The sequence below is a fragment of the Lipophrys pholis genome (genome assembly GCF_963383615.2).
Source record: "Lipophrys pholis genome assembly, chromosome: 21".
Taxonomy (NCBI): Eukaryota; Metazoa; Chordata; class Actinopteri; order Blenniiformes; family Blenniidae; genus Lipophrys; species Lipophrys pholis.
Window position 1 is genome coordinate 5,090,852 of NC_137649.1, and position 288,358 is coordinate 5,379,209.

Genomic DNA, 288,358 nt, shown 5'->3' on the forward strand with positions numbered 1-288,358 from the left:
GAAACTAAAACACAAAAGCGATGCATTTTCACTTGAATCGTTGTCGTGTAAATGTTGCCTTAATCTCGTTTTTTGCGTTGAGGCATGTGAGATGAGTTTTCCTGCAAAGGCGTATCCAGGAAATTCCTGGCAAGCAAACGTGACAGCATGGCAAAACGATGCTGAATAAGGTCAATGCCTGGACACAACCTTGTTGACCTTCCCTACCGATCTCAAAGCTTTCTGATGGGAAACTGTTGAACTGGATTGTAGCTTTCATACCTTAATGGAAGGACATGATGAGTTGGCATGGAGTCGGTGGAAATCCAACCATGTACACTGAACTGTACTAAATCAAACTCCAGAGTTAAGTTTACTAATACCACATGTAGGTAAGTGTGACTAACTCCACTGCTTCAGTATTGGAAGCAGTACACTGACTTCAGTCTCTCGTAATGTTGGTCAAGGGGACTTCATGGTTTCCTTTTGCTCAGGACCTCGATTTGATCCTCGTCCCTGAACTCATTTTCAGTCACCAGAGGCTTTTACAAGTATATTTTATGATTCAACAGTTAAGGGATCGTTTTGATTCAAGCTCCAACACTTCAAATCATGTCAGAGCTTGGAAAATAAGCACATCATTTCATAAAACAGAACAGTGACGCCAAGATATCTTGCAGAATTCACACAAAAATACACACACACACAGTTTGTGGAGGTCAACATGTTCTGCAGAGGGTCTGTTTGACTTCTTCCTGGAAATGTTCAATCTTATGAGAGAACCAAAGCTGTCCACGCACACACACTCACACACACACACAAACATGCACACACGCATTCAAGTTGTCAAACACTTTTTCTGGACCATTCACACACGTGGGACTCACAAGTCCATTTTCTTTGGCACAGACACACACCATGGGGTGTTTTTTGGTCTAAATTACCTCTTGTTATTTCATTTATTAGGATGAACTGTTTTGAAGTGTTGATGGTTTCCAACGCTGGCACCTCTGAGGGCTTATAAACTGGGAAGTCCGTCCAATTATTTCTTTTCAAATGTGTCATTGTACTTTGATAAAGAACATACAGATGAAAGCCATTATGAGAACTGAAGCCTATTAATATCCATTCCCAGCCTTTCATCATACAAGGCAGTAACAATATTAGTAGTAGTAGTAATATCAACAATCACAGCCGGCACAGTTGAGTAGTGTTAACTGCTTTCACAGTGACAATATCCTGGTCCGAGCCCGGTTGGGAGCCATTCTGTGCAATGTCTGTGATTGTCTCGGGTTTCTTCCCACCGTGCAAAAACATGTGTTTTTTTTGGGGGGGGGGGGTTATTGGAGATTTTAAATGGTCTATTATGGTGAATGTGTGTGTCTCTGTGTTTGCTGTGTGACAGACTGGTGGTCTTCTCAGGGTGTATCCTGAAGCTACAGTCCGTGGCAATCCTAAGTTGGGTAAAGTAGTAAAAGAGAAAAGATGGATGAACATACATTTAATGTAAAAGAGCCCTATTATGTCATATCTGTGGGAATAATCACAAGTTATTGCACTTGGGGCAAGTTTTTGAAATTTTGCAAATTGTCATTGACGTATCTTCTTTGTTTTTCGGGTACTCTCTTTCATCCATCTAACTCCATCCTCTACCTTCTTTACTTCTGTACACTAACCATCTCTACACTGTAACCAACTGCTGTAAATTTACAACCAATTTCCAGCTGTAATATACTGTATTAATATAATACAGTTTTGTACTGTAGTTTGCAATGCATTGTGGGCTGTTCAACGCGAAATAGCAGCACACATACCTTCAACAGTATGTTAATGAGATAAAGTAAACTACAGTATTTCTTAATTTGGCGCGTGCCCAACTCAAGAGGGAAAGTTTTCTGGCGACAGCATTGGGGACATGTGTTGCTAGAAGTCCTACTTTGTCTTCAACTTTTGGATTCTGCATCTACAAATAACAAGGTAAATAAAAACTAATTTATCTTTCTTTCGTCCCAGGACAATACAACTGAAACGATGTTTGAAATAGAACTGTTGATCATAAACATGTCTAGCAAGTTAGTGTGTGGTTATCAATGCACAGACTGACAGCAATATATTGATGGTTAATTTATAGAATTCTTTTCCTTTTTTATTTTTTTATGGTTAATTTAACATACTGCTCTTCCTTTGAAGGAGTAAGTCAGTTAATTTGTCACATTATCAGACAAGGCTGAGGAGATTCAGAGCACATGCATGAGCTATCGGAGTGAATGAAGGAATTATTACAAGCAAACGACAGTTGGTGGATGATCATGTTTTGTTTTGAATGACATTTTCTAAATTTGTCTTGAGGCAATTAAGCTTACATTATTCTTTGTTCTGTAAAAAAGTTTTACATGAAGTGCATCGATATTTGTAATGATTAGAATGCGAAAAATAGGTTTCCATCTTTTAATTTCTTTAGTTTAGCTGTCGTTAGTTGCGCTCTTGGGCTCCACGCAGACGCACTCACACAAGGTAAAGGTTTGGTAAAGCACAAGCCTCCCTCATAGAACTTGTGCAAAAGCTGCACACGAGCTTCACCATACTATTTTAAGAATTAAAATAGTGGCCTACCTCAGAGACTTTTTTGAACACCACAGAACCATTTTATGAGGTAAAACTATCTCGATAAGAGTTTTTCCGCAAATGTGACCACTGATTGAAGTTTTTGCTGTGGTATAGTTCCATAGTCAGCAGATATTACATTGCAGTACATCTGTATTCTGTAGGTATAAATATGTTTTATAGGACACTTGTGTACATCACAGGGCTATTTTAAGTTGGAAAAACACCAGCCATCCTCGTCCCAAATGTTGCAATTGATGCAGCGGTATTAATCCACATCTTCAAAACCTTGTAAAAGTGTGTTTTACAAATGTTATTGATGCAAAGTTTCAATGTTCTCAGTGATGCATATTTCCACACAGCAGTAGGACTAAATTTATAGACTTATAACAGACTTATAGACTATAACACTTTAAACTGCCTCTTGAGAGCACAGAAGTTTAGACACTAGACTAAATCTTTATTTCCTCTGTATTAGTTGCCTCAGTGTTTAGTCCAATTATTTGATCCGTGATAGTGTGATATGGTAAGATAAGACATTGTACATGAAACAAAACCAAAAAATAGTATGGAAACAGTGAAAACTTTTGTTGTGTTTTCAAGTTTGATAAGGTCTCTGACATGTAATCTAAAATGTATAGTTTATTGCCATTACATCCAGCACACACTATTTTGCAGTTTTTAATTTTACTGCTCTGAAATTCTTTGGCTTCTTAATCTGGGACATCTAACAGTTTTAATTTCTTTTTTTTTATTGTTATTGTATTTTTACAGAAACAATTTTTATGTTGACACTGCCTGTTTAAATAAAAATGTGTGTGATTTATATCCCTTGTGAATTGTTCATTGAATTTTTAGCATAAGTTCAAGCACTTCTCTGTCGCCCACAGAAAACTTTTTGTTTTGAATATTGAGATTTAAAATCTTGCTGAGTCACTGTATTCTGCCTGTCTACAGCAAACTGTGAAATTTCAAAGTAACCCCAGAATGTTTCTGGAAATTAATAAGCTGTGAAATTGGTCAACAGCATGGAAACTGCAAAATCACAGTATATTGGTGGCATCTCTGCTGCCAGTACTTTGCTGTAAACAGAACGAAATACAGAAATAAACTGTATTTGGCCAAAACAGTAATGAGGTGCAAATTCATTTATCAATACTGTAAAATAACAGTAAAGTGCTGGCATCTCTGCTGCCAGCAATTTACTGAAAATGGCAAAAATACAGAAAGATACTGTATTTTACTACTACAGTAATAAGCCGTAAAGTAATTTCCCAGTACAAATCCTATAAAATAACAGTAATATGCTGGCATCTCTGCTGACAGCATATTACATCATTTTACAGAGACATTCTTTACAGTGTGCCTTTGATTTGACACTTTCATCTAATTTCCTTTCATCTTTCCCCATCATTCATCCCCACCACGGGACTCGAAACAAAACTTTGCATGTTTGTTTATGCTTATAACCAGCGAATCAGACATTTTTCTTTCAAGGTATCAAGAAATGGATCCAAGGCTGCGTGGAGGTGAGATGACGTCTTCCATTGTCGACCAGTCGCTCCCACTCGGGAAGTCTGCAGCCATGCTAGCACTGTCTGCAGGACTGGAGGGAGTAGAGCTGGAGCTGCAGAAGATGCTTATTGACGAGCAGACGAACAACAAAATCCACAGGACGAACTTCCAGACGCTGAAGGCTGAACATGCCAGTCTGCAGGAGGAGTTCACGCGGGCGCAGGGCGAGTTTAGGTGCCTGCAGAGCGAGAAACAAGCTCAGCAGGAGAAATTTCAGCTGCTGCTGGCCGAGCAGCAAGATGACCTGCTGAATAAAAACAGGGAGCTGGAGGAGCTCCGGCGGCAGGTGATGACGCCGCACCAGCTGGAGTTACTCAGAGCTGAGTTGCAGCAGGAGATGGAGGCTCCAGTCAAGGAGCAGTTCAACCAGCTAGTGGAGGAGGCGGAAAAGTACAGGACCGAGTACAACAAGCTGGGGTACGAGAACAGCCTCCTTCAGTCCCAGATGGAGCACCAGAGAGAAGAAAGTGCTATCATCTTGGAGAGGAGGAGGATCCACTACGAGGCCGAGGTCTCTTATCTGGAGAAGGAGCGGGAGGACCTGGTGGCTCAGTACCAGGGGTCGGAGGCACTGCGCGACGGGAAGCGAATGGCGGCTCTGGTGAGGGAGAGAGAGCAGCTCCACCTACGGGTGAAGGGCCTGGAGGCGGAGGTGGCCGAGCTGCGAGTACAGAAGGAAAACTTGGCTCAGCAGTCCGAAAGCGACCTGCGCACCCAGACCAGACAGCTGAGCGAGGCCCAGCTGATGCTGAAGACGATAGAAGCGGAGCATCAGTCGCAGCAACAGGAGCTGGAGCGGATTGGGAGCGAGATTCACGTGAGCCGCGAGCAGAACAGCCAGCTCACCGGGAAACTTCACAAAGCTGAACGGGAGGTCAACTCACTCACCTGTCAGATAAAAAGCCTGAAGCATTCCCATAAGCAGGAGAGCGCCACCGTGAAGCTACAGTGTGCTCGCTCTAAAGAGGAGCTCGAGAGAGAGAAGGCCACACTTCAGAACCAAATCGATGGTCTGCAGGCCGATGTGGAGCAACTGAAAACCACTCTGGAACGACACAAGGACGTTCTTGTGGAAAAAGAGAGGGAGCTGGTGAGGAAGGTGCAGAGCGCCCGGGAGGACGCGCTCCGCACAACTGCAGCTCTACATGAACAAAAGGTGAAGTTGGAGACCCGTCTTGCTGAACTGGAACAGCAGAGGGCGCAGGAGCACGCTTCAGATAACTCCCAGAAGACGGAGTGGGAGGAGCATCTCAGAAAAGCCCAGAAAGGCGAAAAAGCCGCCCGCAGGGAACTGAAGCACCTGAGAAACCAGCTCCATCAGCAGAGCTCTCAGTCTGCCGAGCTTGAAAGACAAAAAGCAGAGAGCACAGCCCTACTGCTGCAGAACCAGGAACTCAGTGTCCAGCTGGCGACGCTGTCACATTCCGAGAGCGGCCTGATGGAGACGAACCAGCGTTTGAAGGAGATGCTGGACCGAGTGAAGGAGGCTCTGAAGACGGCCCAAGCTCAGGGGGAGAAGAGCCAGCACGAGGCGGAGGGGCTGTTGGAGGAGCGTCGGGTCGACTGGCTGGAGGAGAAACAAAAGCTGCAGGAGCACGACGCCGAGCTGCAGCAGAAATACTGTCTGCTTAAAGAGAAGCTGCAGAGGGCAGCAGAGGCTCAGAAGAAGAGAAAAACACAGTCTGAGAACAAAGAGAAGCTACAGCAGGATCAAATCCAGCTGCTGGAGGCAAAGATCAAAAAGCTGGAACTGGAGGCCGCTGCAGCCAAAAGACGTTCGTCCCCAGAAGAACAAGTGCTGCTGAAGAGGCGGTTGAAGGAGCTGCAGCAGCGGCACAATGACTTTCAGCGTCTCCTCCTGGCCAGCCAGGGTCCGGTCAGCTTAGGCCCCACCCCCCTGACCTCCTCACACAACCCGCTCCTCGTCTTCAGGCCGGAGGGGCTGTCGTTCGACAGCACAGAGGACCTGTCGGCGCTTCGCCAGCGGCTGGACAACCTGGAAAATGCTCAGCAGCAGCAGCTGGTGGAGCTGGGATCTCTGGATCAGAGGTGATCGGGGCCCCACGGCTCAGCCTGACCTCTGAGCTCTACTCTGCTTCGACATTTCAAGACGGGCTGTTTTTAAAACCACCAGTGCCAACACTGCTTGTAAATAGAAACATTATTTATCGGTATAATTCCTTAAATATAGAGAGAAAACTTTAATTTTTAACACAGTTTACACAGATGTGAAATGTTGTGATGATGCTGCACCGTCTGTTTGTTTTATAAAATCAAGACAAACTCGGGGTTTGATTTTATTGGCATTAGAAACAGCACCTTAACCTCCAACAATTAAACACATAAAAGAAACGGGGCAGTGGGTGACGGATTTTGGGGCACAACTGTTAAGAACGGCGCTGGATCTGTAGGACGTCCCGCTCCTGGACCGTGCCCACCGAGCGCTGCGCTCATGCCCCGGAGATGATGGCCCCACCCCAAGACACCTTATTGCCAGGATACACTACAGTCACACTCTGGATGAGATGCTTCGGAAGATTACATCAAAGAAGAATCTGTCGTTTGGTGGAGGCCGTATTCAGATATTCCGAGATCTCCCCCTGACTGTGGTGAAACGCCGTGCTGCTTTTACCCCCGCTAGAAACCTGTTGTGAGATAAACCCGGAGTGAGATTTGGTCTGTTATACCCTGCCAAGCTGAGAGTGACCCACAACGATACGGAGATGATGTTTATGGATCCCATTGCCACATGCCGCTATGGAACATTTTGGACCCTAATTTGAAAATGGACATAACGCTGTATGAAAAACCCTGAGAGAAGATTTAAAGGGGACATATCATGCTAAATCCACTTTTTTAGCCCTTAAATGCATTTTGTTGTATATTTAGAGTGTTTAGAAGTACAGAAAAGTTCAAAGTAGTCTCTTCAGGTGCTCCGTTGATATCTTTATATTCTGTTTCGGTCATATTTTGCAATCTGTTTCGATTTTTCTATTCTCTATTACGTTTTTTGAACAATGACGTCACAGTATTCGTAGCGGAACTGCCAAATTAGGACATCGACACTTCGAGCAATCCGCCATTTTTCTTTCTCGCTGCGATTTTGTAGTCCAACCTCAACGATGCCGAAGTTACGAGAGGATAAGTCGAAATGTTCGGTTGTTGGATGTAGTAACCCACAAGCTTCGTTACACCGTCTCCCAGCATCAGAACCTTTTCGAAGTGCCTGGTTGAGTTTTATTTTTCACAGAAATGTACCCACATCTGTGGGTAAGGTCATTTTTGTGTGCGCGAAGCACTTTAAGGACGACTGCTTCAGCAACCTCCGCCAGTATAAAGAAGGATTTGCCGAAAGACTTTGTCTGATTGAGCGGTCAGTTCCTTCTATCTATGGAGACGACAAACAGAGCACTTCGGTAAGCTGTATATAACGCTAAAAAGTGTGATGATAAGACATCCCTGTCATTGTTTTGTTAGCATTAGCAGTTGCACCGTCTTCATATGTTAGCGCTGTGTGCTCGTTTTAGATTATAATGTAACTTCTGTGTTAAATAGTCGTTGTAATACAGGCAGTATTGTAGTAGTGGGCATGGATGGAGAAGTTAGTGTAAATATAGTAACACACCATTGCGTTACATCCATATGAAGACGTTGTTCTGCAGGTGCATCATCGTCATTTTCATCTCGCTCCGCCAGGTCCGACTCTGGCTCCAACATGTATGGCTGGATGGACAAATCTTCCGTTGTTGACATTTTGTAAATAATGTGTGAATATAAAGTTTCTGCGCCGCTAGATAATTGTATCTGTTCTATCAAACTACAAAGATGGCCGAACAGGGTGTAGTTGAACCGAGTGTCACCTCTGCAACCTGGAGAGGAGGCGGGGTATGAAGTGTCTCATTTGCATTTGAAGAGACCGCCCCAAAACGAGTTGCTCTCAGAAGCACATCAGAAAAGGGGTTGAAAAGGGGCCTGTGGAGCTATAATAATGAGGAATTCAGACCCAAGCATTGCAGTTCCGCTTTATATAGACCACAACTGTATGATTTATATGTAAAAAGGAAGGATTTAAAAGCATGATATGTCTCCTTTAACTATTCACGCATTGCTTCAGTGGCAAACTGTCTGGACATGGTTAAGGTGCAGTACGGACAATGAGACATTGATATTACTGGCATTCAACCCCGTTGGACAGAATTGGACTATAAATACTTGCTTTGTTTTCCAATTCAACTGTAGCTGCGGAGCATCTCGTGTTATTAGAAAGTTAGAAATAAAATATTAATTAATATATAAGGAGGAAGCGATGTTCACTTGTTCAGTTTTTCCCGTGTTTTATTTTTCCTGGGGTTCTTTCGGGTAGGGGCAAGGAGGGTGACTGTACAAACCTATCGATTACAAGTATGGACCAATAATGTCCTCGTCGAATCAATCAAACTCAAGTTTGTATGACAGAAAGGTGAAATGTGACCTTTTGTACTTGGAATGTTAAAGGGGTAAATGAGCCTATTGAGAGGCAAGGTGACGTCACATAGAAAAAGTCTTAAAGCAGATGTCATCTTTTTGCAAGAGGCGCATTTAAAACATGACGCTCATAATAGGTGCAAGTGGATTAATCAAGTTTAGCACTCCATATTTACAGCTAAAGCAAGAGGGGCAGCTGTACTGATTAAAAATGGAGTGCCCTTTAGGCAAACATCCACAATAGCTGATAAGAATGGGAGATATATTTTGGTTACTGGAGAACTCCACGCAAGCCCAGTTATTCTACTAAACGTATACGGTCCTAACATCGACAATCCTGAATTTTATAGAAAAGTTCTTAGTTTAATTACTGATATACCTGAAGCTAACATAATCATTGAAGGGGACTTTAATTTAGTTCTAGAACCATACCTAGATAAATCACTCAGTAGAAAAACAACGTACTGTAAATCAAGTAACTTTATCAAAACTTTTATGAAAAACTCTAATGTATGGCAGACTGTGAATCCTACAGGGAGAGAATATTCCTTCCACTCACAGGTGCATGTCTATACAAGACTTGATTATTTTATGGTAGGTGGGAGAATGCTTCCTAATGTACGCAATGCCAGATACCATAATATAATAATATCTGACCACTGTCCAGTTACATTTACGGTACAAATTTATAACCCAACAATATCAGAGAGAAACTGGAGATTCGACACTCAGCTTTTGAATAATGTCAAATTTCAACAGTATTAAAATTCACAAACCACCTTATTTTTTGATACAAATGACCAGAGTAATATTTCACCTGGTATATTGTGGGAGACCTATAAAGCATATACAGTATAAGAGGGTGTGTAATATCATTTCAATCTTCGCTAAGGAAACAGAGTAAAGTTGAACAAGTAAAACTAGGAAAGCAAATAGAAGAGCGAGATGCAGAAAATGCACGATGACCTTCCAGTGATAAATGCAATGCTATATGTCCATTAAGATATAAACTCAATCAAATTATATCTAGTAACATTAATAAAGCTTTTACCTATATGGAACAAAAACACTTTGAGTTTGCAGATAAGCCGCTAAAGCTTTTGGCAAGACAGTTAAAGAAATTGGAACGCAATTGACAAAATCAGATCCACCAATGAGGCAGTTTTGACTTCTCGTAAAGAAATAAACAACAGTTTTAAACAATTTTATGAATCACTTTATACATCTTGTTCAACTGCTAGAATGGAAGATATGCAAAAAATGTTTAGATGAGTGTGATATGCCAAAGCTGAATGCAGAAAATCGTAAAACACTTAATGCTAAGATCACTTGTGAGGAAATTCATATGGCTATTGGTTCATTAAAAACGGGTCCAGATGGGTTTGATAATAGATTTTATAAATATTTTAAAGTTAAACTGGCACCATACCTATTAAAAATGTACAATCAGGCATACAAGGATGGCCCTACCTTTTTGCTGCTTTAGAGGTGTTTCACTTGGGTAAAGAGTTCATCTCATGGATAAAACTACTGTATAAAAACCCCATGGCTAGAATCCTTACAAACCAGAACATTCCGGCACAGTTCAAGCTTTTCAGAGTCACAAGACAATGAAGCGTACTTAGTCCCTTGCTCTCCTCACTGGCGTTAGAGCCACTAGCAGAGACAATTCGGAAGCACCCTGAAATACAGTATACATGACGAATAGAATTTCACTTTATGCCGACGACATTTTACTGTATGTATCACAGCCTCAAACATCTATTCCAGCAATTCTCTCTGTAATTGATAAATTTGGTACCTTTGCAGGATATAGGATTAACTGGGGAAAAAAGTGGGTTAATGCCTGTAAAACAGGAAAACCCTGATTGGCTTGTAACTCTCCCCTTTAAAGTGTCCCCTGAAAAGTTGACCTATTTGGGAATCAATATAACCAAAAAATATACCTCCCTTCTAAAAGAACATTTTTACCCACTGTCAGAGATGTTTAAAAATAATATTCAATTTTGGAAGATGCTTCCAATTTCTGTAATAGGCAGAATAAATGGAATAAAGATGGTATTTCTCCCGCAATACTTATATTCACCCCAAAATTTACCCCTTTTTCCAACAAAGTCCTTTTTTCAAACAGTTGGATGCCATTATTTTACCATTTATATGGAACCACAAATCACATAGAATCAAAAAGGAACATCTTACCAAACATAAGTCACTGGGAGGATTGTCATTACCTAACTTTGTGTATTACTATTGGGCTACAAATATAAAAAAAACATTTCAATTTCACTCGATGAATCAGTACTGCTCCCCAAAGGACTGCAAATGGAGCAGGAGGACTGCCTTCCTTATTCTATAGGTAAAATAAAGATACCCCTTCTTTAAAGATGTGGGTTACAGAACTTACCACCACGCTCAACTTAGAAAAAATAAGATATGCTATGTACGTTAATATGATTGATTTTGAAAAGATTTGGCAACCGTTGATCTCCTATCTTGGAGGCGTTTGAAATGTGCAGTCAACTTGGGTGGGTTGGATATTTAATTTAATTTTTTATTTTATTTTATTTTCTAATTCCTTCTTTTGTTCTCCACATATGTTCCTTTGTTTCTTTATGCGTATACAAATAAATTAAGCACAGTACACAATGTTAAAATAATAATAAAAATGCTGTGATCTCAAACGTCGCTTCTCTGGCCACTGAAAGACGCCTTGCGTCGTGTTGTTCGTTCACTCAATAGTCGGTGATTGAGATCCTTTACATTTTCTTGCTGCTTTCAATAAAAATATTTGAAACATAAAACTACTACCCTTTATGTGTTGTGTAGGGGGAAAAAACCCCAAAACATTTCTACGGAAGCGTATTGCATTCACATAAAAAAAATAAAACTTGACTGTATTTTTCTGAATTAATGACATAATTATCTCATATTTGGCTGTAAAAATGAATTTCTTTACAGTGTATTCATCCCTTCAATACATGAATAAGACTTCTCTGAGGTCTTCCTCTGCCGTCCTGCCTGGCAGTTTCATCTCAAACACTCTCATCCAAACCACCTCAAGCATGATTCAAGCTCCATCTGCTCTCCCTCTGATCTTCTCCTTTTTGTAATCAACCCTGGTCACTCAGAACAGAAATCTCACAATCTTTATCTCTGCCACTTCAGCTCAACCTCATGTCTTTACACGGTCTCCAAAACAAACATATGAAGGTGTTATTCCCACACCACACACTCTTCTGTCTTATCTTCTTGATGATCACTGATTCGATGACGAAAACAACAGCATCCATTCATCCTCCATACATCATGTCAGTTTGGTGAGAAACATCGCCATCTGGTGCTTATCAGGTCACTGAAAAATGTAAACTCGGGGGAATCCACAAAAAGTGGTGCTTGCGTTTTTATTAAGAAAAAAAACCTTATGACTCTTTATGGTTTTTGAATGTACTTTTGCAGATAGGTAAAGGCTATTTTGTAAGGTTTTTAAAAAACTTTTTATTGAGAGACATAATCATTTCAAATGTCTTAAATATTTAAATTACTTTCTATGATGTTATTCATTTAAGTGATGCTCTGACAAGAAATAGGTTATATGTATACAAATCAGTGGTGGCTGCTGGTGATAGATTTCTTAGGTGGGGCTCTTCATTATTATTTGATTTCAGCCACTGTTAACTTAATTTAAATACAGTGCATTTATAAACCACAAAAAAATCTTGCCTTTTTTAGATTGAGAGAGGTCCCTCAGTGATGAAAATAGTTAGTTCTTTTAAACAGCTAGTGAATTAAATAGCTCATTTTGGGTCACCCAGGCAAGTTAAAATGCCCCCCCCCCCCCCCCCCCCCCCCCCCCCCGCGTAATACAAGGAAAACAACAATATGATTATTGCAGGACCAGTGAGGCGATCCTGTCCCTGGATGACCTCTGACCTCTGGTAGGCCTTGGTGAGCTTCAGCTTTGAGAAGCTCTTCTGCTGAGGCCACAGTCACAGTCCAGAGTGCAGGACACGCTCAGGGCTCTTATTGTGAAGGCGCCTGGTTGAACGGCTGTACTTCCGGTGGCTGTCAGTCGCTTTACTGCTGTGGGACCAGTCGTGGCCACATTACAGGCGATAAGCTGCTGTATAGACAGTCCAAGGAGCGCCTCTGTTATCCGAGGAGGATCATGGAATAAACATGGCCCACAATAGGAGCTTTTTCTTTGAAGGTAAGCCGTGACACTGCGACCCCCCGCTCCGGCGGGCCGACAGCCTCCCGGAGCAGCTCGCAGCGTCCCGAGCCCGGCGAGCAGCGGCGGTTTTTCCGCTCCTTTAATTACGTGTTGGCTGGCTAACGGTAGTTAGCCTCACTTAGCTGCTACATCCCCTGGCAGGGGTGAGCTGTTGTTCCAGGTGTAAAGCTGCATCCATTGGGCCTGGAGTTAAAGCCCGGCCTGGCCTGGCCCGGCCCGGCCCGGCCCGGCTCTGCTCTTCTCGGCGGGGGTGGTTTTTAGCTGGAGTTAGCCATTAGCAGGGACATTAGCTGGCGATTTCTGCTGTGTGGATCTGGAGACAGGCCTTCCTGTGTTTGCAGGATCTTTTACCGTCCACAACACGTTTATACAACACACAGAAACACACACAGTGGTGCTGCAATCGACTAAAAGACGCGTTTCAATTTGACATTAAAAACACACTCAGTCTCCAAAACAGAGTGCTAACAACCACAGGCTTAGCAGGCTAGCAATAATAGTAAACACAGCTTTGTATTGTTGTGTTGTTGCTTTCTGTAAACCTCCCTTTCAGGCACCAGTTCGTCAAAAAACAACATTTCATTTCAGTCAACTTATACAATAGGTTTATTACTGCCTTTCCTTGTGGCACCGTGAAGCACAGCTGCAGCAATAGTGATGATTAAAGGCTATAAATACTTATTTTTAGGTGTTAGCTGATCAATGACCTTTAAAGACTTTAAAACAGTATAGAAATGTCAATGATTCCTTAAACCCTTCTACAATTAATGGATCGTAACAATTGTAACTCGTATAGGCAATTCTAAAATACATTATTGCATGTCAATCCAACCTGAAGCAGCCTCCTCCTGACATTAATGTAAATGGAAAAAGAGTTTTTGAGTAATCTTTGCTCATAAACATTTCAGTTGTGACTCATTCTGCTATTTCCCAGGTCATTTTCAATAAACACAATGAAAGCTGCTATAAAACTATCTGATAGGTTTACTGTGATCTTCATAATACTTGATCCAAGACCACAATGGGGGTTTGGAGGTGTTGCTGATCAATAATCCTCAACAAGCAGGCCCCCGACTTGGTTTCAATCCTTCCTGCCTGTATGACAGTCGAGTATCACCACAGACAACTCTTCACTTGGATACCTTACTTATATCTCACCTCTCCGAATTATATCCTAAACACACGCCGAAGAAGGCCCACATCACATGCCATTTCATGCCAAAACATTAATATCTGAAATCCATCTCACCTGCAGCACATGTGGATGCGTCCTCTTCTGAAAGTAGTGCCAATCAAATACCACTTTTGTCTTAATTTTTAGGGCTTTTTGGCTCAAAGCTACCCAGCATGATGAGCCTTAACAACATTCAGTCTTTAGAGCAGGAGTGTCAAACAAGTCATGTGGGACAAAACCGGCCTGGAAGAGGCTCTGATCCGGCCAAACTACCAAGCAAATGTAAACATTTCAAAGAAAACACAGTTTTTTTGTGTGTTTTAAAAAAAAGACAAACCAACAAATTTGTTCAGAGAAGTAGACACAACGCAAAACTGAATCCCGGGCTAAGATATCGGTGATGCTGCCATGAAAATGATCAAACTAGCATTGGCCTCAAAGTCATGCTGTCAGGTAGGGCTTTTCCACCAAAAAGAACCAGGAGCTGGTTTAGGGCCAGTTCTTAAATGAGCACCGCCAAAGAACCGGTTCTTTTTCAACCATTAGCAGAGCCAAGTGAGAGCCACGTCATTGCGTCACTCCAAAACATGATATGTCACTGATTTCAACAGTTTAGCGCTCACAGCGCTCATACAGGAACGAGGTGATGGACTGTATTCATCAGTCTAGTCGGGGTTGCTCCATCTAGTCTGACCTGAACCTCGGATGCAGACCAAAGAGAAAGAAAACATTAAGCCTCCTCGTCTCTCTTTTGTTGTTTTTTTTCACATCTGTCTTGTTTTAGTCCAGAGCCACGGAGTGGCCATTGTGAAAGAAAAAAAAAAATGGTTGAATGAGCTTGCGGCTTATTTTTCAACATTTTGGCATACATTATGAATTTCTGCTCCTGTCACTTTATTTCTGGAAGTGTCTGAATCAAATGCTTTGACATCCAGAGGAATGGAGGTGTAGAATGATAGAACGCAGCTGTGCAGCCGTTTCCAATGACAACCTACGTAAAGACTTTATTTGGCGTTGTACAGTGTGGCGAGCTGTGAACTTATAAGATTGTTCAAATCGCACTCAGTAGGAGACTTTACCGGTCCGGCCCACTCGAGATGAAATTGGGCTGTGTGTGGCCCCTGGACTAAAACATGTCTGACACACCTGCTTTGGAGGTTCATGTTCATTATAATTGGATGGTCCTGTGGCACTGTGAAGCTGAGTTGTAACAGTATTTTTCATCCGTAACAAGAGGCAACATCGTCTGTGAGGAGGTGTGGCTGATCAATACCCCCCACTCACAACGTAGAACTTGGCCCTACTGGTCAATCGGGGACCCAACATGTGAAGTCAGCATGTTCTCCCTATGCATGCATGCATGCATTGATTTTTCTCCTCGTAACCTTCATTTTTGACTCCAAAGTGTGTCTGTGTGGTTTAGTGTCTCTGTGTTGGCTCCATAATGGACCTGCAGTCTGCAGCTGCACTTTGCTGTTTACCGTCTGTTAGCTGGGAGATAATTCAACCCTCCGCCTCTCCAGCTCAGACTGAGCAGGAATCGTTTGGTTTGCAGATGTTATTTGAATTGGTGAATGATTGCAGTTGATCATTTTAGGAATGTTGTATTTACTAATTTCTGTCAACTAAATGACAGTGTATTCAGGCCAAATATGTTCCATGACCCTCCTGGAGCTTTTACATTCGAATGATTTCAGTGTTGTGATGAGCTGCGTTATCTCCCAGTGAGATTTATATATGTCATTTTTCCTCTTCATGATTAATTTTTTGGTTTTTACTTATCAGGCGCAACTTAAAGATATCAGAAGAAAAGAGGAAGTACACAGACCACGAAGACTGCGATTAGTCCGCTCTACTGTGTCATGGGACATGCTAAAAAACTCTACATTTGATCTTGATGATCATGTAGTAACTGTGGTTGTTATTGGAGAAGTGCTATTAAATTCCAGAGTGAACAGCACAAGCCTCCCAGGGGCAGGGCAGACAATTCTGGTTGCAGTTTTCCGCCCACCTCCGATAATATGGACGGCATTGCGCAGGAGGCTAGCACGTAGCTCCTGCTGGCTGGCACTCAAAGCTAAAATGGCAAAGTGGTCATTATGACCGCAAACGCAGAAATCGAGATTCACGTGGTTTCACCTACAGAAACTTTTTGATAATTCTCTGTATTTTGCACCAGAACGGATTATTAAAGTATGGATGCATCGATCCAAGTTTTTTCACTTGTGATTTAATCCCAACACCTGAATTTGGATATCTGCCGATGCCAATACTATTCTGATACCAGAGCTCTGTTTGCTTTAATATTATTACTATCATTATTTTATATGAGGCTGTAATAAACTCATCTCTACAAGCAAGTATGAAATGTACGAATGTATCCATGTATTCTCTCAAAAGGCACCTTGAGGTTGGTATAAGGGCAGAAAAAGAAGCAGTACAAACTATTTTTGTTAAACTTGGAAATTGTGGGGGTCTGCGTGACATCATCGTCTCATAATAAGCTTATTATATATTTAAAACCTCAGAATCACTTTATTAATCCCTGGGGAGATTATTTAGCAACGCAGCACAAACAGCATTTTTTCCAGCAACAACGCAGCACCAACCATTGGGACTATTTTCACTGAGGTTTGCGTGGGGTAGGGGGCAGCTTTACGGAGGTGTGAATCACCTGCTGACAGCTTGGAGGAGCGTGTTTTTCATTGTTTTGATGCCGTGGTCACTGCCATTCTCCCGGGCGAACTGGCGTTTTAAAACGGTGACACTTTGCAAACATTGCACGCTGCTGCGTTGCTTTGCTGTGTTTTGAGCGTTAAATTCATCCTAACAGCGAACATGTTGTCATGAAAAGTTGGATAGCCACAGTGCTGCTACGTTAGCCGGCCAGCTGGGTGCAAACTGTGGAATGGATTTCCTGACTCATTACTCCACGTCTCATTGAGACCCGCCTCCCTTCAGGAAATCCATTCCACATTTTGCAGCCAGCGAGCAGCGGCAGGGAAACACTTGTGGAGTCATTTCAGCAACATGAAAGCACAGACGAGGCTTCGTGGATCGGGAAATCTCCGCAGGTTTGTTCGGAAATTTCCAATCCGTGAATTACGTTTGTATCGAAACCCGATCCCGATACTGGATCGGATTGGAAGTGGAAAAAAGTGGATTGGTGCATCCCTACTTTAAACTGCACTGGCTTTATGAGAAGACGTACTTCAAACCTTTATCACGCCACTGAAGTTCACGTCACAGATGAGTGGCTTTAAGACTCGAGTGTCGTTAAAGTTTTTGGATTGTAGTGGAAGCTTTCCATCAGCAGCTGAAATGTTGACGTGGCAAAATGTTTTGTGTCGCCTTAGCGTGCAACAGAGATCCATGCTAATATGCAGAGCAGGAAATTGCCCTCTTTAGCCCCAGTGAATGAGTGTGTTCCAGCTCCCCCTCGCTGTAATTCGAGGCTGCTGTTGAGATTCGTGAAGATGAAAAATGGAGCGAAATGTGAGATTTGCAGAGCGTGCGGGGCTGACTGTCTATTAGCCTGGACAAGACAAAAAGCAGCTCGATTGGATTTGCACCGGCTTTAAAATGAGCCGGGCACAAGAGCTTCGGCAGCGTGATCCAATATTTATGTTCTTGAACGTTGGGAGATGATTTGTCATCCCTTTTTAAAAAAAGGAAACCAGAGGATTCGGTTTGGAACGTTTGTTCAGAGCATGTTTTTGTTGCCAGTTAATCCACTGCTGCAGCTGCACATGCTGGGCAGAAGCCTCATGAGGAAAACAGACCTAGACCTACTTTCTCTTGGGTGAACGAAGGGGTTTTAACCACATGCATGAACTGAAGGGAACTGCCTCTTGCAGGATCGTGGTTGAACTGCTGTTTACCTGCTGGGCCTGCAGCCAGGTGCTCCGCCTGTGTGATCATGACAGGGAGGGTTGTCACGTCACCGGGCTGAGCCTGACCAGAAATACACTATTTTTATTAGCTATTGGAGCTGGTTTTCTTTCCATTTTTCTTCCCCACATCTGATTTCTCAGCTGTGTGCTGTGGTATCGACTGTTGGCTTGTAAGAAATCCAGTTGATTTTTTTGGAGCCTGGTACAAGCAGAGGAGCATACTGTGCTCGGCAACCTGCTGCTGATGGGTTTTGTTTGCATCTTTTGTGGTTGTGTGATGAAATGTGTGTTTGGGGCCATTTTCTTTTAAAACCCTCACAGAGGAAAGCCAACAGAGTGGCACAACACTGCTCTCAAATGGCCACAAGATGCTTCAGAAGCACGAAGAAGAATATAAATATGGAAGAAAAGCTTGTAATGGCATGAAATATCAAAGAAAATGAAAATGTTATTGGTTTTGTTGTTGTTGTTTGTGTCGGGATGGCTTCACTTGTAAAAACGCCATTTGTAGCTGCACGTCACACTGCATGCAACTGTATGGAACTCAAGTGCTCCAAGTTGTCTCAGGTAAAACCTGGAATTCTGACGTTAAGAGGGCAGGTTATGAAGAACATCCTCAACTCCAAAAGCAACGCTGAATCCTAAGCTCTGAAAAAACTAAGGCCTCGTTCACACTGCAGGGAAATGCGACCCAATTCAGACGGTGAGAGCCAGTGAGTCACATCTGGCAACCCTGGTGCTGACCAGCGCACCATTCATATTTATGTCTGTCAACAGTGTCTTCTGTGCATGTGCTCTGAGGCCCGAACCTGTCGAGTCTGATCACGTTCACAAGGCAGTCTGATAGAGGTCACGTTTAAACTGTAATGTGAACGATCATGCAAAAAAAAACTGAATAGAGCACCAAGACCTGCACTGTGAACGTAGCCTAAAACACACAGACACGCAGTGTGTGTGGCCATATTGAAATTTTACCTCCTTCAAAACATCAATGATGGTTGGAAAGATACAAAAAGAATAAAATCTTAAAGCATCCAGACATTAAATGTTTGTATGTATTGAAAATCCCATTGTCGTCACAATACTTACTATCGTCTTTTCTTTCTTTCGTGAAAAGCATTGACCGTTCAAACAGTGATGGCTGCTAAAGGACTTTACGGATATGATTGTGCTGTTTCTACCGAGATGAGGTTTTTAAAAGGTGTCTGTAAAATAACCAACGTTTAATCTATGGATACCATAAAGATCAGAATTGTCCAGAAATGGTATCATAGTTTTGCAGTTTTACATTAAATTAGCTCTTTTGTCTCCTGTTTAAACTGTGGGTTTGTTTATTCCAAAAGGGAAGTGGACTGATCCTCCACAAAGACCAACTATCAGCTTGCGGAAAGGAATTGACTTCATTATGTGACTCTGATTGGCTTTTTTGTTGTTGTGCTGTTTGGGCACCGCTGGCTCAGCGCACTGTAATTCTGCCAGACATCGCTCTGCAGAATGATTGAGGCGATTATATTTCCACAGTGAGGGGAGGCTGGGGGGAAAAAAAAGTTTGGAGATAATAGGTGTTTTATCATCCGACGCTTTGGGGGCGTCATTATGCACATGAATGCATCAGCAGGCTTTAATCAATCCAAACTTGGAGCAGAATGCAGCCTCCTGAGAGCACCCGGCAGAAGGAAAGATGCCAGGAGTCTTACTGGATGGTATCAAATCCAAACGAGCAAGCTGTCCAAAAAAACAAAAACCTCTGGATGCAAAACAACCAAACAGCTCTGCTCATGAAATTTTTTAAGGTATTAAAATCAGACCAACTGTTGACTGAGTGAACTCAGGGCCCGTTTACACGACAACGTTTCATGTGAAAACGCATCGTTTTTGCATTTTTGTTTCTTTCGTTTTTGTCATTACAGTGATGGTCAACTATAAAACTACCAAGTCGCAGGAGAATATGAACTTAGAGTCACGACACGATGGAGGAAACGTTGTTATCGTCCATCTACTGAGCATGTGCAGAGCTATTCACTCCGGCCTTGGTACACATGCGCAGTAGCAGTGTTTCACAGAAACAGCATTGTCCTCTGTCCTTATGGAGTTGGACCTTACTTCCACGGAGATGTCAGTTTTTTTCACCTGCATTTTCAAAAAGATGCATTTTCCCTTGTTTCCACGGTGACTGTGTTGAAGAGTTTACGGAAAGTTACACCCCCCCCCCCCCCCCCCCCATTTCTGCGGAGATGGCGTCAGTGTTTTCAAAAAGTTGCGTTTCCATGGAGACGGAGCATTTTCAAAAACTTGTGATTTCCTTCTGTTTCCACGGAGAAGGAGCAAATTTCAAAAAGTTCCACCTTGTGAGCTGTTTTCACAAAGTTTCATTTCCAGTGACCCCGAGCACCGTTCTCGTGTAAATCGACCCCAAAAACGCAACAAAGGTTTTCTGTTTTCACTTGAAAACGTTGTCCTGTAAAAGTGGCCCAAGAGAGTGGATGAGCCTGTCATTATTGAAAACCGAGGCTGTCTCCAAACTTTTTCTTTGACAATCTGAAAAAATGTGCCAAGACGTTTCTTATTCACTTACTCTCATGTCACGGATTTTTAGCACAATTACGTCAGTTTGCATTCAGATATCGATTGGCGTCAATCGGACATCACCTCTCATTGGCTTCGAAGTCTGCATATTGCATTTGAAATAAGCAGTGACATGAGAGTACCAGCGTACAATGAGGCAGGCGTTTTGCTCATATCGTGTATCTGAAATGGTTGCGTGTGTGTGTGCGTGTGCATGTGCATGTGTGTGCATATGCACTGACACCAGTCTGGTTTATTGTCCAATTCAAGCCCTGGATAGATCAGAGACCAGGCGAGATGGAGGGTACAAGAACAACTGGAGCTATTCTCTCTCTGATGACAAAGAAGAGGAAAGGAGACATGAGTAAGCACTTCTCCAGCCCTCCTCCTGAGCATCGCTTCACTCTCTCACCAGACAAACTCCACTTGACCCCCGGCGACGCCGCCGCACATCAAACTAGTGCAGCGCTGTTCATCGGTGTGCAGATACAAGCCACAAACGTGCACAATCTCGCACCAAAGTGTTTTTGCATGTTTTCTTACATTTAATGATTGTAGTCTGTTATATGGGCTCGGATTAGTAAAGTTAATGCAGACAGGCAGGTGGAAGCTTGTAGTTAATGACAAATAATTAGGATTTAAAAACAAGAAAGAACACATTTGAGAAGCTAAAGCTGATTGATTAACCTCCATTAGTAGTTATAGATCCTGTTCCAACACCATTGGCAAAAAGATAGTTAAGCGGAAAATCTCTGTTTGTTTAATATTTTTTTTATCAAATGTGTTTAATGCCAAGTTCAAGAAAACTGTAGTAAAAGCATCAAAAGATTTAGATTTTTTTTTTTTAATAGCATATAATAAGTACTTGTGTTGGCAGGGAGCTAAAGGTTAACACGTCCTTCTTGTACTCGACCGTTAAAAAGTGCTATCGGTGCGTCTCTACGAAGAATGTATAAACTATTTACAGAAATGACTTTTTTATTCCAAAGTGTAATGAGATGATACAGTGAAGACGATAAACTCAATTCTTTTCTTTCTTTTTCCTATTTTAATATTTGGTTGAATTCTTTTTCTTATTTTCATTTACATTTTATCTTAAATTTTTTTAAATTTTTTAGTCACTTTAACTTCTTTCTCTTTATTTCTCTTTCTTGATTGTTTCTTTCCTCTTTTCACAGATTTTCTCCATTTGTTTTTCTTTTAATGTTTTTTTTCCACCAATGTTTTATTTTTATAATTAATATTTAACCAATTTCAAATTGTACTCATTGGTGTATTTGAGCGTTCAGGCATATCACAGTAATTAAACTTCACTCGCATTAATTCAAACAAGATGCGCAAATGCTTTGCCACCACCTTACATTAAACGTTTGTTAAACTCTTTTGTTTGTACGTTAAACTCTTGTGAATCAAACGCTCCCTGCACGTTACCTTCTGCTCCAGTCTGCCAAACGTCCTCAATATAAACGTACACTGTTTGTTTAGAGATGGCGGGACACGGTCAAACTTCCTCTCACACACATAAAAAGAGCATCAGACAGACAGTAACTAAGCAGAGTTTTGTGTCTCTCAGTTCAGGCGTGTTGAGCGTGGACGAGATGGACCGGCAGCCGTCCGCCTCCACCGAGGAGAAAAAGGTAAAACCACCGTCCACAAACACCCGTTTCTCATCTTTAACCTCCCAGTATGGCTGGGATGTAATGTCGTCTCCACATTTGATCCTGTACTTTTATTTTGGTGCTTTTTCCATTCTGACTTCAATCAGTTCAAATATTTTTTAAATGAATAGGAATTCATTTAGAATGTGTTATCTCTCATGTAATCACATTGAGACGCACAGTATCATTTAAAAGAGAGATTCAGGGTTTCTCTTGACTGCAGTTCACTACATTGACCATCAGAGGCCACTACATCCCACAAACGGATCCTTTCAAGACATTGAGGAGCACAGCTGAGGTTCTCGCAGTGTGTTCAGTGGTACTTCATATTCGGTCTCTGCTTTGTTTCTGCCTCCAGTCCCCCTCGCTGAGGCACTTCACCTCCTCCGATCCCCTGAGAACGTATGAAAACCGGTCCAATAATCACATGAGACCTCTCAACAAGCTGCCGCCCAAAAGGCTCGGGTACGCTCCAGTCGGATTACATCAACTGTGTATTTGTGTATTTCTGCAAATCTTTCTCGAAGAGAAATATTGTGATTCAGAAAAGGAAAAAACTCACTTTTTTTCTCAGGTGGTTTAGGATTGAAACTCCTTTTTTTTTTTTGTATAGATTATTCTGAAAATATGATCAGGTTAAACCTACAATTTTAATCCATTTTTTACACTGATTTCAACTCAAACCTTTTAAGTATTTTAAAAATTCTTATGTGAATAACATCAGATTTGACACATTCAGTGTTCATGACTTGATAAAAAAAAAAAGAAAAAAATTCCATAAATATTTTACTTTGGATGTTTAAATTTATAAGATAAAACTTTTGTGTTCAAAATCTTTACGAGACCTTTTTATCTGTACTTTATATTTGCATATGCTAATGACTTTTCTATTTGTAAAAGCCTTTTAAGACCTTAAGTCTTGCTTTGAGTGTTTTTTACCAACCTTGTTGATCTTTTTTTATTAGTTTTTGTGCTTTTATTTTATAAACCTCACATGTAGCACTTTGATATATATATTTTTTAATAAAGCTTCTAATGTGCTTCACAAATTAAATGCATCACATGTATAGATAAATAATGTCTAATTAATTAATATTTATTTTAATTTATCTTCAAACACTTTAATATAATAATAATGATGATAATAAATAGTAATATAGTAACAGAAACCAAAAGTTATAATAGAGAAAATAATCCTAATGTATAGTAATCAGCATAAATGTAGAGAAAAAGAATTTGTGCTTTATTCTTTCCATGTTACTGTTAATGTTGTTGTAAATGAGTGTGCTCTTGCCACGCGCTCACCCAGACGTTTTCCACAGGTTTGGTAGTTTGTCCTTGTACCAGTTGGCTGCTGCTCCTCTTACTGTCGTGTCCATTGTGTTTGCCTCTGCAGCGACGCCCCTCTCACTGTAGCATCGTCCTCCCCCATGCCCAATAGAACCAACTATTTCATCATCAGTCCCGCGCCTTCGCAAGGAATCGTTCTACAAGGACGCCACTTCCAGCACACACACATGCCGTCGGCAATAAAGAAACCGGTCCAAAGGTAAGACGGGAGTCCTGGAATCTGTCTTCTCGTGTCGTTCAGTGAGACGGCTTTCCCCAGACATGTGACCACAGACTGCGTCCATATTTCAACCCCAACCCTTTTTCGTGAACACACAGTCGGTTGACATGGACCAGTCTTTTCCTACGGTGGCCTGGAAGGGCCAATACCACAACAGCAACAGCCTTCACGTTTGTTTTCTGACTGTTTGACTACAGGAGAGTTTAATGAACCAGAAGTAAATCACTGCTGCTCCATGATTGTATTTGTTTTCCGAAATGCTGATTATTACTACTTTTCACTTAAAACTGGGGATGATCAATCTTCGCTAACTAAAGGCGAGGGCAGAATACACCGTAGACAAGCCCCTGTCAATCACAGGGCAAATACACAGCGAGGGAGGGAGGGAGGGAGGGAGGGAGGGAGGGAGGGAGGGAGGGAGGGAGGGAGGGAGGGAGGGAGGGAGGGAGGGAGGGAGGGAGGGAGGGAGGGAGGGAGGGAGGGAGAGAGAGAGAGAGAGAGAGAGAGAGAGAGAGAGAGAGAGAGAGAGAGAGAGAGAGAGAGAGAGAGAGAGAGAGAGAGAGAGAGAGAGAGAGAGAGAGAGATGAGAGAGAGAGAGAGAGAGAGAGAGAGAGAGAGAGAGAGAGAGAGAGAGAGAGAGAGAGAGAGAGAGAGAGAGAGAGAGAGAGAGAGAGAGAGAGAGAACCACACACACACACTCACATTCACAAAGTGTGGTTGATTTGTTTTTTAAACTGCTTCCACTTTGAGTTTGAAGTGACTTTACTGATGAGGCTGGTTGTTTTCCCACAGAAGCGACTTCTCGTCCACTCAGCAAACAGTGGAAGTCGACAGCATCGTCCTCACCTGTCCAGAAATCCCAGGTACAACCGCTCTTTTAATCTTATTTAAATTTAATGTGCTTTAATGTCTTTAACTCAGTTACATTTGATTGAAGTCATACATTTTGTTGAAATCCATTTATTTAGTTTCTTTATTAAGATGTTATTAAATAAATTTGATTTGTATCTTTTTTGTTACTTAATTTTTTATGAGAATGTGATTTTCTTTATATGTTTTTTAAATCTACATTTTTTATGTTTTGTCAATACAATTTTTATCTGTCAGTTATAACATTTTAAAGAAATATCTTGTAATGTTTTGTATTTAAATTTAATGTGATTTTTGGTGTTAACTAAATTTCATATGTTTATTTCATTTTTATGTAGGCAGTTTTATTTAGTTTAATATATATTAAAATGTAAAATTTTGATTCTATTTTTAATTAATTCAGTTTGAACATATATAAAGTATTAGTATAATATACATTAAATTCTAATGTATTTTAATTTCTATATAAATGTTAACTTAATTTATTTGAAATAACTTTTTGTTGATTTTTTTATTTTGTGTTTAATCACTTTGTTTTGACCGACTGTTTTAATTTTTTATTTATTTTAATGTTTTACTTTCTGAAGTCCTAGAATAAAAAAAGAAAGGTTTGTTGAGCCTTGAAAATTGTTCGAGACTTTCTATGATTTTTCGATTTGTGTCACATAAATCCTCAAAACATGAATGTTTTCACATCTGATGCACCTGTGCAAAGTAGTTTCAAGTTAGGGTTAGGTTAAGGTGTGTTAAAGGGTTAACATGTTCAGAGTGGCGGTGTAAAGAAAATATAGAGACAGTGGGTGGTGGTGAAGCAGAGTGGCTGATTACAGGAGGGATGGCAGCACATGTTGAATGTTGACGGGCACCCTGTGTTCCCTTAGCTGCAGGAGGACGGGAACAAGTGCAGGGATGCAAGTCTGTGCTTGGTCTCTTTACTGGAGGTGGAGGAGGCAGAAAGGCTCACAAACCCAAACAACTCAAAGGTTATGAGAGCGATCAGGGAGTATTTGCAAAGCAAAAAAAAAAAAAAAAAGCTGAGCCAGCTTAAAAACACAGCATGGCTGGAACAACTTGTACTGTCCTGTGATGGTTTCACACACATTCATGATTTCTGAGTTGACTATTACCTATTAAAAGACCTTTTTTTTTTTTTTTTTTTTTTACTCAACTACAGAAAAGTACTGATTTAACTTCCTTATGCAAGTAAAAGTTTCAAAGTTCAGCTTCTTCAAGTGCTTTTTTTAATTGATAAATAATGCTTGTTGTTATTCTGTCCATAATGAGCAATGACACATCATGATTCAACTTGCATCGTAGTTTGGAGTCAGAAGTTGAACGCAACTTTTCGAAAATGCTCAGTCTCCATGGAAACGGGAAAAACTTTTCTGAAACGCTGCTGCTTGAAGTTTTATTGTTGAGAGTCAACAATCCACATACGAATGTCCGTGTTCTCCCATTGTTGCTGTTTCTTGTGTTTTGTTCTCTGTGCTTGCGAGTGTGGTTTCATCACAGAAACAATAGCACCCACTAGTGGCTCAACATGAAAACTACATGGTTTTAAGCGTTTCTGCCATTTCCATGAAAACAGACATTCTTTTCAAAATGTTGCTGTATAAACGTGAAACTTTCTTGCGTCAGCGATGTTTTCACCTGAATCGATGTCGTGCGAACAAGCTTTTGTTTGAAGAGCAGAATCCCTTCAAGTGACTCATATAGTTGATAAATTAATGAGTTTAATTGAATTCTTCCCTGTTTTTTCTCGTGTCGTTCTCTCAGACGAGTCCCTGAATATAAAGCGTCGCTACCAGCAGAAGAAGAAGCCGTTGGAGGGCTGCTGCAGTTTTCCTGCCCAGGTCAAAGCAGCGGAGGTGAGACAAGTCTTGAGGTTTGGACTCGGAAATGGGCAACAACTTGAAAATTGACAGAATTGAAAGGATTTCTAAGATAAATCACCCTACATTAAACAGCTCTTAAATAGAACAAGCAGAGAGATTGAATACAATAAAAAAGAGTCTATTAGGAGAGACAAGGGCATGTATAAGGTAGAAGGTGACACCTGCACTAACAAACTACCTCTAAGCAGATTGCTGACTCATCCCTCAGCAATACAGTAGTAATAGAGGTTTCTGGTGGTTTTCTCTTGTCACACAGTGACATCTAGAGGTCCTAAATGGTATGTACCGTTATATCGTCGTGTAGAAGTCGCTTCCAAGTATAAGTTGTATGACCAGCCAAACGGCCTAAAAGCATGTGACTTACAGTCCAAAAAATACGGTAATCAAGTTTAAGTTTTCAAAATCGGCATCTTGGTAAACATGTACAAAACTGAACAATCGACAAAAAACGTGGTTGTATTTTTTCACACATTATTTGTTCGAAAACAAACTGCTCAAAGTTGTCCTGCTCCATCTTTACAAACATTTAAACTATCGGGTTAAACACAAACGCACGTTATGTTAATGTCAGTTCTGACCAAAAGTTTACTTACACTTGTAAAGAACATAATGTTGTGGCCGTCTTGAGTTTCCAATCATTTGTACAACATGGACTTGTTTCTTCAGCGTTGTCCACATGTTCTCAATGGGGTTTAAGTCGGGACATTGGGAAGGCCATTCTCAAATCTTAATTCTAGCCTCATTTAGCCATTTGATGTGAGTTTGGGGTCATTGTCCTGTTGGAACACCCACCTGTGCCTAAGACCCAACCTTCTGATGATTTTAGGTTATCCTGAAGAATCTGAAGGTAATCCTCCTTCTTCGTTGTCCCATTTACTCTCTGTAAAGCACCGGTTCCATGAGCAGCAAAACAGCCCCAGAGCACAACACTACCACCACCATGCTTGACGGTCGGCACGGTGTTCCTGGGGTTTAAGGCCTCACCTTTTCTCCTCCAAACATATTGCTGGGCTTTATGACCAAACACCTCAAGTTCTGTTTCATCTGACCACAGAACTTTCCTCCAGAAGGGGTTTATCTTAGTCCATGTGATCAGCAGCAACCTTCAGTCGAGCCTTAAGGTGCCGCTTCTGGAACATGAGCTTCCTTCTCTCAGTCCATCATGGCGATGTAAAACACGCTTGACTGTGGACACTGACACCTGTGTTCCAGCAGCTTCTAATTCTTTGCTGATCTGCTTTTTGGTGGTTCTCGGTTGACTCTTGACCCTCCTGACCAATTGTCTCTCAGCAACAGGTGATAGCTTGCATTTTCCTCCTGATCGTGGCAGTGACACAGCAGTGCCATGCACTTTACACTTACAAACAATTGTTTGCATAGTTGCTCTTGGGACCCTGAGCTGCTTTGAAATGGCTCCAAGTGACTTTCCTGACTGGTTCAAGTCCATGATTGGCTTTTTCACAGCCGTGCTGAGCTCCTTTGACTTACCCATTGTAGAGATTGTGGGCATGTCTAATGAGCCCTATTTAAACGGGCTGAGAGAAGTCACCAGCTGTCGTCATTCATCATCACTCACAAGAAGTTAAGAGGCCATGCAATGAAGGAAATTTCATTGACACAACTTTCTAAATCAGCAAAATTGCTCATTCATGTTGCTGTATGTAGATTTTTGACCCAGCAGATTTGATCACATTTTCAGTTGACCCTTAATAATTTCATCAAAGGACCAAACTTCATGAAAGAAGTGTGTGTTCCAATCACATAAATCACAGAAAAATAAGAGTTGTAGAAATTATTGCAAACTCAAGATGGCCATGACATTATGTTCTTTACAAGTGTATGTAAACCTATGACCACAACTGGAAATAAAGGTCTGTGTGTCAGCTTATTAATTTGAGTGTTATGTACACATGGTCACACTTTAAATGACTCCACTATAACAAATATGTCTAAACGTTGTGTTAATGTACTCGGTAGAACATTAAGAGAGGGTGAGTTCAAACAACAGTTTGTTACTGGTTTGAATTACTACTTGAAGTGGCTACTGAATGAATATTTTTTTTATTTAATAGCCTACATCAATTTAAATACTAATATTAAAATCAAAATGAGGTTCAATCAGAGCATATATACATATGTACCTTTTCTTTCTGAAAGATGTTTTTATATTTCTTTTTTAGCTGCTTCCAAGTTGCTTTTCTCTTGTTGGATTGCACCTAAATGAAATTCATATTATACACCTATTTATTATTTCTACCTGTCTGCTGCGATATTAAGTTAAATGTTAAGTCAGTACAGTAATGTGTTCAAACTTATGTGTTGATTCGTGCAGCAACTTTCTCCCAGTCGTCTCTCCGCTGCTGCAGCGCCGGGACTTTTACGGCAAAATAACTCTGTTTTTGGTCTGTTGCCATAGCGACTCGTGGTATCGGGGCTCCATTGATGATGGCTTTTTTATTGTGGTTGTTCAGGCGCTTAACTCAAGGTTCACATACTGAGAGTTGATTGATCTCATTCAGATCAGCTGTTCTGGAGCTGGAAACTCTGAATTTCCCACCTCGGAGTCAGTCGACTCAGGGTGCTTCCGAATAGTCCTTCCTATCTCCTTTCTTATCCACTTTTCCTTAACCCTGTGGATGACGTCACGGGATTAAAGAAAGGTGTTAGGAGGCTTCCTAAAGGAGTTAAGGAAAGGCCTTTTTTTTTAATAAACGTATTGCTCATAGAGATGTCCCGATAAAGCTGCCTTTGTGGTATTTTGTGCAGCAAGAAGTCAGAAAACATTGATTTAAGGCCACGTTCTCCCTCCGCAGCCTCTCCGGACCAACGTCTGCCAGGCAGTCTGCGTGAAGTGCAACAAGCCGGCGGGGGACGGCGGGAAGTGTCGGAGCTGCGGCGGCGCCGCCTCTGTGCTGCTGCCCTGCCAGCAGCAGGACTCGCTGTCGTCCCCGACCCCGCGGCCCCCCATCCGATTGCAGCCCTCCCCCGGACCAACCGGTGCGCAGCAGAACTTTTACAAACCCGCCGCGCCCGTGAGGTCGCCCCGCGGGGAAACCTTCCCCATACGCATCACCAACATCAGGAGCGCCCTGCCGCCACTCAACAACGGCAGGGTGGCGCCATCTGCTGGGACGTCCAGTTGCTGCGGCGCCAAGGGGAGGAAGACGGCGGCACAGCAGCGCGAGCTCAACGACCCCAGTGAGTCACCACCGAGTCCGTATGGTTGTTATGGCAACGTGTAGCCTTTGTGTATTGTTTGCATATGGAGTATAATTTCGACTTGAAGGCATATAGTAAGTACTCCTATCGGTACTCGGTATTTGCAAGTAGTTAAAAGTCATCATTTTTCCAGAGATAATCTGTTAAATGTTTGAACCACAATCCTTTTTTTGAGGAAGTTTCTAAGGTGTTTAAAGTAATAATCTGCCAGTGGAACAAGTGAAATCGACCTCTTCCTCCACGTTTCCTCTCAGTCGTCTTGTCCAGCGACGACGAGGATGACGAGGACGCCGACAATGCCAGCACGGGAAGCGTCAACAGGCTGGACAGTGTCTCCCCTCGGCCTGCCGACTCCGCCCACTCGTCTCCGGCGCCCTCTGGGGGCCGCGTGGAGGCGGCGGTAAAGAGCGCCGGGGGAGAGCAGCAGCAGCAGGAAGAGGCCGAGGGCTGCTCCGAATTCTTTGAAGACGTCAATATGAAGATCAGCATACCTCGAAGGGCCCGCATGAAGGATCAGGTGGGACGGGGCAGCGCGACACCTTTGTGTTTGTGCAGCATCAACTGAGAAACTAACTGTTGTAATTGTCCCAAAGTTTGGAAATCAGCCCCCGGAGCAGTTCTCCCCGAGGGTGAAGAAGCCCAAATACATGACCAGCAAATGTGACAGCATCATCCTGGAGTGTCGGAGCGTACGAGTGGGAACGCTGCGCCGGATGGTGACCAAGCCCGTCGTGGTCAGTCTGTCGTCCTCACTTCGTTCTCCGAGTAAATGTAGAATTTATCGAGAAGCTCGTCGTCGTTACCGAGCCAGATAGAGGTGGCCCAGGAGAAACACCCTCCAACATGTTTCCCTGTGTAAAAGGCCATCGTTTTCAAAATGATGCAGCGTAAACGCAAAACCTTTCTGAGACAAAACAGGAAAAACACTCGAGTTTTTACTTGAAAAGTTGTTTTGTAAAAGGGTCTCAACAGTTGATGTCTGGTCCTTGAAAGCCTTTATGGGGTCAAATTGTTTTGAATTTGTCTTCAATATGTGGAAACATTTCTATTTCAATCGAATGAATCAAAGACTTCAGTCTTGCAAAAACTGGAAACTTTGGAAGTCAAAAATTGAAATCGGACTTTTTCTCATTTTGTTTTCTCAGTTTTCCATCGACAACATCCAGCTGGAAACTGAAGGTATGAAGCAGCAGATGTGAATGGATTATTTTTCATTTGTTTTCACGCAGAATTCACGAGAAAAGTCTGTATAAAGTTTGAGTTTGTTGTGTTCGCCCTCAGTTGCTGATAAGAACAGCGTGGAGAAGGTTTGTCTTCAGACGTCGGAGCTGATCAGCTGCGAGTGGTGCAGCGTCCGGAAGCTTCCCGTCTTGTTCTTCCAGACGACGCCGGCCGAGTGCGTACGCCTGCGCACGCAGCTCAACATGTCCATGGAGAAGGGAGGCCAGTGGTACGACTGCACCGGAGACCGTGAGTACTGATCAGAGCTGTCGCCTGTGAGCAATACACCTTTTTCTTTTAATTTATTAGATTTTTCTCCCGTTTTTAGTTTTTCTTCCCTTGTTCTAGCTTCATAGCAATCTTTCAGTGAGTCCAATTGTCGGGGGTTAAATATCTATGTTTAGTTAACTAAGCTGTCCAGTCTGATGAAATAAATGTATCTGTATTTATTTGTTATATTTAGACTGTTGTAGTTTATTATATATGTTCTGTATCATGAATTATTAAAAAAAAAAAGTAATTTCTTTATACCTTTTTGTCAGATAAGTCGTAATATAATAGTTCTAACATGTTAAAATTAATTGATTATTTAATAAGCAGCTGAGAAGGTGATATATTTAATACGTTGTGCTTTTCAGACATTAAACCTGATTATATTGTTCTGCTGTTATTTATTCACTGTTTGTTTGGTGAAATATCTTTAGTTGGTGTGAACTGTTATTTAATTTATTTATTTTTTGCTTGAAAATCTAATTTCTTGAAAAGAAAAGGGGGAAAAAAAAGCTTCAGTTTCTTCCAGTTCAAACGTTCAGGAAAGTTGGATCTCACTGAAAAACGTCCCTCATCGACTATATGAACGTATTTGGAGTTTTGTGGGGAGGTTTGAAGAGAACGAGTTGTGGCTCCTCCCGCAGAGTCGGACGAGAAGTACATCGTTCTGATCTTCGAGAACGGTTTGGCCATGAAGGAGCAGATGATCCTGGAGGACATCCTGAGCGAGATCGGCAGGACCAACAACCTCATCAACTTCCCCACCAAGCTGCAGTTCGAGGAGGCCAACATCCGGCTGGTAAATTACAACAAGGCCACGGCACAGAAGGAGGAGAAGGTGGGCTCATCGCCTTACACTGCTTTTATCCCTCAGCTGCGCCATCCTGTGGGCTGGGAAGCACCTTTTAGGGGCTGTATCTTTGACTTATGAATTTTCTGCTACGACTTTGTGGGCAAGAAACATTTGAGAAGTTCAGCAATGTTTCACCTAAAAAATGAAATTGAAAATGATGGACACACAGTGTGTTTTGAGGGTACTTACGACCCGTTTACATGACAGCGTTCCAATTTAAAAAAAGCATTGCTTTTGCGTTTTGGTTTCAAACGTTTTGAAAACTATGTCCATTTACATAGAAACGGCTGAAAACCATGTAGTTGGCATGTCAGGTAATGAAACCACACACACACATGCAACAGAGAACAATACACTATAACTTTAACAACGGGAGTACAGGAACATTCGTATGTGCAGACGACCAAGTTGGATTGTTATTACAGTGACTGTCAAAATAAAACTACCAAGTCCCAGGAGAATATAGACTGGGAGTCGTGACACTCTGGAGGAAACTTTGTTCTGATTGTCCATCTACTGAGCATGTGCAGAAGAAGTGTTTTCGACAGCCAGAGGTTGGATTGTTTTCAAAAAGTTGCGTTTTTCCACGTGGATGGAGACGCACAACTTTCCAAAAAGTTGCAAAAACATTGCGAGAACAAATATGGAATGAAAGTTTTCCGTTTTCATTTGAAACCGTTGTCGTGTAAACGGGGCCTCAAAGGATTGCAGGGGTGGCAAATAATCCGTTTAACTGAGCTGCAACGCGACTCTTAAGTTGGAATATCAGAGACACCTGCGCCGGGGAGTCACCGGTTACGCGAAACACCTGCAGGAGGTTCCTGCTAGGGAGTCACTGTGTCCTTGAGATAAGAACGACTGGAACATCCTCGATACATGAGTTTCCCTCTTTAGCTTCTTCGGGTGAAACAACACACACACACACACACACACACACACACACACACACACACACACACACACACACACACACACACACACACACACACACACACACACACACTGTTCCATCATGCATGGCACGTCCAATTTCGGTTGATGACAGACGTCAGTACCAAATCCCAGGAAGTTCGACACACTTTTAGAGTCCTCCTGCGTGAGTTCACCTAGTGTTAAAGTGCTGCGCATTGCATTTAGCTATACATTTACTCAATTAAATGATAAAACGCATTTTAGATAACCAAGTTCAGGATGAAAGGACCGGGAGGAACCAGCAGGCTCAAGGCCGGGTTCCAACAGAGTCAATAAACTCACACGTGTGACAGAACTTTTCTCATTTCATCACCCTGATGCAGCAGACAGACAAATATCGGTAGATTCCTCTTTGAATGTTTCCAGTGCATTTACTTCTAAAGAATCAGGAGATCTTTACACCATTAAAATGAATGTCACGTGATAGATTTACACACAATGCTTGAGTCTGAAGCATCTCTTCCTTCTTCGCAGGTGAAGTCGGGCCAAGCTCCTTCCAAACTGACCCCGGTGAAGGTGACGCCCGTCAACATGCCGGTGCGCACGCGGATGGCCACCCGCCAGCAGAATGCCAACTACTTTGAGGACGAGGACGAGGACATGACGGACCTCCAGCCCACCTTCTCGGGACCAATTGTGAAGTGAGTTTCGTCCGTTCACCGTCCCTTCATCGGAGGGTCCAGCCCACCCCGTGTCATCGCCAACAGGTTTTAGTGGCTCTCTGACATGAAATCCATTAAAGAGAATCATTCAGTGCTCTCAAGGTCTTATTTCTTTTTTATATATTTGAACTATGATGGCGTATTTCCAAGCACAGCTGGTGGCAGACCTTCTGTTTATGGCCTCCTCGCACAACAACGATCGTCTGGAAATGATGACGTTTTTCTATTTTTACTTCAGAGAACTTTTATGTTCAGATTGTGACGGTTTGGAGGGGCGGGGCAGGAGTGGGAAGGTTTCTTCTAAGGGGTGGCTGCCAAGTCTCTCCTGACATTTTAGATGTTTTTAGTCAGTTAGGTCTTTTACACAACCCATCATCTTTTGATTCTTTTCCCCACACATCAAACATACACAAGGTAATACACATCAAATGTACTAATGCGAATAATCCAAACACGGAACACTGAGTTGAAAAAGAAAATGTTGTATTTGTCATTTCAAACTTAGATAGTCCCAATAAAAAAACTCTGAAAAAAACGCAGTTCAGTTCATCAAAAAAAAGAGAATTTACTCCCAACGGGAGAAGGGAAAACTCTTCAGGAGCAAAAGAAATAATTCAGGTGCAGCTCAGGAAAGTTCGTCAACAACACATAAAAAAGAACTTCTACCAGAGCAGAAATACTCGAGCATCAGGGATTGATTGTGGTCAGTCAGTCTCCTGTCGTGCTTCCCAAAGCGCTCCGGAGGGGGCGCTGTGTTGGAATGGCAGAGCTGCAGTGGGCTGGATGAAAGAGATCGTTGTGAAAGCCGGGTTGGCACGTATTAACCCAAGGCGGACGCGAATGCGTCGTGTGAGGATTTACGTCTCACTTAACGATCATCAACAAGCAGAGCTCCGACGCGTCCGCTGCTCCTGCGTTCCCTCAACGCTGTGGGGCGAGGCGGAGATTTTAAAAAGCAGCGCCTCTCAGAATCGATACGCTCGGCGCACCGGTCATGATTATGGGGGGGCGTGGACAGTGTTGATATATATCTCAGAATCAGCACGGCTCGCCTGTTTCAGGTGAAAACACTTTTGTTGCGTTTTGGATGTTCGTTTACACGACAACAGTGCTTGAGGGACGCTGGAAACGCAACTTGTTGAAATTGCTCCTAATTCCGCAATCTTTTTTGAAAATGCTCCGTCTTTGTGGAAATTGCGGAAAAGTTGAAATGATATAGTTCAGTCACCCGTAACTTGGTCGTCTGTCCATGCGAAGGTCTGTTTACTGCCGTTGTTAATGTTTGTAGTGTCTAAATCGGGACCTGGCTCAAAGTGCAAAACTTTTCTGAAAATGCAAAAACCAAGCGTTTTCACATTGTGTAAGCGTGCGCTCTGTCACCATGGTCACAGTAATCACGCTCACCGGGTTCCTTTGTGCCTCAGGTTGATGGTTTACCCTCCTCCTCCAGCCAAAGGGGGGATCTCAGTCACCAATGAAGACCTCCACTGCCTTAACGATGGAGAATTCCTCAACGACGTTATCATAGACTTTTATTTAAAGTGAGTATCCCACAATGCAACGCGTCCGCAGCGACGCAGCTCCGCTCCGACATTAACCCCCCCTCCTCCTCCTCCTGTGTTTTCAGATATTTAGTTTTAGAAAAATTAAAAAAAGAAGATGCACAAAGAATCCACATCTTCAGCTCCTTCTTCTACAAGAGGCTGAACCAGCGCGAGCGCCGGAACGTCCCGGAAACCACCAACCTGCCGTGAGTGTCCAGCGGCGAGCAGACGCGGGGCTCAGACCCCCGGCTCGCGGAGCATTCACCTCACTCTGTGTGTTTCTGCTTGGCAGGATCCAGAAGAGGAAGCACAACAGGGTGAAGACGTGGACCCGGCACGTCGACCTCTTCCAGAAGGACTTCATCTTTGTTCCCATCAACGAGTCGTGAGTCACGCATCAGTTCATGTCCCGCAGACATCTTCGAGACATTATAGACGTTTCATAAGACGGATTTACAGGTTGTAGGAGGAGGAAAGTCATTTCACCCACGTTTGAACCAAATATATGAAAGTTGAATTGAAATCTAGTTGCATTAAAAAGATGTTCATGTAAATCCTCGCAGGACACGGATGTGATGAATGACTCTTCTCTGTCCAGAGCTCACTGGTACTTGGCAGTAATCTGCTTCCCGGGCCTGGAGGGTCCGATGTTTGAGCAGAACCCGCTGTACCACAGTCAGATTCCCGCGCCCGGTTCGTCCACGGACCTCCAGTCGGAGGAGAGCATCCCGGACCACTGCCGTCCCCTGTCTCCGGACAGAGACGGAGATGACAGCCCCGCCGAGCCCCCGTCCCCCGGAGCCCCCGAGGGCTCCTCAGGCTCCAGCGGAGACCCTCTGGCTGAACACCCGGCCTTCAAAGACGTGAGAACAGAGCGGTCGATGTTGTCCAGGAACACACAGCCCGACGCTGAGCAGCAGTACACCAGTGAGTGATTATAGAGCATCTTCCTTCCTCCCTCTAACCGATGTAACTGTGATTTATAGTCCAGAAAACCTGCTAATTCTGCGTAATCTTGCCGCAATCGTTGGTAAACAAAAACGGGTGTGTTTTTGTTTGTGTTGTTTAGGTGAGCTGCAGAGAATCAGCTTGTGTTACGGCTCAGGAAAAGAAGAGGACGACACGTACACCTTCTCAGACGACCAAAGCTCCTGTCAGGTATTCACTCTCGTCTCTGTCCCGTCGTCTCTCTTCATGTTTCTTCTCAGGCTTTCGCTTCATGAGCGTGTGTGTGTGTGTGTGTTTGCAGGACGAGTGCAGTGAAGACGGCGCCGAAGACACCCTCACCGCCGACACCTCAGCTCTGGCTTCCAAACCCACCCTCTGTAGACAGTGAGTGGATGTAGTTCTGTGTTTGTGCCTGCAGGGGGAGCTGGAGACTCACGCTGATCCATCGGTCCTGTCTCTCTTTCCGTTTCAGGCCTTGTATTCTCATTATGGACTCCCTGCGGGGTCCGACCCGATCCACCGTGATGAAAACTCTGAGAGAGTGAGTGCTGCACCTGTAAAACACACACACACACACACACACACACACACACACACACACACACACACACACACACACACACACACCCACACACACACTTCCTGCACAAAGCGTGACTCAGCTAAAATGACTACGTCCATCTTTATTCCAAAGAGAGCCATTGCAGCTTTCTGTCGTTTGCCAAAGTGAGTAGAAGCTGCAAAGAAGAGCGACTGCTCACCTTTGGACCCTCCAGCAATAAAATACTGATTGCTATCAAGACCAGAGAGGACTTATAATTTATAACGCTGTGATAGAACTCTCGAGAGCTTCTCGGCTTTAACTACACCTGCATACATAACTGACGTGACTGAACACTGATGGTGCTTCAGTCTCCACCAGTTTACTAATCTGTTTATGTGACAAACGTTTTCGAGTGGAAAAGCCAAACTTTTATTGCTTTAATTACTCGGCGTCGCTATAAATGCAACTTTTTGAAAACACTCCAACACCGTCTCTGGGGAAAAACGGGGGGCGGGGAGCACAACTTTTGGAAGAGTCAGTCTCCAGGAAAATGGGGAAAAAACTCAACTTTTCAAAAATGCTGTTACCGGAGAAACGCAACTTTTCAAAAAACTCTCTGGAAAACTGCAACTCTTTAACGGGAGAAGCGCACTTTTCTGAAAATGCTCCGACTCCGTCTCCATGGAAATGGGGGACAACGCAGCTTTTCTTAAATCCTGCGACTATTCATGTGCACCACAGCTGTATTACATAGTTGTTCTGCACATGCTCAGTAGATGGTCTCTCCGTACGAATGTCCATCTGCGTGTGTTGTGGTTTCATTACAAGATCAACCAACAGCACCGACTAGTGGCTGAGCGTGCAAACTACTTTATTTTCAGCTTTCCTGCCAGCAGACGTCATTTTCAAAACGTTACTATAAATGCAAAACTTTTTCCGGAACAAAAGAAGCGCAAAGAACGATGCGTTTTTACTTGAATTTTCCTCAGTTTCTGTACTTCCCCCGTTTCTGTACTTCCTCAGTTTCTGTACTTCCTCAGTTTCTGTACTTCCTCAGTGCTTCAGCTCTGAAGTAAGAGGCTCATTTCTGTTCCTGGGATCAAGAGAAAAACTAGACAGCTTCCTGCGTGTGTTTGTTTCAGGTACCTGGAGGTGGAGTGGGAGGTTCGGAAAGGTATTCAGCGCAGCTTCGGGAAGGACGTGATGAAGGGCTCCAGCGCTCGTGTGCCTCAGCAGGACAACTTCAGCGACTGTGGAGTTTACATCCTGCAGTACGTGGAGAGCTTCTTCGAGGTGAGCAAACATGGGACTGAAGGAGGGAGTGAGAGACGGAGTGAAAGGGGAATTAAAGGAGTGAGGGAGAGGGATTTGAAAGAGAAGTGAGGATAAGATATGGACGTGGGAGCAATAGAGGAAAGGAATGTAGAAAAATAGAGATAAGAGGAAATGACGGGGAGAGAAGGTGGAGGGAGATGAGAAGCAAAGATGGTACAAATGAGTCAAACTTGGATGTTTTGGTGGTGGAGAAATGGAGCGCTCCTTCATCGGGCGGAGCATTAATTGCCCCGTTGTCCCTGCAGAGCCCCATCAGCAGCTTCCAGCTGCCCCTCAACCTGTCGGAGTGGTTCCCTCAGCAGAGGATGAAGACGAAGCGCGAGGAGATCCGGGATCTCATCCTGAAGCTGCAGGAGCAGCAGCAGCTGGACAAGAAGGAGCCGGAGGAGGAGGCGCCGCCGGGCTCCCCGGAGGAGCCCGAGATCGAGGAGACGTCTGGGTCCACGGGCGGGACGCCCAGCTTCCCCATCAGCACTTGAGACCACCGCCTCCTCCTCCTCCTCCTCCAGCTCCAATCCCTCCGTTCACTCCCGGGCCATGCCGGGAGGCCCGAGCCGCACCGCTCGGCGCCGGCCTCCCACTCGGATGTCAGACCTTTAAATTTCTACGGATTCACAGTGTAAATAGTTGCTGGAGTTTTCCCGCTGCCTTTGTAATTTACCGTTTTCTGGCTCATCCATGAAGTGGCCCGTTAACTTATGTTTTCATAGATGTTCTCCTCTCCAGGAGAACCCGTGCAGAAGATACTGTCTCGCTCTCGCTTCGTTATTATTCAAGCTTTCCACTTCTGTAGAGCAAGACAAAAAAAAAAAAATACTATGATTATTGATGATGATAATAATAAAAAAAAAAAAAAGTGCGAAGAAGAAGAGAAACAGACTGAGAAAGTTGCGGTTTTGTTTTGTTTTTTAAGGTAACACTCTGCGGATCCGGAGGATCACGAGTCACATACGTAGTTCAGTGCTTGTTGTGTCTCTTCGATGTGGAGTGGATACATTTTCAACAATAAAAGCAACGTGAAATGCAAGAGCACCTCCTCTGCCTCCACTCCTCATTCACATTTAGTGTTTGTGTGTGAGAGACGTGTTCTTCACCAATCGAGTGCAAATTACTGAAGTAACAGACTTGTGTTCTTTTTTCTCCTGATATCTGTTGAAAAGCTGTGAACAGCTACTTCAGGAGACATTTAGGACACATTTACATGTACCTGGGTTTTTATAAAAACTGATATTTCACCCTGGACGTTTACAAAAAATATCTTCACTGACATGGACCTGGGCATACACCAGGTTCAGAGCTACTATGAGCATGCCAAACCTGTAGGGGGCAGTGTAACGAGAAGCATGAAGCCATGATAGCCAATCAGAATCCTGGAAAAAACCCATCGTCACGAATTGTGACGTAAATCTCCGCGTACCCCTCTTTAGAGTTTTTCTAAATCTCCACAGTGGCTGGTTTTTGAGTGATCGTTTACATGACAACAGTGCTCACAGCCACTGAAAACACAACTTCTGACAACACTCCAATTCTATCTCCATGGAAACGAGTGGGAGGGTGCAACAATTCTGTCTCCGTGGAAACGAGTGGGAGGGTGCAACAATTCTGTCTCCGTGGAAAACCCAAGTTTTAGAAAATGCTAACTTTTTGAAGATACTGTCTCCCTGGAAATGAGAGCGCGCAACTTTTTGAAGACACTCCTATGAAAAAGAGTGCAACTTTTTGAAGACACTGTGTCTCTGTGGAATCGAGAAAGTAGAACTTTATCAAAATGCTCCATCTTGATGGAAATGGGTGGAAAGCACAGCTTTTTGAAGACACTGTGCTTCCGTGGAAACTAGAAAGCACGACTTTATCAAAACAGTCCATCTTGATGGAAATGGAGGGAAAGCACAACTTTTTGAAGACACTACATCGTCGTGAAAACGCGAGAGTGCAACTTTTTGAAGACACTGCGACTCTGGAAACGAGTGCAATTTTTCAAAAATGCTGAATCTTGATAGAAATGGGTGGCAAGCGCAACTTTTTGAACATGTTCCAATGGCAACGGAAGAAAACGCAACTTTGTGTAAATGAGCATCATATTCAAAACATTGCTGTGTAAACGTGAAACTTTTCTGAAACGAAAAAAAAAAAAAAAAGATACGTTTTCACTTGAGAGGTTGTCGTGGAAACAGGTCCTGAATTTGCATCTAAATGTTGTTATCCTACTATTTTACTGGTCCAGCTCACTCAAGTGGCGCCTGAACTGAAAAGCAGTTTGACAGGCTGGGAAAAGGCGTCCCCCTGACCCCGACGTGCCTCCTGAATCTCTGAGTTTACAGAAGGCTCAATCTCAAACCGAGCAGAAGCTCCACAAACCCAGCTGATGTTCCCGGAGCCGCGCCCACTTCCTGTTGGATGAAGGTGGATGTCTGAGGGCTTCTTGTGAGAAAGCGGCGGCGGCAGACAGAGATTAGCACCACTGTTGTCGTCTTTGACATGATCCCCGTTAATCCGGCACCTTCCTGGGGCTCAACGCCACGGAGGAGGAGAGAACAACAAGAAGCAGCGTCTGAGCACTTCAGCTTCCAAGTATTAAAACCAGCCGAGTAGACAAACTCCACAAATCGTCTTCTGCAGCCAATCCTGACATCCACAGTCTCATCAAACTTATGGGACTTGGGTGGATCAACGTGAAGCAGCTGCCCCAGAAACAATCATTTAATACCGCAGTGATTCTCACTGGTGGGCCCCGAAGGTGCCGAAGCTGGGCTGTGACAGGATCGTCACACTCAAGTTCATAAACATGTTTCAATATTGAGTTTTGGAATTTGGTTTGGGATTACTCACAATGATGTTCTGATAAAGAGCCACACACAGTGGCGCAGTGGTTAGTGTTCTCGCCTCACAACGAGGGGGTTGTGGGTTGGAAATCCAGGCCAGTGCCTTTCTGTGTGGAGTTTGCGTGGGTTTCCTCTCCAGGTACTCCGGGTTCCCCACCACAGTTCAAAAAACATGCAAACACCAGATCCCCTCAGGCGCTATGCTTTGCGGCTGCCTACCGATGGAAAGGGGGATTAATAAAATATGATTCTTCTAAAACGTTACAGAAATCGTTTTTGGTTTCTCATTGGAAGGCGTGTCACCCAATGACCTTAAACTACACTATCTGCAGAAACGGGAATCCAACACTCCAACTGTGTGTGTGTGTGTGTGTGTCTGTGTGTGTGTGTGTGTGAGTGTGTGAGTGTGTGTGTGTAAATCTAAATTGATCTGCTTTTACCTCAATGTGTGTGTCTGTGTGTGTGAATCAGTTGTGCATGTGTGCTTTTCAATTTGTGTTTGTATGTGTGCGTCTCATCTCGATTTGCGTGTGTAAATCTGAACGTATCAGTTTCTGCGTGTGAGTTTATCGCAGTATAATCAATATTCAGGGTTTTTGTAGAAGTTACAGAAGCCGATGTCTGCAGCCTTTTCAGAAAATGATGGATGTTCTGCAGCACCTTATCCAGCTCCGGTTCTGATTCCAGCTGGTTGTTGGAGAAGGTCACCACTTCATCACAGGACACACACAGACATTCACTCACATTCACGTGTGTGGACCCAAAGAAGTATAGGATGGAACATGTTTTATGTATATTATAATCTATATGGAATATTGAAAACATAATCTCTGGAATTACATTATACAAGTGATATATAAGTAATAAGTGATGCATGTTCTTTAAGATACAAATAGAAGCTTTTCCAGTCTTGGAATAATTAGAAAAATATAAGAATGAATAACTTTCCTCAATGTAATTTTCTTCAATTTAATAACGGAAACATTGAGAACTCACAAAATACACCAGTTTAACGTTTTATCGGGAAAGAAAATATTTGGTTAAATCTCAATTTTGTAATATTTCTTCCAAACTAATTCCAGCAATTATCCCAGAAGGGAAATTCTTAACAGTGTTAAACACTGTATGGAATGGAATAAACTCTGGATTTTAGCCATCTGGAGGTTATATCAGTTAGTGGGAGGAAGATACACTATAATGTGGATGTTAGTGAAGTTACATCCGGAGGAAGATGCTCTATTATCAAAGTACAAAACAAGTGTTGTACTTTTGTCTTCTTCAACAAAGATATCCTTGTTTTATATTTAGACGACCGTGTACCTCTGACTTTTAAAAGAAGACATCAAAATTAGATAAATAAAATAAATACGATTTTGTTCTGTCGATAAATATATGTGAGACCGTTTTGGGATTTAGTTTTCTACAAAAGCCACCTGAATGAAAGAATGATTCTTTTTAAGGTCCAATAATGCGAAGTGACTGATTAATTATAAAAAATATATATATATTTTGTTTTCCTTCTGATGTCAATCTGTTGACCACAGCGCCCCCTGCAGGCCCCTCGTCCTCCCTGCAGGACGCTGCACAGCCAGGTCGTGACGTCATGGGGCAGTTTCCCAGGATTGCTGCGGGAGTCGGAGGCTTCAGGGCGGGGAGAGTGTGGCCCAGGCTGCCGGAGCGAACACCCACCTTCTGGAGGAGACGACCGGCAACGGCGCAGGCTCGGACAGGGATTCTGGGATATTCCTTTCATTCGTATTAACTACCAGCATCATTATCCCCCACCGAGCAGACGGCGGAGTTTCCACGGAAAGCAGGTGAGTGTTTACCGGCGAGAATTTACCGCAGCAACAGCCGGGATGTGGAGCTAGCTGACGGGCTACGACGCACGGCGGCGTCCCGGTGCTAGCCGAGCAGGGAGGCTGTCAACACAGCGCGGGGAAACCTGGAAACTCGAGGACGATTTATTGACACGACAGTCTGCAACAAATGAGCATCATTCACTTCATTCATTAACTTTAATTTAGTATTTTTGAGCAATTGTATCGCGCTTGGATTTGCCTAGCTTTGTTAGAAGACTTGACGCCAGACCTCCTTCACGAACCAGTTAATCTGTAATGTTGCGGCCTTAAAATAATTCATATGCAGAAACTTTGTGTTACAATACATATTTAGAAGCATTAGAAAGTCTTCAAAAATTCGGCTTATATATTGTCTTTATTTTTCTTAAATTGGAGCCCTAACTTTTGAACAATACTGTCACAACCTGGGAGAGGATTCCAAAGGGAGAGCGTGGAAGAAACAGCCGGGAAACAGTAATAAAAAGTACGATTTGCTAATAGGGATGATGCGTTTTAATTTTTCACACAAGCCGAATAAAAGAAGAATCAATTATTTTGCTTAAAGTGATGAATCTCGTTTCGTAGCCTGCGTGAATCTGTGACAAGCGCCGCGAGTCTGGGAAGTCCCACGTTATTTGAATGCAGTCCGGATCGGCGTGTGCAAGTGCAGCCGGAGCCCCCCCGGGATGGAGCATTTATAGCAGGAGCATGATTGCATTAGAGGACGCCGAGAAAAGGGGACAGAGCTTGGCAGGAGCGATGAGGGTTCAGTGGTGCGTACATGACACGGGAGGCTGTGTGGTTGTTCAGCAGCAGCAGCGATATGTCAGAGCTCAGGAGAGGAGCGACGGCTGCGGCCTGCTTGCAACACCCAACCCACCGCCTGGGAAGCACAATCAATGGACAGACATGCTTTGCATGAGAAAAAAAAAAAAGGGCTTCAGTGGGTGTTGGTTTTGTGATATTATTATTGCATTGATAAAAAAAAAAAAAGACAATGTGGATGCAGAGAGAGGCAGCTCCACAAACGCTGCTTGCTTGCTGTGTGTTTCTGTCTGTTCTGCTTGATTATATAAGAGCTCTACTGCTTATTGTGTTTGTTCTGAGCTTGTTCTTGAGCTTCACTCACCACTCCAGCACTTTTATTCGCCTCAAGCCTGCAAGAAGTGTGCAAATCCTACATAATAGTGTGTTTCATTGCACCGTGCCTCATCCTTTTGGAGTTATTTGTGTGCGTTGGTGGTATGAGCGTGCAGTCTTTCTCTTGGGTGGAGGCCTTGTGTCTGCTGGGACTTTGACTTTTGCTCCTTCCTCACATCGTCCTTGTTTTATGGCTGTATTTACCTTCTTTCAGGAAATGACCCTGAGTCGCACCATTGCACCATTGCCTTATATTTATATATAAATAAATGAATAAAAAGTTTGGAATCATTTATTCAGTCAACTATTTATCCCCTTCAATAATCCTAATTGGTTTGGAGTTATAAATCATTGGGAAGCCTGATTAGTTGCCGTTACAACAAGGTAAATGTGTGGGTAGCGACAAATCCAATCCAACCTAACCTAGTGATTGGGTTGAAATCATGACAGGCCATTCCCATCCTCTCCATGCCCAAAAGAGGTAGTCTGGAGGTGGTCTGTGATGATCCTGTCTCTGTGGGGGGCGAACGTTGTCCTCCTGGAGGATGGATGTAGGTCACAGATTCTGGAGATATGGAATTGTCACTGGCTCCAGAATCTCATTCTGATATCTCACTGCATTGAGGTTGCCCACTTCTTGGTCTGTCTTTGACTTCACCAGTCTCAAGGAACTTGGTCCAAGTTTGGATATGGTACCAGGGCTGACACCAAATAATGCTGCCACTCTGTGTACCAGAACACCAGCTTCCAGTTGTGCTACTGCAGAGGGTTTATCCTGAAAGGACAAACGTGGCATGTTGATGCGTGGAGCAACACAAACTCAACAGGGCCGATGCACATAAGTGCTGTCAATCAGGTGCTAATCGGGCTTTTCCAACGATATATAATACCAAACCAATTAGTATTATTAAAGGGGAGAAGTAATTGACTGGACTAATGTTTCCAAACTTTTTTTGAGGAGTTTATATACGTATGTATGAATGACAGTCAATATTACCAGATCGTAGGAAGAAGGCTGCGGAGATGTGATCGTTTGAAGAATCCCTGGTAAAGGCCCCCGTCCAAGTGTCTGATACAGGATAAGCAGTTTATAACCTCCTTTATCCAGTTAAAATATCCGATGGGGCTTTAGAGAAGATTGTGAACGCTGCACAGCCAGTAGTGAAGTAGTGTGTGCGCGTGTGTGTGTGTGTGTGTGTGTGTGTGTGTGTGTGTGTGTGTGTGTGTGTGTGTGTGTGTGTGTGGGGTGCTTTCCTGGAGGAAGCAGGCGGAGGTGGGAGAGGGGAAGTCTCAGGCTCAGTGAATTCCTGGAATATCCTGGAAGTGCAGAGTCAGAGTGAAGATACAGGGGGTGATGCAGTTTGTCTCATTAGCCCATTAAGGTTCCTGATGCAGCTGAAAGGTTATTTATTTCCTAAATTCTACACTTTCTGTACAATTCTTTAAGATTCAAACACGTTTTATTTGAGACTCTCCAAGCAGCACTGATGATATTGGAATGAAGCGTCTGAGATAGGGCAGTGGTTGGTACTCAGTTCTCACGGTGACAAGAGTTCAGTTTTTGGTTGCATTTTGGGTTTTGTTCACACGACTACGATGCTCGGAGCCACTGAAAACACAACTTTGTGGAAATGCTCTGACTCCGTCTCCATGGAAACGGGAAAACGCAACTTTCTTGGAAGGCTGCTCCTGCACGTGCGCACCACGTAGTAGTAACTAGTTGTTCTGCACATGCTCAGTAGCTGGACAATAACAACAATGTTTTCTTCCAGAGTGTCGTGACTCCCTGTCCATCTTCTCCTGGGACTTGGTAGTTTTATTTTGACAGTCACCGTAATAACAATCCAACTTGGTCGTCTGTCCACTCGAATGTCTGTGTTCTCCCATTGCTAACGCTTAGAGCATATTTTTCTCTGCGCACGTGTGTGGCTTCATTACAAATACAACCAACAGCGCCAACTTGTGGCCCGAGCGAGGTAGGGCCTGGTCAGTACCTGGATGGGGGACCGTGAGGGAACTCCAGGAAGCCTGGGTGAATGCAGTGTGAGAGTGAGTGGTTGGTGGTGGTGGGAGGGGCCGATGGCGCAGTTTGGCAGCCTCGCCTCCGTCAGTCTGCTCCAGGGCAGCTGTGGCTGCATACGTAGTTTATCACCACCGAGTATGAACTGAATGAATTATGCAATGTAAAGCTTCTTTGAGTCTCCTAGAAAGAAAGCACTATATAAAACCCATGCATTATTGTTATTACATTGTTTTCAGCGATTCTACCATTTCCATGTAAATCGTTTTGAACAACATTGCCCAGTAAACACGAAACCTTTCTGAAACGAAAATGCAAAAATTATACTTTTTTATTTCAACCATCGTGTGAATGTGGTGTTTGAGTCACTAGTGAAGCTCAAACTCCACTTTGTAGTTTTCATGTTGGGCCACTAGTTGGCACTGTTAATTGTTTTTGTAATGAAACCAGACACGCATGCAACAGAGAACAATACGCTATAAACATTAACAATGGGAGGACATGGGCATTCTCGTGAACCAAGTTAGATTGTTGTTATCGTAACTGTCACTATAAAACTACCAAGTCCAGGAGAATCTGGACTCATGACACTACGGCCGTGTTGCACATGCACAGAAGCAGCTTTTCTTCTGTCTCCAAGGAGACGGAGCTCGAGTGTTTTCGGAAAGTTCTGTTTTCAGTGGCACTGACCACCGTTTTCGTGGAAACGGACCTCCAAAATACAACGAAAGTTCTGTGTTTCTACTTATAAATGTTATCGTGTGATTCGGGGAGTTAGATTGGCGTCACTATTGTGTTTCTCTGGCTGTCTGCCTATAAGACCCTGTGGCGAGTTCCTGAACCAGGACGAAGCTCCTTCAGCCGCCGCATCAACTTTCTCCTGGCTGCCGCTGACGGAGCGGCCGAGTTCAGACGTATCGCGTATCTGACGGAGGTGGCGGTCCCCTCCTCCTCCCGTCTTCTCCCCCTCCTCCTCCTCCTCCTCCTTCATCAGCCTTTGTAATCAGGGGAATGTGAGCCGTATTAGTCGCGCCTCGCTGATCGGGCCGCCGCCTCTCCTCACGTCGTCAATGACGGCGATGAAGAGTGTTGACTTACACGCCGGCCTCCTTGCTGCCCCCCCCCCCCCCCCCCACCCCCACCCTCACTCTGTTTCTGCTCGACGGAGCAGCCTTAACATGTGGCCACAACCAAGCTTGTAAACAAAAGTCTCGTGGAGTTACAAGCAGATGGTTTAAAAAGGAAACTCCACATGCTGTCATCAATTTCAGAAAGCAAAAAGATGCTTCTCAAACTTGTCGCGCTTTTTCGAGCTCGAGTTGAATTAGCTGAATATCGGATGTAAACATCCGTCTCTTGACTTCCCATAAACCCATACAGCTCAGGGGCAGCTACTTCCAGCTCACTTCAAGTTACAATCTGCATATTTTCCATCCGTTAACGCTATTTGATGTACCCTGTAGCTATATTCTTCAGTTTGAACAGTATTCCTACTGTAAGACGTAACGGAACATAAGACAACATACCTTAAAATATCCCGCTTCAAATCAAAACGCATTGTTTTGTGTTTAAACGGCAACGTTTTAGAAAAGGTCTCCGTTTACACGGAAACGGCAGAAACGCTGAAGACAATGAAGTTTTCAGCCACTAGTTGCCACTAGTGGGTGCTGTTTATTCGTTTTATAATAAAACACACTATGCATGCGGAGAACAATACGCTATAAACATTAACAATGAGAGAACACGGACATTCGTATGGATAGACAATGAAGTTGGATTATTATTAGGTGACTCGACTACCGAGTCTCAGGGGAACATGTACTAGGATTCGGGAGCATTGTTAAGTTCCACCTTGGGAGCAGTTTCAAAAAGTTGGATTTTCAGAGGCTCCCAGCAGCGTTGTCATGTAAATTGATGCCCAAAATGCAACAAAAATTTTGCATTGTCACATTAACTATTGTAAATAGCAGATGATTATGAAACATTTTCAACCTACTACTGTGGAAAGCTGCTCTAAACTGGTGTGTCCACTGGATTTCTGTGAATAGTCGGGGATTACAGGTGCTGCAGCGGAGGAAAGCTCTAGAATAATCCTTATAAGAAAAGTCCTCTAAATAGAGTTGGATTATTGAAAAATTTGGGCTACTACTATAGTGAAGTTTTACCTCAGTATCAAAACTAAAATGAAGGTATTGGACTCTTTAGGACTACAACAATAACGAAGAACTTCACTGTCGTATATACATTTGATAGTATTTGAGCTTAAAAGAGGTTACTACAGTAGAAAGCTGCTATGGAAGCCGCCCTTGTTATCATATTCCGTCTACTCACACTTTGCTGATGTCAGACTGACTTTGACTCCCCATAACACAGTTGCGTACGTTAAGGTTGTAGGATTTTCCTACCGTTTGAATGATGCACAGCTCGATAAACAATCCTGAGCTGTGGACTAAAATAACTCAACTGTCTGCGCCGAAAACAAGTGCAGGGATCGATCAAACTATTGTTGGCAGTGTCGCATCCTTTAAGGAAATGCGTGATGCATTTGATGTCGGGGAGCATTAGCGTGAGCCGTTCAATGGGAGCGATCCGAGCTCTTGTCCTTTCTGGAGTCTCTGGTCCGTCTTCCCAGCAGCTGGTGGCAGGTGAGCCTTCCAGGATATCGGTGTCCTCTAATCTTTACGTCTGCAGGCTGGACTGAGCTCTTGCCCCTGGGTCACCCCATGAACTAAACAAGGCCGGTGAATGTGCCTGAAGTTGTTCCAGGAAAGGAAAACTCACTGAATCTGGTTCAATAATGATCATTTCAGAAGTGCTGATGGTGCACTCGGTGTGTTCAGGTGGCTTTGTGTTTGAGCCCAGCTAATTTTAGCCTTCACTTTCTCTATTTTTAGCAGCAGACGTGCCAGTTAATGTCAGCTCGTCTACTTTAATCGCCAAGTTTTTCTTTTTTCTTTGACGCTTTCCTTTGTCTTTCTGCGAATGTTTGCATTGCCTTGTTACTTACATGTACTAGATTCTTTTTCATCACAGCGGCGCAGTTACTATGCTACCATCAGAATGACTGCTCATATGAATACTGCTTTAAGGTTTCCAAACACACAGATGCATGCATTTACGAGTTACTTTACGAATCATGGAGTTATTAAAAAAAGTGACTCTTGCAACACTTTTATTCATCTTCTTCAGTATGTCATGTTCTAATCATTTGCACTTAGCCGTCTTGCTACAGCATTATTTTGACACAGTAGCTGGGCTGTGAGCACTGATTCAGGAAGATGCTCTATAATCTGGGTGTCAGTGGAGGAAGATGCTCTATAATCTGGACACTAGAGGAGGAAGATGCACTATAATCTGGGTTTTAGTGGAGGAAGATGCTCTATAATCTGGACACTAGAGGGGGAAGATGCTCTATAATCAGGATGTTAGTAGAGGAAGATGCTCTATAATCTGAATGTTAATGGAAGAAGATGCTCTATAATCTGTATGTTAATGGAGGAAGATGCTCCATAATCTGGATGGTAGTGGGAGGGAAATGCTCTATAATCTGGATGTTAGAGGGAGGAAGATGCTCTATAATCTGGATGCTAGAGGTGGATGATGCTCTAATCTGGATGTCAGTGGAGGAAGATGCTCTATAGTCTGGATGCTAGAGGAGGAAGATGCTCTGTAATGTGGATACTAGAGGAGGAAGATGCTCTGTAATGTGGATACTAGAGGAGGAAGCTGCTCTATAATCTGGATGTGACCTACGACACAGTAAACGTGTATTGTTAAAGCGATGTCAGTAACTAACTAACAAACAGATTTTTTATAATGCTATCTACAGTGGGAGGTCTTTCTTGTTGCTTCCAGAAAGACGAGTTCCTCCACTCAAATTCATGAGACAGCAGCTTTACATCTCTTTTAGATTAGATTGTTCTTAATTTATCCCACAACGGGGAAAGTCACTTTGTTACAACAGCAGAGAGGTAAAAGGAGCAGAATATACTAAAAGAAGCAGAATATATACAATATAGTAAAAAAAGCTAAATACACCATATATTAGAATTTAGGAAGCAAAATATAAAACATACCAAAAAGCCAAACATACAGTATACCTTAACAGAAAAGAAAAACACTCGACTATGAACATACGACCAATATACAATGGGTGAAGTGGGCAATATGTTTTTTTTAAGGCAGGTATATGGTAAATATTGCACATACTAGTGTAACAATGTTTATGGACGGTGCACATTCAGGTTGTTCTGGTGTTGTACAGTCTTATGGCAGTCGGTATGAACGACCAGCGGTAACGTTCCTTCTTACACCGTGGGGGTATCAAGCTGCTAAATGAAATCAGAGGCACTACCATAGGAGGAACTGGATTATTGATTAAATTAAGTTAGTAATCTGTTAATGCTGAGAGTATGAGAGTTATTCCCGACACTGGTCACATTGTGTCAACATGCAAACCAGCCCTTCATCATTATGTCGTTAATGTGGCCGCATGCCTCTGGTGACCTTTGAAACCCAATGGCTGATGGGTAAAATGTCGCTGTCACGCGTTTGACTCGCAGGCCGTTGCTCCCGGGTGACGGCCAGCTTTGACACGAGAGAATATACGTTGGATTGAAAAGAAATCCGTGGATCTCTCCGTGTTGACCGAGGCCTTCAGACGCCTCGTGTTTGCAGAGTTTCCTACTCACGAGCGTGGCGTGCCGGCTCTCTGCCGGCTCTCTGCCGGCACATTGCGGCTCTCCGCTCCAGCAGGATTTTGACCCCAGTTAATCCGGCTCACTTTAGCACTTCTCTTAAATATTCAAATGACATAGGGATACTTGTTTCAGCTGCTGCCAGGCTTTTACAGCTCTGAACCTTGTACTTCTACCCACGGCTTTCTTTCCTGTAATATTGCTGATTTTAAGAGCTTTGAATCCGTCTTTGAATGTGGAACTGCCTCAGTTTTAATGATTAACCACTTTGTTTCCGATTCCTGTAATGAGTAAGATACTTTGACGTGGTTATTTTCTCCTAAGCAACACTAAATGACTGTACGGCTTCTCTCAGCAGCTCTGGGGAGAATTCACTCAGAATTAAACCTCTTTAATGCTTCACAATCAACTCTTCACCTGATCACGTGGCGTGCTCAGTGCTGAGGCTGCGTTTAGACAATGTTTTCAAGTGAAAAGGCAAAACTTTTGTTGCGTGTTGGGGATCGGTTTACATGATAAAGCAGCTCAGGGCCACTGAACACTCAACATTTTCAGAGTTGAGAATCACTTTCTCCATAAGACTTCAAAGAGCAAAATTTGCTTCTTTGATTTTCAAAAAAAATTATATTTCCTTCATTGATTGCTAAGTTTTTGTCCAACCCTCCTCATATTTTCTTCTCATAACTTAAAGCGCCCTGTGGTTTATGTCTTACATTTGCTTTATTCATTAAATTTTATTTAAAAAAAACAAACAAAAAAAAGAGAAGGATCACTTCTGATGTCTGTAAGATGAAAGCCTCTGGATTTGTTGTGACAAATAAAGAAAACAGAGAACGCAACATTTTGAAAATGACTTCCAACGTGGTACTTTTTGAAAACGCTCTGTGTGTGTGTGTGTGTGTGTGTGTGTGTGTGTGTGTGTGTGTGTGTGTGTGTGTGTGTGTGTGTGTGTGTGTGTGTGTGTGTGTGTGTGTGTGTGTGTGTGTGTGTGTGTGTGTGTGTGTGTGTGTGTGTGTGTGTGTGTGTGTGTGTGTGTGTGTGTGTGTGTGTGTGTGTGTGTGTGTGTGTGTGTGTGTGTGTGTGTCTGTCTCTGGTTTCATTGCAAAAACATGTAACCTTGCCAAACATATTGTTTCTCTTGTTTCTATATAAACAGACATCTTTTTCAAAACATTGCTTTTGCACTTGAAATATTGTCTTGATGCTATAAAGAATGGCAGTGAGACGTTATGGAGGATTTTTCCATTGTTCAACAGAGTCGACGCGGATTCCCGCCTATAGATTATCCGTTTCATCACATTTGTGCGGCTGTGGATGATTCGTGTGGAGCTTCCTGAGCCGTCACATCATCACACCGCAGCAGCATTAACGCTCCAGCTGCTGATTGTTATATTTAGCCCGTGATGGTGCACATCCAGCTCTCTGCACGACGTCCACATGCTCAGTTGCGATGAGATCAGTTGTGCAACCACACTGGACGTGGACACGAGAGAAAGATGCCAGAAGACGTGTTGGTTAGCCAGGATGCTCTCGGACAGATAAAGACTTTGCAGCTCTGCTCTTTTGATCTGTGGAGCTGACGCCAGGCCCGGCGCTTCCTCTCATTGCCGTCTGCATCATGTCCGAGTCCAAGGAAGTGACCCAACAGAAGACAGATTGCCAGGATCATGGGAAAGTCACTGCAGAGATTCAGGAAACAAACTTTTATCTTGAAGAGGCTTTCAAGAGAATGATGAGACACAGGACTGAAAGAAACTTGCTGACCTTTGATGGTGGCAGAGAGAGGAGAGGTCCGGCAGCTGGGTAAACCTATAGAAGCGTAATTAAATTCCTGGCTTGACAGATTTTTTTTTTTTAATCAAACAGGGTTGCTCCATGAGGTCCACATGCGACAATGTTCACAAAAACAAGCCAAAAAAATAGTAGTTCTATTTTAAGAAGAAGAAGCTGAAGTTTTTGTTTTAAAAATGTATTTAGCATCACTGCTATCATGTGATTGGCCGGAAAACGTGGAAATGTTTTATTTAGGTAGTAAAGAATGAGGGAAAAGAAATGTGCTTTTGTTCTTATACAATATTAGAGATTAAAGATATTTTGAGAACTAAATGTGCATTTGTCGAGACCCCAGGTTTAGAGTGACCTCAGCCGCCCCCGGGGCAACAGGGTTTATTAAAACATGAAACTTTTGAAGCCTGATCTTCAACGTGCAGACGGGGTTAACGTCCTGAAGCTCCTTCCACATGAATGGAGCCTGGAAGCTGAAAGCTCTGCCTCTCAGTCTACTTTTAGAGACTCTAGGAATCTCTAATGAGCAGCACCCTGGGAACCAAGTGTTCTGCAGGAATAATATGATTCTCCTCAGAGTTTGTCTGAGGTAGTGAATAGCCTGTGACTGTTATTACACTTAAACCGGCTCCTATTCTACATTTGGAAACTCCAGTAACCTCCAATAAGCAGCGCGCTGCGAACAAAGTTCTGTTGGATTATAGTGGCGCAATCAGCTCTTTAAGCCATCCTGAAGCTTGAGCCTGAAGAGCTTTGCACAGGAGGAAGAAAAGATCCTAATTTCTGTTTGGGGTTTTGTTGGGATTTAACGACGAGAAGCGAATATGGAAGGATACTCGTCTGTCGGTGCGTTTGACGAGTGTCAGACTGGCAATGGGCTAATTTACTGGAGTGTAGCAGGTGACATTTGTGTCACACCTTGACCCCCCCCCCGCTGCTCGTCTGCCTGCAGATTATCAGGGATTATCTTGAGGAGCGAGGACTCTGATACGTTCATGTACGGCCCCCTGATTCTCCATGTAATGAACGACCTTACAGCCGCTTATTTTTCTTTATTGGCGTTAGACTTCGGCTGGGGTAGGGTGACTCCTGTCAATTTTTAAACGGGATCACAGGGAATTTGTAAAAGATCAGCACTTCTGAAAGTCCTCACGTCGGCTGAAATCGTCCAGGAGAAACTCCGGGTTCAGCGTGGAGAGGAAACACGTCATCCCTTTGCAAATAGCAATGCTACGGCTCCCTTGAAGCTTTCAGAATATTAGTTGTGAATAGACATTTTGTTTGCATTTTTGTTATATTTGCATTCCACACTGATTTTCAAAACATGTTTCATCTGCAGGATAAAAACTGCTAAATAAATTAAAATGACTAAAACAGCCACAATAGATGGATTTGCTAAAAATAGGGAGAAAAAAATACATAAAACTACTCAAAAGAAATTATAGTGGAAGAATAGTCAAGTCTAAATGATTAAAAATGCAAAGAAAATCATAGAAAGAAAAAAGAAAATTAATAGAAAACAAAAAATATTCATTAAGAAGCAAAAGGGGAGAAAATGACAACAAAAAACATTAGAAAAGGAAAAGGGGGAAATAAGTAGAAAAAACTAAATGTAAAAAGGATAAAATGAAGAAAAATTTTTTAAAGGGGAGAAAAAACTAAAAGAAGTGGGGAAACAAAATAAAATGCTCGTATTGCTCAAGCTGCTCTAACAATTGAAGCACACAGCAGCTGAAAACAGGAAAAATGTCTAAAAATGATCACAAAGGCTAAAAATTGTAATCAAATATATCTACAAATCTAAATTCATAAATGCAAAATCAGTTTATATATATAGCTATTTTCCATTTTATTCAGCGTGCTAAGGACAACGATGACCGCTTCAATATCTGGTTGATCTGGTTCGTCTGGTTCTCCTGGCGGGAGGAAAGTTTGGGATTGACGATTGCTTTTTGTTCAGGTGAGGGAAGCTTGTGTGTGCAGGGAGGGTCAGATAGATTTCTGCCTGAGTGAAAGGAGTCATACCTGTGGCCTCCGAACACCTAACACGCCCTGTCCGGGCCGGTCTGTCATGTGGGTGCGGCGCCAAGTCGGTAAATCTCTTCAAAGGCATTATCAAGAACTATGACACTGTGGGAATTTTTTTTGTTTGTTTGTTTTCTAACAAACCCTGATTATAAAAGAAGCACTAAAGCGTTTCAGACCTCTTTGGCCATAATTAAAAAAAAAAAGTTATACCGAGAGAAGCTAAAGACAAATATAATAGCTTAAGAGATTTAAAATCTTTATAAATAATAATATCTTACTACCAGTCATCTGTCTTGTCGTGCAGAGTCACTGTAAATGCAACTTTTAGAAAACTGCTGCCACGGTAGAATTTTTCAAAAAAAGCTTGGCCTCTATCCCCATGGAAACGCTGCTACTGTGCATGCGCACCACGAACATAGTAAAAAGTTGTTCTGCACATGCTCAGTAGATTCACAGTGACAACAACGTGTCATGACTCCCTGTCCTTATTCTCCTGGACTTGGTCGTTTTATTTTGACAGTCACCGTAATAGCATTCCAACTTGGTCGTCTGTCCACTAGAATGTCCGTGTTCTCCCATTGTTGATGTTTATAGCGTATGCTATGTGTACACTTGTGTGTGGTTTCATTACAAAGACAAACGGCAGCAGCAACTTGTATGCCAACTACATCGTTTTCAGCGTTTCTGCCGTTTCCGTCCAAACAGACATCGTTTTCCAAACGACGCTGTAGAAAATGCTGGTTGTGTAATAGTCGTGGCTCTATACTGGTAGAGACTCGATCATGCTAATATCGCAAGCGGTGGGATCTCTTTCACGGCTTTGGATGATTGTGACGCACGCAGGGGCCTCATGTAGCTTGACTAACTAGATTTTAGCCAGAAATGAACATTTTTGTTAATTGACCTTTGAAAAACCTCTCAAAAGGAGTGTGGAGTTGAAAAATGGATCAATTTTAATGAGTCAATTTGTTGACATTTTAATAAAAAAAAAAAAAAAAAGGCTAAACAGTCTAAATTCCCGACAAACAAACCGATGAACCAGATCTTCAGTCATGGGTATCTGGTCTGTTTTTATGCTTATCCTGTCTCCACATCGCTCTTCTTATCATTAAAACTCGCCGTCGCCGTGTGGGAGGAAACATGTGGCTCGTTGGCATGAAACCAGATGGTGACGATCGTCATGTAAAGATAACTGAACCCGGAACAAAGTTCCTCGCTGCCGGAGAGGCTGAAACAAGGTGCCATTTGCTGCTCAATTAGAGAAGAAATGATACAACCAACCAGCCCCAGTCTGTCCGGTGAAGGTAATTACCCCCCAGTGATCCGAATAATAACAAAACTACTGTTATCTAACTTCGCATCACACAGGGAAATGATGTGTGGGGATAAATTAACCGCTCTGGTTAATGTGATTTCATAGTACTGCAGTATCCTGAGTGAATAACAGCTGCTTACCCATTAAATTGAACAATTATGAAGCTGGTTTGGGGTAAGATCAAAAAATATTAAAATAAAAAGCCTGTACTTATTAGTCTGTCAGTGAAACTCAAATGAATCTATCTAAATATGTTAACAACAACTAAAACCTTATATACTGTTCATAGTTCTTGTCTTTATAGAACCGTCCGGGTCAGGGGCCTTATGTTTGACACCTCTGGTTTAGAAAAGAGGTGGTGGGTTTGAAACCAGGCTGATGTATCATGAAAAGTGTTGAGGTTGAGGTTAAGCGGAGCTGTGACATCATAGTTTCAGCGTTTTTCAGCCGTGGAGACGGGGACAGATTTTACATTTAACCACTGGTTTATATGCGAGCAATTTCATTTCCAAACACGGCAGATTCTTGTGGATAGGACGCTGAAAGCGATGTATGTGGAAACGCCTAAACCTGCCTCCTTGTGGGCGGGGCCTAAATGTCGAACCTGCATCCAGTGGACTGAACCTGTAGTCAACTGTGATCACATCCGCTTTGGATTGCGCACTATAGAAGATGGATGGACAATTAAAACTTTAATTCTTCAGGCGGGATCACACTACCGTCCATCTGTATGGAAGATATTAGTAGTTATGAAGAGTTGGTTAGCGTTGGGTTTCAGGGATCTGATTTCAAACAGCAGTTTGGGGCAGGAGGGCTTTTCAGTGAAAACTATCCCAGTTGTTTATCGTCAGTTGTTTATTTTCCTCTTACTTGCAGGAGCTTCTGAGGAAGTTTCCGACTCAGCAGAGATAAACGTGATCCGGTGCAGTTTGTGTTTCAGCCCTGCTGCTCTGTTATTGCCCGTCTGCCCCCGGGGAGGTTTTCCTTTGTCTCTGCACACATCACAAGCTCTGTGTCCACCACGTGACCTGACCGAGCTCACAACTCCACTGTGGGCTCTCAGTGAGCGGCGGCACACATCCAGCAAACAATCAGCTGTTTGTCGGGAGGAGGAGGAGGAGGAAGATAACTGCAGGCCGATTCAGGCTGAGCTTCCTCTGCTGCCGTCCTGTCCTCTCACAGCACAAAGTAGCAGCTGCTGCAGCTCCAACTGAGCGGTTTGTCCTGTTGTCTCTTTCTCTTTATACGCTGATATGGACCATATGTGTGGTGTAGTGGTGTAGTGGTTTGAGCTGCTGTTTCTCACAAAGACTCTTCCTGATTTAAAGTTGCGGTGTCTGTCCGAATTGACCCGTTGGTGGGCGGCCACAGTATGGCGCTCCGGGAGCTGGTGGGGGGCAAGGGTCTTGCTCTTTCCACTGTGGGGATCGAACCTGCAACCTACCGATCCCAAGCCTGCCTCTCTAGACACAAGGCCACAACTGCACCATAATAGTAGTGAGCTGAGCCAGTTTGTCATGTTTCCATGACGAGGAAGCATGACGACATGAAGAACATAATATTTCCATGATGACATGAAGAACATGTTTCCATGACGACTGAGCATGACGACATGAGAAGCATCTTGTTCCTGACGACTGAGCATGATGCGAAGAGTTTCATATTTGTGTTATTACTGATTTTGACAACATGAAGAAAGAGCATCATGTTTCTATGACTGCACAGCATGACGACATGAAGAGCTTCACGCTTCCATTATTAACAATCATGAAAAGTCCTGGAGCATCGAGTTTCCATGACGACTGATCATGATCAAGCACTTGCAAAGCCACCAGCAGGTGTTGCCCTAAGTTATTGGACCAAATATCAATCAGTCATTGAGTCTCTGCTTCACCTTGAGTTTGGTTGTTGAAACTTTGATTAACCGTGTTTGATGCACTATGCTTTTGGAACTTACCCACACTGCATTGACAGACGACTGGAATGTTATTTAACTCTTCATTGTGAGTATGCGAATCAGTGGGGGCGGTGTAAACACGATACTCACTCTGGTGCAGTGTGAGTGTGAAAGCGATGAGCACCTACGACAAACTGCTGCTCAAACGTGGAGAAGGAAGATCCGAACAACTGCAGACAAACCCAGATTCAGCCGATGTTTGGGCCAGAAAATGTACAAATAAACAACTGGTGGTTTATTTGCTATATTCAGTAAATACCTCGCAGAAGGAGGATTCAATCGCTCAGTGAAACAAAGTGCACTTAACCAAACAGGAAGCACTGGTGCAGAAAAGGAAGACGCTGTTGGACGAGCTGCACAATGCACCCGTGGGAACAGCAGCCGGAGCCACGTGAATGTGGGGAACCCCTGGACTGATGAGACTCCTGCTCTGTTTGGCTTTAGGCTGCTGGAGACTGGAAAGTTGAGTTTTGACAACGCGTCTTTATGCATCGGTAATCCAGGCCGGCCATGTTTTTCCCACCGCCGGCCTCCTCACCTGCAGAGGAACGGCGTCTTTGTCTGCTTTCATTCAGCGTCCAGCTCCGGTTTCACCGCACAGCAAAGAGTCGCTGCCTGTTTGAATATGTAAACGCGAGAGGCGGTCGGCTCGTAGCCGAACACAGAGTCTGAGCTGGTGGCGAGGCGGGTGTGTCTGCTCTGTATCGTACAGAGAAGTCATGACGGCTGCTCAGTTTCTTTACTCAGACGGGTCAGTGGCGTGAGCTCGGCAGCGTTTTGTTTATTTTGGTAGATTTGTGGTAAAAACAAAACAGTCGACCAGTTAATTTTTTATTTTTCGATCTGTTTGTCTTTCTTTTGTCTTTCTTTCTCGTCTTCCATCTTTCTTCCTTCTGATAAGTTACATTTAAATTCTTTATGACAAACTGCTCTCTCTCTCTATCTCTCACTATCTATCTATCTAGCTCTGTCTCGCTCTATCTCTTTCTATCTGTCTCAGTGTCTCTATCGCTCTCTATATATCTCTCTCTGTCTCTCTCTCTTCCACTCACTGCTGCTCTTCTATAAAATCTTCTGTCCATGATGCTGATGTATGGGTCTAATTCTCACTCCGGTGGCCGCTCTGGGAATCACCATCATCTCAGTTTACATCTTTAATTTCTCACTTCACTGAGGACGTTAATGGAAATAACATTCCAGCTTTTTTAGCCGTGAAGCTCCAGACTGCAAGCTGGATTCTTAATATGTAGGGCAGAGGCCAGAAATAGATGACACTCTGTTTTTATTTATTTATTTATTTTTTGGCCGGGGGGGTAAGCGTTAATATGCAAGCGGGCGTTGCCGTTGAGTGTTGCTTCCACGCCTCTGTGGTCTGTTGGCATCATCGGGTTTAAACTTGTGGTTTAGGTGCTTGTGAGCTGCAGACTTTGTTGGTGAATCCAAAAATTATTAGTCGAGACGTTCACGGCCTACATTTGGCTAAAGCGTCGGTTAAGTGCAGAGGTGGTAAATAGTAATTTAGTAGATGTTTCAGCTATATGTAGTTAACTTGACTTCCTGATATTTACACTTTATCATCCTTGCAATCTTAATGCCTATTATGTTGTTTACAATCACGTACATTGGCAGATTGTTGGCATTTTAATGACGACAAATAATAAATTACAAATAAAATGAACACATTAATCCACCGAGAAAAATTATTAAAACTTTGGAAAATTGGGCTCTAACACAGTAAGATTCACAATTAAAAAAAAATAAAAAATAGGTGCAACAGAAAGTGTAATTTGTTTTTTTAAATTTGCTGTAAATTTACAAAACCAGGGAAAACAGACAAAAAAACATTTAAATGTTGTTTACTATACTGAAAAAAACCAAACAGAGAAAAGCAGCAACCAACATTTGCTTAGTTATTTCAATAAAAAAAGTGTAAAATTCAGATTTATTTTCTGGGGATATCAGTGTTTTGGGAGGAATAGTTGACGTATCACGACGCTGAACCACGAGCCAGAGGACGTCGCTGTGAAAGCTAGCTATCTTACTGCTAGCGAAGTAGCATTAGCATCAACGTTGTACGCCGTCCATCCATCCATCCATCCATCCATCCATCCATTAGAGAACCGGATTAACCAATATACCAACAATCCGCTCTAAACCAAGACCAAGTCTAAATCTAAATCTAGACCAAGTTGGATTGTTATTACAGTGACTGTCAAAATAAAAGTCGAGGAGAATATGGACTGGGAGTCATGACACTCTGGAGGAAAACATTGTTCTTATTGTCTCTACTGAGCATGTGCAGAAGAACTACTTACTAAAAGCATTTTCAAAAACTCACTTTTTTAGTGGCTTGAAGCACGTTTATGTAATCAGACACCAGAACACAACGTCAGACTCATTTAGTGTGTTGGACTTCCCCGTGAGGAACGTTTTAGAGCAGCAGAAGTACAGATCAGAGGTTTGCCAATCTGCCAGAAGCTGTGAGGTTCCATTCAGGACTGAGCCACTGAGGATTCTCTTCACCTGAAGGAGTTCATAGATTGTTGCTCAACCCTGGACGCGATGCCAGGCGGCGGCAGCAGGTTTCATCTTGTCTTCTCATATCTGGTTGCCTTCAGACTGAATCTAGCAGCTGTGCAGACGTCTTCAGGCTGCTGGAGTCACGTTCAGGCTCAGGAGAGTCGCCGTATCGATCAGATGGAGGTTGAGTGTGAGTGTGCTCTGCAGCTCAGCCCCTGAAGATGCTTTTAATGTGATTAAAAGCTTTTAACCTTTTCAAACTCTCTAGACTTAATTTTTTATAGTTTGTTTGTGTGACACAAAATGATGCTACATGGAGTTTTGGTATTTGGTTGTTGTTGGATTTGTGTTTTGGAGCGTGTAAAGATGTATTTACATAGGTGACATCACTTTATTTCATGCTTTTCACCTGCGTAACTCTTGGAGGAGCCAGACAATATAATGACTCAAGCTCAGTCTATTTCCAGTGTATGCTGCTTTGTAGCATTTCAACACAAAGAGAAAATTTTTTTCATTCAACAACTAATTATAGGGTGAGCTATTTTACAGCTCAGTAATACTTAAGAGTCATGTCTTTTATGCTTAAGTTTTTTTGTTCCTATTGTTTTTGACACATGAACACAAGCTTAACCTCATTTGGCTTTGGACTGCTTTTTCATGTTTCGCTTCGAACTTTCATCCAGACAAAAACTTTAGGATGATGTTATCATTTAATTTGATGAATATATGAAAATGTAAACAGCTAAACTCAGTTTCTTAATTTCGTTGTTGTAGAAGTTCTAAATTAGTAACGTGTTTGTTATATTCATTATGTTGCAAATTAAATTAAAATGTGACCTTTTTTTTTCCTGTATTTTTGGATGGCATTTATTATTTACGATACATTTTTGTAATAAGATATTTATAGTAGTTATAAACATAAATTTAATTGTCAATTTGCATTATTCGTGAACATAAAACAAACCAACTTAAATGTGACCGTTGTTCTTTTAATCACATTAAATCTTAATTTAATTTCAAATATATTTAAGTTGTTTGTAAAATGTATTTTCGATTTAACGATTTTTTTATTGATTATTTATGTTGATTGTGGATACAAATAATGTCATTTACATCTATTATTTATACTATCTTAACTTGGTTTTATTGTTCGTGAACAATAAACAATGTATTTTATAATTTTATTATTTGTGTTCAGTTCAACCACGATTTGATCTATTTGTATTTTCATTATTTACATTAAAGAAATTTAGATTTCTTTTATATTTTTACATAATTTTTTGTATTTGTTTTGTGTGAACACAAATTTTTTATTGTTTGAAAAATATGTTTTTTTGGTAATATTTATTTAGTGTAAATCAAGGCTAAAAATGCAAATTTTTCTCATTGTTTATAAAACTTAAAATGGACCTTTATTGTAGTCCATATTTGGATTCGTTATATTGAGTTGTTTTTCACATGTTGTGCTCACACAGCCATGTATGATATCAAACGTACCGCCCTCCGGCTCCGGGGGTCATCAGGGCCGCTGTGTTCACATGATGCGGGTTTCATTTACCTAATTGACTTTGATGGCTTCTTAGTACTGAATTACTGAGGGCAATAATTTTCACGTCCCCACATGAGAAAGCGTTGTTGAGTTTGCAGTTTGGCAGGAGGCCACTGTGTGGAGATGGGAGCCGTAATATGTCCCCGGCTGTGTGGGTGGAAACTCCTCGGCTTTATTGGACGCCGAGTCACGGTTCACTGCATTCCCCCGACTCGTTCACGGCTGTGAGATCACATGGCTTTTTGTTGGGATGAAACCAATTTATCTGTCTTTTATTGGAGGGCTTGGTCAGGGTTGAATCGCTCAGATGTTTGAGCTTCATTCTGGAGTTGGTTTTAAATGGACCTGTTGCAAAATTGTCACTTTTTATAGGATACGTCTTCCATATAAGCAAGATTAAACAACTGTGAAATATAAAACTCCCAGTCAACATAGATAAATGTCTAACAGTCTGGAAGAGGTTTAGATCCAGCAGCTCTGCCTCCACTCTGGAGTTGGTCAGTAAACTACCACTCTTATTACAAAGTATTCTGCTTTGATGATATGGTAGTAATAGTTCTTGAAGATTTTATGAGCTGCTAACAATCTACTAAACCAAAAGCATCCGAAATAACAAAATGGTCCTTAATTAACTGAGTTTCGCTGAACTGCAATCTTTATAAAATAGCAGTTTTTGAGCCCAGTCCGAAACATAGGGACTCTAAACTAATTCACCAATAGAAGAGCATAAAATTAGCGTTCTAGTTTTAGACATCCTGGGAACCGCAAACCAAACCCCCAGCAATCTAAACCTACAGCCGCAGATTTGGGGAAAAATGTTAGCAGGGTTACCTTAATAATCCCAAAGTTATCTCTCAGAAGATTATTTAAAAAGAACTTGTTTTTCGTGTGTTCTTCAGCCATAGAAAATGAATCATTGTGTAAACGACTGTTTGAGTAATAGTTTATGCCTTTTTTCAAAAGATGTGATTCTGACTGCATCAATGTGATGTTTTCTTCTGGTGCATTTGGTTTCACATCATAACCAACTGAATCGACATCATTTTCATAGTGATGCTATTAATAACATCGGTCCTTAAGGGATCTGTAGGTTGATAAGATCCCATCCCAGCAAGTAAAACTGACACCTCTGCCTCGCATTCTAATTTTAGAAACATCCAATAATCCCCTCGCAATCTAAACCTATAGCAACAGAACTAAGAAAATGGTTCCTGGTTACTTCAGCAAGCCCAAACTCTAAGACTGTTAGTGTCTTGTACTGAAGCTGTAATCTGAAGCACCAAGAGAAGAATATAATACCTGAATGTTTTACCCCCCAACTCTAGGAATCTGAAATAACAATGTAAACCTACAGCAGCAGAACAAAGTAAACGTTTCATGGGGACCTGAAAGAGCCTGAGTCATTAGAACCTTGTTCAATAGGAAACTTTTCTGTTACAGCAATGCTGGTTACATTGGTAACTTTCTGTTTCATCATGAGGATTACTTTCAGGTTGTCCAAAACTGCAATATTCCATGAAAACATTCAGAATTAAAATATTTGGGGACATCTTAGTCTTGATGCTATGTGGTATTTCAATCTGCAGCTCTGCGTGTCGTAATCTCGTTTCAGGGGCAGATTTTGTGGCGTTTGCCCACCGACCAGGTTTTCCATCGACGCATTAAAGCAGCCCGAGTGTCTGGACTTACAGATCAATACTTAACACATTAACGACAGGCTTTTACCCCCCAAACCCAACGGCACTCTGTGAGAATACCCCCTGCTGTGAGGACTGTGTGCATGTAAACACCCCGCGGTCCTCTTGTTTTTCCACTTTTCTCACACACGGCGCTGGTTTGCAGTTCGCTCTGCCTCCGGCTGCTTGTGTTCGCAGGAACAACAAAGGTGGGACGTAATAAAACTGCGGCAACTCCGACTTTTATGAGGACTTTTTTTTACATGATGCGACATTTGGACTTTGCTCAGCCTTCACTTTTATAGATGTGGGAGTATTGAGTCATTGTAGTCGAGGTTCAATTTACAGTTGGTGCTGCCACGGCTGACCAGCTTAGAGGTTGTGTAACGTAAAGTGTCAAATAATAAAAGCATTTAAGGGCCTTTTACCATTTCAAGAGAAACCAGAAAACCTTTTGTGGCATTTTCGGTGTCAGTCGGTGTGAGACCATTCTACCCTAAAACTACTCTATTTAATCTATATCTACAACTCCTTATATCTTTTTACCTTTTTGCATCATCACATATTCAGTATATACAATGTAGATAATGATATTAATATAGAAAAGCCATCAATGAGAAGAACTTTCTCTCTAAAATACATATTTTTCTAATTATGAAGAACGATTAAAGATAACCTCGAGTTTTTTTCCCGTACTTCTGTTAAAAAAAAACCAGTGCAACACCTCACAAATAATCCACCTCATCCTCAGACTTGGTTGTAGTTTGGTTCGTAAATGAAAAAGCAGCGGCACAATGTGAACCTGATGGTTTTTTGTTGTTGTTGTTGTTGTTGTCCTGTGTACGAGTCCCACAGGAAACAACCGTCTTCTTGTTACAGTAACACGATCAGCTGCTGCTTTGACTCAATAAACTCTCTTAATTGGCTTGTTGGTGACCACAAAGCCCCCGGAGAGCTCAGGTCACATGACGCCGTTTGTGTTCTCTTGAAAGGGCCGTCGTTAGTTTACACACATTTCTAACGAAACTGTTCAACTTTACTGCTGCAGTGGAGTAAAGTTCATCTTTGAACTTTTGCGCACGAGTAGGATGATTGAATTTATGTCATTTTAAGACGGGCTAATAAACAGTAATGAAAGAGGCTCAAAAGTTTGAATATCCTGTTCTTTTTAAAAAAATTATTAAAGCAGACGTGCAAACTAAAAATGTACAAACAATGTAAACGTGTTATAAATCCCCCTGAAGAGAACCTAAGATAACTAATGTGTGCAGTTAACTTGGTTTTTATTCGTATTTTGTCTATTTTCAGACATAATTTAAAAGACGCATTTGTTTTTTATTTTTACCCTTTTATTTTTAAACATTTACCTTTTTTCTCTCGTCTGTCCTTTCAAAGGCCAAAAAATGCCTAAAAACCTCAATCAAAGCAGCTTAAATTCCTTAAACACCCTGTTAGATTTCAAAGTCCAGTAGTTTTCAAAAAGGTTTGTAGTTTTTTATGGAGAAAAAAAAAAAAAAAAAGCAGAAAACAAAGTAGATTTTCATGGGTACAAAGCATTTTATTGTTGATTTGTTTTTATTCAATTTTTTAGGTATTTCATCTATTTGAAACATGAATTAAGAGGTTAAATTTACTGCAAAAAGCAGCTGTACTTCTCTTGGGAACTTATCTATTATTTCTAATCCTTTTTACGGTTTAATTTTGCTTTTAGAAAGTTAAATTTAGTGTCTTTGAATTTTCTTGGTTGAGAAATTACATGTTGGTTTGTTTTCAGAATAAAGTGAGTCACAGTGGTTCTTTTAGTTTGTCTTTAAAGACGAATTGGGGGGTTGAGATGTTAAGAAATTCAGCTTATGTGAATCAAACGACAAATAATGACATCCCCAGTTCCCATATTGACGAAATAGAAATTCTTAGTATCAGGACCAGCTTGCACAACAACGTGTCGAGTTTTGTGTTTGCACAAAACTTTCGTAGTTTGGGTGTTACTTTACACAACAACGGTTTTTGGAGCCACTGAAAACTGGTGGAACTTTTCGAAAAACGCCGTGACTCCATCGTCATGTAAATGGGAGAAAACGGAACGTGTGTGTAAACAAAATGAACAAACTCGTACAAAAAGGATGAAAATAGATTAGCAATTCCCATTTCTAAAGTCCAGCTCTGGAAAATCCAGCATGTTGGTGTCCCTCTGACTGTCGGCCTCATGTTTTCCAGAGCCTTCCGAGCGGCGCGATGGAGGATGGGAAGCCGGTGTGGGCGCCCCACCCATCGGACGGGTTCCAGCTGGGAACCATCGTGGACATCGGCTCCGACAGCTTGACCATCGAACCTCTCAAACAGAAGGGAAAGGTGAGACAGACGTGTCGCTGCTGCAAGGACTCATGGGAAATGTGGTTCAATGCAAAAGTTTCATGCGTTAAAGGAGATTTATACACACACACACACACACACACACACACACACACACACACACACACACACACACACACACACACACACACCAATTCAGTCCGAGTTTGGACTCAACCGGATCATGGCATAATCTTCCCACTCAGAATTCCGAGCTGTACCACTTCCCATATCCTCCTGAAGCAGCCTGAAGTCCAGATGATATCGTGGTCCTTGTTTCCTACCACGTCTTTCTCCGATGTGCCGCCATCTGCTCTGTGTGTTAATCATTTAACGTGCAGCTTAATCTCCTGTCGACGAGTCCTCGTCTCTGGAAGCCGTAAAACGTCGCTCTCTGATCGATTCGCCTCCGGACGCCGCTGTTTGTTTCAGTTTTCAATGCGCTCAAGTAGCAGATTAATTGGCCCCCGTCTCAAGGGAAGTGGCTCTCAACCGCTCCACAAACAAGCCTCCTTTCTCGCTAATTCACTTTGCCGCCGGGTGATGCGCCACGTCGCTCCTCCACGACGCTTTTGATGTCGCCGTGAGGCCGTCGCCGCGGTAACCCCAGATGCTTCGTGTCCGTCTCGGCGGAAAGAGTGTTCCCTTTTTAAAGAGCGTCCTTGCTCAATGTGTTTAACGTCAGGATGTAAGAAAGAAAAATGAGTCGGTTGTTGTGTAACGGGAGCGGGAAAGTGCAAACTGACGGAGCTTTAGAAAACATCCAGATTCACATTAACGTGAACATAAAACGGGACAAACTGAGGGAGGAACACTTTTCAATACTTTACTATTACTTTGTAATACTGTTTCAAGTGCACTGGAGTTTCATTCCAGAAATGTTGCAGACTCACAAACCGCATCAGCACTATTAACTAAAACTCTATCAAACGTTCTCTTGCTGCAGAAATCGGGCTTTGCGCCCCTTTAAGTGGTTGAAAATGTAATTACTTGCAGCCATTTGTTAGCTGCTCGATGGGATTCTGTTACCCTGACTTTAGTCTCCAAGGACCTGCCGTCTTTGACCCCAAACTCAGCCTAAATCATCTTCTCGGCGGAGGCAGTACAAGGCCAGTTGGAGAGGGTTCTCCCGGAGGCCTGGTTCAGGGCACAAAAATCCCTGGTTCTGGATCTCACAGCTCGTAAACAAGCACAATGTTTTTCCAGTGGACGAGCCACACGGGTCCGCTGCTCTTCAGATGTGCAGCCGGAGGGAGTTTCCGGGCCGCAGAGGAGGCCCGTAACAGTCCGGACCAGAACAATGTGGCGCCTGTGCTCCCGCGGCCAACTTGTGCCAGTGTCTGACGATGCGTTCACTGGCTGGCAGACGTCCTGAGATGGAACGTCAGGAGAGAGACGTGGAGCGTGATGATACCCTGTCATCCTCTCAGACACAAAGGCTCACTGACTCTTTGTCCTTCTGAACTCTTCCGTGGGATCGGCGAGGAGATGGAGGAGATTTAGTTTGAAGGAGAGGAGGTGGTCTGTTTTGGGGTCACATCAAAGAGTAGTGAATTCATCAAGCCTGAAACTTTTCATTTAGTCATTTCTGGACTATAATTCACTCTTCCTCGTTTTTGTTGGTCCTACAAGTCCTGGACTTACAGTAAGAAGAAATATATGTCAAACTATACCAGTACATACCATCTGGCACCACTAGATGTCTCTGAATGACAACAGAATGCTGCTCGAGTGCTTCACAAAAACTTCTAGGGTTTTTGACTGGACACCCATGAAAGATGCAACCAAAAAGAAAAAGCCGCTCAGCAGAATTCACATTCAAAACAAAGAAGGCTAAAAGTATGACGGACAGGATGAGGAACACATTTATCATAAGGTTCTGGGACAACAGCTGCTGGAGCCGGGTTATCGATCATAAAAAATAAATGCATCTTGTGCTCCAGTATAACTCCTTCTTTCATTTTTCTTCTTCATGATGCGTCTTCAGACAGATGGGACTTATAGTCCGAAAAATATGGTAATCGCTTGAATGGGTTTTATTTATTATTCATTTCTGGCAGTTGGCATGAAGCACCATGTCTTAGGTTCATGGTGGTTCAGGTTTATGCGATACCTCCCCAACATTTTGATTAAGTTCTTCAAGGTTTGTACACGTTAACTTTCACTCAGACACAAATTGGACTTGAGTGGTAAAAGTTCAAGTAACCTCACCTGAGATTCATTCGTCTGCGTGCATTAACTGTGAAAATCCTGCAGTTAAAATATATTAAAGTGGTTAGAAGAAAACCTATTGGGACTCAGCATGGGATGTCTTTTGTTCAGAAAATGTATCTTTAGTGAAAAACGGTCAATATCCTAAAAGTAACACGAAAGCTCCGTAATTCCCCGCTGGTGGCCAGTTTCAGTATCGATCGTTAAGCCTCACTGCTGTTGGCAGGCTTTAGATTCTGGATCTGCGCCTCATATCTCTAGAAAAGCTGCAAACACTTAAACCACTGGCTCTTTCTTCCAGGCAGGGATGAAATCGGTCACCTGGAGGAGCAATTGAATTTTGTCGTCTGTCCGTACGAATGTCCGTGTACTCGCCATTGTTGATGTTTATAGTGTGGTGTTCTATGCGGCGCATGTCTGTGTGGTTTCATTACAATAACAAACAGCATTTCCGTTGTGTCTGTCTAAACAGACATCGATTTCAAAACATCGCTGTGTGAACGTGAAACTTTTCTGAAACGAAAACGCAAAAACGACGCGTCTAAGAAACGAGCAACGTAGAAAGAAGAATATTTGTGGGATTAGTTGAATCTCCAGGAGGTCGAAGTCAATACTGTGCAGAAGTTGAATCCCAGTTTTGGGAGGGTCTCGCTGCTGGACCACCTCTTCACCCGCTCTGCACCTCAGTGGTGATGAGAGGGTGAACAGTGTTTCGCCGTTTCCCTCCCAGATTATTGGCCCCGTGTTACCGCCTCCTCCTCTGTTCTCCTCACGCGGCGCTGCGTTCTGGAATCCGTCCAGTTCGGGCCGAGAATGTGGAAAATGCCACCGCTGGAAAGAATGAAGCGACTGTACGTCGGCGCGGCGCTGCAGCCCGGAGGCCTCCGCAGCGCCTCCTTTAAAGAGGCAGATTAACAGCAGAAGGGGCCTGACCCTGCATGGAGGGAGCCTGCAGGAGCTGCCAGTGATCACAGAAATACAACACACACTCTCCAAAACACCGAGGTCACGTGTCCCCATAAACCCACCTGCATTAGTTCAGCTTGCTCGCGTTTAGCTAAAAGAATGCGAGGCTAGTTAATGACCCCGCAGCTTTTAGAGTAAACTTGTAGTAGAATAACTTTGCAACCTTTCCCACGGAAATCTCGTTTCATTGAAACTTCTCAAGATTAAGTTTTTTTTTTTTTTTGTGACGAGCTTTAAAGGTATACTCTGTGAAATGCAAGTAGTTCCAGTCTTGCCCATCAGGTGGTAGTACTGAGTCTGTAAACATTATTTTTCCATGGAGGAGGCGTCTCAAATCAGTGACACTGGGCTTGGTCTTTGAAGACGTTTCTCAACTAGATTTAAGTGAAAGGAAGTTTTGAAATCATCATGTTTGATCGTCAAAACTTATGACTCTATATGACTTGAGATATTTGCATAATTTACTGTCTATATTTACTTTCACTTTAGGCCTTTCTTTTCTTTGTTCACTCACCACATAATGCTATTTTCTGCTCCCTATATATCTGTAGAACAGCTGTGAACACCTAAATCACTCGATTTACCTGACATTTTTGCGTTTTGCTTTCCAAAAAGGTCGACACTTGTATAGCAATGTTTTGAAAACAATGTCCGTTTCCACGGAAACGGCAGAAAGGCTGACAACAGTGTAGTTTTCATGGAGGGCAACTAGTGTTCACTATATAAGTTATTTCCATAACCAAAGTGTTTTGTTTTTTTCAGTTCCGCCATTTGTCAGTCGATATAGAGCGTGTTGGATGTGGTGGAAGGTCAGGTGATGGATGTTAAATAATGCAGATCAGCAGCTCCCTGCTGTGGACCGGCTGACCGCCCTCAGTCATCGTCCAGCCTTCCCCCGCTCCGGTTAGGTTACCTGCCGCCTCCAAATAATTCATGGGGCTGTGCAGCAGCTGCTGTTCCGCGTTTACAACCGCATATATCTCGCGGGAGGACGTTACAAACGACATCCGAAGCTGAAATGATCAGATATCGCAGTGTTGTAAAGCTGCACGTGTGTCGGGATCAGCTCAGACTAAAGTGTTCCGCAAGACGTGTTAAAGTGACAGTTACTGACGTTAAGCATAAGTTAGTTTGAAAACTCTGGTTGTTGGGAGACCAGTTCCTCTAGCTTTAGGACTAATTCCCTTTACTTCACCCAGCAGCTGTGAAACACAACAACACATTTATTGCTGGAGCCCCTTTATTATTTATCATACGCCACTAAACGTAGCTGAAACTGAACAACTCTATTACTTTTTCATCAGGCACACACTCATGGTTAAACCAGTACACCGAACAGGAGCCCGGAAAAATACATGCATTTCTTTATAACATTGTGTTTTAGTCAGATTCAGGGTGCAGTCATAGCATTCAAGCACTGAACGCTATGATTTTTTTAATCCTTTCCCCCTTTTTTGAATTTTGAATTTCATCCTCTTTTTTCCTCTTTTTTCTTTTTTCTTTTTTTCCAATTTCTTTTTTCTTTATCTTTTATCTTCTTTCTTTTCTTTTTTCCACTTTTCCCTTTTTCTTCTTTTATTTTTCATTTTATCCTTTTTTGTTCTTTTTCTTTTCTCTTCTTGTTTTTTTTCTTTTTGCCCTTTTCCATTTTTATATGGTTTCTTTCTGCCTCTTTTGCAAGAAAAGCACTACAATGTCTTTGGGCTGCACGATTATCCAGTGACCGGGTGATAATCCTTACAGGGTTTGAAATAAATACAAACATTTACGCAGATGATGTTAAAGTGTCTTTACTTCAAGATTGGTTCTTCTCATTAACATATTTTTTACTTTTCTCAATTTATTTGTTTCTTTTTCGCACCTTGTGACTTCAGCCAATCAGATCTGCCCCGTGGGCGGGACTCTAAATCCATCGGGCTTTACCTGATTGGCCAAATATAGTCATTTTTATTTGTGATGATTACTTTGTGCATGTTGAAAAACTGGTTATTTGCTGACTTACTCTCCAGCGAATGACTCCAGTGAAAACATTTTTATGTAGTTCAAACAGACGACATCTCCAATCCTCTCTTTCAGACCTTTTTGGCTCCCATCAACCAAGTCTTCCCCGCGGAGGACGATGTCAACAAACATGTGGAGGACAACTGTAGGTTGATTGTTTCATCCCGATGCTTCACTATATTCAAGAGTTGTGATCGGACGGCCTGCGCGTTGTCGTCGTTCAACATCCTGTCCCGTTTGTGTCTCGCAGGTTCATTGATGTACTTGAACGAGGCCACTCTGCTCAACAACGTCCGCGTGAGATACAGCAAAGACAGAATCTATGTGAGTATCAGCAAATGCCTACGAAACTAAATAAAACTATTCAACTTTATAGAGGAGAACGTGCAAACTTTGCATTAAAAAAAAGCCCCGGACCAACCACTTCTCCACAATGTCTGATTCAGTCACATCTTCTATCATTGAACATGATGAAGAAACTGCTAATTAACATAGAGGGAACATGCAAACTCCAGGAAGGTTGTGGCTTGAAATCCAATTTTCTTGTTGTGAGCGGACGGTCCAAACCACTGCTCCACTGTGCCGCGCTAGAATGAAATCCTTCCAATATATACAGTAATAAAAAGTATAAATAGGTAGAATTCTATTCATGCTTGTTTTTTTTTTTGTTTTTTTTTTAAGAGGAACTACAGAAATAACACCGTTCTCATAAATATAACTGTTGTTTTTAACCTGTCTTCTAGTATTTCTTTCCCATCACCATTGTTAATTTGAAAGAAGACATGAACAGATCACCTGCCATTTCAAATGACTCCACTCACTCTGGATTTAATCTCTTCTCAATTCTGTCACTTTTAATCCAGTCAAAATGGCCCGATCAAAGGATGTGAGCTTGTGTGGTGGCAGAAGTAGATGTTAGGATTCTGTAGTTCTGTGCTTGGATCTCAAAGCGTGCACGACTCCAGTATAGAGGGGGACTGTGTTTGCAGCTCTTGGAGGAACATCATTAGCTCTGCAGCTCATTTCTGCTCCTCTCAAACAGACGCACACCATAAAGAAGTTTTAAACAGGCAGGTGTCGTCCACTCCGATCAGCTCATAAAACTGCTGAACTTCATCTGAACTCCTGGAGCTGATCCCGCCTGGTATAGGCTGACATCTAGTGGCTGAGGAGAGAACTGCTCTGTAAAGCCTGAAAAGAGTTTCAGCAAAAACCAAACCTGTGAAAATCTGCATGAGACGTGTGGAATGGGATGAAAAGTGGTTTACAGCAAATCAAGAGTTGGATTGTGTCCAAATTACTCCTCGATTAAATCATTTCCCGCCTCTTATCCTCCTTTACCAGACCTTTGTAGCCAACATCCTGATCGCAGTCAATCCGTACTATGACATCCCAAAGCTTTACGCACCAGATACCATCAAGAAATACCGGGGCCGGTCTCTGGGCACGCTGCCGCCTCACGTCTACGCCATTGGTGAGCTAAACAGCATCATTCACTGCTCATATATTCAGTTAATAACACACTACAGCCATCCGTCAACAAATAAAGTGAATCTGTAGCTCGTCAGGCTGTTTTTTCTGTCTGCTTTATGGTTTTGTATTTTTCTTCTGTTAATTCGTTTGATGTAATGAGACATTTCCTGCATCCAACACAATGGAACCCGGTTAAAGGGCTGAATATTGATTACCAGCTTATCACAGGTTGTACCACCACAGAGCAGCCTGGAGCTTCAGCTTAGTCGTCAGCATATCTCCACCTAGTGGTCCAAACTCTGTGTGTCTGTGTCTGTGTCTGTGTCTGTGTCTGTGTCTGTGTCTGTGTCTCTGTGTCTCTGTGTGTCTGTGTGTCTGTGTCTGTGTCTGTGTGTAACAGCTGATAAGGCGTACAGGGACATGAAGGTGCTGAAGATGAGCCAGTCCATTATCGTCTCAGGAGAATCCGGAGCTGGAAAGACTGAAAATACCAAGTTTGTGCTCAGGTGAGCAAATCTTAACTGCTGACTGGTTACCATGACAACCTCTAAGTTTAATTTTATTTTTTAATTAGATGAGTTAATTACAGAGAATCAATCCCTCTCTCTCTCTCTCTCTCTCTCTCTCTCTCTCTCTCTCTCTCTCTCTCTCTCTCTCTCTCTCTCTCTCTCTCCTTTCCTTCCTTATTTAAATTTGATCTGTCATATATTATTATTAATATTGTATTCATGTTAATAAAAATTGCATTAAAATCATTGGACTTGTGCAGCAAATGCTTGTTCACTGAATCTTTATTTAACATCTTGAGACGTCGTCTTTTATTTGATCAGTTTTCCTAAAACCATCAAATGGAGTTTCTTTGTATCTTCACAGATACCTGACGACTTCTTACGGCACCGGTCAGGACATCGACGAGCGGATTGTGGAGGGTAACGTCACGTCTCACTGCCTCTAACAGACAACAGCACATTAACACCATTTCAGCTCCTCATTCAGACGCACTGTGTGTTTGACACTGACAAGCCCGTTTGATGCTTGGAATTAAATGAGATTTTGGGAATTCTGGTGACTTTTATGTACATATATTCAAGTAACGACAAGAGAAATGTACTCCTATGGCACCATTCAGACAGAAGGCAGGTCACAGTGATTTACAATGAATGAACAGAAACACATTTAAACAAGGCAAATAAGAAAAACATGATAAAGAGAATGAGTCAGGTCAAATTTTTTATTAAGATAAAAGTAATAAGATAACTAAAAGCAATTGTTTTTGGATATCTTGAGCAAATAATTATGTTTTTAGTAATGATTTAAAAGAGGTCTGTGTTCCACAGGTGAGGAGCGTCGGAAATAAACAGTCATTTCATGTAATCTCATAAATTGTTTTTACATTTATTTCATTTTATTTTTCATTTCATTGGATTTTTAAAAAAATATTTTTAAATATATAGAATTAATTTATTCAAAAGTATTCTTTTCAAATAATGTTATATATTTTTTAAAGTATTAATTTAATTTAGTTACATTACATTTCATTTATTATTACTCTAGACCCTTTAACCTTAGTTTTTAACATATTTGCACTTTATTTTCTCCTTTTATATTCTTCTATTGCTTTACTTTTTTTTCTTTTTTAAACAAAAACCAAATCCAGCTTTGGTTTTTCCTTGCAGTAAAATATCTGAAGGAAAATACCCCGAATAAGTGGCTGGAAAGTCAGCGCCAATAAAACAGGCCGCGGATCACACATGTAGACCTCACTTACCTATTCAGAATCAAAATTTCATCTTTGAGAAATTTCCTTACGAAGACGCTCAAATCTTGCTGAATGATGTCGAATTTGTTTTTGAAACTTCCCCTTATATCGTGGTAAATTCTGATTTGTTTTTTCCTCATCATTCCTGCAGCGAATCCCCTGCTGGAAGCTTTTGGAAATGCCAAAACAGTCCGCAACAACAACAGCAGTCGCTTCGGGAAGTTTGTGGAGATCCACTTCAACGAGAAGGTGCCCCAGAAACGTCTTTTTCTCTCTCTCTTTTTTAACCTCCGTAATTTTATCAAGAAACTTCACATTTTCCTCTGATTAAATCCAAATTAATCCAATTTGCAATTTAAATCTGGTTGGAGATTTAATGGTGAGATGGAGCAATTAAATTTTTTTTTTTTAAATTGATAATAAACACAAGACTTCTGATTCCATGAGCATACAAACACAGATGTGTTTAACTTTTTGAAAACTTCAAAACATTTTTTTACTTTAGGATTATTTCTGACATCTTATCTTGTAATACGATCTCAATCAGAACATTTTAAAAACACAGCCGTTTATCATTTGTGAGGATGAATTACAGGATGGAAAACTTTTTCTTTCCTGTTCTGAACTTAGCATGTGGAGTCCCTCAGGGCGTCGTCCTCGGACCACTTTTGTTTCATTTTAAACCGACCACACCTTTATGCTGATGACACTCAGTTATATCACCTTAATGATGGACTAAAGGACTGCATGAATGACATTAAGAAGAATAGACACTAAACGGTGTTTAGTATCTGCCTCTGGTTTAATGTTTACAATCTTCAGCAGATCTCTGTTGTGTTCTATTGTTTATATATAAAAGCAAGTATAAAAGTTAGTCTCCAAGTATTACCCCAGTATTGAATTATTCAGTATTTAAAGCACTAAACTGCAGCGTTTGTACAAACAGTAAGCTGTCACAAAAGAAAAATGATCCCAAAGAGCAACAGGGACTCAGTGTTATAATCTGTTGGTTGATCTCATTCATTAATACAGTAACGGTGCTGACTCAGCACAAACCCGCAGTCGTTAGACTTTATCCTCCTCTATTTATTATACATTCCCTCCTTTTTGTCCAGTGCCCACAAACTTCTATTCATCACCCTAATCGGTGTGATTCTTCTAAGTGTTTTGTTATTCTCTGCGTTTTCCTTCTTGAGAACTCATAGGAACCGAACTTCTTGTTGTCATATCAACATTTAACTTTAATTGGAAGTCGCTTGTCGCAGTGATTCGGACAGAAGCTGAAGTGTTGTCTCCTCGGTGCTCAGAACGCTGTGGTGGGCGGCTTCGTGTCCCACTACCTGCTGGAGAAGTCCAGGATCTGCAGGCAGAGCTCCGAGGAGAGGAACTACCACATCTTCTACCGCCTGTGCGCCGGGGCGCCCGAAGACATCCGGCAGAAGTTCCACCTCAGCTCTCCGGACACATTCAGGGTAACGCAGGCCGACGTCTTCATCGCTGCCTTGGTTTCTGTTTGTCCTGATGTATGAAGGAGCTCTGCACGCTGACGGGAGTGTGTGAGTCAAACAGACAGAAATGGATGGATGGGTGGGGGGGTGATAGATGATCTCAGCAGGCTGGAGTATTGATCACAGCGCTGATGGAGGTGTGTGTGTGTGTGTGTGTGTGTGTGTGTGTGTGTGTGTGTGTGTGTGTGTGTGTGTGTGTGTGTGTGTGTGTGTGTGTGTGTGTGTGTGTGTGTGTGTGTGTGTGTGTGTGTGTGTGTGTGTGTGTGTGTGTGTGTGTGTGTGTGTGTGTGTGTGTGTGTGTGTGTGTGTGTGTGTGTGTGTGTGTGTGTGTGTGTGTGTGTGTGTGTGTGTGTATGCTTGTGTTTTAAGTGATTTAAGTGTGTAAATCAGTTGTGCATGTTTGTGTTTCAATTTGTGTGTGTGTGTGTGCGTGTCTCATCTCGACTTAAATCTGAATGTGTGTGTGAGTTTATCGCAGTATAATCAATATTCAGGGTTTTTGTAGAAGTTACATAAACCGATGTCTGCAGCCGTTTGAGAAAATGATGGATGTTCTGCAGCACCTTATCCAGCTCCGGTTCTGATTCCAGCTGGTTGTTGGAGAAGGTCACCACTTCATCACAGGACACACACAGACGTTCACTCACATTCACACCTACGATCCATTTTACTGTCGGAGGACACCATAATTTCCACGCACACACACACCTGGAAACCCTCCATCCTTTTTCTCAAACCAGAGGTATTTTCACTGCGAGATGAGAGTAAACTCAAAACCCTTCTGATGCGATCCCTCCGGGTGAACACCAGAGGGCAGCAGATCACTGCGCACAATTTACAGCGAAGGTAGAGCCTCCACTTCCAGACAAATCCACAGTAACGGCTGCAGCTGAGGAGACCAATGCTTGTGTTACATTGCGGCTGCAGCTGCTGTTGCTCAATAAAAGATTTGAGTTTTGATCTTTAGCCTCCGTAGAAAACATTGAGTTCAGAAATTGTCAGATTTATCAAGAACTGTGTGCTTAGGTATTATTTTCATTACAAACCAACATGTAGTAAAGTCAGATGTGCACCAGGATCACCATACCCGGCGTGCAAAGGCCTTCAGATGATAGAAAGACCTGAAAAATATGTTTTTCTCCATTATGTATAGTGCGGCTCGGCTCGTCCTTGCAGACTTTGAATGGACAAAAGCTCCTCAAATACAATGAATGTTGCAAACAGCTTTCAGATGTAGGGAGAGCTCCAGCGATGAAAAAGCACAAAAAAAACTAAACAGGATGAAGAAAAGAAAGAAGCCGAGCAAAAACTGTTAGGGAGGTAGGATAGGAGAGAGAGACATGTAAGTAAGAGTAAAATCGCTTCTGAATTTTAAGTTGTTTGAAAGTAGTTAAAAGGTACAATATGTGATATTTGTCGCTTCGAAAAAAGCGAAATGTAACGGAAAATATTGGTTTTGTTATTCCTACAGAAGTTATCAAGCTGACGTCTTTTTCGTCTTGCAGTACCACTTTTTTACCAGAAGATGGTGTCGTGAGTAGACCTGCCAATACATCAGTGATTTATCGATTTCTCTTTCGCAATGTACCCAACACAGGAGACTGAGTGACCTGCGATAAATCAAAGCACTGCGTTCATGCTCGCCACGTATTTGTCCGATGAAACGCAGCCGTGGCGTAACAGAGACTCTGTTGATGTGAGCGACAGGTCACAGAGTGTACGCCCCCATCTACTTCACTTATTCAGCTATCGGCTCCGAAATGGGCTTTTCTTTGCTCCCAGAGAAGAAATGACTCAGTCGTTCCCACTATTGTTGAAGGAGAACAAAAATATGAAAACACTTTTTCTTTTTTTTCTTACAGCGTCACTTCTTCTCAATTCAATAGTCTTCCTTCACCTGCGTCATTCCCGGGACTCAAAGTGCCTCCGACAGCGTTCCCCCTGCAACTTATTACCCCTCCTGCCCCGACTCCAGCTGCTCCTAATGGCTTCATAGATCCACAGTGTTCCACTGAAGATCCACTGATCTAATGGGAGCACAAACAGCAGCGAGAGGAAGCGAGGTGCACTCTCAATGGGCGTTTTAAGAAAAATATATGCATATAAAAACCCCAAAGGCAGAGTTTCCTGGAGTCGGGTTTTATCCAGCTGTCGGGCAGCTTCGATCCTTTTACAAGTTTAAATCCATACATGCCACAGAGGGAACGCCGAGGAAGAATAAGTCGGCAGTTGAAGTGAATTTGTTTCATTCAAGCAGAGACTTTTTCTGTGTTTCATCAGAAGAATGGGAATGCTTAAGGACACGAACCCCGAGAGTTTCAAAGCCCTTGAGGGGTTCATACCTCAAGCCTACACATGAGAAACTTTATCTTTATCCACAATGAAAAACACGTGTTCCAAGTCCCGGTCTAGACGACGTTTTCTTTCAGAAAAGTTGCGCGTTTATACCTCAACGCATTAAAAACCACGTCTGTTTACACGGAAACGGTAGAAGTTATAGTATGTTAAATACTGTTGTTATGTGTGTGAAATGAAACCACACACACATGCATGCAGAGAACAATATGCTATAAACACCAACACTCGGAGAACACAGACATTCTAGTGGACAGATGACCAAGTTGGATTGTTGGTAGTTTTATAGTTGACAGTCACTGTAACAAGTCCAGGAGAATCTGGACTGAGAGTCATGAAACATTGTTATTGTGAATCGACTGAGCATGTGTAGAACAGCTATTCACTACTTCCGTGGTGTGTATCTGCAGTAGCATAGTTTAAAAAAAAAAAAAAAATTGCACTATCCGCTCTTCTCACTGAGACGGAGTCGGAAGGTTTTCAAAACGTTGCATTCTCCTGTTTCCATGGAGACAGATTCGGAGCATTTCCAAAATGTTGCGTTTTTCGCCGTTTCCATGGAGACAGAGTCGGAGCGTTTTCACAAAGTTCCACCTCGAGAGCTGTTTTTTTTTGTTTTGTTTTGTTTATTTAATTGCATTTTCAGTGTGTAAACGGACCCCCAAAACAACGAAAGCATGCTGTTTTCACTTGAATACATTGTTGTGTAAACGGGACCTGAATCAAATCATATACTCATATATATGTCACATTTTCACAAATCCTTTGTTCCAGGGCAGTACAAACTCATAAATATGAGCTTCCATAAAGAGTCCAACAGGGAGAATTGGTCCCAAATGAGCTTTATCTATGGGAGATTTTTACCCAAAAGTCTGTTTTTGCTGTATAAATGCTGTTCCCTGTGACAAATTTCAAATTTAGTTGGTTAAGATGTGCTACAGGATTACTCCTACAAAGTTGTGCAGACACTGTTACATGGAATCCCCTCAGACATGAAAGTAGTGGAGTATTTATGTGAGTCAATAGGTGAAGTGGCGTTTTTTTCCCTCCGTGCTGCGTTGAGGAGCATCGGTTTACCCCCAGGAGGTAAACAGGAGGGGCAAAGCTTGAAGGACCCGTCCCATCTGTACTGCGTCGGAGCTGAACGATCGTCGAGCTGTCCCGTAATCAAGCTTTCGGTTTACGTCCATCTGTTCGTCCTACGAAGCCATAAAATGAAGAAGCTCTCTTCTCGGAACAGGACGAGCTCCGGATCGAGTCCCAGAGACACCGGGGGAGATTCACGTTCCTCGTTACCTGGTTCCCCTGCATTTAGCCGGCCGGGCCAGCTGGTGCCGGGCCGTTAAAACCGCCACTGAAGCCGCTACCCGAGGGCCGCGCGGGCCTTTTCTGCGAATGCTAATGTAATCATCCAGACGAGTGCTGCACAAACAAAGCCAGCGTCTAAATAGAAGCACCAACAAACAAGAGGGCCGTCAATAAACTTGACATCGATTCAAACTCCACATAAAGCTTTTATACAACTGTGGACTAAAGTTGATGTGCATTTTATTACTTGTATATAAAATATGGGGCTCCCTTAGGGATACCTTCCCCCATTTTTCCGATATTTGTGGCTCATTGAGACTCTTTCGAGGGCGCTAACGCTGAAGCGGCGGGAAAACAAACCAGGTTTCCCTCCCTGGTTCCAAATATTCCCGTTCTGGGAGACAGTCGCAGTGAAACACCATAATGTTGATTTGGATCGTGTGTTATTTGTCACTTGGCTCCTATGCAGCGTGCACTGGAGAGTAAACAAGCGGCTATTTTAAGCAAACTCACACAATCACATGGGCCATTTCTCCAGTTACACATTTTTGTGCTGCTCATATCTGCAGAACATCTGTGATCACTGAATGGGATTCATATTTTTAGCTGAGACCCTGTCAACGCAAGTTTTTTTTTTCTCCCCCGTTGTTTTTTTAAAAGCTTTTCGTCTAAAATGACACAAACCAATGTAATACATATCAATCAATGACATGACATCATCGTTTTCAGCACAGACGCACAGTCTTGCCCGTCCACACGTCAGAGCTGAGGCAGCATTTTAAAGACTCTCCACTCTGGAACCCGTTTTCAAAAAAGAACTGCCGATATTCACGAAGCGTCTCAGGAAATGATTGAACGTACCTCGTTCACGTGCCGATTATTGTATTGATTTACTTATTGTCTTCTTTTCTGTCCTCGCTGGTTATTTTTTACCTCTTAATGTATTTGATATTAATGGTGGACGTGGACGCAGCGTCACCAATTCCTGTGATTGGAGGAGCTTTTATAAAAAGAGATTTGATTTGGCAGAATGATAAAAACAACAAATGGAATGGAAACCAAAACAAAAGTAGAAAGCTCAACTGGACAGAAGAGCAGTGCTGATAGCTCCTCCCTGATGAGGTCGACCACAAACATTATTCCTGCAGCGTCATTAAATCGTTGTCGTTCAAAATACGGAGAACTTCTTTCCTTTCTCTTTGTCTTTCCACCATCTTGTCTGTTTAAGAAACTCTTGGGCTTCTTAAAAGTCCTCCTCGCTCCTGATAACGGTTTTCCACCTTAGAAGCTGTTTGGGCTTAATCTGCTTTGTGAATTACTTTTACCTTAGTGAGGGAAAATTCTAAGAAAAATCTTAAAATTCGATGAATTCCAAGATTTCTTTTAAGAGTGACATCACTAAGGGCTATTCTTAGCCTGAGGATGCTTTGCGATTATGGACACTGGCTCTTAAAACGCTGCCCCGTGTGGCTGATCGGCCAACAGTGATGCGGTTACATGAAACGGTTGTCGAACGGACAGGGGCGGTAACTTTAGGCACACTTTAGTAAAAACGGTACGTGTCTGAGAGAGTGTTTCAATTTCTCGCGTGGAAACGCACCGCACCTGAAAATGGCACGCTGGGCGGTGCGTTACACCGATACAGATAAAAAGATGCTTTCCTTCAACCACAACACTTTTGTACAGGTCAGCACCTTGGACAGGAGAAGTAGACTGCAACTCTTTCTCATCGCCTGCCTGTATTTGCGAAATAAATCGGGAACACCAGCGCCCTCGACGACGGTCCTCCAGGCTCCATTCCTCCCCACTGTCTCTTTTGTAATTAGCCAGCGGGGCCTGATATGACACTGGGTCGGCTCATAACTGCTGTAATCAGTTTGTCTTCCTTGGTAGACTAACGTGAGACCACTCGGTGCTCTCACCTTGTTGCGTTCAGATTGAATAGTTACAGTTAAACAGTAGCTGCTTACATCACTTCCAGATAAGAATTAAGTAGTGAATAAGAAAAACCTGCAGTTCATAACTGTTTTCATTAAAAATGAGAATTATGAGGCTTCAAGGCCAAAATGTCTTCATCGTCGATGTTTCTTTACAAAGTTTTGTCTCACACTGTCTTGCTCTCTTTGTTTTTGCTCTGCAGTACCTGAACCGAGGATGCACCCGCTTCTTCGCCACCAAAGACACAGACAAACAGATCATGCAGAATCGAAAGAGCCCGGAGGTACGGAACGCCGATCCCATCGTCTCAGTTCATTTCAGCCTCACTCTCATCGAGTTCTAACTTCACGGCGGACGGGTTCAAGTGTTAAAGACGCAAACGTTATCGGTGTTTTTAATCTCGGCTGAGGTCTGTCATCATGTTTGACTCTCAATAGCAAGTCGAGAGTTAAACTAAGTCGCCTCTGGTGCTGCGGGGCTGGCACAAAGGAAACGGCAGCTCCTCATTAACGCCGAGTCAGCAGATGAATTCAGACCTCCTGTTTCCTCCTCGGTGTGCACGAGAGATTGTCCTCCGTTATCTCTCCACATCTTCTCCAGCCTGAGTCTTTGTCCTCTGTTGGAAACACTGCGAGGAGGAAATAGAGTGAAGAATATAAAACCTGCACAGTCAACATCTACCTATTATTGATTAGATATTAAAGGAGGAGTAATGACGTGGGGGGGGGAATATTTAATATGTTAAAATAGTAGAATGGCGAGTTGTGAAGAAATCGTTTTAAATGTGAATATAGAAAAATATTAATAAATATAATTAATAAATTATCTAACTATTTGATATTGATTAGTAGTATTTCGTCACTTTAAACCAGGGGTGTCAAACATAAAGCCCATGGGCCAAAACCGGCCGGCAAGAGTCTCCAATCTGGCCGAACATCTGGAACTAATGTAGACATTCTTGCTTTCCTGTTGTGGCGTTGAGTTTGTGTGGCCGAAACGTTTGTCCGAGTCCCGGCGGTTTGTAGTTGAATGCCATTGGTTTGTTTGCATCCAGTGGGCGGGGCTTCGCTAAAAGTCAGTTGGGCTGCATGTGGACCCTGAACCGAACTTTGTTTTAACACCCCTGGTTTACAGGATTTAAGACGGAATCTCTTCACCTGCAGCGTGTTTTCATCCCAGCTGATGAAAGCACATTAACCATAAAGGAACAAGCACGTTATTGGAGACGACCGCGGCGACACGCCGGCTGTCAGATATTTCATTTGCGCGATGTTCTTCGCTGCAGATCCGCTTTGAGAGCAAACATTTTAATTAGTGTCCTCACTCTGAGCCGCACAAAGATTTCTCGTAAGAAAAAAAAAAAAAAAACCTCATCATGTGAAATGAACTTCCTTTTTCTTTTTTTTGCCTTTGGCCTTTGATTAATTATGCACAAGTCCTCCATTACTGCTGCTGCAGCTGCATGTGGCGTTCCCCTCCGTGCAGCGTCGTTCATTATTAGAAGCATGGGGGGGCGGGGGGGTTCATGGACAATAGGCTGCAGCTCTGCTGTCTCTGCATCAGCAAAGCTCAGAAATCCCATCTCCGTAATTAAATTCAAAGCTTCCCGATCTGTGATTCTTTGCTTTTGGTTAAACCATAAATAAAACATCAAGATTAAAATTTTAGATCCAAAAAAGTGACTTTTTTTTTTTTTTCTTTTCTTTTCTTCTGTAAATTAATGATGCATGGCAGGATTTCATGATCTTTAGCATTAACATGAGCACCCCACAGGTTTCCCAATTCTTTTAATTACAATTTTAAGATGCATGAAGCAAAGCTGGGGTCATAGTTATTAAACTTGAATCGAGTTGAAAGACAAAAAAGTTTGGCAACAATAATGTAACGCCAGTGAAGTCGTGCAGCTCATAATGCTTCTTCGTGTTTTCCGATGCAGCTTTACATGAAATCATTTAAATCTCTGAAACACTTTGATCTTATCTCTCTGGAGAACTCATTTTATTCAGACCCCATTCCTACAAAGAGTTTTTGCATTTTCCTGTCCATGGCAACGCTTTAAAAACGAGGTTCCTTCGCACGAAACCAGCAGAAATGGATGCAGTTACCATGTTAGGCCACTAGTGGGTGCTGTTTGTTGTTGTTTTTTGTAATGAAACCACACACACACGCGCAGAGGAAAAATACATTATAAACATTAACAATGACTCCCAGTCCAGATTCTCCGTGGACTTTTATAGTTGACAGTCTCTGTAATAACACGTCTGTTCATACGAATGTCCTTGTGCTCCCATTGTTAATGGTCATAGCGTATTCTTCTCTGCGCGCTTGTGTGTTGTTTCATTACCAAAACGATGCACAGTGCCAACCTTTGTGGCCTTTCCTGCTCACATCATTTTCAGCGTTTCTGCCGTTTCCATGGAAACGCAAAACATTTCTGAACCGAAAATGCATAAATGAAGCTGTTGCTGGTGTGAACGAGGCCTGTTATCTGTTCTACAATGGCTGAAACTTTCTAAATCTACAAAGTCGTACTCGTGGGAGAGAGCGGACGCTACAGCAACTCGACGCGTAAAAGCCGTCGTTTCTCCAAATCTAAACTTTGTAAGCTTGGACACTGAGCTTGGAAAAGTTGAAAGAAACCCGTTTTAACCGGAATATCTGCCAAAGATACAAACTTTTTGTCAGCGGAATAAAAGCGAGCGATGAGATTTTCGGAGCGAGGCTGGAAAATTTACATGAGAAAGTAAAAAAGTTGGGACGCTTTCTTAATTCTTTCAACATGAAGGTGAAATTGAAGAAGCTTCAGACCTTGTAAACCTCCAGAAAACCGAACAAAGACACAACCTCCAAACAAAACAACTGCATCAAAGTCATCCCTGCCTGCTTTTGCCGTTTTTTTTCTGCGACGATGTGTAAAACACAAAGTAGAGTCTTTTTTAGAGACTTTTTTTTTCCTCTTCTTTGGAAACGATGTCGGACCAGTCCACAGAATCTTAAGTGAAATAACGGTGGCAGACGATCTTTGGCTCCAAACGGAGCTGCGGGGGGGGATGACAAATGGCTCTGGTGAAACCTGCTAAAAGCCTGCGATCACAAAGCGGAATATCCTGCATTAATTTGAAATGGAGCCTGAAATGTCGGGAAGGGATAAGTTGAGGAAACAAGCCTGACCTCCCGCTCCCCCCTCCCCCTCCCCCTCCCGCCCGGTCCTTCAGCCTTAATAAAACAAATACTCTGAGGGATTAGCCGCACATCAGCTTGAGGCTAGTTGTGGTTTCAGGTGCTGTAATCTGATAAATGATGTACTGTATGTCTCCTCACTGCTCCGGCTCGTATCGCACAGGATGACAAGGTGATTCGGTCCTCCTCCTCTCTGCTTCTGCCTTCTTTTTCCTGTGTGGGGGTCACATCCTCTCGGACTCGTCGGGGGTTAATGCATGCGGATTTCTTTATCTTCCGAGGGCTTCTTGCAGTTTCTTGACTTTCCTCTGCTGCATAGGGAACGAAGGGCGACTCAGAGTTGCTTTTGTGTGTCTCAGAATGTCACAGCGGAGTTGTTTTTGTTACACCTCCGGGTCCAGATTTGCAATTTCTTCTCAGTTCGGTAAAAAGGAAAGTGAGTGAGTCCTATCGCAGCCTGAGGTCTGCACGGTTGCCTGAGAGCGGCCTGCTCAGATTGCAGTGGTGGAATAGCAGCAATAAAATATGCAAGAAGGAAGGTTTTGTTTGAATTTGCCAGAATTTAAATTACCTTTGCGGATTTCAAGCCCCCCAGAGTCTGTGAGGCCACAAGTCCATCCACTCATCCGTCTTTTATACCAGCTTTGTCCAAGTGTGGAGCGCAGGAGCTTCTCTTAGTCGGCTCTGGACAGATTCTGGCTGCCGGTCCATCACAGCACCAACACGGAGACACAATCACTCAACATCAAACCCCAAATTATGAGAAACATAGTCACAACATGAACGTTAAAGCCGCAGCACGCTGCAGCATGAATGCAAAAGCTGTAACATGACTGGAAATGTTTTAATACAAATGCAAAAGCTGCATCATTTCAAATACTTTAACATGAATACAAAAGCTGCCTCACAAAATGCAAAAGCTGCAACATAAATATGAACGCTGTATTGCCAATGCAAGTTGCCAAAAGTGAATGCAAAGCTTTAATACAAATGCAAAAGCTGCATCGTCATTTCAAAATCTGCAACCGAATACGAACGCCGCACCACGAATGTAAAAGCTGCAACGTAAAGCTGAAAGCTGCTAAACTAATGCAGAAGCTGTATTGTCAATGAAAATCTTCAATGTGAGTGTACAAACCACAATATAAATGCAAAAGCTACAATATAAAAGCAATAACACAACAAAAAAACAGAGTAACAAACACAATATCTGCAGCTTAAATGCTAAAGAATTACCACAAATTCTCTTTATGACTTGTTTTTACATTAATGTGATATTTGTTATCATGTAGATATAAAATGGAACCACTGGTTAATTGTTTTCTCTATTCTATTAAATCTTTCATGGCCTTAAGATCCACTGTAAACACTGACAACAAAGCTTGATTTTGTAGTTTTAGACAAAATTTCCCAACAAGAAGTGCGACCACATCAAAGTTCTCTGCTGTGATTCCATAATTGTCGTCATATTCCAGCGCCGACTTCTGGTAATGTTTGTTGACTTTCCAATGATTGACTGAATGAGGCTCCTTAGTTCAGTTTGTTTGTCCATTAAAGACGTTTTATCTCCAGTTACACGTCTCTTAATGTGTCATTAAACACAGTTTGATCCAGCGATCCTTAAGAACGACTTCAGTTTAAAAACAAAAAGCAACAACTTTAAAGTGAAGAAAAATCCAATAAGACATTAAATAGAGATTAAAGAGTTAAATTCACCAAAAGGTTGAGTTTCCCCATCAGACTGTGACATTCTCGAGTGGGTTTCTCTGTTTTTTCCACCTTCGCTATCTTTGCTGTGTCTGCTTGTGCTGATGGTGGTGATTCTTCGCGCGTCTCTTTGGTTTGGTGATCCTTGTTGGCGGAACTTTGAGCAAACTCCTCCAAGCAGAAGACGACCTTCCAAACTCCACACAGAACATTCAGGACTGGAGCAGCCATAGACCGCAGTAACAGTAATGGGAAAGTAGGCACCAGTTTATTAGGACACTTCCTTTTTAGACTTTCTAGACTCACATCTGCAGGACAGAAAGAAAAACAACTTTTGATATTCAAAAGTAAAGAATCCTTTAGTGATCTAAAGCTGGTGTGTTTCCAAAAATTAGCACACACCAAAAAAATTTACTTTTAAATGAATAAAACACTAAAAGTTGCAGGTTATGTTAAAATTTCCACAGTTTGTCAAAATTTGGGTATTAAATCCTACAAATCAAGAATTTACTCTCAAAATAATAGATTTTTTTTTTGTTTTTGTAAGATCAGATTGTCTGGACCTATCAATCAAAAATAAAAAAATACTTACAGCCCTGTATGTTTATATAACTATTATGTAACTGTTGGAATCAATGACAAAACAGCAAATTTTCAATAATTCATGTTTCATGATGCAAAACAAGAGATAAACCTTAATGTGTAACATTTAAACTGACAAGAATGTGAATCAGGGGTGTCAAACATAAGGCCCGTGGGCCAAAGCAGAAGCGGATCCAATCTGGCCAAACCACCAAACAAATGGTAGAAGTCTTTAAAGTAAACAGATATTTTTTTCTAAACAAATTTCTTCAGAGCACTGACAAAACACAACATTGAGACCCGAGCTGAGATATCAGTGATGCAGTCCTGAAAGCTATCAAACTGTCAGGGTGAGTTAGTAAAAACACCCATAATGCAACATGGGAGAAGTTATTGGGACATTTCACTGTATCTTGCTCTAGATGGTTTCATTAAAATTGGGTTTATATTGAGATTGTAGATACTTTCTGACATAATTGTTTGGTTTTGTGAAAATATGGACATTTTCTTAACGTATACTTTGTGCCACAACAAGCACAGTTTTTACATGTTATTATGGCTATGATTATATCTTACCACTCATGATGTAACTGGGCTGGTTGTGGCCCCTGAATTATGGTTTCGACACCCTTGAACTAAATGATCTGACAGATTGGGTCAATATGGTCGCAGACAAAACAGTATAGCTCCTCCCCTTGAGAGACTTTAGTTCCAGGTTCATGACTGTGTTTTGTTTTAGAGGTCTTTCAGGTTTTGTCTCTGCACTCGTCTTTAAGTAGTCCATGTAGGAACCGAAGGAGCCACAGCGTCATTGACCGTCCGCTCTGTCCGGCTCCCTCAGCACACCAAGTCGGGCCCGTTGAAGGACCCGCTGCTGGACGACCATGGGGACTTCAACAGGATGAGCGTGGCCATGAAGAAGATCGGCCTGAACGACACGGAGAAGCTGGATCTGTTCAGGGTGGTGGCCGGCGTGCTGCACCTCGGGAACATCGACTTCGAGGAGGCCGGCAGCACCTCAGGTGAGAATCCTCTTGTCAGTACCTCTTGGGATAGATTGTTGGGAATCCTCGGATTGTCACATTTGCCGATGACAAAGCTCTTTAAAACAAAGATGGCAACGATCACGGCCCTTTAAGGGGAAGAGTATCGCAACATGACCATTCACAATGAAATATCTCTTTAGCACCATGCTGTTGCTCCGTGGGGAAAAAAGTAACTGAAACATGCATTTTTACAGAGAATTGAAGGATTTTAATGTTATTCTCAGAAAAGTTTGGCTTATTGCTGTTTTATTGAATCTCTCCTGAGATTCTATTGGTATGGTTCTTTTAGCCTTGAAAATACCAACAGACTGGAGGGTGTAGTTAAATTATGTAGCAGAATTGCACAAAACACCTTCAACGACCTGAGCAATTGTACAGGAACACCACATGGAAAAAGACTGACTGCAGCTATCCTCTTTAGAGTTTCACTTCTTACTATTGGCTCAGTTCACTAATGTGCATAAGAACTGCTTTGGTCCTACTATCATGGATCTAATAAGTCTAAACCAGTTTGTATAGGTGTTTATGAGAATGTTGTCTTAGTTATTCATGTTGCACTGCTGGCTGCACCCAGAGGGACAAATGTTGGATAATAAAGTTTATGTTGACCTTGGACGCTCAATGGACCCTTATCAGTATAAAAACAATGAAAATCCTTTAGAGGACAACTAAAGTGGAGTCTTCTTCTGAGTAATTCCCACTTTCCTGTCCCTTCGTGCTCCAAGTTGGCCCATTTTATTGGGGTTGCTTTTGACTTCCTCCATTTTTCATCCAAATGTCAAATTTCACACTGAGATTAACTAATAAAAAGTTTAAGGGCAGACATGTCTGTCGGAGATGTTTTTATTCCCCTCAAAATCACTGACCGAAAAAAGGAGCTGTAATTAATATTTCAGGGGTGAAATATCATTAATCTGAGCCAGAATTAATGAAAGTCAGGTGGACGTCCAGTCCGAGTGAATTTAAACTCTAGTAAAACCAAGAAGTCCAACTTCTACAAGGTAGGCTCTCATGTTCACGTGTGGAATATATCTGACACTTACTGACCACTGTCTAAAAAAAGTGTATTAAATTTCATTCAATCCAGCACATATAAATTCAGATTAATTGTATATTAAGGTCAAAATAGATGGTCGGAATGTCAATTTTAATTCCTAAAAGGGAAGAAGCAGGTTTGAGTTTGTTTTTTGGTCAAAGGAGATTACTTCAATACAAAAACAACCAACAGCACCCACTAGTGGCCGTACAGGAAAACTACATAATCTTTTAGCGTTTCTGCCGTCTCCATGTAAATGGACATCATTTTCAAAATGTTGCAGTTTAATTGTGAAGCTTGTATGACACAAAAACGATGCGTTTTCACTTGAATTGTCGCGTAAATGGAGCCTCAGTCTGTCACTGCATCTGGAAAGACAATAAGTCAATAAGTAAGGAGGTAGAGCAACAAGTCAGTAGTCTTTAGATCGAATAAAGCGAAAGTTGGAGACGACCTCGGTGGTCGCAATGTAATGCGTTGATGAAGGCATCCAATGAAGTTGTGAGCCTCTATAATTTAAGGAATGCTCAAAGACGAGGGGTCAAAAGCAGCGGTGTGCCGCTCTTTTACTGGAAACAAAAGCATCATCGAGACGTTGTGACTGGTAAGGGCACATTCTGCCGAGGACGACGAGCCTCCGAGGCCCTTTTTGTTTGCGGAATATTAAAGAGGTGACGACGTTATTGGCTAATGTTCTGTGACATGTCTGTGCAGCCGCCTTAACGACGCCACCGACTCAAATTCTGCCTCCAGACTCGTGTAAACCAGCGACGGCGAACATCTCCAAAATATTTCATTTAACGGGCTGCGGTTTAACGACCTGAGCACTCGGCTTCAGTGCACCTCAGGTGTGTCTTCTGTCCACCTTGTGTATTTTCAGTGCTCTTAATTGGACCTGACTCCCATGTAAGGTAACATTGATATTTCTCACTGTCCTCCATTAACCCTTCAAAAGACCCTCACGAAAGATACTTGGAGACTTAACTACGTCGGCCACAGTTACGTAAGAGAGCACGAGCGATGTCCGCGGTTTGGAGATCCTTCAAAGTTAATGAGACTGACAGAAGTAAGACCGGCTGTAAATTAGTTTCTGTCAGAATATCAAGAGGAGACAGAAGATTCAGGGCTCACACACCAGCGTTGCGTTTGAAGTATGACTGATGCACTCATTAACAGCCGGCTGGAGCTCAGTCTAAAGTACACATAGGGCAGTGTGCAAAAAATGCATAGCCTTCGCATTTCGTTGGCATATGGAGTATAAATTAGGCCTTATGGCATTTAGTAAGTACCAGTTTCGGAAGTCTGTATCAGCAAGTAGGTAAAGGTCAGTACTCTTACTTGTCTCGTTACTCCAATGATTTAATTATTTATCCATTTGTCGTGATTGAGGTTTCTTGATCGAAGGACTCTGTTGCTTCCAATGCATGGAAAGTAATTGAAACCTCACTGAAGATGGATGGCTCCAGATCAGGACGAAGACTTTGAACTCCGCCGCGATCCACCCGACAGTTTATCATCGGTCGCTCTGACTGATGACGCAGGGAGGAGTGCAGCGCTTTCGCCCCTTAGGCGCTCCCCAATTGCATTTGGCCTGCTATCAGAAATCATCCATCTCTCGGGCTTCTCTGCTCCTCTAACGGCGCTCGCTCGCCTCCTGAGAGGCAGGAGCCTTTTTTTTCCGGTGATCCCATCCCTCCAGACGCCCCGCGCTATGATTGATGCCTGTAATATTCAGCCTCCATCTCGGCTCAGGCGTCATCGGGATCGGTGATAAATGCATTTGTAAAAACGTGGCCAATGGACCCCCCCACCACCCCCACCCGTTCCTTTGTTTTCCATATGTAATTAGGACCCAAAGGAATTGTGACGGGCAACTTTTGATGTCTGGAGTTATTCTCCTCCACTGAGGGGGAATTCATTAATTACATCGTCCAGAAAGCCGTGCCGTCATTATACGAACTAATACTTGGAGTAGTTCGCTCTCTGCATTTCAAGAGGCCCGCTGCGGCGTGGTTTTCGGTGGTGCGCCTCCCCACCTCACGCCTCATTTTGCACACCCGTTCAGTCGGGGCCCCTCCGGAGAGGCTCAGTTTCCATGAAAATCAACTCGTCCTTTGAACTTGGGAAGTGAAGTTCCTCGGCTCCGGACTCCTCCCCGTCATTTTCTCCCTCCGCGGGAAAAGAAGAAGAAGCAGCGCAACGGGGACGCCTATTAAAGAGGCTGGTTCTCGCAACGGGAGACTATCATCCCACATGTTTAACAGCGAGCAGGGTGAGCGGTGGTGGGGGTGGGGGTGGGGGTGGGGGGGGATCATCCAGGTTTGAGAGAGGCGCTCAGCCTACTGTTTGGGCCCTGGAGGGCCAGCTTTTGGAAGCCGTTAGAGACTGTTTATTTATGCTTTTTGAAGACCAAAAGGCTTCGGCGAGCTTTTGAAAAGCTCATGAGGGGATAATTGTAAAAGAACTCTAACAGCTGTTTTGATTTTTACATTTTTATGTCAAGGCCTCCAAAAATGGGTTGAGAACTTAAAATATGGTGTTTTTTGTTGTTTATTTAAACAGTTTGTGGTTCCTTATCGGGACCAAGGTTTTCTATGGCCGAAAACACGCATGTGTGGTTTATCCGAAATTGCCTGTAGGTCTGAATTGATGGATGCATATACTCTTCAACAGCACTTTTATGTTGCCCCAGGTCGGGAATCACTTGTACAGTGGTTTGCCCTCATACCAAGACGATGGTTTGTTTTCAGTTCTCGGTCTTTCAGCGTAGTACTTGCAAAGTTCTTATGTTTGCATGAGTTTGTTCAGAGTACCTTCAATAGTTGAAAGATTTTGAGGTTATTTTGTGACTCTTTGGGGATGAAAGTGTGTAAATGATTGTTTGATCTGCCTCGGAACATCACAAGATTTATTGCCGTATTTTCTCAAAATGCACATTTCTATGTCCACATGAAACTGCAGCGTTGATAATCCTGGTCCAGTAGCTTTTATTCCAGAACCGTCTGTGATAAAGTTCCTCTGCTCTAGGCATCGTTCTTTTAGTCCACGATGAGCCTTTTTTGTTTTCTTCATCAAGGCAACAACTTTCTTGTTCACTTCAGGCTAGATTTGTGTTGTGTAGCCTGTTTGTTTTGGGAACCCATTTCTTCCACTTCCAGTCAAACACAGTAGTAATGGAGGTTTTTCTGTTTTACTGTTGCAGCATTCTGTTGTCATACAGTGACACCAAGTGCTCACACATGGTATATATGGATATATTTTGATTCTCAAGTCATATGGCCAGCCAAAGCACAAAAATAAGTATGACTTATAGTCCAGAAAATACAATAAGAGGATCATTTATTATAATATAAAGTTATAATATTATTAGTTTTAATATTCTAGCTCAGGAAACCCCATCCTGATTGACTCCCATTGTTGTCATCTCAATTTATTGTCAGATTTGTTGATATTTTTCCATGATTCTGTGGTGTTTTGGTGCATTTTCAAGACAGTGAAAACTCAATCCTTTCCAGGACTCCATATATGTCAGAGTAAACTGAGAAATCTGTCAAGGGGCGGCTGAAAATAATGAATTTTAATTAACTAGAGATCATGTGTGAGTTCTTGACTCTATTCTAATAACACTTCCTTCTGCAGGGCCCCCGCTCACCAGCCACTTATTGATTTAATATTAGCTGGGCTTAGTTTTCAGGCACTATTGATTCCCGGTATTGATCAGAAAGGCTCTTCTAATGATGTGAAGGCTCGCCTTCCACCAACACCGTGGGTGTGAAGGCACGAACGCACCGATGCACTCTTTGGTGTCATCTTTCATCGCCACAAACCGCCTTCAGCAGCTGTTACGGCACTCGGGACGTTACGATCGACTTCCATGGGAAGCGCCGCCGCTTCGGCTCTCTGACAGCTCCACTCTTCGCTCCTGCAGCCCACCCAGTTCACCCACCGCTTTCTTCATCTCCCCGCGGACTGACTCACCTCAAGTCTTCTCACGTCGACGCCTCACGGCACAACGGGAGCGCGTCCTCGGCTTCAAGCCGGGGTCGTGTGTGGGTCGATATGCTGTCGTCGCTGCAGGAATGCGGGGGATTTAGCAGATTACTTCATTCACATTTCACACCCACCTCGGGTTTTTTTTTTTTTTTTTTAAGAGGCTGGATTCTCCAGAGACAGCGAGGTCGAGTGGCAGCTCCAATCACAGAGGCATCTCACCTGTTAAAGGCTGGTTTTAACATATCGCAAACAGCGATTCACTAGTACATAATTCTTGAGAAAAGAGTGATCGGAAGAGACGAAACCATCCACCGATCTCGTTTTCCTGACCAGGTTTGGACGATATCCTCGCTTACGATGGCTTCACCGATGAACAGGTCACCAATCACAGGGCCAATGCACAGTTACACATTTCGAGTCACCGTCAGTAATGCCTGTTGATTGTGGGAGGAAGCCAGCATACACGTGCATGCACAGGGAGAACATGTAAATGCCATACAGGAAGGCTGAGAACTCGGAATGGATCCAAGGTGATGAAGTGTGCATGGTGAGCACCGGCGTATTGAGAGGAAGTTGGTGGGAGTAAGATGTTCTATAATGGGCATATCAGCACTTGATGGATTCATGAACTAATAGCCAGAAAACACTGCAAGAAAACCGCTGAGATAATTGACCGATATACCAACAGAAGCTGTTTAAAATGGAAACTATATTTTATATAAGCATGATAATCAGAGCTCATGTGGAAACAGGTTACTTACAGTGCAACATCGTTCATCTTGCAAGTTGCGAGTAATGAGCTTCTCCTCCGGTAAGCAGGGATTTAGTGAAATAGTAACCATGAAAACAACAGTTTAATTGAAGGCTTAGGGCCTTTATAAATGACATTTCATAAAAAAAGACATCGTTTTTGGGTCTTTGTTTCAGAAAGGTTTTACGTTTACACAGCAACTTTTTGAAAACGATGCATAGACTCTGTTGAGATGGAGTCGGAGTGTTTTCGAAAAGTAGTGTTTCGAGTGGTTCTGAGCACCACTGTGCACTGGACACCCAACATAAGTTTCCCATCTTCACTTTATAACATTGTCGTGTAAACGGGGTCTAAAGATAGCAGGACTGAGAGAGGCAGCACCTTTACAACTGTTTTCATATACAGTGACGGGTACTGTGGTAGCTTGCACGTTAATGCTTCAGTGAGTTGGTTAAAAGTAACCAGTTACCATCTAAGTTAGTGTCGTTACAATGCGACAAGCTAAAATCTGCTAATCAAAAAATTCTCATAACAATGTTTAAAAAGTACACCATAAAAAAATAAAGAAAAAGTTTATTTTTATAATAGTAATAATGGTGTGATGAAATGATGAAGTAACCTTTTTAAAAAAAATATATATATTCCCTTGGTTTTTCCTCGCGTGTCTTGTTTTTAAATAGTTTATTTGTGAAATACAAAGTAAGTTGTCACGTCCATGATGCCTATAACTGCTCCTGGGGGGTAGTTGTTACCCACAGGCCCCTGGGATGTGTCCCAAATATTTATTCAAAGGCTGTTTTTTTGGTTTTTCCTTAAACTGAAATACTTGCGGGGAGAGAAAACCCCCCACCGACCATTCTCAGAAAACATGTACCCTTCACTGACCTGTATAACCTCAGAGCTCCAGGCAGACAAGCACAACACACAGCCCAGAGCCAAATCTGAATACAAATCACTTCACCTTTTACACAGGAACACAACTGTGGCTTTTCTCAAAAAAGAACCAGTGTTAGACTGAAGTATCGGCTCTGATGCTCTTTAAATGTCCACTCATAGTTAAAAAACAATATCATAAAGGCAAAATAATTACATTTAATGGATTTAGGATGAGGGTTGGTGTTCAAGCAGCAACATTACTACACAGGCGAGACGAGATCAAATCCAAAAATATACTTTTACTAGTAATTTCCATCTCTTGCAACGCACTACGGTCTGAGCTGTAAACATGGCCTGATAAAAGTCAATTGTCAGTCAATGCAGTGTTCTTCTAAATTCCTCAAAGGTGTTACGGTAGGTTTTGGATAAAAAGAGGCAGCAGTGGCCTCGAGGTTGGAGCAAGCTGAAGTTCGCCTGCGACTGAAAGTTTGCTAGTTCAAATCCTTTAGCCGACACGATATTCGAGAGGGGGGAAAGTGAAAGGTGCCATTTGTTCCTCTGTGGCCCCCGAATGCTCCCCTACAGCAGCTCCTCGCATGTGTGGTCGTGGTTAACGATGAATCAGAAGGGGCAAACGCATGCAAGTAATCGCCTGAGGCGATCATTAAAATAACTTAAAAAAGGTGACGCCATTGTCAAAAGCTTCCCCTGTTTGTTTCTTCGCCAGGACCCTAATTAGCCTCGGCATGAGAATTTGGCTATTCTTGTTGCAGGTCACTTCTCATTAAGCCAGAGACTCAAGGACTAAAACAGGAAGTGCTGTTCTCATAAAGAATTTAAAGGGGACATATCATGCTAAATCCACTTTTTTAGCCCTTAAATGCATTTTGTTGTATATTTAGAGTGTTTAGAAGAACAGAAAAGTTCAAAGTAGTCTCTTCAGGTGCTCCGTTGATATCTTTATATTCTGTTTTGGTCATATTTTGCGATCGGTTTCGATTTTTCTATTCTCTATTACGTTTTTTGAACAATGACGTCACAGTATTCTCAGCGGAACTGCCAAATTAGGACATCGACATTTCGAGCAATCCGCCATTTTTGTTTCTCGCTGCGATTTTGTAGTCCAACCGAAGTTACGAGAGGATAAGTCGAAATGTTCGGTTGTTGGATGTAGTAACCCACAAGCTTCGTTACACCGTCTCCCAGCATCAGAACCTTTTCGAAGTGCCTGGTTGAGTTTTATTTTTCACAGAAATGTACCCACATTTGTGGGTAAGGTCATTTTTGTGTGCGCGAATCACTTCAAGGACGACTGCTTCAGCAACCTCCGCCAGTATAAAGAAGGATTTGCCGAAAGACTTCGTCTAATTGAGCGGTCAGTTCCTTCTATCTATGGAGACGACGAACAGAGCACTTCGGTAAGCTGTATATAACGCTAAAAAGTGTGATGATAAGACGTCCCTGTCATTGTTTTGTTAGCATTAGCAGTTGCACCGTCTTCATATGTTAGCGCTGTGTGCTCGTTTTAGATTATAATGTAACTTCTGTGTTAAATAGTCGTTGTAATACAGGCAGTATTGTAGTAGTGGGCATGGATGGAGAAGTTAGTGTAAATATAGTAACACACCATTGCGTTACATCCATATGAAGACGTTGTTCTTCAGGTGCATCATCGTCATTTTCATCTCGCTCCGCCGGGTCCGACTCTGGCTCCAACATGTATGGCTGGATGGACAAATCTTCCGTTGTTGACATTTTGTAAATAATGTGTGAATATAAAGTTTCTGCGCCGCTAGATAATTGTATCTGTTCTATCAAACTACAAAGATGGCCGAACAGGGTGGCGTTGAACCGAGTGTCACCTCTGCAACCTGGAGAGGAGGCGGGGTATGAAGTGTCTCATTTGCATTTGAAGAGACCGCCCCAAAACGAGTTGCTCTCAGAAGCACATCAGAAAAGGGGCCTGTGGAGCTCTAATAATGAGGAATTCAGACCCAAGCATTGCAGTTCCGCGTTGTATAGACCACAACTGTATGATTTATATGTAAAAAGGAAGGATTTAAAAGCATGATATGTCTCCTTTAAAGCCCATGCATTCAAGAGACACAGAAAAAAAAAAAAGTATATAAATTTTATGAAGAAATAAATATAGAGGGAAATACAAAGTCATATATATTTTAGTGTTTCCTGAGTTAAAATTCCTCATGACCGCTCTTGATTTTTCTTCTTTAAGTCTTTATTGTAATCGAGTCGGTGAAACACACGCACGCATATATAGACATACATACGTACACCCATACCGACTCACACGCATATTAAATAAACATGCATATAAATACGCAAATACACCTGCATACAGATATAAATACACATACCCACGCATACATACAGTATATATATACACAAACATACACACATGTATATTGCACGTACTCACGCATATAAACGCCTTTCTGTTCTTTGCTGTAATCTTTTATCAAAGTGGACTTCTAACAACAGGTTTAAGCTGACCAGCTTGTTTACTGACATCTCATTGATTTATTGTTTTCCTCAAGCGCTCAGCTTCGTCTTCGACGCGTCGCCAGATTGTCATCATCATATTTCGGCTGCGTGTGTTCACTCTTTGCGCTCCTCTCTATCCGGCAGGCGGCTGCAACATCAGGAACCAGTCGAGTAAGACGCTGGAGCACTGCGCCGAGCTGCTGGGCCTGGTGCAGGAGGACCTGAGAGTCAGCCTCACCTCCAGGGTCATGCTCACCACAGCAGGGGGCGCCAAAGGAACAGTCATCAAGTAAGACACACACACTCACACGCCATCGCGTCTCCGGAACTGTCAGAGGACAGTCCAATGACTTCTATTCATTTTCTGCAGACTTAACACAACCATAAGCCTTAGTTGTAAAAAGAAAATATTAAAGCAAGACTTCATATTGAAGGATTTACATTAATGTGGTTGAGAATGAGATGAGTCTATACGGAGTAGATGTGTGTGATTCGAACAAGCTTGTAAAGATTAACAACCATGTCTTTAGAAGAGAGGTGATCACAGCTCAATTTTCCAGCAGATTCAATCAATGAAAACCATTAAGGTTTTAATTCTGGGGTCAGAAAACCTGCGTCTACATGTCTTCACGTCAAGGACAACAAAGGATACAAGTTATTCATATTGAAATGAGGTATAAAGGGGAGTTATAATAAGGTAATCAGGAGTTTTCACTTGAGTAGTGTTGCCAAATAGCAAGAAAAGGTTAGTTTTACACAATAAACGGTCATAAAATATGATTTACATCAAATCAGATACACACAATTCACTTTTCAATATACTTTTATTTACCATAATTTCTAGAACACATGGGTTTGGCTGGTCATGTGACTTTTTAAAACATTTACTCGTATATCAAAATATACATTGCATACCATCTGGGTCCACTAGATGTCACTGTATGACAACAGAAAGATGCTACAGTACCACACATAAACCTTTATTGCTATCGTATTTAACTGGAAGTGCAAACAAAATGTTGCCAAAAAAAAAAGTCAACATAATGAAAAGTGCCCCTGAAAACATAAACAGAGAAGCAGAAACAGTTCAGAGTGTGTGAGAAACCTGTGAGGGCTGATTAAGAAAACAAAGAAGGCTAATTGCAGGCTAAATGTGCAATGAAAATAAATGTGTCTTGCACGCCGGAGTAACTTTAGATGTTCTTTTCATGAAGCATTGACAGATGGGACTTATAGTCAGGGGGATGCAGCATATGATGCCAATTACAACATGGAAATCTCATGGCACTGTTGCTGAGAAAAAAACAAGAATCCCATATGAGCAAACACTGCAGGCAGCACTGGAGGGAAAAACTCTTTTTAACAGAAGAAACCCCAGCAGATACACACTCAGAAGTGACAGCTTTCTGCTGCACCAGTTTGTAGAATCGTGATCCTGATTTGAATAAATCTTCCTGAAATCGGAGGCTCATTGAAAATGCAGGCCACTGGGAATTATTCGACTTTGGTAAATAAAAGTTCCTGGAAGAGTTGGTGGAAAAGGAACTGAGGTGTTTCTGGTGGATTTTGTGAAAAGCTTGGGGGTTTGGGTTAGCGGTCATGGGTGAGGGGTTCGGGTTGGAATTATGGGTTTGGGATTGGGGTTGGAAGTTCGGAATATTGGTTGTAGTTTAGGAGAACGATGGGGTCAGGGGTTAAAATTTGGGTTTAGGGATTTGGGTTAATGTTGGAGGTTCGTGTTAATGTTAGAGGTTAGAGGTTGGAGTTAATGTTAGAGGTTAGAGGTTGGAGTTAATGTTAGGGGTTGGAGTTAATGTTAGGGGTTGGAGGTTGGAGTTAATGTTAGAGGTTAGGGGTTGGAGTTAATGTTAGGGGTTGGAGTTAATGTTAGGGGTTGGAGTTAATGTTGGAGGTTGGAGTTAATGTTGGAGGTTAGAGGTTGGAGTTAATCTTAGGGGTTGGAGTTAATCTTAGGGGTTGGAGTTAATCTTAGGGGTTGGAGTTAATGTTAGAGGTTAGAGGTTGGAGTTAATGTTAGAGGTTAGAGGTTGGAGTTAATGTTAGGGGTTGGAGTTAATGTTAGGGGTTGGAGTTAATGTTAGAGGTTAGAGGTTGGAGTTAATGTTAGGGGTTGGAGTTAATGTTAGAGGTTGGAGTTAATGTTAGGGGTTGGAGTTATTGTTAGAGGTTGGAGTTAATGTTAGAGGTTGGAGTTGATGTTAGAGGTTGGAGTTGATGTTAGAGGTTGGAGTTGATGTTAGAGGTTGGAGTTGATGTTAGAGGTTGGAGTTAATTTTAGAGGTTGGAGTTAATGTTAGAGGTTGGAGTTAATATTAGGGGTTGGAGTTAATGTTGGAGGTTGGAGTTGATGTTGGAGGTTGGAGTTAATGTTAGGGGTTGGAGTTAATGTTGGAGGTTGGAGTTAATGTTGGAGGTTGGAGTTGATGTTGGAGGTTGGAGTTAATGTTAGGGGTTGGAGTTAATGTTAGAGGTTGGAGTTAATGTTAGAGGTTGGAGTTAATGTTAGAGGTTGGAGTTAATGTTAGGGGTTGGAGTTAATGTTGGAGGTTGGAGTTAATGTTAGGGGTTGGAGTTAATGTTAGAGGTTGGAGTTAATGTTAGGGGTTGGAGTTAATGTTAGGGGTTGGAGTTAATGTTAGAGGTTAGAGGTTGGAGTTAATGTTAGGGGTTGGAGTTAATGTTAGAGGTTGGAGTTAATGTTAGGGGTTGGAGTTAATGTTAGGGGTTGGAGTTAATGTTAGAGGTTAGAGGTTGGAGTTAATGTTAGGGGTTGGAGTTAATGTTAGGGGTTGGAGTTAATGTTAGAGGTTGGAGTTAATGTTAGGGGTTGGAGTTAATGTTAGAGGTTGGAGTTAATGTTAGGGGTTGGAGTTAATGTTGGAGGTTGGAGTTAATGTTGGAGGTTGGAGTTAATGTTGGAGGTTGGAATTAACGTTGGAGGTTGGAGTTAGAGGTTGGAGTTAATGTTGGAGGTTGGAGTTAGAGGTTGGAGTTAATGTTAGAGGTTGGAGTTAATGTTAGAGGTTGGAGTTAATGTTGGAGCTTGGAGTTAATGTTGGAGGTTGGAGTTAATGTTGGAGGTTGGAGTTAATGTTAGAGGTTGGAGTTAATGTTAGAGGTTGGAGTTAGAGGTTGGAGTTAGAGGTTGGAGTTAATGTTGGAGGTTGGAGTTAGAGGTTGGAGTTAATGTTGGAGGTTGGAGTTAATGGTTCGGGGTAAGGTTGGGGTTTGGCTTTAGGGTTTTTACCTTGTAAAGCACTGATTCTTTACTGTCGGGTTTCAAGCCAAAAGTGGATTTGAGCTGCATTTACTATTTAGAAGTTGTATCCAACAGGTTGTCTTGAACGAAGCTCTGATGCTTCCGTCTCGTCAAATGAGGACGAGCACTGCTGATATTGCAACTGTCCGCTCGATGGGTTTTATTATCTACTATGAAATATCTCTACTCCCCTGACATCGTATCCACTGTGTCGCTGATGCTGCTGCTGTGGGATTATTACATGGCTGTTTACAGATTCAAACGATGCTCAGTTGACGGCAGCTGGTGTCTAAAAAATATTAATCAATTTACAGATCAATTTCAAAATGGCTACTAAGTCAATACATCGCTCGAGGAAACCTCCAGTTCTGTGCAGTGAGGTGTTGGACCATGAAAGGAAGAAGCCATTGAAACTTCATTTCCCAAGAGATCAATTTAATTGAACTGCTTTTGATTTACATTCGCATCATTAATTATATAGCACGAGTTCATATACGTCGCACTTTTCATGGATAAAAACCTAAAACATTTTTACATTAGAACAATACTACGTGAAGTTTCGTCGTGGTTCAATCTGATAAGAAAGGTTGTTGAATTTTGTTGTTTGTTATGAAATTAGTTTTTTTAACGCAAAAGCACACCGTAACATTCATTTCAGCCAAAAGTTCAAACAGTAATTTCAATTAAATAATTGGACATTCCTCTTGATACTGTTTGTACAGTTTGAACACTGTAAGGCCCCCCCACCACAACCACACACACACACACACACACACACACACACACACACACACACACACACACACACACACACACACACACACACACACACACACACACACACACACACACACACACCCCCACACCTCTGATGGGTCCTTCCCCTCAGATTGGACCCGACCGCGGTGCATTAATACAAACCAACACAAAACACAATCAGTTATTAGCACTTGAAAGCAGGTCTGACCCGCGGGGACGTGCGGGCCTGAGTGAGCTGACTCACACAGCAGATGGTCGATGTCTTGCTCGTCTTGTTGTCGTCCGGGGAGACGACCGAGCTCCCGCCGGCTCTCCGCCGACACTCGAGTGTTACGACGGACTGAAACGAGGCTCTGAGAAGAGGCGCCGCAAACAGCTGGCTGCCTCGTCTCGTCTCTTACCGTCCTAAACCGGGCGGATCCACGCCGGATCTGAGGCCGCTGCCTTTTGCCAGTCGCTTGTTAGGAGTAAAGTGGGGAGCCATCTGGGCCTTTTGGGGCTGCGCCTGGATGCCGAGTCTGATTAGGAGAGGTCGGAGAGGCGGCCCGGAAGGTCGCTGGCCACGTTTGGATCTGACTTTTTTTTTTGAAGCTCCTCCAGTGACGACCTGATTTCATACAGATATTTCATAGGATTGAAAATGAAAGGTAATGTCAGGTTTTCACAACCTTTGCATTCATTTTGATCCACGACGGGAAAGTTGAACCCAACTGGTAAAACGTGTCTCGATCTTTTAGCTATCAAATCTGAAAACACGTTTCACTTAAATGTTTTCTCTTCAGGTGAACATGAAGTGCAGTTCTACGCACGTATGCATGTTCTATGTTACTAAAGCTTCCTGACTAAAATAGTTGCTAGTTACGAGTCATGAATTTAACAACTGAATGGTTATTTTTACTAGTTATTTATTTATTTCCAACTAGTCACTTTAAAAGTCTTGATAACTAAGTTCAGCTGAAGTTACATTAGTTATTGGGAGAATGCTGAATAAACAGAATTTATAAACTCATAACAACAAGGCAGCTGACATTATATTTAGACCCTGTTTACACGACCACATTTCAAGTGGAAGAGTATTGTTTTTGCATTTTCATTTCAGAAAAGTTTCGCATTGACATAGTAACATTTTAAGAAATTATGTATGTTTACACGTAAACGGCGGAAACGCTGAAACCTATGTAGTTTTCATGATGCGCCGCGAGTTGGTGCTGTTTGTTTTGGTAACGAAACCACAAACACATTGAACACAGAGAACGATACGCTACAAACATGAACAATGTAAGTACGCAGACATTCATATGGGCAGACGTTATTACGGTGACTTTCAAAATAAAACCAAGTCCCAGGAGAATATGGACTGGGAGTCATGACACTCTGGAGGAAAACGTTGTTCTTACTGTCCATCTACTGAGCATGTGCAGAACAAGTATTTATCACAGCCGTGGCGCGCATGCGTCGTAACAGCGTTTTCAGTCTCCATGGAAACAATGAGCTGTGTTTTCTACGTTTCCACAAAGACAGTTGTGCATTTCCAAAGAGTTCCACATTAGGAGCCGTTTTCAAACACCACCATTTTGGTGTAAACAAACATCCAAAACGCCACGAAAGTTTTCACTTGAAAACATTGTTGCGTAAACAAGAATAAGTTCAGGATGAATGAGGCTCCTCCTCTAGTAAACAGCAGTTTGATGAAATAGCAACAGAGCAGCAGTTTTAGGCCCCGTTTACACGATAACAAATTAGAGTGCATCCGCAAAACTTTCTTCACTTTTGGGGGGTCCGTTTACACGGCACCAGTTTGCGGATGCACTGTATCCGCAAAGTTTTTAATCCGGCTCCCAAGGTGGAAAGATTCTTTCACGGCGCAAATCCCTCCTGCAGAGACTGATGGAGGCTACAGAGCCTGTTACTGCGCATGCACATCTCTCCCCCTCCCTCCTGCTCATCCAGTTGTAAACAAACATGGCGGCCGCGTAGTGGTACGACCCGCGGTCTATATTCTAGTTTTTTCGTCCAGATCAGTAGTTTAATAGTTGATACTCTCCCCTGATAGCATCCGATGTGTCATCAGTCCATACGGATGTCGGGTTCTCTCCATTTTCTACACGTTTATAGTGTTTTGTTCTCTCCACACACGTCTGTGTAGTTTCATTACAAAATCAAGCAACAGCGCCCTCCAGTGGCCCGGCATACTAACTACATCGTTGTCTCTGTGTCCGCAGCTGCAGTGTAAAAGCCCAGACTTTTTTTTTAGGTGTTGTCACGTGAAACGTTGTCGTGTAAACAGGGCCTTAAGGAGAATATGCATATGGGAATGCTAATGCTAACTGTAGGCTGTTTATAACAAGGATTAATAATTAAATAAGTTAAAAGTTTAACTGGGAGTGAAGACGTTCTGGAGTTTTGTCTGAAGAATACCTGCAGCAGCAGCTTGCATATATCATATTCATAGAATTGATTTCCAGCTCTTAAAATTTGCTATTTTCTTCTTTAAACATGTGAAAGTCGCACAACTTTGCCTTCTTCTTCTGGGTTATAGAACAAAACAAACACTGGGGGGGAAAAACAAGACTCTGAAAAAAAAAAACCTCATCACTTAACACTGTTTGGAAGTGTTTTTCTAGTGCAGCCAAATACATTTTGAACTCCCATGAAACGACTTAATTCCAGATCCTTTAATCTTCCTTCTTTAACAAACAGCCGACCTGCAGGTTTTCAGTCGTGTCCTCCTCGGAGCCTCTCAAAGCGGGGGATTCCTGCTCGGAGGCGCTCTGAATAAAGGTGACCTTCATGGTTTGCCGCAGCTTGAATGGGACCACAAATTCTGCTGATGCAAAAACACGCTCGTCTAATGTTATTAATGGCCCTTATTGTTCCAGGCAAGGTGAGTTAAAGCTCAGTTTTACGCGGGGACACAGAGGAAATCCATGGCTGTAATCACGGAGACGTTCACCGTTGGCGTTCGTTTCGATTACAACCCTGAAAGAAAAACATTGTGTTCCTTAAATGAAAAAAATAAATCCAGAGTTTCTACATCCCAGACAATCACAGATAGAGTGATTCTACACGATGGGGAATGTTGCACTCTCTTGAACTAATAATGCCGAGGAAATATCTGTTTCTACTTCTGATACGTTTTTTTGTTCCATTGGGAATAATGTATATATTTAATGGTATTGGATGAACTTCGTTATGCGATTATATTGCAATAACGGTATAAATAAATATTAAATAACAAGCACTTATGTTGAAGATTTTAATTATCTGTGCCTTTTGATTTGCTCTTAATTTCTCTTATCAATTCACAAACATTTTGTGAATGAATCGTAATTAAACTCACTTTAAGAGTTAAAATTCAGACTTTTTGATTCCTAACTTTTTTAGTGCTGGCGTTGTACATACATGACGTGGATTCATTCTTTGTCATTGCATTTCTTCTATAAGTTTGTGTTTTAAAACTTTCCCATCACGCAGTGCGAACAGAAAATAAAATTAAACCAACCTGTTCTGCTCATCCCACAAATGCATCTTCCTTTCAAATATGGCTCCATTTAAAATGGAAACAAATTGGTTTTTCGCGACGTAGATTGCCAAGAAGCGTTGTTACTACTAAATAAATTAATATACGAGATAGCCTATTTTTAATGGATTCCACCCTCATACATCGGTACATACAATTGCATGTACCCTACAAATGTTTCAGGCCCTGTTTACACAACAACGGCCGTGGTTCGCATGCACAGCAGCAGCATTTCCGCAGTTCAGTGCATTTTCAAAAAGTTCCCCCTTGGGAGCAGTTTTCAAAACGTTGCATTTTCCAAGGCCCCGAGCCTTAAAGAAAACTAACATAGTCCTCCAACCGTGAATTTCTCCTCTACATTTGTAGACTCTGTGTATTCTTTCTATACACATATAAACCCAGTCATTTGACATTGACGCTGCTCTTGTTGTGAGGATCCTCCATCGTCATCTCTGTCCAAGAGTCTCCGGACTCTTCCACTGTCCCGAAAGGCTTCGAGTCAAAGACACGGTCTTGTTTCTTGTGTCACGCTGCTCATCTGCAGTGGACAAGTATCGCTGTGAGGACTCTTATCCGTCACGCAGCGCCTCGAGAGAACCTTCTGAATGGCCCCACATTCACCCAGTGGCACCACAGCAGCCTCACACTGACTGCGGTCACAGAGATCCCAGCAGAGTGCAGAGTTACACTTCACACACTCTGCCCGGGAGGATCGTCAAGGTGCTGCAGCCACCAGCCGGCTGTGTGCAAGCAGAACCATCGATTGAGTTGGGTTCACGCTCTATTTGCTCCACTTTGCATGAAGTGATATCAATAAACAGGATTGTTTGTGTGCTTCAGACCCTCGTTCATTGAAATGATCTCTCCACTGGCTGGCATGCCAAACTATTGAGGATCAAACGGCCTGGCTGAGCACATATGACTGAAAACAGTCAACACACACTCTGCCCGTGTGTATGTGTGTGTGGACGATGTTCTATATGATCGTTTATTTTTCCACACTTTGATTTTGCTCAGAAACTTTACCTACTTACCGACAGCCTTTTCTCGGTGTGTGTCAAATTGTTGACATGCAGTAGATATTTACTCCTGAATTTCCGAAGTATCAGCCATGTATACGAGAGCGTACAGTTTTTTGGGACATTTCACTGTATTTTGGAACATTAAAATTGCCTTTATGTTGCGATTGTAGTCATTTTCATAGCCACTCTACAGCTTTTTCGTGGGTGGCTGTACACGTCCTGTGCAGTTTTTCCCATGTCGTTGTGTGTATCTTTCCTTCATTTGAAAGAGTGATGTGATCTTGTTGTGTGTTGGAGAGTTGTTGTGATTTCTGAAGCGTGTGCCGTGCTCCGTTCGAGTGGCTGTGGGAAGCGCGGGTTGATTCCTGTAAAGGCGTTGACTTTGGGCTATTTGGACGCCGGTGCGACTTGGTGACAGATAAGGACCCAAACAAACTCCAGGGCGAGAAATGGAGCGTCTCCGAGCAGAAACGCCAGCTCGGACCACTGACGGCTTGGAGAATCGGCTCCAGTTTAGCAAGATAAGTGCGAAGCGGCGAAGCACTGAGGCATACGAGGAGGAGCCGGCCCGAGCATTATACCATTTCTACAGCTCAGTGCCCCATGCCAAGGGAGAGCTCCCAGGATTCCAGTCGACCTCGGGCCTGCCCGGAGCGGCACACACCTGAGCCCCCCCCCCCGCTGCTCTTTCATGGACTCTTCCAAGCATTTAATGACTAAATCCTGGGAGTGATGGAGAAGATGAGACCGGAGGGGAGAAACGCTCCCGTCTGCCGCCAGACAGCCACGAGGAAACGGCACGTCGCTCACGTCCTCATCACTGAGCACGTTTGTTCTCCAAGCTCCTTTCAGCCCAGACAAGCGGTTCAAACCGGGACACCTGCGGCTGAAAGAGGTTCAGAAATTCAGCAAAAAAAAGGAATAAAGATAAGATGCAAACACACAACGCTGCGTATCAGGATACAAATGAAAACCCATGAAGAAAGGCTTATTTCTTAAACTGTCCTGTAAAGACGTGTAATTACTAACTATTGATATTTAACCTTTCTTTTAATGTATTTTCATTAGAAAAGTTTTATATTTATTAAATTATTATGTTATTCAAATTATAGCTTCTTTTTTCAATTTATTTGTACTATTTAATATTTTTTTACTTTTATTATCTTTACATTTTTTGCACTTTAAAAAATTCTTAGAAATTATTTATTGGTTAAATTTACTACTTTTTCAGTTGTAATGATGCACTGTTTCTCAATAGTTACCATAAAGCAGTGGTGTAGTCCAGGGTATATGCTGGTATACTCAGTAGTATCTATGAGCCAGATTATCTATTTCTTTCCCTAGGATTATGAAGCCATTGCTTTTGCTCATGTTAATTTTGTGATAATTATACATTTGCAATAAATTGTGTAGCCCTCAATTCAATCATTGAGAAATCTTTCTATCCCAATCAAAGAAGAGATATTTTTCAATAAAGTAAAATTTCACCCTATTCTCAATTTTCTATTTGAATTCTCAAAAAATAAACAAATCAAAATCAAGCTGACCCTCAGATTTTTTTTCCTGATGCTGAAGTGCTCTGGCGCCCCCTATGGACTCCCAACCCCACACTGGAAAAGCGGCACTTTCCCCTGACCTTTCTACCGTTTACTACACTGAACAAATACCAAAAAGTCATCAGCAAACACTTTTCCTCCTTCATCGCAGCCCAAACATTTCCGTTGCAATTTAAGTGCTGTGATTGTTGCGTGATTACTGCGTTATTCTGAATGTTGACGGATTCAGTGTTGGAGTGTTATGTCAGAGAGAAATGGTTCAATATAGAAACACAGACATGGAGGCAGCCTCCTCCAGCCAAGTCTCCTGTTTGCATTTAGACTGAACTCAGTCACTCAAAAGTCCAGCAATTGTTGTGCTGGCAGTTCGACCCCGGCGCACGCCCTCTGAATGCCAAGCCGCTCGCCTCGATTTCAAACCTCCCACGCTAATGTTTATTTCTCCTCTTTCAACTGCGGCGAGAGAAGCGCCGGCCCCGGCGAATTAAAAGCTGCTTCCCGTCGCCGGCCGTCTCTCAAAGTGTCAGTCGACGCCGCGCTGCATGTCATTTACATCCTTTCCCTGGTGAACGGACAGATTCAACTGTTTTATTCAGGCTTTCGGAGCAGATCAAATGTTCCGCATCTGTATGTCACCGTTGGGCTTTCGGTGTCGTCGCTGCTAAAAACGAGCGAAAACAAACGCAGCAAGACCCGACTGCCTCTTCCCACCTCGACATTGTAAACAGAAGGAAATAAATTCAGAGTGCAGGTTGTCTCCTGCGGGTATCATTGATGGATTGACCTTTTTCGTCTAAGTACAAACACAAAGCTGAGCTGAGAAGTGCCCCCTGATATCCTGTTACACTGCACTTTATACCTTTAAAATCTGCTGGATTGCTTTGTGGAGAACGGAGTGAATGAGTATGAAGCTCCTGGAGCCCGGGCTGGTGGCAGATGGTGGGGAAGAATGAAAAGCTGATGGGAAAAAAATCACTTCCAACATGTTTATTCTCCCCATTAAAGCCCAGAAAGAAAAACCTTTTGACTGAGAAAGCAACGAATCCTCTTCGCACAAGGAGGCGACAGACTTTCTGGTGGTGGCAGATGGTAGAGGGGGGGGTTGTAGACAAAAAAAATAATAATAATAATTTCCAGCATTTTTGTCCCCCTCGGGGAAGAAAGGCACCACAAGGCAGCCACACTGGAAACAATTAATATTGTAAGAAATGCAGTCTTCATTCACAAAATCAGGATTAATAATGATGCTCAGTGTTTTGAAATAGTTCACATTTAAAACTACTGCCGAGTCATCTATAGGTAGTACCAGGGGGCTAAGCACTACGTCCACCATTCAGTCTCCATGTGTTCGTCCACCCGTTGGAGCCACTTGGAGTTCAGTGTCTTACCCAAAGGCACTTTAACAGATGGACAAACAGAAATGGGGATGACACCAGCATCATCATCATTGCAGGACGATCTTGCTCACTTAGCTCCAGTTATCTTGCAATGCTAATCATGACGCCGCTGTTCCACCCTCAGCGTCAACCGCCTACTTATTGGTATGCAGACGTCCACCGAGCTGCCTCACTCTGCATTCATCAACCACACAGACGAATGTTGGCAACTAACCAAACACTTTAAACTCGAGAATTTTATTCTGTTTGTGCCAGACTCTTAATTAGCTTTGCCATTTGCCACGGTTTTAGGCAAAGTTATCCAAAGAAATAATGAGCAAGTATCTTCCAGAGTAGATAGTGCCACTGACTCACAGTGCCAAACATTATTTAACTGCATCGCCCATGATCTCCAACCATCAGCTATCAAATGCTCTCAGCTCTATGCGTTTCATTTCTATCGAGGACTTACTATGTTTGGAAACGTTTATGTCCCCCGTATGGACGGGAAAGTGCAGTACACCCTTAAACTCATATTATCTCAGTTGGCCTTTTTGCTGTAGTCGTCTATCAGCCTTATTCATGAATGTTGGAAAGTAGCCAGAATACACATACCAGGGTCTTGTCATGACGGCTTCAGTGCATTAAAACACTGAAGAATGAGCTTCTTTTTTGAGATATCGAGAATTTATTTTTTATTTTTGTCAGATTTTCAGAGACCATTCATATCGCGGCCGATTCAACACCTTTTGCCAGGCCATAACCAACATAGACACACTTCACATGCAAGTATACCCAACTTAACAAAGCATGTCTGTGGTAAGAAACTGGACTATCTGGAAAGAAAACCTGCACAGTTCGATGTCCTGCAAAGTCGACAAAGAAAGGCCCTTAAAGCCAGCAGAAAGTTCAAACCAGCAACCTCAGCTCTTTGACCCAACCGTGGGAACAACTACCTCATTGTGGAGGTTTTTTTTTTTTTTTTTTTTTTTTTTAATGAAACACTTTAGAGCTTAAGATTGCCTCAGTGACAATTTGGTCTCTTAAAAGTAGAGCATGTAAGATTTTGAGTAATTCAACATTTGCCCTCTGTGTTGCAGTAGTGAGTCCCCTTTTCAATTGAGTTTCAGCAGTTTGATAATAGTTGCTACCAAAGTCTTGAGCCGTTGACAGATTTCTGCTGCTTGTTCTGTTCTTGTACTGAAGGCAGAGAAAGTGGTCAAGTGACTCTCTGCACCATCTTGTGGCAAAAACGGGTATTACTGATTTATCTGCACTACCTACTTAGTTTAACTGTAATACCGCTTTCTGCAACATTCTGATTCATACTTCTATATTGCTTTTTAATGTTGCTTAGTTGTAAAAATGAAATACATTAGTTTCAAAATGTTTAGTTTTTTTAATTTTCTTGCTTTTTAACACAGTTTAGGATGACGCAGAAGATAGATCAATGAATTCGTCAAAACCAATGGATTATATTCTGCGTCATTGTCTCATTCTTGAATATCTTTGCCATGACTGAAGGTGAGTTGTCCAGAAACATGACAACTCGATCTGCCCGTGTCTTCGGGGCATAGCTGTGGCTCAGGTGGTAGAGGAGACCATTTTTCAGTGCCAGTGTTGGCCGATTAATCCCCATCTCAGCCTCCTAAAGTCTCTTTGGATAAGATACTGAACCCCAGGTGTCTTTCTATGGTTTTAGGCACCTTGCCTGGCAGCCTTTGCCACTGATGTATGTTTTTCCATGCAAGTTGTGATTCTTACATTTGTGCTGCACCTTTTGCTTTGTGGTAACTCTTTTGATTTAACCTTTATTAATTAGATCTGCTGACAAGCTATTTGTATTATTCCTTGTCTGGATTTTCCTAAAAAGTGGGAAATGCTGTAAGACGAATGTCCTGCTGGAGAAAGGACATTACTAACCTCTGAAATGTGCATCAAATAAAGGTACTGAAAGTCGTCTTCAGGAGTATTCAGAGCGCCGGAGCGTTCCCGAACTATTTAAAGGTTGGCTCACTCCTGCGTTATACTTCGCCCGTGTTGAATCCATACTGTTGCTGATTTATATGAAAATTTCACAGGATTATTGCTGTAATTTCACAGTTGGCGAAAGTGGATAAAATGACAAACAGTGGGTGAATCCCTGTGAGGCAGCAAGCTGGACGCCCGCCAACCGACTGCTTCACCCTAAGCTGGTTATTTATTTCGGTTATGTAAGGAAGGAGTGCAGACGGCTGAGAGAGTGGGAGAGACAGCCAGAGAGAAGGGGAGAACTAAAGACAGAGGAAGAGGAAGTGTGGGAGGGAGATGGGATTTAAAGAGCGTCAAAATTAAAACCACGCATTTGTATTTTTATTTTTTTTATTTTTTTCCCTGCTCTGTACGCTTTAGCAACAGGAATCTAATTATTTGCTGTGACAGTGAAGCAAACTAAATAAACGAGCACGGTTAGAGGAAAGGTAATGTGCTGTTGCAGTGTGTTGGAGTGGTGGGGGTTGTGTTTGTTCAAGCAGAGAGGAGATGAAGAGGCAGAGAGGATGAGGAGAAAGCAGTGATTGAGATGTGCAGCAGCAGAAATGGTTATGTGTAAGAAACCAGTTCATCTATATTTCACATATACGGATTTGAACAACTGGACCTTCTGGCCAGAATGTAAATTGTCTACGTCTTGAGCATATGCAGCCATAATTCTTGAAGCTCACATGGATACAGTCAAAGTCACAAGATATTTTAAGAAAATAATAATAAAGCTTTAAAATATCTTAAAATGTCACGGTTGGTGCAGGGCAAGGCAACACATTTCATACTGGGTAGTTTGGTACCAGACCAAATGCTGGCAGGTTACCAAACTGAAATCGAATAGCCGTTAGGAAAACAATCCAAAATAACACGGAATTGTTTCTAACTAGTTATAACCTCATCTAAGTCTCTGTTCAAAGCCCTTATTCTAAATCTTTGAGAAACCAGGGTAAACCTCAATCAAAAACCCTTTAGAAACCAGCCTGAAACAACCGGCTAATTTACAAAAACAACGGCAATTAAAAACCAAGGCCAAAACCTGGCAAGAAATCAGCCTATACATGTTAAGAAAAATTTAAAACAAACCAGTTTAAAACTGTTTAGTAACCAGGCCAAACCAAGGTCAAAGACCCTTTAGAAATGTGATTAAAACAATCTAGAAACTAGTTGCTGTGACTGGGTTGGTAGTGCGGTCGTCCTTTGATCGGCGGGTCATTGGTTCATTACCCAATCCTCACGCTCCATAGGTCGGAGGGACCTTGAGCGCTGAACCTCAAACTGCTCCCAGTTGTCCAGCCTAAAGTAATTCTGCAACTTGCCTGAAACTGATTTGTCAATGTTGCCTTGAAAGCCAACATTGGTGTGTAATGACATAGAGCCAACAGAGAGGTGGTGGAGAGTGTTTCTACCTTTATCAATGCAACCAACACATGTCAACAACATTGCTTGAAATGGTTGGGTTGACACCATGGAAAACAATTGCTCCAACCTCCCGACAGTCCTTTTCTAATTCTATTGAATCTCCCTGGATTTGTTTTCTTTTCGGGTTGTTGAAGAAAAGGTCACAGCTCATCTGAGCCAGGGGGAAGTTTCTGCAAAGTAACTCGCTTTCATTTGCTGCTGATCCGGCGGTCTGGGACGACTGTGCTCATTATTCAGAGGGTTTTTAAATAAATATAAAGTGTCTCACTCTCTGGTCAGATAGAAATGTCAGGTCTGGAAGAACATAGGCGCATGATGACAGCATAATTGAAACAAACAGCACTCTAAATGCATAATGAACTTGTAGCAGCGCTCCAAACCTGAGCCGACTAATTACAAGTCAACAAAGTGACTCACTGTGCCACCGGTGCTGTCGGTAACCTTTTGATGCTTTTAAAGCTGCTGTGAAGAAGTCAGACGACATTTTCTACCCTTGTTAACAAGATAATTTATTTCCCTCCGTGGCAGTCGAGAACACACAAGGTTACACCGTTTATAGTCAAACGGTCATTAGACGTGCGCTCGGCTTGTGCCGTTGTTCCTAAAGAGAACTCTTGACAGCTTGTGGTGGAGGATATGTAGACGCATGCGTTTGTGTCTGTCCGTGTGGTTTGAGACATAATTCTGATGGCAGCTGGTCAGACTGATCTCTTCAGTAGACAAAATTTCCGCTCTGAGCCTGATCTTAAAAACCTGATCTAAAATCTACTAAAACTCCACTACCCTGCTCAAATTCATTATTTAAAATACATAGTTCGTAGAAATCTGAACCAGAGCAGCATTTTTAGTATAAGGCCCCCGTTTACACAACGTTTCAAAGTGAAAACAGAAAACTGTGTTTTGGATGTCTGTTTAGACGACAACGTTGTTCTGAGCCACTGAAAACGCAACTTTTGAAAACGCTGCTCCTGCGCATGGGTACAATACCTGTGGTAAATAGGTTTTCTGCACATGCGCGGGTGGACTCCCAGTCTATATTCTTCTGGGAGTTGGTAGTCTTATAGTTGACGGTCACCATAAAAACAATTCAACTCAACGTCGTCTGTCCACTAGAATCTCCGTGTGCTTCCATTGTTAACGCTTATAGCGTATTGTTCTTTCTGTGCATGTGTGTGTGTGTGGCTTCATTACAAAATCAAACAGCACCCACTAGTAGCTCAACATTCTCACTACATTGTCTTCAGAGTTTTTGCTGTTTCTGTGAAAACAGACACCATTTTCAAAACGGGTAAATGAAAAACGTTTCTGAAACGAAAATGCAAAAATGATGCGTTTTTCCACTTGAAATGTTGTCGAGTAAACGTCGCCTCAATTTGCACTGTTCTTTTATAGATCTGCAGCGGAAGCTGCATCTCAAGCGTTACACTTCTTTAAGCCTTTCACACACTGTGTGAATTTGACAGTCTTATAAGTCACAGCCCGCCACACTGTACGACATCAACACAGCTACGACAGGTTTTCTGTGTGCAGACTGTATGATGAAAACACAAGCTGAGTCACAGCCGATGTGCTGCAGCATCATGTTTTGCGGAATCATGTCCTAAACATGAACGGACCTCTGCGTTGTGGGATTTATGTGTTTGGGAAGAAATCCCAAAAAAGGAGAAGGGGGAGAGAATATGGACACGGTTCGGAAATAGAGACCGACTTGAGATGCAAATTTTGCAAAGGGAACTTGAAGTAAGTACTTGTTTCCAACAAAACAAACGAGACAAACGTCTCGCTGGTCGCAGCAGCAGCTACAATCGCCCCAGATATCTGACACTGTCTGATATTGATCGCAGGCTTACGAGGACAACGTCGTCCTCTACCCGGGCTCACGGTGCGACTCAAACCTTCGGTCAAAAAAATCGCACCGTATGCGGAAGGCTTAAGACTCCACTTTAGTCTATGTTGATCTCTCGCTACTCTCTTCACTACTGCAGCCACCTGCCTTCTGTTAGGCACAGAGTTGTTGCAGGAACACACTATCCTCTTCCTCACGCCTGTACAAAAACTATGAACAAGTGAATCGCTGACCTTGTTGCTTTCTGACTGAAATCAACATTCCAACTTTTATAACCCAGGGAAATTGAGGCAGCAGTAAAACCCAAAACTATGGAAGGAAACAAGAGCGCTAGTTGTTGAAATGAATGTCATGAAGCAGAGTCACAACACGATGATTTCTAGCAGCACCAGGATTTATTGAGAGGACAATGTGGTAATGCTGATACTGCTGAAGACACAGTCCCCCTCCAGGGAAGCTGTCAGGGTGGTTGGATGGATCAACAACTCTGCTTAATTTGAAATTTGTTGCTCTGAGTAAATCCCACTGTCTCCTCGTGAGCACAGAGCTCTGCTGGGGTTCCTCTTCAAGCTCAATCTCTAGCTGTTCAGTCTCTAACTCTAACTGCCCTCATGGCATTCCCCTGCTCATAAAACATGACCCGACCAACACTAAACGGCTCGCTTACAGGTGAACACATAGAGGTGCTGGTGAATACCAATAACTAACAGTGGTCACTTCTTGTTTTCAATGATCTTGTTTATGTGTCACGTCGTTTGTAGAGCAGCTCTGGGTGAAATGCTTAATGAGGTATAATGTGGAGACATCAGGATATACCGCCGATCCGAATGCTTTAAAACCGTGGTTACAGAGCGGCATTTCGTTGCGGCATTGTTGTACGGAACGATTAAAGCGCCTCTCCCCTCCACTCATCAATATCCTTGTTCTGTGTGTAGTGGATAACCGTGCTTTTAAAAAGAACTCTGCATCGTCCTTTGGACTCCGGAAGCCTTCTCAACTCAAAGTTGTGGTATAAACAGGGCCTTTGATGTGATATAATACAGCCGCACCTTTAGCGAACCCTGTGTACTCTGCTGCGTGTTTACTTTTTGATGTCAGAAAGGATGTATTGAACGAAGCTCCGACGCTTCCGGCTCTTGGAATGATTCGATTATAAATCTTGCGAGTGGTTATTTGACTGTTTCGACTTTCTATTTCGAAATATTCCCACAATGCTGACTGTCTAGCTTCTTCATGCTGTTGCTGCTGTGGTGGGAATGTTGCAGGGCTGTTTACAACGCATCACAAAACAGTGCTCAGTTTATGACAACAACCATTAAAAATTTATATAGTGGTTCATTTTGCAGATCAATTATTGAAGGCTGAAATCAGATACTTCCAACCCAATCAGGACATCCCTTCCCCAAACATGTTTTTTTTTTTGTCTGGGAGTAAATTTCATGAGCACATGGGTTTAAATGCTCAGTCCATTTTGTACTTTTCTTTTCTGTTATGTGTTTGAAGAAACGGGCACCCACTATAAATTTATCTTCTTTGAGCTCCTTTTCAATTACGTACACATTCAATGGAAAAATAACATGCTTGAAATGGAATGAAAACATGGAACCTCCACACAGAAAGGCTCGACTGGATTTAAACCAGTTTATGCAGAAGCTCCCACTGCGGTGTGAGTTCTTGATCAGATTATCCTTGAATGATTCTTTCTTTGCCGCTGTACTCACGAAAGCTAAATTTTGAGTCTTTAATTCAACCGACCGAGGAGGTAAAAATAATGAGTGAGAAAACAGGTGACTGTCTGAAAGGGAGGAGAAGTAAAGTGATTCTGGGGTTGGAGAGAAAGTTGGAGTGAGACATTGAGGAGATAATCGAGTTTAGAAGTACCGAGTGGAGTGAGAGACAGAAGATGGATGGATTGTGAGATAAAGAAAAAGGTGATGAAAGAGATTCAAGCGGCAGACGGGCGGGCGGGACCTGACCATGTAAGGGGAACATCTTAACGGAGGCGTAATTTCGCAGGATGCAAAGGGATAATGAGAGATGCCAATCACAGCGGCCCTGCCAGATGAGGTCGGCAGTGTGCAGCTTGTGGAAGTGGAGGGGCACGAGTTTGTCAACCTAAACAAACCTGCGCGAGCGTCTGTGGCTTTGGCACGTCCATCCACTTTCCTCCCAATGTTTCTCCAACTCGGTTCAACACTGAGGGCTGGATGGTTTTCTATCTTAAAGCTTCTAGTTGTGCATTTTTCGTCACTTACGATGTGTCATTCCTTTATGGCAGAATGAAACGCCACTATTATGGAGATGAAAACAGCCCGAGCTTCTCACCAGATGTAGTGTTGCTGGTTATTGCCGAGCAGAATTAGAAACATATTTTCTCTGAAGTGGTTTGTTTTCACAGCAAGTTGAAGCTGCCCATCTGGACTCTGCACTTGAAGTTGTGGGATGAATCGGGAGTGTCATGACAAATTTTCTGGTGTACAAAATCATACGAACGCATTAAAAAAAAGAATATGCATAGTTTGTTCACACGAAGATAATCACCCGTAACACAAACTGGGAGGCAAGAAAACGCCAAAACAATGAGCAAGCCACAACACAATGCAAATACAAGATCAACAATGGAAATGCAAAAAAAGCCAAAATACAAAAGCCATAACACAAATCCACAACAGCTATGTTACAAATACACAACGATACATCAAAAATACAAAAGCCACAAACCCAGAAACAAAAGCCACAACGCAAATGCAAGAGCCAAAACATGTATACAAAACCCACAGCACCCAAAGTATAAATATCCTAAGATAATTACAAATACAAAAGGCACTGCAGAAATAAATAAAAAAAAGCCATGCTTTTGGGATTTTGGCGCTATGCTGCAACCAGCCACGATTGTTACTTCATGCTTTTTAGCCTGTAAAGCTTCAATGAAAACACGAGTTACTAACACAAGTCAAACGTTGGTTGTTTTCTTTTTTTACTCGTCTTAAGATTTGATAGATATATTACAAATGACGTTTCTTTGGATGATTCAGGTGTTTAAAGATCCCTAATAAAGTCCAACAAAATAATTCACTCCAAACATATTTTCTTTTTAATGTACAAAAACGTGATAAAATTCACTCTGGGTATATTCAAGTCTGTTTTTGGCCATTTACTGTGTCCAAATGGCCAAAACACAGAGAAGAAGAGATGTTCTCTTTGCTTAACTGGCTCAGTGTGCTTTCAGCTGGAACCTGTGGATGAGCTGTAAATGTCTTTAAATGGGCTGCTTCTTAATGTAGTCTAATGCTGTGCAGTCAGAAGTGGCTCAAATGTCTTCCTGTTACACATCACAACATTTCTTTTAATGGTTTAAAAAAAAAAAGTCTAAATTGAAGTCCATTTCCGCCTCAAGTTGCATCTTTGATCACGGAGCCGAGCTGCAGCAGAGTTCAGCATCTACACGAGGAGATATAAGTAATTACACAAAGAAGAGGAAGAAAACTGTGTAGAGGCTCATCGGGAATACATATTAGCCCTCTTGTATGATTAGTGTTCTGACATTATGCTGCCCTTGCATTTAGACCTCTTGTTTTTTAAATGAGAGAACCTCACTGCTGCGGTAAAAACCTTTGGCTTCAGTGGTCCAGACACCCCCCCCCCCCCCCCCCCCCCCCCGGCGAGAAGCCAACAGCATGAATTAATCATGGCAGGGAGTGGGACAAGGGCAGGAGTCAAGGTGAGGAGCGTTGGGAGTTTTCACAGGTGACAAGTTTGATTTTAAGGCCCACTTGGTGCTTGTAACTTTGTCGAAATGACCAAACACCTTCTGTTTTATTTTGTTGTTGTTGGAGCCGCGACCAGAAGCTGAACTAATAGAGGCACATTGGGGGGTCTTGACCTCTGTCGGGCAGAAAACTGATCAGCTTTGAAGAACAGTGGAGGATGTTGGAGATCAAATGTTTGTAGAAGTGATGCAGCACCCTGTAACCCTGCAACCTGTGATGCTATACTATACTTGAGGCAGGAGTTACCTCATTGGCTGTCAATATCAAGAGGTATCTGCAATAATTAATGAGCCAACTAGTAGTGATCATGTCTTTTGCACACAATATAAACTCTTCTGCAGTTGTTGGATTTGCCTCTTGTCCGTTTAAGCAAAGGGGAGATAGCGCAGTGACCCTTACGACGAAGGACAAATATCAATCTGGTCAGTCAGGCCTCCGGCTTCCAACAGGAGATTGTAGAATATATTATGGAACCTCGGAAAAGTCCTTCAGAACCTCCCTTTCTTAGGAAAAAAAGGGATAATCCCGCGTTTCCCCCCTTTCCATGTGTCGAAGTAATGTCCTTGGGGTAGATGCTTGCTGGAGCAATCGGATTAACTCCAGCTTCATGAATAAAGTGGCTATGGATAGAGATATGGAAGGATGTTTGGATGCATAGAAGGAATCATACTCTAGATGGATGAATGGATCCATAGGATTCAATTTTACCAAGAGTGCCTATAAAATACAACGTGTGGTGCCCACTAATGTCTGTAGTAATCACGATCGCTGCAATGTAGATTAAGACCCTGCTTACACGACTACATTTTATGTGAAAACTCATCATTACGTTTTCATTTTGCGTTTTGAAAATGATGTCTATTTACGCAGGAAATGACAGAAATGCTGAAAATGATGTAGTTTCCATGTTGGGCCATTAGTGGGTACTGTTGGTTGTTTTTGTTATTAAACAACACACACATGCACACAGAGAATAATATGCTACAAACTTTAACAATGGGAGTACATGGACATTCGTATGGACTGACAAACAAATTGGATTGCTGTTTTAGCTGATTCAAGTATAAAACTACCAAGTCCGAGGAGAATATAGACTAGGAGTCATGACACTCATTGCAAACATTGCCGTTATTGTCGGCATATACTCCTTACGAATGGCTGTGGTGTGCATGAGGAGTAGCAGCTTTTCTGCTGTCTATAACAGAGAGGGAGCCCGAGCGTTTTCAACAGTTTTCATTTTCAGTGACTTCCAACACCGTTGTCGTGGAAACGGACACCAAAATCACAACCGAAGAATATATTTTCCGTTTACACTTGAAAATACTGTCCTGGAGACCGGGGCGAAGCTAATATAGATTCTAGCTCCTTGAACCGATTGGACCCATGATTAGGATTCATGGTGCCCCCTAGTGGCTGTCGTCATTATGATAGCAGCATTGTATAGTCAGCTGGGATCAGCACTAGCGCCCTCTGTAGGATACAGTGGGTACAGAAGATAAAGGAATCAATACATACATTGTATCAATTCATCTTCATTCAGGACGTGCAGTCATAGGTGCTTTACATGATGTGATGTCCTGTAATGGTTGTAACCATGGCAACAGCAGCAATGTTGCGTCGGTGGTCATTGACTCCCTGTGAGTGTAACACAATCAAAGTCCTTTGCACAGATTTTAGGGTTTAAAAGCAACACGAGGAAGCTTTTCTCCCAGTCTTATGCATGATTGGTGTTGGAGCGTGTTTGAGAAGTGGCCACAGCTGAGATTGGGACTCTGCTGGAGTTGGTACCATCTTTTGAAGGTCTCTCTGTTCCTCCTTCAGCTCAGCCCTGCAGAATAAACCTGGACTCCTCCCCGATGTGTGTCTGTGACTGATAACAATCTAAATTTGTGAAGTTTTACACAGCAGTGGGGTACAAAGAGAATTCTGGTGGGAAATGCCACCTGAGTGCAGCCACTGAAGTGAATTAAAGCTCGGAGTGTCAGGTGGTTTTCCCTTGGCAAGCAGGTCATGCTAACACAGCATAATGTGTTAGGAAAAACACCAGAGAGGCACCAGACGCCACTCTCCCCCCCCCCCCGATATGGCCTGTAGCTTAACAAGGTGTGTGCAGAGGAGATAATTTACCTCCAGTAGAGGAGTAGGAGGAGGATGGAGATGGATTTTGGAAGTCGTTATCCTGAGTGCCGCCGGTGTGGACTCACTTCCCACCGTGTCCTCGAGTGCCCTGCGCGTCGTGCCGGAGGAAAGTCTGACGGTAGATCCAGCTCAGAAAACTCTCGGCCCCGCGGCAGATTAACATGGTAAATCTAATTTTTTTTTTAATCTTTGCGATCAGGTCACTTCTTTTGTCTGCGGCGACGGAGCTCGTCTCACAGTCACGAGCAATTACGACACCTCCTCAGAGCTTTCTGCTGCCGCTTCGGCTTTCTGTCGCCGGCTTTGTGGCTGCCACCTCACACTCCGGCTCTCTTTCTCCAGCTGTCAATAACATAATTATCTGCTTGGAGAGGCAGGTGAGAGCAGTTCATTCAGGGGTTAGTGCTCAGGTGAGCAGGTAGACTCGGTTTATCCTCCAGATTTATAAACACACTTTGTAGGCAATTAGCTCCAAAGTGCTACGCAGCAGAATACGCATACATTTTTAACTCTTCTCCACCCGGGGTGCAATTAACCGGGAGGGGATGGGGTCTTTCTCTCCCTCGTGCTGATACATTTTACTTAATTAGTTCCACACTTTTGTATTGATCGACATACTTACTTATTGACCTGTCTCCTTACTTATTTACTTAGTACCTTTCCAGATTTAGTGACTTGTTTACTTAGTTATTGACAGACTAAGGCCCAAAGCAAAGTTTGAAGTGGAAACTCATCTTTTTTGTGTTTTCATGTTTACATGGCAACGTTTTTGAGAGCTATGCCTGTTTACACAGAAACAACAAAAATGCTGGAAACTATGTAGTTTTCATGTTTGGCCACTAGTGGGTGCTGTTGTTTGTTTTTTGTTTTTTTTAAATAAAATCATGCACATGCTTGCAGACGCCATAAACAATAACAATGGGAGTACACTAACATTCTAGTGGACAGACGACCAAGTTGCATTGTTATTACAGTGACTGTCAAAATAAAACTACGAAGTCCAACAGAATATGGACTGGGGAGTCACGACACGACGGAGGAAACATTGTTCTCATTGTCGCCCTACTGGTGCAGTAGAAATATTTAGTACGATATTGGTCTGCAGTAGCAGCGTTTCCACGGAGACGGATTTGAAGCGTTTTTAAATGTGGCTCTGAGCACGTTTGTTGCGTAAACAGACACCAAAAACGCAACGAAAGCTGTCACTTGGAAATGTTTTCGTCCAACAGTGGCCTATGTTACTAAATTAGTGATATACTTGGTTGTTACGTACATCAGAATTCAACCTTGTTACACATTATTTACTTAGTTCCTTACGTACTTATTCACTAAATTTTGCACTATTTTCTGACTTGCTTGGTTTTATGTTTACCTCCTTTATTGATTTACTACCTGTTCACACCGGGTCTGACATATCGACGTATTACTTAGTTGCATGTTTAATTAGAAACTGAAGTCAACAACACAAACACTATTTGAACACACTTTTTGATAAAGGCATGTAGGTGACGGCATGAAGACGGAGGTCTGGATATATTTCACTGTTTTGTGTTTAATCTTTATTTGCTCCAGCTGTGGCCTCATCCCATCAGACTTTATGGAAATCTTCTGTGTTTTTTGCCTGCTCAGTTTTCTTGAACCAGCTCTCTTCTTTTTTAGAGTTTGTTTGGTGTTTCATGTGGTTTTCTCCTCTCGCTGTGTCTTCTGCAGGGTGCCGCTCAAGGTGGAGCAGGCCAACAATGCTCGGGACGCGTTGGCGAAGGCCGTCTACAGTCGCCTCTTCGACCACGTGGTGACCCGGGTCAACCAGTGCTTCCCCTTCGACTCGTCCGCCAACTTCATCGGCGTGCTGGACATCGCTGGCTTTGGTCAGTTTCCCTTCACGTCACTGTGATAACGACATAGAGCAGGTGTTGTGTCAGGTTTGGGGTCCAGTCTGCTTTCAACAACCATGAGTCGGCAAAATATCTTAAGGAAAAAAACTAAAATCATCTTCAATTAGTCTTTATGAAATGTCTTTGGATGACAAATAGAACTTTGTAACGAGTGGATACTTACAAGTCTTTCTGTTGCCACCACTGTGTTGTGTCCGCTACTCTTAAGACATTTGTTTACCATTTGCCTGCTGGTTTGACCGGACTGGATCCTCTTGCTGGCCGATTTTGGACCACAGGCCTTATGTTTGACGCCCTTGATTCACACGGTCCCTCTTCCTAATCCGATTGATTTCTTCCCGATTGAGAGATCTGATAATCCAGTTTCCATGATCACTGAATAAAGTGAGGAGATTGATTCCATCGACTACAATCTCACAGGACCAATCCAATCAGATCACAGTGTTTACATGCTGTGATTTTCAGATCAGTGTTTAATCGGATTACTTGAGGTCTCTGTCGCTATGGAAAACATGCGATGAGCCAAAATAAGGAGTTGGGAATACAAGAGTCCCAGACGGGGGGGGGGAAAGACACACAGTCGCAGTGATATTTGCAATATCTACAGTATTCAGTACTGTATAATACTGTAAAACCAAAGAGCACTGTTTGATTTATCCACTGAAACGCCAGCTGATTCTCTGAAAGCCACCAGCACTCCTCTCTTCACAGTTTATTCTGCACATATGCTGCGCAGCAATCAGAGCAGACATTTGCATGATTTCTTAATACGCTGCCACATCAGACTGACCTCTTCCTCTCCTTCTGATTCGCAGAGTACTTTGAACACAACAGCTTCGAGCAGTTCTGCATTAACTACTGTAACGAGAAGCTGCAGCAGTTCTTCAACGAGCGCATCCTGAAAGAGGTGAGAGCGGCGCGCTTCTTCTCATCATTATCATTTTGTTCCATTCGGGGACAAAGGGGGATACATCAGTCAACACAAATCGGAGCAAGTGCACACAGACGACTCGGGATTTATACATTTAAGTGCTTTAATCTCTTCAGACGGTTATTTTACATAAGTAGACGTCCCATTTTTAAATTGCGGGTTTCGTGTTTTTCAAATGAAAGTGATATTTATCTAAAGATCAAACGGCTCTGAGTCAACTTTCCCACTTTGGGTTGATCACTGTTTATGTCAAGAAGTTTACAAATATTCACTTCATATGCAATTTTGCAACACGAAGGTGAAGTTGTATGTCAAATCGCTTGGACAACCGTTTCGATTTTTCTCTGATGGTCTCGTTTCCAGTTAACTCTTGAGCTGAACGTTGATTCTGAACACTCTAAAGTATTCAGGAAGGTGATCATGCTCAATGTGTTCTTGTTCCACGTGGAGGTCTCCATGTGATACAGGGTGATTGTTGACCTTGTCAGTCATTCAGGTTTATTGTCAGTTAAAGTTCATTCTGACCAACAAAATGATCAAGCAATATCTTTTGGCTACTTTATTTTTTCTGTTCGGCGGCTAAGATGTACCATGTTATCCTTTTTTTTTTGTCTTTTTGTCAGAGTAGTTTCAAACTTATTGATTACTAATTCTTTGGAATTTGTCCATGTCTGGCTTAAGAGTACTTTTAGACTAAATGAGTTGTAGTTTAGACTGGTTTAGGACTTATGGAAAGGCTTTTGAATCGGTTTGAGATTTGAGGATTTGTGATGTTGCATCTGTGGAAGTTTCTTCATTTTCACAATACCTAACAATTTCTAAGGTAAATGACCAGAATCTCAACATGAAGCCAAGTTGAATGAAACTTTCTGCTGCAAAATACAGCGAAATGTCCAAAGGACTTCTCTTGTAGCTGTTGCATTCTGGGTGTTTTTACAAACTCACCCTGATAGCATGGCTTTGAAGCTAAATCGAGTTTGCTTGCTCTCATATCGGCACCAGCATCACTGATATCTCAGCTCGAGTCTCAGCGTTGTGTTGTGTGGCGACTCTTAAGAAATTGGTTTAAAAATGATGTTTTTTCTGTAAATTTGCTTGGTGGTTTGGCCGGATTGGAGCCGCTCGCGGGCCGGTTTCTGCCCATGGGCCTTATATTTGACACCTCTGTTCTAATTGGATGATCCATCTTTAAAATTAACAGTGGATTTAAATCAAGAAATTGTTTCATTGACGTATGAAATGTAATTTACTTATATTTTAATATTTTTATTCAGTTTTATTCTGTCTACTTTTAATTTAATCAATTTAGCAAAAAAAATTATCAGACTTAATCAGGAACACGTGAAACCTGTCCACTTACTAGCATTGGTAAAACTATAAGTAATTGCTTTAGGAAAAACTGTTGTATGTCATTTCCCTGTAAATCCTCCCGTTGACAGACTTGGTGCAGGAACATGTGTGAGCAGGATTCAGTGTTAAAGCGTGAACCTTCAGATTGCGAGAGCCACTTGTCAGAGAGTCGGGCTGCCCTCCGGCCCGAGCCGCGGACTCGTGGCCACCCTCATTAGAAGAGCGTGCTGTGAATGCTGCTGCAGGTTCTCATTAGAAACGTCTCGCCTCTGTTTTCCAGGAGCAAGAGCTGTACCAGCGGGAGGGGCTCGGAGTCAACGAGGTGCACTACGTCGACAATCAAGACTGCATAGGTGCGTCTCGTCATCCTGCGCGCGCGGCCGCGCCTTCAGAGGTTCCCCAACCGAGTTCACCGAGTTCTTCTCCACACTGAACAGCAGTTTACATGCAGAGGATGGAAACCCGCGTACAGTCACTGCTTTTGAACAGGCAGCCTATCATCACCAGTGCAACGTCAGTTTCTGCACAGAGCCAACAGACGCAGTCATATTCAGAGCTGTTATATAACCCAGATGTACAGTCACCAATTAACTTCACGCCATGTTGACATGATTCAAGTACAAAGTCATCGTTTTTGCAATTTTCTTTCATGTTTACACGGAAACTGCAGGAAAGCTGAAAACAAAGGCAAAGACGTTGCGTTTCCACTTGAAATGTGTGTGGGACCTCAGTTGAGGGGCGACGATGTGGTTAACACTGTCAGAGGGTCTCCCCTCTCTCTTAATGACCCTGAAATCTTCCTCTGCTGGACAGAAGGCGGCCATATGGACGTCGTATTGACAACCTTTTGCTGCTTATTGACGGCCTCAATGCGCCGCCGGCTGCTCGCCTTCATCACCATGAGCACTCGCTCTCCGCAGCTTGACCTCGTCGCTCGGTCTGCAAGCAGTTTCAGGACAGATTGAGTGACGGAGACCCCCACCCCACAGGGCATGTAAACTCCTGTCCTGCTTTGAAATGTGTCTTCATTACTGCGGGAGATGGATGTGAGGTGATTAGAGGTGAGAGAGGTTAATGACGGCTTTCTGCTGACGTCCCACATCAGCATTCACCGCCGAACTGCAGTGGCATCAGCTTGGATGGAGGCGAGCTGCTCACACGGAGCACCGCTCGCTACCAGATCACTTAAATATGTTTGTTTGTTTGGGTTCCCAGCAGGTGTTGCGAAAGCCCGAGCTCGTCTTTGCTTGCGCGTCACCAGAGAGCATAAAAAAATCCCGCTTAATGTGGCAGAAAATTACGTCTGTACAAACAGAAGATACACGACTTCATGCGAGGTGAAGCAAGAATTAACACAGACATTAATGCAAAGTGGAAACTTTGAGGCAGGAGACGTTTCGTTCAGGTGTTTCGGGGAGTTACTCATGCAGCGGTGAACACGTGCAGGTGCCTGCTGTTGGGCTTTAGTCCTGGTTGTGCAGTGGAGGAGGTGGATGATTTGGTTTTTTGTTTTCCTGGAGTGAATGTGGCGGCTGCTCAGCGCTCAGGGCTCCTCTGACCTCCCGTCCTCGAACAGAGTGGGCTTGTGAGTAGGAGTCAAACAGCCTCAACCAGTCGATTCATGTCAGGAAGTGTTGCTCACAGAGTCTCCGAGCGGCGTGGGAAATCGCTTCTCCTCCGAACGCCTCGCGTCATCTTCCCTAACTTTCTGTTTCCTTCTTTCCATGACTATGATAACCCAGACATTTCAAATACGGGCTGGTGGTCAACAACTACTCCCCTTCTGTACTCGCCGCAGTCTGTGGGAAACTGTTTTTCAACAGTATTATATGTTCTGACTATATATATCCCAGTTTAGACAACAATCGACTGAAAACTCGTTTTTGTTTCAGCAAAGTTTTGCATTTCGACAGCGACATTTTAAAAATGCTGCATACATTGAAACTACTACTGTTAGTATTATTACCACTACTAGCTCTACTATTAATATTATTAATTCTATTATGACTACTACTATAATTACTAATGCTACCACTACTACTACTACTTGTACTCCTACTACTACAATTCTTACTATTATTACTACTACCCATGCAATAATAGTAATACTACCAGCATTAGTATTACATCACTACAGCACTAAGACTACAATCACTACTTTCACTAGTAATCATGCTATTAATACTAGTAGTAGTAATACTACTAATATGAATATGAGTTACTACTATTGTTCCTATTCCTACTACATTACTAGTACTAATACAACTAATATGACTGCGTTAGTAATATTATTATTATTAACTATAATGTTTTATCAAATGTTTATTCATATTTCTGATCAGATCTGGCCTGACTGAGCGTCGTCCTCACGTTGATCCGTTGATTCACTGAGTGTCCCCCCCCCCCCCCCGTCCCTGTCCCTGTCCCCCCTCCCTCCAGACCTGGTGGAGGCCAAGTTGGTGGGCATCCTGGACATTCTGGACGAAGAGAACCGTCTACCTCAGCCCAGCGACCAGCACTTCACCGACACCGTGCACAACAAACACAAGAACCACTTCCGTCTCACCGTGAGTCCACGCAGCCAGAAATGAGTCGGAGCGCGTCAAATCCAGGAAGATTTACTTTTGATTTGGGCAGAGAAAACTACTTTAGATGATGCAAAAGTAATGGCGTTGTGTATATTTTTTCAAATGTGTTGGATACACATTTAAATCCAGTAAAACAGAATGTCGTTACCAATCCATTTCTGACAAGGTCTTTAATTCATGAAATCTGCCTTTAAGCGCTTGATTTCTTCAAATGATGATGTTATTGTGCTGCACCAGCTCAATTATTTAAAGCAAAAGCAAAAGGGAGTAAATTAAATCAACTTACTGACACATACATGGAATTCCACGTTGTGCTTATTAATTTTTTCATTTTCTCACTTGTTTCACATCATTGTTTAAAAAGAAGAATTCATTATTTTATCATATTGATTATATTGGCCAGAATAAACCTTTTTTTATTTTCTCTTTTTAAATAAGCTAGATTTTTTTGGGGGAGGACTTATTGATGCATGTGTGTCGTTTTCCTATTTTTTAACAGCAATCCTGCAAGAAGAACTTCTGCTAGCGAGTTGCTTTTCAAACAGAGCCACCAGATCTAGTTGATAACGACCTGCGCCACACAGGAAGTGTCAGAATTACTGTCAAAATGGGCACTCTTTCCACTTTTAGTGCGATTAAATGAAATCTCTGCAAACAGCTGATTCTAAACCCCCACTCGTAAAGCACTCGGTCAAATTGACTTTAAAGTGTCCGCGTTACCGTGGCGACCGACGCCAGTTCAGTGGGTTTTGGGTGAAGGACGAAGGTTTAACTTGCTGACACCGAATCTTTAATCTTCATTTACAGCGGCGGGGTGATTGACGGCAGCGGGAATTAACTTGCTGCTGTAAATGGAAAACATGCAGGAACTCTGCTGAGTCTGACAGTTGGAGTGTGTGTGCGTGTGTGTGTGTGGGTGTGTGTGTGTGTCCATAACGTGTGATCAACTGTGTGTGTGCGTGTGTCCCTCAGGTACCCAGGAAGTCTAAGCTGGCCGTCCACAGGAACGTGAGGGACGACGAAGGATTCATTATCAGACACTTTGCAGGAGCCGTGTGCTACGAGACGGTGCGTTTCTCCGCCTCGGCTTCTTTTCGACACAAATGTCACACAAAATAATTCCCCCCTCCTCTCTCTTTGATCGCCGGGCCGGAGGAAACGCTGGCGATCACAGCGGTTTTAACATGAAAGCGAGTGACCATTGAGATCCTGTTAGATCCTGAGGAAAAAAAGCAAGTCAAACGATTTTAAATGACAGAGGCGCTTCCTGTGTACTAATATTTGTACGCTAACCGTAAGCTACCAGTGTATAAACTTAAAGGAGCAGAGCACAGAGGACGAGCTGGGCGGATGAACAAACACGGCAGTTTGGCATGATTGCCTCATATTACCGTAAGCATTTTTATAAAAGTAAATCTGTACAAGTGATAAATGAAGATTTAGATGAAAGTTATCGTGGTGAGGCAGTTTATTGGGACACGCTTCTACGTTTTCTCTTTCCATTTGATCTCATTCCGTAAATTTCTCTTTATGAATGTCTTTTTTTTTTCTTTACTCCATGCTGTAAGCTAAGTCTAGTGTTGTCAGCTGTATTTATACTTTAACAGTTGTCTTTAAACGGATTCCCAAAATGCAGTGAAAGTCTTCCGTTTTCACTTCAACCGGGCCCAAATTTTGATTTCATCTCCAATCTCTTGTCTTTTAGTCTTAAAAATGTTTCCTTTATTCACTAAATGTTGACTTTGGAATGAAAAGGTCGACTCGGTTTGTTACGCTTCAGCTTATTTTAAAAAGTCTGAACATGAATCTAAATGAATCGGCGTCATGCTTAACGTTAATTCTTGACCCCACGTCTTTTCATTTCTCAAAATGTACTCAGTCTGAGCTCGTCCTCACGCGGTGTGTTGATCTTAGCATGCAGATGTAGTTCTTTTTCATTGAACGTGTGTGTGTGTGTGTGTGTGTGTGTGTGTGTGTGTGCTCCCTCTCACAGACCAAGTTTGTGGAGAAGAACAACGACGCTCTGCACATGTCTCTGGAGTGCTTGATCAGCGAGTCCAAGGATCGCTTCGTCCGCGAGCTCTTCGAAAACTCCAACAACAGCAAAGACGTGAAGCAGAAGGCCGGGAAGCTCAGCTTCATCAGCGTCGGCAACAAGTTCAAGGTCAGTTCCAGCTCCACGGAATCCAAAGCGTTTTGGATTAGTTTGCACCGGGATGAGTTTTTGTTTGCAAATTGGTATTTAATCCCAGTTGCTTGTAGAGTCGCGTGGCTGGAATGGTGCCAAGGAATGCTGAGACGAGTTGGTAAAACAACCAATCGTCTGCGCTCTCGCTGGACTCCACCAGATCTTTTTACTTTATTAACCGTCAAATTCACGTTTGCTTAACTTGTCATGCAGCCGCCCACCACTAGTCGGAGCTACAGAGCCTTCAGATTGATGTTACAGTAGTAAAATGAAACTCACAATTTTGAACAATTATGAACAATTGAATGTTTTTCTCCTCATTATAGCATAAATATCCGTCTTAAAACACACCTTTGTCACTTTTCTATCACGATGTTGGCTAAGTGGACTCGCAGTGACCTCTGGAAACAGGCCACCGTGTTGCTGAGCTGTCAGCTCCAGACTCGTCTCCAACACTTTCCTTCCTGGAGCAGAATTGTAGGAAACTGCCTGTAACTATATGAGGTTATCGAGATGCTCCTGTCTGCAGATTGTGCAGATGCATCTGGCATCAGCGGTAAACTTTGGGAAGCCTCTGAATCAGATTTGATAAGTGTTATATATGTGGAGGGCTGCTGCGTGCTGCTCCCCGGCTGCCTCGGGGGGGAAAAGCCGCTCTGCCGAGGCGCGGCTATTAGCCGAGCACCGGCTAATTAAAAGTCCCTGCTGCCACTGGCTCGTCTGACTGATGAAGATGTGCTGTCTGTCAAAACACGGGCTGCCTCGCCTCATTAGAGGCTTCAACTGGAGATGTGCTTCACACCCTGTGTCGCTCGGCGGGCTCGTCGAGGTGGCGGCTGAAGACCTCCGGTCAAGCGATTCACTCGGGGTCTCGTGACTAAATGCTGCAGCACCTTCGTTTTAACTGTCCCAGAGTGCAGTCCAGTCCTGGGGCCACGTTCAGTTAACCCCCCCGAGGCGAACAGGAGCCGCTAACTGGCTGAGTTTTGAGAAACTTGTCTGGAACTTGAAACTTGTGAGAGTTGTTGTTTTTTTGGTTTTTTTTGTCCTCATTTGAGGGTCTTATACTGATGAGACATGTTGGAGGACCTGGCAAGTCTGCGCTCAACACTGAACAAAGGTAGTTTTTAACCCACGTGTTGATGGTCGCTTCAGATTCAGTAAAAGTTGTTGGGAAATTTTCAGTACATTGCTGTGTAAGCCACAAAATGCAAAATCGATGCGTTTTTCACTTAGGCTCTGTTTTCACAACAACATTCTAAGTTAGACCAGATTTTTTTTTCTTGGTAATTTTAACTTCAAAAGTGAGAATGCTTAGTTGTTTTTCAAGTTATTCAACAAAATGTTTTTTCTTAAGATAGTTCACAACAGTAAAAACAAGTTGACAGTTCTCGCACTTTCAGGGGACAAAATTCCCTTTGAATCTGTAAACAACAATGTGTGCGTGGAATCTGAAGAGCAACATTATAAATCACATAAAAAATGTATGATCAGCAAAACAGAGGCGACCGAAATAAAGCACAGGACACAGAGTCGGGTCATACCTGGATACCGGTGCCAGAGCAGCACGATGACACCAACTTATCAAGATCACAGCGTCCGTGTGCGAAACGTCGAAGGTTCCCTCCGTCTTAGTGATGTATGAAGTTAGAAACATGTCAGGTCTGGAGCTGCTTCAGCACACCACCGAGCGCTGCCCGCACTGACCTTTAAAGCATATTTAAAGAATCTGAATCAGAGTGGTCAGTTTTTGTATAATATTCACGGCTTTTTTTTCTTTGGTTTTGGGGGAGAAACACTATATATCCTTCTCACCCAACTCACCTTTATACGCCCACAGATGTGTCATCCAACCAGGGTTAACCAAAAACCACTAAACCTAAAAATCATTAGATAGGTTGTTAAAAAAAGAAGGAAAAAACACATGATATAACCCGAGGGCGCGGTGGCCGGCTGTGCTATCAGAGCCAGAGAGAGCAGCTGTTTTATGTTTTATGGGATTCACAGGAACATCGCATCGACTTTGATGTACGGGTATTTCACCCCGTCACGCAGATGTGATTTAAATGCACGATACATCGCGGATGCCCTCTGAGAATGGTCGAACGCTGTCCATCTCCCGACGTGTCACACCCTGGAGCTCTGAGATTCTCGCCCAATCGGCTTCCATGATGACTTCTTTTTATCTCTGCTCGTGCTGGAAGTGCCGTGAGGCCAACGTGTCCAGTTCAAACAGCCTGCCCTCTCCTCTGGCCAAGAATTATTGCAATCATAGCAACGTAGGAAATTAGCAATAATTGTCCAACAAATTTTATGTTGTTGCTAATACCATCATTCTTCTTTTAAAGGTCATTTTAAGTAAATCCATGTTTGCCCACTAGGTGGCAAGAGTGAGTCGCTTTTCCTGAGAGATGTTACAAGAAGCTGAAGTTGGCCAATGATCTGCTTCTTGAAGGCTTAATTATCATGAGTGACTCACCGTTCCACCTGGTGTTACATCGTGGCAATACAAGACTGATGTCAAGGTGTACGTTAGACTTTAAAAGTGCAGGAACCTGAATGACAGCCACGAAGAGGATATTGACATTTAAGACCTGGAAAACTTTTTTTGAAGTATTTTTCACTTTGGGAGCATTTGTCGAATGATTAAACCATTTTTTCAACATCTATCAAATATGGCATCGTCACCAACCCCAGATTTAAGTCTTTCAAATAACGGTAAGGTTTAATTGATGCCATTTTTGCACACTCGGTGGCAGCATTGAGCCACTTCTCAGTTTTTGTTAAGATTTATTTGTTGTATTGACCTTTTTTTCCCCCTGATCTGCTTATTGTCAATAGAAGGGACTAAAAGTAGTATATTGACTCACTGTTCCAACTTGTGGTCACAACTGGAATTACAAGACTGATTGGGCTTTCAAGATGGTTTGTTTGTTCAGAAGAATAAAATCTCAGGATGTTTTATGACAACATTTTCTACAGATCTTAGTTTTAAAGTAAAACGCACAAATGTTCACATTTTAGATCATAGAATTATTTATTTTATTATTTTTTTTTTTTCTTGGAAAGCTTTTTTTAATTATTTAAACTGTTTCAGTTTAAATTCAGTCTTGATGATGAAGTGCATAAAAGTAAATTTTTCTTTATGGTTCTGAAGCCCTTCATATACATTTGTGAAACATTATTTTTTTTGGGGGGGGCGGTCCTGCAGCCTATGATAAATAACTTTAACTAGCCTAGTGCTTTGCATATAGTGTAGGTTCATTCAATAATTCTATAAATATCTTTTCTCTCAGTATTGGTGCTCTTAACACTCTGACCATTAGGAAGCATCACTGACTGCTCGACTGACTGCAAAAATGTGGTTAAAAAAAGTGTCGACACTGATAAAATGGACAATGATTACTTAAATGTGCTCATTTTCCTTGGTTGTTTTTATGACTGATGTTAGAAAAATTGTCAGCAAAAAAAAAAAAAGCATTTAAAATTCAACCTGGAAATAGAGATATGAAAATTTAACTTTGCTTTATTGTGGGTTCTGCTTACATGAACTGAAATGACATTCCTTCTCTCACACGGCCACGTTTAAAAAAAAAAAGAATAGAATTTCATAAGCTGAGAATATTCAGGCTAAAGAAATAATTGAGCTACAATATATACAGTCTAACAATTTAATAAGCTAAGAGTATAAAAGTCAAAAGAAATAAACACGACAGACTACAGTGAGATCAAACACAACAATATCTGATTCGGGTTATAAAGCGTTGATGCTCGGGTAAATTAAACTGAACCGCTCCATACCTTCTCATCAAACACTTTATGATATCAGTGTATTTGAAAGCTGTTTTTTTGGTAAACACAGAGACTGTTTGGAGTTATTACGGGGTGAGTCGGGGGTGCAGACGAGCCTGACACACGTCTGATTACCTGCAGTGTTTTTCCTCACCCCGACACTTCTCCTCCTCCTCCTCCCCTTCGTCCCAGCTAGGATTGAGGCTGAATAGGTGTAGGGGGACAGTCACACAGAGCCAGAGCTGGTGGAAATCAGCAGCCATGGAGGTGGTGGAGGTGAAGGAGGCGACAGGAACCTGTGGAGGGACCGCAGCGTTTTATTACTCCCCGACAGCACAGCTTTGTCCCTGCTCGCAGAGCGAATACATCATAACAAGGGTGTCCTAATCCAGAGACTCCGCTGATAATTCAACACGCACCCTGGATGCCCGCGCTCAGTTCTCTCCAGGGTTATATAGTCAGACTGCAGCTTTTCACCACAGCCAGTCACATTTCTGAAACATCTGTAAACATATTTCGATTTTAGGTCTCTTCGAAGTACTTTGAAGGATATTTAAACTGTACAAACAGTTGAAAACACGCCAGTTATATTTTGTTTTTGGGCTATTTGTTGCTGCTGTTGGCTGCCACAAATTAACTTGTTTAAATTGGGACATATTCTGAGAAAAATTAGGAAGATGCTCTTTAATCTGGATTTTAGTAGAAGGAAGATGCTCTATAATCTGGATGCTAGTGGGAGGAACACGCTCTATAAACTGGATGTTCTTGGGAGGAAGATGATCTATAAACTGGATGTTCTTGGGAGGAAGATGCTGTATAATCTGGACGTTAGTGGGAGGAAGATGCTCTACAATTTTGACGTTAGTGGGAGGAAGATGCTCTATAGTCCAGGTGTCAGTTGAAGTTACATCAGTTAGCAGGAGGAAGATGTTTCCATTCAGATTATTTGATTAAACTGATCATTTTTCCCTAATTTCTTTTCCTTCTGCAGACTCAGCTGAATATCCTGCTGGAGAAGCTCCGCAGCACGGTCAGTGTTTCCTCCTGCTCATGTAGCATTGTGAGGGTTTTATGTAACGGACCGTCCTTCCTGTGTTCCAGCTCTGTGCCTCTCGAGAGGTAACCACGTTGGCCCTCTGCCTCCCCGAGCTGCACAGAGCTCGTGTCCTCACTCACATGTGATGAATGTCATGAATTCCTGATGCCTTTCCTGCTGTTTCTGCTTGGTTCATATGTACTTTTTTTTTTTCTCTCTCCATCTCTGTATGTTACTATGCAGGGCTCCAGCTTCATCCGCTGCATTAAACCCAACCTGAAGATGGTCAGCCACCAGTTTGAAGGAGCTCAGATTCTCTCCCAGCTGCAGTGCTCCGGTCAGTCCATTATCACTCGCTTCTTTTTATGGACAAAGTGATTCGGTTCACTTCGGCCAATTCATCAACCGCTAAGTGGTCTGTGACGTTTACGTACAGATGAAAAGTTACCAGTTACAAGAGTTGTTAACGTAACAGGATGCTCATGAAATATAGCAGCCACATACACAACCCCGTGTTTGACTACTTGTTTTGTTCAATATTTAACCAGGGACTGAGATTTATTAACTGGACTGAAGTCAGTGAACTGAATCATGTGGCTCCACAGTGTTTTAAGCGAGTCCACAAACTTGAGTCATTCAACTGATTCAGCCAAAACATACGAGTCAATAGTGTTTTTAGTGAGTCAGTTATTTGAGTCAATGGACTGATTCAACCCAGTCTTCGGAGTCCATAGTTGTTCTGAAGAACTGCTAATTCAAATCACTGAACCGATTCTACCAAATCGTCTGAGTCCACTGTGTTTGGAGTGAGGCAGATAATTGAGTCAATGAACCGATTCAACTGAATCGTCTGAGTTGATAGTTTTTTTGGAGATTCTGCCAATTTGAATAAGTGAACCAGACCTGCCAAATCCAATGAGTCCACTATGTTTTGAGTGGGTTTAGTGAGTCAAAGAACCAATTCAGCAGCATCATCTGAGTTAAGTGTTTCTGGTGAATGTGACTCACTGCACCATCTTGTGGTACAAAGTGGTATTGCAACGGGACTGGGCTCTAGGGAGCAAGTTTGCTCGTTCTCTGAGTTATTTATCAGTTTTCTTACTTAAGAATCTCTTGTTTGTGTTTGAGAGGACTGTTCTAGTATCAACTGATTCTCCTAAAAGATTTCAGTCCGTATAATGTATTCCAGCTGACATGTTGATTAAAAAACCGGCTTCGCGCACGTGCAGAGATATACGTCTGTTTTTCTGTCTTCCTTTGGTGCCTCTGCCGTCAGCAGATCCCGTTTATCCCGCTAAACGTACGAGAAAACTGACAAAAGATCTGCCACACAGACATCAAAACAAAGCAGCGACCAAGTGCACAATGTCAAGAAACCGGAACCGAAAGATGCAGAACAAAGGACAAACAGTCAGAGCACATCAGCCGTGACTCACTCTAACCGATCACACCAAGCTGGTCGCTTGTTAATGTACCTAGAAAATAACAGTTATATTGAGAAAAATGTCTGCAGCCCTCTCACTGAGCTATAAATGATATGTTAGTTCAGGATGGCTTTCAGTGTCAAAGTGATGTGTGGCTTAAATTGTATTAGCATTATCTTCCTGTTGTATCCCTGATTTTGGCCAAAAGTCAACGAAGCAGCTGTTAATTCAATGTTAAATCATGCGCGTCTACATTTGTTTCATTAAGTTGAACAGATTGAAAAGCATTCAAACGGCAAGGACACTCGATAGAAATGAAATACGTCTCTCAGTTTTGCCAATTTTCTTTGAACCTTTACATAAAGGCCAGTACATACCAAATGATTTAAAACTCAGAAAATTTGTCGTCAAAAAGCCTTTGGACTTACTTCGTAGCCCCAAAGTAACTTAAAGTAGGACTGCCTCGTTCAAACTCTGTTTGCCTCTTTTTACAAATGTTATGTCGGGGCCATATTTTGTGATTCTGTTAGAATTTATTGTTGGCGTCACTTGAAAGTGAACATCCGATCGCAGTTGGCCCTTGGACTGCATTTTGGACTCATTCGTGCGGAATTCCTTCATCCATCTTTGAAACCATGTTATTCAACTTCGACCTTGTTTACGCAACGTATCGTGTGAAAACACATCTTTGGGTTTTTGTTTCAGAAAAGTTTCCATGGCAACGTTTTTAAAAACGATCTCCGTTTACACGTTAACGGCAGTAACGCTAAGAACAATGTAGTTCTCATGTTGGGCCACTAGTGGGCGCGGAATAGAAGGACGTGACGACTCTCTGCACCACTTCAACCAAGGACGGCGGCGCACACGCTTACATCCGCTGACCTTAAAATAGCCACGGATGCAAATCAGTGGACATCTTGCAGAGTGAAGCCGAGGAGAAGTGCTGCCTTCAGGGGCAAAAAAAACAACTTTGGGAACAAGCTTTTATCTTCTTTGCTTGTCACTTTATAACATGCAAGCTTCACAGCTCACACAAATGCAAATGTGCAGCTGGCATATCGGTGCACAAACTGTGTCCAAAAGAAAAGCGAGAGTCACACCGACAGGAGAGCAACACCGGCTTCAGGATCACAAGGAGGCCTCCCATGGAGTGGATGAGTGACTATAGGTGTTTGAATGTTTGGGTTTAAACATGGCAATTAAAGACTGATGCGGTTTTTTTTTTCATAGAGCTTATCAATTATCTGTGGAAATTATGCAGAATGAGTTAAACCGCTGAAGTGATGATGAAGGGGTATAAGTGGAGTCCATTTAACATTTAGTGGTTAACGGCTATAAACATTAACAACGTTCGTACAGAGACATTCATAAGGACCAGACCACCAAGTTGGATCGTTGTTACGGTGACTGTCAACTGTAAAACCGCCAAGTCCCAGGATTGTCCAGCTACTGAGCATGTGCAGACAAATCATTTACTATGTCCGTGAGGCGCATGTGTAGTAGCATCGTTTCAGGAAAGCTGCATTTCCCCTCGTTTCCATGGAGACTGAGTCGGGGATGTTTTCGAAAAGTTCCACCGTTGTAGCTGTTTTGAACCGTTGCGTTTTCAGTGGCTGCGACCACTGTTGTTGTGTTAACAGACACCCTCAACGCAGTAAAAGTTTATAATATCCACTAAATCAGTCAGATTCTTATTTTTTTAATACTTTATAGCTAGGAAGCCATTTCCCTTCGGCTTTTCGATTTCTACTCCCCATGATCCTAAAACTCTGGCAGATCCTCTCCTCCATCCCTCCCCTCATGTTGGGAAGAAAAGAAAATTACAAGTTCCACTTTAATATCCTCTGAGATTCGGGTTTAGCTTTCTTCCACACACACACACACACACACTCGATGTTCAGATACCGCGCCGGGCCTCAGCTCTTTATCACTTATATTGGACGGGGAATCGAGGCGATGATGGTCCTTGGTGTCCCACCAGGACACGGCCAGGACCCTGCTCAGCAGCGTCAGAGACTTTCCCATTGGGTTTCAGTCACACATTAAGAAAAACAAACACGACGCGGTTGTAATCTTCCTGATCTGAAGAGGCCTTAGTCTCGAACCCGTGAGCAGAAAGTACAGAAAGGCTTAGGCGGCTTAAGCAAATCAGCGACATATTGAAGGTGAGTAATACCTTGTAAGGTGGAGGCAGGATTTAATAACCATGAGTGACTTTACAAGGAGCTAGTGGAGAGAGACTAACACCGGGATAAAATGTTCAGGAACTCATGTGACCGTTTGGCTTTTCCTCCTTTGAAATCCAAAGCAGGCGACAGTTTTTAATGAAAAACAGACAGGAAAGTACATTAAATATGTGTTTGCTGGATTAGATCTTCTTTTTTTTTTGATAATGCTCCTTGGCATCGAGCTGAAATTACTGGAAAGCTCATGTCAGCTTATCCTAGAAATGTACAAGAGCTCACTGGATTTCCAAATAACAAAGTGGTCATGAACAGGATCCAATTCAGGTGTTCGTTCATGACTTCAAGCCCAAATTACAAACTCTGGTGGTCTAGAACACGTAGATTGCTGATTCTCGTGATAAGCATTTAACTTGTTTTTTATAACGTTAAGAGGTAATGAGCACCTCCTTCTTGTTTGATATTTATTAAAAGCTGAAGATTTGACGAGCAAACACCTTTAAAGACCGTCCCAACTTTCTGAAAACACTTTCTTCATAAAATGCTGCTACTGCGCGTGTTCGCCACGACCGTAGTAAATAGTGGTTCTGCACATGCTCAGTAGCTGGATAATCAGAACGAGTGTCACGACTCCAGATTCTCCCGGACTCGGTCGTTTTATAGTCGACAGTCACCGTAACGACAATCCAACTTGGTCGTCTGTCCACTAGAATGTCCGTGTCCTCCGTTGTTAATGATAACGTATTGTTCTGGTGTGTATGGTTGAATTACAAAAACAACCCGACACCACCCAGTAGTGGCTCAACATGTTCACTACATCGTCTTCTTCTTCTGTGTAAACACGCAGCTTTTCTGAAGCGAAACACAATGCGTTTTCACATGAAACATTGTGGTGTAATCGGGGCCAAAATCATCCAAACTACTGATTAATACAGTAAATAACACTGTCGGTGAGACTGCTGTGCTACGCCGTCGATAATAAAATGTTGCTGCATTCCAATCAGATGAATATATTTTCATAAACAGCAGAATAAGCAGCCACAAATGCACATTTCTCTACAATTAAAAAGGGGAAATGAAACGACGTTGCAGCAGGATGAGTTTCATTGACAAGAAGCTTTTCTGAAAGAAGCATTCCACCCTAGAAAAACACAAATTTCCTCTTTTTTTTTTTTTTTGCTTTTTGACTTGTGAAAAAGGCTCGCAGAGGAAAATTCACACTTCATGGAAGTGTTTCACTATAGCGAGTGAAGGCTGAGGTGTCGATTTAATTATGAAGGTTTCTTCCACTGTCACACTTCCTTTTTGGAGACTGTATATCAATTACAGTCGTCTGAGTTTTCGACCGATCTGAATACACAGGAGGGAAACTCCTTTTTATCAAGAGGTGGAATTCAGTGAAAGTGGGAATAAAGACCTTCACACCTCTTCTCCACAAAAAAAAGTGGAACCACATTGACTTCATGTTATCAAACTCACGTGTTTTATTAACTTGTGTTTTCCGTCTTGTTCTTGCAAACATTTATTTTCATTCTATAGAAGAACCCTTGAGATTTTTTGTTGATAACATTGAGAGTCGAGGATGAACTGAGGTCAAAAGCAGTTTCTGGAGGCTGAAGGCACACTGCCGCGAGGATGGCTCATTTACACTGAATCCTAATTAGCAGCATCTGGCCGCGATGGAACAGGTTTGAAATTTAGCCCTTTGATACGAGCTTTTGAGGCAAGATGAGGTGACTAACAGCGCTTCAGAGGTGGGTAGATCGTCTGTGCTTAAAGGGCGTCTCGATAAGCAACTTAACGCAATGTGGCCGGGTGAAGAGTCCGCAAGGTCGTGACGACATAAACACAAGGCCGCTGAGCAGAGATAAGCTGCTGTGATTTCTTTCTTGTAAAGTCTCTCCTTTTCACAAGGTTTCTGGATCAGATAAGACTCTTATCAAAGAGTCTGTCTCTTCTTTAGAGTCACCAATTAACCTCAGACACTTGTTTTTGAACTGTGGGAAGAAACCGAACCACGTGGAGAAACCCTCGAAATGCACAGGGAAAACATGCAAACTCCCTAAATGCACCCGCCCAATCAAGCGGGGAAATACTGTCGCGGTGAGGCATGTCTAACCACTCATTCACCTTGCAAGTGTCTCATTATCAGTTAGATATTTCTTCAATAAAAAAAATTACTTATTGAAACTAATACTGGAGGCAGTGAAATGAATTTTTATAGTAAAACCCAAACTTGGCAAATCTACATTTTGAGTTTGGATAGTTTGAGAAATAGTAAAACAGGGTTGTCAATTGGAGGCAGAGGAGGGTGGGTCATGACGAGGCAAATAGGGCCATCTGATAAATTATACAGGTATTATGTGAGAGTGAGCAATTACTGGGGATCCTGTTTTCCAAAATAGTCTTTCATGCCACTGTTTCTAAAAAAGAAAACCAAACAAAAACTGCATTTCTGGGCCGGTTTTAAAGGAGTTCATCGAATTCATCGGTGTCCGCCTACCACACCACTTAATCCAGTTCAGGCTCCTGGAGCTGATATCAGTTGACTTTGATTGACGGTCCAGTTCGCCCACCCGAGGCCGACAGTCCATCTCAGTCAGTCTGTCACATTCACTCCTACGGACGACCGAGAGTCACCACTTAGACTCAAATGCATGTTTTTGTAAACAGGGCTTGAGGACTCGTACCCGCAGCACTTCCTAGACCATCCTCCGCTCACCCAAAACCCCTCTCCCCTGTTTCTGTAGGCATGGTGTCTGTGCTGGACTTGATGCAGGGCGGCTTCCCCTCCAGAGCCCCCTTCCACGAGCTCTACAACATGTACCAGCAGTACATGCCTCCCAAACTCACCCGACTCGACCCGCGCCTCTTCTGCAAGGTCCGAGCCTCGTCTCAGCCTTAAACTCTTCCTGTTATTTTCATTCGTGCACTCGTGTTCACGTCCTTTGTCTTGCAGGCTTTGTTCAAGGCCCTGGGACTGGACGATAAGGACTACAAGTTTGGTCTGACTAAAGTGTTTTTCCGGCCCGGGAAGGTAAAAATGCTTCAGAAACCGTATTTGTTCCTCACTTGAGCTGGTTAATAGAATTACTCCCAAAACCTTTTATAACACACTCATTTAAAGACTGGGGGGTTGATAATTTGTTTAGGACATCCATTCATATCCTACAAGGCCCCTTAAACTATCCGAAAATCTGGAGCAGCCCTCCCCATTATCCACAGTCTCATCACATGGAAAAGGAAGAAATACTGAAAATGATGTCGTTAGGATGTTTTCAGCAAGTTGTGTTTTCTGTGGCTCCAACATATTCGCACCCAAAATGCAAAAAAAAAAAAAATGTAGTTTTGCAATTCCACTTCCTGAAACATTTGTCCCAGAATCAGAGAAACTCAATATGGACATGCGCTAATAGCAATAACCTACATATCAAACTAGATGCACAAAGAATAAACTTTCACCATAATCAAGATGTTGTTTTTCACGTTGGTCACACAGAGTATTCTTAATATCTCATGATGTTCCAATGCGGAAGTGTGCTCACTCTTACACAAGGTGGAGTTTGACTTCTTTTGGTGGTACATCTACTAAAAGGAAAACAACTTCAAATGAAAAAAAACAACAACTATCCAATACAATTCAGCTAAAATAAGTATAATTATAAATATTTTTTTAGTACAGTTCCAAAAAGGGTATATTGAAAACTTTTAGTAACATGCCTCTCCCCGCCCGCCTTCAGTACCTGCAGGGGCCACCAGAGGGCGGTGGTCCACATGTTGGTTGTGGTTTGGGACAGTTTACCCTTCAACTGTAATCAATTCATCAGTTTGGCTTTGGAAGAAACAAGCAGGAATATGGGAGTTACCATATAAGCTGACTAAAAGGGTAGGAGCTCGTACTGTAAGTCATTTTGGCTGCTGAGATGAGGTGAGGCTTCCAAAAGCCAACAGATGGGGGTTTCATGTCTCCGCTGGATGAATAATTCATCATATTTGGGTTAGACACGCGGCGTCTGAGGGGGGACTTTGTTAAAATGCATGGCTCGGTGTGCAGCGAATGTCAGTACAAACTGTAACTCTTGACGCTGTAGATTTAGCTCCCAGGAATAAATAAATACTTAATTCCTCTGTTGGGTGAACTGGAATTCATCGCTCCTCACGCTGCAGTTTGGCTCGAATGTAACTCCGACATCACATGGTCGCTGTAAATTGGTGGGTTCAGATCTTGGGAGTCACTGTGGCATTTACACAGTGTGTATTCTGCTGAATACCTTTTTCAGCTGGACGTGCGGAACATGACACAGTGTCGTCTGGAGAACTTTACAATGAAGAGACACTGACGTTATAGAACATTATGTAGTGGCAGCTTCTTCCATGACTCCCCAGGTGGAGAAGTTAGAGGGAACTGGAGGACGCGATCACAACAAGGGATGTCACCTGCGCTCCTCAGCAAGGAGCTCTCGGCTGACTCCCTTATCAAGAATACCAAGTACTGGAAAGCATTCAGCAGCGCTGCTATGATCCCTGACTCAGTTATAAAACATGTATGAATGAATGAGAATGAAGAGAGAGGAAAACTGTAGCTTAAACAAATATATACTTCCCAGCGTCTGGCTGTGCTTCACTGAAATATGAGGGATATTAATCTTTGACAGGAGCTGAATTTGAGAAGCTAAATTTTAAACGACGCTATTCACATTTTATGGCAACAGGGATTAGGTGGCGGGCTGAGATTTATGACGGGCAAATAAAAGAGTGTCTCAGTCAGACAATATACCTCCAGTGGATTTATCCAGTTGTAATGCAGGAACTGTTGCTGAGATCGACTTACATTGTCGCTGCTTAGTGACAACGAAGGAGGTATTTTCAATTTGTTTGATGGAAAGATGCAGGAGCCGCGGTCCCCGAGCAATTAGAATAAAACCCGGTTTTGTTTTCCTGCTGGCCGAGAAGATCCGCCACGATGCAAAAGTCACAAACTGAATACTAAAGCTTCAATACAAATACAAAAGCCTTAACATGAATACCAAAACAGCATAAATGAAAAAAAAAGTCACAACATGGATAAAAAAATTGTCAATTTAGGTACAAAATTATAAGTACAAAATTTCCAATATACACAGAAAAGCAATAATATAAAAACAATAAGCCACAGCATAAAAGTTACATCTCAAAAGCAAAAGTCACAACATAAAAACTCCAATGCGTACAAAAGCCACGACACAAACACAAATGTCCCGTCACAAATGGAAAAGTCACAAGACAAATTCAAAAAGCCACAACTCCTACAAAAGCTACACCAGGACTACAAATGTCTCATAGAAACTGCAATACACAAATATGACAGCCACAGCAGGTATACGAAGGCTCGTACACAAATACTGAAAGTACAACAGGAATACAAAAGCTACGACACTACTGCAGAAGCCAGAACACTAAAGCTGCAGCACGAATGCCAATGCTAGAAGAGAACTAGAACCACCAGAACAGCAATGCAAAAGCCACGACACAAACACGCTGGATCCTTGAATTGATTTAGAATTTAAAATACAAAAGCTATGCATTGGATCTAATTACTTTATTCTGGCCGTCGTCCAGTTTGCAGAGTTTGACCAGATCATGAAGTCGGACCCGGAGCACCTGGCAGAGCTGGTGAAGAAGGTCAACAAGTGGCTCATCCACAGCCGCTGGAAGAAAGTGCAGTGGTGCGCTCTGTCCGTCATCAAACGTAAGCAGAACACGGCCGGTCTTAATGTTGTGGCGGATCTGCCGGTTGTTTGGGAGGCGGATCAGGCACAGATGGCTCGGGGTGATGCTCTGTGGACGGAGCAGAGTGCCGCAGCAAGTCAGAGAGCAGCACTCTCTGCTGCTGATGGTGTGAGGCTCCTGCAGGAGCTGCTGTCCTCTGTTTACCACTGCAGCGTCTGAGCAGAGTTCATCTCGGTCGCCATCATCCCCGCCATCATCCTCTCCATCATCACACCTCTGTGCCTGCCAGCCTCCACCTGTCCTCAGCCTCCCTCCGATATTCGCTCTCTGTTTTTCCATCTCTGCTTTTCTCATCCGTCCTCGCCGTGTTGTTCGCCGCATCGATCGATTCTAAAATGAGCCTCAGTGGCAGAAATTGAAAAGAGGCAAGTGTTGCCAAAGCATATCATCACATCCCATTAAAAATGAATGCGCTTTGTCTCCCCGACACAATGTGTAATTTTACAGTTGTTACAGGCAATACTTTGATTTTTGTATGCACACACTGCAGCCTTTGTCCCGTGTCCAATCTGTCCTTTGTTCTCAGTTGCCGTACTTTCTGGAATATAAGTCCCATCTGTCACAAACTGCATCATGAAGAAAGAAAACATATTATCGCCCACGATTAGTTGCTTTCTTCACAGTAAAAGTGTCCCTGCCTTACATTAGTCCATCTTTTCTTTGAGATTAAATTCTTTTTGATTCTCTCCATCGATTTTCTACTATATATATATATATATATTTTATTTTATATACTACCCAGACGGTAGGTACCAGTATGTTTTGACATAGAAGCCAAACAACTAAAAATACGTTATAGTCCAGACAATACGGTAATTTAAAAGTGTAGACAATGAAATACAGTGAAATATTAATCTGTCAATGTCAATTCTACCTTTCCTTGTCTTTTCAGCTTAGCTATTCAATTGACAAAAAATACTCAAAATACTTAACTGCTATAGTATTAGAGAGCCTAGTGATGCCACAACACCTTTTAAAAAGTCCTCAAAACTTTAAAACAAGTGCTCATCAACTCCAGAAACTACTGGTAATTCTGAGTTTCAGGACCATCTGGAATGGGTTTAAAAAAAACTGACGGTCACAAAAAGCTTTTGTCAAGATCTGTTTGAAGTTTGAGTTCCAACTTAAAATTCTCCCTCATTGGATAAAAACAACCCGGAAATAATGTGCGAGAACCTGCAAGGGCCACAAAAATCACAGGAAAAAACAAAACTTAAAAACCAAAAAAAAGGTTTAAACTCATACAGTCTTATACGACCTTTGTTTCTTAAACCACCAAACGATGAATTCTGAGTTTAGAGGACAACTGGAACTCAGCATTACGTGAGAGGACCTGCGGTGGCCACAATTCTCTCAAACATTTTGTTTGTCGGCGTTTAAAACGATGCAAATCTCCGAGTCTTCAAGCGTTGAACTCCGGATGAACTCCAGCCTCAGCAGGGCAGGTCTGAGACGCAGGAGAACAAACACGTTCCGGTATCGGTTCGGGTGTTGGTTTACACGACAACGATGGTCGGAGAAAACTGAAAACGGCTCACAACGGTGGAACTTTGGGGAAAAAACCTTCCCGGCTCCATCTCCATGCAAACGGGGGAGAAAATTCCTGACTTTAAAAAAAACAAAACAATTTAGCCCATCTGTCCTTTTGAAGTGGACGTCACGTCTCAGACTTCGCACAATGTAACATCGAGACGTGTTTCGTTTATTTCTTTGCGTCCGTCTCTGGAATGTACTCGTCATCACCATTGCTCATGATTTCACTGACAACATCAACCTGCTGACCTCCACCTCCTTTAGTCTCAGCAGTCATTTCTCCAGTCTGTCTTCCAGCACAGCTCGACATTCTAACCTTACACATGACTTCTTATTGATATTGGACCGTGGGGCGTCCCTTTGTCCCTGCTGATTCTTCCTCATCCTAACGCTGACCTGTTTGACCGTCCTCACCATCACCTATTGACAGTTCCCAGTCTGAATCTCCTCCCACAGTTGTCAGCAGATTTCCTTCTGCCTCACTTTGCCCTCTGCTTCCTGCTGAATAGAAAATGATTGAAAACGGGTCAATAACTCCCGCCGTCCACTGCAAAAGACATGGAATAAAAGTTGTTTTGTAAGGGTTAAAATTACTATACGGTTCTAAAGGTCTGGCTAAAATGAGGTTGAGAGCGTCGCGTCAAAGAGACGTTTCTATTGTTACTAACATAAACAGAATATCTGCAGAAGTGATGGCTTTTCCCCTTTGGTGCTATCAAACATAGAAGCTGGGATTCCTGCCATTTTTGAAAGGAAGTGCACGTACATTTTCCGCCGCATGATGTCCTGTTGACCGTACCGTGGGATTCAAGTGGACAGAATCAATGGTGCTTGACTTGGAGATCGCAGACTCGCGTCCCCGGCGGAGCTCAAAAATGAACGGCCCGGGTCTCAGGAGGTTAGACGACCTCTGAAAACATCTCCACAGTTCAAAACAAGATTTTTGAGTTCCAAGGACACATTTAAGCACCCGGTGAGAGCCTGCGGTGGCCGCAAAACTCACACGGAGAAGGTGTCATACGAGGTCTGCTTCTTAATTTGAGGGTGAAAATTTTGGGGGGGACAATTGAAAAAACGTTGTTTGTTTTCCACGACAACGGTGCTCGGAGCCACTGAAAACCCAAGTTTTTAAGGCCCCGTTTACACGACAACGAATTAGTGTATCCGCAAAACTTTCTTCACTTTTAGGGGGGTCCGTTTACACGGCACCAGTTTGCGGATGCACTGTATCCGCAAAGTTTTTAGTCCGGCTCCTCCTGCAGAGACTGCCCAGCGGCAACAGAGCCTGTTACTGCGCATGCACATCTCTCCCCCTCCCTCCTGCTCATCCAGTTGTAAACAAACATGGCGGCCACCTAGTGGTACGACCCGCGGTCCATATTCTAGTTTTATCGTCCATATCAGTAGTTCTTCACGTTTATAATGTGTTGTTCTCTGCACAGGTCTGTGTACTTTCATAACAAAATCAAGCAACGGCGCCCTCCAGTGGCCCGGCATACTAACTACATCGTTGTCTCTGTGTCCGCTGCTGCAGTGTAAACGCACTCCTTTTTTTTAGCGGATTAGGTGTTGTCACGTGAAACGTTGTCGTGTAAACAGGGCCTAAAAAAAGTTGCAAAAGTCACAGTTAACGACAAAAAAAAAGGTTTTAAAATCAAAGTAACTTGAAAGGGTCGGGTTTTACTCAACTTCTGCTCTTTATTTGAGAAAACAACTCGAAATTCTGAGTTCAGAGGAGAGAACCTACGGTGGCCACCAAGAAGAGTATTATACTCTTCTTGGAGCAAAATTGCAAGTATCTCAGAAGAACCTTGCGGCTTTCACACTTCCACAAATGAGATGCGTGAAGAGAACATTTCTACCTTTCAGAATCTAACGAGTTCTGAAAAGGGTGAAATTTAATGGGAAAAGGAGGACCGGCAGTGTTGCTTAAGCATATCATCATATCTCCTGAAAAATAAATACGCATGTCCGCCTGACACTGTGCAGCCGCTCGAGATGATACTTTGATTTTCAAATGCACACTTTGCTGCATCTGCTCGGTAAACGTCATTACATTAATTCATCATCGCGTTATCGACGGAGTGCAAGTTACATATTCTGATGTCATAACAAGATGAAATGAAATTGGCAGCGAGCAGAGACGTTATCGATCGCTGTCTCTATTTATCTTTCACAGTCCATCTCTCCTTCATTCCTTTTTTTTTTTTTTTTTTTTTCCACCCCTCCCCGACTCTAATTTTCTCACTTTGATTCAATTCCAGCTTCGCTTCGTTGACGGGACGAGAAAGAAAAGAGGCAAATAGAAAAGCACTGACAGAAAAAAAAAATCAAGAATATTCTGCAAAATGTAAAACAGACGAGTGGAAGTGACAAATTTAGTGGCAGTGAGATGATTCAAGAGCATCCAGCCGAACGGCTTTGGAAAGTCATAAGAAGTTGCCATATCTATTTATTAAAAAATTTTTCTTGGAAGCAGAAGATGCTCACAGGACACCATCGAGCCGAGTCAAGGGCCGTGTTCTACTTAGGGTCTTTTCACACTGCGGCACGATGAGTCAACAACTCACAAATAACTTGGGCACGGTTTGTGCCAAGTGCAGATTTTCTAGAAACGCAGAGGTCTGATCATCCCGTGAAAACCCCAGAACAGGATTATTTGGATCATTTAATTGGTGACTCAATTCAAGCAGTTTTATTGTGTCGCTCCACTTGTGTGGAATATCTTGAATAATGTACTTCAAACTTTGCTCAAATCTTGGACGTGAGCTTTTCTTGTGGCCTCGGTGAAGAACGGATATGTACAGCATCCTCTCTTCATTGTGTAATTTGATCTAAAGTTAGTTTACATGGTGTGTGTGTGTGTGTGTGTGTGTGTGTGTGTGTGTGTGTGTGTGTGTGTGTGTGTGTGTGTGTGTGTGTGTGTGTGTGTGTGTGTGTGTGTGTGTGTGTGTGTGTGTGTGTGTGTGTGTGTGTGTGTGTGTGTGTGTGTGTGTGTGTGTGTGTGTGTGTGTGTGTGTGTGTGTGTGTGTGTGTGTGTGTGTGTGTGTGTGTGTGTGTGTGTGTGTGTGTGTGTGTGTGTGTGTGTGTGTGTGTGTGCGCGTGCGTGCGTGCGTGGTGAAAATGCTCTATAATCTGTGTACCCTTATGCTCAAATCCAGGATTTAACAGATGCACCAAACCATCTGTATTCCAGATTTTATCGCCAGTTAAATGATTAATATTTCTTACAGAAGTGAACATGACAATCAGTTGCTTTTTATTTCCCAGTTTTCCATGATAGTGACCTCAGGCCAGAAGGTCTGAAAGTGGCCTTCCTGTATTGTTTGAACCCGGCCAGACCCAATCATAAGGTGGTGATTGGTGGAAGGAAACAATCTCAGACTGGTTCCCCTCCACTTCACGGCCCTCAGCTTTTCATGTATTTAATCGTTTGGGGTTCAGATTGGCAGTAACCGTCTCTTCCTCCGTCTCCCACAGTGAAGAACAAGATTTTGTACCGGACCAGCGCCTGTATCGAGATGCAGAAGACCGTCCGGATGTGGCTCTGCAGGAAGAAGCACAAGCCTCGGTGGGCATCGCTCGTCCTCTCTGTCTCCCTTGATTTATTTCCCCGCTTCCTTCCTTCCATCCTTTTATCACTTCATCCTCACTCCACTCCTTTTTTTTTTTTTTTTCCCACCCCGTCTGTGTTTCCATCCATCGATTTTCCTCCCAGTTTTTTTGTTATATAGATTTAGTTTTCCATCCATTCTCCCTCATCCCTCGATTCCTCCTCTCTCCCTATTTCCATCCATCGCCTCCCTCTCTTCCCAGCTTCCTCATTACATTCATCTCCTCTTCCTCCACCTCTTCATTATTTGCCACTTTCACAGCTCGGCGGTGTCACTCTGCCTGGCTCACACTCTCGTACAAACACACCGCTCGGCTTATTACCCTTCCATATTTTCATGATAAACATCTGAGACCCCGTGGGGGTAGGGAAGTATTGGGGGGGGGGGGGGGGGGGGGTAGAGAGGTATTACTAACAGGCTGTGTGACTGTGTTAAGGTGTGACCTGCAGCTGTGCCGCAGTGGTAGCAATGAGCCGGGCGGAGCTCCCAAACCAAATTTGAGATTGAGCGGAGCGACATGACGAGCAGGAAAGTGGCACACGACAAGGGTGGAGGTTAAGTCCTCAGACCTCGAGCAGCAGACGATTGTTAGATTTGTCGAATACAGTCACAACTTTATTATTTTGTTAGTTTTTTTAGTTTGTTCCTGGAAGTTGTTTTGTAACCAGTTAATTTTTCTTTACCATTTAATAGAACCCAACAGTCCTCCACGAGCAGACAAAGAGGAAGGAACCTAATGTGTGGCGGCTTTCTGCTTCGCCGCTTGGTTGTTTGCACATATAAAAAGAAAAAAATGGAGAGGACAGAAACTAGGAAACAAACACGGTGACATAAGACTGCGAGAGAGAGAGCGAGCGAGAGCGAGAGAATGCAGTCACTACACGTCGCTGTTGTCTGGATTATTAGCTGAGCTGTGAAGCAAGGCTCGCTGTTTACAAGACCTCACTCTTCATGATGGAGTGATCAGCTCATCCATCCCGGAGACTGGAGCCACTGCTCCCCCTCATTAGTCGGGACTCAGTTGAGGTGGCCCAGGCTTCTGTTTTGGCCGCCCCGATAGAGGTCTGCCCAGCCCAGGTACCACCTGGAGACATCATGGCCGCATTTACACGACGACGTCTCGAGTGAAAACGCAGCGTTTTTGCATTTTCGCTTATGAAAGGCTTTGCGTCTGAAAACGACGTCTGTTTCCACAGAAACCATCATGTAATGAAACCAGACACACACATGCAGCGGAGAACCATACGTTATCATTAACAGTGGAAGTACACAGACACAGTACACAGTTCAACTCGACCGTCACCAACTCTGAGCTGAGATGTGCAAAAATAAGAAAAACCCGCCTTTAATTCCAAAACAAACCAGTGCAGCAGCCGGAATCTTCTTATTTAAGGTAAAAAAGTTTTCCAAATTCACCCACCAAATTGGGGAAAATGTGCTCCTATTCTGATGTGACAGTGCAACAATAAAAAAAAGAGAAAGATAAGCCTTATTTAAACTGAAAGTCCCTGACAGCAGCATGGCAATAAAGCATGACGACAGTAAAGAAGAGTGAGGTTTGAGTCCATATCAAACCTTCTCTGCATCATTAACAGGGTGGCAAACTGCAGCAGGCGGCGGTAATCTTGTCTCTTGCTGTAATAAGTGCAGCCACTAGTCATTCTGGCAGCTAATAAAGCTTCATCTCCTCCGACTGCTCCGCCGCAGCGCTGACTAATTACTCGCACAATAATCTCAATCACCGTTTGGGCTGCGACACTTGATTCGCCGTAATTAGTTGTGATGATGACACTGTGTTTAAAGCCCCGCTCCCAACACAGCGCTCACGACTCCTCTCCCAAAATAACACCTGACAGATCTCATTGGGGCGGGGGGGGGGGGGCGTCGCTTTATTTACTCATGACATTTTTGGATTTCTCAATAGCGTGTTGCTTGTGGGTTTAAAAAGTCAAACTAAACACAGTACACTAGACACTGGGATGGGTTAAACGGCAACGATTTCAAGTTAAGATGTAAAACTTCCATTGCGTTTCCGGCGTCCGTTTACGAGACGACAGCGGTCGGAGCCACTGAACATGCAACTTTATTTGGAAAACGGCGCCTAAACGTGGGACTTTACGAAAATGCTCGGGCTCTGTCCAAAGTCGATGGCGGAAACGCTGCTACTGTGAATGCACACATCCGTAGTTAAAACTTGTTGTGCACATGCTCAGGAGATGGATATATTGTCTTTGATTTTTCCAACACACGTCTGCAGTTTCCAGCAGAGGCTCATCAAACGGCAAAAACTTTGCTGAATCAGTTGTTTTGGTTCATTTCTTGTGAATCAATAGTATTTTTTTATTTCGATTTCCAGAGCATGAATCAAACTGCATGGAAACATAAGTGGTCTGAGATTGCATGTATGTTGCTCATGCTGATATCATGATAACTATACATTTTCAATGTATCCTGTCGCTCTAGTACTAGTATAACCCAAGACTAAAGTACTGGTGATTCATAGGAAGATGTTTGAATGTTGATATGTGGTGCTGGTGTGAAGTGTAACAGATGCAGGCGACATTTAGAGACTTTTTAAAGACACATGTACAGATGGGTTTATTTCTGTATGAACTCTCCGGTGCTTCTCCAGTGTGCCTGCATCACTTTTTGTTTTTGAAGCTTCCTAACATGCTTCCTGGGTTAAGAGGTCAGCATGTCTGTCTCTTTGTGTGATGAACTGATGATCCATTCAGGAGGTGTCCTGACTTTTGCCCTGTGTTCGCTATAAAAAAAAGTCCCCGCCTCTGCCCCCGCGACCTGGAAAAAGAAGAAAAAAAAACCACACACACCTTCATGAAGGCTTTGAGTTCACTCTGAGTATTTGTGTGTGTCAGGATCGACGGGTTGGTCAAAGTGCGTAACCTGAAGACGAGGATGAGCCGCTTCAACGAGGTGGTGGCCGGCCTGAAGGAGGGCAAGCAGGAGATGAGCCGGCAGGTCCAGGACCTGGACGCCGCCATCGACGCCCTGGTGGGCAAAATTAAGGTGGGCCACGCACGCACGCACGCACACACACACACACACAAACACACACACACACACACACACACACACACACACACACACACACACACACACACACACACACATACACACACACACAGTTTATAAAAACCTGCAATCTGCCTCCGACATGACTGACGCTGCTGCAGTTTGACAGACAGGCGGTGCAGTAAATCCCTGCCTGCTGAAATGGGAACAGATTGGATCTTCAGCATTTTCTTTTCTCTCTTTTTTTTTTCAATATTGAACAGTAGAGCCTGCAACCGTGCTGCTTTTTAACAACTCGTGCAGTCTCTTTTCGCTCGATAAAGAAACAGTTGGAGATATTTCACCCATAAGCCAATAGACTCATTGATTCATAACAGTGTTCACTGTACAACTGAATCAATGGTGGGTGCGTGCATGCAGACCATTTTTGTGCAAGTCAATGAATAAGTAATTGAATACAGTTACTAGTTACACTAAAATTAGTGGGGCATTTTTACTTGTTGCTGCAAATAAAAATTAATTACTTGAGAAAGTAACATTGAATTTAGTATTTATTATTCTTTTTTCATTAGGCTTGTCTTAACCCTTTACTGTGAGTGTGTGTATACAATATATACACATACATGTGCATGCATGTGTATACATATAAACACGTCTTAACTTTATATATGTCTGTTTATTTATGCATGTATAAACACACCTATGTACAGGGTTGGGTCGACTAATGAAAGTCATTAGTCAACTAGTCGGGTACCATTACTCGTCGACTGGTCAGCTAATTCTGATTGTAAATAAAGTTCAAATCTAAGCAGTGAATCTCAAAAATTGACTTTATTTAAGGAACAAAACTGCTAAATTGCATATGCAACAAGAGAACATGGTTTTAACACAGTGAACTACATGGCAATGTTTGTGGCACTAGGTAGACATCATACAGGACATTTATTGAAAGCCCTAAAGTGAAGGCAGTGCCGGCTGCTGGGGAGTGACGGACTGTGTACTCACAGGTGTTACGATTAGAAAAGACACCCAGAGCTCCTCGTCTCACCTGTCAGTGGTCATAATGTTCTGGCTGACCGACCGTGTGTGTTTTTTGTGTGGGCACCGCAGAGCACCATCATGACCCGGATCGACATCGACCACGACTACCAGGCGCTGGTGGCCCGGTCGGAGAAGCTGCTGACGGCCATGCAGAACAAGAAGAAGGAGGAGGAGGAGCGGGAGCGTCTGCGCCGCATCCAGGAGGAGATGGAGCGGGAGAAGAAGAGGAGGGAGGAGGAGGAGCAGCGCCGCAAGCAGGACGAGGACGACCGCCGCCTGTACGTTGTTTTCACACAAACCAAGGGCCACTTGTGGAAGTCGGCGCGTTCGGACGCGTCTTTCCAGAGAAATGTGCTGCAGTGGACGAATCCACTCAGTTTAAAGGACCAGCAGGGATTTACATAATGAGATCGCTGCTCCACAAAGGATTTACTCCTATAGAAGCTCTAAAGTGGTTTCCTTTTTTTTTTTTTTGTTTGTTTAATGTAGCTGACGCTCGTCTTGTCCGGGGTGCTTTACAGAGGGTGCGGCAGCAGAACGAAGCTCCGCTCCCCCAGGGGACCATCATTAGTGGGGAACAAATAGCGAGGATGTCAGAGGTCACAGCCTCGGCGTTAGCCAGCAAAACCTCCACAAAGGAATCAGGTCGCAACTCTGGAGTGAGGAAATTCCTCCTCGCCGGCCTCAAACTGTACAAAGTTCACATGGAGGGATCAGGCACTTCCTGCTAATTTAATGTGATACCAGATCTTATAAATTCCTTTAAAAATTAAATGGTTTTTAACCTCAAAACTGATGATTTTACGATTAGAAAAGAGCCTGATATTTCCAGTAATATCTGAAAGTCTTCAAAGAAACTTGAATTTGCCTTGAGGACTCATTTGTTTTGGATCTTTTCTGGTTCTTTGTTCTTCTTCTTACTTCTAATCCAAATGTCCCACATTGTCTGGCGCACCGTTCAGCTCTCGTTCAGTATTTAGTGGCTCTGTTTGGTCTGAAGACTGAACTTTTATATCTTAAACTCTTGTGAGATTTTATTAATTGACTTTGTAGACTTGTTGGTTTTGGATCCTTTCTGCTCTCGTTGGGGTTTTCTTGTCTTGTCTTGCTCTACATTTAGCGATTTCTCCAACTCCTCTGTCAAATTTCTTTCGGCCTCTGAAGTAAATTTCTGGTGTCGTCGGTCCTCAACTTCACTCTTTTTTAATTCATTTTTATATTTTTGTTACCAGCTCGATTGTTTATAGTTTCTATGTTTTCAAAAGACGTATTGATTATGAGATCAAAAGCACGTTCACACATTTCTGACCTGAAGCCTGAAATGGAGTCATTTTCCTCGGGAATCTTCACGATTCTAACAATCTTGTCTCAAATGAAGTGTTCAGATGGTTTCACTTTTGAATCCATCAAACAGAAAGATGCTGCTTCCTCTCCCGACTGTGGGTTGTTTTTTTTTTTTTTCCGGCTCTGGGAGAAATCTTTCCGAGGGTCTGATGGCGGCCATCGTGTTCGTCACGAGCCACTACCTGCTAATGTGAAACATTAAGAGGCGACGGCACTGAATCTTACGGCTCACTTTCCTCTTTCCTTCTCCTCCGCGGGGGAAAGTTTCCCACCACTCGCCTGAAGGTCAGCGACAGAAACACGAAGAGCTCCGCTGTCAGCCGCCGCAGATCGCTTGGAGATGTTTCTATTCAGATCCTCCAGGAGCCCCGGGGAGGCAGCAGGGGTCAGAGGTCAGCGCCTCCGTGAGCGCACAACAGAAATAGGAAGGCAAAGAGCAGGACGGTTAAAAACAGCTTTAAGATCCGCTGGAAGATACCTGGAGTCTCCCTTCTCGTCTTTTAGAGGAATTTGTCTGAAAGTAGTTTCTTTCTAATCTTTTTTCATGATTCGGTGCCGTGCGAACGCCAGGATGAGCCAAGATGTCTTCTTAATTTAGGATTATCTCAAACTCCGGGTTACACACGGCAACGGGTGCAAAATGCTTCACCTCACGTTTTCACCTGAATTCAGATGCGATTAAAAATCACTACGTGGGCTTTTTATCTGTTTTACAACAGATTTTAAAATGGTTTCAATTGTTTATAAATAATTTGATGGGTTATGGCATACATTTAATGTGATTTCTGTTTTTAATTCAACAAAAATGTTGAATTATCCTCTGATTTTATACTTTCTGTTACTGGTTTACCGGCTCACATCAACGGTACATTATTACCATGTGAATTCAAATTTCAAATATGAAAGAAAAGTGAACTCGATCCTTTATCTGCTGCTCACTGAAATATTTGGAAATGAAGATAATAAACTAGGGATGTCCTGATCACACTTTTTTGCCCCTGATACCGATCCGATTTTTCAGAATTGAGTATCGGCCGATACCGATACTTTCCCGATCCGATACTCACATTGCTATTGCAAATATACTCAACAGTCTATTTTTGGAGCAACTAGGGTGTCTGAAGCTAAAAGCACTATTGGCAGAAGCTTTGTTTAGCTAGAAATTATTGTAAAACTCACTTATTGAATCAAAATTCTTCTCTTTAGTTGTTGTTATAAACTGAGGGAACATCCACACCACGAAAAAACGATCTTTTTCCTCCCTGGCCTTCTCCCAAACTTCCGTCCACACCTCACTATGAACACGGCTCAACACGAGGCTTCAGGGCATGTAGTACACATGCCAGGCCTTTAGGGGCGCTGTGACTCACCAAACACAATAAAAAAGCAGAAGAAGACTTCTATGTGGTCTACATAGAAATGTAGAAGTAGATTTCTGCACATAAACACATAAACCACTGTATATAACTCTAGTTTTATAGGTCTATGGCCCCGCTCCGCCTGCTTCTAGCTTCTGCAGCTCGACCGGAGCTTCTAGTCCCTGATTGTTCTGGTTATTAGGTGACGTTGTGGACCGAGTTTTTTTTTTTTTTTTTTTTAGATGGGCGGGGTGATCGGCTGGATTTGCCGATTCCCGATCACTCACAAATCACTAATATCGGCCCCGATCCGATATCTACCAATCGGATCGGGACATTCCTATAATAAACATCTGGGTCTTGTTAAAGAGCATTTCAAGACCTCGGTTTTCACATTTCTGTTTTTATTTGAATCATCATGGAGAGAAAAAACTTTTCTAAACGATATTTATATGTAATGAGAATCTGTCGGAATATTACCCAGTAGTATAAGTATTTTCTGAAATTTGAATCACCTGATTTTGTGTAAAATGTGTGGTTTTACCAGAAATGTGATGTTTATTAACCTATAATGGTTAGTTCTGAACATATCAAGGTACTTTCTTCCTTTAAAAGTTATTACTCATTTATAATTGGACTTAAACATCCTGATGAAATGGAAGAAACGAACTAAAACAACATTTAGATTGACGGTGTAATGTCCTCTGCACGTCTCACTGGTTCACTCTTCGTCCTCCAGGAAAGCCGAGATGGAGGTGAAGAGGAAGCAGGAAGAGGAGGAGAGGAAGAAGAGGGACGAGGAAGAGAGGCGGATTCAGGTGAGTGTCCCTTCAGCATTAATATAGCATTAAAGCGGTCACTATACATTTCTACATTTTGGATTGTTGCCGAAAATCCAGGCACATGATTGGACATTACCAGTGTATAACCAGTCGGATGAATAGAAAGAAAAAAGCAGAGAAAGTGAATTGAATGGATAAATATGAAAAAATGAAAAGAGAATTTTGGCTTCGTTACATTTAATTGGCTGAAATTATTACGCCATCGGTTGTAATGAGCCACAGTTAGTTTTATGAGTGTGTTCAGTTCTGGGTTTTATCCACCGGGTATTTTGTGCTTCATTTACTTTAGCTGCCATTAGAAAACGAAAATTAAAAAAAAAATCATTTTTACCTGTTTTGGCCACGAGAGGCTGTAAAATACATCACATCCATCATTCCTTCAGTTTAGAGAAGTTGATTTTATGAATAGATGCAAAATTTTAACATTCCAAGTGTTTTTTTCATTAATCATTTAATATTATTTTATTTATTGTATTTTAGCTCCGTATTAATCCCCAGAGGGGAAATTCCATCCTGAATAGACCCATCGGTCGCAGCCGCAGAGCAGCGCTGACGGGGAGCCCAGGGTCTTGCTCAGGGACCCCCCCCCCCCCAGTGCATGGTTTCTTTTGGGAATGTAGGAGGAATCCGGAGAACCCGCAGGAATATAGCCACACACACACACAATGAGAACATGCAGACTCCACACACAGAGGCCCCGGGCCGTATTTGAACCCACAACCTTCTTGCTGTGAGGCGAGAGCGCTAACCACCGCGCCACCATGCGGCCATAAACACGTCAGACGTGAGAGCGCGAGTTTTTAGATTAAAAACTGGCCTTCATTCGTGTGATTGCCGTTGATGTGATCAGATGACGTTCATGGTTCAAGGTTTTTTTTAACTTTGAACTTCAAGGATGTTTCAGGAGCAAATCTTAATGAAAGATGAACTTCATTACAGAAAACCTTCAAACTTTTGAAGTGGTGAAAAGGTGAAAGCTGCAGCATCAATCATCATGTTTTAAGCCCCGCCCCCCTTTTTTTTCTAAACACAGACATGTCAGGCAGGCCATCGCCGCCTCGTATGAAGGTTAAAGTGTGTCTGTGTTCACGTCTGTGCCGTTATTCTAGATCATGTGTTGTTTCCCACTTGGTAACTAAACGGCGTTGTCGCCGTGCAGATGGAGATGGAGGTGCAGATGCAGGCGGAGCGGGAGGAGGATGCGGCCCGGCAGGCCGTCCTGGAGCAGGAGAGGAGGGACCGCGAGCTGGCGCTGAGGATCGCCCAGAGCGAGTCCGAGCTCATCCCAGAGGAGGTGCCCAACGACGCAGGCCTGCGCAGGTAACGCTCACTCTCACGCCTGACATGTTCACTTTGGTTAGTGGAGGAAGATGCTCTATAATCTTGATGTTAGAGGGAGGAAGATGCTCTATCATCTGGATGTTAGAGGGGGAAAGATGCTCTATAGTCGGGATGTTATGGAAGTTACATCAGGGGGAAGATGCTCTATAATCTGGATGTTAGGGAAGTTACATCAAGGGGAAGATGCTCTATAATCTGGATGTTAGGGAAGTTACATTGGGGGAAGATGCTCTATAATCTGGATGTTAGTGAAGTTGCTTCAATAGGAAGATGCTCTATAATCTGGATGTTAGAGGAGGGCTTTGCTCTAGAATCTGGATGTTAGTGAAGTTGCTTCAATGGGAAGATGCTCTATAATCTGGATGCTAGTGAAGTTACATCAGGGGGAAGATGCTCTATAATCTGGATGTTAGTGAAGTTACATCAGGGGGAAGATGCTCTATAATCTGGATGCTAGTGAAGTTACATCAGGGGGAAGATGCTCTATAATCTGGATGTTAGTGAAGTTACATCAGGGGGAAGATGCTCTATAATCTGGATGTTAGTGAAGTTACATCAGGGGGAAGATGCTCTATAATCTGGATGTTAGTGAAGTTACATCAGGGGGAAGATGCTCTATAATCTGGATGTTAGGGAAGTTACATCAGGGGGAAGATGCTCTATAATCTGGATGTTAGTGAAGTTACATCAGGGGGAAGATGCTCTATAATCTGGATGCTAGTGAAGTTATATCAGGGGGAAGACGCCACGTCAGTTTTTGGGAGGAAGATAAAGGTGGAGCTCATGATGAGGCTGCAGCTCTTCCACTCTTTTCATAAACAAAAGCAACAAAACTCCAGAACCTTTGTGAGTTTGTCTCCCGTGGATTCATGCTAATGCTAATGCTCTCTACCGTTGCCGTCCAGAGCAGTTCAGTTTGAAGAAAAACAAAGTTTCTTCTTGAAAGTGTTTGACTCTCTGCTCCTGCAGACGTCCACCTCGGGACTGGAGCTGCTGCCGACGCGTCTCGGAGCCAAAAACTCCTCATTAATTCTTCTTGTTTTTTTGTTTTTTTTTTGGTTTTTCCTTCATTTTGTTTTCTTGTTTCATTCCCAGTAACGGCTCCTCAGTTCCGTCGTCCCCAGAGAGAGCAGCGTAAGACACCCGCCCATTCTCACCCCTCTTGATTTAATCCCCTAATCCTCAATCCCACTTGACATCTGACCTTCTGAACAAACCCCCCTCCCCTGCATGCTGTTACAATCTGCCAGCCAAGCACCTCCCCCCGCCCCCCTGCCCCCCGCCCTCCTCCCCGCCCCCCTCTGATTCCAACTAACTGCCACCACTTTTCCAAACAGACACTTTTACTGCCATATTTACCGTCACCGTCCAGATTTCATCGATCGCTTTGACCACTAACACCTGAGCCGGGCTCGGATTTATCAAACTTCTGAGAATACACGTAAATTATTCTTAAACACTGTTAAAAAAAAACCACCTCACATTTATCAAAAAAAAAAAAAAAACACCTCCACCTCGTATCGAAAACGAACTCTGCGACTTTTAGCTGAATTTATAGGCAGAAGGATTTATCCTCCATCCTCCCTTAATTTAAAATCTTCCTCTTGCAGATAAAAAAAAAAAAAAAAGTGAGTTATTATTGCAATAAAAATCTCCTTTGCTCACGTTATGTTTGCCGCCCACTGCGTTACCCGACCTGGTGCCCATGGAGATGCTTGTTTGGAAAAATCCAAATATTTGGAAGAAAGAAAAAAAAAAAAAAGCGGCAAAAAATTTCATTTTGAAAATCGTTATTTTGGTAAATTTTGCAGTTCTATGGAGAATAATTGGCACAAACAATCCAGTGCTTTACTTTGGATTAAGAAATTAAGGTGAAAAAATACATTCACTGAAGTTATTGACAAAAATTTTAAAAACCAAAATTTAACACCAATTCTTAAAATTCTCAAAAAAAAAACTAAAAAAGTTCTCCCAGTTTTGGAGGATTTGGTCAGATTATCTCTTTCAAACAAATAATCACTTTATTTCATTTAGATTTTTTTAAGTTAAAAAGTGTGGAGGAGATTCCTTTAAAACATATGTTTTTTGTTTTTCCCTGTAGTAATGACATGTGGCCACAGGGGTCACTGTTTGCAAAAGTAGAATTTCCTAATAATAAGCATATTCTCTAATAATCTCTAATATTTTAGCTGGGAGTTTGGAGTTTTGTTTCCATCATATTGGAATCAGATAGTTTGGTTTCCTCTGTGTCGCCTGTAACCATTAGCATTTAGCTTTAGCGCAGATTATTTTGATTTAACTTCAGTTCAGAAGATAGATTATTGCTTTTACTATAATTATTATTATTATTAGCCTCCGTTCTTCTTTGTTTTAGTAGAATATTCATAAGACACCCAGCCCCATCCCGCTTTCTTTATAAATGGACTGATTAACATATATAAATACATAATCTGTTGATAATCTTAATTTAAAGTCAAGTTTTGCAATCAGTTTTCTTAATTGCATCAAGTGCATGCATGAACCTGAGAATCAGGTGGGATGATCTGAGTAGAGAAGCCCTCAGTAGTTTGATGGATTGAAGTCTTGCGACCAGAGTTGAATGGAAGGAGAAGATGATTGGTTACTTCCACTGTGCTCTGCTGCTCCGTCTCCTAATCCTCTAATCCTCTGTTTTACAGCGTCGGTGCTACCACTAAGCTCAAGAGCTTGACCATGTAGGTTTCCTCCTGTCGCACCACAGACACACACGCTTCACGTAGGCCTCAGGTCAGCTCAGGAAGCAGAGCGGCGGCGCGAGGACGCTCCCCGGCTGGGTATACCCCGGGGGTGGAGCCACCCGGGGGAGGAGCCCCCCGGGGATGGAGCCACCCGCTCCAGGGTGGAGCCACCCGCTCCAGGGTGGCTCCATCCCCGGGGGACTCCATCCCCGGGGGGCTCCAGGCCGCAGCTTGACTCACTCAGGGACTCTTCAGGGTTTCCGGCCTGCGTGGCACTGAGGCTGGTCTGATGTGAGGACATGGAAGTGTCCCTCTCAGACGGAAGCAAGAAACATTCAAACCTCCAAACTCTAAATGTGAAGCTGCTCCGGTCTGAATGAGAAAAGGAGGATATTAGAAAAGATTGATTAAAGTTTATTTAGACGGCAGCTTTAATGCAGTTTAATTCAACACGCTGACGATACGAAACAAGAACAGAAAATTGATTCATGCCAAAGGGATGGATGGATGGATGGATGGATGGATGGATGGATGGATGGCTGGATGTTAATCACACGTGTGAATGTGATTAACAGTGTAATTTCGTTGGCCGCTCCAGTTTTACAAGACGAAAGAAGAACCACACCAAATATGGTCACATGTCTGCTAAAAGCCGTATTTTTACAATTACTGATAGTTTCACACACGTACTTACTGTGTATTTATTATCACTACAGTGTGTCGTAACCATTCCCAAGAAGAAAATGCAGGATTAGAACGTAGTTCACAAGTTTTGACTTTCTTTTTTTTTTTTTTTTATTCCAAACATATTTAAAAAAAAAAAAGAAAAGAAACAATTTAAATGCATTTTAATGCTCAGAGTTTATAACCCTATCACCATTGCTAGTGTACTAACTTGTGTATATCGGGCCCGTGGTGCTTTTTTAGGGAGGAAATGGCGAAGGAAATGACCGAACTTCTGGCTAGGTGGGTGGAATCTGTCTGGACAAATCCAATCTCTGCTCAATCCAATGAAAATCCAGAAATTTCATTTAAAAAAAAAAAAAGATAATGGAAATAATTTTTAATTCAAGCAATTCTGTTAAATTTGATTTATTTCTTAGATGTATTTTATTCTGTTATTAATCATTGTTTTGATTTTATACTGAATTAAATATCAATATTTTCTGGATTATTCTGTCAGTAAATGAATCGAAAAACAAATGGATATTTAAAATCTCTGGATTAAAAGTGAAATCCAATGATTTGCTGCTGATCAAACTTAATTCATCTGTTCTCTCTGACCGGGTGTGATCGCCTCTCGGAGGCCATTGTTGTTTCATGCCGCCGCCTCCTGCTGTTTTCACCTTTTCCCCTCTTGTGTTGAACATTTTTCTTCCGCTCAGACCAAACGTGGAAGTGCTGACCTTTCCCACTGAAGTGCAGCTTGTTAAATGTCACTCCAGCTGTTATTTCTCGGCTCCTTCACTCGCCTGGTGCAGATGTTTAAAAGCTGCTGCTGCACACACACACACACACACACAGTTCATCACCCGTCCCCGATACCCCTGTTTTAATCTGCCCACGGTCCCAAGATGATGTCGTTTAACCTGGATGAAGATTAATTCTGTTTCTGCTGGACGCGAACTGCGTTATGATGGGTTGAAGCTGAATTTGTGATTTCTGGTTTTATTCATGTCTGGTTGAAGTTGATTTAGACGCTTCTGGTCAGAGCCGGTTGTTTTGTTTAAAATCCTCTTCTTACCTCTGGTCCTCATCTTGAATTCAAGTTATTTCTTTTCTTTTGGTTGAAGTTGTGTTTCCTCTGGTTAACATCAAGTTACGTCAAATTAAAACAAATTTTTTTTATCTCTGTGTCACGCTAGTAGCTAATCTTGTCATCTTTCGTTGGAGCTAAATTTATTCCCGAGAGTTAAAGATATTTTTTTTTTTACCTTTCATTAAAGCTGATTTCGTTATTTTTCATGAAAGCGAAATTTTCGTCACGGTTTGTTACGATTTGTCGCTCATTTTTCGTTATCTTTGGTTGGGGATCATCTTTCTTATTTTTCATTAGTTTTCCGTTAGTTAACCTTTATTTCGAGGAGATTTTGTCACGTTGGTTTAAAGCTCTTACCTTCAGTTAAAGCCGATATATTAGATATCGTGATTGTCTTTGGCTGAAGCGGATTCCTCCCTCTGGCCGGAGCTCGTCGTGGTTCTCTCTGAGAGGTGTCGTGAGCTCGCCAGGTGAAAGTTCACCTGCTGCCAGCAACAGCCGCTCCGGTGCCTGAACCTTCCCCTCAGGTTACTGGAACCTTCCCTGGTTTTTCCATTTGGCGTTGGCGTGAATGAATGTTTTGCTTGTTGGCTAATTGGCTGGAGCCTCGGCGGCGGGGCAGAAGGTGACTGCGTGGCCGCCGCTCGCTGCCAGGAACACCGTGCAGCTGTCCCCGGGTCCGACACCCGGTAGGATCAGCGGCGCAGCAGGTCCCGCCTCGCCACTTCCTGTAAGTGCACTCAGAAGGGGCAAATCCCGGTCTAGGGATTAATGGAGCCTGCGAGCGCGGGGGCGGGCGGGGCCTCCTGCAGCTGCACATGTTTACGCCACCAAACGGTCGTTTGTAATCAAGCAGGAGGAGCAGCCGCTGCTCTCCCCGGGCTCCCGCAGACTGTAGCAGCATGCATCCTAATGCCTCTCCAGCCCTCCGCAGGCCTCCTCTCTTCCCTCATTACCACGACGCTGCCGACCCCCGGCGAGCTTCCCCAGCTTTCACCTCCACGTCTGTAACCGGCGGCGTGACGCCGCCTGAAACTCTGTCTCACCCGACGGCTTTCACCTGGGTGGAGTTTACCGGAAACGTTTCCCCCTCCGTCACGTGCACATTGCTGCAGTGTCCCAGCGTCTGGAGGTCTTCAAGTCTGATTTGTAACCTGGAAAACAATCCTCTGTTTAATTCTGTGGAAACAAACAAGTGAAAATGTGGCGTTTTATCACTTAAATACAAAGTTTTGCACAACTCTAAATTCTCCAAGTCCCCAAAAAAAAAAAATATGTATATATGTATATATATATATATATTTTCCATAATGTTTTTCAATGTCAAGCCAATTTAACCTCCGAAGTACAAAGGCATTGGGAAAAAAAATTGTAACGTTTTACAATGTCAAGGTAATTTTAGCTCCCCAGGATGTATTTACATTCACAAATCTAAAATTTTCCACAATACTTTTCTGTCAAGCCAATTTTACTTCCCGAGTGCAAAGTTAATTCTAAAATGTTCCCCAGTTTGCTTTTTGTTTAGTTTTTTTTCAGTATCAAGCCACTAATCGTTCCTAATCAGAACTCTAAAAACCACCATGTGGCATTTTGCCGCCTTTAGCATGCTACTTAGCGCTAAGCTAGCATTCACGTCTGCATAACTCGATTCAACAATTGTTTAACGTTCGATAAACCGACGTCAATGTGCAGTTCACCAGTGAGCACATTTGAAACTAGTTATTTTTTATTAAAGATAACTAAAGTTTATGCTTTCCGAGGTTCTGCTGATCGAATTGGACTTTTTTTTCTTCTTTTTTTTCTACATCCGGTGCTTCAAAGTTAGCGCTGCTTCTTGATTGAGACACGGTGTTAAAGACGTATTGAGAGTTTTCTGCTTTGACTCGCTGACATGAATGCAACCAAAACTTATTAGGAATTTCCCTCCGATGCACCGGACGGGTCTAACGTGTGAATCAGCCCAATAGAGGCTCAAATTCAACCCCCAACATGTAATGAAAGGTTTACAAACTTTTTTTTTTACATTTTATTATTCATGCACTGCATAAAATCAGCTGTAATGTTAGTATGGAGCTTTTAAAGAAGAAAAATGTAAAAAAAAAAAAAAATCTAATTTAATGAGATAATTTATATCCGTGTTATTTAAAAAATTTTAAAAAGCGATTTGGTTCCTCTTGATGAATGTTCTTTAATCTTTCCTTTTCACAATCCAGTAAATTACAAACTTTTTCACTTTTAAATAAAAAGATCAAATATTTGCAAAACTATGAGCTTTCAATGAAACCAAATCCAGTCAGACGTTTTAATTTAGCGTCTTAGTGGAAAACTTTCAGATCTCCTGAATATGAAGCGGAGCTGTGGAACATTTCTGATGTCGCACGTCTTCCAGACTTTCAAGTAAACGTCATTAAAACCTCGTTGGTAAACTCCACCCCGGTGTTCAGCGACCTCCAGATCTGAAGACCCCCCCCACCCCCCACTCACCGCCCCTCTGTCAGACGGCGTCCCGACGCTTCCCGCTGTGGGTTGTAGTCGCTCACCTTCTTCTTCTTCTTCTTCTTCTTCTTCTTCTTCTCCTTCTTCTCCTTCTCCTTCTCCTCCTCCTTCCTGTGATCAGAGGTCCACAGGTTCAGGCCACCAAAGCCGCCGCCGGCGCAAAGAAGTTTGAGCTGAGCAAGTGGAAGTACGCGGAGCTGCGGGACGCCATCAACACCTCGTGTGGTGAGTTTCTGCTTCACAGCCCAACACCCCGACGCCGGGCTCCCCAACGACAGTGGGACGACTCTCACGTCACTATCGGGTCTTCTCAGGACTAATGAGTCACTTCTCAGTAAACAAGGCTTTAGGAGACAGTAGCTGGTTCGTCCTCTGCCTCGGGCTGAAAATAGAAGCGGCGGTGTGTTTGTTCGCTCGTCTGGTTTTACCCACTTTCCGCACCACTTCCTCTTATTTTAGTAAACGGCGCTTTGCCTCATTGGATGACCACTTGTCTCATGTGGGAGTGAGCCGCCGTTCCCAACAAAGCCCGTCATGATGATACCGCGGGTTCGCATAACAGCGGTCGTTATGGCGGTGCTGAAGTCTACTTCACCTTTCGCTCTGACATTCAGGAAGCAGCTGATGATCCTATCCCGGCTGAAATACCTCAAATTAAAGCCCCACCAGAAAACTAAATGGGTTTTTTGTTTTTTTTTTACAGGCAAAAACTAAAGGGAGGCGTTTTGTTTCACCTCTTTCTCAAATTTCTGGACCAAATATAAAACTGCAGTAGACTTCAAAGCACGCACACACAAGTTGCATCACACGCACACAGGTTGCATCACGCACACAGAAATCACACAAATATTCTCACACCGAAGTTGGTGTCGACATCACATACACAACACATAATCCTACGTATACGTTTTGTCAATAACCTATATGTGTGTGTAATGGGATTTGTGTGTACACGTTAGTGTGTCTGCAGTACGACTTACATGTACTGTACTATCAAGTGATCTGTGTGTCCGTATACACTCCGAGATGTGTGTCTGCAACGCGACCTCCGTGTACTTAAATTTGTGTGTATGTATACAAATTTGTGTGTGGAAGCAGTCAAAGTACACACACTCTGTACACAGAGAGATGAATCTCATTACACACACACAACAAGACTGCATTTCAGGAATACAAATCAAGTTAACTTGCATGCAAATGGCAACACACACACACACACACACACACACACACACACATGCACACAAATCATTTTAGGTGTACACGAGATACACAGCTCTCCACACGTCCCTCTGCTCCTATTGCTCCCGTACGCCGCACAACAATGAAAATCTGAGTATTTGTTGTTTAGGTGTGTTTTTCTACATCCTTTTGTTCCGACATGCGACACAACAATAATTAGCTGCTGTCATGCGAGTCGAGGAGGTTAAACGTGAGCAAAACGTCCTCGAGGATTAAAAAAGACCTGGAAATCCTCCTCCACTCTCCTCGTAATGCAGAGTTCAACATGTCCTCTCGCACGCAGCGGGAGCGTAGAGGACGGCGGCGGGGAGGCAGACGACTCGCACAAATGAGACGTGTGAAGAGTCTTAATGCACAAACACACACACACACACACACACACACACACACACAAATGAGGCGGTTAGCTGTTAACAGGCGGCCCGGCTCCCAGCCACGGCGAAGACATCAAATCCTGATGTGATCACGTTCTCGGCTGCAATAATCTTGGATCGGCGGGATAACCGTCGGACGCGTGGCGGCGATGAGGGGCTTGTTGACACCTGTCACGCTCGCCGCCATCGTGAGCTGATTTCAGCTCCGCACGTCCTCCCCTCTCGCCATTCGTCTGCCTCCGAAGTATTTTTGTTGAGTCGACGTTACCTAAGCACTTAGTGTGCATTAAGCGTCTCGTCGCTCGCTGTTAGCCCTCGCTCTTTTGGATGCCAAATTGAACGTGTTTCTTTTCTCTCTTTTCCTTTTTTCTCCCCGCAGAAGTCATTTATCTGAATCTTCCTCATGAAATGTGTTATCATAAAGCAGCCGGCTGCAGGAATCCTGGTCTTTTGGTTGGTTTGTGTCAGCCATACTAATCGTGTTGGGATTTTATTGTACATCTGCTCCGTGGATGGAAAATGAACAAAAGCTAATGCGTATGTGGAGGGGTGAAGCTACAGGAAGCAGCTGTGCCCCGACTGGGGAGGAGGATCGGTCTCTGGGTCTTATTGTTTTAATAACTTTATAGCAGTCAAACTCGTGTGGTCAAAGAAAAACAATCGCTCTCACTTTGCTTTAAAAGTCCTATAATAAGCTAAATTGACGGTTTTACACCAGTAATATTTGTCCCCACAGCTTGTTTGAGGCCCGTGAAGTGAAGAATGTCTGTCATCTTCCTCACTTGTTGCTCCACTTTTTAGAGAATCTGAGATTTTCCCTTCATGACATCATGTGGGGAAATAGACATTCCCTCTGGTAGTGGAGCGCTGCCTCACTGATATACGGAATAAATTCAGTATAATATGAAAAACACAAATATATTTAGACGCACAGTATTTTTAACTCACCGTCTTCAGGAATCTCCTCCTGGGTCAGATTCTGGTTCAAACTGGTTGAACGACAGCGTTTATACGAGATTAGCGCATTGTCGTTTCAAATTGACTGGGTTCCCTGTTAAATGGTGACTAACTTCCTTTAGCGTCCATCATTACTACCAGTAACAACATATATTAAAAAAAGACCCACAGAAGGTACGACACTTGAAAATGTCGTAGTAAATGCTGTTAAACAGCGTTCGTCAGCACAGCTTCTGATTTCTCATTGAGTTTTTAAATGTCCGTTATTAGCAGCACAAAGGGACGCTAAAGGGTCACCAGTTAACAGGGAAACCACTTATTGTGATACACCGGGAAGCTCTTATTCTTTAGACAGGCCTTGAGTAGGCATGGACAGACACAGCTCATTATTATTTAAAGGTACAGACACAGAAACAGCCTGTTCTCAGTAGAACTTACTAGAGGGACTTTTAGACTGGTTTAAATTCAGGACCAAGGCTGGATTTGGGGAAATACACTTTGAATACAATGTTGTTGGACCTCTGACACCGACGTGTCAGAAGTTCCTGAAAAGTGCCTTTGACTTTTAGTTCCAGGAACTTCTCTTCAAGGAACTAAAACAGCTCCTGTGCCAGTTGTTTCCTGTGCTTCACCCCAGCCTGAAGTCCCAGGAGTATTCTGAATCTCAGTGAGATTGAATGAATAGAAAGAAGTCCATGTAATTTTACAAGACCAAGGTCTTCCTGCACTGGAGTTGTTAATGTCGCCACAAAACGGAAAAGACGACATGAACCTGAGGAATTATGGAGAAAAGAGTCGTTTGTTTGGACTGAAAAAGAGGTTGAACGTCTTGAACCACTGGATGATAAAACAAACAATTCTAATAAAATGTGAACAACTGAGGTAAAAGCCAAAATGAGTTCATTAGTTTCTGTAGCATGAACATGTATTCTTTCATGGTTTTTTTGTTGGTTGGCATGGTTACTAACCAACAATAAAACAATGGTAAGTTTTGAGGGGGTGCCTTCAGACATTTTCACCGTAAACAGAGATATAGAGCGAGCGTCATCAGATTTGATTCATTCTGGGATGTTCATTAACTTCAGTCGTCACTGAGGCTAAGATCAGATCTTCTACAACAAAAGGGACCTTTGTTCCACCTGAGCGCCTCCTGAGCATTAGCATGATGCTACATGTGCGGCTAACACTACAGTGGACGATGACAACAAGCCTGTGACTCTCAGTAAAGTGTTTATGTAGCTTTATTCTGGTTTCAGTGCAGTAAGGTTTGCTTTCAAGAACGAAGGCAGCTTGTCTCGTGACCTTAAAACTTCCATAAAGAGTTTATGTTTCATCCATAAAATGGGCTTTTAGACTACAAATCATGAAAACTGGTGGCTTTAGTGGAGCTCTGGAATGACAAAAACACCCTGAAAACTAGAACAAAAGCTTCTCTTTAAAGCTGCTCCGTCCATAAAAATGAAGGACTTTGAGTCGAAGGTGTCTCACTGGTTTTCTGCCTCTCGCCTGCAGACATCGAGCTGCTGGCCGCCTGTCGGGAGGAGTTCCACCGCCGGCTCAAGGTTTACCACGCCTGGAAGTCAAAGAACAAGAAGAGGAACACCGACACCGAGCAGCGGGTGCCCAAGTCCATCACCGACTACGGTACGACGGACCGGAACTCCTGCGATGATTCTGTCTCGGTTTCCAGAGCGACGTCTGTGTTTGTTCTTCAGTTTGAGGTTTATTGTGGAGCTCTGGTTTCAGTCCACTGTCAATCTTTTATTTACTTCTTTTTTTTAATAAGGGGTGCTCGATAATCTAGTTTGACTTCCTTCATGATGTTACCGAGTTAGTTCAGGATTGAGACGAACCTCCCTCTAGTTTCCAGGACTTGCGAGTAACGAGCCCAATGGATCATCACTGCCTGTAACTGATGACGTCAAAGTATTCAGTTACTGGACCGTCACTGGCGTAGGTAGAGTCGGGACCGTCTGAACAGAAACGTGTTGTTCGGTTCTGTGTGGCAAAACAAGTCGTACGTCGGCACGAGGAACAAACTCGCGCCGTCTCTCACCTCTCCACGATGCCGCCGCCGCCGCCTCATCTCCTTGTGCCACACGCCGAGTTGTCATGACGACAAAGAGCCCTCATTCAGAGCGGCCTATTGTGTGCTCTGCTCAGACTACTGATTGGACCGTGGAGAGAGACGCACACACACACACACACACACACACACACACACACACACACACACACACACACACACACACACACACAGGCTTTCATCTTCCGTCTCTCAGTCCTGATCAGACTCGCTGGAGTCGGCGTGAAGCTCCGTGCGTCTCATCTTAGGTTCACTCAGGTAAACCACGACCTCCACAGAGCGTCTCGCTCCGCTCTGCCATCCCGCCGCTCTGGACGGACCGAGAGCTTCCTGCCTCTCACCTCCGTGTCCATTTCGAAAACAATCGTCTGCGGCAGAGACGCCCAGAGGAGCTCGAAATGTACGGGAGAGAAAAGATGGAAAACCTGGAGGAGGAGCCGTCAGATGGTCTGAAGGTTTCAGCTGCTGAGTCTTTCTAGAACATCAGACCGGCGCTTCCTATATCGAAGAGAACGGTCGGAGGCTTCGATCATCTGAGGTGGTCTAAACTAGAATAGCAACAAAAACACTGAATCAAACTTTTTCTAGAACCAACGTTTCATGTGAACCCGCGTCGGGTTTTTGTTTTTAACACGGCAACGTTTTGGATTCCACGGAACTTCCACGAAAATGGCAGAAAAGCTTTAACGATGTAGCTTTCATGTTTGGCCACTAGTGGGTGCTGCTGTTTGTTTTTTTTAAGTCCTGCATGCTAGATTTTCTCGACTCACTTTCTGATTCCAAGTAGCAAATTTTTTTCTTCTGTTTTTGTCGAGTAGCTCCCTCGTCCAAGTCGACAATAAACTCCCAAAGCACAGTGCGTAAAAACTTTATAGTATATATGTTTATTTGACGATAGTGGAAGGTTTGCGATGTGCAGCCGTATGAAGGCTCTCATACAAAGTTTTCTCTGTATCCTGAAATAGTGTTTTGCTCCTGTAAATCTAGTTTCGACCACCTTGGAATGAATAAAGCCTTGGACCATTTCTGTGCTCTCCGGCGCCCCCTTGAGAGGGCCCGGAACCCTCGATTGGGAACCACAGAAGAAGAAGTTTAAACAAAAACAAAACCAAGTCATTTCACTCTCTTCTGTGTCTGTTGTCGTGTGTGAGCTCGTCTCTCCTCGCCGAGTTAACGATGGATAATATTTGTGTGTCAGCAGTGTTTCACGTGTCTCCATCATGTCTGTCCAGAAGAAACAAACGGTTGACGTCTCACTTGTTGCTGCTGTGTTGCATCACTGTCTGCAGTCTGTGTAACCTGGCATGTTTACTTTCAGATCATGCACCTCCCGTGAGAAAAGCATGTAAGTGCTCTTTTCAGTGTGTAACGCTACTAACCGGCAGAGCTGCACCCCCCCTTTCCTGTATTAACCCCCCCCTCACCAACTCCATCTTCACCACCACCCAGCCCTTCAAACATGGCCGACATCTGCTCCTCTCTGGGTCGCTGCTGCTTTCAGCTGCTCTGTTTAACAGAAAACGTCCTCATGGAGATTATCTGAACAATCTGTTATTGACTCTCCCGCATGGAGGGGTTCTCATGCGGGGGAAGGGCGGGGGCGCTTTCAGGGCAGTTCGCCGGGGTCGGTTTGGACGATGGCGTCACGTTCGCCGGAGCGTGACGGGAGGAGAAGGCCGCCGCACTCGCTGATTGGCTGCAACGGTTTGTGAAAGGGAGAGAGGAGAGAAAAAGAAGGTGTTGCCGGTGAAGCTTCGCTCTATTCTGCTGCTTTAATGAAGGGTTTAGATACACGGCGGCCCGGCGAGCCGTGAGGCACGACTGCACACATATTAAATCCTCACTGGAGTCTGACTGACGAGGGTCCGTCTAAGCGCTGCCTCCAGAAAATACTACAGCAGCCGCAGTCCGCCAGAACATTATGACCACCGACGGGCGAGGAGAATCACACCGACCGTCTTTATTGCGTAACGAATGCCAATAACGTTAAAAAATGTTGCTTTTCTCAACGTGATGAATTCGATAACGTGATAACGATCCTTTAATAAACAAGCTCAGTAGCGACTGAAGCACAAGGAATCCAGCAGTGTTGTCATTGGTCGGCAGGGTTATGGTGGAGGCGGGGCGATGATGTCATCTGATGAAGTCGGTGTAATCTTCGCTCGTAAAGACAGAGACGTTGAGCTGGCCTCTTCAGAATTTTCCGCTCATGGTGATTATTTCTAAACATACGCATGTGGTTTAGTTTAGTGCTCTGAGAGTGCGTTCACACCAGCACTGCAGGTTCCAGACCAGTTTCAGGGAAGGTCCGCCTGATCCAGACCCAAGGAATCAACTCTGCGTCAAAACGTGGATCCTGGTTCTCTTGCAGATAAACGGACCTCCGGTTCACGGACTGCGGGAACCCGTCGGGGACGATCAGCGTACGTAAAGCGCAGTGCATTCTGGGTAGTAAACAAACAGATCTAGCAGCGCCAATCAAACGAGCAGCCGTTGTAATTGCGTGACGCCCAGGCGGTTTGTCCGCCACTGAACGTGCAAGTGTGAAAGCAAATCAAAGCAAATGATGGTTTGACAATGTTGGGGTCCTGGAATGTCCCCGCATTAAAAACTCTGGATATTTCCTCCGTTGCCATGAAGACGGTCAGAAGACGGTGGACAGACCGAAGCCCTTCCTGTGTGGGCGGATCGTCAATGTAGGCCGTTAAAACACCCAAAGTTCCCAGATGGTTTCTGTCGGTTCAGTCCTTGTTTGTTATTTTAGGTGTTTTTTTTAACGGTTCCACAATTTTTGAACTCCCTCTCGCCCCCTGCTGGCTCACCTCCAAGACTTTGGTATCCAAACCTCCTTAAACGCAACAAGCAGCAATCAGCGACCTGGGTGTATCCTGCTCCGAGCTCATTTCAAGTGCTCCTCTTCAGGAATATTCTGCTTCTTTCTCTGAACAAGTAGTGCTGATTTAAGAAATGTTTTTTTTTATCAACTGTCCTTCATCTTCCTTCTGGTAGAATCTGCTAGACGAAGGTTGAGTTTGTTGGCGTGGTTCTTCCTCAGTTTCTCGCCTGTCTTGGTGGTCGGAGGTGCCGTTTGGCGGGTGGTGACAGAGCGACGCTTCGTTCTCAAACAGATGGTCACAAGACGCTGCGGGGAAAAAAAACAAAAAAACAACCCAACTCATTTTTAACAAGGTGTTTGGTTCTGGACAAACTGTATTCTGACACATGAATCTCTCCGCTCAGGAGAATTCAGGCTCTCGCACGATTTCTTGATTTTTAAAACTTGAAAACAAGACACACCGTCTGGCTGAATTTTTTATTTTTTTTCCCCGCAGCGAGCTGATTCACTCTCGTGCTGATATTTGTAGAGTCTGTAGCTCCTTATGTTGCCACTTCTTGTAGAAAGATGCAAATGTTTGATGTCTCACACGAGTAACTCGGAGGCTCGGTGAACATCTGTCCTGCTTCACGACTGGCCGACTGTGCCCCCCCACCCCACACCACCCCCACGCCACCGCCATCTGCACTGACCCTCATGCAGCGGCGACGGGACGGAATCTGGCCGGTTGGGGTCCGGTTCAGCCCAGCAGAGCAGAGCTGGTGCTGATGGGAAACCTGCAGGACGTCCCTGTGAACTCACCTGTGTGTCAACAACCAGAGGCAGGACAGACGGTTACGTTACAGGACCAAATCAGAGCCGACGCGGCTGAACTCATCAGTTACGAGGCGAAAACCTGCAGGCAGAGATCTGGGGCTGTTTCTACTCCGTCACTCTACTTTACTCGCTTCCTTTGGACGCAAATATCTTTACTGCAGGTTGACCTTGAAGTACAGGTGTGTAGGATTTACTGCAGTACAGCGGGTGTCCTCCAGGGGGCAGCAGAGAGCTTTCGCCTATCAAACTCCTATTAACAAAATCATCTTACAAACAAATAATTAGAGGAACGAGTTTTGATTTCCTCCCTGAATTTAATTAATGTTTGGTGGGATTTCCCAAACTTCCGTTTTTGTTTTTTGTCTCTCCGTGAAATTAGCATCATTATTTCCACAGTATTATTTAGGATGAAATCTGCCTGCACATAAATATAAAGACCTGTTAGTTATTCCTGTTTGCTTTTGTTTTAATTCATATTTAATGTGATAAAGTGAGATTAGCAGATAAAATCTGAAATCTGCAAAAAAAAAACGAAAAACAACCTCTGACTGTGAAACCTGTCATTGACGATGATACAGGAATTTTAAATGTACTTGTTATGGTGTTTTTTTACCCTCAAATTCGGTGACCAACATTTAAAAGTGAAGTATCTTACTTTTTCAAAGAGCAGCTCCGATCGTTTGCTCACTGAGGCTCTTCTGGGTCAAACCTGACCTTGGCCGGCTCGGCGTTCATGAGTTATGTGTTGTTGACGTCTCTTCTTTAAAGGACCAGTAGGAACTTGGAACTACTTGCCGACGCTGAGCACATACAGGAGTGTTTTTCACAACAACAAAAAGCTTCATAAAACCTAAAAAATAGACTCTCTGTGAGGAATTAATCCAACAGGGACTGAATTCTGTGACCAGCAGGTGAATGTTGACTGAAGAAAAGCCTCGTTTGTATGTTCGCACGAGGAAAAGTCCTAAATTTAGCGAATGAATCAGATTTTCACCAGAAGCGTCGTCACTGCTGCTGGAGTCCAACTCCAGTTTAATCAAAAGATAAGAAAGCAGCTCCGCCCACCAGCAGCAGACGTCTCACCCTCAACAAGCTCTGCTGGTAAAAGATGAACTTCAGAGGCGTGTTGTGATGGTCGGCCGGCCGTTTCTCCCACATTTCATAGTTTCTACGTCACGCCAGCGTGTGGCGCCTCGCCTGCAGCTGCTTCCTGCTCCTGTTGAAGCCTGTGGAGAGTTCAGGCAGCGCCAGCCAAACAGGCTGGAAAATTTAAGACCTGGTGGAATCTGTGAAGTTGAAATGTTCATATTTACTGAGTTTATTGGCTTAAAATTGTACAAGAACAGATCATAGTTCCACTGTAAAAAAAAACTTTCAATTATGAGAAAAAAAAGATTTATTTGCACTTCTTGCAGAGACGATGTGTTTTAAAATTCAAATATTTTCCCAGACTACCAAAAAAAAAACATTTTCCAGATTGATATGGTCAATTAAGCAATAACTTAAACATTTCCAAAAACAAGAACCTCATTTATTGTATTTTTTTCGAAACATGAATTATTTTTTCCCACTTAAAACTAAAATTTTTTTAATATTTCCAACATTCTTACTAGAAAACATTACAGATACGAAATTAAAAAGAAATTTTAAATATTCTAAAATCTTTATTCAAATGGCCTAATATTACTATATTAGGCTATCAATAAATTTTTTTAATCAATACATTTAAAAAAAAAAACTCATAAACAACTACAACAAAGAAGTTCTAGAAGCTGATTGGCAGGTTTGCTAACAGGAGCGGGTCTGCAGACCGACACGTTTCCCAGAAGCCACCTCTCTCCCCACGCTGCACGTTAACCCGACTCGTGATTGGCTGCCGCTGCCGCCCGTTGACTACGTTTGTGTCCAATCAACAGCCCAGCAGAACCCGGCCCCGCCCATCCCGGCCCGGCAGTATGAGGTGGCCATGAACCGGCAGCAGCGCTACTTCCGCATCCCGTTCATCCGGCCGGGCGACCAGTACAAAGACCCTCAGGGCAAGAAGAAGGGCTGGTGGTACGCCCACTTCGACGGGCCCTGGATCGCCCGGCAGATGGAGCTGCACCCCGACAAGCAGCCCATCCTGCTGGTGGCAGGTCAGTGACGGGCCGGGCAACCCGGGGGGAGGGCGGGGATTGTTTTTGTGTTTCAGAAAAGTTTCACGTTCACACGGCATCGTTTTTTCAAAAAGTTTTTCCAAAATATATTTTATTGTTAATTGTTTTTCAAACTATAACAAATTTCAAATTTTCATATCAAAAATATTTGAATCTGTTTTATATAGATACGTTGAATCCCGTCTCGATTGCATTCGTCTTCATTTACCTGTGGTCTGTTGCCATGGTGACAAGGTCACCAACGTGATGACATCACCACCTGCGAACTGAATGAATGAATGAGAGACGTCAAACTTCTCAGGCTCCGTTTACACAACCTCCTCAAGTGAAAACGCTAAACTTTTGCTGCATTTTCGCACCGATAAAGCAACTCTTTGAAAACGGCTTCCTAGGTGGAACATTTTGAAAACGCTCCGTCTCCGTGGAAACGAGAGAAAATACAACTTTTCTGAAGAACAACAATCCAACTCGATCGGTGTTCTCCCATTGTGAATGTTCAGAACGTATTGTTGTTCTCCGAGTGTAGTTTCGTTACAAAAACAACCAACAGCACCCACTAGTGGCCCAACATGAAAACTGCATTGTTTCATGGTTTCTGCTGTTGGCGTGTAAACCCGAAACTTTTTTAGCGTTTTCACCTGAAACTTCCAGTCTGGTTGATCAGGAAACCTTGACGTCTTTCCCTCCGGTGCCGGTCTGACGCTGTTCCTCCGCTCAGGTAAAGACGACATGGAGATGTGCGAGCTCAGTCTGGAGGAGACGGGTCTGTCCAGGAAGCGCGGCGCCGAGATCCTCCCGCGGCAGTTCGAGGAGATCTGGGAGCGCTGCGGCGGTGTCACGTACCTCCGCAGCGCCATCGAGAGCCGGCAGGCGCGGCCCACCTACGCCACGGCCATGCTGCAGAGCACGTTCAAGTGAGGAGGAGGAGGAGGAGGAGGAGGGGGCGGGGCCTGGCCCGGCCCGGCGCTGCAAACAAAGGGACGAATGCACCAGCTACCTGACGGACGGCGTGAGACGCGCTGCACCAGGTTGTGACTGCAGGGCGTTTTTCTTTGTCTCCACTTTCCTGTTGATTTCTTTCTTTCGGTCGACGAGTTTCTGTTGGCGCCGGCGTTCGGCTCCCCGGCGGTCCGGGGGGGGGGGGGGGGGAGCTTCGTGTTGAACCCCTATGCAGAAAAAAAAAAATCAAACTAAACCACCGCCTCCGGTCGTTTTTGCGCTCCGTAACACTTCTCTGAGTCTAACTACGAGGCCTTAACGCTACTTTAACAGGGTTTAATCGCCAAAAAGTAGGACTTTCTTTGTGTTTTTGTTGGAAGCTGCCTCCCCGAACCAGAAAATCTAAAATTCCTCAGTAATGAAACATTCCTGATGATTCCTCTGAGTGCAGCAGGGAGCTGGTGATCCTCTCCTCACCGCCGACCTGCTGACGTCTCCTGGTGATTCTCACAGGGCAAACAGAGAAAACTTGCACAAGGGGGCAGCGCTGCACCACTCCATCGCTCCACTCCCGCTTAAATCCAATGTTTGCTCTCTTTTTTCTTTTTGGTTTTGTTGGGACCTTTTTGTTCTTCCAGTCGAATGTAACTCCAGACCTCGTTGATTTGCTTGGTGATTCCTCTCGTCCTCCATCGCGTGATTCTGGTCAAAGTGAATGAGTCTGAGACCAAACGTTGGGTTTTTACTTAATTTCCTCTTTTTTTTTTTGTTTGTTTGTTTGTTTTTGAAATCTTTCGCTTGCTGATTTAGTTTCTGAGGCAGAAAATGTGAAATAATTATGCAACTGCTGGGGCGCGAGTCCACACGTTGCTGCTGTTTGGGATCAGCGCTGCAAAAAAACAAAACCAACCTCGAACCACTCGAGCGTTTTGGTCTCTCCGTCTGGCTGTTTGGTTCGAGGAACCTCCCGATTTCTGATCTCTGTATGGAGACACTGGTCAACCTTTAACTGGAACCTTCCTACGACACTGAATCTTTTCCCCGCCGCGTCGCTCGTCATCTCGTTCCTCCTGGAGAGTAAAAAGTTGAACCTTTCGAAAAGGACACGCGAGGTCGTGACGAGGAGCAATAAATTCAAAATAAAGACGAGGGTTGAGAAAGAGAAGCTCCAGGCCCGTTCTGTCGCGTAAATAAAAACCAACAACGAAGGACAATCCGGGACGTTTCCTTCCTCCAGACCGTCGACCTGCATGTCGTTTGACTCCCGTCGGAAAAGGTTGAAAATGAAACGATTAGTTAAAGGATTCTCATGACCTCCGTGTTCGTGTGCGAAACCTTCAAATCTCCTTCCACAAGCGTCGAAGAAGAAGAAGAAGAAGTGAACTCGCTGCGGTCCGGTCCTCGTCACAATCATTCCCCGGGAAGCACTGCCTTTTGTCCGCCCTCATTTTTTTCTAACGCTGATCTCTCTAACTGATGAATAAATGCATTCCATGTTTCACTCACCTGCTGCTGCTGCTGTTGTTCTTCCACCTTCGGCGTTCGCTCACTAAATTCGGGCGTTTTGGGAGAATTTGAAAACCCGGAGGACTCCGGGATCGGGATTCTCCCCGACACGTTCCAGAACCCGCGCGGTCTGGAACTCTCACACTTTTTTACAACACTGCCACATTCTAGAACTCTGACAAACGCCAGGATTTCACAATCTCAGTGTTTAATAATGAGGAGTTTGGAAGAAACAAGAACACAAGTTACCAAATAACATCACTTAAAAAAAAAAAAAGATAAAACACAGCGTGTTTCCGGATCACAGTTTGTATTTCAGCTACAGTTTGTGAAACAACACAGAAATGATCTTGTAAGAAAAGTTCTCGTTACAGTCGATGAGTATTTCAGGGTTTATTTGGGGGGGGTTTTTTCCCCACAAAAGCAGCAAAAAATAAAGAAGTTAAGATGAAAGTGAAGAACAAAGAATCTTATTTACATGAAAACAGGTGACAGAGGAGTGCAGGTGCAAAGTGATGATCAAAGGGAATAGTCGGGATCATTTTACGTTCTAATTCACTGGAAGGTGGTTTATGTGACTCTTCTAACAGATTCCAAGTTACCAGGTCATTTTCACAGGTCGCGAGAGGAAGACAAGAAAACGTTCACTACAACCGAACGTCATTAGAAATATAAACACATTTATGAGTTCTTACTTTAAGACTGGCATTCCAGCAAGTCCTGAGCTCTTTCACACTGATTTAACTTTTTCTTAAATAAAAGCAGTGACGGGGAGTAAATCTGGTTTGTTCCTTCAGACGTTTGGAACTCAAACGGTGAGGACGTTTCTCTCGTTTCTGCCGAACGTTTCCCGACCGCCGGTGTCGCGGCTCGACCGCATCTTCAGTCTGGACGTGTAAGGTTCAGGTGCACAGCAAGTCACAGAAGCTCCAGATTGATCTAGCAACAACAAAAAGAAAAGCTTGTGGTGGTCAGAAGTCTTCCTCCTGACCTCTGACCCCAGCGCACTAGTGTCTACACACACACACACACACACAGCAGGAGTCCAGAAAGTGTCCGGTGCTGCTGGGCCGGCGGCGGCGCTCCGACCGAAGCTCCTAACCTGGATTAAAGTTTTTTTTCTCCCCCCGAAACGTAGTTTTTAAGCTCTGAAGAGTTTTTTTTTGTTGCTGAAACCTCCTCGTCTCCGTCACCGATTTGTAATCTGATTACTGAACGAGGCCTGGAGGAGTTGCTGCTGCCGAGTCCGGGTTCAGAGAGTCTGCAGAGACACGAGGCCACGTTACTTCTCAACACTGCTACAAGATCTGAAGGGAGGAAGTGGAAACGGCAAAAGCAAAGACGCCAGGAACATGAAGAGGTGATAAAATATGAAATGAAAACGTTGATGTTCATTAAAAATGTTTTGAACTCCAGAGATCTTTCACACTACCAACCTATAAAGAAGGTTAAAGAGTTTTAACCTACAAACGGTGAAATATTAAGTATTTTAGTGTTTTACTCGCAGTATTTTGCAGATACATTCAGGTACAAGTTATAAAATAAAACACGTTATTTGGAGTTCATCGATTGTTCATGAATGGAGGCTAAAAGCCGTTTCTTTTTTGTTGACTGAGAATTAGTTTGAGGCGTTTCCTGTCCCTCCGTGTGGTGCACCCTGCGGTGCTTCAGCTTTTATTTCTGTGGATTTTGAACAAGAGGCAGCTGAAGCTCCCTCGCAGCCCGTCGGCCAATCAGAGCGCAGCAGAGGCTCGGACCTCTCGCCCCCTGAAGTGAGACGTGGGCCCGGGACCGTTAGTCGGTCCTCCTCCGTCCTCTGGGAGGTTTAATTACTTAAAAACACACACACACACACACACACACACACACACACACACACACACACACACACACACACGTAGGAGCATTGATCCGCTCTGGGCTCAGACTGGCACGACGGATTAGTTTGTCCAAATCACACAATCAGCTCTGATTTACAACCCGAGTGTCTTTTCCTTTGTGAGATTTAAGTCCCGGCGAGGCCTCGTACCTCCTGCAGTGTTCTCCGGCGCCGTCGCACATGGATTTCTTCTCCTAGCTGACCAGGCCGGGGAGGAAGGAGCCGCCTCGCTTCCTGTAGAAGGAGAGAAATGAATCAGGTGAATCGCTGAAGAGACGACGTCTTTGTGCTCGCGGGACAGAAGAAGAGGAAGCGTCGCAGGTATCGGGAGAGGATCTGCAAATACTGCAAATGTGTGCAAATGCAAAGGCGCCGCGGAGAAAAGAAGCCTGGAGAAACATGAAAAGCTCCTCCTCCAGCAGAGGAGTCAGCAGAACCCGGGCCGGGTTCTCTGCTCCGGGTCAAACGTCTGGAGCGACGCTCCACGCAGCTCAAAGACGAGGCGTTTTTATCCACCGGTCTGGGGAGGTCGCGAAGGCTGCAGAAGGTTATTTGTTAGGGTTAACCCTAACCCTAACCCTTTGTTTTCAGGTTTGGCTGAGGGGATTTCAGTCGGTGGGAGGAAGATGCTCTATGTCAGCTGACGTCAGCGCTTCTTCAGAGAACCAGGTTCACGGACACGATGACGAGAAGCAACAAAACAGAAAACTAACTTTTCGTCATGGCCCCCCGTTTACGCAACGTTTCAAGTGAAATCGCATCGTTTTTGTTTCAGCAAAGTTTCATGTTTAAACTGCGACGTTTTGAAAACGATGTCTGCTTATGTTGAAACGGCAGAAATGCAGCAAATGATGTTGTTTTCATGACCGACCACGAGTCGGAGCGTTATCACAAAGTTGTGTCCCCCCCACCCCCCGTTTCCACGGAGATGAAGTCGGAACATTTTCAAAAAGTGACATTTTCAGTACCTCTGAGCACTGTTGTCATGGAAACAGACACCCAGAACACAATGAAAGTTGCTGCTAATGCTAATCATAGCTACCTTTGCTACGCGCTAATGCTAATGCAAGTCACAGAGGGACGTCTTTGTTGTTGTCATGACGACTGAGTCAGTGCAGGAGGACTGAGGTAAACAGCAGCTTATGGAAATAGTAACTATTGACAGATCAGACCAGGATAACGTCAAGAGTAGTGAGCTCTATCCATCCGTCCATCCCTCCATCCCTTCTTTCTCCTGTAACTTTTCAACTTCCCGCTTCACTCCTGGCTGTTTATTCTTCCTATAATTGTTGCGTTCACGCCGACCTTTCCTTTGATTAAGACTTAATGACTTTCTTAATTTCTTATTTACACTTTCAGTTTCCCTTCAGGCGCAATAAAAGGCAGCGAGAAGCGGAAAGCTTGTTTACGACTTTTACACACGACAGTCTGTTTGTTTTTAATAAGAAGCTGCAGGTTGCAGGCAGTTAAAGGCACGGCGCTCCGTCTGCAGCCCCGCAAAACACCTTTTAACACGTCTCTGGGAGGCGTGCAGGAAGCAGAGAAATCATCTGGCTGCTCGTTAGCGTCGCTCGTTGCTGAGTAAACACAACCTGAAGAAGTGTTTCAGCAGGAAGTCAAACTTTGTCCTGAACTGGAGATCAAATGTTACTGAAAGGAGTCGTCACCTGGTGTTCTTGTGTATCCAGTTTCACTTAAATTATCTTTAAATAATGAGAGAGAGAGAGAGAGAGAGAGCGACGAATTGTCATGGTGCTAGCATAGCCATAGCATAGCAGTACTTTGTTCACACAAAAAAATAAAAAACAATGTCTGAGCCGTCTACGAACATCCCTGCCGCAGAGAGACCCTGGAGATTTCAAAATAAAGGGTTATTTGTAAATCACATGGAGTTCACCGCACTAGTCCTGTTAGCTAGCAGCTAAATGTAGCAGCTGGGGGTTTATGCTATTAGCCTCCTGTGTTGACGACAACATCAAAATCTCCCGTTTTTGAGTTGCGCCCCCTTGTGGGTGAGTCTGGTTTGAACAAAAAGCCGAAAACAAAAAAGCTCAGTCAATTTCAAACTAAAAGTTTTCAAGTTTCCAACTGAAGTCCAACAGCAACATCTCCTTTAACCCTTTGGGCGATTCATCAAAAAGCCACACCAGGGTGTTCTAAGTCTCTGAGTGTTGACGCCAAAATATTACCTGCAATTGTTCAATAGAAGCTTTTGCTTTTACTTTGTCTACTTGTTCGGACACAGGAAGTACTAGCAAAGAACTATCACTTTGCACTTTGTAGCTGCTGTTAGCGCCTTCACAGCAGGTAGCAGGTGAAGTGACCCTGGTTGAGGATCTTTTGAGGCCCCGTTTACACGACAACGTTTCACGTGACAACACCTAATCCGTTAAAAAAAAAAAAGTGCTGCGTTTACACTGCAGCAGCCGACACATGGACAACGATGTAGTTAGTATGCCGGGCCACTGGAGGGCGCTGTTGTGTTCTGTTATTTTTCAAACTTTAAATTCTGGCGCTTTAATCAATTTTAATAAAGGTTTTTTATCAAAATGATCTAGAAAGCACCTGTCGGTTCACGTACGCCCCCTTGAGGCGAGGCAGAGGACTTGCCTACCTCACCTGCCGACTTTTCTCTGCACTTCAGCAGTACGATCAGACATTAAACACTGTAGAGCGTCACGCTGTACAACAAATATTTCTGTTCAGTTCATATCGGCGATATGCTGAGGAACAGAAGCGGGCGGCGTCATGTGACCCAGTTTGTACTGGATATGAGGTCAGATATGAGGCACAGCTCTCCACTGCCTCACCCGGGATTTCTGCCCTGGATTTGATCGCAAAATACTCAAATTCGGCAATTTGCACTTTATAAAATGTCAAAAATGTGTACTGAAAATACACCTTTAACACAAACCAGTGGAAAATAATTCGATATATTTTATGTACTTTTTTTCTTTATCATGATGCCTCCCCCCGAGGGAGAGTCTCAACTATAAAACTACTGATCTGGACGATAAAACTAGAACACTGACTGGGAGTCGTACCAATACCGGTCCGCCATGTTTGTTTACAACTGGATGTGCAGGAGGGGGGGGGGGGGGGGGGATGTGCAGTAACAGGCTCTGTTCCCTCCGGCGGTCTCTGCAGGAGGGATTAGTGACCGTGAAAGAATCTTTCCACCTTGGGAGCCGAGTAATAAACTTGTAGACACAGTGGATCCGCACACCAGTGTCGTGGAAACGTGGCCTCAGAGTTTGCATGTTCTCCCTGCGTGTGTTGGTTTAAGTCCAGTTTCCTCCCACAGGCCAGAGGCCTGGCGCCGCGGCGCCGCTGAGCAGAGGGCGAAGGTGATTGATCGCCTGTGACGGATTGACGACCCGTCTTCAAGTCGGCCCTGCGTGTTATTGTTCCGTCTCGTGTTCGGAGGGTTTAAATCAGGAGTTCCAGCGCGCAGTGAACAGATTTTCACGTGTGTGGCCACAAACGACAAGTGAACCGCATAATGATTTCCAATGACCTGAGGCTAAAGGAAATTCATTTCCCTGACATCCAGTCGATTCGCACGTGAAGCCAAGGACACGCTCAAGTAATTTTCTTCTTCCTCTTCCTCTTTTTTCTTGTCCCTCATGAATATTTGATGACTTTCTCATGTAGAAACCGGCTCTGAAATGTTCAGACTCCGGTAGCTCTTCTAACTCACAGGAGGAGGAGGAGGAGGAGGAGGAGTAGTAGTGTCGGGTTGCGGCTGCCTTGGATTTGCCACATTTCATTACCACTGTTGCTGTTGGGTCTATTCCAGCGTCCAGACCGAGGAGACGACTGCAGAGGAGCAGAAGCGGCAGTAAAACGGCGTCCCGCAGGTGAAAGCTGCAGGTTCCTGTTAATCTCATTTGGTTGCTGGTCGGCGCCGCGAGTCGCTGGAGGAAGCAGGAGTCTGAGTTAAAATCTCGTAATCAAAAGATCCTCTGAGAAACTCCGAAGGAGACCGAAGAGTCGTCCTGTCGACTCTTCGGTCTCCTCGCTCCACTGCTGCTTCCTCCAGGTTGGTTAGTTCCTCCCCGCCGTTCTCCAAAAAGATTCCGTCCACGAGTCACTATGAACACGGCTCAATATGAGAGCTGGTACATATGTCAGGCCTTTAGCGGCGCTATGACTCAACAAATACACCAAAAAATGAAGAAGAAGAAACGGAGCACATAGAAATTTAGAAGTAGACTCCTCCTCATAGATTTCTACATAACTCTAGGTTCTATAGGTCTATGCTGAGTCGCTTTCACTCGTCTTCTCACACACACACCAAACTGCTCAGACACCACCTGGGCAACGTCAGCGTCTCGTCCAAAGACGACATGAAGTGGGCAACGGGGCGACTCGGGTGTCAAACACGAGGCCCGCAAGAGGCTCCAAGATGGCCGCCAAACCGCCAAGGGAACTATGAACATTTCAAAGAAAAGACCTTAACACTGTTATTTTTGGTTGTAGTTTGGTTTTGTCAGGATATGGACATTTTCATCACCAATACTCTGCAAAACAACAAAGACAAACTGAAGATTAGAATTGAAGGTTAACAGGTCGGTGTTTCACCGGTTCGGTCTTTGGCGTTCGTGTCACGTTACAGTGTCAGACCGGACTGGATCGCAGCGTCTCGGAGGAAATCCTATTAAATTCGATCCAGTTCTGCTCACAGCTGCAGCCGCCCGTCGCTCTGCAGGTTGATGTAAAATAGTTCAGTTGAGTGATTATGCTCCAGTTCTTCTCTGCATGATATCTTTTCATTTTCTGGATGAAAGTTTAGTAGGCGAACGTCTTTCCGGCTCCCCACCCTGTAACGTTCTGAACTACTGCGAGTGTCAAACCTTAACACCGGCTGTGGAACTGATCTACTAACAGGAGGATCGAGTCTGACAGACGTATTAAACAGTCCAAACTGTCCATTGGGTTAGTTTTCCTCCATGAATTCTGGCTGTGTTCATGTGACATATTATATCTAAAATCGTTTTTAAGGTTTGAAGAGATCGGTTCAGTCTCTGCTGGACTCATATTTAGTTCTTCTTCTGGCTCCCCAAGACTTTTATTTGCAGACTATGTCATGTGTGGTTCTGCTTCTTATATCTCAAATCTTTTCTCAACGTTTAGTTTTTGAAAATGTCGTATAGAACCGGCCTGACTCAGGAATATCGAAGAGCTCCAGCCTCCGCTGTGTTTAATATTCAATCTGCCAGCTTCCTGACTGAACTGAGCACAGACAGACAAGTTAGGACAAGCTGGTTATCCTACAGACTGAAGCGGTCATTTCTACCCTACAAAACACAAAGACATCAATACATTTTATACAAGACATGACAAACCTGAAATCAGAATAAAAGAAGTGCAGTGCTTTACAACTCACAGATCACTGTGGATTATATATATTTAAGTCTTCAAAGGCGTTAAAACGGTCCTTCACTCGTTCATATTATGGTCAGAATCAAACGGCAAAATGTGGAAATGATCTTTAATTTGTCGACGCGTCGTTTGTTCGTCTGCGCGGTAATCCCGATCTCCCGAACTGATCCGCCACGGACCGAAGTGCGCCCCTGGTGGCCACTTCAAAATATTGCAGTTAATGTCATGATTTCTCAGCCGCTCTCCTGCTCGCTGAAAAGCACGATACAGATTGAAAAGAAAAAGAAAAACCGTAGCCTGAACATAGTTCAGTGAAGGTGCAACGGATGGGAAATTAACGTTCCAATGGGAGAATCACGGCGGTGCTCCGTGTCAGCAGCCGAGCCGCACGAGTCTAACAGGGTTGAAATGAGATTTTTCTGCCCATTGAGAGGCGCTTAATAAAGCGGAGAACGCCTCTTTTCCCCGTTAAAAATCAACTTAGCATTGATTTAGAGCGGCTGGAGAGAGAGAGGGAGGGAGGGAGAGAGGGAGGGAGGGAGGGAGGGAGGGAGGGAGGGAGGGAGGGAGGGAGCCCAGAACAAACATCTCATTACACACATTCAGAGAACGAGACACCGAAGTGAAAGGCAGAGGAACTGCAAACAACAAGAAAGTCAAAGAAAAGTTTCTCCAACCCTTCTTAACCGTTTCAGCACAAAGAGTCACGTCAAGCTATTTGTTGCTCCTTCAAGTAAACGTTAAGTTAATAACACTAAAGAAATGTTCTGCACCGTGTGGTGATGAAGATGAAACGACAGGATTGTGAAAACGTCCTCCACACATCCAGGGGGGATTTTTGTTTTTTGGTTTTTTTTCTGACTGTAAGTTGTAAAACCCAAATTTTATTCCATACAAATACACTAAAAGAGACAAATATCAGAAGGTACATACTGAAAAACTGTGTAACAAGAACTGGCTGCTGAAATAAACAAATCGCAAATATTTCAACGAGCTGCTAAAACTATTTATATAAAACTGAAGAAAAGAGGTGAAAGCAGCTCCGGGTAACATTTCAGCCCTTTAATATCACAATATTAGACGTCATGTTTCTCTAATGCACTCAGCTTAGCAATCATGCCCAATGCCAAATGATTCTTTTAATACACTCTCCTCCTCATACCTCCAGAAAAGCTGTGAACACTGGATTTATTCTTTTTTGACTGGAAATTACATTGCAGCATCAGAATAGTAAAATATCCACCACCATCTTCCTCTAATGCGCAAAGAACAGAAACTTGTTGTTTTTTTTAAAAATTGAACTCAAAACTCCTAAAAACACAGGAAACTGCACTGAGTGCGAAGAGCTGCATGTGACGACTGAAATCACGTTGTTCCTGCGAGTCATGGAGCGCCATTATTGTCCAGAAACTCATGAGAAAAGTCATGAGTGTTTCACGCTGGCGCGCCGGCTGGCGTGTTCCTCCGTGAGCAGCGTTCACTCCCACATGCAGCATCCTGCCGACCCAAATCCTCACAGGAGCACCAGATACGCAGGGTTAATGAGGAAATAGAGATAACTGCGGCGACTCTGAAGCAGCGGACCAAGTTTCGAATCATCAGCGAAGAAAACGACTGACTGTGGCTTTGATCGGCCCGAAATGTCTCTAAAGAGGCAGTGAACCTTCTTTTATACATAATATGGTAAAATTCACAGTAAATAAACTAAACGTGAGCTCAAACAATCAATTTAATCAAATATTAAAACAGTTGTCAAGTCATTTAGTCATTGAGTCGTTGCTTAATATAATTTTTTCAGCGAAAGCGGCCTTTTTCAACCAATCAGTTCTTGCAGCTGCCACAAGGTGGCAGTACTGAGCCTCCTGTTGCTGTAATCTACCATCACAGCAGGAGAAGCAGCCAATAGTTGGCCTTGTTTTGCATCACCTGTCCAGATTTCGTTCAACTTCAGTTTTTTTATGCGACATTTCTGAGTCAACACTACTTTGAAGCCTTTAGTATAAAAGTCTTAACAACTTTTTTTTACGTTCAATAAAGGATTATTATTGTCCATTGGAAGCAGTTTCAGAAGCATTTGGGGAGGAATACTTCTGTATAAGTTACAACTTCATCCAAAAATGTGGTATGACATGATTCATGACAATAAAAAATCAACCAATATAGTTTAATATAAAATATCACTATCAGATTTCCTGCCTTCAGGAAACACCAGTAAAGTTTTAGTTTCTGTTAAAGTGTAAAAATCTGAATCAAACATGAGGAAATAGTTCCTGTACGCCTTCTGCTTCCATCGTCAAGAATTGTATTTCATGTCTGCACCTGCCAGCCAGTCTTTACGACACCTTGCAGTTATTAAAATCTAAAACTTGAATTTCACAATTAGAAGCTTCGTTTGTCTTTGCCATTAGGCAGAAACTAAACATGTGCAGGCGACAGTGAAAGAAGCGGAACATATTGTCATTAGTTGTATTTGTGACACAGTGGAGCTTCACAGAAAAGAGTTGCTGCGACACGCCTGCTTTAATTAGCACAACGTTAATTAAAATTCTGCTTTTTAGTCGTTAAATGTCAGCGGTGTTGTAACTATTTACTTATTTTAGCAATAAGTGATTACCATTCAGAGCTTGGTGACACAGATGCAGTTATTCATTATCTTCTGTTTGGAGGTGAAAATAGTTGGAATAGTAGTCGAATGCAAGTTTCAACATGAGCTTTACTTTGAAATTACAGAAATCAATAACGCTGTTGGGGAACTTATTGCTCGTTGTACATGAAAACTGTTGCACCAATTGTAATCTTTACTTCCACATTCTTTTTATTGAGCTCACTATAAGTATTAGCAGGTATAAAAGCAAAGAACATCGATGTTTGTTCTCTAAACTCCAGTTTAACGGAGCAGGTTCAACTGTTAGCAGCGACCAGTGTGGGCGGAAGAAATTATAAAGTAATGCCACTACTTTTAACATTAATCCACCTATTTAGTTACCATTACTGAAGCTTCATTTGTTTTCATCAGAGGTGAAATTATTGAGATAGCTGCAGTGGTGTTTTTCATTTGTGCTAACTGACTTTAGCATTAGTAGCATTTGAAGCTAATGACCTGGCTGATGTCTATTATAACATTTAACGACACAGTTAAATCATGTTTCATTTAGCATTAGCATTACCTCATGCTGTTGTCTCCCATGAAAAAACACCTTGTCACTATTTCACTAAACTCCAGATTATACAGTAACGCACTACTTTTGGCAGTAATCCATTAGTAACTGATTACTATTATGAATGTTTTAACCGTGAAGTGACTCTTACATCCTGCCAGCAACATGAACGACGTCCCACTTTAAGTAGCATTAGCTTTAGCCACAGTAGCTGTAATTAGCATTAGCAGCCTTTTCCTCAGGGCCACCCTTCTCTCACACGACAACTTTTTTAAGTGAAAGAGCAAAACCTTGTTGCATTTTGGGGGTTCGATTACAAGGAGCCACTGAAAACACAACTTTTCGAAAACGCTTCAAATCCATGGTGTGGCAGAGAGGTGACTCTCCGGGGCAAATTAGCTCTGTGCCCACAAAGTAGAAAACATTGTGTAAAGACAATGACACACAATGACGCACAATGCAACACTTGAAACGTTGAAACGGGTCTTGAGAGTGGCTCTTTGCACGCGAGTAGTTTATCAGTGACGCTTCTTTCACTCAGTGTCTTTGTTTCATAAATCTGTTTCTTTGAAGACGTGCTAACACGCTAAGCTAAAAGCTCAACAGCAATGTCGACAGTGATAAGATATGAGAATACAGGTATGCTCGTATTGAATGGAAGCAGCTGAACTGAAAGAAGTATCTTTGTAACATTTGAGTAAATACTCTCTTAGGTTACTTAATATTTTGTATTTGCAATTGCTTGCAGAAAATGTGTAAAAAATTTTTTTTTATGATTTTAGCTCCTTCTTTACACTGATCTTGTCACATCCCGGCTATATACTGGCAGGTTTGTAGACAAACTATGAAGTGAAGTGTCCTGTAAGTTTTGCATTCCGTCCATTTTCAGGACTTTATTCCCTGCAGCTGTTATTGGACAGTGACGACGTGACTCTTTACCTGCACACGGCTCCGTGTCCTGGGACTATGTGACACTCCCCCGCTTGGCAGAAGTCCGGCTGCAGGACGCAGACGCTCTGACAGGGCAGCCCGTCCACCGACATGAAGCCCGGCTCGCACAGGCACTGCGCCTCCCTGGTCCGGCCGTTCACCACGCAGCGGGAGAACTCGTCGCAGGCCAGGAACTTGCAGGGATCGGCCTCGTCGGCTGCGAGGACAGAAGGGGTGAGGGCATTAGTATGCACGGGGAGCGGCGTCCACTCCTCTCGCAGGGAGGTGCTGAGGAGCGTTTGATTTTAATGAGATCCTCGGCTTCTGTTCTGTGCTGAAATGTGAGATTTAGCCTCTGGCGCGGACGGCTTCCAAGACTAAACGTCAGATACGCTCGGGGGAAATCAACGTGTTTGGAGGGTTTCGCGGATGAAGTGTGCGGCGTGTTGTAATGCCACAGCGTGTGGTCAGTATCCACCAACACATCAGGATGCATCAATCTGCTGGCTTCAACGTGAATGCAGTCAGGCGCCGTAACTGGAGCCCCATCGACACACCCCGCATGTCTCATTTATCTCATCACACTTACACTATCATATCAGTATTTCCCAGATGGATCTAACTTGTTAAAGTCGAAGAGGAAGCCGGGGTTCTAATTTATTTCTCCGCACAGCTCGGTTTCATCATAGCACATCTTTCTAATTGGCAGCAAAATGGGATTTTTAGTTTTACTATTGACATATGTTGAGTTAGATACTTAAAAACATGTCGTCAAACAAGAGAAAGTAAACTAGCCTCGTGTCGCTCCCTTGTAATACCACTTCGTGCCACAAGATGATGCAGTTTCCTCTGCAAGAACGAGCGTCAGCGTGACGTTAAAGACCAGATCTGAATGGTACTAAACCTGGCATCAGTCAATAGTCTTACACGCGTGCATATTATAAAGTAAAACTGCTGCTTCTTGCAGTATTGAATTAGTAACTCAGTGCCGATTGGAAGTAGTTATTGAAGTCTCAGTTTGCTTGAAATATTTTAATTGTGGTGAAAAGCGGAGAGCTTCAGAGCTGCTGTTTCTCTCTTCCCTGCTGACGAGCGAGAGCTGCTACTCTTAACATTTACTATTTCCTGTTTACTGACGGAGGAATTACTGTATAATCCTGGACGAAGTCGGAGTAACTCAGTCTTCTTGACAGTAACATAAACGAGGTTCCATCATCAAATCAGTCAGTGTCCCGTTTTAAGAGCTCTCTGCGGTTTGGTCGTCAATCCCAGCAGTTTTGTTGTTGCTTCTTCTTTTTTCATCTTTAGTTCACGAATTAGTTTCTTTCAGATTATAGAGCATCTTCCTCCACTAACTGATGTAACTTCAACCAGTCATTGTACTGACCCCCTCAGGGTCGACAGTTCAGCTGATGTGTCGGTCGAATTGATCAAACAGGCAAAAAAATAAACCCCCAGAGACTTAAAGTCACGAGTTATACTTTTAAATTAAATGAAGTAAATATAATCAATCAAGTCTTTTTTTTTCTCTCTTTTGTAGTCAGAAGACACTTTGTTCCAAACAAAGTCCCGTGTCGTTGCACAACACTCCTTTTTTCTGTGACAAAAACACACTGAATGGTGATGAAAAGCCCCAAACGGCACACATACGGTTTCCAGAAACAGAGTAATTATATTCATTAAAATTGCTCCGATTTGCAGAAAATCTTTTGAAACAATGGTGCTGCAGCTTTCCCCACTAATGGAAACACTTCTTCCTCTTCTAGGTCGATGCACAGACGCCCGAGCGCAGGACGTGATATTGAGCATTCTGCATATTTAAGAACAAATGGCCTCTCGTACAACATGACTGTTTCAGCACAAAGCGTCTCCCCGAGTCAGGAGTTCGTCCTCAGAGACTAAAGATGTTGCAGCGGCGCTCTGTTCTCTCCTCCTCCTCCTCCTCCTCCTCCTCCTCCTCGGTCCTGCAGCTCGCTCCTCATCTTCATCAATATCCCCCCAGCCCTATAATGTTGGGTACAATCCCGCCGTGTATTGGTGGGGCTGACATATAGACCTAATTACCGAGTCTAGTGGAATGTGTTTGTGAGCTCTGCTCCCCGCCTCAAACTCATCTGTGGAGAATATTACAGCACAAAGCTCGTCCCGTCTGAGCTGCATACAAAGGAGCCGGGCCGCTCCGGAGATGTGTGTTATTACGAGGCGCTTGCTTTGTGCTTTATCTCATGCATAAAAAGATATCATGAAACATCAGGAAACAAACCTGCGCCGGGGCGGACAAAACAAGGCACGGTCCCACTCCCCGGCGCGACGTTAGCAGAGTATGAAGTGGGGGGTGAGCTCAAGCGACGGCTGTCGATTCAGTGAACACGAGGAAAGCCGATACGGAAGCTGATCCTCGAGAAGAGGTGAAATATGTTTGGCTGATTTTAGCCTCCATCAACACGTCCAGCTGCAGCTGAAAGCACTCGGGTGCAACGGTTTTGTGGTTTGGGTGTTTGTTCACACGACGACGGTGCTCGGAGCCACTGACAATGCAACTTTTTTTGTGCATGCGCAACACGGTTGTAGTAAATAGTTGTTCTGCACATGCTCAGTAGATGGACAGTAATGTAGAGTAGAGTATCATGACTCCCAGTACAGATTCTCCTGGACTTGCTCGTTTTATTTTGACAGTCACTGTAATAACAATCCAACTCGGTCGTCTGTCCACTGGAAATGTCTGTGTTCTCGCGTTGTCAATGTTTACAGTGGATTGTTCTCTGCGGCATGAAAACTACATTATTTTCAGCGATTCTCCTGTTCCGTGTAAATGGACATCGTTTTTAAAATGTTGCCGTGTAATTGCAAAACTTTTCAAAAAAACAAATACGCAACGACGATACGTTTTCATCTGAAACGTTGTCGTGTGAACGAGGCCTTCAGCACTTTACGAAAGCTTTCCTAGCTCCTCTCTGGATTCTATAAAGTCTTTAATCATACGCAATTCTATTTTCAACAACGTGTGAATGAGCAAAGCCGATAGTGACCTTTGACCTTTGCAACCCCTTCGATAATACGGTCGATATTAAAAGTACCAAAACCCACCGACGCTACAATCAAGAGTAAAACAGGACCGACCAACTTCAAGCACGTCAATGATTCAACATCTTATATCAAAATAGAAGGGTTTCCTCCAAATTAAAAGACATTAAAGATTAAACCAGGGTCACAAATCTTTACATTTTTACACTTTAAACTTTACTTTCTGACAAAAAGCGATATTTTTTTGCATTGCTGAGATGCTTCAATAGAAGAATCGCTGTCAGTAACAGATCACATTGGAGTGGCTGGATCACCTGGCTCGATGTCCAGGGAGCGCGTGTCGATCTGGATGTGCAGGTTCTTGGCGGTGTCGGAGCAGAACTCCTCCAGGACGCACTGGACGGCCTCGGTGACGTTGTACGGCACCGACTTGGAGAACTTCATCTTGCTGTTGACGACCACGCTGCCCTTCCTGAAGTTGAGGATCTCCAGCTTCTTGAAGCCCGTCAGGTTGGCCTGCAGGTACGGCATCAGCTGCAGACAGACCGAGAGGAGGGGGGGTGGGGGTGGGGGGGGGGAGGAGGGGGGGTGAGGTCGCTGTCTGTCTGTCTGGAAACACAATTTCTGATCCCAAATGTCTGCGCGCTGCCTCGAGGGAACCCGAACGCTCCTCAGAGGCAGGAAGCTGTTCAACATTTGACAGTTAATTTGATATTAACGACCAAATGTTTGGTCTCATTCATCAAATCGCCTCATCTGTTATGCATGAGAAGTTGCAGGAGACACTCACACGGGGAATATATTATAAGAAAATTACACATCCACTCCGAACCAGAGTTCACTTTTTACTGTTCAAACCGTTTGCAGAGCTGGAAAACCACACCAACCTGCACTTTCCCGTGAGTCCAATGGTTTCCTCTGTTTAAATGGTAAAACGCTTCCTCATGCCTGTGCTTGAATAAACGCATCCAGTCGGATTATGCCCTGCAATTCATGTGTGCCAATGCAAATCTCCTCATTCACATCTTTTTCCACTTCCATTCATGTATTTATTGGACGAATTAAAGATTCATAGTGCGAGCCGTGGACGTGACGTAATGTCTTTTAAATCATAGTCGCGTCTCTCAGAGGAGCAGGAGAAATAAAAAATCAGCCGGCTGGTGGAAGTGGCCGTTTTTAAAGGAGATTAAAGTCATATTTTAGGCTGAGCTCTGGACGCGAGTGCATCAGGTGGTCTTTGAGGGAAACTGCCACATCGCTCCTACGTCTGATGAAAGTGGCAGCAGAAAGCATGGTGACGGGCTCCTCATTACATATCAGGTGAGCTGGAGAGGAAGGAGACGTTTAACCCCCCCCCCCCCCCGTGTCCTTCGCAGTGGTTTGTTCCATTTTCCTGGACCAGTGGAAGTGTGACACTGTGCAGTGATTTTGAGAAGATGTAGAAAAAGAAGAGAATATCCAAGCAAATAAGGATATAGGTTAAAAAAATCATTGAGAATGGTGGAAATATATTTATATATATATTAGGGATGTCCCGATCACACTTTTTTGCCCCCGGTACCGATCCAATTTTAACAGTCTATTTTTGGAGCAACTAAGACGTCTGAAGCAAAAAGCACTATTGGCAGAAGCTTTGTTTAGCTAGAAATTATTGTAAAACTCACTTATTGAATCAAAATTCTTCTCAGAATGACTTAAACATAAATGCTCTTAGGCAATGTAACTTCTTTGTGTATCAAATTTCAGTTTAACTTAAAGCAGTATGAGAGGTTTGACCTGAATGGTCACGAAACATTTACATTTCAGTGTGAATTATAAACACTTAATTCCACTTCAAAGTGGTAAAACCTGTTTGACAAAAGTATTCTGAACATAGTTCTCTCTAGAACTTACTCAGAATATCCCCGTCTCCCTTCAAACTAGAGTAACCTTCTGGGTAATTTTATTTGCCATATAGCTCCCCTGTGGGTTATCCTTTATTTTAGAATCCTTTATTTTAAAGCCGCACCGAGTTTGCTGCTTCAGTATACCTTTTTCTTTAGTTGTTGTTGTAAACTGAGGGAACATCCACACGACGAAAAAAACGATCTTTTTCCACCCTGGCCTTCTCCCAAACTTCCGTCCACACCTCACTATGAACACGACTCAACACGAGGCTTCAGGACATGTAGTACACATGCCAGGCCTTTAGGGGCGCTGTGACTCACCAAACACAATAAAAAATCAGAAGAAGACAGACCACATAGAAATGTAGAAGTAGACTTCTGCACATAAACGCATAAACCACTAAATATAACTCTAGTTTTATAGGTCTATGGCCCCGCTCCGCCTGCTTCTAGCTTCTGCAGCTCGACCGGAGCTTCTAGTCCCTGATTGTTCTGGTTATTAGGGGACGTTGCGGACCGCGTTCTTTTTTTTTAGCTTGGCGGGATGATCAGCTGGATTTGCCGATTCCCGATCACTCACAAATCACCAATATTGACCCCGATCCGATATCTACCGATCTGATCGGGACATCCCTAATATATATATATGTATATATATATATATGTATATATATGTATACACACACAAATAAACTAAGGCCTTATTCACTTAAATCTCAATACAACCAAATTGATCAAAGATTTTACAAATATTCAGTCAGTGGCTGAGTATGTGCGTTTGTGAGTGCGTGCGTGTGTGTGTCAGTGCGTGTGCGTGTGTGTGTGTTGAAGTGATAAATACGTTTATGAGTGATTCTGGCAGCGACCGCCACTGATGTGATTACGTTGTTTACTGAGCGGACACAGTAAAGCAGCTACGGTTTGTTTCAGTCATCAGTTTTTCTTCACTTATTCATTCTGACACACACACACACACACACACACACACACACACACACACACACACACACACACACACACACACACACACACACACACACACACACACAATATCTCACTTCAGTTGATCTTTACTGAAATGTAGTTTCAGAATATAGATCCACTTCAAAACAAACTGATGTTTTAATCTTTTTCCCACAACTTAACGAAATCCAGATTTCATATTATGCGCAACGTTAGCAGATGTCAACAAACCCATATTGTCACTGTTAAGGAGCGTGAATAGCGGCCATTGTTGTTATTGTATATCTACTCACGCATGTGCAGAAGAACAAGTTACTACAGCCGTGGGGCTGAGCATGTAGCCATGTGATTATATCTTCCCCCGTTTCCACGGAGACGGAGTCGGGGCGCTGTCATAAAGTTCTATCTTGGGAGCTGTTTTCAAAAAGCTGCACCGTTGTCGTGTAAACAGAACCCTAAAACGCAACACAAGTTTTCCACCTTCACCTGAAAATGTGTAACCAAAGCCTTGGATGTCCTTGGGGGGGTGTTGTTTGAGTTTCGAAGATGGCCAGATATAATTATAAAAATTTAATGTGCAAATGTTGAAAAGAAAAATGTCATGAGCCACTGGTGTAAACGACAAGGCTGGATTTTATTTATTCCAACGAGGACAATCGATCTATTTCACATTAAAACATAAAACATTCAAACCAACTGTGTGGTTCGAAACTCTGCAGGAGAATATCGATCTATCTAGAGAGAAAATGTCTTTCAGTGCTGCATGTTTGATGGAATCCTATTTTTCCAGACTATAAATTGTATGACTCAAGTGTTTTTGTCCACAGAGCGGCTGATGGAGTCACTCTGAGGCTGACAGCTATTCCTCGTCTCTGAGTGACCGCTCCAGCTTTACATCCCAGCCGGTAAACATCAAGTCCCTGCAGGTTTCCCCTTCACGTTCACACAGGCAGAATTAATCAAGCTTAACGGACTCACGTGCCGATTGATTCTTATTGGGTCTGATTTATATCATCACCATGCGCAGGTCATTGTGACGAAGCTCGGAGGAGGACGCTGCACAGTCGGGCTCTGCTCTAATATTCACCCCGGGGAACTTCCTCGCTCTATCACGGGCTCCTAATGGCGGCCGCTGGGAGCATCCTGCTATGACTGATGAATAAAAGCCATTCAGTTCGACTGTAAAATATGTTGACACCACAGAAATGGATTTGTGGCTGTCAGTGTGAACAAATTAGTTAGGGAGAGAATCCTGGATATGGAATAAAATGAAGCTTTGTCTTAATAGTGTTAGTGTTATGCTGTTTTTAGTTTTTTTTTAAATATCAGAAGAATCTGAATCATCTTTTCTATTTGATAGACGTCATATTTATATATATATATATATATATATATATATATATACACACACACAACTTCATGCATTTTATTGTTCTTTTAAGTTTTCTATCTCTTTATATATTTATTTGTGGCACACCCACGGACAATGACAATAAAGACAAATCTGATTCTATTTCTAGTTCATTTTTAAGTGGATATATATCATATTATTTGTGTTTATGTCAGAGCAGGTGAAATATTTCTAGGTGTTATTATTGTCGGTGGTGCTGATGGCATAATTCTTTTGGTGCAGACTATTAATAACATAATTTATTTAACTAATTATTCATGTGTTTTCGCCTAATTGTTGTCATTTAATGATAACAACAGTTATTATAAAATTGTAAATATGTTGTATTTCTTTCTTATTGTTTTGTACGTCTTTATTTAGTGTAAGTTTAGACGTTAACCCAGCAGCTGCCCATCAGGTCTGACCTCCAGGGTAAACACAGCAATGCACCAAAGTGAAAACACACCTGGACAACCTCGTTCAACCCTGAATCATACCCTGAGTTAGCAGTTGTTAAAATAATAGAAATGCTTAGACTCTCGGAGCTTCAAGCCCATTACGCTGCTTTATTATTAACTGGAACGAATCAAATCGTTTGCAGACGACACATTGCTATTAACTCAATATATTTTTTTTTTCTTGTTAAGGAAATGTAATTAAATTGGGAGGTTCAACAAATCACTTATACATGCGGGGCTACATGGTGGATCGTAAGCAGTCCTGTTTCTTTTTTTTTTATCTTGTTAACTGTTGTACCTAAAGTCAGAAAGATGCCTGACAATACATTTTTGTCGAGGTACGCTGTAGTTTTCTTCTCGTTACCTTCACCAAGGAGGTTTTAAAATCACCCGCGTATATTTGTCTGTTTGTTAACAAGAGATCTCAAAACCCAACGAGCTGACCTTCATGAAATTTGTACAAAGGTGCGTTTTGATCAGCGGAGGAACCCACTAAACTGTGGTGGTGATCCAGATCAAAACATACTTGTTTACAAATTTTCATTTCGCTATACAGTATATTGTTACATGCTGAGCCTGTCACTTTAAGTGACAAGTGCATTGTGGGAAATGGAGTCGTGGCATGCTTTGGTTTTGGGAATGTTTTTTTGGTTTTGTTTGTTTTCGGTGCTCGGCAGCCGGCATGAGCCACAAGCTAGTGAGTGAAACGCCATGATAAGCCGGGATTCTCAACTACGGTTCAGATGATAACCTGGAAGAAGGTAAGAATACTGTCTACTCTTGTGTTCTTTCAAATCGTGAACTAAAATCGTGGGATCACCAAACTAAATAAATGAATAAAGGCTGGATGATCTGGATGTGGAACATGTTTACCCTGATTGCTCTTGTTCTAAAGTAAAATCATAAACACCAGGTCATTATTGGAATTGAAAACCAGTTCTCAATTAACTCACCTGGTAAACTAATGGTCAAATAAATAAATGAATAAATAAATAAAAATTGTATTTTGGAAGTACATTTTTTGATTAAAAATGATGCCTTTACTCTTTATTCTGAGCTGATGAGATAAGCTAAATTCATGGAGGAAATATTACTTCAATTAATTCCCAGTATGGTGACGGTGACCACTCTGGACTCTACGCTTTTCTGTGTGGGCTTTACTGTTCTACCTGTGCATGTGTATATTTTCCTCCAGGTCTCCCACAATTCAAGTGTCTCTACATTGTCTGTAGGTGTGAAAATACATTGTCCTCCTACGTTACCCGAATAAAGTAAATAGGAGCATCATCAGCTGAAACAAAATCTAGATTTGAAACCCAAATTGCCCAAATGCAGCCTCATGCAATTTCTTCTTAAAATGGTAAATCAATGTTAAAGAGAAAGTCCAAAACAGACGATCTTGGAAAAAAGAGTTGAGTGCAGGCGGCCGCAAGCCACGTCTGAATTAAAGTGCAGCCCGGCTGTTAAATGAAGGGATTCCCTCACCTTGTTCAGGGAGAATTACTAATCACAGCTGAATTCAACTGAGAAAACTGGCAATAAAATAAAAAGTCTAAGTAAGAGTGGGGCAGAGCGTCCCGCCGAGTACTCAGGTTGATGAACATGTATGAAAACAGTGACAGAAATATTAGCCAAGTTCCCTTTAAGAGACTGCTGGGGCTTGCTAATAAAGTGGGAGTAAATTGCTTTTATTTAAAAGAAAGATTTGTCTTTTTGTCCAGTGGTGCCGTTTATGAATAAACCAGATGGGGGATTTGGAGGTGGATAGGAAGCATTTTCCCCGCATGCTGGGCTTCCTTGTATTCATTGAGAAGAAATCATAAAACATAAGAGGCGAAAAAACATCGATTTTCTATATGACGCAGCGTTGCAGGATGCTGGAGTCGACATCGGCTGACTGACGATGAAGGCAGTCAAAATTAACAACATGAATTTAAGAAAAATAAGATATGAAGCTTTACAGTTTCCACCGCCATTCCTGTAACGACTGATCATCTTTTAAAAGTGCAGTGTGAATCCCTGCTTAGGCGACAATGAAGCTTGGAACCACTGAAAAGGCAACTTTTTGACATTGGCTCCCAAAGTAGAACTTTTTGAGAAAGCTCAGACTCCGTCGTGCGATGCACATTTTTGCAAACACTGCCACTGAGCACCACGGCCGTATCACATAGTTGTTCATAGTAGATGGACATGAACAACAATGTTTGAGTGTCACGACTCCCAGTCCATGATCTCCTGGGACTTGGTGGTTTCCAGCATTCCTAGTGTTTCTGTGTAAACAGACATCGTTTTCAAGACCCTATAAATGCAAAACGTTTGTGAAATGGAAAAGGAAAAACGATGCGTAGTGAAGGTTTTTTGTTACTCTCTTTACTCAATGGAACCATCCTGGACTCTCCTAATGACAAATCCCCCTTAACTGCATGGGTTTTACATCGTTGGTCACTCGGCTGATGTTTATGAAGATCCAGTCAATCCCATTGCGGAGTGATAAAACCCTCCACCGCTTGTAAAATGACAGAAGATTCACAGCTTGTCGTCTGTTTTCTACTGTGCGTTTCCCCGCCAACCTTTCCCCGCCTCGGTAATTCAGCCGAGTCATTGTTCTCAGTGAATAAGTGCTGCGTCACTCTACCTGCCCGAGCTTGAAATTATTCTCCCGCTTCCTCTGTTGGTCTGAAGCATCCAAACATTCCCGTTCGCGCAGCACAACAGCCTGCAGGTGTGACTCAGAAGGCTTCACTCACGGGGAAAAACAAACCAACAGGGGCAGCTGCTCGTGTTCATTAATCAGCTTTCTGTTTTATCCGTCAGCTCGTAATGAAATTCATCAGAGCGGGAGGTGGAGGTCGGGCGGCAGTCAGGTGCTTCTTACCAAAGAAGCATCACAAAGCAGGAGAAAGAGGTCAGGAACGTAACAAGGCTCATTAGGAGTGATGTGAATCACAGAGGGGCGGTGGGATCTGACGCTCCAGAGATGCAGACGTAATCAGAGCATCTGCATGTTGTCTTTTCTTGTCAAGGTTAAGCTTTACATTGTGTTCTTCAGAATGTTCCTGTGTGCATAAAATCAGTATTTTGCCTCTATAACCAAGTGACACAAGTGATTTTCAAATAGATAAGATTTATGGATCCGCGTCCCGGGCTCAGGACTGGTCCACATATTTTGCGACGAACCCTAAACCTCTGAAATAATGGCAACAAATAGCAGAAGAAATCGACAAATAATTCATACTGGGTGTATAAAGATGTATGTTTTAGCTGTCCTTTTTTGTCACAGAGGTAGATATCCATCCATCCATCCATCCATCCATCCATCCATCCATCCATCCATCTATCCATCCATCCATCCAGTCAGTCTCTATGTCAACACGTGATTGAATGTTAGCAGATCTTTGTGTTGATTGGTTTAAAAGAGGTGAGCACTCACCAGGTCGAGGAAGGTGTTCTCCAGGGATCGGTACTCGGACGAGGTCTTGTTGAAAAGGCCGTCTGAGAAGTCCATGTTGGTGACGCGCAGGCTGAAGAAGACCACCAGCTCCCGGCCGTGGCTGGCCGTAGTGGTGGTGGGCGTGGTCAGGTACCTGAGCGGGGGTGGGGCCGTAGCCGTGCCGGGTTCCTCCCACACAGGCGGGAAGGCGCTCCCCTCCTCCGCGAGCTCGTTTTGGCCGCCGACCGGCACGTCGGTGTGGTCCAGCTCCACCGTAAGGTCCTGCACCACCTCCACCTCCTCTGGAGCTGCAGGCGCCATGCTGGTGTCGCTTTCACCTCCTTCCTCCAACACCTCCAAGTCCTCGTCGATGACAACGATGGCGGACTCGCCTGTTTCAGACTCGGTCTGTGCGGCGTCGACCTCAGCGGGGATCACAGACTCTTCTGCTACCTCAAAGAGTCCAGAGTCTATTGTCGGACCGGGCGCGTCAGTCGCACTGACAGTAGCTGCTGGAGGTGTCGGGACGGAGATGGGGACGGTCTCCGTCCCACTAGTGTCCATTTCTGGGGATAAATCACTTCCTCCCGTCTCCTCTGGGGACTCCTCTATCACTCCTTCTGGCATACCGTCATCACCTGGGCCTGTCACCAATTCCAACAGAAAACACGAATGAGCCCAAGCTAAACCATTTCTACAAAACATTATAGATATTAAATGCATAGATTAGAATAAAAATATCAGATATCATATTTTTGCCATCAGAAAACATTTTAAAGACTAATCAGGTATAGCTGTAGTTCTTATAACTTCTCAGAAAAACATATTGCAAATCAAGAAAATAAAACTCCCCGGAAGAGTCTTGATAAAGTCATTTTATTGAGTGTTTTTTATATGTCATGGAGTTTTGACGCTGTTGTGTTGATCATTCATTTTGATTCAAAGTACTTGATTAGAGAGAAAAAAAAAAGATTCACACTCCAAGGTCCTTGTGTTAATTCTATCTTTAACAAAATGAAGATTAAATCTTGTTTTACATTTTCTTTTATCATCAGAAATCAATGCAAATGTGTTTTTTTGGGGGCAAAAAAACCCCATATTTTTCCTTTCATAAACTGGAGAACATGTATGATAAATGTTCCATATTTTATAAGCTAATGTTTGTTTTCTTCAGTAGCGGGCCGTCCGGACCTGCAAGACCTTCTCTGCAGGCCAAAGAAAAATATCAGAATCACAGACTATTTAAATAATTCCAAACTGTCTGTCCGCGTCCTCTCATAGCGTCTCCCCCGGCTGCGCTGCTTCCAGACATATATTTCCATATTAAAGCTTTTAACCAATCATATTTTAGTCATCACCTGTTACCAGGGTGAAGAAATCTGCCTGCAGTGTAAAATAAGTGTCAGTCACTGCTGCTTCAACTAATCAGATTTTGATATTGGCGACTCAGGGCCTGCTCGCAGGCCTCGGGTGACGTCAGCATATTCAAGCCCTCTGATTGGATCATCAGAGAGTTCACTCTCCAGCGAGCTGACGTCTGTAGCGAGCTGCACGAACAAAAATACAGTTGTGTTGATTTAATAGCGGTTTTGTCAAACTAAAATGACTAAAGGAAAAGATAAGGTGATTTGGTTGCAGAATTATTGTCAAAACTATTTTCAAGACAGATTTTTCCGAGAGGTCTTTGAACGCATCACAAAGCAAGGCGCTTTACTTTCTTCAGTACAACTTCCATGGCAGGATTCAGGATTATATCATTTGCCATCATATTATTTTCAAGACTACGAAAAGCTGACGTTCGTCACCCTCCTCGACGCCCCAGAAGTTTTGGGAATAGCAGCCGCCTTATTATGCAGCTGCAGCTGAAGGAGAGTTGAGAATTCTGGGAATTTTTCATCAGTAAAGGAATTTATTCTGGCTACACGAGTATCTATCTGTGATGCAATCGGTCTTTATACTGCATTTCTGCATGATAATATGGTTTCTGTAGCCATAAAAAAGTTGTTGAGGGGTGGATTGACTCAGACCAGCGCCAGGGAAGGCCTGGGTCTGAAATGCACGGCCCGCCACTGGTTTTCTTAGGCCAGTTTTCACTGCAATGTGATGTGATTGTAAAATTCACAGCTTTTTCACATTTCTTAGACTTTTCCATTCGATAGACGTTGAAATGGATGCTGAAGGTGACATTGTTCTCATAGTTTTTAGATTGAAATGTTGGTTCCTCGAAATAGATAAAAACAGTTGATTGTGTCGTATATCATATTGGCTTGTTTATCAGTCAAAACGATAACCTTCTGTTTGCTGTTACTCAGTTAAAAAAATTCCAAAAAATAAAATGAATATATATATATATATATATATATATATATATATATATATATATATTTTATTTTTAATTTATTTTTTAATTAATTAATTTATTTAATATTATTTTTTTAAGCAGGACTCATATTTAAACAGGCATGCAGTCCTTAAAATAGATCCTGATTAACATCAGAGGATCTTTAATTATTGTCAATTATCGTCCCTCATTCCATGACTGCCCGCCTTTAAGTAAAACACATTTCACGCTCCGGACACTTACGTACGACAGCTCACCTGAGATATCCACATTTAGGTCAATGTCTCCATCGCTGTCGGACGTTTCAGTCACTACGGCGAGTCCAGCGTCACGCTCTGTCTTTTCTGATTCTGTTTCAGGACTGGCATCGTTCTCAGACATTTCCGTCTCCACTGGGGGACTGGCGTCGTTCTCAGACGTTTCCGTCTCCACTGGGGGACTGGCATCGCTCTCAGACGTTTCCGTCTCCAGTGGGGGACGGGCATCGCTCTCAGACGTTTCCGTCTCCACTGGGGGACTGGCATCGCTCTCAGACGTTTCCGTCTCCAGTGGGGGACTGGCATCGCTCTCAGACGTTTCCGTCTCCAGTGGGGGACGGGCATCGCTCTCAGACGTTTCCGTCTCCACTGGGGGACTGGCATCGCTCTCAGACGTTTCCGTCTCCAGTGGGGGACTGGCATCGCTCTCAGACGTTTCCGTCTCCAGTGGGGGACGGGCATCGCTCTCAGACGTTTCCGTCTCCACTGGGGGACTGGCATCGCTCTCAGACGTTTCCGTCTCCAGTGGGGGACGGGCATCGCTCTCAGACGTTTCCGTCTCCACTGGGGGACTGGCATCGCTCTCAGACGTTTCCGTCTCCAGTGGGGGACGGGCATCGCTCTCATACGTTTCCGTCTCCACTGGGGGACTGGCATCGCTCTCAGACGTATCCGTCTCCACTGGGGGACTGGCATCGCTCTCAGACGCTTTCGTCTCCACTGGGGGACTGGCATCGCTCTCAGACGTATCCGTCTCCACTGGGGGACTGGCATCGCTCTCAGACGCTTCCGTCTCCACTGGGGGACTGGCATCGCTCTCAGACGTATCCGTCTCCACTGGGGAACTGGCATCGCTCTCAGACGCTTCCGTCTCTAGTGGGAGACTGGCATCGCTCTCAGACGCTTCCGTCTCCACTGGGGGACTGGCATCGCTCTCAAACGTATCCGTCTCCACTGGGGGACTGGCATCGCTCTCAGACGCTTCTGTCTCCACTGGGGAACTGGCATCGCTCTCAGACGCTTCCGTCTCCACTGGGGGACTGGCATCGCTCTCAGACGTTTCCGTCTCCACTGGCGGACTGACATCGCTCTCGGACGTTTCCGTCTCCACTGGCGGACTGACATCGCTCTCAGACGTTTCCGTCCCCACAGCAGCATCGGTGTTGCTTGTGGTTGTTTCCGTGTCGACTTCGGCTTCGCTCTCTGTTGTTTGTGTCGCCTCTTCAGAGCCGACATCACTTTCCACCTCAGTTTCAACACTGTCAGAGTCCTCCACAGGGAAGAAGTGATCAATAGCGGGGAGCTCAGCTTCAGGTTCACCTTCCTCTGAAGGCTGGATGCCCACAGGGATGATGGGTAAATTATCCTCCTCCTCTGGGTAAGGATTGTCAGGATGAAGATACTCGTCGACAACCTGGAAGGTTTTGTCTCCTAGGTTTAGGTGCTTCCTTCCGTCCAAAGGCCGCACATTTTTAATGGATTCGGCTGGTGGTTCCGTGACGTCTTCTTTAGGTTCTGTTTCTGAAATGTCAGCTGTCCCGTCCTCCGGTGATGGTTCTGGGGCATCAACGATTTCCTCTTCTGGTTCCATGACCTCAATGACAACCTCTTCATGTAATCCGGTCTCTGCTACCACCGGTGTCTCCTCTGCCGGTGATGAAGCTTCGACTGGCGCCTCCTCTGGTCCTGGACTTTCAGCCTCTGGCTCCAACATGTTCACAGATTCTTCGAGTGGTACTGAGATGGTTTCTTCCTGAATAACTTCTATATCTGGGTTTGATGTTTCAGTTACTTCTGGCTCTGGAGCATCCTCGACGTCCTCCTGCACTTCTTCCTCTGGTCCAGGAGCCACTTCCTGTTCTTTTTCCTCAGCACTCGTTCCAATCACTTCGATCACATGGCGATCCTCTTCTGATGCCGGTTCCACTTCAGCTGAATCAGCGACACCTTCCTCTGCTGTGTCAATCTCTTCATCTCCTTCTACCTCTGAAACCTCTACGGCTGTCTCTTCCACTGATGGAATCTGCAACTCTGCCCCTTGTTTAATGATTTCAGGTTCGGAAGCTTCGGGCACTGATTCTTCAGATCCTGCAGCTTCAACCATCTTTTCTTCTGGTGCTGAAATATCTTCATCTACAACCCCTCCGCCAAGTTCTGGCTCTTCCTCTGGCTCTGGGGTTAAGATCTGCACCACGTCTTCTTCAAGCTCTGGAGGTGGATCATTTACACCTTGCTCTGCGTCTTCTGTGGCACCAAGGGCGCCCTCATCTGGAACCAAAGCGTCACCTCCCTCTTCTTTCAAAACGTCAACGTGTTCCGATATAACATCCTCTTCTTTGTCTTCGTATTCTGGAAGGTTAACTATGATTTCTTCTGTGTCTAAAACAACCACATCGTCGTCAGTTTCTATCTGCAACTCGTCTTCAGGCTCTGAAGCTGCAGCTGCTTCGTCATCTGCTTGTGATTCTTCAGCTTCATCTGGCTCCAGCATTTCAACCTCTGGTACAGATACAACAGCTACTTCCTCATCCACATTTGTAACATCAGCTGTTTCTTCTGTTTCTAAAACTTCTGCTGCATCCATTTCTGGCTCCGACATCTCGACTGCTTCTTCCTCGGGCTCTAAAAGTTTGACTACGTCTTCATTTGATGGCGGAACATCACCTTCTTCTTCAGTTTCTGACGTTTCAAATGTTTCTATGTCCGGTTCAGGAACTTCAGCTTCTGATGTTTTAACTACTTCCACTTCTTTGTCTGGTTCCATAATTTCAATTTCTTCTGGTGTCGGCTGCAAAGCCTCAAGCTCTTCTTCACCAGGTTCCATAACCAACTCGGTCTCTGGTTCCAGCAGTTCCACTTCAGTTTCATCCTCCGGTTCTAAAACATCAGAAGGGTCATGGGGTTCGGTAGAATCTACATCTGTGGCTGTTTCATCTGGAAGCGCGTTGACTTCTTCGTCCTCGTGAAGGTTTGCTGTGGGGGGCTGGCCCGTGATGGCTGAGAGAGTAGTGACGGGCGGTTCCACGTCTGACGGCTCCACCCCAGCTGGAGCTGCAGTGAATAAAACCTGAGCGGTGGGCAGGAACTGAACCACGTCTGGCCCCGGCTGTCCTCTGTCACCGCCGGTCGGACTCGTGTCTTCCGCTGGCATCGCGTTCGGAGGCAGATTGATAATTGAGGCGTCTGTTTTCGGTTCGAGAATCACAGGAGGGGTAGGGATGAAGTCTCGCACAAGTTCGCCAGTTTCTTCGTGATGAATGGTTTCAATCTCGTGTGTAATGATCGGCAATTCCTCTTCCTCGCCTCCTTCATCTGTCTGCTCGGGCTTGCTCACATGAATCGCCGCTGCCTCATCTGTAATGTCCTGCGAGGCCGGGGGCTGATCGCTGCTTCCTGCTATGGAACCTGTCAACACTGTCGTTGTGGCTTCGTCTTCATCTGGCACGGCGGTGGGGTCCAGTAATGTCACAAGGGCATTTTCCTTCTCCAAGGGCGTGAGGGGAATCACCACCCGGGGCTTATCAATCTCCGGCTCGGCCGTAAAAACTTCAAACTCGTTGTGTGAATCGGGCTCACTGGACTGTGGGGAGATACAGTGTGAGAAGATGGGATGACCTTTAAAACGACACAACACTTTAATTTTGTACTGGTTCCCAACTGAGGAATCTCTTCAGCGTATCAAATCTTCCTAGAATCTACAGCAAAACTCTGAAATCATGCTCAGTTTCTCAGAAAACCATTATTTTTAATCTTAAAGGCTCCTGCTTTGGCAAAGCGATGAGACTGAACTTATCCGCCAGTGCTTCACTGTAATGCAACAGCAAATCAGAGATCAGAGAAAGAGTCCAGAGCTCCTTTTTTAAGAGGAAAGTAACTTAAGAGGGAACCAATGAGACGAGGTATGCATGTCGTTTAAAGCGTCACACCTCCATCACCCAACTGAGTTGGTTGTAAATCAGAAGGGCAGATAAAAACTAACCAGTTCTGACTAACTGTGAGTCATTTACAGTTTGTTTTATTGTACTCATTGGTCAGTACTGTCCCTGTCCAATACATAAATATATGAAAACTTTATAAAAAGTCTCTTACCTCATCCACTATGTCCACAGAAGAGGTGGACGTCAGTGCCGGCCGCTGAACAGTTTCTGTCAAAATAATTCGGATCACATGAGAAGTCAGTCAGTTATTTATCAGGAGAAAGACACGTACAGGAAAACCCGCTGTGATCAATTATCAGACAATGACGTCAGGTTTTCATCCTGCTCTAAAGCAGAGAATCCATCTTAACCATCATAACAGAGGTGGAAATGTGTTATGTAAGAGATGCAAGAAGCATGTTCAACCATCCACATCTGAGCTTTCACTGATCGTGCGAGATAAATCAAACTTGTTATTAAGATAAATGACCTCTGAATCACTGAATGAGAGGCAGGTTGTTTTTGTAATGCGATTCACATTTTGTGAAAAATCTACGGCAAGATAGACAGAAACAAAACGCCAAAGATAGTGAAATGCTATAAAATCCTCTTGAAAATGTATGTTTTAAGCCTTTTTTTAAATTTTTACTAGGAATTTGTGGTGCTTTCAGGTGATCAGAGGTCTCTTGTTTATAAACATGACACTTTAATGACCGTTAACGTCAGCATTATTTTAAGCTCCGGTACAGTGAAGCTGGTACTTTTACATCGGAGGTTCAGTTAAAAGTCACACAAAAGTTACTTTATCAAGTCACTTTTCAGTTGAATTTAGTTGAATTAACATTAAATTATTACTATTTTCTTAAGTTGGCTAATTAAAATTAATTATTACATAAATCTGACTTAAAAAATAAAAATAAAAGTGATTTCTAACTTTAACAGCATTGTAATGTATAACTTCACACATTTTTTTGACATTATTTTCCTGTTTTTATAACATGATTTTCAGCTGAAACGAGTCACATTAGAGAAAAGAAATCTGACAATAATAGTGAAATTTAAAGTTCTCTTGTTATTTTCTACTATTACTCCAACTTAAAACTAGCTCGTAATTTTCTTTCTGGGAGAACTTGTTCGTGAATGTTTATAATTTCTTCGTCAAAACTTTGAAACACTCATCAAAATGAACCACTTTCATGTAACTCCGTGTTTGTATGGTTTAAATTTGAACTTTAAATCAACTGAGAAACAAAACTAAAAAAGACAAAACGTGAATCTCAGAAATGAACACCAGTTATCAATAAGATAAGCCAATCATGGCTTTTGAGGTTCACGCTCTCTGAAGAAGTCATAACACTAATCATACCCGGCTCAAAGTTCAGTGAGTTCAGGTCGATGGGCAGCGACGCGTCTTCACGTAGAGCCTTGGTCACCATTTCTTTGAGCGCCGAGTCAGACGAGGCCTCGGGCGCGTCGATGGCCTTCTCCGAGTTCTCCGGGTTCATCTGCGGCGAATTGATCTCGAAGACGAGAGCGTAATGTACCGTGATTCCTCCCGGTCTGCAGATAAAGACACAGCGCCTGATTGTTGGAATCCAGACGTGTCTGCTTTCTATGAGTCGCGTCTGGGCGACGCCAGGACGTGTTGCAGCGGCGGATTCACTTCATTTCATTTCTGAAGCCTCGTGCAGAAATATGATTACATCCTTCAGCCTTTTCATCTTCGATTCTATTGTTTGGTCTTTTACAAGATGTAAAGTAACCGAACATGTGTTGGAATAAAAGGAGCAATTTCAATTCAAGGCCGTTCTTAAGAGTTCCTTCCTCTAACACAGGGGGGCCACATTCAGTCTTATTTCAAGTGGTTCCAGGCCCGTAAGATGATGACATAATAACCTTCAAATGTAAACTTTCCATCTTTTTCTTTCTTGTAGCACAGCGTATATGTTCTGCACATGCTCAGTAGAGACAATCGGAGCAATGTTTCCTCCAGAGTGTCATGACTCCCAGTCCAGATTCTCCTGGGAGATGGAAATTTTATTTTGACAGTCGCCGCAACAACAATCTGACTTGGTCGTCTGGCCACTAGAATGTTCGTGTATTGTTATTGTTCATAGTATATTGTTCTCTGTACACACGTGTTTGTGTGGTTTCACTACTAAAACAACTAACAGCGCCAATTTGTGGCCTGGAATGGTAACTACAGTACATCAGTGTCACCATTTCTGTGTAAATAGACATCGTTTTCAAAATGTTGCTGCATAAGCGTGGAATTTTTCTGAAACACAAACGATGCGTTTTCGCTTGTGACATTGTGTAATGAGGGCCGAACAGGCGACGGAACCTTTTAAACAAAAGCTTAAAAACCTTCCATTTAAAAAAAAAAAAAAAAAAAAAAAAACAACCTCTTCCTAATTGCCCTATATGGTGTTCCTTTTGAATTTAAAACTGTTTCTCACTTACCTTTTAAATTGTTTCTATTTCTTGTAGCACGTTTGTTTTAATGTAGAGTGCATTATAAATAACATTTATTATTGTTGTTGTTGTTATTATCAATATTATTATTATGGGACAGTGAGTTGGTTGATACTGATACTGGACAGAGAGAGACGGCAGCTCTGCAACTGTTCTCACTTAAAACAGGAATAACAAGGTCATAATATCGAAGAAACTCGCGTCTTACTGCCAAACGTAGTGGGATGTCGATGACTTCCTAATCATAAACACAGCACTGCACTGATCATCATGCAGGTTTTATGCGACAGCGTACAAATACTTAGAGATAAATGAAATCCGTGTGCTGAAAATGTGTACATTCTTCTGGATGAAAAGGAAGTCTGACCCTGGGTTTAAATCGCTGCAGCCGACCAGCGGAGGCAATCAGAAGTCGTGCGGCGCCGCGACAAAGAGCCGCACTTTTAAAATGCCAGGCATGAATATGTGTCGTTACACTTCAAGAGGCACCATCAAAACTTCATCAATATTCTGAACAGCTGTTGTCATCAAGTGAGAATAAGCTGATTTGCTGGATGAGACTGATTAGAATCGCGTTAAGTGTGAATTTCCTGGACGTAGGCTGGGTGGAGGCACGTTTCCATTAAGCTGCCGCGGCGGTGCTGTTTTCTCAAACATCCACAGTGTTGGTTCAGTTATGTCTGTGGGTGCAGCAGCAGCGCTTCCGTTGTCGATGGAGCGATGGAGCGTCTTCAAGAAGTTGCGTTTTTCAAAACTTGTCTTTTACCCCGCTTCCATGGAGACGGAGTGGGAGGGTTTTCGTCGGAGACGCCTTGAAGCAAAACATTTTCCCGTATTCTGGTCCCGTTCAGCATCGTTACCCAGGAGGCAGGAAGTCCATCAAATTTTGTGACTAAATATGTCCGACCGACGTTCCATTGAAGTGAGTTTCTCTGCATCTCGAGGCTCCGCCACCAGATAACTTTTCCTCTCATGATAAATGTCTATGTCAGACTCTCAGTGCTGCCTGTAGGAAAACTGTTAAGAATTCTCCAAGTTGTAGTTTATTGTAGGTTCCTGCTTTTATTCTGAAGTGGGCACTTTTATTGCTAAAGGCTTCCTTTCCTTCAGGTTGACTACACGACGCAGGTCGCTCTCAGTTTACATTCCAATGCTTTGCAATGCGAAGTCAAACAGTCTTTATAGACGGTAAGTGTTGATGGACATGATTAGATGTTACGAGGGATGTTTGTTTACTGCATTTGATTTACAGTGTAAATAATGTTCATTTAGTTCTGGTTTAGTTCTAGTTTAGTTTAATGCAAACTCGTCACGCAGATTCTTCGTGCTAAAGTCTTCGTGCTGCGTCGTATGAATGCGCCACCGTATTCAACCGATTCCTTCACTAAAAGACAGAAACTCAACCGACGTCTCGTGTGCTCTCTGACCGGAGCCCTGCGGTGGTCGCTTAGGCCATGAATCAGCAACGCCGGTCGTAGTCCTCAACAAAAGCCGTAACGAGGAAGTGATTAAAACTATAAAAACTGACGCTGGTGTGAGTGAACTGACATTATTCAAGACATTTTTAAGATGGAAAGACTTAAATTTGCGATAAGACACCAACAAGGTGTGTTTTTGAAAAGACAGGAAAGACGTACGTTCCACTTGTACAACCGCCTTTTATCCACGGCCAACTTGTACGAGCTCATATTCTTCTCCTTGTTACTTCATTTGCACTCAAACGTTCCTGTTCTAGGGAGTTCAGTTGTTATGTTGAATTACCAGATTGTCTTATAATATGGTGGCAGGACTAATCCTTCATGTCTGTATTGTTCATGCGGTTTTAGATGTACAGCGGTAGATTCAACTGTAATTTACAGATTAATGAACAAAGAAGGTGAAGTGTTACGTTAATGAACATGTGACGTAAAATCCGAATGAAAAGAGAAAACAGTCAAAACAGCCGATGACCACCGGGTGTAGAGGTATTAGTGATTTGATCGCCTCGGTTTTGATGATCTTTCCAAAGGAAGGGAGCAGCTGCCGCCTCCTCCAGCTGGTTTCAAACAGGGAGGATGAGTTTAAAGGCGCGTGGCCACGGCTCAACACGCCACACCTGTTAGCGTTCCTGCCGTCACCTGGCTCCTAATCCCACAATCTGACGGCGGCTTTTCTTTCCTTCTTGGTTTTTTTTTTTTTTCCCGCTCTGATGAAGTGGATACAGACACATTATAGGCTTTCGTTCCACTTTTCAAGCGCAGAATTGTGCCTTGAACTTTTCTACTGGGAAAACCCGCCTTCATGAATATGAGACAATCTGCTTTTTTTCCTCCTCAGCTCACACCTCCACCTCAAAGACTTCCTCTTCTTTCTTCATCTGGCTTTCAGAGCTTTATCAACTCCCTGCTTCTTTGTGAGGTTTGATCCTCCCTTTCCTACATGACGTCGAACTAAAGCTTGACAAAGATACACAGACAAAGGAGAGCGCGGCCACTCGTTGTTTGAAGCTTCTTGTAGGTCACTGTTCTGCCTGTACGGAACATTTCAGTGTTGTTCTGCTCCGAACCCCCTTGGTTATCTCTGATTGGCTAAAACATTCCAGCGAAGCCAAACTCTGGCAGGCACCACTTAAGTCCCCCTCTCAGCTCAGTCATACTCAAAACTTTTTACCCTGAAAACATTTTCCAGGCTTCAATTAGACAAACACTGGTGGACAGAACCTCTCTGACCAACATACAGAAACAAGAGCGAGCAATGGACGATTCTGCTTTAGATTCTGGGAAATGTCATGTCCTGGTTTATCTTACTCTATTCAATGGTTTTTAACCCGACTTGAGACTCTGCTCCTGATTTACATGTTGCCATTAAAATGTATTTTACAGCTTTTTAAAAAAATTTTTTTTTACTGAGCACACCTCATGTTTTTATTCGATTTTATGTGCAGTACTTTGGTTCAGCTTCAGTTGTTTTTAAAGTGCTCCAGAAATCCAATTGAGTTGAGTTGAGTAATGCTATATAGGGCAATACTGGGAATTTGGGAATTTATCTTGTTTTTGTCGTATATTTTAAATCTTATATACTTCATTAGCTCCTTAAAGTCAGGAAAACCTTATGCGGGATTAATTACAGAATATGTTTAATAAATTACACGCTTTGACTGAAAACACATCATCTTTGTATTTTTGCAGAGAACAATCCAATATGAACACTAACGATTCATATGGACAAACAACCACGTCGGATTGGTATTACGGTGACGGTGAACTAGAAAACTACCAAGTCCAAGAAGATTATAATCCGGGAGTCACGACACTCTGGAGGAAAACATTGTTCTGATTGGTCATCGACTGAGCATGAGCAGTAAAACCTCCGGCCGTGGTGCACACGCACATTAATTTGTGTTTCAGGAAAGTTACAATTGAGATACACTTAAATAAAAACATCCACACAGCCTTCCTTTTCTGATGCGGCTCTATCATCCCCTCATCCTGCTATAAAGTGCTGATTTCTCCCTGTAATCTGTGAGATGTATTGTGTGTGCAGGTGAGCGGTGAATCGGAGAACACTTGTGTGTACAGTAATTGTCTTGCCGCCCCCCCCCCCCCCCCTAATAACACACATTGTGCCCCCCCGTGGAGTTTGGCCGCTGTCACGGGCAATAACACTCAGCGGGAGCTCGTCCTCTAATCTGAAGAAAAGATCTACAACTCGTCCTGCTTTTTTTCTGCGAGACACATTTCAGACTCAAAATATTTGTTCTCGTTTCCACTAATTTATATTTTTCAGATTCTGACAAAAATGGGCAGATTTTGACTTTACATGAGCTTGTTTACAGCTTTTCATTTGAAGAAAAATGTGTCCTCCGAATCTAAAAGAGAAGAACAATGTTACTGTATCTTTAAGTCCTGATGAAGGTCAGGACCAGTTCGTTTAGTTATTTATGGATGACCTCAAGTCAAGTCCTCAATTTGTCACAATCATGTGTTCTACGTTTTTGTGCATACGATATTTGGTTGTCATTCCCTTCTTATATTTAAATGTATCTTTGTATTTTTTCCTGTATATGTGTATGAGTGAGTACGTTTGGATGTTGGTTTTTCTGGGGTTTTACGTAGTAAGTTGAAAAAAAACATGAATAAACATTATTCCAGTTTTGGGGATTTTCTTTTTTTTTTTTTGTCTAATTTACCAAAAAAATAGAAAATGATATTTTAAACAATCTGATTACAATAAAGTCAAAAGTGTATTCGAAACAATTTGAGAGAATATGAGATTTTGAGGGCCACACAGTTTCCTAATAGTAGGAATATTATGGGATCCAGTCCAGGAACAGACTCCGAATGCAGAGTTTGCATGTTCTCCTTGTACGTGTGTGGCCATCCCTCTGTTTCTCTGGTTTCCTACAGTATGATGATGTCTGATGTCTCTGTTTTTCATGTTGCTTTTAGTTTGTCTTTGTGCCTGTGTCCTCCTCTGTGCTCCTCCATGATTCCCCCTGGTGGTTGTTGGCTGTGCCTCGTTTGTCTTCGCGTGTAAAACATCTTTACACCACGTTTCATGTGAAAACCCGTCGTTTTAGCAATTCCGTTTTGGAAAAGTTTCGCGTTTATACAGCGATGTTTTGAAAATCGTATTTGCTTCCACAGCGGCGGAAACACTGATGTAGATAGCATGCCAGGCCATGAGTTGGCGCTGTTTGTTTTTGTAATTAAACTACACACACTCATGCAGAGAACAACACGTTATAAACATTAACAATTCTTGTGGACAGACGATGAAGTTTGGACTGTTATTACATAACGGTCAACTATAATACTACCAAGTCCAGGAGAATCTGGACTGGGAGTCACGACACTCTGGAGGAAAACATTGTTCTGATCGTCCAGCTACTGAGCATGTGCAGAACAACTATTTACTAAAGCCACGGTGTTTCAGAAAGGTTGCGCTTTCCCCCGTTTCCAGTCTGAGTTGTTTTCAAAAAATTGGTTGCCATTGGCTTCAAGCACGGCTGTTATAGAAACAGACCCCCCAAAACACAATTAAAGTTTTCTGTTTTCACTTGAAAACTTTGCAGTATAAACAGAATCTTTTCAAAATAGAGAATAAGCCTGAAATTTTAAGAATAACATCAAAATGTTAAGAATGAAATTCAAATTCAAAGCTAATTAAGAATAAATTTGAATTTCTAAAAATAATTCTGGACATTGTATATTTCGTTCTTTTTTTTTTTTTTTCTTAATCTGAAAAAAAATATTATTTCTCTTATTTCTCTCCCAAGTGGATCTGATGTGCTGCTATAAGCCGCTAACAGGGATGTGATTCAGAGGGGAAATATCTCCTCGTCTCAGCAGTTATTCGGTCCTTTCTCAGATGTTTGGATCGAACTGTGAGGACAGTTTTCGGCGTAACAATCTCCCCTCGGTGCTTCTGACTGGGACACGGATAAGTGCTGAGCTTCAGGTTGCCCAGACAAAGAACAGGATGTTTCACTTACCCGTCAGTGTCCTGCGTCTCGCTTGTGTCGGGAGAGAAGAAAATAACGTATTAGAGCTGGAGATGAAAGTGGGAAAGAAAAACAAAACAAAGGCTTCGCTTAAAATATTTCAAATGTGGGCATCTATATATGAGGTTTCTCTACATAACATAATATATTTAACACACCGTCACCATTGAAAACATTAGAGAGGCTCTTCATTGTAATGTCTGATGAAATATCTACTACAATTAGTCAGTTTTTCACTTTCATGTTTGCCCCTATGAGTACAGAGAGAGCATGGGCCAAGACCGGCCTGCAAGAGGCGCCGATCCGCTCGAACAAACTGCCAAGTAAATGGTGAAATTTCTTCTAAGTAGCGACGCAGCACAACAGTGAGACCCGAGCTGAGATATCGGTGATGCCGTCACGAGCCTCAAGGCCATGCGGTCAGGGCGAGTTTGTAAAAACGATGATAATCCAACAGTTTCTCACACATTTCACTGTATTTTGCGTAAAAATATTTCATTAAAATTGGGTTCATGTTGAGTACTTTTCGGAAGTAATTGTTGAAAATATCAATAATATCATCTAGTATACTATGCACCAAAACACATAAAAACTTTAAAGTTTAAATTTAAAGGGTACTATGGTACTATTTTACCACTGCAGTTGAAATTGGACTGTATGTAGCCGCTGGATTAGAATATGTGCTATGTATAGTAATATCTTATATACATTACGGTAGAGCAACTTTTCACTGCAGTGGCCCAAAGTTTTCCAATAGTTTTTTGCCATTTAAATATTGTACTATAAAAAAGCTGTTCTCTACTGCAGTAGTTCTAAATACTCCTATACTCCTTTGGTCCTTATCGCAGTTCGGTGTATTCACTAAAGAAGAGCAGCTTTCTTTTGTCGTATCTTAAATTTTTCCTACAATGCAGTTACCCCATATTAACTGTATAACTATTTTACAGTTTGTTACTTTGCATTTTAAAGAGAAATACTGTAGAAATACCATCATTAGTCTCAGCGCACATGTCAAAAGTATCAGGAGATGTAATTTTCTATTACATTAAACTCAATGAAAGTTAAAAACAAGAAGTATCTTAAATGGACATAACTTTTATGTTATGGTCTTTAAAGTGTCCTCTCGACAAAAGGGATGGCCCCATTTTGCTTCTGTCTTTAGTGTCATCAGTTTATATAGAAACATTCTGTTTGAGTTATTGTACCCTGTGTGACTTAAACTTTTTAAGAGTATCCGTTTCTGACTCACCTCATTTGTTTGTGTGATTTATGGGACCCGGCTGCTGCGATTTCCCTTCAGGGAACAATAATCTCCTGAGCCGGTACGTACAGCGGTGGCTGATCCTCGGCGGATCATCATTTATTTGCTGTAAATTTTTAATCTGACTGCCATCTGCGTTCTGCTTGCGACGGAGGAATTATTTCGTACTTGTTTGCTGTGCCTTGAGTAACGCAAAGACGCCTCGTTAAGTCAACAATGGAAAAGCAGCGGCGTCTCGACGAAGACACTCAATCATCACTTATTATAAGTCAAATGTACTTCACATGATTTAAGAATGAGAATTACATACAGCCTGCTGTTTGTGCTGCGATCCTCCTTGAAGGAATACAATTGCTAAAGGTCAAACCAAGGACGTTAATTGTTTTTGAATGATCTCCTTCAATGAAACAAAAATCCATTGCAGAACTCTTCAACTTTGTGTCCAGGGTACCTGGGGGATAAACTTTATTCTCTGGCCATCACACTTTTAGCCCACGCTGCACATTTGATCATTTTTACTTTCACTTCTGCTGTGCAGATTACATGTTTTGGCTTACATTTTACTTGCACATTTAGTTTTCCTGTGGTTCTGTGTCAGCATTCTGTTGTCATACAGTGACATCTAGTGGTTCCAGGTGGGATATTTTGATATATAAGCTTTTTTCAAAGTCACATAACCAGCCAATAAACAAAACAGTGTGATTTATAGGCCAGAGAATACAGTAATCTGGTCCTGGTGTGATATGACTGAGCTCAAAACTTTACGCGGCACCGTTTTCAAAAACGTCTGTTAAGTTTTGTGTTTCTGTTTACATGACAACAGTGCTTGGAGCCACTGAAAACGCAAGTTTTTGAAAATGGCTTCCAAGGTGAAACTTATTCAAAATGCACCGACTCTGTCACCGTGGAAACGGGTGAAAGGTCGCTGCTGCACACTCGCACCACGGTCGTCGTAAATAGTACTTCTGCACATGCACAAGTAGATGGACAATAACACTCACCTCGCAGTAACAACAATTCAACTTGGTTGTCTGTCCATGTATTCGCCATTGTTAATGTTTATAGTGTCTTTTTCTCTCGGCGCATGTGTGTGGTTTCATTAAAAAAACAAAACCAAGAAACAGCACCGACTTGTGGTCCTACATGAAAACTACATTGTTTTCAACGTTTCTGCTGTTTCAACAATGTTACCTTATAATGCGAAACGAAATGATGCAGTTTCACTTGACACCTCGTCTAAACGGGTGTTGAAACTGAACCTGCTGGTTATCGCGCCTAAACGCGGGTTGGCAAAGATCCAATAACCAATGAGGACAAATGTGTTTCCTCTCGCTTTAAACCCTCGCATCCAAAACCTGATCCATGTCTGATCGAAGAGTGTTGCTGTATGTGTTTCTTCAGGGAACTCATTACTCGCCACTTTTTCAATTAAAAAACGTCTTGAGCGTTGCCGTTTCTCTTTTTCCTGCTCGCCAACTGCTAGCTTTACCATTAGCCGAAGCTGTTGCCTTCACGGTTACCTTTTAACTAAACTCCGGTCGACTGAACAGAACGCCTCACTAATCCTTCCCCAGTCCACCTGAGAGCCACTTTAAAGATGTTGCACTGTAATTTAGCATTAACCCGTGTCCACAGTAGCTTTGATTAGGATTAGCATACTTATATTAAGGCTAGCTTCCTTTTAAAAAGAGCTGAGTCGACAGTATGTTGGTTGTTCCTTGTGTTTGCCATTAATCCATAAATCAGTTTGTTTCAAAAAGGGCTAACATCCAGAATCTTCCTCCACTAACTGACGTAAACTTAAAAGTAATATAGCAATAAAGTCACAAGATATTTGAAAACTGCAACCATGCTGCAAAATACGTCTCCGTGACGAATTAATACCATGACTATGTCTCGCACTAAACTGGTTTTTGATAAGCGAAGCATTTTTTTTTAACGCTACTTCATTAAATTATTGGCGCACTGTTATTATCACTGGTCGGTATTACATTATTGTCCATTATTTTGCTTGCTTCAGGCCTGAATCAATATCAATGAAGACAAACAATGCCTGCATTCATCCTGAAAAGCATAGCAAAGTAAACCTGTCGACATTGGAGTCAGTCCTGGAACCAAACATTTGCCTGAAGCGATATCTGACACATTCCCAAAGCCTCTTATCTATTCAAATTGCCGTCCATGCCGAGCAATCTGCTCATTTAAAATCTAATAAAATTATGGAGGCTCAGTGGAACGTCTCTTCGCTCTCGCCGCGGCCACGCTGTAGATTTGATTATTCTGCCTGCCCCGTTCTGCTGTCCCAAATCCTTTTTCTTCATTCACATGTGCATCTCACAGTGAGGCCTTACCTGATTCCCAGCACATTAATGGCTTTAAATCCGGGAAGTTTGTCAAAAGCATGCTGCATCTGCAAGAGAAACGTGGGACATCAGACAGAGCCCTTCCAGTAACAGCGTACTTCCCCGCTCAGAGGCCAATGTAATTAACCCCGAGGCGTCAAACAGCAGCGTGCTAATCAGCTGCCAATGTGTCAGGACAAAAACAGACCGCATGAATGGGAAACCTCCATTGATATCTATCTTTGGGTGAGCTAAGCACCTCTACGCTCTTCTGACATAATCGTCTTTACGAGCTCCAACAGGTAACGTCCCGCTGAGAATCGCGTGCGGCTCCAGATGATCCACTCCCTTTTTAAAGCAGAGGAACCGACACGGAGGGACCTACAGCTCGTCAGGGGAGCTGAACAGAAAAGGAAAACAGAGGGGACTGTGGGTAATCATCTCTGTTTCTCTGGCCCTGACCTCACTGCTCTGTGCAGTAAGCTTCTTTACAGTCTGCCGGAGCCAGAACCATCACACCGTTCCTCTGCTCAGGGTTTCTAGGTTTTCAGCATACCGGTCATTGTTCTTGATTATAGAGCCGAGTCCTGATTAAGTCTTGTTCACACACCTTAGTTTGCTTCAGACCCATTTACACGACAACGCTTCAAGTGAAAACATATAATTTTCTCAGTTTTTCTTCCAGAAAAATCTCTTTTTTTTTTTAACGCAGCAACATTTTGAAACGATATCCATTTGCACAAAAACAATAGAAGCACTGAAATGATGTATTTAGCATGTTGGGCTACTAGTTGATGCTGTTGGTTGTTTTCGTAATGAAACAACATACACATGCCCGCAGAGACTATGATGCTATAAACAATAACCATGGTAGAAGACAGGCATTCGTATGGACAGACAACAAAGTTGGATTGTTATCACAGTGACTATCAACTATAAAACTACCAAAAGTCCAGGAGAATCTGGACTGGGAGTCATGACACTGGAGGAAACATTGTTCTGATCGTCCAGCTACTGAGCATGTGTGGAACAACTAGTTACTACGGCCGTGGTGCGAGTGCACAGTCACGGCATTTTCAAAAAATTGCATTTTCCCCCCGTTTCCATTTTCAAAAAGTTGCGTTGTCAGTGACTCCCACCACAGTTGTCATGTAAACAGACCCCCAAAACACAACAGAAGTTTTCTGTCTTCACTTGAAAACATTGTGGTGCAAATGGGACCTAAGCGTCGTGGGGAGCTTAGCAGAGGAAATGCTTCGCAAAGCAATAACAGCATCTCTTGCAGTTTTTACTAAAAACTGAGTTGAATTTCAAAGCATTTTCTAAATGTTTCGCCTGAGAAGCCGTTTTTCAAAAAGTTGTGTTTTCATTGGCAACACCACTGTCGTGTAAACGGACACCCAAAACGCCCCTAAAAGGTTTCAGTTTTTGCTTTAATATGTAGTTATGTAAACTCGCCTTCGTTTTACATTTAGAATGCAACTTTCTATTTCAATGAAAATGTATTAACATTGTATTTCCAGAGAATCTAAATCGATAATCAGTATATTTTCTAACATCTCATTGCAATCTTCACTGGTGTACCTAACTCTTATCGAGAATAAAAATAAATAAATAAATAAATTAACAGTTTTTATATCTGACCCAACATTTCTTTACAGTTCTATAGATAAAGTGTATTTTGTTGTTGACAGATTCATTGGCTACGCAGTCAGTTAGCTGGGAGACAAATCGACTGTCAAGGCTGGGAGAGGGACACTGAACCCAGGAAGAGGACTGACCTGGTCCTGCAGGTGGTGAGCCAGGTCGACGTACTGAGGGGATTCCGGGGTGTCCAGCAGCTCTCGGTAACCCGGATCCACCAGGTCTATGCTGAACTCCACCATCTGCTCCACCGGGCTCTCGGGGACGACGTTGGGGAGCTCAGAGTCCTTCAGGAGAACAAGCGACATTCAGACCGGAGGGAGCGCTGGAGGCATCCATCAACGATCACAGCTTCATGTCTTCCATTTACAACTGCTGCAGTGCTACTGGACACGTCACGGTGAGGGTTTTAGTCTCCTTCAAAGTCAGCTGGTTCATCAGAGCTTCATACAATGAATGAAAACGTCAAGCAGCAAACAGAGGGACGTTATTTACTTTTCAGAAGGACGTGTATTCAAATGAAGCCCAGCTGTCCCTCATAAAGAATATCCACCAGCTCAACCCAGCCATCCGTCTTTCCACTGAATAATCCGTCCATACATTAAACCGAGCAACCATTAATTCATCCCTCATTCCATCAATCCAGCCAATAAATTCACCCATCCATTCATTCAGTCATCCATCAAATAGACTACCACAAATCCACTAATGCATGTCAGCATCCATTCAGTGAATCAACATCCCATCCATGCATGTAATTAGCGAACTTATCCAAACATCCAATCATCCATCCATCCACCTGTCCATCAACCATACATACATACATACATACATCAGTCATGTACAAATGTATAAATCCATCCTACGGTTTGATCTGCAGCAGAAGTTCAGCTCACCGGGGTTTCATGACCCACAGCTGGGTCCAAACCAGCGAGCCAGGCTCGTTACCCAGTAAAAGTTAAAGAAGAAGTTCTCCTGCGGTACGTCTCCTAAATCACGCTTCAAAGTTACTTTATTTGTAGCCGTGGGTAGATTCATTATGCAAATTGTGACTGCACTTGGTACGCCACAACAAACAGAAGTCACACAATGAACCAGACAAGCAGGCACCTGGTGGAGTGACAAGGACAAGTGCTCAGTGTTCCGCCATCCACCAATAAGGAAAACAGATCAAATTAGATCAAAACAAACCACAATAAAACACAATGAAATCCTTGGAGGGATAAAAGCTGACATAAAAACCAGGGGGGAAACAAATAATAAAAAAAGTGAGTTAAAAAATTAAAGGAATTTGCTTGGTGCTGTAGGTGGATGATGGGAAACTATACAAACTATAGCTGCAATCATATGGGTGCGTAATGCATGAGCTGTGTTTAGAAATGTGACTGATCTTATCCAAAACGGTAAAAAAAAACTAATTTAAAAGAAGACACACACGTGTGAAATTCTAATAATCAAAAATAACATGTGCACCACTATTTGACCTTTTCCTAACTCATGTGGCTTCAGCTGAGCTTCATTAGTGAAGCAGTCATCAGACTGACCCACACAGTGCTGACAGCTCGGAATGGAAAAAGTTCTGTGCACTTTAATAAGGAAGGACATGCTGAGGGAGAACATTACCGGGAACGTTAACAACGAACTAGTTACTATTTGTTATAAAATTACTATAGAGGCGAGGAGGGCCGTGTAATTTGTTTCTGCCGCAGGCCTCCAATGGCCAGGGGAGCCGGTTGATGTCAGAGAATCCACCCACACAAACAGTGCAGGGAGGAGAACGACAAGCTGACAGGCGCTTTAGAGAAGTGGACTGGTACAAACTGCAGGGAGACTGATATTGTGGACACTTGCTCACGTCAATTCGTAAGTCGGCATTTCTAAGAAAAACTCAAGCTGCTACTGTCTTAAGCAGTGGTGTGAAACACATTTTAGTTCGGAGGACACAAACAGCCCAATTTCACCTAGAGTTGGCAGGATGGGTAAAATAGTCCCATAATAATTTAGTAATTTAAACTTTAAAGTTTTTCTATGTTGTGGCACAGAGCACATGGAAATGTTGCAAACACCAAAACTGGTTCTTGTTGGGAACCAGTTCCCAGTATTTCAATTCCTTTGAAGCAATTCCCTCATGAACGGCAGTGGGCATGAGTGACGTCGCCACCCACATAGCGTAGCTTACGCAAGCTGAGCATCGTGCGAGGTGACGCCATTCATTAGTGCAGCCTGCAGGAGACACGGCATCAGAGCGAGACAAATGCTCAAATATTTGGTTACATTTCGGGAGAAAGCATGACAACAGGGTAACTTGCAATACTTCCGTCAAAGGGAGGAAATACGACCAATATTCAGAAACCTTTGCACACAGCAGCGAAAAATTTTGAAGGGATGTTGGGTTTCTGATCCGCTCCGGGGTGAATCTCAACCCGGCAGCAGGAGCAGCTCCTCTGCTGTAAATACTGCAGGGTTCCTTTCCAAATGAGAATCGATAAGAGAATCGATAAGAGAATCGATAAGAGAATCAATAAAGAACCAAATCGTTCAGCAGAATCGAAAATGGAAGCGGAATCATAAAAAAAACGTATCAATTCCCATCCTTAATTACTACTGAAAATTACAACAATCTAAACATGAAAAACAATCTGAATGATACTTTCAGGTTCAAAATACAGTGAAATGTTCAAACAACTTCTGTAGCTGTTGCATTATGGGTGTTTTTACAAACTTGTCTTGACAGCATGACTTTGAAGCTACTGGTTTGGCCGGATTGGAGCCTCTTGTGGGCCGGTTTTGGCCCACGGGCCTGATGTTTGACACCCGTGGTTTAAAGAGAATACTGCGGTTTAAAGCATCTCATTTGTTGTAGATGGTCTTATCCATTCTTACTTCAGAAAAACAAATCCAAGATTCAAAAGGTAAAGAAAAACAAGCCGTCAGACTGTTGTGGTGCTTCAGAACACATATCAGCCCTTTATGTCTGAAGGAATCCAGTGTAGAGCCGTCAGGTAAGGCTGTTCAGCCAACCTGAAACGGACTCCTTACAGCCACAAACAGCGGAAAGCAGCAATTATCTGCAGGTAGACATGACTTCTGCTGCTGCAACCATCTGCTGCTGCTGGAACAGAACAAACACGGGGAGAAGCGGCCCGGCCTGAACTTTACAGAGCCGGGAGACAACCAGCTGAGCAAGCGCTAAATGAGTGCGGCAGGTACGACACCGCCCTCGCTGTTGGGGAACCAGCGACCGCAGAGACACTGTGATCAGTCCCTCCAACACACTCCGCGGAAAATACCAGCTCATCAACTGTTTCGCTGAGTTAAGTTTTCCAAAGTTAGTTCTTCACCCGAACACAGCGACTCTCTTACACTGCATATTGACATAAACTTCAAACTACAGGACAAGAAGTAACTTTGCACTTTGGTTTAATGTCCGAAATGAGCTGCGCAGCGGTGTATTGGACCGAACCCCCGGCTCCAGTTCCAGTCTGGTTTGGACTTGAGAGTCTTTATGTGTGAAGTTTGAATCTTTTAACTATGTGTGGGTCGATACTCCGGTTTCCTCCTCCAGTCCAGGAACGTACGTTTGAGTTTACTTGGTGACTCTCAAACAGTGGCGCTGCGGTCCCTGGAGAAGTGGGTATACGCTCACGTTTCACCTTCTTATAAAGCAGCGCAGAAGCGCCTTTAAAATATAAAAACTGGCATGTGAAAGTGGTAATCCATTCATAGTAGTTTCGACTTTATTAGGTGTCCCTTGAACGGCGATTTGTTGTGCAGCAGTTAGACACACTAAAAAACAGTAAAAACAAAACAATAAAATATCACACAAAACAGCAGCATTAGCAGTAATCTTGGTTTGTCAGGTGTCCTTCAGTGCAAACACTCAGATTTACTCATTGTCATGGAATTTCGGTGAGGAATACTTCCGACCTCATCATGACCCGCCCTGCTCTGCCTCTGATTGGCTCGTCAGCCCTCATGCTGCGCGGTAAACATAGACATCGACCAATGAAATCAGTGGATGCAGCGAGTACAAGCCAGTCAGAGGCAGAGTCCAGTGGGTTATGGCTTCATCGTTCCAGGGAGAATAAACAGTCAATCTGACTCGTCGATACTGCTGAGTGATGCATCATGGGAGGTTTGGAAGAGGGTGTATGCAACGCTGAGTGAATCATAAGTGAGTACACGCCGTCTAACCTCGTGTTCCCTGGACTACACTACTTCTATCAACCATCGTCAGCAGGATCACATGATTTGGCTGAAGCGTGAAGAAAGAATGGGTGGTTATCCGAGGCCCACTAAATTTAAGTACCTTGACTTTGAGGTTATTATCGTAGGTATTATCATGTGTCAGGGCACAATTAGTCTAAATGATCAGAGGTCTGCCCCCTCACTCGTCGACACCAGAATATTACGGAGTTAAACCAATTAATGATTCCATGTACCTGTCATGTGGCCGGCGGGCGGCTTTCACACATTAGTCCCGCTCCTGAGGAACCGCTCCAGTAGACTGTGGTTTTAATTTAATGCCTCATAAGGCTATTGACCGTCTTTAGTAACTCCCACTTCCCATCTCTACCACACTAACACTGATGGGTTAATGACAGTCACGTCGCACAGGAGGGAAATACCGGATTAAATACCACAGGTGAAAGTTCCAGGAGAGACGGTAGGTCGATAATATGTGTGAGTGTCAAAAAATTCAAAAGTTACCCTGCCTGATTTGAGACGATGACGCAGCTCATCACGACAATGACCTTTCAAGATGTTTCCACTTAACTTCTCTGAAGGAAAAGGCCTCAGCAAGTTACCTGAATGCGTTGAAGCCTGATTACAGCGTGCTGAAAATGTGACTTTGACTAATCAACTAGTCTTAAAATTTAAATTCAGTCAACACGGAAAATACTTACAAGGAGTGCCTGTAATGTGTATGTGCATCGTGATATTTAGATTTAGATGTAAAGGTTTTTGGTCTTGTGAAATTCCTGACTAAGTTTATACAACGACGCTGCTCAGAGGCTTGAAACGTTGTGGTGGAAACGGGGCCAACACAGGGTGTTTCTCTTGGATGCAGCAGGTACAGATGAAATGTGGCCGGATGATGCATGCGCCATAGAAAAATCTCAAATTTCTTCAAGGATCTTTAAGCAGCTGGTGTTAAATATGCAGAAAACTTCATGGTAGAGACGTTAAAGTTAGTGAGTCAGTAAAGTAAGAGGATCGTATTCAACAAACATCCGGTCTATTATGAGCATGTGAGGGCAGGATGCCCACAGAAATTCCCCCAGCGAAGCTCGACTGGACTGTAATATGCAGCCGGGAGATGGTGCGCTATGTTAAATGGGTTAAGAAAATATTAATAGAACTCACACATTAGAGTCTATCAGATAAAACGGAGAGACAGGATGCATGATTTGCTCCCTTTCACTTGGGTAAACTGAGAAATAATTTCAGGAGGACGAGTACTCGACTGTGACATTTGCAGCCTCCTCGAGCTCCGGCAGATAAGAGCCGAAGCTCCTAAAAATGTAAATACGAGTGAGCCGGTACCTCTTCAAGCTCCTTCTCCTCTCCGGGTGTCTGGGTCTGGTCGAGGACGGGGCCTGGAGGGGCACTCGTGGGGCTGAGCGGGGCGGCGGAGGAGGTGATGGAGGGGGCGATGTCCTCCGCCGCCTGGGTCACCGGCGAGGTGACGGTCTGAGCCTCCTGACCTGAAACCAAAGGAATTCGCTTCAATCACAGAGATCAGCGACTTCTAAGGAGTCTGTAATGACGCCGGCGGACAACAAACCGCGACGCTAATCAATTGGTTGGACGCTCAAAGGCTCAGCGAAAGCAGTAATGACTTTCTACATACGCAAGAATCAATACACGGTCTCGCTTTCTTCACTCGATTATGCGACGCGAGCCGCGTCCCCGAGCATCACACAACCGGAATCCAATACTGACAACGTGAAGGCACAATGACAGCATTAGTGCATCAGCAGATCTCCATTAGAATGTCAAATGTTGTACCTGGCGTCTCAGGGAGCGTCGGCGTCGGTGCAGGAGTCACCACTCTGCGGGAGGAGAAGAAGAAGAAGAAGATGCACGAAACGGATTACTGCATGTGAAGCAGCTCACTGTGGCATTATGAGGATGACTGTGCTTTCTTGTAATACTGTCTACAGAGAGATTTCCAAAACAAGAAATACCCGATCTAAAGAGTCTTTTCGGGTCGTGAGATTATATCACTTCACTTCCTTTACAACGGGTCAGTTCGTAGATCGTCTTCTAGGGTAATGGTTTGATTCCCCATCCTTCTCTGACCACAGTTTCCCCCCGATGATGTTCGAGCATCTCGCACGCCAGCCGTCGCCATTGGCGTGTGAAACTTTGTGTGACTATGACTGATAAGTGTGAATGCTGGGAAACTGCTGAAGCAGTATAATATGCTAATTACCATATGCCGGTTATGCCACTTATATTAAAAGCAAATTAGATATCAAAATATACAAGTACGTGCCATAAGGGACCCCTAGATTACCATTACCATATCTGACTGAAGGAAATGTAAGCAAAAAAAAAAAAATGTAAGCAAAAATTAAACTAAAAATGTTTATCAATTTACTTTTCAGTACACATCTTTGGATGGATGTGACTAATAGTCTGGAAAATAAAATAAGTAAAAGGCTATTTAGTACTTCAATATGATAACCAGACTGCATGTTTGTCTGCTTGAGGAGACAACTGCCCTCTTTTAAATGACAAGTAATATATTGCAAATTTAAAACGGTATAAAAATGCACATTAAACATGTCTCAAAAATTAACTTAACTGTGAAAATGTTGTTTCCATGCGATCTACATTTATGCATTGCAAATTTGAAATGATAGAATTTTTTATTAAAATAAAAAAAACAAAAAAAAAACAGTTTGGTTATATACTTAGTTCATGTAAAATTATACAATTTAATTCATAACTCACGGTCTCAGTCGATTGTGAGAAAAAGAAAGAGCACTGATTTTTATCGGAAAAAATGTGGAAGACTTTAGTATTTTCCTCGTAAGTATTTATTGTAAATCATTACTGTGATACTCAACCAATCGCAGAGTTAACTAATATCTTGTAACCTGAATGAGAATTTTATTTTATTCCTGGTGGTTACATTTGAGGAGAAGCTCATATATTTTCTACCATTGTGTGTTTTTTTTTTTACTGCTGTCACTGAGGTTGCTGCCACAACATTTCACTGGTGCCAACACTGTTTTAACATTTCTATTCTATTCTATTCTATTCTATTCTATTCTATTCTATTCTATTCTATTCTATCCTATTCTATTCTATTCTATTCTATTCTGTTCTATATATTTGTTGTTCTTCATAAAATACTTTTGATACGATGTGGAATTTGCTTTTCTGCTAGAGAAGCAACCTGCTTGGATAAATAATTAACTGACTTTTCTGATGTTACGCATCGTATAATCAATACGTCAAATTCACACGATCTCACAAACAGTGGTATAATTAACGCTCACACACACCCGTCACACTGTCAGGAGCCACTCGGGGGTTCAATGTCTTTACAACAGGTCAAGATGGGGAATCGAACCGACAACCTTGGGAAAGATGATCCGCTCCTATTATTGATGAGTTCATTACACTCTCACACTTCAATACGTGCCCTGCCTCGCATAATGATTCTCAAACGCGCCGCTTCATTCTGCCTGTTTTCCTCCGACGGAGCCGAACAGCCAATAAAATGAAGTCTTGCAATGTGACGGGGATTAAGACGTTTGCCTCCCACACATTAAGAACCTCCGCCCAAGCCCTTTATCCTAACCCTTAAGCATCAATCTAGCAGGTAGCAGAAATAACAGATATCGATCCTTAAAGACTGGGAATATAGTCCGGGATCGGAATGATCAAGAAAACATGTGAAACTGTAATTAGGACTTCTCGGACCCGAAAACTGAATTCTCCTCCCAAATGTGTCCAAACTCCTCGCACCCGGTTACCTCGTTACCCTTTGAAACCGAGACATTTTTCAGGTAAGAAATAAAAGATAAAGAAAACGATGATATTCCATAGAGCAGGGGTGTCAAACATATTTTAGTTCAGGGGCGACATACAGTTCAATATTCATCTTGAGCAGACCGGACTGGTGACATAGTGCTAAAATAACCTTTAAATTTAAAGTTCACAGTTTTCCTTTGTTGTGACTGAGTCTACGCGATGAAAATGTTCCAACTGAAAATGACTACAAGCTCAACATAAAGCCAACTTTAATGAAACCGTATGATGCAAAAGTGAAATGAAAGTGAAATGTCCAAAAAATGTCCCCCGTCGCTGTTGCATTGTGGGTGTTTTTTTTTTTTTTTCACAAACTCACCCTGACAGCGTGTTATGTGTTGTGTCTGCTACTTGTTTAAAAACAAACAAACTGTAGTTTCTTTGAAATTGTTCCCTGGCCCGATTCGAGCGTCTTGTGGGCCGGATTTGGCCCTTGGGCCTCATGTTTGACACCCCATGCTATAGAATGTCTATAATGGGGCCACTGGGCTGGTTAATCTCAGCTAAATGACTTCATTCATTTGGATGTAATGTTTTAAGTCCGGTTCTAAATCATTTGATGTAGTAACTCTACTGTTTTCACATCTTGGTTTTTCTTCCAGTAAACAGGAGTTAAGATGAATAGTAACTGTGAGGGCAACAACTTGGACTAATGCTAAAGTGAGAGACGGCTGCATATTTTTATAGTCTAAAGTAAAGTAACAAGTAACAATCCCCAACCTTTCAGTGTAAAACATTTTAATAAACAAGATTCTTTTGGTATTCTGGTTTTATATCATTATACGTTTCCTCACTGAGCTGTAATACAGTCGCCCGTTGTTTTTACAAATCGGTCACATTCGGTGAACTCGCGGTGACTCCGACAACAACGACAGCGGCCTCTGCCCGCTTCGCCTTGTTTACATCATGTTTGTTATCTGTATGCAACGTCGCCATAGAGACGCGGCGTGAACACGATTATCCGCCACCTCTTACCTCGACGGAGGAGGCCTCCTGTCTCTCAGCCGGCTCATCCTCTGGGAAGCAAAAAAAACAACAAAAAAAAACACACACAGCAGAACAATCACTGAATGCGAGAGTCGCGCAGACTCTGTCAATCCACATCATTTTAACACTTGTGCTGTAATTGGCTGCCGAGTGATTTTGTTTGTGATAATGATGTCATGTGTCAGCCTCCGCCGCCGCCACCGCCGCTGCTCTCGGCACAGGAACTTTTGTTTTTACACACACAGACGGATGATTTCAATCTTTTTAGACTATTTTTTTCCGCCACATGCAGGAGATTGTGTGGATAAAAATTTGTGGGAACAGCTTGAAAACAATGGTTTAATGCAGCTTTCAGGCATTTGTACAGACCATAAAATACTCTTAATATATGAAGATGACATGTGAAGCTTTCAGTCTGACTCGGAGGCCTCCGGTGGTTGTTTGCTTTTAATGTACAAATATCAAATAATACATCTTGAAATCAATTAGTAATAAATAGTATTTCACTTAATTAGCACCATGAGATGGCGTAGTAGTACATTTAGCATCAAGTGTGCCTTATTGTGGCCATGAGGCTCCTGACTAAATACACCATCTATTGGTGAAAAGTGGTACGACAAGATTACCTCCTCAAATATCCTCAAACTTACATAACGTGTGTCAAAAGTTCACTTGTTCTGTTATTTAGTTTTTTTTTTGGTCCTATTTTGTTTTGTTTTTAATAGTTTCTTCTGGCAATTTCAAGAAACGAGGAGTACATTATCGCTCACATACACAACTAGTGTAGGACAAAACTTGGTTTCACGCCTGCTGTTCATTCCCAATACAAAAACTCTCGGGAGTCCCTTTGTTAACAGTTTTATTCCTTTCTGATAATTAACAAGTGAGCGTCACGTTCAGATCGTGACAGTAGTTACAACGTAGGACTGAAGAATCCCTGTTGATTTCCCAGTGATGCTGAATCGTGTCGTTGTAATACTGAGGAATAACATCAGTCCGTCAATGTCACCAACGGTTTTTATGTTTTTCTCCTCCGGTTTGCCAATTTGATATTTATCAGAAGTTTAAACATAAAAACACATTCCCTTCATTTGCTCAGTCTATTTCTTTTAAAGAGTGAATCTATGCATCATAAATTCTGACTGTTTTATAGACAATTTGCAGGGCGAGCGACTGAAACGGCACGGAAATTGCGGAGGCGAACAAAACGCAGGATTCTTTTCTGCAAAGATAAACACTCGGAAAAAATACAACAACAATCGTGACAGTTTGTAAAAGAGGTTTATCGACAAGCTCGTTGGTTTTTTATTGTTTTTATATCTGACAGCTCCAGAATTTAGATGCAGCGGTAAAGCTGCTGTTGGTCGGGCTGATTTGATGTAAATCTTCACACGGGAGTCCCCCCCCCCCCCCCCCCCCCTCCCCTCAGCTCCATAGAAAGAGCCCATGTGGCGACATCACCGGCAGGACAGATGCCGCATTGATGAATGTTTACTGACGGATTTACGACACCACTGCCGGCCCACAGAGTGAAATAACGCTCGGCGAGCGGCATCTGGATGGCGCTGCAGTTTAGAGGAGAGGACTCGCGACTGGAAGGTCACTGGAATCTCCTCTAACAGGCTGCTTCTCGCCGCTGCGGCTCAAAACAACAATCCACCGTCACATCTTCAAAACGGTTCAATGGACATTGTCTGGAGGCTGCTGGGAACCCAGAGTTTTTAACCCTGAAGTTGTTCAAAGGGGGATCTTTAAACCCTTTGAAGTTAGTAAAGATATATGCCAGGGGTCTGCAACCTTCATGAACAAAAGAGACGTTTTTGCAATTTCCCACCAGATAATAATTTCTCTGGAGCCTCAGTTACATTTAATAATCTTAAATATACTTTACATTCTCTTTGCTTCTGTAGATAATTTCAGCAATTTTTCTTTTTTCTCATGGATTTCTGCTGTTTTAGCCTTTTTATGCAACTTGATTTATAATTTAAAGGTTTTTACTGCTTTGAGTGATTTTAACAGATGTTTTGTTTTGTTGTTGTTGTTTTTGTAGTTTTAGCTATTTTATCCATTTTTTAGGATTTTTCTGGTTTATTTTAGCTTTTTTTTTTGCTGTTTTTCAGACCATTTTTGACAGTCAGTGTGACGTGCACATCAATTAAAATTGAGAGCAAAATGTTTATTTACACTGAATTTGAAAGTTTCATGGAGCCACCACAGAGGTCCTGAAGAGCTGCAGGTTGCAGACCCCGGGGATATTCTGTTACGTGTGTTTATTTCATTGAATTTAGTTTAGTTTTATTCGTTTTGAACATTTTCAGTTGACAAAATAACACATAACGTTTCTTGTTCTAATGCACGTGGTACGTATATTAATCATAAATACACAATATGTTTTGGATTTCACACATTAAACACACATATCCCTTGAACTACACAAATGTCTCCTGAATCATATTTGATTTCCCTCCTTTACAAAAACATAACATTACAAATAGGCAATTAAAATCTCTTTTAAAACAGACTAAAATAACACATATTTCACAAATTATAGTTAAGAAAAACCTGTAAATGCGGTTAAGCCCTTATTAAGGACCCTTCAACATTATTCTCTATCACTGTCTCACAATACAATGTGTTATCTATAAAGAGAATAACACTAAATATGACTTACTCGAATTGATGGGTTTCAATATTGTTACTATAGTTTTTTTAAAATGAAGATAAATGCCTCAATCAGAGTCCAAACACTGTGAAGCTCATCCTTTCACTATAAAAAAAAAAAGCACCTATCTCATTAAGTAACATGGCACGTTTTTTTTCTTCTTCCTATATTCAAGTCTTTAAATCAGTCTGCCATCCTCACTCCAGACGAGTTGTGTAACGGGCTCACTTGCGTGTTGAAGGGGGAGTCTCGTCTGAAGCAAAACAGGAGAGGTTTCGTGGGATTCAGAGCAGAAACGTTTGTTCTTCAGTTCACACGCCGCTCTGTGAGTAATCTAAAAGTGTGATTACACTCTCACATCTGGGCTGTTACATTGGCCACGTTGCTGCGGCCCATTTGTGAACGTGATAATATTTCCAGATAAGTGAACACGACAGGTTGAATCAAAGCACCGGGGGTTGTTGTTCCGAGCCGACATAGACTCTATTGTGTCTGTGTCCGCATGTGTCGCTCGTTCCGTTCTTCAACTGCTGCGGATGCACGCCTGTCCTGATTGGCTTCTAATAAAGTCGCTGATTCGTGTCTTTAGAGGAAAGTCGATTCACTTCAGGTTTCTGAAGACGTTTCACCTCTTGTCCTGCTTCTGAGAACTCCGTTCATTTACAGCCACGCCTCACGGCGAGACCGTCCAGTTGGGTCTCCGTGTTTGGAGCAGCTTCGGCGCGTGTATAAAGAAGGTAGGCTTTCAAAATCAAACAATGAAAGCATAGACCCTCCCCACCCCTTCTACTCTCAGCCTCTCCAACACCTTTGAACCAGTTAGTCCATCATAGCAAAGTCAGACTGTTCCATTTTGAGACAGTCACTTAGACAGATAGACACTTCTGTACCTTGATTCTTTTGGTCTCTTGGGAAACACAATCCCTGAAGGTCGGCTTCTCAGAATTGGGATAAGCGACCCCATGGTGTCGTTCTCCTCTCACTGATTTCTCCGAGACACCTCTTATTTTCATCTACATTACTTTAACAACATCTATAGTGCACCCTCTGCATCATCCTGGAGTCCAGCCAATCGCTCCAGCTCACCAAGGTGTGACGTTTGACGCCCCTCCTCACTGTCCGTGGGCCAAGTGTCCTTGTGGAACAGTTGAATCTCAAACTGCTCCTTAGTGATGTGTGAGCTGTGGGTCACCGTTTGTCGTCATCGCCACCGTCGGTTATTACTAGTCACCATCATCAGTCAGCATTTCTCACCAATGAGGACCAATGGTGACAAACGGTGACTAATGGTGATCACTGGTCGCCCATTGGCTGTTAATTCAGGAAACATACGACGACAGCGGTCAATAGCACTAAAACTACAGTAAATGCATTTTCATTAGTTTGTCTGATGAAATCCCTAACGTGAGAGGTGACACTTCTTAAAAACCTGAAGGATGTGATTTTGAAAGACGGGCTCTCTGATCGTGGCTTAAATCACGTTTGCCGACAGCGGTGGAGGTCGTGTAACCAACACTCTTCTTCGGACAGTCGCCATCTCACTAACGTTTCACAGTTTAACTGCTGCTACGAGCTCCAGCTGCTAACAACCGATAGAAAGCAAAGGATGACGTGACAATCGAAGCGACATTTGCAAAGCGCCAAAACAATCATTGGCAGATTTTTGTGGAGATTCAAAGATGGAAAACATCCACAAAGCGTCTCTATCTACTTTTAAATGCTTCCCCTGTAACAAAATGCTCATAGAGCAATGGCCCAATGCTATATCATATTATTTTCTTGCGCTTCGAGGCAGATTGTCGCAGTCATCAGCTCTGAGTATTCATTCGAGATTGATACTTTGCAGTCAACTAACCTTTAAGACAAGAATCAAAGAGACCACGACCTGAAGGAGTCTTCACAGAGATAAACCTTTTAGTTTGACACATCGTCACCCAAGAAAATGTAAATGCAGAATCAAGAATCATTAGGAAATGCACATTTAGGAGCTTTTAGAGCCGTGTAAAGCTGTCAGGAGACCGAAGCCATTGAGATGTATTGATGTGCCTACAAAGAGAGTATTTATCTTCTCTGCTTATTCACATTTTCAGTGTTTATGTCTTAACTCCATACTGCATTCGGCTTTATCTGAAAGCAGATCAGATCCCAACTAACAATGGGAGGAGAGCTCATGGGGGGGGGGGGGGACTTCTGGTAATCAGTCGAAACCTTTCCTCAGTCAGCGTGAAGCCCAGTAAAAAGTCTGCAGTGACTGTGTGTGACTCCTCTCACCCTCTGAATCATGCCCATGTGCTCCTCGGAGCCGCTGAAGTTCTTGGCCAGGTCGGAGATGCAGAGCGACTCCTGTTGACACGTGTGAACCCAGCGCTGGTACTCGGCCGTGCCGGGGATCCTGTCGAAGAAGATCCTGAACGCCTCCCACACGGCCTCCTGACAAACTGAGCGCAACAACAGGAAAAAAACAACAGGGATAAACCAGGAGATCCTCGCTGACACACTGTGACACTCTGCCACCCAATGGGAAGACTGAAGCTGGGAGTTTAAAGCTTTATATTCTCTCTGTGTGTGTGTGTGTGTGTCCACCGCCAGCGACTAAGTACCTCCACTCACTTACTCTTTTCTCATCTGCTTATTACTAGAAAAGCTGCCATCACTTCATTCTGGCTTTGTGTCTGATAAATACATTTTCCATTAATAACCAGCCACTGTAACATTTCAGCATTTAGATAATTTCTTCATTATTAACCGAGGCCCTGTTTAGACGACAAAATAGAAAACGTGTGTTGCGTTCTGGTTGTCTGTTTATACAATGGAGCTCGGAGCTCCTGGGAAAAAAAAAACTTCCTGAAAATGGCTCACAAGGTGGAACTTTTTGGAAACGCTCCGACTCCATCTCTGTGGTAACGGGTAAAAACACAACTTTTCTGAAGTGCTGCTCCTGCACATGGGCACAACGACCGTAGTAAATAGTTCTTCTGCACATGCTCAGTCCATGGACGATAACAATGTTTTCCTCCAGAGTGTCATGACTCCCAGTGCTTAAGTCTCCTGGGACTTTGTAGTTTTATAGTTGACAGTAATAATAATCCAACCTCATTATCTGTCCATACGAATGTACTCACTATTAGTGTGTTGTTCTCTGCACACGTGTGTGTGTGGTTTAATTACAACAACAAATAATAGCGCCACCTCATGGCCCAACATGCTACATCAACATGAAAAACGACATTAATTTCAGCGTTTCTGCTATTTTTAAAAGGTCGTCGTGGAAATGGGCCACTAGTCGGTGCTTTTTTTGTAATGAAACCACACACATATTCAGCAGAGAACATTAGACTATAAAAATCAACAATAGGAAAACATCTGTATGGACAGACGATGAAGTTGGATTGTTATTACAGAGACGGTCAACTATAAAACTACCAAGTCCAGGAGAAAACGGACTGGGAGTCATGACACTCTGGAGGAAACATGCAGAAAAACTATTTACTATGGCCATGATGCGCATGACCAGTCAGAGCGATTTCGAGCGGAGTTTCATTACAAAATCAAGCAACAGTGCCCTCCAGTGGCCCGGCATACTAACTACATCATTGTCTCTGCGTCTGCCGCTCCAGTGTAAACACACTGCATTGTCGAAAACTTCCAGCTGAGGAGCCATTTTCAAAAACTTGCGTTATCAGATGCTCTGTGCACCATTGCCGTGTGAACAGACACCCAAAATGCAACAAATGTTTTCTGTTTTCACAAAAATTAAAGTTTCGTTTTAAGTTCCGTTTTCAAGATTTTACTTCAAGTGACCAGTCAAGTGGACCTAAACAGGGCCTAAAACGGGTCAAACCCTCATGTGACTCACCTGCAAAACAAACGAACTGGAATCACCAATGTATCACGTTTTTTTCAGAGGATCCCAGTAAATCAGGTAATTAAAGGTCGTTACAGGTTTATTTCATAAGCGCAGGACCAAAAATCGAGCTAAACAATGACAATGTTTTCTTCTGAGCTATTTACTCCCAGACAATCAGACGGTAAAGTTTGTGTTGGACGAGTACAAAAGATCAAAAACGATTAAACGGGAAGGAAGATAATAGATGAGGAGATGAGAGAGATTAAAGGAAGATATTTGCATAAAACAGGAATCAAACTAGATAAGACGTAGGGGAAAAAAAAAAAAGAGGGGGAATTAATCTGTCAAATCGAGTTCACGTCTGTATTATCATCCAGCCGATGTCTGACATTTACAGCACGGAACAAACTTTCATCAGTTCATAAATTCTGTGTTCGCGTGGCGATGATGTGTCACAGCAGGGGTCTCACACACAAAGGTGTTTCATTAAGTTAACTTTTTAATAAAGGAAAAGTTTCATGATTTAATCTGTCAAAGTTTAAACAAGTGACATCCGGTCTGAACAGAACCGGCAGGAAAACATTACAAAGTGATTTTCTCACAATGTAATCGACAGAAATGAGTTAAAAAGCCCATGTTTCTGATTTAATAATAAAGTGTTTTCCTCAGTTAAAGCCGATAACTGTTGTCCTGTTACGTAAATGATCAAACAGAAGACTGTAATCTGACTTTGGTTTGAATGCTGATTCTATGTTACATGTACTTGTAACTCCAATATTCACAATGCACTGCTATTGTAAAGTAAAGATTACACACGGATAGAAGAGTACCTCTGAGCTGGTAGTACGCCTGGTGGCTGGCCAGCACGTCACTGACGCTCTCCTGAGGACAGATCCTCACTCCAGAGTGTAAAAACACCGACCTCTTGGACCGACGTGGGACCAGCTGTGACTCTGAACCTTTGGCGCGCGAGGACATCTTCAGCAGCTCCACCAGACGCAGCGAGCCGCCGGCCAGCGGCCGGACGCCGCTCTCTGGAAGACACGGAATGGCTCAGGTCAAATTCATGTCTTCTGGTTTGGAATTCCATTCATCAAGATTAGCAAACAGCTCAATTGATATGTTGGCAACATTTCAAAACAAGCTTGAATCAGATGTGCCGTCAGTTTGTCCTGGAAACAGAAAAATTTAACTCCACCCGTCCATCTGGAAAATCAGTTGAAAAATTATCTGGAGAGAGCTAATAGTCGCATCTGGCATCTACATACCAAGTACTTACATTTAGTAAATACTGATGAGTGCTTGTTCATTACTTTAAAAACCTTGCACATGTGGCAGCAGTTAAAATGGATGGAAATTCATTTTTCAGTTGTATCCGGCATACATTTCCTTACTTTTTATTAAATGTTTAGTTATAATAGGATTTTCGATTTCTCAGAAACCTGTGTTTAAGTTGAAATTAGCCAATCAAGTGACATATTTCATCCCATTCAGGAGATTTAACGAGGCACTGATCACACTTTTTTACAGACTGAGAAACTGTGTCCGACTGAGTCCTAGTATTCAAGTGCAGTGTGAACTAAGCATGCATCGTCTTCTCTTTGTGATCCTAAGGTTGACGCTGAGGTTAACACTTATTTTCCACTGATAAAATGCAGGACGTCCTGTGTTTTCCTGATGTCCTTGTGTTTGCATGTCCAGTAGAAAATGGGCGACCGGAGCGGTTTACCTCATTGGTAAGTTGACTAGTTTGTAAAATAAACTACTTTCCATGATGCCCTGATACAATCAGAGACCTGGCATTTTATTTGAAATCAGGTTTATTTGTGACTTTTAAGTATTTTATCTTAAAAAAATAAAAAAATAAAAAATCACCTGATTTCAGCTGTTGCCTCTTTAGCATTGCAGCTAGCAGATTAGCTCAGGTGTCAAACTTCCGGTATAGAATGTGACGCATCAGAACACCTTTTAGTTTAAGAATATATACACAAGCAGTGATGCCGGTAAGGCGTGACTTAGTAACTTTGTAACTTAGAAGCAAGTAATCTAACGCGTTACAATTTCCAAACCAGTAATTAGATTAAAGTTACTTATCCAAGAAACTGTGCGTTACTATTGTAGCGTCCTGCGAGAATAAAGCCTCTTTATTTCTGAACAGAACCCGCAGCTCCTTCTTTCTGCTCCAAATGGACAAAGACACACTCACGTGCATGCAGCACGCTCACCTGACCCGCCCCCTTCTCCACTCTCAGCCAATCACAGGCCCACTCGCTCAAACGTTGCATTCAAGTAACACAAAAGAATCGGAACTAACAAACATCAATAAACCTTATCATTGCAGCAAGAACACAACTGCAGACATGTTATACTATTTATGTAATTTTCCTCATAAAAAGATATATTGGCAGGAAGCCCCGCACCTTTTTACATAAATCAAACACTTTATTTGTACACAGGGGACAATTAAAAGGTTGCACAGGGAAGGCAGTGCAAATAAATAGATAGATGAATAGTGCAACTACAACTACATCACGGGGTAAATAAATACCAGTGATAGTAAAGATCTGATAATAAATGTGTAGTCAGATAAACAGTAAATGCAGCAAAGAATGAAGGTCAAAGGTTAAATATGTATCAGCAGGAGGTCAGGCAGTGATCAGAACTGAGTTTTTGGTAAAACCGGTTGTCATTTTTATGTTGAAAGTAACTTTAAAAAGTAACTTGTAATCTAACTTAGTTACTTTTATAAACAAGTAATCAGTAAAGTACCCGTGGCTAGCTCTGTTGGTGGAGCAGGAGACTCGCAATCTCAAGGTAGTGGGTTCATGTCCCACGCCAGGCGCCACCTTCCCGTGGGCTCACCACCCGCCGCAACGGTTCTTAATCGCGGGAGAAAATGGATGGATAATCAGTAAAGTAACGAAGTTACTTTTTAAGGAGTAATCATATTACTTTTTCAAGGTAACTGTCTCAACACTGTACGCAAGATAACCCAAATCGGTAAAATAAACGTTTTATTTTCAAGCTTTGACGTCCAACATTCATCTGAACAATAGAATCACTTAAATGTCTTCAAGAAGAAATGATCTCACAGATTTCTATTTTACTCACCGACGCGAGACTCTCTGATTTGGTGCTTTGATTGAAGTCACTTTTTACAGACTTGTAGTGTTTCCTTGATTTTCTATTCATTATCTAAGAAGATGCATCGTGTTTGAGTTCATTTTCAGAAAAATTCTGCATTCGTATGAACAGATGACCAAGATAGATTGTTATTACTGTGACTGTGACACAGTACTTTCTGTGTCACAGACTGTAGGATAACATTATTCATATTCTCCAGCTACTGAGCATGTGCTGAAGAAATGAAGGGAAAACGCTTGTTCACCAATGCTCAAATTTGTGATGTAAAACAGTGAATTATTCTATGGAAACAGATGTTTTTAGAAAGATTTTTTTTAGAAGTGGTGTGAAACAAAAAGAAAAACCCAACCTCCCTGCTCTGTACAGATTTTATTAAGGGCTATGGAGCAGCAGAATGTTCACTGGTTGATCTATGGTACACGGTGTATTGGGTGCCACGTGGGAATTGGCTCCTGGTTTATATATGAGGGATCTTTTCTTTGTTGGGCAGGTGATCCACCCCGAGGGACAAACCCTTTTTGACTGCTGAAGTGGGCACATGTATGATGAGGGTGTGTGTGCTGGACACTGTCCGTTTTGAATGTTGATAAAAGTGCAAGGAGTTTTATCGTGAGATAGGACTCAGACTTCATTTATCCGACACACAAACAATCAGTTAACATCTCAGTGACTTAAAGTATTGGATTGACCTCTACCAGGTTTTTATATTGATTCACTCGTGCCAGACTGGCTGTTCATACATTCTAAATAGTTCTTTTACTGTAAATAAATCAATATTTTTGCTGCGTGAAGATGTAAGTACATTGATTTATTCATCTTCCAAAATGAGTTTGAAGTGACAAATGTTGCTGCAAGCATCAAAAGAGGCGATTAAATTGAAATAACTGAGATTAATTAGAAATAATAACATCAATTATTCAACAATATTATGTATGTTGACAAAGGAGTCCCATTATTAATATGTATAATTGTTTTTTATTTTCTGAATTCATTTATTTTGAATTAGTAAACATTTATTCTGTATTTATTATGATTAGTTTCCTTCACTCTGAATCCTGCTGATGAACACAACACAGCCATTGTTTTTGTCTTGCAATGACAGTGATGATTATATTTGGTCTTAAAATTCAGGTCAAACCTCAGGACTAAAGGGTGAAGCTGCCTCCTTCAGTTCTTCTGGGTTTCTGACCTTTACTTCTGATTCACGTCCCCAGTTTCTGCAGAAGTTTCTCGTTGGTAGAAACACGTTTAAATAGTTTCTGAGCGGCTCTGTCTTCCTACAAATGCATGAAGACATATATGTAGTTTACACTTACCACCTAAAGGGTAAAAACCATCGAAAACAGTAATTAGCAGGATGAAAATGAGGCCATCGTCATGTGTTCTGCTGCTGACTTAGTGGACTCTGACTGTATCTCTGCCTTCCGGAGGGCGGGGGTGGGGGGGGGGGGGGGGGGGGGGGGATTCTCTTCGTGCCCACTCGCACTAAAAATATAAGCACTTGCTGCACTTGAAATGCGCTCGAGATCAAAAGCAGCTGCTAAACAACACGTACGTACACGTGTTCGGTCACAATTCATTTTCCTCCTCGGCTGCTGACACCAGTGTGAAACAAATTAAACACTATTAATGTGAACAAAATGAGCCCAGCTGCTTTGTAAAGGAGACTTTCTCACAATTCGAATGATTCCTCTGTCCTGGGGATACACAACGTGAAGCAAATGGGCTTCATCTGAATCTTGGAAAAGCAATTTCATACTTTACTGCGGCTTTCATTTGAGGTTAATTGATTCATGTAAACTGCCGTCCAAAGTATCGTCTGGATTATAGAGCATCTTATCCTCTGTTGACACCACAGTTTCACGTGAAAACGCATCATTTTGAAAGCAATGTCCTTTTATACGTAAATGTCAGAAACTCGGAAAATGATGCAGTGTTCATGTTGGGCCACTAGTGGGTGCTGTTTGTGGTGTGTGGCCTGTCTCGCTGTGTGTTTTTCCCGTGATGACTAGCGGCCTGTCCAGGTGGTATCCCGCCCTCGCACATAGTTAGCCGTGGTTGGCTCCAGCACCCTGTTACCCTGAATAGAATAAAGCGCTATAGAAGATGGAAGGAGGGGCGGAAGAGTAAAATACAACTTATAGCTTCCAAAATCGCTGCTACTGTGCATGTGCACCACAGCTGTAGTAAAATGTTCTGCACATTCTCAGTAGATGGACAATAACAACGTTTTCCTCCAGAGTATCATGTCTCCCATTCCATATTCTCCTGGACTTGGTAGTTTTATAGTTGACAGTCACCTGGTACAGTGATCCAAATTGGTCTTCTATCCACTAGAATGTCTGTGTCCGTCTCCCATTGTTAATGCTTAGAGCAGATTGTTCTAAGCATCATGTGTGTGCAGATTCAATACAAAAACAAACAACAGCACCAACTAGTGGCCCTACATGAAAACTAAATTGTTTTCGGAGTTTCGTTTGCAAAGCGCTGCTGTGTAAATGCAAAACGCCTGAAACGATGCCTCTAAAATAGAAATGTGGTCAATTGCGTCTAAACTTGCTCCGTGATGGACTGGTGACCTGTGCAGTATGTACTCTACCTTCACTAATATCCTTCTGGGATCAGCTCCAGCACACTCAACCCTGATCTGGATGTCCGACGGACGGACGGATGGATGGACGAACGAATGAACGAACGGACGGATGAATTTATTCTTGTAATGCACCAGGCTAAACTCTCTACCATGAATAAACACCTGGCAAGGGCAAAGGTTTGGAAGGGCAGGTGGGGCTCGAGTGATTTCCCGTCAATGCTAAGATGCTTGAATTACTTGTAACACGCCAGCCAAGACGATTCAGGAATCACATGCCCAACGTCTGTCTGTTTGGTTCTTCGTCTCTGAAATGAGTGTGGCCAGAGCTGTAATTCTGATTGTCAAGCTGTCAGGGAGGCGCCAATAAATCCACTCAAGTGTGCCATTGTCAGTGCAATCTATTTGCGTCTTGGACATGTTTACACATATACAGTATATGTATCCTGATTGCTGATGCTCATGTCACGTTGGGTGCGGTACAGGGTAAAATTGAGAATTTGTTCACCTTTTTTGGCTTTTTTGTATACGTTAGCAGGGACTCTCTGTATCCTCAGGTGAGAGAGTGACAATCCAACACCTTGTCGATTTCACAGGAAGTACTTACGCAATTGTAATAGGCTTTGCTGCACAATGTGACTAAGTTTTGTATGTGTATTGATAGTCTTTCTCTTTAAATCCTCATATCAATCAGCTCTTATCTACCGACTTTCTAAGGTTTTTTTGTTGCATGCGACTTTTCACCGAAGTTGTGAAGGTCTTGTGAGTGTTAGAGGCTCAGGGAGATTGAAGCTTTGAGAGCAAAATGAAGCTTACCTTTAATTCCCGCGGCTTGCGGAGCGACGACGAACAGCAGCGCGAGTCCGAGCGGCCAGAGCATCGTGGAAGATCCGCAAAAAATGGTGAAAAAGTAATTCCAGTGGGGTGAGAGGAGGTGGGAGGAAGAGGAGGAGGAGGAAGGGTCCTGGAGGCTCAGGTGGAGATCATGGGTGCAGAAGATTACTCAGGGTCTCCACAAGCTGCTGGTGGTGTTGCTGCAATGCTCCGATGATCTCTGCGATGTCCATGTGATGGAGGGAAGTGTAAAAGTCCACTCCACCCCCCCCCACACCAGGATCGAGCTGTGGGACAGCGGGAGCTGGGAGTGTGGCAAGAGTGACGAGGTTAAAAAAGCAGGCACCGTTTCGGGAATAATCTGTTTATCTACTGCTCAGACATAAGCCGTCTTTACTCCGTGGCCCTCGCAGCGCACCCGTCATCCTGTTAGTGGCTTTCTGGGGGCATCTGTCAACCACAGTCACCAGTTTGTGTAGCACACCCCCTGCTGGCTTACCCTATCGCCCATGTCACCCCTTCAGAAGGTTTCAGTTCATGTGTTCATTCAGCTGCTTCTCTTCACAGAGAGCTTTTACACATGATACCCTTCAGGCCACAACAGAGATTAAAAGCCTGACACTCAAGGTGGAGGGGGACCTGGGGGCGCGACATTTGGGGTGGCTGTGGCTTAGGCCCTGTTTACACGACAATGTTTCACATGACAACACCTAATCCGCTAAAAAAAAGGAGTGCGTTTACACTGCCCCAGCGGACACAGAGACAACGATGTAGTTAGTATGCTGGGCCACTGGAGGGCGCTGTAGCTTGATTTTGTAATGAAACTACACAGACGTGTGCAGAGAACAAAATACTATAAACGTGAAGAAAATGGAGAGAACCCGACATCCGCATGGACTGATGACACAACTTTGCGGATACTGTGCATCCGCAAACTGGTGCCGTGTAAACGGACCCCCAAAAAGTGAAGAAAGTTTTGCGGATACACTCTAATTCGTTGTCGTGTTGGTTATCTTTCAATCACAGGTTGCAGGTTCGATCCCCCATTTCCATTTGTATATACGTCCTTGAGCAAGACACCGAACCCCAAATTGTCCCCAATGGATGGATTGAGATTCTTTTATTCGTAGCCGTCACGGTTGTGAACGTGAAAAACTATGTCAAACACCTTACGTACAGCTGAAGCAAATGCTACATAAGAGAAGTTTATTATTTACCAAATTGTAGCTAAAATTGCTAAGAAGAATTTCGATCACAAGAAAATACTTTTGAAACAGCATAAAATAACATTTTGTGGACTGGTTGTTTCAGAGTGAAATAAAAATGAGCACAATCCAAACACCAGGGTTGTAGAACACATCGCAAATCTATTGCTATCTCAATATCGCCACACAGTGGTCAGGGCTGTTCCTCAACGATGCTGTTAGCAGATTAGCCATTTAGCTGCAAGGCTCGGAGGTTGATGTCAAACTTCGGACATTGGGAACGAGCACATAGCCCATCCTGGTATCAGCTGTGGCTCAGTTGGTAGACCAGGGTGTTCCTGAAGGGAAGGTTGTCACAAAGCTAACTATTAGCTTTAGCGGGTTTCAAAATAGTTGCTATTTCAGTAAACTCCTGCTTACTGGAGTAAGAGCACCTCACACTCCCGACATCTACATGAAAGATGTCCCACAGTCAGTAACACTAGCAATAGTTCGCATCCACAGTAGCTGTGATTAGCATTAGTAGCCTTCAAATAGCGGTTTTCCAAAAGCTGTCTACATGGTGGCAGTTTACCTCAGCTGTTTTGTTCAAGTGTCCTCTCCTTGTCATTAGTTTATCAACCCATTTCTCTCAACATGAATGTCCAGATTTTAGAGCATCTTCCTTCCACTGACTGATGTAACTTCACCTGAACTTAATGAATAAATCAGTCATGAACTGATCCATTCAGTACCAGAACAATTCAGCTCTGGGCACCTGAGAGAGACTATTTGAAGGCACAGAAGAGCAACGTTCCCAAGTAACTGGTTAGTTTTTATTTGCTGTAATTAAGCTAGTAACTCCACAACCTGTTAAGGCTTCCCCACACTGTGAGACTTAAACAATCTTTAGCAGTCAAAACCTCTCACACTGCACGGGACGAATGTAAATAATGATGTCTGCAGACGGTACGAACACACGCTGCCTGGCGGAGGGAGGGGGAGGGGGTTGCATAATCACATTCATATATACACATGAACGCAGCCTCAGCGTTGTGGTATTGATGCGTTTGGAAAGAAATCTTGAAAAAAGAGAAGGAAGATAATATGGACACAGTCGTTACTCAGAGAGAGAGAGAGAGAGAGAGAGAGAGAGAGAGAGAGAGAGGACAACAACCTGGAGGCTAATGTTGCAATGGGAGCTTGAAGTAAATCTTGATAACATCTATTAGCATCCACTAGCATTTTAAGTTAGCATCTACTATTGTGGTCTTTTCCAACAACACATGCTCCATGCAGACCAAACAGTTTGTTTCGTGCGGACTGCCGGTCACTGCAGCAACTGACGTGACCGCAGCTGCTGCTTTGACTTCCCACAGTCCGATAGAGGTCGCGGGCTTACGAGCCATACTTTGGCTGTGCTGGAACGGCGACCGCAGATTTGAAGAACGATTCACCTGTGATCCGATCTTTTGTCTCAGACGGCCGAAAATCGTGCTGTTTGTGGGAGCCTCCTTTAAATCCATTACAAACTTCGGGGGAGTTGCACAACGCCGCCTCTCATGTGAAATAACACCTTCACATTATCATTCTGAGCGATCCTCATCTACAGCTCACCGTGCAGCACGTGTCGTACTGAAGGCGAACGTGGTTCTGAATCACTCAATTGTGCGCTTCTTTCTTTTTTTTTTTCAGTCTGGTAATTTTCTTGTTGCATTTCACTTCTGAGTCTGTGGCCTTCACTGCTTTCATTTCTACGGGCAGAACAAAGATCATAACTCAAACCGTGATTCTGCAGTCTGCCTCTGAGGAATAAATGAATACTTAAATCCTCTGTTCGTCCCAACATACTTTGATGCTTTTGTTACAAATCCCATAAGTCCACAAGCTTATGCCATCTCAGGCTTTAAGTCCTGCAGGACATTTATACAAGTGATGTTTGCTCCAGAAATAAAGAAGCCTTTGTTTTGAAGCTCCATCTCTGTTGGACGTGTTAACAATGTGAGAGTCTCCGTTTTCAGACAGAAGTGCTCGAGCTATTGTTCAGGTATCATTTGTGTCTGCAAAATGATTATTTTAACAGCACAGTGCTTACAATAACAACCTTTTTACAACCAAGCTTCCTTTTACATGACAAAAAGAGCGTTTCAAGTGAAAACGCATAATCTTTGCATTTTCGTGTCAGAAAAGTTTCGGGTGTACATGGTAATGCTTGTAAAACATCCATTTATACGGTAACGGCATAAATGCTGATAAGGATGTAGTTAGCATGTAGGGCCACCAGTGGGTGCAGTTTGTTTTTGTGATGAGACCACACGCTCATACACACAGACAACAATACTCTATCAGCATTAAAGAAGTCATCACCTCAAAATCACATTTTTCCTTGTTAAAATACATAGCTATATTGATTTTGGACCTCAGTTGAAACTTTTAAAAGTTTTATTTCTTTTGTTTGGTCTTTGTTCAAACCAGAACTGCCTACAAGGCGGCGCCAAAACGTAAAATTGAGATTGTCATCAACACAGGAGGCTAATATCTTTAACCACCTCTGTCCACCACCCTGAAATTACGGTAGACAGACAGCGGCGAACTGTTAATCGGGCTCGCGCTCGTATCCATGATTGACAGTTCCTGCAGCCAATCAACTCTCGTGAGACAAGGTTGCGGTACGAAAAAGGGTCAGAACGAGCTCTGTGTTTGATTTCTTTATCCTAATAAAGTCTAAAAATGTATTTAAATACAATTTAAAGGAGACTGGGTATGTGATAATACCAGGTGATGACTCCTTTAACAATGGCGAGAACACAGACATTCGTATGGACAGACGATGAAGTTGGATTGTTATTACTGTGACTGTCAAAATAAAACTATTAAGTCACAGGAGAATATGAACTGGGACTCATGACACTCTGGAGGAAACATTGATCTTATTGTCCATCTACTAGTGCATGTGCAGAAGAACTATTTACTGTGGCGTGTGCAGTAGGAGCATTTCTGTTGTCTCCATGGAAACAGAGTTGGAGCATGTTCAAAAAAGTTGCACCTTGGAAACCGTTTTCAAAAAGTTGCGTTTTCAGTGGCTCTGTTTTGGTAACGGACACCAAAAAACACTGCAATCACTGTCGCGTACACAGAGCCTCAGACTAGTGTACTAGTAGTAAGTACGTTTTGTTTAGGTCACCATGAATATCTTTATTAGTGAATGAGTTTAGCACCATATTTTACAACCTGCCCCTTTCTACTGACCTGACCTGATTCCCTGAGGATGATGAGGATGATGATGATGATGCTGATGCTGATGATGAGATTGAATCATAGAGGGAGGCTGCTGGGTTGGCGTAGCATTGAAGGAGAGAGGGAATGACGGAGGGAGGAAGGGAAGGGGGTCATCGTGTCTTATTGCGGATTTGAAGCAAAAGAAATAAGACAAGTGCTTTTAATCTTGGATCATCAGGCTCCTCCCCCTTTTAATACCCTACGACTCCCAAACAGAAAACGGCGGTTTGTCAGGTGACCCGGTTGGCGTGCAGAAGTGGGGGAAAGTTGACCGCTGGGGGCACTTATTGTGGGTCAGCCAAAGCTCAGACATCATGGAGCCACACCATATCTGAGGAGCAGGGCAGAAGAAGATTAGAAATTGGTTTTAATCTGTAATCCGGTGGCTGTTTGACTGTCCAGCCCCGTCCTGTCGGCCGAGCTGATGCCAGGAAGCAGCAGAAGCTCCGGGAGGATGGGTAAAGATAGTGGCAGCCGAAATACTGGCAGTTGTACTCGGCAGGTCAGCAGCAGCAAAACCTATCTGTAGTACTAGTAGTAGAAGTTGCAGTACCAGCAAAAGTAAAAGAAGTAATAACAATAACATAGAAGTGCTACATGGTGCAAGATAAAGAATAGGAGCAGAATAAGCAAAAGGAGCAACATACATAACAATAGTAATGGTCACTTGACAGCAGCAACAGTGGTAATACTTCAAATATTGGTAATATCTGTATCCAGTCATAGCAGCAGCTTTAGTAGTACTATGAGCTATAGTTATAGTAGTAGTAGTAATAACAGTGGAAGAAGAGGATTCGTAGCAGTAGTGGGAGTAAAGAGGAAGAATACATCAGATGAGGAGTAGTAACAGAGTAGTAATAACAGCAGGAGTGGAAAAAGTAGGTAATCCTAGTGGCAGTTGTAGTAACCATGATAGTAGGAGCAACAAGATTAGAGAAAGCAGATTGAGTAGGAGTGGTAGTGGAAGGAACACTAGTAGTAGTAATAGTACTAGTAGTAGTAATATAGTAGTAGTAGTAGTAGATGTATGAATAATTATTTGAGGATAGTAATAATAATAATAATAATAATATTAATAGGAATAATAATAATAGTAGTAGTAGTAATTATTTGAGGAGTGCATAGTGATAATAGTGACAATAGTTATATTAATATAGCAATAGTATTCAGTGTATTCAGACTGATGCAACACCTCTGTGTTTGATTGTTGAACTTGGTTCTTTACATTACTCTGCCTCTCTGGTTATTCTTTTATACACCGTTTAATAAGGTGGCTGTGCTACTTTTTAAAAACTTTAAAAAAGGCATTTATGGTGTTTTCTTTGACCCATTTTAAAGAGCTTTGTTGTGCTTCTTTTGCAGTCTTTTCCTCATGCATTTCTAGCCTTCAGAGAGCTCCCTCTTCTCCGCTTTTAAACTCTTTTCTGAGATCTTTGTTTGTACTTTCTTTTCCACTTTTTAAAGAACTGTGGAATTTTCTTTCAATTTTAAAGGCTCAACTTTACAGCCTTGTGGTCTTTTGTGTTATTTTGACAGACGTATAATTTGTTGCAGGCAAGACAAAGAAATACAAAATGTGTGACATAAATACCGAGTTAACTTTTTAACTATACTCTTTACACTCCGGGCCTTTTGAAAAGGACTCTGTGAGTTTTCTTTTTTTTAACTTCAGTCACTCATTGGAAGTCTTTGTTCTTCCTGATAATACTTTAACATGTAAGTCTGGTGCTAATCTGTCCTCTTTGCCCTTCGGCTGCTTCATCTAGTAGACCTCTCAGGGAGCCGCTAATAAAACTTTCAAACATTAACAAAACGCAGCTCCGCTGATCATCACATTGAATTTGGAGCGATTGGAACGGCGACACTTTGACATTCCATTAAATAAATTCACAACTCTGATATTCAGCTCTTGTATTACTGCGACATTACAAGGAAGCGATAAGCAGGAATCTGGTGGAGGTTAGAGGCAATCGAAGGACACGAGCCAACGTACGACAGTGTTCAAATGGACGTTTTCTGTGATAACTGCTGGAATGGGACGCGCTTCTGTCTGATTTGTGTCTTTGTTGTGCCGCTGGCTGGAGGGTGCCGCAGCGAGACGAGTGGAGGACGAGAAAGGGGAGGATCCGGTGTCACCAGGACTCCGGTGGATCTTTCTCCTGGTCAATCCCACAATGGTGAAATCCAGACGCCAGTGGAGGATAATCCTGTTAATTTAGTCCGCCGACACGCCCTGTTTTGACCGTAGCATGCTGAAAATAACCCCGCCGACACCCCTGCAGCCGACAACAACAACAACAACAACAACAACAACAACACCATCGCCAGGGGATCGAGCAGAATAATCATCTTACCTTACAGCTTTTTGTAAAAACGCTGAGTCTAAGCCTCACACAGACGAACAGGTTTATCACGGATGACTGAGAGTAAAGCCGCCCTGCACGTCGCATAAAGCAAGTTACTGGAAATTAGTACTCGATGACGGTGGCGAGCTGTATTTGTACAAGTTACAAGCTATCCATCGTGAAAATAACATAATTACAATAACAATGATTATAATACATTTATACACCACCTTTGAGAACATAAAAAACTCTGGCTGAGACATGAGCAGACAAGTGATCATTAAAGTAATAGACCAAAATTAGAGATGACGACACACCAAAGGGCAAGAAAAGAGAAAACATATATTAAAAATAAAAGAGGCATGATTTTGAGTGAAAATAAATCAGTGGAACATTAAGACAAGTCGAAGCTAAAGGTAAATGTCAAATAAAAGCGAATCTGTTTTAAGAAGTGATTTAACGGAGGTCACTGACTCTGCAGGCCTCGGGCAGGTCGTTCAACTTTGGAACAACCGGAAGGGATCCACCCGGGGATCTAAGGCTACGAGCAAGCTCTACGGGGTCAGCAGATCAATGATATAACGTGTGGCGAGACAGTGACAAGCTTTAAAAGTAATCAGCAAATTGTAAGAATCTATTTTAAAATGAGCCGGGAGCCAGTGGAGGGAAGCCAGGATAGGTGTGATGCGTCGTCGGCTGTGAAAACCAGTAAGAAGCCAAGCTGCTGCATTTCGTTTGAGCTGGAGGCGATAAAAGAGCTTTGAAGAGAGAGAGAGAGAGAGAGAGAGAGAGAGAGAGAGAGAGAGAGAGAGAGAGAGAGAGAGAGAGAGAGAGAGAGAGAGAGAGAGGAGAGTGGCAGTCTGGTTCAGCCAACCCTGGAACCATTTTCTAGTGAAACTGCTGGAGGTTTAGAACTGAACTTCCCCCTGGTTCTGCAGGACGTCTGCACTTCTGAGTCTGGTTCTGTTGTTTTTTTTGATTCCTTTCCACCGTCTCCTCTGCTTGCTCATGTTGGTTTTCTTTGCAAAATTGCCCTGAAATGACTGTGTTGTATTTCGCGTTCCAGCGATAAATTGAAACAAAAGAATTTCTAGGAGACGATTTGTTGTAGACGCCATCTTTTCCCCTTTTATATCGACATTATCTCACACTATACAAGGAGAAAGGTATGCAGGGTAAAGCAAACACCCTGGTTGCCTTCATTGAATTGTTTGCTCTGCTCTGTGTGGGCTGTGACGTTACACCATCAGATTTCCTTCAGGAGAGCAGAAGCTTGTTTCCTTCAGGAGCTCTGGGACCTTCGGCAGGATGACTATCAGAAGCGGCTTCATCCCTCACGTGGTCTCGCTCTCAAAGATCTTTACAGGAGTCAAACCACTGTTCACAAAGCTCCAGCATCCCCGGTGGGGGTTTTTTCCCCCTCCCTTTTGAAAACTTCAACCGCTTCCTCCCATGATGCAACACGAGCATGTGTCATGTATGTCAGCGGGCTGACAGCAGAACAACAAACAGTTGGAGTTTAGAAGGGATAAGAAGAAGATGTCAGCAGTGGAGTGGAGCTGTTCCATATTAATGACGGGAGGTCCATCATGTGTGGAAATCACACGAGGAACCAGCCGACTCCATACAACATACAGTAATTCAGTTTCAGGGGAGGTTTTTGACTGAATTGGATCAGACATGGACGACTGGTGGGTAACGCACACATTTCAAAAGTTGATACAGAATTCTACATACTTTAAAATTGCAACGTTAAAATATAACTTACATTAAGATTTGCCTGAATGTTGCACCCATGAATCTGACATATTCTTGCCCTTCAGAAGCGAGGAGAAAACGTTTGTGGCCCTGAAAATGATTCCATGTGTTCATCTGATTATCCCCGTTTACGCGACGTTTCAAGAGAAAACGCATCGCATTTGTACACAGACGGTGATTTCTTTTGTGTTTCTAGCAAATCAAATTTAAGTGAAGCAGTAAATGAATGTATTTAGGGGATGTTCCTGGATGGATGGATGAATGGAACCTAGTTGTTGACATTTCAACAGTTTTTTTGTTTTTCCCTTTGTTGACTTTTGGTTGTAATTTGAGAGACAGAACCACATTCTTCGTCAGAGGATTAACTATTTGTTGGTTTCAGCTGTAAAATGTAACGGAGACTTTATTCAACAATCACAATCCATTCATCTGAACAGCCTGTAAACTTGACCCGATGACACAGTGGACGTAAACACAGCAAAGCCCTGTAAATCCTGCCGGCACGAACTTGATGATAAACACTGTGAAACTGTCACATCGACCCAATTAAGATGTAATTGAGACGGAACGCTCCATCATTAGCACATAATGTGCCATTTATACACAGCGTATTTACACTTTAAAGTGATTAACTTGACTATAAATTGCCCCCGGGCCTTATCAGCAGGCTTGGAGCTGCTCAGATGCACGCGGTGCATCATAACCCGGCCCGATCGTCAGTCAGATGAAAATGAGTCCTAACAGAGAGGGTAAACATGGAAGCCCTTGGACTGTTTGCACCGCGGCGGCTGGAATAATAACTGCGTGCCGAGACTGACGGCAGACAACCGCGGTCCCACCGACAGACACGCAGACAGAGGCGGTGCCGAGTCATTAAAACTTAACACCAATGAAATCCCAAAGTGAACAGATGAAATATAAGAAGTCGCATGAAGTCGGAGGCATGCGTTGAGCGCCGTACTGATCTTTCTCTTAATAAGCAGCAGTCGGTGCGGTTTTCATGAGCTTATGTTGCTGCTCTGCATCCGTCAAGTTCTTCGAAGTTTCTGCCCAAGTTTGGACCAGCGGGACAAATGGGGTCATGGGTTCATGCTGGTACTGGGCAGATGGTGTAGATGGACACCGTTTTCAAAACGAAGTGAAAGGCTTCGACGTGGGCTATGGGAGCAGGCGGCGCAGTGGCGACGTTTCAGTAAAGTTCCACCTCAGAAGCCATTTTCAAAGAGTTGAGTTGTCAGGGCTCTGAGCACCGTTGTCATGGAAACGGACACCCCAAAAAAATGCAATGAAAGTTTTCAATTTTCACTTGAGAATGGGCCTCAGCCAGACCCGACAGGCACAAACCTCATATTCCTTTAAGCTGACAGCATTACAATCAGTGGCTTCACGCTCCTTGAGAGTTAATTCCCATTAAACAATTTGCTGTGTGCGTTTGTCCACAGGGTTTGTCCTCTTCGACCATTTCCCACTTAGTGCTGCATTAGTGATTGTGGTCTTCAAATCAAAACGCTCCACTACAAACAGGAAATCCGTTCAGAACTTAGTCTGAATAACAAAAAATGCTGAGTTAAACAACAGTGATTCGTATTCAACATTTTCAGAGCTCAAATACAAACAGATTTATTCAAGTATTCATAGAAAAAAAATGCTTGTTCCAGGGTGTTATATCTGGAAAGATGTCTTGAAATTCAAAACCATCAGCCTACAGATTGACATGTATTTATTTATAGCTTGGAGGGGAAAAAAAACACTTTTTGGAGGTACATTGTTCTATACCACATATCTGATAACTTTTTCAGCAACTTCTTGTTTTAACAATGAAAGCACATCAAAATAAAGACGACATGGACTCACCCACATGCGAAAAGTAAAGTTAGGCACTGAGAATTAAATAAAATAAATAACTAGCACATTATACATTTGTGTTTGATAAAGTGTTTGGAAAATAATAGTTGCTATTCAAATCACCAAGTCACAACGAGCAAGACAAGCACTAGGCCCAGTTGCTATATGGATTAATTATTGAAATACATTTTAGGAATCATCTTGGGCCGGTTTCAAGTGAAAATATTTGAATTTCAGAGAGGTTTCGCATGGCAACATTTTGAAAACGATGTCAGTTTACATGAAAAATGCAGAAAAGCATGTAGTCAGCCATCAATTCTCAATCATATTCAAGAAAATTTGGAAGGATTCTGTCAGGAAATCTACTGAAGTCTGAGAACCTTCTGCCCAGACATGGCTTTCTACCTGAAGATGGAGCTCTCTCAAGCTGCTCGCCTTGTAAAAAAAAAAAGAATGAACAAAGGTGTCCTTAAGCTGAGAGAGAAAAAAACCAGTGTTACGTATCAAATCTGGCTTGAGCAAAAAAATACCAAAAATATGACCAAAACCCCTCCATCAATATTCAAAGCTGCAGTAAAATAACCAACTCTTTCATGGGGAAATCTTGTTTCTCATTCACTTTCATCAATGAGGATGATTACAGCACCAAGCGACCCGCCGACCCGCTAATAAGGCCCACTTCCATTACGACTGAATCAGAGGTCTTTCAGGGTTTCAGGGAAATAACCGAGATGAATGGACACCAACCACTAGAGAATATGGGCGTAATGAAGTGGCAGATCTCGTTGGCTTCCTGCTTTCTGCTGGGTAATGATTGTACCAAGGAGAGGACAAAAGAGATGGGATATTTCAAGTTTCTACAGTCAGAAACATGTTAAAACTGAACAGTCTCAAACCCAGCTTACATGTTTTTGAGCTTTCGTTTCAAACAATAGTTTGAAAACGATGTCCGTTTACACGAAACACTGAAAATTATGTCGTTACAATGCCAGACCACAAGTTGGGGCTGTTTTTTTGTTGTTTTTTTTTGCAAAATATATTTATTGGGAAATATATCAATTGACAATATTACAATCTTCCAGTTTTTTTTTTTTTAGCTTTTTCAAATATACACAAAAAAGGAACAAAACAAAACAAAAAACAATAATAAACACAGATTAAACCCAACGACATTCACCCGTCCCGCCCTGCCTCAAATGGAGATCACACAAACTAAACAGCACTTAGTCTGGCAGGACCTGTAATTCCTTGAAATATGAAATAAAAGGTTGCCATTTAGAAAAGAACGCCCTCTCATCGTGTATTTAATCTTCTCAAGTTTAAGGAAGAACGTGACATCTGTAATCCACTGTGATACAGAGGGAGGGTCGGGGGATGTCCACTGAAGGAGGAGGCGGCGTTTGACAACTAAGAAGTAAAATTGATCATTTCTCTTTGAGCCACATTTAGTGGTGTTGGCTTAACAGGAGTGCCGAAGATAACAATAAATGGGCAGGGTTGTAAATCAATTCCCATTATGGTGGAAATTATATGAAAACAACTGGACCAATAGCTATGCAGGCAAAAGAAAAACATGTGACACAAATGACACTGTGAGTTTGAGCAACGGTGGCATTTGTCCTCTACCTCTGGGATGATTTTAGACAACTTTAATTTTGAAAAATGAAGCCTGTGTAGCACCTTAAACTGGATAAGTGCCAGCCGTGCACAAGATGAGACCGTGCCTGATCTACTCACCACCCCATCCCACCAATCTCCATCAATTTGAAGACCCATCTCCTCCTCCCATGCGGGGCTGTTTTTTTTTTGTTTTTTTTTTAAACGAAACCACTCACACGTGCTCAACAATGCTGAATACAAATTCGTATAGACACACGACAAAGTTGCATTGCTATCACGGTGACTCTCAGCTATGAAGCTATAAAGAAGGATAAGGACTGGGAGTCGTGCCACAAAAAGTTAGTTGTTATTTCAATGACCAGGTTGCATCTCTACGATTTAGATTGATCAGTAATGTGCAATAAATACATTTTAAATAATAAATTAGGCTAAATTTGACAAAAACCTTGAGAAACACGGTAATGCACACAAAATAAGAGTAATTGATGCTGGAACTTTACTGTGTCTGCGTCTAATCCACTAATGAACTCCAGCATCTTCACATACCTGCTCCGAGTGGCAGAGCTGAAGTGTCTCTGTACCCGAGCCTTTGTTTACTTGCCATTGTAGTTTTAACTAGCCCGACTCGCTAAACATAGCGTAGCACCGGCTGTGGAGTGATGATGTGGGAGGGACGGTGTAAAGGATTATGGACGTTACTTCGCAGGACATTTTTCTACGTTTCGCATAGTTATACCTAATAGTTCTGTATTTCTATTCATTTCTCATCCTCTGGTATCGTCCCTTTACTGATAATAATAATAATACATTTTATTGAAGACGCCTTTCCCGACACTCAAGGACACCGTACATTCATACATTTACAACAGTGCATTAAAAGCAGTAAAAACAACACAAGACACAATTCACATCTGATGGATTAGGCAATTTTCACCAGATGTGTTTTGAGTTGAGATTTGAAGTGGGGGAATGAGTCCAGGGTTCTCAGTTGGGTAGAGTGAAAGCTCTGCTTCCCAGGTGAATGGAGGAAGAGGATGTAAGGGAACGGGAGGGAGTGGAAACATGGAGGAGGTCGGACAGATATGGGGGGTTGGGGAATGGCCTTGAATGTGAGGAGGAGGATTTTGAATTGGATGCTGTTACATGCCAGGCACGTAATATAGTTAAGGTGGGTTTATTTTCCCTCCTGCGCTTTTCTCTCTCTCCTCCTCTGTCTGCTCTCAGGTGTGATCAGCTTCATCGCCTGAACCTGTGGGTCCTGTTGTGTCTTCCAAACTGGCCAATCATGGCCAGCGACCCTCCTCATAAGAGGACCGCTGCAGCAGGGAAGGGGGTGGTCTGCTGTGTGTGGAGCCCTGGTCGCTCGCGCTCAATGCAGTACAGTGGTGTGTGAGGTGTGTGAGGTGTGTGAGGTGTGTGAGGTGTGTGAGGTGTGTGAGGTGTGTGAGGTGTGTGGTGTGAGGTGAGGGCTTTTGGTAAGTTTGGGGTACCCTGTACATTTTTCATTCACGTAGGTGTTTCCTTGTTAAATACACTAGGTTATTGGGTTGGTTCCACCATTGTATTTACTTTTGATTTATCAACAGTTTCTTTCAGATAAGTCAGTCTGGTTTTTGGTTGAGTTTTGTTTGATATAGTTGAGGGATAGTAAGGCCTGGTTTTATTGTGCTTGTAGTTTTGTTTGGCAGAACCCCCAGTCCCAACCTCCTCCACAATTGTAGTGTATCAGCTTGGAATAGCTAATAGATCTTTGTTCTTTTGTCACTCCACTTTTGACTCCTTTCACTTTTTTTGATTGTCATGTTATGTGTCTTCACTTTTCCATGAAGTGGATGTAACAGGTGTGGAACTGAACCGGGAGCCAGAAGAGCTGTACGGGAGTGATGTGGTGGATGGAGGGAGTACGAGTGACGACGTCGGCAGCTGAATTCTGGACCAGTTGCAGTTTATGAAGGGATTTGAGAGGGAGGCCAAAGAGGAGAGAGTTACAGTAATCTATGCGGGAAGTGACGAGGCTGTGGACTATGATGGCGGCAGTGTGTGTGTGGGGTGGGCGGAGACGATTGTTTCGTAGATGGAAGTAGGCAGACTGGGTAATGTTATTTCGGTGAGACTGGAAGGCGAGAGTGCTGTCGAGGATGACACCCAGACTCTTAACCTGGGGGGGGGGGGAATGGAGGAGTTGTCAATGTTGGTAGAGAAGCTGCTGGTTCTGGATAAAGTGGACTGTTGAATTTAAAGAAGTTGTGCGTGAACAACGTTTTTTATTTCAGAAATACAATCAGTGAGGGTGGATGAGGGTTTACTGGTGAGATAGAGCTCGGTGTCATCTGCATAGCAGTGGAAATGTACTGTATGTTAAATTTGCGGAAGATATTGCCAATGGGAAGGAACTAAATGATGAAGAGGAGGGGACCCAGGACAGAGCCCTGGGGCACACCTGTGGTGATGGAGAAAGGGATGGATTTACAATATTACAGTTGAGTGAACTGAGTGGGGCCAGAGAGGTAGGAAGTGAACCAGTATGATGGAGCGTGGGAGATGCCAATGGAGGATAGTCTGTTGAGGAGGGTGGTGTGACAGAAGGTCAAGGAGGATGAGGATGATGAGTCCAGAATCAGCTGCCATAAGGGGGTCGTTAGTGATTTTGACCAGTGCTATGGAGTGGGCAGAAACCGGATTATTGTTCTCCCATTGTTCTTATCTTGTTCAGGCACTTTTTGTGTTAAACTGTGTGACAATGTGAGTCTGAGGGATGTTGTGGTTGATCATGGTGCTGCTCACTGAGTGGTGCATTGGAGCACGAATTAAGTAAAATCAGAACTCTGAGTTTCACACACTGGGGCTCACACGCCAGCGATGCTACATGATTAGAGTATGCCTCTTCCATGGACGTGAACATCATTTTTGAAACATTGCCATGTAAACACAAAACTTTTAGGGAACATAAAACGTCGCGAAAACGGGTCTTCAGTTGCTGTAAAGCTCAATTAAATCCTTCCACCTGCTCGTATTTCCTGCTTATAACATCTACTTTGAAGACAAATGATTCATTCTACAGCGATGGGCCACATTAGATGCTTCCTTCAAACTGTATACCATTTTATTTTACTGTCAATCTCTTTTTCTTTTTACACATTTTGATATCTAATGTGAAGAATAGCTCATGTGTTTACTGGACTTACTTAAATAATTTATTCTAATACATAGTAAATTGCTATACATACTGTGTGGAACAATGCAACTAAGAATTTCACGCTTGAACTAATAAATTAAGACAAAATAGATAACGAGAGTTATTACTTCACCAGTCTATCACGTCATTAGTCATAATGCTATGGGCGACCAGTTTAAAGTGGCAGTACCTGTTATTTCTTTCAAGGTAAATAGAAATTGTTCAAAGATGCAATATTTGTCTCCGTCAAGCCCAAACTGAAGACGTTCCAGAAGTATCCTTTCAGACATCAAATTTCCACCAGCTGTGTCTTTCAGGAGAGATTCCTTTTGAAAGAATCCAATGAAAAGAAGAGCGACAGTAGATTTAAAAAAAAAAAAAAAGAGTTGGCCTTTAATTTATCTGCAGACATATTTTTTTAAAAAGCATTAATGAAAACGTATTTATGTCCTGGATGAAACCTCGTTAACAGCCAGTCCTCCATTCCGGCTTCACACAAATCTTCAGCTTCTTTGCAGGCGCCACCTCACCGCGTTAATTGCAAAGAGGTGACATTACTAATTTAAAAGTAATACAGCGGAATACAAATGATAGTGTCTGGGAAATGTAATGAAGTCAGAGCAGAGGGCACAGAGGTGAAGCCTCCATCTGAAACATTAAAGCTGTAAAAACACCAGGGCTAAATTCTTTTTTTTAAATTTTTTTTATGGTTTTAAGTGGTGGAGGTCTGACCTCTGAAGTTTGAAAAATTAGTAGATGTGTGTTTCTTCCTAAAGTGTCCTTGGATGGATGAGTTTTCTTCCAACTGACAGTGATTTGTAACCTTATCCAAGGTTTTTCCACAGGTGGGAGGTGTTGGCGATGTTTTACAGTGGTATAGTAAGGTCAGTTTGCACAACATGAATATTATTCCAGATACTTAACTTTTCTCCTACAATCCAAAGAGTTTGAGAAGCCTAAAGCATTCCCTTCTTTTAAGATCAGCCTTTAAATTCAAATCCAATTGAATTATTTTACCACAATATTTACTGGATTTATTTAGATTCTATAGCTGTAGAATTGTCAACAAATATGCATTGGGTGAGTGTTTCTGCGTATTTTCTTCAGCGTGACTGTGATCGTCTCGTCTAAGACTCGTTTACGCCACCAGGTTTCAACTGAAAACGCGTCATTCAGTTTTGAGAACGATGTTCGTTCTGCACGGAAACCCTGAAAACGATGCAGTCGGCGCGCCAGGCGACGAGTTGGCGCTGTTGGTTTGTTTTTGTAATAAAACCACACACGCGGAGAACAAAATATACTATAAACATAAATAACGGCAAGTACACAGACGTTTGTGTGGATTTTCAAAGTGTTGCAGCGTTAACGTGAAACTTTGTCACCGTGTAAACGGGGCCCGAGAGTTACCGTCATGAGAAGTGTGCATGATAAATGATGCCGGGGGAGACAGAACTCATGGGGTTCGTCGTGGTTTAAGTTGGCATTGCCTCAGGCCACGATGAATCATTTTCTGAGTCACTCTGCTTTAGGTTTAGACTGCTGGGAGACCTTGTTAAAAGCACTGATCCTTCTCTATTCTCTCTCTGTTCTCCATCAGATGTTAATTGATATGTATGATTTTACACCCTCAAAAAAAAGCTTATTACACTCAGCCAACACATTTGAGTTTCTCTCTCTAGTAAATTTTCACCGCCCTACGATAGAAAACATTTCTTGAGGACTAAGAGCAGCTCCAACACGTTCTCCATTAATAAATGGTTAAATACAGTTGTGCCTTGCTTCTCCCGTATGAGGCGACTGAAAAGGTTTTTCCAGTTTTACTGGTCTGAAGCTGCTTGATTGTTTTAGGGGCAACAAAACACAGAACCTACCGTCTGGTTCCAGTGGATGCAGTTGAGCCCAAATCGGCCACGACTAGATGAAATAAGACGTTGATTTTGTAAAACATGCAAATAAAACACAATTTATTCCATGTCGACTTCGAAAAGTCACTCCCGCCAGGGTGAATACACGACGCGCATAACGCGGGCTGACAAATCTGAACAAACTTCACAATTGAAGCTGTTAAAAAGGAGCGAGTCTGTAGAGATGAGCGCTTGCATATCGCTAATCTATACATTGCTGCAGTGTTGCTTTTCCTTGAATGTGGAAAAAGTCGTGAGTTTCTGAGGCTGAGTGACTCTGGTAGAGTGGATTCCTGCGGACACGCCACGCAGCTAATCAGCCTTTCTGCAGCCACCAGGGTCGTCATGATTCAAAAGGGCCAAAGAATTACGGAGCAGGAGGAGATCAGTGTTCCAGTTAAGACTCCGTCCCGCCCAGGAGGGGGGCTCCAATTTGGGTTAATGTTTGCCCACAGTAATTATAAGTCAAGCTGTGGGAAGGAAATGTAATAAGACATTATCAGCAACAAGGACAGGGACTCGCAGGAGTAGGGCTCGCAGAGCTGCCACAACACGGGGGAGAGTCAGAGAGGAACATGAAAATAATATGTAAAATGAAGGGTTTTTTTTGTCTATATCTGCAGAAAGAAGCATAATTATGGGGATTATGTTCAAACCAGCAAAGCGCTTTAGGTATCATGAGGGAACAGGAACAAAGACAATCGGGGTTCACACTTTTTCTCATACGATCAGAGTTTTGTCAATCTGACCAAATTCCTTTTGATTGAGACATCAGATTGTCCCGTTTACATGAGCGCTGGATCACCTGGTCAGATTGACAAATAGCTTGATGTAAACTAAGAACGTCCAATGATTCAGTCAGTGAGTCAAACCAGAATGTTTCCCATCGTCAGGCTGGTTGTTTCTGACATGATCCCATGTCGTTTGCAGTTTAGCCACCAGGATCTCAGATGGATGCGTTTCCTAATGAAGCTTGTGTTTGTTTTGAAACTGCAAAAACAAAGAAGCCGTCACTTCTTATATATGATGTGGCTGCATTGTTGCTTCAACACTGTGATTTTCTCTAGTCGTATTGCGGCATTATGTGCTCCAGCCACATAGCAACAAGGTTATGGGTTCAATTCCAGGCTGGTCTGTTCAGTTTGGAGTTTGCATGATCTTCCTGAGCATGTGGGAGTTTATTTTCTCTCAGTTGCCTGTGAAATTTAAATCGTATGATTGTCAATGAGTGTGACTGACTGTGTCCTATGATGGTGACCTGTACAGGGGCCCGGTTGATACAGCCGTTGTCTCCCAATTGGAATGCCGCAGGTTCGATTCCCCATCTCCACAAGTGTCCTTGGGCAAGACACTGAACCCTAAATCGCTCCCATCAGATGGACTGAGCACCTCGCACGGCAGCCGCCTCCACTGAAGTGTGAACGTGCGTGTGAATGGGTGAATGGAAGAGCAGAAAGCCAACACCTCCGAGTTCTGCAAGTTTCTTCCTCTTATAAAGGGGAGTTTTTATATTTCCACAGTCGCTGATGCTTACTCATGTGGAATTGTTGGGTTTTCGCTGTAAAAGTCTTTTGAAATGACGCAAAGCACTTTGGGACTGCTCAAGCAGTTGGAATGCGACATAAGTGAAATTCATTTGCCATTTACCATGGATGAATGGATGGATAGATGGTTGGATAGATGGATGGATAGATGGATAAACTCACAAAGGTTCAACAGAGTGAACAAATTCAATGTGCAGTTCAAATGGATCCTGTTGAGATTGTAAACAAGCTTATATTCCGACCACCGATCTGACTGATTTGATTCTATCTGAAATCACAACTCAGAAACTGGACATTCACAAGCTGCATACACACTGAAATTGGTAAAGAGGATTTATTTACGGCAATACGGAGTCCTACATTGGACAGTAAACACAGTTTTTTGGGGGGATTAATAAAGTATGTTTATATATTTCATCAGATTGAAATGTTTTTAATGGAACTGGGTGTTGAATCAGATTACTTATGGGAGCTTCTATCATGAGTCACTGCTTAGCTGAAGTGTTTCTGTTGAAGTGTGTTAAAGCATTAATATTCATTGTCATACAAATCATCACCATTACTTTAATTCATGCAGAGCAGCTTCAGGTAAAATAAAAAAAAAAAAACGATTGCATTTGTGAAATTTTGTTGCATTTTTCAGAGTAATGACTCTCTCAGTAGTTTGGCCCTGATGGTCGAGGCCACAGAATCTGTGCTGCTTTCCAGCATTTTCCTTCAATTGTGACACTTTCACAGAACCGTGGTGCAGAGTTCTCTGCTCACGGTGGGTTTCTACACCTGCCAGCCCACATACCAGCGCAGAAAATAGAGGAGCAAACTATCTTTAGGAGGTGGGCCGCAGAGCCGTCCTTCTCACCTTGTCCCCTTTTTGGATTTTTCTTCACCGCCCGGAGAAACGTTCTCTCAATCGGACTGGAATCAACCAGAAACCGTCTGCTTGGAGTTTAGTTCAGCTTCAAATTGTGACTCCATCTGTGGATTGATGTGCTACAATAGCACAAGTACTATTTAGATATCAGCGACAGGTAACGTTCGCTTGAACATTATCAGAAGTGAAAAACAGGCTTGTTACTAATCCACCAAAAACTACCAATCCAGATTATAAAGCATTTTCCTCACAATAAGTAAAACATTGGCCAGTACACGGACAATCGTATGGAGCAACGGCGAAGTTGGATTGCAACTCAGGGTGACAGTCGCCTATAAAACTACCGAGCCCCAGGAGAATATGAACTGGGAGTCACGAACCTCTGGAGGAAACATGTTCTTATAGTCCGTCTACTCGCACATGTACAGAATAAATATTTACTACACCCGTGGTGTGCAAGTGCAGTAGCAGCGTCTCATAGAAGTTGCGTTGCCCCCCCCCCCCCCGTTTCCATGGAGACGGAGTCGTAACGTTTTCAAAAAGCTGTTTTCCGTGGCTCCAAGCAGTGTTGTTGTGTAAAAGGACACCCACAACACAACAAAAGTTTCCCCTCAAAGCACAATGTCCACTTAAGTGTTTGTTTTTATTGGAACACGTATTGTTATCGCGATATTCCATAACTCTCTTGCATGTCGCTCGGTCACCCTGAAGTCATGCAGCCCTGACATAACAACATTCACCTCTAACAAAGAAATGGATCAGAAACAGAAAAAAGAGCCACGGAGAATAAGAACCAGTAAATTCACATGATATTGTTGACTGGCAAAGTCTCAGGAGCAACTTTCAACCTTGATCATCGAAAAAAAATTCAATGTGATCCACAAAGAAAAAGAAATAACTTGATGTTTTTTCCTTCCTGATCAAGATTCTGTGAATAACGCCTTTAAAGTTCCTCCAACAGAAATCCACACGGGAAGAATGAAAACTGTAGGAGTTCGTTTTAGTTGTTGATCTAATCTCTAATACTTTGCCAATACCTTTATGAAGGAGATTCGTCTTTACACTGGTACAAACACGCTTCTCCAGCATTCATATTTGGTGAGATAGCTGAGTTTGTGGTCATTTTAGCGTCACGAAAACGTCCGAAAATTCCCAAAGCAAGATCCCGTTTGTACACTCGACCTCGCCAGATTTCGATTCGCGCTGGAAAAAACGTTTCACGATCAGTTTCCCAACATTTCAGACTGTTCTCTTGGCTTCAAGATTGTTTCTTTTAGAAAGTCTGGCTTTTTTGGGGCTAACTCAGTTAAATGTTTTTGCTGGAACTGCTGCAACGTTTTCTTTGATATCCCAGAAAGCCTTGCGGCAGGTTTTCCCAATATCACGTCAGTTAGAGAAACATAAACACAGTTTGATGGCGACAAATACTGGTTCGTTTGTAAACATATCAACTTGATCGATTTGGGCAACTGCCGGTTGGAAATGTGTGTTATTGAGTGGTGAGGGTCTTGTTTTGGCGTATTTGGTTTATTCTCTGTGCAGAAGTGAGACCTTTTATAGGAAGTATGTTTAAAAAGAATCTTCTGAGAGAGTGACTGAGTAACATTTCATTTAATACTGCATCTGTGGAGACTAATGTGTCCAAAAGAAGCAACTAAAACAAGTCAATAAAAGGTATCTAGTGTGATTATCAAAAAACAAAAAAAAGAAACCCAGATATGATAATAATAATAATAATAATAATAATAATAATAATAATAATAATAATAATAATAATAATAATAATAATAATAATAATAATAATAATAACAAAAGTCCAAAAGAAAAAAATCTAATAAAATAATACATAGCTAACTACACTGCAGTTATAATCATGTATTAATCATATTTGATGTATTATTTAAATGGAAGAATTCTGTGAATAAATGTAAATCTTTTTGAAATGTATATGTATTTAAGAGAATGAATAAAGTCTAAGATTTAAAAAATGTAAAATGAATAATCTGAACATAAACTGCAGAATGAATTTAAGATCATTTTGAAAAATAATAATAATAATCCATCCGGCTCAGTGCTTTATAGCAACATACGGCAACAAAAAAATCATCTTGCAAAATGAAGATATAATATCAACTACGACGGTAATGCGAATAATGAAAAGAAAGACTATCAGAGTTGAATGTTAATCGAGAACGACCATGTGAATTTATTTTTAAATAATCCATCAACACAATATTAATAAGACTAAATGAGATAATAACTAATAATACTAGTTCACAAAAGAAAAAAGAAGTTAAATAAAACCGTAAAATAAAAAGCACTGTATCCATACCCCATTTACAACAACATTTTGTGTTTTCATTTCAGAAAGGTTTGACGTTTACACAGCAATGTCTCGAAAACGATGTCTGTTTAAACAGAAGTGGCAGAAACGCCAAAAGGTGTGTAGTTTTCAACTTCGCCACAGGTGGGTGCTGTTGGGTGCCACTCTGGAGGGCGCCATTGTTATTGTAGAAGTACTATTTACTACGGCCCGGCTGTTCATGCACAGTAGCAGCCTTTTAACGGAGTCAGATCATTTTGGAAAAATTCCACTTTGGAAGCAGTTTTCCAAAATTTGTGTTTTCAGCGGCTCCAAGTATCGTTGTTGTGTGAACGGAGACCCACATTGTAAAGAAAGTATTTTGTGACTTGAAAAAGTCACGCAAACGTGGCCTTCATAATGCGATCAATACGTTTTATCAGCTCAGATCTTCACATGTTGGAGAAACTCCTCTTCAGTTTTGAGAAATGTGCTGCGTCACCTCACAGCTCCACCTGTTTGGCCGCAGACGGAGGGTGAAATGGGGATGGAGGTGAGCATGACGCCCCTCGTGGGCTCAATGAGTTCATACTAAAAGTTCCCACGGATGTTACCAGTGCTGCTCTGACGGGTGAGAAGGTCCGGACCTCTGCAGCGCCTCAACATATCGGCCTTTATTGGATTTCTCCTCGAGCTGTGACAGCAGGACAACAAAGCGCCGTATGTGACATGATACTGGCCTGATGCACAGACCCTACACCTGCAGAGGGATGCCGCCACATGGTCATCCTCATTCTGGTGCGACCCGGCCGTTATATAACACATGGAGGTTTATGTAAAGCCCAGAGGGGAGCTGCTGCTGCAGCTCTGGGTTTCAATGCAGGCGGCTAATCTGAGCCCATTCACACCTGGAACAGCAGGTGGAGGCTGTTATCTGCCTGCATTCATCCAACACAATAAATGTTTACTTCTGACGGATTCAAATCAAACCGCAGGAATAAAGATGCGGCGTAAATAGAAGTCGCCCGTGCATTCGCACGCAGGGCACACAGTCACACAATTTGCAGGAAATTAGTCCAAAGAAATTCCGATGATCGGTTTTTCATCATTGGTGATAATACAGGTTCCTTCTCTGAATGCTTTCAGCCCATCAAAATAAATGTAATATCTGCTATCAGTCCCACGAATGTGAGCCAGTATAACCCTCCTCCAGCGGATCATTAGGCCAATTAGCTGGTCACATGGCAGCTTCTCTGCACACGAGCGCGCTACAGAGGACCGACTCAACATCAGCATGGTTACTCCTACATGAATATGGATGCTTCAGACACTTTTTCATCAATATTTGAAGTTATTTTGCAATCTTTTATGCTCTTTGAATACTCAAGTACAACCAGAGTCCTGAATTTTATACAAACCCAAACTCAGAGGTCCACAACCCGGAGCTCCCTGCAGCTTTAAAGGGCCAGCCATCGCTATACGTTTCATGTTGTTGTGCAATAAAGTTTCATAAAGGCTCGTGTTAATCAGAGGTGATGGACACAACAATCGTATAAAAGTTGTTTAATTCAATATGGACAGAATGTAAATCCAGTGTTCTGGATTACATATCAAAGTTCTGTTTTAGAGGGATGGTGGGAAAAGAAGTCTGAAGATGCAAAAAAACCCCAAAAAAACATCCCTAATGATGATGAACCAAAAACAGAAATCCCATTAAACTGAAGCAAGTTAACCAAATTCCAAATTGTCTTCCTGACCCTTCAACAAAACGATGCCTAAATAATTAGTTTTCACTTGAGATGTTGTGTATTCGGGTCTAAGTCACATCATGAAAAATAAAACACAAGTCCAGTTTCTCACACAGTGAACTCCTTCTGATGCATGTTTGTTATCTACTGTAAATATTTTATAATTTAAAGTATTTATTTTTCTTTTTGGAGACCTTTTTCTTGCTCTATCAGTCAATTACACTGTTGTAGCCTTCTGTTGTCATACACTGATATCCAGATTTAATGGTCTTAGATTGTATGTATCAGCATATATTGATATATACGTCACTTCTTAATATGTTAATAATATTAATAAGTCCCATGACCAACCAAACAACTAAAAAACCCAAAAAACATTTCATAACAAAAGCGTGACTTGTAGTCCAGCAAATATGGTAAATTTACACAGACTAAAGCTCTTTGACAATGATATTATTTCCTGTTTTATGGAGAAATAAAGTGCATCAGAGTTTAATCCTACTTTGTCCTGTGAGTTATGAGTGAATGAAAGCTGCCTCTGCTGAGAGCTGCACTATTCCACTTTCCGCTTGCCTCTTCCATTCACCTGGCGTGTCAAATTTGGATTAAATGCAGCGAGCTGTGGACATATTACATTTCTCAGTTTTGAGCTTCTCGCTGGGTTAAATTGCCCTTGTTCTTAATTATTCCTGCAAAACTCTGATCCGTGTATAAATATGCATTAGACTGTGGAGGGGAATTAAAAAGAAAACATCAGTATGGATTTTCACATCACTGAATAATAATGACTTTTTTTGACAGTGTAACTATAGTGCCTATCATTATCCCCTCGCATACGCCCACTGACAGCCCTCAGAAATATCAGTGGCTGCTGCGGTTGAAGATGTGTGATGGAAAGAAGACTCTGAAGATGTGTGGAGTCATTAGAAATTGAAGGGTACAGAAAAATAACCTTAGAAAATCGCAATCCCCCAGTGACCTCCTGAAATATCTGAAATTCAGGATGTTTTCAGAACTTTCAGGAGTCAGAACTGGCTTCACCCCACCTGAGTCAGCTCCCAGCATCCCCCTCCGCTGCTGCAAAAACATGCCACTCACAAACAAATTAAATAAAATAAAAAAATCACAGAATGTGACGTAAACACGTTGGGAAAGGCTTTGCCTTTAAAATAGTGTCGATCAGGGGTCTGCAACCTGCGGCTCCAGAGCCACATGTGGCTCTTTAGCACCTCTGGAGTGGCTCTCCGAAGCTTTCACTAAATTATACGTAAATAAACTTTGTCTCTTATTTTCACTCTATTTATCTTTTGAAGGACCCTTATGTCTCGGCTGAAAAAGGCTTTTTTTTTTTTTTTTTTTTTAAAAGGCACAACTAAAATGGGAAAAGCAGCTAAAACTACAAGACATTGGAAAAAATGCAAAAACGGCAAAAAGTAAATAAATAAATTAAATCAAATGACTAAAAACTTTTGCAATGCTGCTTAAAAACCTGCCTAAAATGATTAAAATGGCTAAAATGGCAAAATGATCTCAAAATCGGGATTGGGAGTCCAGAAAGTACCATGAGACAACAGGTGGGAGCTCGCAGGGGAACAGAAGAGTACCTGGAATGTGTTTTGTGTAGAAGTAGGCTGGCAACATATGATCTATGACTTATCAACAGTATAATGGACTTGTCCTGTATGCATGCTGAAGTATATCAAACTTGTGTATGTTTGTTCTAAAAAAGTGGGACGCTCTTCTAATCGTGTCACAAACAGGGGCAGTAGGTCTCTGAGATATCCTCAGGAGAGACGCCATTCGAACATTCAGAATAAGGAAGAATCGCGAGGAGGGGCTCCCCAAACGGGACTTTTATGGACAAGATTATTTTCGGATGCTGGGCGTTCCAAAAAATAAATGGGAGGATGAATATGGCAGTTGGGCCATTATTTATTAGTTATGTTACTTTTTTTTCTTTGCCTGGTTTGCTTTGCTCTGTTTGTTGTTTGTTTGTGTTAGTTTATCTTTGTTTTGTTATGTACCCACATGTCCGAAATAAACTAAACTAAAGTATTCAAAGTTTATTTGCTCCAAATCCAGATTTTCCTTGATTTTCCTCCATTTGAATATTGGATCATAGGAGCTGCATTCAGAATCTGCTGTGTCAGTGTGAGCTGGACTGGCTCCGCCCACACATGCCCATCTTAGGAAGAGGAGGAAGTACTTCCTCTCGTGGTGCCATGTGCCAGAGCAGAGCCGCCTGATTGTGTTAAAGGAAGGGCCTGCCTTGGTTGGATTGGCTAAACCCCTGATGACTCTATATAGGGTCTGATTTCTGATTGGCTGGTTGGAGCAACATACTTTTTAAAAAAAATTTAAAAAGCCAGGGAGAGAGAAGAGAGACTTTCTTCTCTTCAGGACATCATTCCCGGGTAAGGGGAAGCATATTACTGTTAAAACCATTAGAACTATTTCTTTATTTTTGCAGCTTGGACTCATGGAGACATTTTATGTCTTTCTTCTGGGACAGACACATTTAATTACTGCGACTGTTTCAGCATCCATATGCTGCCACGTCTAACATTATTTCATTAACAAGTCATATGAAATAAAGAAAAAAAATTAAAATACTAAACTAAAAGAGTTCTTGAAGATTTGGGGTTTCACTTTAGTTCTGTCAGAAATTTAAAAGCAAAAGCAAAGTGCTTCATTGAACCTACATTTTGTGTATTTAATCCCATAATTTATTTTCTTTCAGTAAACTCAGCATTTAGCATTTTTAAGTACGATTAAGTATTTCAACTGGTGGCTGACCTGGTAATTGGTGTTGACACTAGAGTTGTTTTTACAATCCCCTTACATATGGAAACCTCAAACATAGGTATCATGCCTCACCACTAGTAGGTGCTGTGTTCCGTACTACAACCACCCACAGGTAGTAAATGTTCATACATGTAGGCTTTGTTAGAGAAGCATTATTACAGGAGTGAGCAGCACAAGCACTCGAATCCTCCATTGTTCCCGTTACTGATCCACTCGCACACAGTTGTAGAAAAACTATTGACTGTGACCGTAGTGAGTACATGCAGGACGATGTGTCTCCAAGAATTCATAAAGCAAAAGAAATTGTTAACGTTGTACCTCCTGCATGGAGTAAGAGAGAGCCAACAATGACTTCCTCGACTCCACATTCATCATCATTGAGGACACTGCCTGCAGCCGGAGGTTTTCAGGTCATTATTCAGCTCCACTTCGTCCCTGCTCTCAGGTGTTTTCAGGCAGATCGAGTCCGGCGAGTCCAAAAACCCCAAATCGTCGTACCGGCGGCCAAAAGACGATCGATACGTGAGGCCGGAATCCTTCACTCGTCCACCAAGAGGGCCCATTATATCATTGCACAGATAATTTGCCAGTAAATGAGAAAATGCCGACATGAAACCTCTCCACATTACGCAGTGTGGCCTCCCCCCGTAGGACCCTATCAAAGACCCCCGGGGGACACCCAGACTCCGCTTTGGGAACCACGTCGTCTTCTCCCCTCTGCTTCCATTAAAAGAGATAAAAGAAACTTGAGAAGCGACGTGTCTCTTTGAAGGGAAGTCTGTGTTCAAGTCAGAGGAGTGTTGAAGTGGGTCAGGCTGTCATTGGCTGCTCTGTCTCCGGGTTTTCTCCTCTGTGTGGCTGGAAGCACCTTCTCTGTCCACTAATGACTAATGTCCCCCTGCAAACTGGGTTAACTTGTGGAGCACAGGCTGCGTGCCGTTACTTTACCCCAGACATGTTGCCCACGTGAACTGAATCTGACATTCTTGAGACCACATTTCAATCCACATCCTCTTCTTCTGTCACTGATTTCATCAAGCCAAGACCGCGTTTTAAAGAGCAAACTAAATACTGCTGTTTACATGACAACAAAGCTCATAGGCACAGCAAATGCAACTTTTTGGAAAACGGTTCCCAAGGTGGGACTTTTCAAAAACGCTCCATGTCAACACAGGGAAAAACAAAACTTTTCTAACACGCTGCTGCGTATGTGCACAGTGGCCGTAGTAAATACTTCTGCACATGCTCAGTAGATGGACAATAAGAGCAATGGTTCCTCCAGAGTGTCAGGTCTCCTACTGCAGAATCTCCTGGGACTTGGAAGTTTAATAGTTGCACAGTCACCGTAACAACAATCCAACTTGGTCGTCTGTCCACTAGAATGTCTGTATATTCCCGTTGTTAATGTTCATATTGTAATGTTGTCTGTGCGCGTTCATATGTGTGGTTTCATTACGAAAACAAACACAAGTAAACACGTTTTTCTGAAGCAAAAACAATGTAAAGTTGGCTCAAAAATGGAGTCTTAGATAGTGAAAAGTAGATACTGTTTATCTATGGGGAACACACACACACACACACGCACGCACGCACGCACACACACACACACACACACACACACACACACACACACACACACACACACACACACACACACACACACACACACACACACACAAAAGCCTGATAAATATAAATAAATGATGTATCATATGTCTTCTTTACATGTTTTCCTGATATATTGATAAAAACTGTACGGTACTTTATATTTCCTGTTTCAAGTTGGTCTCATATAAAACAAAATAAGGCAGCAATAAAACTTTGAACTTAATATGTTTGAAGGCGTGACTTAATATATTCATTATAAAATGAATCATATTTGGTAAAGGTTGCAAATATAATTCTTAGTCAGTTCACCTTGGACCATTATGTAACTCCAACAAGGACTAAGGGACTACTCACGAATAAAGAGAGTCTCTTGGTTCTATATTATAATGACTTATTATAATGATAGGTCCATATGCAGGACCATCAAATTTACACTGATTAAAGTGTTTCCTCTTCTTTTTCTGGGGCGGATATCTGTAGTTTATGTGCAGTTTCCCTTTGACCTTAGTACTTGAAGCATTTGGGCAGCAACCAGCGCTGGCCATATTACCATACAATCATAACATAAGTAAATATAAATTAAAAATAAATAATTGGAGCAAAGAAAATAGGTGTAGCCCCCACAAACACCCAGAAATTTTGAAAAAAATTGACCTTAAATGGTGCATTCTAATGCATTGTGTACTACTAAATACTACAGTGTGATGTGATAAATTGTAGGACCAGTTGATATTGAACGAACCAAACACCAAATAATATGTTACTGGAGAAACATACTTATTCAAAAGCACATAACTGAACAAATATAAAGATGTATACAATATATATACATGGATATAATATATACAAAATAAATACAGAATAAAATTTTACTTCAGGGGCCACATACAGTCCAGTTTCATCTTAAGTGGACTGGACTGGTAAAATATTGCTATAATAACCTTTAAATTTACACTTGAAAATGTTGCTTTGTTGTGGCCACAGGATGAAACTGCCTCTAATTTTGCAAGATCACACAATTACTACTGAAAGGTTAAAAATAAAACTTAAGTTTGACTGAAGCAAACTTCACAGCAGCGCCCCCTGCAGGAGGCTGTCCGCTCATTAAGGTGCGTTAAGAGTTCAAACCTCTCCGTGCACGACCATTTGTCCGCTCTTACCGGGTCCCCTCGTCCGAGGTTCGGCTGTACACGTATTTTAGAAGGATTTGAGAAAGCCCGGCACTATTTTATTTTATTTTTTTCAGAAAATTGACCGTCCAGATGATGGCTGGACGGCTCGCTGCCTTAAACTGTCCAGTGAAATGAAGCTTCTGCTACTTAATCTGGCTGAAGCAGCAAAAATACTGCCTGTGTTCAGGCTGTTCCACCGAGCCCCCGCCCCCTCTTCGGAGGACGTGGTCGCGACCCAGTGCAGGACTGCTGTGAAGGGGGTGTATTTGCGTCAATCAAAGAAAAGAAAAAAAAAAAAGAGAGAGAGAAAAATATGAAGGCGTGGCGGTGAGGATTTAGGAATGGCGGCCCGCCACTGCTAAGTGAATGTAGAGGAAACCTTGAATCGTAATATATATGGAGACGTGGCCACATCAACCCATCCATCCACCCCAACACCCTTCATGTTTTAGTCCTGTGCGAAGCAGATCGCATTATTATTAATGACGTGCGTCTTTGTTGAGATTCACAATGAATATTTTAAGCTCCATTAGTAACTGATAACTGATAGGCAGCCTGTTCTGGCTGTTAATGAGTCTCTCCCTGGTGATCTTTGGGGAATTCGCCGAGCTCTCTATGATTCATTTCTCACACTCTGAACCTGTCCAATAGACAAATGGCAGCTCCTCGGGGTGAGAAACAAGAGGTAAATGTAGACGTAACCTCCGGCCCCATTTCAGCCCACTTTCCCCATCGTCTGGGACGTCTCGTCAACTTTTACTGCGGTTCCTAAACTTCACGCCGCGCCGTGAGTGAAGGTCTGAGGCTGGAAGACCTGGAGGAGGGGATTCAGGGAGGAACACGCTAATGAAAACTCACGTCGCAAAGCCTCGGAGGCACTGAATGTGCCATGACTGAGTAGAAATGACCAGACGACGAGCGGAAACACGAGTTTCAGCTGGCGAGAGTTTGATAAATATTTCTTCTCTGCTTTTCCATCAGCAAATTAAGCTTAATAGCTCTTCTTGGAACTTTGTAAATTGTCATACACTGTGGTGGGATTTGTTACCAATGTTCTCCACTCATTTCAGAGAAGACATACTGGCACTTACATTTAAATGGCTCAACCAAACAAACAATAACAACCACTTTAATACTTAGACCCGCCGACGGAAAATCAATTTTTCCTTGGAAAAATTGCAAATTGTTCCCACAAATACAGGAAACTATATGGTGGTAACTATATAATAATACACATAGAAAGCACTTTAGATACACGGAGAGATGTAACTTTAAAGCGATTATGTCCTGTATCACAACTGCCTCACAATGGCTTTGTCTAAATTCCGCAGGCATGTGGATCATTTTTATTTTAGTTTAACATGGGACCCAAATACGGTGTTGTCGCAAACAGTCTTAGTGCCAATCCCGTCCACTAAGCAGACATTAATCCTCTTTTTATTACTTTTCCTTTCTGCATTGCTGCCATAATGATAATGCACATAAAACACAAGGTCGCCGCATATCTTACCGTAATGCTCTTAACTACCCCACACCTACAAGAGTAATTAAAACAGGATTATTTAGTTGTGCAGAAAACATTCCAATCTGAGCGTCATATGTGCTGAAGGGAAACAAAGCGCGTTCACCAAGACCATACGGCCCCTTACATTCAACGAGAACATTCAACATGGCGTTTCAACAGAGCTCTGCTCTGAGGCTCGTCCTTTCTACTAACACAGACCTCCCCAATTCCTACTTGTAATTTGTTTTTCATTTTCTGTATTTTCCCTGATTCTCAAATGTCCCAGCTGGACTTATTGCACAGGCGTCCCGTCACTGCACCTCACTGGAATTCACAGCGCGACCCCATCTTTCACTCATGTTTGTGGAAATAGTCTGGGTGCTTGATTTTATACACCTGTGGCCATAGAAGTGATTGAAACAACTGAATTTGAACAATTTGGAGAGCTGAGCAAATATCCTGTATGTCAATGCCCCAATCACCATCGCTGGAGAGGAACTGGAGATGTTCCATACCTCAGAAGCCTCATAAGTAGCGACACTGCTGCAAGGCTCAGGACAGGGTTGGGTGGCCGACTATTATGACCGTACGTCCCCGACAGGATCACAGTAAAAATCCTTTTATTACATTTTATTAATGGAAGTATTTTACTGTATGTAATAAGTCAGTATTTGTCTTTACTTGCATTTTCAGAAACCCCATCTTAAATGGACTACTTTTCAATTTATTTTTATCATCAATACCAAATACAAGTCAGTCTCTTCTCATGCTGAGGTCTTTACTTGGATTTGGAGCTTGCAACACATTTCAATAATTCATCTGCAGTTCGCTGTGTCACAGTAGAAAACACTGGGAGTGAGAAATGTGGGGTTTAAATCCATGATCACGTTTTGGTTTGGGTGACAAATCCTCTTGTCACCTGAACTCATGAACACGACGGGATGGAAATCAGCGAGCGTGCAAGACAAACACTGAAGCTGATTCTGAGACAAATAAATGTAACGTTTGCCCCGCGGCTATTTTTAATGCCACACCTCCAAATCTTGTCGCTGACCTTTTACTCTTTCTTCTGCAGTAATTTCCTGCCTCTTCCTCTCTGCCGCCCGCTCCGCTCTCTCATAAAACCGCTATGAAGCAATAAAAATTGATTTGGGCTATACGTCTGGGGCTGGAGTAAACTCTACCCAGTATGTTTTTGTAATTGAATTATTAAACTGAGCACCATTTAAAAACTCCCTAACCCCCCCCCCCCCCCCCCCCCCCCCCCCCCCCAAACAAAACAAACCCCAAAAAAACTTCCCAGAGCAATCGTTGGCAATTTGAATAAATCCTATTATGAGATAACTGAGGAGCCTCTTTAGCGTGGTTGGTAAGCAGGAGCTGTAGTGGCCGTTAACAGCCCTACTCCAGTCACTTATGCACCCACACACACACACACACACACACACGCACACACATATCCACACACACATACACACACACCTCTGTGCTGCATACGAACACAACACAGCTGCAACCTGCTGCCACCGACTCAAAACCACACGCAGGATCACAGCCAACACTGAGGACTTCACTCACAGTGAAGATTCTCTGTTTTCCATCTTAACCCTCGTGTCCTGTTCAGGAAACGTGTGTGGTTGTTCGCTGAGGTTATTAAAGCTGTGAAATTCTCCTAGTGATGAAAATGTGTTTGTCAATGACTTTTGGAATTTAGGAGTTTCGTCTCTATTGGGCAGCGTGATTTCAGCCAATGGCGGCTCTGAAAAATGTATGAAAAATCTGCTTTTATTTTGCTAAGAACCAATATGGCGATCCAGAAACTTAAGGGTTAAACACGCCGCAAACCGAGCAGTTCGGGACAAGATTCCTTCCGTCCTGATCCGCTCTGTTTGCAATGTCAGAGGATCGGAGGACGAACCTGTCCTATTGGTTCTGGACCAGGTCCAGAGCAATCTGGGCCATATCAAAAAAGCATAGCTATTTCAGGACTTGCCGGCTCAGTTGGGACTAAAATACTTTGATCGTGTCTGTTTGTGGTGATTCATTGCTCAATGACCAACAGCAGCAAAGCACAAAGAAACTTTTTGAACCATTTAATGTATTTTTTTTTTTTAATACAGTCAAAGGTGACAATATATTTAAAAAAATAATAGCCTGGTGAAGTTCAAAACCCAGAATTCTTTTTGATGTGTTGCCAGAGATCACTCCTTTTTATCCAGAATGCTTAAAGAATGTTGTAAGTTGTGTTCAGCGGTTTCATCATGAAGTCTTGAATCTTGCCGATAAGTCAGAGGGGATGAAATGAGCCAGTTCAGTGAATCTCTTCAGCATCGAAACTGGCGATTAACTAAGCCGTGGTGTGAAATAAAGAAGGGGTGGCCTCGAGGTTAGAGACACGGGGGTTGGGAGCAAGACAGCTTGCTTCAGTGTGCAGAGTTACCGTTAACCACACTGAACAAAACTATAAACACAACTCGTTTGCTTTTCCCATTTTTCACGAGCTGAACTCCAAAATCTAAGACTTTTTCTGTGCACACAGAAGTCAGATTTCGCCCAAGCATTGTTCACAAATGTGTTTAAATCTGTGAGTGAACCCTTCTCCTTTGTCGAGACAATTCATCCACCCCCGGGGGGGGGGGGGGGGGGGGGGGGGTCGAGATGCTGACTGCAGGAATGTCCAGCAGAGCTGTGGCCCGTGAATTGAACGTTCATTTCTTGACCATAAGCCAGAGGCGTTTAAATGTGTTTAACACTCTTGAACTAGATCCTCCCCGTTAATCTGACTGACAGGTTTCAGGAGCTCAGCTGAGGCATACCTGAGATGGGAAAAAAAAACAAAAAAAAACCTACCATCAAATATTAATTTCCAACAAAATACACAGGTGTTCTTTGACTTGTCATGTACAAGAAGGTTAGTGATGATGCTGTAGGGCTGTGCGATATTAGGAATAGAACGTGTGACCATCCCACAGAGCAGAGAGATCATAGAATCGTGTGTAGAGCACATTCTATATGTTGCAGTTCTACGCGTCAGAGGTTTCACGTGCACCCGACCAACCAATCATAGTGAATTATAGCGAGGAAATGTGGCTGAAGGAGAAACGGGGGAGTTGGTCTGGTAGAGAAACTCCACATCCATCACGTCTAAAGGGTTTTGGTTTGTCCCCGGACGACAAAACACAAACAACTGTGATTTCCAAAAGTGGCACAGACTCGGTTCAGACGTAATCTGTCATAATGCGCCTCCTTTTCAGGAGAGAAAAACTCTGTCCGATATATGAGCAGTAAAATGTTCTCAAGCTGTTGGGTTTTTAATGATAAGGTTATAAATTTTGGAAATGGAAAATTATTCAAATTGCTGCACTTTAAGAGACAACCTCAGTTACTTAAATTTATATATTTATTTGACTCTTTTCAATATTGTTGTTATTATTATTATCTAGTGTTTTGGTACTTAAATTCTGTTAAAAGGACCGTGTTGAATAATATTTAGCAGAATTGCCTTATGTCCTAACAGTTGATATTTTTGAATTTTTCCTATTTGAAGTAATCTTTAAGTATTTGAATTATTTGGTATTTTGTTTTGTAATTTTTATTCTACTTTTCATGTTTATGTTTTACTTTTCATGTGAATACCTCAAAAGTCAAGGGCAGTTTAGTTTTTATGTCGCAAGCGTGCAGTTTATCAGTGTTGTTGTTTATCTTTTAGTACGTTTACGTTCTCAGCAAACTTGCACATATGTAAATTAAAATATGTTCAGAAAGGTTCTTTGGCCTAAGTTGTCTAGTTTTTTCTGTTGGCGCTATGTTTTACATCGAGAACTGGTTTGGTTGCACTGTTCAGAAACATGCATGTTCAACAAAAAAACCCAATGTAAAAAGAATCGTGATAAAATCGTGATTTTATGATTAAGAAAATGTGACATGATATTGTTGCCACGTCACCCACCCTCACTCTGCTGTTCATGCTGATGATTCGGCTCTTCACCAGACATGAGAACCTGGTTACGGCGGAGCAGCGACTCCTCAAGTCCAGTGATGTCACCCCAGCGCCGCCGCCGCGCCTTCAGCGGAGGGACTGCAACCGAGGGGCGGCTTCTCACCGGAGGGACCCGGCTTGAGAGCTGCGCAGCATGCAGAAGGGTTGGAGGCCGTTTCATGTGCAGGTGAATAATGCATCACAGGAAGAGGTCCCTGTGAAGAAGTTGTGCGTGACCAGAAACAAAAATCCCAGCATTTTTGTCGTCAAGCACATTACAGCAGTCGGACGTAAACGCACCTCAATGCAAAACGATCTATTATGCTCATGAGAAAAGATGAAATGAGAAGATTCGGGTTCCCACAGATTGTACAAGTGGAGATGAAAAGGAAGGCAGCAGATGTGCAAAAAAAGACTTTCCTCTCATTTATGTATGCAGTACATCCCCTAGGCAACGGGTGGTCTGAAGAGCAATGTGATGCATGACAATGATGCTCTGGAAATTCAACAAGGCGTACTCGTGCTTTGTGCGTGCATTCGCTTTTAATCTCACTCGGTCAGCGCGGGGTCAGATAACGCTACATATCTAATAAGATGATTAAGAGCTGCGCTGGGGAGAGAAATGTCCGTCTTGACTGTGGCTCGGACAGGTTTCGTCTGGAGGACAGTCGCTTGGAATTTCTATTTGAATTTTCCTCGGTGACTTTGGAGCCGGGAAAACGTTGATATTTCCGTCGATGACTGAAATTGCGCTCTCGGGCATGGATGAGGGCGCACTGTTGAGTGTTTGTGTGATGAAAAGTTAGAGTGTGAAAAAAGGGGGGAAATGGCCTTACTTTGATGTGAAGACTCCCGAATTACACATGCAGGGACGGTCGCACGGCTGCTCTCAGTCTGCCTTCACGCCCGTTTCCATTTCAAAGTTATCAATCGGCACATTTTACAGCCGGATGACAAAAGGCGACAGGCAATTATGTAAAAGTTGGCGTGACTAACGTCTTGACGGGCTAACAGGAAGGGGGAAATAGACGCCATGGTCAGGTTCGCCCGACGTATAAAAGGCTTGGAAAATCTCTGAAATCGGGAAAATGAGATCTGGGATTCACAGCCTGGTGGATCTTCATTCAGTTGACGTCTGTGGCTTTGTGGGTCGCGTCTCCTCCTCTATAGGAGACCACCCGGGAGCTTTTGGTGTACATCCGGGGGTCCAGCGGGAGGCTTTGAAGCCACCCGTGGTTCTTCAACCTTTTCGTCAAGGCTCCTTGTGGTTTTCACAACAACATGCAAATCACCAGTTCGTTTAATTTTCTGTCGCAAAGAACACAATCTATGTAAAACTTGTCTCTTTATGTACAAATCGCCAAGCGACCAGGCTGCATCGTATCCTACAGAGCTGCTGGGGCCAAATTGCGTTTGCAGAATACTTTGTTCTCAAGAGTTGTGCTTATTAGGAGTTCCTATACTTTTTAAAAGTAGAATGAGCAGCAAACATCTGAGCTATCAGGCTCCTCACAACATCGCCTCCATTTCAGCTCAGGAGGCTGACAAAGTCCCTCCGTTTTAGATCAGGTTTAAAGCCTGTTTGGTAGAACGTGCTCAGGTTGTGTCAGGAAGGAAACTTGACAAGAACATACTGATCATATGATTCAACTAGAGCGACAAAATGACCGTGACTCAGGGCATGAGCACCACCGCCAAAGGAACTAGTTCTTGTGCACATGTGAGAGTAGATAGACAATAACAATGGTGGCCTCCAGAGCGTCAAGACCCCCCCCGTCCAGATTCTCCCGGGACTTGGGTAATTACATTCACCAATCAACAATTTTGGCCCAGTGTCTTGCTCATGGACACTTTGACGTGTGATCAGGGGGAGATGGGGGATCAAACCTGCAACCTTCCGGCTGAAATATGACCACTCTACCCACCGAGCCACAGCCGGACAAAAAAATAATCACAGCTGCTTTAAAGTATGGCCATGACAAAGAGCAGTGGTTATTAAAGGGACAAATCTCTAAACAAAACCACATTAACATCATCGACTTAAATGTATTTATTCCAAACCACATCATTATTGCAATAATTGATGAGGTTATCGCAAATCCAAAATCCTTGTAGGCCCGATATGGCCCCATGTTAGGACCCATGTTGGGCACATTAATTAAAATGCTATTTACAAAAGTAAAAGTACTTACATAGCCCAGCGTCGACCCTTTAACAGTGCGACCTGGCTACAGCAGGTGTAGTCTGACAGACTTCAGGCTCAGACTCAAACACCAATAAATTCTGACTGCGGCCATTTAATTGAGCTGAAAACCTTTAAGTTGCAGGACGCCAACATAGATTCGGGCTCTGGCGTTCACAAGATCTTGCCGAATGATGCAATATTGAGCTGTCTTTATTTACAGAGTAGTAAAATGGAGGGACAACAACCGACGAGGCCGTTCACGTGTAGTTTCATCTGCGTGAGCGACGATGCATGATTCACTGGCGTGTGGGACAGAGTCACCTCCCGCCCACAGCAGGCGGCGGACGCAGAGTGTCCTTCTCACTGCAGAGGAGCGGCCAAACAATTAGCACAGGCGCATTTTCGACTGACACATTAATTATTCCTACTGCCTCCTTCACAGTCGATCCTCCAACAGACAGAACATTAAGCTCCGCCTGATGTGCAATTACCAAACTGACTGCTAATGAAGTCAGAAAAATACAGTTAAATACTGTAATGCGGCGTGTCAAGTGGGTTTATTTATAGGCCTGCAGCGGACTCCTTTCACCATGTATGGGAGGATTTACATGCGTGTCACGCCATTGAAATAATCCACAGAAAACAATTATCCCCGGGGCTTGTTTTTGTTGTTACTGTTTGCTTCAAATTGCAAAACTAAAACAAAGCTTCAGGGAGGCAAACTCATTTTCATTCCACTATCGGAACGAGGCGGTTCTCTAATTTTCCTCTCTCATTTTTCTTTTCTGTCTTCATGTCAGGGTTTTATGATTTGAGAATTACAACTGTAGGCATACCACTCCATCAATTTGATATTTTCATAGATTAAAAATGGCTGTTTTTTTATGGCATGTCGCACTTCTACAGGAACTGAAGGGAAAATACTTGACATACTAAGTGTGTCACATAACATTTGCAAGTGAAAACACAAGATTTTTGTTCCATTTTGAGGGTGCGTTCACACAGCGATGATCACAGCCACTGAACACGCAACTTTCTGAAAACGTCTCAACTGTCCCCGTGTAAATGAGGGTGTGGCAGAGAGGTGATTAAGGCCCTGATGGGAATCAGGTGTGCTGCCTCACCTCCCTGCCCGTCAAGGAGGAGCCGCCCGGACAGGCGGCAGACTGTTATTGTTTATTTGTTTATTATTGTGCAATAATTATTTCTGTAACCACAGTGCAATTTAACGTTCGGCCACTTTCACTCCGATATTTTGTTAGGAGTCTTATTCTTTTTGCCATTTCTATATTTAGTTAAGTTAAGGTTAGTGAAGAGTCTATATTATTTTCTGTACTAAATCTTGGTAGGAGTTTTACTTACTCTTTTTGCCATTTCTATATCTAGCTAAGTTAAGGTCGGTTAAGAGTTTATATTATTTTATATTTTTGGTACTATATTTTGCTAGGAGTCTAATTCTTTTTGCCACTTCTATATTTAGTTAAGTTAAGGTGAATTACCTTTTTTTCTGTAACTCATCCTTGTTATCCTCTGTGTGCTGCTCCTCTTCTATTAAGCTGCTGGAACTCAAATTTCCCTGACGGAGTCATACCAAGGGATTAATAAAGCAAAGTCTAAGTCTAAGTCTAAGTCTAAGTCGAGACGCAGACAGTGCTGTGTCTGTGTGAGTTTTGAGTTTGTGTTTTGCTGTAGTTTAATAAAAATGATGGTGAGCTGCAGTTCTGCCTCGGTCACTCTGTGGGTGAACCCGGCGGTGGCGTGCTCAACTGCCACACCGGCTTCCTGTCGGACCAACAGAGGACCGAGGAGAGCCCCGGGAGCAGCAGCTCCCCAGAGGACGGTGGAGGAGGCGCTGACGCGGGTGCTCATTAACTTCACCCGGCTGCAGCGGGAGCAGGTTCCAGCAGGACCGGGACTGATGCAGGCGCTCCTGCTGGAAAAGGTCAGGCAAGCCGACTTCTCCGATTCGCTGCTGTCCCAGTGGGGGAACGGGCCGTAGGACGGTCCTAGCTCCGGTCCCTTCACTGCGGAGAAAGGCGGGGCCTCGACGGGACAGCGTGGAGGTGAGGGCTGCAGCAACCAGCCCAGGCACAGTGAGGCGCCAGGCAGAGTCCAGGAGGGTGGGGTCCAACCAGAATGCGGAGGTGAAGGCCAAGTACAAGAGGGTGGAGAGAGTGCAGACCAGATGGGCGGAGGTACCGGCCGAGTCCACAAAGGCAGATATGGCCCAGACCAAGTGGGCGGAGGAGGAGGCCGAGTCCACAAGAGCCGAGACGGCCCAGACTGGGTGGGTGGAGATGGCCCAGACCGGGTGGCGGAGACGGCCCTGATCATCAGGGCGGCGACGTCAGCGGAGCTGTGGAGAGGAGGAGCGGGCTTGGTGTCCACAGCTTGCTCCATCCCCTCCCCCGGGGGACCCTGTGGCGGCGGGGCCGCCCCTTTAAACGGCCTCCTGAGAGGTGATTGAGGTCCTGATGGGAATCAGGTGTGCTGCCTCACCTCTCTGCCCATAAAGGAGGAACCGCCCGGACACAGGTGTGCCAGGCGGGAGAGTTTTGAGTTTCTGTTTTTCTGTAGTTTAATATAAATTATGGTGAACTGCAGTTCTGACTCTGTGACTGTGGGTGAACCCGGCGGTGTCATGCTCAACTGCCACAGAGGGAAAACAACTTTTTATAAATGCTTGGTCTCTGTATCCATGTAGACAGTGGAAATTCTGCTACTGCGCTTGTGCACCACGGCCGTGGTAAATAGTTCTTCTACACATACACCAGTAGATGGACAATAACAACAATGGCGGCTCCCAGAGTGGCGCAATCCATATTCTCCTGGGATTACCGACAGCAATCCCACTTCGCCGTCGGTCCATACGAATGTCTGTGTTCTCCCATTCTTAATGTTTATTGTGTTTTGTTCTCGGTGTGCATGTGTGGGGTTTCTTTACAAAAACAAGCAACAGCACCCACTAGTGGCCCAACATGAAAACTACATTGTTTTCTGCCATTTCTGTATAAACGGAATTCGTTTTTAAAACGTTGCCTTGTAAACTTGAATGCAGTTTAAGAATATAAATATTGAATCACAACTTCATCAATAGAATATTAAATGTGTGTAATATACAGATTTTACCTTTAAGATTGTTGTGAAATGTTCAAATGTCGGAGAGGCAGAAGATGATCTGAAGAGAAAAGTGAATGTCGGGGAGATGACTGAGATGCATGATGGGAATAAGACCATGATGTTTGTCTTTAATCATGCTGCTCACATTCGACATTTTACTAAAGAATTTCCCACAGCGGTCGCTATTGCAGGTGTGTTCTCATGAGACTGTTAGGATCCGGGGAGTTCCGAAGACCCTCCGTTCATGTTGTGCTCATGGCGGATGCTGGACTACCCAGCATGCCGTGTGCTGCGCATAAACTCCAGCTTGGCGGTTGCCGAGGAGCGCTTGGCTCAGAACCGTGTGAGTGAGTTGAATGTTAAAATGTAATGAATGATGCTTAATTGCAGTAAAGCTGAAAACTGTTGCAGAGCCACGTTTAATAAACTACTGAGTATTATCAGTATTGATTTGTCATTTCAGTGGTATTTCTTTCTCTGATGTGCTGCAAGACATCACATGCAGTGGTGTGAGTCAATTCTTATCTGAAATGTAAAAGCGTCGGATGAAAAGAAAACGCACTGAAGCCCGTACAGAGGCTTCACAGGACACCCCTCATCAGCCAACATGTCCTACTGAAGGACTTTGCTGTCATCTCCGGCCACCTGCTCGCCCTCCTCAGGGTCTTCACCTTCATTGCAAAGCACCTGTCCAACCTCCAGGGGGCCTTCTACTCCCTGAGTCTGTCTGTCGTACTGAAGGAACGTCCCCCAGAGTGGTTCTACCCGTCTCACCTCGTCTTCTTGTCTCCAAACTTCACAGGTTTTAAACATATGCTGCCTAACAATGTTGTCCAGTTGAACGTCAACTTCTTTCTTGTCTTTCTTTTGACTTTCCTTTTTTCCTTTTCATTCTTTTCTTGTTTCTTTTTTCTCTTTTTTCTTTGTTCCTGTTCGACCACTACCTGAGTAGTTTCAGCTATTTTATCCACTTTCAGCCATTCCAAATAGTCTTCCAGTTTTGGCTGTTTAATCTAATTTGGCTGGATTTTTTTATTTTTTTTAAAAATCAGTGCAGTATGCAAATAAAATAAAAATTAAAGCAACTTTCACATAAAAATGATTTTCTGAACGCTTCGTGGAGCTGCTCCAGAGCGGCAGGTTGTGGACCACTGCTCTGGAGGATGGAGCAATGCATGGATGATGAAAAAGCTTTAGAAATGAAGGATGGGAATGTGGTTGTCGCGTTGTACTTTTAAGAACTACGTGTCTTTTTTCCCACTTTATTTTTTTTATTGTGGCTCAGACAATAAAACACGGAGCAACTGTAGTTCCAGTGAAGAGAAGTTTAATCAACTGCTCTCTCATTTTGCCGATGCTGCATCAACCTAATGCTCCAATTTGGTCTGAATTTTTTAGTAATCTATTTCTTGCACTCCTGCTGACTCCATCAGCACAGGGAACATTTTCTACCTCTGACATTCTCTTCTGACAGGACACAGTTTTGCATTACATATGAGGCAGCTCGGAAGGATTCTATTTCATCAGCATTCCCACCCAAGCCTTGCAAACGACGAGTCGGGGAAACATTGCGTTCAACCGAGTCTGGATGCTTTCGTTTCACTTGTATGAACGTACAGAACCAACAAGCTCTCTGTACCGAGTGCAGCGCTCAGTAAAGAACTGAGGGAAACACTTGGCTGGATGTTTGTCTCGTCCAATCGAAAAGACTTGGAGCTGATGGAGCGGGAGAGACGAACGACAGTATTGGTGCTGTACTTCATGAATAGCAGCGTAACACTGGTGCATATCCGACTTCCCATGGGACTCTGGGGCTAACATGCAATTTGCAATAATCCTGTTGAGTATTGTGATAATGATATGATTAGTGAAGATTACAAACCCTTAAGGCTTCCCCACACTAAGAGTTTAACCATCTTCAGTCGTCACAGCCTCTCACACTGCATGATAAGTATTTAAATAATCATATCCACAGATTATACGAACACACACACACACACTGACTCGCGTGGGAGGGGGTCTTGCGCAATCACCACAATCTGATAAAGCAGAGACATCGTAGGATCGTCTCCAGAACACATTTTATATGTTACAGTTCTATGCTGACACACATGACGCATCAGAAGTTTCACGTGCACCTGAACCAACCAATCACAGTGAATCACAAGCGTGTCTGTTTTGGTGGTGCAGCTGAAGGTGGAACGGGGGAGTTCCACCTTCCCGAAAAGAAACTCCACATCCGTTATGTGGAAATAGTTTGGCTTTTCCCCAGATGACAAAACGCAAACAACCATGATTCGCCCGCGGCTGCTGTGCACAGACTCGCTTCAGACGTAATCCTTTTCTGAAGGAGAGAAAATCTCTGTCAGATGTCTGAGCAGTAAAAAGTTCTCAAGCTGTTGTATTTTTAATAATCAGGTTATAGACATTGGAGTTTAATTCTTTAAATCGCTAGTATTTGGTTTATTTATTGTAATAGACCTCATCTTTCTGTTTTTATTTGTTATATTTCAAATCATATAATTATCTAATCATGATTGTACACTATTATATATGATAAAAAAGTTTGGAAACATTATTTCGGTCATCTATTTTTTTCCCTTTAATAATACTAATTGGTTTTGTATTATATATCGTTGGAAAGCCTGATTAGTCATCTTTCCAACAAGGTATCATTTGTAAGGCTTGTGATTTCGTGGAATGAGCAACACAGCTAAATGCGTGGGTAGAACCTGAAAAAATGCAAAATCCCCTGCAATATTCTTCTGTTGGTACTCTCTCTTGTTTTGAGCTTGAAGCGCTGGCGGGTGTGTGACTGGCACCTGATTAGCACCTGACTGACAGCACTTATGTGCATCGGTCCTGCAACTTAGTTGAGTTTGTGTTGCTCAAAGCATCAACTTTTGTCCCTTCAGGATAAGGCCTCTGCAGAAGCTGGTGTTCCGGTACGCAGAGTTATTCGCACATGTTGGCAAAATTGTACAAATTATCTAAATTAAAATATGTTCAGAAAGGTTATTTGGTCTAAATTGTCTTGTGTTTTTTCTGCTCAGGCTGTTTGACATTGGGAAATGGTTTGGTTGCACTGTTCAGAAACTTGCAAATTAATCTGAAACCAATCGATGTAAAAAAAAAAAAAAGAATTGTGATAAAATAGTGATTTTATATGACAAAAAAATTGCGATATGATATTTTTCCCACATCGCCCACCCCGACAGAGCATGAATGCACAGTGCATTAAAAATGCATCACAGTTCAGTCAGTGTTTGGTGATGTGGAAATTGTTCAACCTGCAAGGTATTGCTCACCCTGGCATAATCAATACGTGCAACCGCCAGAGATCCAGATATAAACGTTTCTGAACTTACATTTCCCAATCTTCTTTTTGCACTAAATCAACGTGACTGACGGTACACATGAGGTGAGACGCTATTCAAAAGAGTTGTTTGTTGTTTTTTTTATATTTCTGTTTGTCCTGTGATGGACTTGGTGACCTGCCATCAAGCGACCGAGTTGGATGAAATAGTCCAGAAGATGGATGGACGTCACAAACGACGGCAATCCTCGAACTCGAACGGTTAATATTCATGCCCACTCGGTGAGTAATAGATTTTGCTTTCAGTTGTTTAGGTTGAAATGATGAATATTATCAGTGAGTGGAGAAGTGGTTTTGGAGCCGTGAGGCAGCAGCAGGGTCGGGTTGTTTATTCATGTACATCAGGGATCAACAAGAGGTGACGCGTGGTGTTTTTTCTCTTTGTCATCTTTCTTTGATCACAGCGTTGACCTCGGTCAGCGCCGTGACAGACAGACACGACGCTGCGGCAGAGACAACTCAGACTGACTACTGATGCCCGAGAAGCCCTCGCATTACCTCCCATCTGAATGCTCCACACCGCCCGCCGTGGACCCACCGCATAATCACACCATGGGCCGTATAATGGCTTTTCAAGGACTGTGATTTCCTTTTGTTAGATGGAGACAAGCTATTTCCTTTTTTTCCAGGGAGAATAGGAGTTTTTCTTGGAGCTCAAGTGGTGTTTCTCTCTTTTGTTTTTCGCTACTCGTATAAAAAAAAGCCCACAGGAAGGCGCGTCCCTCAAATAGACAGAACTCCCCTTCCAACATGCATTTCAAGAAACATTTGTTTTCTTGTGTAACATGTTTGTCGGGGGTTATTTGCATTGTTGCGCAAAAAAATGTTAAAGAAAAAATTTGTAGTTATTCGATACTGGAAAATAAAAGTAAGTAATTACCTGAGAAAGTAATTTTCGAATATTTTTGTAATAATGTCCAAAAACAACCAATAGCATGAACTCGTGGCCTGGCCTCGCTAACGACATCGTTTTCAGCATTTTGGCTGTTTCCGTGTAAATGGACATCGTTTCCAAAACATGGTCGCGTCGACGCAAAACCTTTCTGAAATAAAAACGCAAGAATGACGCAAGTTCTGTGACGCATAAACGGGGCCTAAGAGTCAGCTAGAGACTTTGGAGCAACTAAAATGATTTCAGAAAAGTAATCAGTTACTGCAGAAAGTGTCAGTATATCGTTCCTGACATTGCTATAAAAGCAAGTGGTGAAAAACCCCCCACTATTTTTTGCTGCTTGTTTGTAAGACAAGTAGTTAATGGTCTTATTAACTGCTGAATCAGGGACTTTCTGTAATGGGATTTCATCTTCCAACAAACACAAACAAAAGGTTAACACACACCTTAACAACAACTTCTCTGCAATCTCCGCTGTATCCAGCTGCCTGTTCCCCGCTGTGGAAAACAGTTACACCATCTGAGGCACAGCTTTTTTTTTTTGTTCAAAGTCTTTCGCCTCTGGCGACAAACTTCCTCCTGTCTCTGAGAAACCTTGAAGCTGCTGCAAGCAGCCAAAGCAGGCCGATGGCGGAATAAATACTTGTTACGGGAGTTTTAGGTCTTCTGTTCTTACAGTCGCCAACTGGGAAGGGTTCACTCACACAAACAGCATTGTCCTCCAGAACAGTGGAGGTGGCAGGGAGTTCAGCCCGACAACAGAGAAAACCAAAACTAACACCAGTATGTCTGAGTCAGCAGGAGCTGTTAGAGGAACAAAACTAGGCAAAGGTCTGTTTTTCCTAAAACTGAATGCAAACTACAAGAGCCCTGGGAGCCAAACCATTAAAATAGCGTCCTTTGCTTAATTGAACAAAACTCTAAAAATCACTATTCACCTTAATGTTAGCATGCACGGCTAACTAGCAACGGTAACAATTGTAAAATAATAGAAAGCGCTAACCATTCATTCAAATGCACATTGACTAAAATCATTTTAACATACCATTTTAGTAAGATGGGATGTTAAGACTGAGAAAAAAGCAAAATTGGAAAACAAAATCATAAGCTAATATGTTAGCCTTGCTTGCACAATAGAAAACGTAGCAAAACAAGCGAGTTATTAAGTGTTTATTCGGCTGGTCTCTTATATAGGAATCACAAATTATTCTAAACTTTGCAAGCTTTTAAAGCACATGCCAAGCAACTGGGATTTAAACCCTTACAGGTTTTTAAAGGCGACTCCCTAAGATACCTGCTGACGAATATTTCAATAGTCAGAGTCTACACTATACTTTCCAAAGTCACAAAATTGAGTAATGGCCACACTGTGTGCCATTTTGCCAAATGTTCTTTGAGAAAAACATAAAACTGACTAAAATTGCACATTCTACAGGCTCAAAATGAGAAATCTATCTCATTGTTCTTCTGTAAGAAAATATAAACTCAATAACAAAGGTTGATCACAATGTGCTTTATCATTACTGCGATTAAATATGTTATTGGAGTTCTCCATATTTTAGCACATTTTCAAAAGAAAAAAGGCATCAATAAGGAGCACTGAACTGGGAATAAGAGATGATCGCAAAAAAGTGGTATGTTTGAAAGTTTTCCTGGATATTTTGTTTTATTGTGCAAATGTAACATTTCTAGTTGTTGTTTTTTTTGTCAAGATGAATTTCAAGTGCTGAGACAAATTTCTGTCAATTAAAATAACATTTCTAATCAAGATTTGTGCCAACAAGTGTGACAAAGAGAAAACAGTCCAACACATTATCACTGTGTTCAGGCTTGTGCCTTCTCCTTGAACAAAGTTAAAGTTAAGATTTGGGGAGGTCACTGCCATGATGAGATCTGTCATCTTCTCTGACCAGCTGGGATTACAGTGTCTCTCGGTAAATTATGTCAAATTGGGTTCATTGTGGGCATACCTTGTAAATATTCTCTTAATTAAAGAACTGATGATGTTTTGTGAGAAGATGTCTCTCCGGCCTCCCGCAAGCTGTTATCAATCTGGGTGCTCTCTAGCCCCGACTAGTGGTGGGCCGCAGCATGAATAAACTTGTTTTGAGCGACGAATGAGGAAGCAGGCATTTATTCATTTAGCTGACTCATCGCACACATCTGAGTTTACAGCACTACACTGTGATGGGATTTATTCATTTTGGTGGTACAGCAGCTCATTTTAATGAAAGCGATACGGGTAAATACACAGTAACCGTGTGTAAATATGAATCGTGTGAAAGTGACAAAACAATGTAAAAACATAGTTTGTCAAATTGTCACCTGTCTTTATCAAAACAACAAAACATTATTCCTCCAAAAACAGTATTAAAAAGAAACAGCTGATGCTGCTCTCTGACTGACACCCTGAAGTAAATAATTGTTATTAACAATGGAAATGTCATGCAAATGAAGCCGAGCAGTAATTTCAGACACAACAGCAGAGCCTTAAATTAATCCCTTCATTTCTCTGTCAGACTGCATCGTCTGAGCAAAGCCCACAGCTGTGGCAGGAGGATTCAATCAAACTGACACTTAATGAAATTTCTTTTAATAGATATGAATCGGTGGAATTCAAAATGAGCCTCAGGTGGATCAGAGAAGTTTTAAGACAACCTTGTGTGGTCGTAATTTCACTTTGTTCCAGGATTCCCTTCACTGAAAGCCTTTGATGGTGACATTCGATATCCAAATGTAGAGCGATAATACAATCTGGTCCACAAATTAGAACTAAACTGAGCTCAGGATCAGGTTGCATGAACTAACTGATGGTAATAGAATGATATGAGTATTTCTATAATAGTACTCACTTGTGCGTGATCCGTATTCCCTGTCACTCCTCGGATTGCCTCTACAATCTCTGATTTGCCAAAACATCACAGTAAAGCCAAACACTGGTGGACACACCCAATGTCACCGTCGTACAAAAGCAAAGCAATGGCCAATTTCCCAGGTCTGGAAAGTGTTTCT

The 288,358-nt window shown here is 42.8% G+C and overlaps 4 protein-coding genes across 16 annotated transcripts; 3 read left to right on the forward strand and 1 right to left on the reverse strand.

Moving 5' to 3' along the window:
• Nucleotides 1–4,117: 4,117 nt before the first annotated feature.
• On the forward strand, nucleotides 4,118–6,242 carry LOC308126570 (centrosomal protein of 83 kDa-like; the record flags this gene model as incomplete). The annotated part of the gene is given in 2 exon segments (XM_080491072.1): nucleotides 4,118–6,208; nucleotides 6,210–6,242. Coding segments are annotated over 2 exon segments (2,124 nt in total).
• A 6,428-nt stretch (nucleotides 6,243–12,670) lies between these two features.
• On the forward strand, nucleotides 12,671–38,921 carry senp6a (SUMO specific peptidase 6a). Of its 6 annotated transcripts, XM_080490594.1 has the most exons (24): nucleotides 12,672–12,829; nucleotides 20,756–20,849; nucleotides 22,059–22,122; nucleotides 22,502–22,608; nucleotides 23,540–23,692; nucleotides 24,506–24,576; nucleotides 25,465–25,566; nucleotides 26,360–26,451; nucleotides 29,292–29,676; nucleotides 29,952–30,214; nucleotides 30,291–30,431; nucleotides 30,843–30,876; nucleotides 30,979–31,167; nucleotides 31,833–32,026; nucleotides 33,488–33,654; nucleotides 35,100–35,216; nucleotides 35,303–35,425; nucleotides 35,512–35,604; nucleotides 35,818–36,146; nucleotides 36,289–36,377; nucleotides 36,469–36,551; nucleotides 36,640–36,708; nucleotides 37,854–38,004; nucleotides 38,292–38,921. In XM_080490594.1, exons 1-24 carry the CDS (start codon nucleotides 12,799–12,801, stop codon nucleotides 38,523–38,525), a joined length of 3,375 nt encoding a protein of 1,124 aa, XP_080346720.1. In that variant the 5' UTR covers nucleotides 12,672–12,798; the 3' UTR covers nucleotides 38,526–38,921. The 6 variants fall into 6 exon arrangements, 5 of the variants coding, with proteins under 5 accessions (XP_080346723.1, XP_080346720.1, XP_080346724.1 ...); XM_080490597.1 differs by lacking the exon at nucleotides 20,756–20,849 and having other exon boundaries at nucleotides 12,671–12,829; XR_013936425.1 differs by lacking the exons at nucleotides 20,756–20,849; nucleotides 25,465–25,566 and having other exon boundaries at nucleotides 12,693–12,829; nucleotides 38,292–38,780; nucleotides 38,840–38,921.
• Nucleotides 38,922–42,492: 3,571 nt separating this feature from the next.
• Nucleotides 42,493–176,797, forward strand: myo6a (myosin VIa). Of its 8 annotated transcripts, XM_080490682.1 has the most exons (36): nucleotides 42,493–42,685; nucleotides 65,614–65,748; nucleotides 71,002–71,071; nucleotides 71,177–71,250; nucleotides 72,271–72,400; nucleotides 72,800–72,905; nucleotides 73,273–73,328; nucleotides 74,310–74,407; nucleotides 75,466–75,630; nucleotides 81,470–81,550; nucleotides 87,578–87,758; nucleotides 97,085–97,229; nucleotides 121,360–121,517; nucleotides 122,360–122,451; nucleotides 124,106–124,178; nucleotides 126,265–126,392; nucleotides 127,386–127,481; nucleotides 128,407–128,577; nucleotides 133,385–133,423; nucleotides 133,673–133,766; nucleotides 139,787–139,917; nucleotides 139,996–140,073; nucleotides 142,635–142,764; nucleotides 147,819–147,909; nucleotides 150,829–150,979; nucleotides 152,096–152,304; nucleotides 155,468–155,546; nucleotides 156,730–156,890; nucleotides 158,007–158,045; nucleotides 159,590–159,625; nucleotides 160,556–160,594; nucleotides 164,005–164,108; nucleotides 167,969–168,100; nucleotides 169,861–169,887; nucleotides 174,111–174,329; nucleotides 175,069–176,795. In XM_080490682.1, exons 2-36 carry the CDS (start codon nucleotides 65,632–65,634, stop codon nucleotides 175,266–175,268), a joined length of 3,900 nt encoding a protein of 1,299 aa, XP_080346808.1. In that variant the 5' UTR covers nucleotides 42,493–42,685; nucleotides 65,614–65,631; the 3' UTR covers nucleotides 175,269–176,795. The 8 variants fall into 8 exon arrangements, with proteins under 8 accessions (XP_080346808.1, XP_080346809.1, XP_080346810.1 ...); XM_080490683.1 differs by lacking the exon at nucleotides 169,861–169,887 and having other exon boundaries at nucleotides 175,069–176,797; XM_080490684.1 differs by lacking the exon at nucleotides 158,007–158,045 and having other exon boundaries at nucleotides 175,069–176,789.
• Nucleotides 176,798–176,982: 185 nt separating this feature from the next.
• On the reverse strand, nucleotides 176,983–241,504 carry impg1a (interphotoreceptor matrix proteoglycan 1a). The gene is made up of 17 exons (XM_080490681.1): nucleotides 241,113–241,504; nucleotides 235,393–235,596; nucleotides 232,987–233,153; nucleotides 228,042–228,082; nucleotides 225,030–225,073; nucleotides 224,565–224,725; nucleotides 219,155–219,304; nucleotides 217,383–217,441; nucleotides 213,762–213,782; nucleotides 207,180–207,373; nucleotides 205,986–206,041; nucleotides 201,897–205,476; nucleotides 199,299–199,942; nucleotides 191,486–191,705; nucleotides 188,157–188,364; nucleotides 178,825–178,908; nucleotides 176,983–178,056 (listed from the first exon to the last, which is right to left on the reverse strand). Exons 1-16 carry the CDS (start codon nucleotides 241,174–241,176, stop codon nucleotides 178,869–178,871), a joined length of 5,853 nt encoding a protein of 1,950 aa, XP_080346807.1. The 5' UTR covers nucleotides 241,177–241,504; the 3' UTR covers nucleotides 176,983–178,056; nucleotides 178,825–178,868.
• Between the last annotated feature and the right edge of the window lie 46,854 nt (nucleotides 241,505–288,358).

Bases quoted from the DNA above. Each gene is read 5' to 3' on its own strand.
- myo6a (XM_080490682.1), top strand. From the start codon at position 65,632: ATGGAGGATGGGAAGCCGGTGTGGGCGCCCCACCCATCGGACGGGTTC. The intron at 140,074-142,634 runs GTAAAAATGCTT...GCCGTCGTCCAG, and splicing joins TGTTTTTCCGGCCCGGGAAG to TTTGCAGAGTTTGACCAGAT. The intron at 156,891-158,006 runs GTAACGCTCACT...TTTCATTCCCAG, and splicing joins AACGACGCAGGCCTGCGCAG to TAACGGCTCCTCAGTTCCGT.
- impg1a (XM_080490681.1), bottom strand. From the start codon at position 241,176: ATGCTCTGGCCGCTCGGACTCGCGCTGCTGTTCGTCGTCGCTCCGCAA. The intron at 199,943-201,896 runs GTGAGCTGTCGT...AATTGGTGACAG, and splicing joins CCTAAATGTGGATATCTCAG to GCCCAGGTGATGACGGTATG. The intron at 178,909-188,156 runs GTAAAGAGTCAC...CTCCTTCTACAG, and splicing joins GGACACGGAGCCGTGTGCAG to GAAGCGAGGCGGCTCCTTCC.
- senp6a (XM_080490594.1), top strand. From the start codon at position 12,799: ATGGCCCACAATAGGAGCTTTTTCTTTGAAG. The intron at 24,577-25,464 runs GTACAACCGCTC...GTGTTCCCTTAG, and splicing joins CACCTGTCCAGAAATCCCAG to CTGCAGGAGGACGGGAACAA. The intron at 30,877-30,978 runs GTATGAAGCAGC...GTTCGCCCTCAG, and splicing joins CATCCAGCTGGAAACTGAAG to TTGCTGATAAGAACAGCGTG.